The sequence below is a fragment of the Choloepus didactylus genome, chromosome 10, assembly GCF_015220235.1.
Source record: "Choloepus didactylus isolate mChoDid1 chromosome 10, mChoDid1.pri, whole genome shotgun sequence".
NCBI classification, from domain to species: Eukaryota; Metazoa; Chordata; class Mammalia; order Pilosa; family Megalonychidae; genus Choloepus; species Choloepus didactylus.
This window is the reverse complement of record NC_051316.1, coordinates 110,407,507-110,695,864: the sequence shown is the minus strand read 5'-3', so window position 1 is coordinate 110,695,864 and position 288,358 is coordinate 110,407,507. Positions and strand designations below refer to the sequence as shown.

The 288,358-nt window shown below is 37.2% G+C and overlaps 2 protein-coding genes and 2 pseudogenes across 5 annotated transcripts; 2 read left to right on the top strand and 2 right to left on the bottom strand.

The window, feature by feature from the left end:
• Positions 1-8,662: 8,662 nt before the first annotated feature.
• HSDL2 (hydroxysteroid dehydrogenase like 2) lies at positions 8,663-74,551 on the bottom strand. The gene is made up of 11 exons (XM_037798240.1): positions 74,428-74,551; positions 66,026-66,189; positions 64,942-65,040; positions 57,734-57,848; positions 53,112-53,215; positions 52,075-52,173; positions 20,990-21,184; positions 19,829-19,900; positions 17,861-18,010; positions 15,016-15,144; positions 8,663-8,788 (listed from the first exon to the last, which is right to left on the bottom strand). The coding sequence occupies exons 1-11, from the start codon at positions 74,442-74,444 to the stop codon at positions 8,676-8,678; spliced, it is 1,257 nt and encodes a 418-aa protein (XP_037654168.1). The 5' UTR covers positions 74,445-74,551; the 3' UTR covers positions 8,663-8,675.
• LOC119505449 lies at positions 60,761-61,431 on the top strand (annotated as a pseudogene).
• A 73,437-nt stretch (positions 74,552-147,988) lies between the features above and the next one.
• PTBP3 (polypyrimidine tract binding protein 3) lies at positions 147,989-279,956 on the top strand. 4 transcript variants are annotated; one of them, XM_037798444.1, is made up of 15 exons: positions 148,086-148,204; positions 151,081-151,114; positions 195,835-195,910; positions 222,947-223,116; positions 228,116-228,262; positions 236,077-236,241; positions 237,521-237,631; positions 238,965-239,139; positions 269,843-269,920; positions 271,772-271,911; positions 272,152-272,185; positions 274,642-274,734; positions 275,515-275,731; positions 278,250-278,327; positions 278,602-279,956. In XM_037798444.1, the coding sequence occupies exons 1-15, from the start codon at positions 148,197-148,199 to the stop codon at positions 278,732-278,734; spliced, it is 1,659 nt and encodes a 552-aa protein (XP_037654372.1). In that variant the 5' UTR covers positions 148,086-148,196; the 3' UTR covers positions 278,735-279,956. The 4 variants fall into 4 exon arrangements, with proteins under 4 accessions (XP_037654374.1, XP_037654373.1, XP_037654372.1 ...); XM_037798443.1 differs by having other exon boundaries at positions 195,835-195,919; XM_037798446.1 differs by lacking the exon at positions 151,081-151,114 and having other exon boundaries at positions 147,989-148,204; positions 195,835-195,919.
• LOC119505094 lies at positions 241,481-268,181 on the bottom strand (annotated as a pseudogene).
• Positions 279,957-288,358: the final 8,402 nt, after the last annotated feature.

Here is a 288,358-nt window from a genome sequence, read left to right as displayed (position 1 = left end):
TTCTTTCCTTGTAGTATCTTTAGCAGGCTTAGGTATTAGGGTCATGTAGGCTTCATAGAATGAGTTACATAATGTACCTTCTTCTTCAATTTTTTGAAAGAGTTTGAGCAACTTGGTGTTAATTCATCTTGGAATGTTTCATAGAATTCCCCTGTAAAGCCATGTGGTCCTGAGCTTTTCTATGTTGAGATTTTTTTGTTTGTTTGTTTGTTTGTTGTTTTTGTTTTTTTTAATTCAGTTTTATGGAGAAATACTTACATCCCATACCATCATCCATGGTGTACAATCAACTGTTCACAGTACCATCTTATAGTTGTGCATGCATCACCCCAATCTATTTTTGAACATTTTCCTTACACCAGAATCAGAATCAGAATAAAAAATAAAAATAAAAAAATAAAGACACCCAGATCACCACCACCTCCATTCCACCCTATTTTTCATTTAGGTTTTGTCCCCATTTTTCTACTTATCCATCCATACACTGGATAAAGGGAGTGCGATCCACAAGGGTTTTCACAATCACACTGTCACCCCTTGTAAGCTACATGGTTATATAATCGTCTTCAAGAGTCAAGGCTAGTTTCAGGTATTTACTTCTAGCTATTCCAATATATTAAAATCTAAAAAGTGTTATCTGTATAGTGCATAAGAATGTCCACCAGAGTGACCTCTCATCTCCATTTGAGATCTCTCAGCCACTGAAGCTTTATTTCATTTCATTTCTCATCCCCCTTTTGGTCAAGAAGATGTTCTCAATCCCATGATGCCGGGTCCAGATTCATCCCTGGGAGTCATATTCTGCATTGCCAGGGAGATTTACACCCCTGGGAGCCAGGTCCCACATAGGGAGGAGGGCAGCAAGATCACCTGCCAAGGTGGCTTAGTTAGAGACAGAGGGCCACATCTGAGCAACAAAGAGCCACTCAGGAGGAGGCTCTTAGGCACAATTATAAGCAGGGTTAGCCTCTCCTTGCAGCAACAAGCTTCATAGGGGCCAGCCCCAAGACAGAGGGCTCAGCATATCAAGCTGTCAGTCCCCAATGTTTGTGAGAACATCAGCAACAAGCCAGGTGAGGAGGTCCAACACCTCTGCATTCTCCCCCAGCTCTTCGGTGGGGCCCCAAATATATTTTTATTTTCCGCCCAAATTACTTTAGAATGTGTTGCTATTTCATTCTAATCTATACAGACCTACCATACCTCACTTTCTATTCAAAGTTCCATGTAATTGTAGTGTCTAATGGCATTTTAAAATTAAAATTTTTTATTGATTCTAATAATTTATCTGTAGATTCTTTAGGATTTCCTATGTAGATCATATCTACAAAAAAAAAAGACATTTATTTCTTCCAATTCTTATACCCTTGGTTTCTTTTTATGTTGTTTAACTGCATTCTCCCTCTCCCTCTCATCTTTCATTCTCCTTCCTAGCCCCCAACAGATTTCTGTTGATTTTTTGAGAGCCCAGCAATGCTTCAAAAAAATATTTATTTATAGTTTTAATAACACAGCCTTTTAGAATATCCAGTTCATCATTTCTGAAGCAGAAAAATAGTCCTATCTTTTTAATTAAATATATTACTAAGTATTTTATATTTTTAATTTTTATTTTCAACATATTTTCCATTGTATTTTCTAATTTGTTATAGTATACAGAAAATTATATATTACTATATTTTGGAAATATACCAACAAACTGAACTCTCCTATTAGTATTAAAAAGTTTTCAGTAGATTCTTTTATAATTTTCAGGTTGAAAGTAAAGCCACAAAAAATGTTAATTGTGCCTGTGCCCTTTTGGTATGTTAAATTCCTTTTTAATTTCTTATTAAATTAGCTAATACTCCCAGACAGTGTTGAATGGCAGCAGTGATAGCAGGCATCTTTGTTAGGCTGTTGCCAATAATGGCTATGCTTTTGTTTCATCTTTGAATATGTGCTATTTCTTCCGTTTTCAAAAAAAATTGTTGATAATACTGATTATTTTACTCAACATGAAAAATGTTTTCATTTCAACATGAAATCAATATAAAAATTGTTAATGAGATATTTTACTGTCTTCTTTTCATACCAAGTCTTAGAAATGTGACATCTTTGTCTACTCCCAATACCTGGTTCCCTGAGCTAAAACAGTATTTGAAAAGTATACCTCCCGGCATGCATTTCTGCTGGAGGGGTCTCCCCTTTGATCACCTTAATGCTGAATCCCCTTTACCATGGTGTGTTTGACCCCAGCACTTAAATCTTAAATATATTGTACCACTGCCTTCTTATCTCCATGGTGTATTATGAGAAATCAGCACTTAAATCTTATTTGGCTTCCCTTGTATGTGGTGAGTCGCTTTTCTCTTACTGCTTTCAGAATTTTCTCCTTCTCTTTAGCATTTGACAGTCTGATTAACATGTATCTTGGAGTGGGTCTATTCAGATATTTGGTTTGGAGTACATTATTTCTTCATATATTCTTTCTGTCCCTTTCTCTTTTTCTTCTCCTCTGGAGCTTGCACAATGCATATATGGGTATGCTTCATTTCTCTGTTTCCCACAGGTCTCTTAGGCTCTGTTCACTTTTCTTCATTTTTTTCTTTCTGTTCCTCAATCTGGATAATTTGTTGTTATATCTTCAGATTTGCTGATTCTTTCACTGCTAGCTCCAATCTGCTGTTGAAGCCCTCTTGGGAAATTTTTATTTTAGTCACTGTACCTTTAAGCTACAGTATTTGTTTCATTCTTATTATAATTTGCATCTCCTTATTGGAATTCTCATTTTGCTCATATGTTCTTTTCCTGATTCCCTTTAGTTCTTTGTCCGTGATTTCTTTTCATTTTCTAAGCATACTAAGTGTTTTAAAGTCTTTTTCTAAGTTAGATCATGCTTTTTAGACCAATTTCCCTTTATAAAATGCTTCTCAAAGGTTATTCTGTGCGAATGGCTTTGTTTTTCATGTCCAAAGAATGGTGCCATGGCTAAACTGCAGTGTGGTAACTTCATTTTTTCTGGCCTTGTTTAAAGCATTTGAGAGAGCAAATATGGCCTTTGTTTCCCCAGCCATTAAACAGTGCTGCTGTGCATGAATGAAAGGCCAACTGTTTTCTAATGACAAGGTGATTAGGTTCAAAGATGGATTGTTATTTCTAGCAGAAATTTTTTTAAAAATAGACTTTTATTTGCAAAATTAAAAAAAAAAAAAAAAAAAGTCTTTTTCCCTTACATCCAATGTGGGGTTTTTCTCATTGATGGTTTCTGTTGGTTTATTTTGTTCCTTTGAATCAGCCATCTTTTTCTGTTTCTTTGTATGCCTTATAATTTGTGTTGTTTTTGAAATTTTGGCATTTGAGTATTTTAGTGTGGTAACTCTGGAAATCAGATTATCACCCTTCCTCATGATTTGCTATTTTTTCTTTCTTATTACTGAAGACTACAGCAGTCTGTTTCTTTAGCTTGTGTACAGCTAGTTTTATGATAGAGATTTCCTTGAATGCCAGGAACTAACAAAAAATCAATAAAAAGAAAAATCACCTTTCCCTGTCTTTGTGGACTGGTTCTCTCCTTCAGAGCCTAGTCAGCCTTACAGTGAGCCTAAAGTACAGCCCAAGGCAAAATCACAGGGACCTGGGCATGCTCCTGTGACCTTATAATTTCTCCCTCTTTACATAGATACTCAGAATGCACCTAGGAAATTTGAAGTCTTTCCCTTTTGTCCTATTGCTATTTTATGTCTCAACCATTAATTGTTTTCCCAGGGAACTGTAGTTTGATTTTCTTATGGTGTTTTGGCAGCCCCACCAGTCGCTTCTATTTCCAGAACAAGTTCTGGAACCAGCAAGACAGAGACCAGGGTCATGAAGTAGTTCTTCAGGCTGTTATTCAGTGGATTCGTATAGACTTTGTTTACCTCAATATGCACATAAGGGTTAATCTACTCTCTTTGGAACCCAGGACCAGGGACCTACAGGGACAGTGCGGGGGTGGAGAAGGGTCTGTAAAGGTGCCAAAAAGGTTTTCCTACTGTTTAAGAATTGTCTTTTTCTTTATTCAGAGTCCACCCAATTACTGCAACCCTTTAACTGTTTTCCACTGCTCTGAAAAAGATGGTTCCTCCAGTTTCTAATGGCTTCTCAGTGTTGCTGTGCAGGGATGGACCAGGAGTCGTCTTACTCAGACACCTTGCTTATATCACCTCAGGCATAAGTACGTTTTGACACTCCTTAGGTGATTCCAATATGCTATGTATTGTTAGCCAATACGTAGCATTTAAAATCTGTGTTAATTTGTTAGTTCATTCATTTATTCAACTACTGCTTATTGAGCACCTATTATGTGTTAGGCACTGCCCTAGAGGATACTCTGGTAAACAAGAGACAAAGTCCTTGCTCTGAAGAGGCTTACATCCTAGGTGGAGGAAGGGTAGAGTCAGAACAAAAATAAACAGGTAAATAGAACTTTCGAGTGTAATTAATATTATTAACAAAAACAAAACAGGACAATAGTGAAGAGAGGGACTGGGTGAGTAGTTAATATGGTAACCAGCAGGTGAAAAAAAGTCCTCTCCAAGGAGGTAATCCTGAGCTGATACCTAAACAGTGAGAAGCCAAATAAAGATCTGGAGGAACAGCATTCCAGGCAAAGGCAAAGTCCCTGAGATGGGAACGAGCTTGGTTTGTCCGAGGGTCTGAAAGAACACCATTGTGCAAGGAGCACAGTGAGTGAAGTAAGAAGTGGTAAATAAGATGGAAAAGTAAGCAAGGATCAGATCAGAAAAAGTAGAGTTCAGATTTTATTCTATTACAGTTGGAAACTACTAGAAGATTTTAAGCAAATGTGTGATGTGATCTGATGTAGACTTTAAAAAGGTCATGCCACCAGCTGTGTGGAATGGATTACAGAGGGACACAAGAAGTAAAAGACTGCTCAGTCCCACCTCCTCCACTAACCAGGCCCTAACACGGATCTCACCCCTGCATTGAACGGTACAGTAGCCAGTACTCATGTGAGGATGTATAAATTTAAATTAATTAAAATTAAATATTAAAATTTTAGTTCCTCCATTGTACTAATAACATTTAAAGTGCTCAAGACCACATTTGGCTAGTGGCTACAGAATCAGAAAGTCCAGACTGTAGGATATTTCCTTCATCACAGAAGTTTTTTTGGACAGCACTGAACTAAAAAATTAAATCTGGCCTTTGGCATGAGCTCCATGATATTGTCATTCAACTTTTGATATTCATGTTCTATCTCTCTAGCTAGACTAGGACTGCAATTCTGTTTAAAGAAAAAAAAATTTTCCCAGTGGTTAACTTGAATTTGACTTTTTTATTATAAAATTATTTAAATAAGTACAATCATCAAACTAGCAATAAAATTCTGTGCTTTAAAAAAACACACCAAAATAGAATTTCAAAGTAAAGACAAATAAAACCTCAAAATCAAAATTCAAACTAATAACATTCATTACATTGAACTTCCAAAGGTGTTTAAGGAAACGGAGCACACATGGGAGCGGTGTTCAGCTGCTTGTAAGAGGCTGGTTTGTTAAGCGGGCCATGGTATGATCCTCCCGGGAGCAGGGTTGGCCATTTTCCTTCGGTTTTGACTCTCTCCTGACCTGAGAACCTAAGGGCAGCCTGAGAAAAAACTCTTATAACGTTATCTAGCCCTCTTTGTATCTTTTTTCTCTAGTGCTGGCTACATGGTTTTTCCATGAGAAGTTTCTTTATCCAGACTTGTTTTCAGGATTAGGAGGAAAAGGGAAAGTAGGCCTTTGGTGTGTTTTGATCCCAAGATAAGTAAATGATCCTCCACATGATCTCATCCAGCATCCTGAAGTTCCAGATGGGAGTTCTGACACCACTTTAAATGCCTTGGTCATATACAAATACAAATTTCTTTGGTAACTTCACAGGGAAGAGGAGTTAATGAGCCAAGGCAGGATTCAGGCATTTCTGGGTCTCTTGGCTATATATCATAGGAATCCAATACAGAACATTCCAGCAAATAATTCTGCCCCTTCTTACAGCTTATTTGCAATTGTAATACAAGAACTTTTACAAGACAAAGTGGTTTTTATTTTTCTCCACTTCCTTTGCTCCTCCAAACAAAACAAAACAACTGAATTAAAACTAGAGAATTCTTTCTCATACCAACCCCTAGCCCATTCCCACCCAAAACCCCATGGATAAAGGGTGGCATAAGTAGTGGATTTAGAAAGCTATTACTGTAGTGACAGTAACATTCCAAATAATAAACTATATGGCAAGATTTGCAATGAACCAAACAATAGGAAAGGAAAAAGTTGCAAAATAATATCATATTTTATTCACTGGAAATTCTATTACAAATGAAGCACGTATTTGTTGGAGCAATGATGTTAAGAGGTGGCCACAACCAAATCAAAGCATTATTTACAAAGATTTGCTGAAATACAGGATTGCTAGCAATGAATCATCTTTAAAAAGCAGGTCTAATTAACTTTACTCAGTCACTAAAAAGCCCAATGGCATGATTTCCCTTCATACCACTTCATTTCAGAAATAAGACTCATTCGGCTGCTGGACAACATTCCAAAATGGCCATTCACCGTTACAGAGAAGATGTACAACTTCAAATGCAGTTAATGGGCAAAATCCAGGAAAGGGAAGTCATATGAATTTATTAAGGCAGCTGGGAGTGTGGCAAGAGAGGTGGCTTCAGGAATGTAGCTTGTAGTTACATTCTTATTACCTTCTTATTTCCAACAAATATGCCCTTCATTTCTCATAGAAGAGCACAGATTGCTCAGTACCTTTTTGTGATGAGTGCAAAGGGGCTGCAGAAGACCTCATCCAACTCAGTCAGTTACAGATGTAAAAATGAGAGCCCTTTTGGAAAGGTGTTTTGTTTTTGTTTTTGTGTGTGTGTGTGTGTGTGTGTGTGTGTGTGTGTGTGTGTTTAACAGTACCCTAGAGCCTTTTAGTTAGCAAGTTAATGTTTTAGTGCCCAGAACCCAGAATTCTTCCTTCACAATATTTTCTGCTTTTTATTTTCCTAATGATCTGAGACCATTTGGAGAATGAAGAGAAAGGAGTGAAATCTTTAGAGAATTCAGTAGAAAAGGAGCCTGCTGGCAACATCTGATCAGGATCCTCATGTGGCCAGAAATAACTGGGAGCTGCCAAGGGAGTTGAGAGGCTGCCACCCTGAAGTCAATCCAGTGGGCTTCATGGAGGGAGCAGGTGGGGGTGAGTGGAGGTGGGGGTGAAGTCTTCAAGTGCCATTCAGTGTACTGGGAGGTTTTATTGGCCGGGGCTTGTTAATTTCAGTCCTGGGCTGGTCCTCTCCTATTTCCAACCCTCAGATTCCTCATCTGTAAAATACGGATTAAATGCTTCTAACACTATGATTCTAAGAAATGTCAGAATTAGCTAAATCATTGTCTTAGTCTGCTCGGCTGTTATGACAAATACCATACAGTGGGTTGGCCTAAACAATGGGAAATTATTGGCTCTCAATTTCAGAGGCCAGAAGTCGAAGTAAAGGCATTGGAAAGGCCATGCTTTCTCCCAGAATCTGTATGTTCTGCATCTGGCTGCTGAATCTTTGATGATCCTTAGCGTTTATCTCTGCTTCTGATCACATGGCTGTCCTCTCCTTCCTCTTCCAGCTTCTCCCTGATGTCCAGCTTCTGGCTCCTCCTGTGGCTTTCTCTTTATAAGGCCTCCAGTCATCCAGATTTAACGTGGGCGCACGCACACACACACACGCACGCACGCATGCGCGCGCGCGCGCGCACACACACACACACACACGCACACACACACACACACACACACCCCGTTTCAGCTGGCCACACCTTAACTAAAAATCACATCTTCAAAGGGTCCTATTTACAATGGGTTTACACCCACAGGGATGTTGATTACAATTAAGAACATGTGCTTTTTGGGGTACATAATTCAACCTACCACAATCACTTCATAGTACAATAATCTTAAGAGAGTGGAAGATGAGAAGTAAAAGAATTACACTGAGCAAATGTTTTAACTGATTAAAATTAAAGATATAAGGATGCTTTTTTTTAAAGTTTACCTTTCTTTTAACCATCTGTTCTAATGATCTCATTTCAAAACACTGGGACCAAATGTATACTTGAGAGAAAATTATTTTATTTTAGGATTCTTACATAATTTTGAATAGTATGCACAAGTAGTATTTATTAAGTAGTTTATTATGTGATTTCTGTGAAAATGCACTGTAAAAAATCTTCTTTAAAATCTATATCAAAATCCAAAAACCAGTAAGATTTTCATTGTTATATAATCCAAAACTAAAAATTTTAAGGCAAACTAAACTCATTTTACAGAAGAAGCTATGAAAAGAACTAATTTTACTGGTTGACCCTGACTGACTGCTTATAATATTTTTCTTGGAAGAAGATGGTAAATGCTCAGAGAGCAAATCCCATAAAATACTAAAAAACAGAGTCTTAGAATTCCACTTAATGAAGCTTATGTTTGATTAGCTAGCTGTTCTAATTACAATTTCAAATCTTATAGGTAAAGAAATTTCATTTTCTCTAGGATAAACATGCATATTCATACAAGAGGGAAGGACACAACATTAGATTTTAAACAGGTGAGGTTTTTACTTGTTGAGCTTAGGGCTGACAGTTTCATTTTGTTTTCCTTTTCTTTCACAGTTTGGCATTCATCTGATTCATTAGTTTTTCCAATTTGATTGCTAGAGACATGTTACCTTTAATCTTCAATTTTCCTGACATGAATGCCATTGTTGGTTTTAGTTTTCCTGAAATGAGAAAATGAGACAGGGAAAAGCATCCATTAGTGCCCCCAGGGATAAGGTGCTTCAAGAACATGCATTTTAAAAAGAACCTCCTTGAGTTTCATAAACCTCAGAAGCACAGAAATTTCTATTATAGCTTTTTATATCAGTATCTTGGGGATTCCAATTCATAGACTTAAATGTTAACAATACCCTATAATGTGAGAGATAATGTAAAAATAACGATTAACAAAAGGTGATAGCAAGAAGCCGAAGAGGCAACGTTTACAGATTAGTTACAGTACTCTAAAGAATATCCAGTCCTCAAATGAATTGTGGTAAAAAGAAACTGTCTATTTTAGTTAATTTTCCAATCTATTATAGTTCATTAAACTTAATATTTCAAGTCTAAATTCAAAACCTCAAACAATACAAATGTATGTAATAGTCTTAGGAAATAATCATTAAAAGTATGGTGAGTGTGTGGATATGAAGTATGTGTTAGCATTAATTTAACCACAGAAAGGCCTGGGTATAAAATGTGAGCACTAAAACAGAATCATAGCTAATAACAATATATAATAAAAGCTCCATGGAGGGAGGGAACTTTGTTTTAATTTGCTACTCTTATTCTCAGTGCTAGTAGTGTCTGGCACACAGTAGAATGAATAAGAAAACTGAGGCTTACAAGAATTTTTGTATTGCCCAAGGTCACACAGCTTGTGTATGGCAGCACTACAATTCAAAGCCAGGTTTGTTTAACTCTCATAATTTTCTGCCTTATATTATGCCAATTTATATACAGGTCATATCTCCTACAAGGTAGAATATGTTTGGTGCATTTGTAAACTTCCCCCCATTGTGCCACATGTAGGCTCTATAGACAGAATGTGTGGGTTAATGTAGTAAGTCTGTGTGTGTGTGTTTGAGACATTTAACACCTTTAATTATCTGATATACAGGTTGCAGGAAAGCAGCATAGATTGGGTTCAGATAAAGTCCAGCTCTTTCATCTTAATGAATAAATGAGCTATGCACTGTTTCAAGAAAATAGGATCTTAAAACAAATAATAGATTAAGAGATATCTTTGATTTGCATGGAAGATAGTGGGAGATCTTTATTTTTTTTTTAAGGATTAGAATGTCTACCCCAAAGATTTACAAACACTGACATGTGGGTGGTCCTTCAGCTAAAAGCCTGGCTCCTTCTTTGTCACTCTAGAGTGAAGCCTGCCAGCCCCACTCAGGCATACAGAGCTTCCAATCAGCTTTATGTTTATAGCACTTCTCCCACTCACCCATAAAGATGAATGGACATCAAATGGAAACAAAAACAAAAGAGATAAAAGAGACTTGAATGAAACAGAGAATGGAGGTGCAGAAGAAAGTAAAACCAAGTAAATGAAGAACAAACTAAAAATACCATAATTCATGTCCTTGGAAATAAGAGAGTGCAATCATGTATCAAGAAGAGGCTGCTGGATGAGGAAGGGGGGAAAGGAGGGGCACAAAGAAGAGGCAGAAAAAGAGAAGGAGATGAAGAGGGGATTGGGGAGAAAGAATAGAGCAATGGGAAGAGGGAGAATGGGGTAGAGTGAAGAAAAGGAAGTGGGGAATACAGAAGAGGAAAGAACCAGAAAACAAGAATGGGATCTTAGAAATTGAAAAGCTGATGGACAATATAGAAAAGTAGAAAGAGAAAGTAAAACAATCTCCCAGAAAGTAAAAAAGTTTTATAAAGGAGAAAAAGATTATTAAATCAGAGGATCTAATTTTTTCTCCAGAAAGTGAGAACAGAGAAAACAGAGGGAGACCTATCAAAGAAGTAATATAAGAATATTTCCAAGGGGGCCACAAAGTACCCACCTTTTATTATTGTGAAGCCCCACAACACCCAGAGAAAGAAATGACTCTGATTCTAAAAGCTTTCAGAAATGAGAAAGGTGAAGGCAAAAGACAGAGAATAAGAATAGTATCAAATTCTCAATGGTAATCTTAAAAGATGGAGCAATGTCTTCAAAATTCTTTAGGAAAATGAATTTCAACCCAGAAATTTCTCCTTAGCCAACCACATGTGTTGATAAAATAAAGGTGGTTTTAGATACACACAAAAAGTTGCCTCTTATGTATCCTTTCTCATGGAGCTTTTGTGTACTATCAAAATGATAATGTAAACCAAGAAAGAAGACATGTGATCCAGGAAATAGGGAATTCAACACAGGAAAAAAGTTATAGGAATTCCCAGGGCAACAGCTGGTGTAGCAGGCTTACTGAGCTACCCAAAATGACAAAGGGCTCCAGAAAAAAGTAAACTGACAGATTATCTGATACATTTGACAAAGTAGAAAATAATATCAAGAAGTTGTGGTACACAACTATATGATGGTACTGTGAACAACTGATTGTACACTTTGGATGACTGCATGGTATATGAATATATATCAATAAAATTGAATAAAAAATTAACTACCCAACTTGGAAAAATAAAGAGTGTATTATACATTTTAAAAACTTAATAAGTTGACAATCTGGGGAAAAAAATAATTGTAAGATAGAAAAAAGACAGTAAGAGGGAAAAAGCCTATAGAATAAAGGAGATTTAAAACATTGTCAGTGAATTGCAATAGATAAACCTTATTTGGATCCTGGATAAACTACCTATGAAAAGTCATTTATGGAATAATTAGGAAATCTGGACTCTTATTTTCTGGATGTGATAATACTATTTTGCTTATGTAAAAATGTTATTTTTAATGGTACATACTGAAATATTTATGAATGACAGGATATGATGACTGGAATTTCTTTAAAAATCCAGTGATGGTAGTCCAGAGTAAGTAGTAGTGTAAGTGAACTAAAATTGCCCTTGTGTTTACCACTATTAAGTTGAATATGGTGCATGTGATTCATTGTACGAGACTGTCTACCACTGTATAGGTTTGAAATGTTACATAAAGTAAATTTTAAAAATGTTCCATGGTGGTAATGAAACAACATTTTCAATTTATGAAAACTTTGAACTATGTAAGACCATCAAGAACAAAATGAGTTCATATACTAGGAAAAAAAAATGAAAATGCCTTTTCTAAAAGATACATTAACCTTATTTCCAAAGGAAATAATATTAATATATTGGTTTTTAATTTATATTAATTAAATTAATAAAATGTAATGTAAAGTAAAAACAAAAACAAAAAAAAACTAGTTCCAAATTTTGTCTAGGGCTGGAGGGTACCTTCATAAGTTGAAATCCTTGTATTTAATAAATTCTCATTAAATTCATTGGTGAGAGAAAAATACCTTCTTAAATGTGAAACTCATTTATCTTTTCATTGTTAATATGATGGAGACAGTTCAGTAGTTTTAGAAAATTCTCAGTCCAAAAAGGAGAGAAAAATTTGGGATTTTGATTTTTTGTTGTTTGGTTAATGTATGTATGTCATATATTAAATATAATCTCATGTTAGTAAAAAAAAAAAGAAATTGTGGGAAAAATATAGGAAACTTTGCTTGGTTTCTTTATACCTATCCTAGAGAAAAAAAAAAAATTAGGCAATTATTTAAGTCCATGAAAAAAAATAGCCACTTTAGCCAATAGATTAGTAGTTTCTTAAAAAGTTAAATATCAACTTACCATATGACTTAACAATTTCATGCCTAGGAATCTACCCAAGAGAAATGAAAGCATACATCCACACAGAGACATGTATAAGGATGTTCATAGCAGCATTATTAATAATAGCCAAAAACTTGAAATAATCCAAGTATCCATCAGCTGATGAGTGGATAAACTATGTGGTGTAGCCAGACAGTGGAATAATACGCAGCAATGAAAAGGAACTGAACTACTGATTCTTGCTGCAACATGGATGACTCTAAAAAGCCTGTGCCTTCACCTTATGAGGAAAGAAGCCAGCTGCAAAGGACTACAGACTAATTCCATCAGTATGAAATAACTGGAAAGGCACATCTCTAGAAAGCGAACAGTGGTTGCCTAGTTTTGGGGGTTGGGCAGAAATGGGGATTGAGTGAGTACAAAGAGACATGAGGGAATTTTGGAGGGTGATGAAATGCTCTAAAACTAGATTATAAAAAAAATTTATTAAAAACCATGTACACTTACAATGGGTAAATTTTATTGTATGTAAAGTATACCTCAACAATACTGTTCAAAAAAATAACTTTTTAAAAACAGCTCTTAAGCACAATTTACTACATATACCTCTCCTCCCAAAATGTCAATCAGATAAAGTAATCTTGTACAGTTTATTTCTGTCATGCAGCTCTACCATGCAGTGGCCTATAGTAAAGAAATTTTGATGACCTAATTAATTACTTACATGCTTTAAAATGTTTATATTTCTAACATATCCATTATATACATCAGGCCATAGAAATGACTATGGTTTCTTAAAAGAATGCTTAGGATATAAGGTCTAAACTACTGTGCCCATTCAAAGGAGAGCAGATAGATAAAGAGTAAGAACAGGACATAAGAATCAGCAGCAAACTCACTTGTTCCCCACCTAAACTGTTGCTATAAAATTAAATCTCATCAGAATTCTTTTGTTTTTTTAAAAATTACTTTTATAGCAGAATGACCTCCCCTAATCAATCCAGGGGCAAACTGATGGTTATCTTTCAGGGAAGGAATAAAAAATACTTTTATTTATTTTCTTTTTTCTTAAGTGTATTTTCTAATTTTTCTACCATGAACATTGTGCTCATTTGAATGTACTATGACCCCCAGAAAAAGCCATATTCTTTGATGCAATCTTGTGGGGCAGACATTTTAGTGCTGATTAGATTGGAATTCTTTGAGTGTTTCCATGGAGATGTGCCCCACCCAAATGTAGGTGATAACTCTGATGAGATAATTTCCATGAAGTGTGGACTGACCCATTCAGCGTGGGCCTTGATTACTGGAGCAGTATATCAGCTCAGACAGAAAGAGCCAGCTTGCTACAGCCAAGAGGGACACTTTGAAGAATGCACTGGAACTGAGAGAGGAGCTTCAGCTTACAGAGAGATTTTGGAGACGGCCTTTGAAAGCAGACTTTTGCTCCAGAGAAGCTGAGAGAGGACAAACCCCCAACAGCAACTGAGAGTAACATTTTTGAGGAGCTGAGGCCTAGAGAGGAACGTCCTGGGAGAAAGCCATTTTGAAACCAGAATTTGGAACAGACACTGGCCACGTGCCTTCCCAGCTAACAGAGGTTTTCCGGATGCCATGGGCCATCCTCCAGTGAAGGTACCTGATTCTTGATGCACTACCTTCGACACTTTATGGCCTTAAGACTGTAACTGTGTAACCAAATAAACCCCCCTTTATAAAAGCCAATTCATCTTTGGTGTTTTGCATTCCGGCAGCATTAGCAAACTAGAACAAACATTTAACACTGCTATAATACAAATGAACAATTGAAGAAACCTTGATCATTACTACATCATACACACAATCTCAGATGGTATGTAAACTATCAGCATCCTGGATTAGAATTAGAAAGCAAGATTTACAGGGCACAAAGTGAATATACTCTGATTCCACTTTATGAAGATTAAAACAGAACAAAGAATGAATAACTCATTACATCAAAGAATCTATGGAGTGTTACAATGCTTTAGTTTAAAGTGCTGCTTCTAATAAATACACGTTATTTAACTTACTATTTGGAGTTCTCTAAGAGAAGAAAATATAAAAAATTATCCTTACAAATTTTCAGGCATAGCCAGAGGTACATGGGCAGAACAGAAAGTCAGGCAAGGGGTTCTCTGGTTTAGGGACTCCACAGAAAGCAGAGTCACTGGGCCAGGGGAGAGACCTGGCAGCAACTGGCAAGACTGAAGCACGATCTCACTCTCAATAAATGAACCGCAGCCGAGTTCAGTGCCTCTAGCGACCAAGGTGTTACAGAAAAGATAGTATCTTAGTCCGGCTAATAGAAATGAAGTCCCCCTAGGAGTCCTTTTGAATCATCTCTCCGTTCCCAACATAATCTTACTGGTTTCTCAGTGGTGCAAAAAGGAAATTTTGATCTCTACTCCCTGTCTGTTGGCTGAGGTAGAAAGGGCAGTACAGGCCACAGTAAGAACAGCCTTCCAAAGACTAGGTGCTCTTTGACATTAATAGCTGCTAAAATTCCACCGCTACAGACATTCATGAGTCTTGAATATTTGGAAAGGGATAAAACAAAATGTCAGAACTAAATTTTCCTTGAACAGTGGGCAAACTAATAAAATTGAAAACTTACCTGAAAACATTTTTACAAAATCTTCAGTAGACATACTCATTACCACATCTGCCCGATCAGAGGGCTCTCCATATCCAACATTCCCACCCTTGCTTTTAAGATCAAGAAACCATGTTCCACCATCTTCACCTACACAGAAGATAAATATATAGAAATAAATGGCAGAGAAGTCCCTGTCTTCTTAAACTTAATTGCTACAATATTGTCTCCCAAATTAAAATCCTTAGTCCTCTAGCAATCAAATTCAGCAAATGCTTAAGTACTTATTAGGTGCCAAGCACTATGCTAGGTTCTGAAGGCTCTGTAATGAACAAGAAAAACATGGTTCTTCTTAATAAAGAGGAAGTGGAGGGTGATGAGGGAGCATACTAACAAATAGTCTAGAAAGCCCAGTTGCAGGTGAGATATGAAAGTTAAATAAGAATTAGCTAAATGAACAGGGAAGGGGGGAAATATTTCAGGTAATGGGAGTGAGATACACAACTGATAATGTCAAGGTAAGTCTGACTAGGCTATAAATATAGATACAAAAGTAATAAGTTTGTCCGGTCAATGAACCACATCAGTGACTGGAGTTCCATAGAGAAAGTCTACAGAGTACAACACGACCAGAGCCTAAGACAGAAACTTGAAGAACATCAGCATTTAAGGGAAGAACAGAGAAGCATCTAGCAAAGGAGTGTGAGAAGGCACAATCACAGAGTGGAAAGCAAGGAAAGCTACTGTCAGGGCAGCCAAAGAAAGCATTTCCAGAAGAAAATAGTGGTCAACGGTATCAGATACCACAGACTTGTCAAATGTCCACTGGTGACAAGGAAGTCACCAAGGATCTTAGAGTAAATTTAGTAAATTGGAGACAAATGATATCAGAGCAGTGCGTTGAAAAGAATGAGTTATAGATGAAAATAAGTTAGGAAAGGTGGCTTTGCTGTTGTTTTCTTTTTAAGAGATGAAAAAGACTTGAGAACATTAAAATACTGTTAGGAGGGAGACTGCAGGATGAACAGGTTGAACAGAGGTCCTAATTGACAGTACAAGGTCCCCGAGAAGGCAAGAGGACATGGGAACTAGAACTTTGCTATGCAAAGTGTGACCCAAAGAATGCAGTTTTGTCATTGCCTGTCAAATGCAGAATCTCAGGCCCCATCCCAGATCTACTGAATCAAAATCTGTATTTTAGCAACATCCCAGTTAATCAGTATCATGAATATTAAAGCTTGAGATGCACTGATTTGCTGAGCTCCATTCTATGGGAAGGGAGTGTCCTGGTTTGGATCTGCTATGTACCCCATAAAAGGCCATGTTCTTTTAATCCAGACTTGTGGGGGCAGACTTGTTATGGGTGGGACCTTCTGACTAGGTTGTTTCCATGAAGATGTGACCCCACCTATTCAAGGTGGGTTGGAATTCACTTACAGGAGTTCTCTATGAGAGGATAAAATACAGAGACATTTTACAGAGAACAGAGGGAAGCTAAGATATGTAATCCAGAGTTTGCCTCTGGGAGACGCTGAGAGAGAAGCTAAGATAGAAGCCCAGAGACCTTTTGGAGACAGCCATGGAAACCAGAAGCTACACCCAGGAGAGGACCAGCAGACTCCAGCCATGTGGCTTCCCATGTGACAGAGGAACCCCAGATGCCATCGGCTTTTCTTCAGAGAAGGTATCCTCTTGTTGATGACTTAATTGGGACATTCTCATGGTGTTACAACTGTAGATCTGTGAACTAATAAATCCCCATTGTAAAAGTCAATCCATTTCTGATGTATTGCATTTCTGGCACCTTTAGCAAACTGAAACAGGGAGGAAGAGAGGATGGTGCCTATAAAAGATGATTTAATATCTGATGTTAGGAAGCTGAAGCAATTTCTGTCTGAAGGTTTCTGTTATCTGCTGACACTAGCAAAGAAGTGGTGAAGGGAGAGATGGGAGATTTGAGGAATGCTGAAAAGGTTTAAAATAAGCATGTGGAAAACATGAAGTAAGCATACCACAAAAACACAAGAGTTCTGAAGTGCTGCTTAGCTCCCAGGTGAAGCAGACAATGGTGGATTTCTATTAGTACAGATCCACTGGGTATCGTGACAGCTTTTTTCCTGAAGCAGGACATAGCAGCCTGGATGCAACTGTGAACAGCCAGAAAATTTGATGCATCCAGGACCAGGGTTTTAACAGGTGAAGAGACAGCACAAAGTGCCCAGGGAGTTTAGGATATGGGCAAAAGAATGACTCTAAGCTGGACAAAAAAAAAAAAGTAAAATAGGAAGGTGCTAGTGAGTTAGGATAAAGCAGAGGAGCCGAAGGATGAAAAAACCTGAGCAAGTAAAATTGGCTTATAATGGGACTAAGGTAGCTAGTTTTTAAAACTATCATTTTTGCAAAATAAAACTTACTTTGAGAAGAAAAATATTGAGAGAGGTTTTAAAAAGCTGGCCACATTCAAGCCAAAATGAGTAATATCTTAAGGATAAAAGGATAAAAGCAGCAAGGTACCTATAGGTGAAGATACATTATTTCATTACACAACCTGGCATGATCCACATTCCATTCTAAATAGAATTTCGTCTCAATTATATATGCCAACAAGTTATACAACACTGGAAGTATATATGATGAAATTTTATTTTATATGTGTCCATGGCACTGATTGTAACTTAAAACAAAAAACAACAACAACAAAAAAGCAGATAAATAGTTCTTTGCTGTTCTTGAGTATCTATATCCTAGGTTAAACTTCCTCGTTAGGCCAACTATCCAGTCATTTCTACTGGAAGCTGATTTTCATTCAAAGGTAATACCCTACTTTGTTCAATAAAAGCACCAGATTACCAGACGTAACCCTCACCTGAGAGTTCAAACTGATAGATTGCTTGAGTGGTTTTGACAACATCATCACTGAGAGATTCCTTAACAATTCTAAACGTTTCTTCCACAGCTCCAGAACTTGATTTTCGTTGTGGCTGCTGCTTCTCCTCTTTAAATGCTGGAACATCACCTGTAAAATAGAATATTCACGCAAATGGCCTTAAGGCCTTAGCAGTAAGACCACATATAAAATTAGTTAGTGAGACAGACCTGCCACCAAGTAGAACTTCTGCTTGACCAAAATGACTTTAAATACATTGTGGCATCGGAAAACATAAACCAAGTTGACAGAATAAACCATCAGTGATGATTATAAATATTAATGGTTTATAATCTCTAATCTCTCCAAGTAAATGGTTGACTCTCAGACTGAGTTAAAAAAAAAAAAAACAAAAAAAAAAAACTATAGTAAACAGACTTCAACAAAACTATTGGAGTTTTAGTAATGGTTATCAATCCATCATCCCCTCTGAGTTCTAAAATTAAATGAGAAACAAGACAATGGAGTCAGAAAAATGGAGATCAAAATACTAACTATGAAGAGGGCGGCGCAAGATGGCGACATAAGGAGGTGTGGAATTTAGTCTGGGAGACATCCATGACCGGACACACATCATACACCAGTCTGGAATGGGGGGGAAGGGCTGAGATCGCAGCATGGAACTGTAAGTAAAGCCCCCAAACTGCAAAGCCTGGCACCATGCCCCCACTGGCATGGCAGGCTGAGTTGGAACACTCACCTATGGGAAAAAGAAGCAGTCTCTACTAGGAGCAAAAGAAGGTAGCTCGACCAAGCTCCAAGTGCAGTTTTAATTAATAAATATGGACTTCTGAATACAAGCAATGAGAAAAGATAAACCCGCAGCAAGCAGGAAAGGAACCCTGAGGTTTCTCCTGGCAGGGAGAAGGCAGGGCTGATAGGAAAAAAATTAAATAAATAAATAAAAACAGAGACTTTTGGAGTCGATTGAGCTCAGAATTCTGGAAAAGGGCTCTGCCCTAAGAAAAGGAGCACAGAGAGTCGGGTACTAACTCTGGCCCTTGACTGGCAAAACTTGGAGGCTAGGGACTGGCTCTAGAAAGGGGATTTTTTTTTTTTCCAACTATTCTAAGCTCATTAGAGAAAGCCTCAGGCATTGGCTGACCCAGGCAAGGGTAGAGTTAAGATGGGTCTGAGAGACAAAGAAAGGATCAAGTAAAGGAGATAATTCCCCAAAGGGCATATCTTCCCCAAGAAAAGGGGGTCGGGTTCCAGCTCAAGTGGCGACCCGCCTTCAGAGAATTCAGACTCGAGGGGCAGGGGAAAACAAGCAAACAGAAATAGCTTAAGCTTGCTTTCTACCTCCATGCCCTCTGTCCAACCAGACCCGTGACAGGGACAGGGTCTGCTGATAAGTAAAGGCACTGCACCTCTTTATGCTGGTGGGGAGCTATGGGCTGACAACTGCCACCTGCTGGGCAGGGTAGGAAAAGCACAGGGTCAGTGGTTTCACAGGGAAGTCTGACAACCTGCTGGCTCTCATCCTCAGGGAAACGTGATACTGATTACACCCTCCTCCTGAGGCCTGGGCCTATCTGGTCTGGGAAAATTTGATTGAGATCGATCATATCTGGGTAGACCCTCCTCAAAAAAAAAAAAAAGGTTCCATATAGGCACAGCAAGAACCAGAATAACAAGAGCTGAAAGATTCTGATCGAGAAACTATGCTAGAGTTCTAGAATAAGCTGAGATGAATGCCGAAGAACAGGTAAAGAACAAAGCGAACCAACAAGAAACCCTAGGTAAAAGAGGGAAAATGACCTCTAGAATAAACTGATCAAGGAAACCAGAAACCTACACACCTGAAATCCTTATGCACACACACAAAAAACAGAATAGAACCTATATAGAGAAGAAATATATATGTTAGTATCTCTTTTTCTATAGAAAATGTGGTATAGATCTTACTGTGTGATTCCATTTTCTTGGCAACTATCTCTGGAAGTTCATCTAAGAAGAAATCTGGTATCAAAGGTTGGCCTGAAAAATGAACCCCAAAATAATCAGGTTAATGTGATGCCTACAACACATTAAGATTAGAACACCTATTTTTAAAACAGTGCCAGGCACTGTGTCAAGAACATCATAATCATTTTGGCATTTTAGTTCTAACAAAAATTCTTTGTGGAAGGTTATCATTCTCTTAATTTTAACCATAAGGAAAGTGAGGCACAGAGAAAGTGGGTGACATAACCAATGCAACATAGCTAGTGAGCAGCGCAGCCAGAATCTGAACTTGAGTTGTCTTCTCCAAAACCCATGTTCTTAATCACTACACAATATCATTTTCCTCACAGGATTGCTGTGATTAAATAGAGAAATGAATCTAAAAGTGCTTTGTAAAGCTATAAAGAACTATTTAATTTAATTCATTTCTAACTGAAGAGACAGGCAGGGATGATACAAATATAAACATGTGGTTTGTCACCCAGAAGCTTAGCCTAATGAATAATATTTTTAAATACTTTAGCACAAATAAATATAACTCCCATTTATGGCAATATTGTCTATTATTTATTATAGATGTTATAATATTTTATACATAAAATTTAAAAAATCATAACATCATCAAATGCAGTTTCAGAAAGGAAGAGGTATTTCTAGAAAAGGGGGACACTGGGAACCTCTAAAATTACACATAATACAGGCCCTGCTCCTTCACCTACACCATTAGTCATTAAGCTCCTCTAAGAGACAAATGTTTGTAGTCTGTAATCTTAGAAAGTTTTTTTTTTTTTTTCAAAATCTGATAGTGTATCATCATTACCATATCCTTGAATAAAATTCCTGCTCTGTGATTTGAAGACCTACTTTAAAAACTAATTTTCATTTTTGGTTTTCAGATTTGGAAATGGCTAGTAGCTGATGTGTCACTTCAAAAGTCCTCAACTCAATCCTGTATTTCCTTTCCTTTTTAAGATGTGTTGGTATGAGTTTCTCTTCACTGGGGGGATAGCTTTTAAAAGAAGACAGTAATTTTATAATCACACAAACACACACACAAAACGCGTGTTCACTGCAGAAAATTTGGGAAAACACCTCACTACTTTTACAAAATATAAGAATTACCTGGTTTAACTGCATAGATGTCAAAATTTTTTATTCCTTCTTCTTTTAAGATATTTTCATCAATAATAAAGTTGCCACTAAAACTTTTTGGCTTTTTGAAAATGGAATATGCAGCATCTGCAATGATATCAACTTTTCTACATTGGCTTTCAATTCCAGATCCTCCCAGCATATCCATAGCAGCCGTGTGTATGGCTGTAAAGAAAACACATACAAACACACGCATAACTCCAAGTAAAATCACAGGGCTATGGAAGTAATGAGCAAGCATAGCCCTTCCAGGTTATCAAGGCTAATCTCTTCATTTCTCAGGTGAAGAAACAAGGTCCCGGGAGCGTATGGTATTTGCTGAATGAAACCGGGTTGAGAACACATACCCTTCTCTATACAACACAGCCTTATACAGAACTCATACATTAGAACCACAGCAAAATAGAATGAGACTTCTGATTCAGAATTTTTAAGAATTCACATGGCATTCTCAGGAGTCAAGAAAGTCAGTAAGATCTACCAGAAAGAGCACTGAGCTGAAGGTCAGGTGAGCAGAATTTTTATACCAACTGGGTCATCACTTTTTTCTTTTCTTTTTGTAATGCAATTTTATTGAGATACATTCACATACCATACAATCCATCCAAAGCATACAGTTTATTGTGCCATCACTTTTGGCAAGCCACTTTAACATCTTTGCACCTGTTTCCTTTCCTAAGTTTATTGTCTCTTTTCCCCTCTCTACTGGAACGTATAGTCCATGAAAATAGAAACTTTGTTTTTTTGTGTATCACTGTATCCCCAGTACCTAAAACAATGACAAATGCCCCATAGGCATTCAATAAATATTGGATGAAGTTTTAGGAGTCCTCCTTAAATTCAGATAATACTTTTTTTTGTAGGAAATTTTAGAATATAAAGAGACACAAAAGGAAGAATTCTAAAATCATTTAGAATCTCCTAATCCAGAGATAATTACTATTAACATTTGCATGTAATTTTTATTGCTTTGGGTGAATGAAAAGTATAAGTTCTATACTTTTCATATGGAGTAACTTGAAACTAATAATAACACTATCTTAAATATTGTCAAAATTGTGAACAGTAATTTATCTCAATTTATACACATACATCTTAGCTTATACCTAAAGCAGTGAAACTCAATTTGTTTAAATGTACTTTAGGTTTCAAAGTTTTAGTAACGTAACTAAGATTCTTCTCCATACCATTGTTAAACCATCATTTTAAACCATTACATACTGGAATACCTTACATACTTCTGTGTACAACATGAAAAGTTTAGAGCTTTTAAGAGTCATTGTCCGGAGAAACTAAGATGGCGGCTAGGTGAGACAGGGCAAAAAAACACCTCCGTGAAAAACACTAGATAAAAAACAGAAAGTGACCCAGAATACTGGTTACAGCAATGCGTCAGCTGGACAAGGTCTGCTAGTATCACAGAGGCCGTACACTTGGTGAAACCAGGAGCCTGCATTCTGAAACGAGTGAGTAAGCTGGCTGGAAGACCCGCAGCTGCGCGGCGCTCTGGGGAAGCCAGGGTTTGGTATTTGGAGACCGACGGGCTCTTTTACAAATTAAAAAAAAAGGGAAAAACCCAGGAGCGGCTGCAGCTGCGGTAGTGGGAACCACACAGTAAAACACAGCAAGAGGGGGCTGGGCCAGCCTCTCGGTGTCTGGCCTGGAAGATAGACCACTGCAGATACTCTTGGAGCCGGGGGAATGGAGGGGAGAGCCAGAAGCATAAAGAAATCCCGCGGCTAGCAGCTGGCTCCCCAGAGGGCTGGATAAACTGCCTGGGGCCGTGCCCACAGCCCAGAGCCCCGCCAGTTGTCCCGGAGCTGGGAAGGAGGAACTGTGCGAGAAGTTGGGTGTGGAGACACCCTGTTCAGCTATCTTTGCATCAGGCTGAAAGCGCCCTGGCACAGCTCAGCGACCCGGGGCTTCCCTTGAGGGACGGCGCGCACTGGTGATGTAGCACAGCATTCCCCTTGGCAGAGATCCTGGAGGATCGCGGCTGGGCAAGGGGACCCGCTCAGAGAACCGAGGGACACTACGCCAACTCTGGTGGTTTGTGGGACAGCAAGAGAGAGAGTCTGGGGCTGAAATGAAATGAAGGCTTAGACTCTTGCGGCGGCCTTGAATCTCCAGGAACCTGGGGGATTTGAATACTAAAGCTGTTCTTCCTCCCTGGCCACCCATACACACGCCCCACATTCAGGGCAGACAGCTCCAGCAACACACCCAAACTGAGTTCTCCAACTGAACCCCACAAGAATCATTTCCCCACACACCACGAGGAAAAGGTGGAGAACTGACTTGAGGGATATAGGTGACTCACAGACGCCATCTGCTGGGTAGAGAAAGTGTACGCCACAAAACTGTGTTTCTGAAAAATTAGATGGGTATTTTTTTTTACAACTTGAAAGAACCCTATCAAGCAAAGCAAATGCCAAGAGGCCAAAAACAACAGAAAATCTTAATGCATATGATAAAACCAGACGAATATGGAGAATCCAACTCCAAACACACAAATCAAGATATCGGAAGAGACAGAATACCTTGCACAATTAATCAAAGAACTACAATCGAGGAACGAAAACATGGCAAAGGATTTAAAGGACATCAGGAAGACCATGGCCCAGGATATAAGCGACATAAAGAAGACCCTAGAAGAGCATAAAGAAGACATTGCAAGAGTAAATAAAAAAATACAAGATCTTATGGAAATAAAAGAAACTGTTGGCCAAATTAAAGACTCTGGATATTCACAATACAAGACTAGAGGAAGCTGAACAACGTCTCAGTGTCCTAGAAGTCCACAGAACAGAAAATGAAAGAACAAAAGAAAGAATGGAGGAAAAAAATTGAAAAAATTGCAATGAATCTCAGGGATATGATAGATAAAATAAAACATCCAAACTTAAGACTCATTGGTGTCCCAGAAGGGGAAGAGAAGGGTAAAGGTCTAGAAAGGGGATTCAAAGAAATTATTGGGGAAAACTTCCCAAACCTTCTACACAATATAAATACACAAAGCAAAAATGCCCAGCAAACTCCAAATAGAATAAATCCAAATAAACCCACTCCGAGACATATTCTGATCAGACACTCAAATACTGAAGAGAAGGAGCAAGTTCTGAAAGCAGCAAGAGAAAAGCAATTCGCCACATACAAAGGAAACAACATAAGACTAAGTTGTGACTACTCAGCGGCCACCATGGAGGCCAGAAGGCAGTGGCATGACATATTTAAAACTCTGAGAGAGAAAAATTTCCAACCAAGAATACTTTATCCAGCAAAACTCTCCTTCATATTTGAGGGAGAGCTTAAATTTTTCACAAACAAACAAATGCTGAGAGACTTGGCCAATAAAAGACCTGCCCTACTTCAGATACTAAAGGGAACCCTACCAACAGAGAAACAAAGAAAGGAGAAAGAGATATAGAGAATTTTAACAGACATATATAATACCTTACATCCCAAATCACCAGGACACTCATTTTTCTCTAGTGATCACAGATCTTTCTCCAGAAGGGACCATAAACTGGGACATAAAACAAGACTCAAGAAATTAAAAACAAAAAAAATTTAATATACTCAAAGCACATTCTCCAACCACAATGGAATACAAATAGAAGTCAATAATTTTTGAACTGTAACGCCACTATTTACTTCCTACATGATATAAAATACACAAACTCTAATGACAAATCAGTGGTTTTGAGCCCAATGTAAAATATGTAATTTCAGACAACTATATAAAGGTGGGGGAATGGAGGAGTATAGGAACATAGTTTATGTGTCCTATTGAAGTGAAGGTGGTATCAAAGAAAAACAAGATTGATATGGATTTAAGAGGTTAATTTTAAGCCCCACAGTAAACACAAAGAGATTATCAGAGAATATAACCATAGAGATGAAAAGTAGAGTTTGGGTTAAGAGAAATGGGGGAAGGGGCAATGGGGAGTTAAGAAAGGAGTGTAGGGTTGCTGTTTGAGGTGAAGGGAAATTTCTAGTAATGGATGGTGGGAAAGAGCATTACAACATTCTAAAGGTGATTAATCTCACTAATGGAAGGCTAGGGAGGGGGTGGAATGGGAAGATTTAGGCTGTATATATGTTTCCACAATTGAAAAAAGAAAAAAAAAAAAGACAGTCTAAATAGATGACAATTGAATGCCAAGGATGAACTTGGATGGGATTGGAGGATAGAGGACAGGTGGCTCAAAGGGACACACTTGAGACATAAGGAAAAGGAAATATAGAATGTAAGCTTCGTATCATTGTTGAATCTCTTGTACTTCTTAGCTGCACTTAATTGGACTGCATAAAAGAATGTTCTTGTTCATGGGAAGTGTATATGTGAATTATAGTGTTTGTTCAAGGATGTGTGCAGCTAGCTCTCATATGTTCAGAAGACAGAGCAACAGATGATGGATGATAGGGAGGGAGGGAGGGAAAGAAATAGCAATGTGACAGCATGTTAAAGGTGGTGGATTGAGCTATCGGGGGAGGGGGGTCAGGGTATGATGGAATTCTGTGTATGGGGTTAGTATTGTTTTTGCAACTGTTCCTATAACTTTGAATTTATTTCAAAATAATAAAAAGAGTCATTGTCCCTTTTTCTTTCATTCAACAAATAGTTATTGATCACTTTGTGGAACTCAGGCACATTCTACGTGTGGAGGATAAAGCAGTGAATAAAACAGACAAAAAAGCCCTCCCTTCATGGACTTACATTCTAGTGTACATCCCTATTTCAAAGAACGCTCAATTAACTTGGAGAATTTCCTAAAAAGACTGAGTTACAAGATACTTTTCTACTTTATAATAGTAGTTACTTTGGTATTAATAATTTTTTTTTTTTGCTTAACCAATAGTTCGACAGCTCTGGTTTCAACCTTGATACCTTATGAATGAAAAGTAGCAGTTAGCATTTATTACATGCATTCAGTGCTGGGCATGCTGCTGTGCACTTTACATACATTATTGGGATTCTTACAGTGCTGTGAGGTACGTACTGTTATTATTATCATTTTACAGATGAGAGCACTCATGCCACTCACGTAGTCCACATGAATCCACACCTCTCCCCCACAAACGGCAGACTTTTTCAGTAAATATTTCAGTATGAGACTGAACAACAACTTTGGTAACTGCTACAATGCTGGACACCCAAAGGAGTGAGACCACCCACCCACCCCTTTAGCCAGCCCAGCAAACCCTGGGACACTCGGCCCAGGGCAATCTCTTTCCTCCTTCACCACCTCTCCCTGGTTGGCCACCCTCCTTGACCAGCACCTCTGTCTTCTGATTGGGTTCTTGGCAATTAAAGTCCCTCTTACAAAAAAGTGAGGCTATTATTACTTATAATTATGCCTACGAGTCACCTCCAGAAAACTCCTTTTGTTGATCAAATATGGACTTTCTCTAAGCCTGACGCTAGAAATAAATTGATCACCCTCTCCCCAATGTGGGACAGGACACCCCAGATGAATGTATTATGTCCCCCAGAAAAAGCCATATTCTTTGATGCAGTCTTGTGGGGCAGATGTTTTAGTGCTGATTAGACTGGAATCCTTTGAGTGTTTCTGTGGAGATGTGCCCCACCCAACTGTGGGTGATGACTCTGATTGGATAGTTTCCATGGAGGTATCACCCCACCTATTCAGGGTGGGTGTAAATTAAATCACTGGAGCCATATAAATGAGCTGACAAACAGAAGGAACTCATTGCAGCTGAGAGTGACATTTTGAAGAGAAGCTACAGCCAAAAGGGATATTTGAAGAACGCACTGGAACTGAGAGAGCAGCTTCAGCTTACAGAGACATTTTGGAGACGGCCTTTGAAAGCAGACTCTTGCTCTGGAGAAGCTAAGAGAGGACAAACACCTCAAGAGCAACTAAGAGTGACATTTTTGAGGAACTGCAGTCTAGAGAGGAACATCCTGGGAGAAAGCCATTTTGAAACCAGAACTTTGGAGGAGACACCAGCCACGTGCCTTCCCAGCTAACACACGTTTTCCGGACACCACTAACCATCCTCCAGTGAAGGTACCCTGTTGTTGATGCCTTACCTTGGAAACTTTGTGGTCTTAAGACTGTAACTGTAACCAAATTAACCCCCTTTTATGAAAGCCAATCGATTTCTGGTATTTTGCATTCCGGCAGCATTAGCAAACTAGAACAGTTAGCAATAGACAAGATGGAATTTAACAAAGGATTATGAATACTGAATCTTTATATGATTTTCTTTTTCTTCGTTGCTAGGGTATTAGAATAGCTAGAAGGAAAGAAATGAAATGGTGAAACTGTAACACATAGCATCCTTCGAAATTTGTTCCATAGCTACTTGTTAAATTGTAATTTGAAAGCTATTACCTTTATATATATATGTCATATTTCACAATAAGGAAATAACTGAAACTATGGTACTATAACTCAACAACTTTGGAAATTTTCTATATAATTACCTGTTAAATCGTAATTTGAAAGATACTACCTTTATATATATGTATGTTATATTTCATAATAAGGAAATAACTGAAACTGTGGAAATATAACCTATAACATTCTTTGCACTTTGCTCTCTAACTACGTGTTAAATTACACTTGGAAAGGTATCACTTCTATGTACATATTTTATACTCTACAATTAAAAAATATAAAAAGAAGTCTAATAACATATAATGTAAATACATGCATGTTGTGGGTGGGAGGGTAGAGAGTGGTTCTCCAAAACAACCTATTGTTACTTTAAAACTATTTCTAGGGAAGATGCAAAGAAAGCAACAACGGACACTCAAAATAAATTCAGGAACTAAGCCACAGAATTACCCTCAACAAAGATTTTGCAATGCAAACAGGATCACCCAACAGGTTATATATCTGACAACAAGAAAAACAGGTTAACAAAAGGATTGATCAAATGAAATTCACCGAAGATTTGCAGGCAAGAAAATAAGCAGGATTTGTAATGAAAGCAGACAAGCCTTGCATCACAAGACTCATTAAGGTGACCCTAAAACATGAGCCTTATTAAGGAATAATTGGGGAGGTATCTAATAGCTTGTGAATCGAGAGCTTCTCTCACCCCTTTAATACCTGCTGGCCCCAATCAAACACAGAGAAATAATAGTTTCAGTTTCTACCATCAGAAAAAGGGAAGGAGTCAGGTGCTTGTCTCCTTGCTCTCCCTGACTACATGAGTTCCCATGTCCATTTGTACAGGTAACAGAGGACTGCAGCAGCTCTGTGATATTTTTATCTTTCTCTCTGCCACCATCCCAGACTGCCCACCGCAGCCCACCTGAAATTCATCCAAAAGCAGATTTTTCTGCTTCCACCACATTTGCTCAGAGTCAAGGGGTAAGAGCCAGTAGGCTTTTGAATAGCAACCCTCATCCCTCTTATCCTCCCAACCTCCATTTCAGCAGAAACTATGAAATGGGTTTTGAAAAACAAATTAAAAAATAAAAAACTACAGAGGAAAAGGGAAAAAAAAAGGCATTCCTGGAGGGGACGTGGTTGGGCACCTGAGATGCCCATGCTGTGAAACTACTAGAAGCCTGCCCTCTGGTCGCATCTCGGACTGTGTTACTGGTGTGAACCCTCTAGACCAGGAAGGGCAATATAGCCAGTGTAGAGAAGGAGCATCCAGAGAGAAGAAGCAGCAGGAGGATACTGTTTTGATTATAGATAATATATGTTATGCTGTATCCATTCTACTCAGTGCAATAAATCTCCTTTTCCTTGGAAGGCAGTAACATTAAGAGATTGCTTCTGGTTCCAGCAAGCATAGATAGAGAGCCATTCCACACAGTCAAGTACAAGAAAATGCATGTTTTTTTAAATAGAGGCCCTCAAAGAGCCAAGAGCCTGGGCACCCTCTCAAATCCATTTTCATTTCTCCATTTTCATTGTCTCACTCATGAATAATGCAGTATTCTAGCTAGCTTTCCTGCCTCTCTCCACAATCTTACAAGCCATTCTATATTGAGCTGCCAGATTAAATGTCCTAAACCTCAGCTCCAACCATATCACTTCACTGCAATTTTCCCTCAGCTTATTACTCTCCTACCTTTAAAATTCTTCCATGGCTTTTGTGCCAGTTTGAATGTATTATGTCCCCCCAAAATGCCATTATCTTTGATGCAATCTTGTGTGGGCAGACATATTAGTGTTGATTAGATTGAAATTCTTTGATTGAGTGTTTCCATGGAGATGCGCCCCACCCAACTGTAGGTAATAACTCTGATTGGATAATTTCCATGGTGGTGTGGCCCCGCCCATTCAGCATGGGCCTTGATTCATTTACTAGAGCACTATATAAGCTATAGTGCTTATATAAGCTCAGACAGAAGGAACGAGCTTGCCAAGAGGGACACTTTGAAGAACGCACAGGAGCTGAGAGCAGAACTGCAGAGACATTTTGGAGACAGCCTTTGAAAGCAGACAAACACCCCAAGAGCAACTAAGAGTGACATTTTTGAGGAGCTGCAGCCTAGAGAGGAACATCCTAGGAGAAAGCCATTTTGAAACCAGAACTCTGGAGCAGACAACAGCCACGTGCCTCCCCAGCTAACAGAGGTTTCCGGACACCATTGGCCATCCTCCAGTGAAGGTACCCAATTGTTGATGACTTACCTTGGACACTTTATGGTCTTAAGACTGTAACTTTGTAACCAAATAAACCCCCTTTATAAAAACCAATCCATTTCTCGTGTTTAGTGAAAAGGCAGCATTAGCAAACCAGAACAGCTCTCCACCGAATTTAGACTAAAATTGAAGCTCCTATGCTTGGCAAAAAAGACCCAGTGCTCAACTCATTCATCTTATACCACACCCAACAATCCATTTTACCTGAACTTCATGTACTTGCTCAAATTCAGTGGGATATAGCAAGGCCACACCCTACAATACATTCATCAGGTCAAATTTCTCATAGTTCCACCAAACACACAGTATTTTCCCATACTGCAGGCTTTGCATGTCTTCTTCTCTCGGCCAGGAATGCCTTGCCCAGTTGTCCTCGATATCCAACATCCCCTTCAGTTCTTATTTCAATTGCTTACACTACTTAAAAAGCCTACTTCCCTGATCCTTTCATCTGAGCTATGTGGCCTTTTGAAATGTTTCAAAACTACCCTGAACAGGAGGACTGTGGGAAGATGGCAGAGTAGGGAACTCCAGGATTCAATCCTTCCACCAAAACAAAATATTAAACAGGCAGAAACTGTCTGAAACAACTACTGTGAAACCCCATATGCCAGTAGTACACTGTATAGCATCCAGATAAGAGTGGGAAGAGGCTGATAAATTATGGTAAAGAATAGAATACTGCTCCCTCCGCACATTGGTTACCAGTGCCCACCCCTGGTTACCTCGCTGGTGACAAAGGGACATAAAAATCCTATTCCCTAAGAACAGGAGAGGGCACAGCTATCACTGATCACACCATTTTGATTAGCGAATTTAGTTCCCTGGGGCCCCAGCTCTGACAGTGGCCACTGTTTCAACCCTGCCCTGGACAAAGTCTGAAGCAGCCATTGTTTCAACCCTCCCCAGACAGGGGTTATAGCGGTGGAGACTTAAAGATGGTGTGCTTCCTCAGGGCCATATGGGATAACTAGTTGAAGGGCTGTACTTGCTGGCAGGCCAGGAAAGCTCAGCTGTGGGGAGCCATCAGGGAAGTTTTGGGCACCTTCCTGATTCCCTCTTCCAGGCACTCTGGTAAGACTTTCTTCCAAAACTGAGGGAGAGACAGAAGAAGATGGCAGCATAGAAAGGAGTGGAAGCTAGACTGTCTCCTTGGAACAACTAATAAACAACTAGGAACAACTAGTAAATCTGGAATAACTGCAGGGGGACAAACGTGACTCTCCAGTCATCATACACCAACCTGAATTGGGAGGAATGCCCAAGACTGCAGCATAAAATCTGTTAAGTAAAAGCTGCAGATCCAAGCTGGAAGCCCCCTTCCCCCATGGACCAAACTGCAAAGCCTCGCGGTGCTAGAGAGCAGTTCTCTCCCAGCAAGTGAATATAGCTCGGCTGAGCTCCAACTGGGGATTTAATTAACAAACATGGACTGCTTAATAGAAGCTACCAAACCCCAACAAGCAGACACAGGCTTTTGGTGACAACTGATCTTGGAGAGCCAGAGGATGGCCGTGGAATGGCCCTGAAGGGGGCTTTTTGTCCCTTTTTTGGCTAGGTGGAGAAAGCCTCAGCCATTTTCAGTTCCCAGCACTCTGACCCAAGGGTGGAAATAGCACAGGCAGAGAGACTATTCAAATATAAATACCTCTCCCTAGGGGGTGTATCTTCCCTAAAAGGAAGAAGGTGGTGCCAAGCTCTACTACCCACCTTCCATTCAGAACTAGACCCCAGAGCCTGGGGGAGAACAGCCACAGGCCACACCTCCTTACACCAGTCGGGAGCTTTAGGCTGACAGGCACCACGTGCTGGGCAGAAAAGCACAGTAACCTGAGACCTCACAGGGTGTACCAATCTTTGAAGACACGCCCTCAGGGAAACTGGATACTATTGCCTCCTTCCAAAACCTGAGCCCGTTCTGGTCTGGGAAAACCTGACTGGGGTAAACAAGGAAACCAGATGCCTAGACAACAGAAAATTACAACCTACACTAAGAAAAACAAAGTTATGCCCCAGTCAAGGGAACAAACTTACACTTCAACTGAGATAGAGGAATTGAGACAACTAATGCTAAACCAGTTCAAAAAATTTAGAGACGATATGGCAAAAGAGATGAAGCGTATAATGAAAACACTGGGCATACATGAGGTAGAAATCAAAAATTTGAAAAAACAACTGGCAGAATCTATGGAAATGAAAGTCACAACACAAGAGATGAAAGACACAATGGAGACATACAACAGCAGATCTCAAGAGGCAAAAGAAAACACTTAGGAACTGGAAAACAAGATACCTGAAAGCCTACACACAAAAGAACAGACAAAAGAATGGAAAAATATGAGCAACATCTCTGGGAATTGAAGGACAACACAAAATGCAGGAATGTATGTGTCACTGGTGTCCCAGAAGGAGAAGAGAATGGAAAGGGGCAGAAGAAATAATATAGGAAATAATCAATGAAAATTTCCCATCTCTTATGAAAGACATAAAATTACAGATCCAAGAAGCGCAGTGTACCCCAAACAGAACAGATCTGAATAGGCCTACGCCAAGACACTTAATAATCACATTATCAAACATCAAAGATAAACAGAGAATCCTGAAAGCAGCAAGAGAAAAGCGATCCATCACATACAAAGGAAGCTTGATAAGACTATGTGCAGATTTCTCAATAGAAACCATGGAAGCAAGAAGGAAGTGGGGTGATCTATTTAAGATACTGAAAGAGAAATACCACCAACCAAGAATCCTGTTTCTGGCAAAACTTCCCTTCAAATATGAGGGAGAGCTTAAAATAGTCTCTGACAAACAATGACAGAGTTTGTGAACAAGATACATGCTCCACAGGAAACACTGAAGGAAGCACTGCAGACAGAAAGGAAAAGATAGGAGTGAGAGGTTTGGAAAACAATTTTGGGAGATAGTAGCACAGCAATGTAAATACACTGAACAAAAATGACTGTGAGTATGGTTGAAAGAGGAAGGTTAGGACCATGTGAGACACCAGAATGAAAGACAAAAGATAAAGACTGGGACTCTGTAACTCAGTGAAACCTAGGGTGCTCAATGATTGTAATAAAAGGTACAAATATGTTTTCACACAAGGTAGAACAAATGAGTATCAACATTGCAAGGTGTTAGAAATAGAGTGGGATTGGGGGAAAAATACAATCAATGCAAACTAGAGACTATAATTAACAGAAACACTGTATTATGCTTCCTTTAATATAACAAAGGCAATATACCAAAGCTAAATGCATATGTGGGGGGGGGCATAGGGGAAGGGTATGGGACTCCTGGCATTGGTGATGTTGTCTGACTCTTTATTCTACTTTAGTTTAATGCTATCTTTTCTTTTGTTGCTTTCTAGCTGTCATGTTTTTTTCTCTTTCCTTTTTTTTTCTTTTTTCTTTCTACCTTCTTTGACTCTTCCTCATTCTCTGTGGAAGAAATGGAGCTGTCCTTATATAGATAGTGGCGATGGTGCTGAATACATAAATACGTGACTATACAGGGACCAACAACTGTTTACTTAGGACGGAATGTATGGTGGGTGTGAACAAAACCCACCAAAAAAAAAATGGATTGATGAAGAAACCTTGAGGGCACTACATTGAGTGAAATGAAACAGACACGTAAGGACAAATATTGCAGGGTCTCACTGATATGAACTAATTATAATATGTAAATGCATAGACACGAAATATAAGTTACCAGGCTATAGAACAAGGCTAAAGAATGGAGAGCGGTTGCTATTATGAACAGGATGTTCAACTAGGGTGAACTTAAACATTTGGAAATGGACAGAGGTGATGGCAGCACGTTGTAAAAATAACTAACAGTGCTGAACGGTGTGTGAAGGTGGTGGAAAGGGGAAGCTGAGAGTCATGTACATCACCAGAAGGAAAGCTGGAGGTTAAAAGGTGGGAATGTATAAAACAGTGAATCTTGTGGTGGACAATGTCCGTGATTAACTGTACAAATATTAGAACTCTCTCTCGTGAATTAGAACAAATGTATGACACTATAACTAGAAGTTAGTAATAGAGGGGCATATAGGAAAAAATATATATACCTATTGCAAACTATATACTACAGGTTAGTAGTATTTTAACATTCTTTCATCAACAGTAACAAATGCACTATACCAAAATGAGGAAACAATAATGGAGGGGGTGGTTAGAGGTATGGGAGGATTTGAGTTTCTGTTTTTTGTCTTTATTTCTTTTCTGGAGTAATAAAACTTGAAAAAAAAATAATTGTGGTGATGGACGCACAGCTGTATGATGATACCATGGGCAACTGATTGTACAATTTGGATCTTTGGGTAATTGTATGTTATGTGAACAATCTCAATTTTAAAAAAAAAAGGTAAAAAAAAAAAAACTGGGGGAGAGATAAGAAATTCTCAGATATACAAAAGCTGAGGAATTGATCACCACTGGACCTGCTCTGTATTGTTTGGTATGCAACACCACTTCTTACTTCCTACAGGTGCTAAAATGCAAATGCAAGAAAATTAATGATAAATCTGATTTTGGACATACAATGTACAAAGATATAAGTGGTAATAAGTACAAACAAGAAAAAAAGGTGGGCAGAAGGAACAGAGAGAGATACAATAAGTATATGGGAATGCTATTGAAGTTAAGTTGTTATCAAACCAGATATAATTATTATATATTTAAGATGTTCAATTATAACTCCATTGTAACCACAAGGAAAATAGGTGAAAAATATATCCAGATAGAATGAGAAGGTACAAAATAAAAAATAAAGTAACTATAAAAGTAGGCATTAACAGAAGTGACTGAAAAGGTATATGACATACAAAGGCTAAATAGCAAAATGACAGAACAAAATCCTGTATTATTCTTAGTGACTTTAAATATAAATGGGTTAAACTCCCCAGTCAAAAGGCAGAGAGTGGCGAATGAAATTTTTTAAAAACGCAACAAAAAAAGTGACCTAGTAGACAGCAACTATATGTGTCTACAAGAGAAACACCTTAAAATTCAATTCAAACATAGAAGTTGAAAGTGAAAGGATGGGAAAAAATATACCATCAAGTAGTAACCAAAAATGAGCCTGGGTAGCTATACTAATATGTGATAAAACAAGCATTAAGTAAAAAACAGTTATAACGGACAAAGATGATCATTATGTACTGATAAAGGGGACAATTCAATAAGACGATGTGACAATTATAAATACATATGCACCTAACAGCAGAGTCCAAAAATATATACAACAAACACTGACAGATTTGAATGGAGAAACTGATGGAAATACATTAATAGTAGGAGACTTTAATATACCACCCTCAATAGTGGATAGAATATTTAGTCTGAAGATCAATAAGGAAATACAAGACTTGAGTGATACTCTAAACCACCTACACCTAACACACACATATAGAACACTTCACCCAACAAAAAGAGAATACACATTCTTCTTGAGTGCACATGGATCATTCTCTAGGACAGGCCATATGTTAAGTCACAAACAAGCCTCAATAAATTCAAAAATACTGAAATCATACAATGTATATTCTTCAACCACCATGGAATGAAGCTAGAAATCAATAATAGAGGGAGAAATGGGAAATTCACAAATATGTGGAAATTAAACAACAGATTTTAAACAACCAATAGACTAAAAAGGAAATCAGAAACAAAATTAGGAAATACCTTGAGGTGAATGAAAATGAAAATACAACATACAAAAAATTAGGGGATGCAGCAAGAGCAGTGCTGAGATGGAAATTTATAACTCTAAATACTTACACTAAAAAGGAAGACTTCAAATCAGAGGCCTAAAACCTCAAAACTGGAAGAACTAGAAAAAGAAGAGCAAACTAAACCAAAAGCAAGTGGAAGGAGGGAAATACTAAAGATTAGAGCAGAGATAAATGACATAGAAAATAAAGAAACAAAAAAAATATAATCAGCAAAGCCAAAAGTTAGTTATTTGAAATGATCAATAAAATTGACAAACCTTTAGCTATACTGACAAAGAAAAAAAGAGAAAAGATACAAATAAAAATCAGAAATGCAAAGAACGACATTACTACCAACACTGCTGAAATAAAAAGAGATAAGAATGGAAAAATATGAGCAGATCTCAGGGAATTGAATAATAACATGAAGCACATGAATACATATGTCAAGGTTGTCCCAGAAGGAGAAGAGAAGGGAAAGGGGGCAGAAAGAATAACTGAGGAAAAAAACACTGAAAATTTCCCAATTCTTATGAAAGACATAAAATGATAGATCCAAGAAGCGCAGCATACCCCAAACAGAACAGATCCGAATAGGCCTATTCCAAGACACCAACCAGATTGCCAAATGTCAAAGAAAAGGAAAGAATTCTGAAAGCAGCAAGAGAAAAGCAATCCATCACATACAAGGCAAAGCTTGGTAAGACTGTGTGGATTTCTCAGCAGAAACCATGGAGGACAGAAAGCAGTGGAATGATAACTGAAAGAGAAAAACCACCAACCAAGAATTCTATATATGGCAAAACTGTCCTTCAAAAATGAGGGAGAGTTTAAAATATTTTCAGACACACAGACACTAAGAGAGTTTGTGAGCAGGAGGCCTGCTCTACAAAAAATACTAAGTGAAGCACTACCGGCAGATAAGAAAAGACAGGAGAGAGAAGTTAGGAGAAGAGTGTAGAAATGAAGACTATCAGTAAGGGAAGAGAAGGGGGGGGAGGAGACAGAAAATAAGAAATGACATATAAAATCCAAAAGACAAAATGGTAGACAGTAGCACAATATTGTAAGTACACCGAACAAAGCTGAGTGTAAGTATGGTTGAAAGAAAGAGGAAAGCCAGGGGCCTGCATAACACCAGAAAGAAAGATAGACAATAAGGACTGGGACTGTATAACATAGCAAAACCTACAGTGGCAATGATGGTGATTAAATGTACAAATTTAAGAATGTTTTTACATGAAGGAGAACAAATGAATGTCAACATTGCACGGTGTTGAAAAATGGGATGGTACATGGAAAAATATAATCAATGCAACTTAAGAGTCTATAATTAACAGAAACATTGTAATATACATCCATGAATTGTAACAAAGGCAATATACAAAAGCTAAATGTCAATAAGACAGTGAAATAGGGGAGGGGTATGGGATTTTTGGTGTTACTGTTGTTTCTTTTTATTTAATTTTTAATTATTAAATTTTTTACTCTTCATTTCTCCCCTCTTTTTTCTTTGCAGAAGATATGGAAATGTCCTCATACAGATTGTGGTGGTGAATGCATAACTATGTGATTATACCAGGAAGCACTGATTCTTTACTTAGGATGGATTGTATGGTGTGTGAATAAAACCATTTAAAAAACAGACAGATACAAATGCTGGAGAAAATGTGGACAAGAGGGATGTACCTATTCACTGTTCATGGGGAAGCAGAATGGTGCAGGCCCTCTGGAAGGCAGAGTGTTGGTTCCACAGGAGATTAAATATAGGACTGCCTTATGATCCTGCAATCCTGTTTTTAGGTATATACTTGGAAGAACTGAAAGCAGACACATGAAAGAGCATTTGCACACTGGCACACTGGTGTTTATGGCAGCCGTATTCACAATTTGCAATGCATGGAGGTGTCCTAAGGATACAATGACTGATGAACAGAAGGGCGAACTGTGGTGTATACATAAAATGGAATACTGAGCAGCTGTAAACAGGAATAAAGTTTGAAGGCATGCATCTAGATGAATGAAACTTGAGGACAGTATGCTGAGTTAAATAAGGCAAAAATGAAAAGACAAATATTACAACATTTCAAATATGGACTAACCATAATTTGCAAACTCTGAGAATTGAATTCAAGAGCATAGGTTATTAGGGGGATGCTTATTTTAAAGGTTCCTAGACTGTAAGCTCTTAACAGCAGTCACATCTATTCCTGAGTTGTTACAGTTATTTCTAAATACTGAGATGCTGAGCTTTTTGTGTATAACCTGGTTGTCTTCTGAAACTTCGGGTATCCGTGTGACACCTGAGACTCAGAGCTAGAATTCTGCAGCTATGAAAGTCAGAATTACCCCATACAGCAACTATTAAAAAAAACTGAAAAAGAGATCAGACTTTAATTAGAGATATGAATGCCACTGATCTGATTAGGACTAAGGCAAATCAGTCTAACGGGTAAGGATGATATTGACTGTGTTTTCAAACTTCAACTTCTGTGTGAGACCAAAGGAAGAGATATTTATTTGGTGCAAAATTTATATTTTCTGTAGCACACAATCTAGGTCAGTTTATTCAAACACCATAACTACATGGAACCTTGAATAGGGAGTGACATCTTGTTGGTTTGTACAGGTTAGTGTGATGCCCTGATATATCCCAGAGTAATTTGGGCAGAGAATAAAAATGTATTTGCAAAGCCCCCTTGAGGGCCTGGGGGAAAATGTGGAAACATTAAACTTCCCCACCTGGGGAATTCTTCATAGTCTTGCAAGCATTGTGGACTACTATTTAGTTGGCTGAGCCCTCAATCTTGGGGCTTGCCCTTATGAAACTTACTCCTGCAAAAGAGAAGCTATGCCTACTTCCAGTTATGCCTAAGAATCACCCCCAGAGTACTCTTTGTTGCTCAGACGTGGCCTCTCTCTCTCTCAGCCCACACAGCAGGTAAACTCACTGCCCTCCCCTGCTATGTGGGACTCAACTCCCAGAGATTAAATCTGCCAGGCAGCATGGGACATGGCTCCTGGGGATGAGCCTGGCCCTAGCATCACAGGATTGAGAAAGCCTTTTTGGACCAAAAGGAGGAAGAGAAATGAAACAAAATAAAAATTCAGTGGCTGCAAAATTGCAAATAGAGTTGAGAGGTCATTCTGGAGGTTATTCTTATGCATTATGTAGATATCCCATTTCAGTTTTTAGTGTATTAGAATAGCTGGAAAGAAATACCTGGAACAGATGAACTGTAATCAATAGTCCTGATTCTTAAAGATTACTGTATAACTCTATAGCTTTTATGGTGCAACCGTGTAACTGTGAAAACCTTGCGACTGACACTCCCTTTATCCAGTGTATGGGCAGATAAGTAAGAAAGACAATAAATACATAAACAAATAATGGGGGGGAGGGTATGGAATGTTTTGGGTGCTCTCTTTTATTTTTATTTATTCATTTATTTATTTGAGTAATGAAAATGTTCAAAAAATTGATCATGATGATGAATGCACAACTATATGATGATACCGTGAACCACTGATTGTGTATTTTGGATGATTATCTGGTAAGTGAATATAGTGCAATAATTGCATTTTTTAAAAAAGTGCAAAGCTCTGCTCACATGGGCTAAACTCATATTACCTGAGTGATACACTGAAAACAAAAAACAAATTTAGAAACCCTCCACAATGAAAAAAAAAAAAAAACCAGACCTCTATCTCACAGCATATACAAAAATCAACTGAAAGTAGATCAAAACCTAAATATAACAGCTAGAACAAACTCCTATAAGAAAACATAGGGAAACTTCTTTAGGACCTTGTGTTAGGTAATGGTTTCTTAGACTCTACCACCACAACACAAGCAACAAAAGAAAAAACAGATAAATAGGACCTCAGAAAATTAAAAACTTTTGTGCTCAAAGGACTTCATCATGAAAGTAAAATGACAACCTACACAATGGGAAAAAAATATTTGGACACCACATATCCAATAAAGTGTATGTGTAATACTCTGATATTCTTTTATTCTATTCCATTAGAAACAAATCAAAACAAAACAAAAACAAAAACTCTGACTGCTTCCTGCTAAATCAATTTCAAAATCCACTAAATTGATTTCATGCCTCACTAAACTGATTTCATGACTCACCAATGAGTCTTGACATATGGTTTGAAAAATAATATAAGAAGCACCTCTTTTACTCTCATTTTTCCCCCACTGTAAAGAAAATCACTCCTCAGAAAATCTCAGAAGAATCGTGTCTGCTACAGAAAGATGTGATAAAACATGGTCCTAGTTCTACAATGGGCCAGAGAAGCAAAGTCTTGGTCAAACTACCAAAGAAAGGAATTTAAGAAAATTGAATCCCAGAGCCCTTAGAACAAAAGAAAGATGGTAACTGGAGAGCTGACTAAAACCACCAAGCTTTCTTAAGAGTTACTACAGGGTCCTTAGAGGATAAAGAAATTAAATGACATCACTCAGAATCAAGTGATGTGAGGAATTCTATGCGATAAATGATGTGATTTTTCAAGAAATAAGTGGCAAGGGAAAGAATCAAGGGTGAAACTAAACAGGTTAAAAACACGTAAGAGACATAACAAACAAATGCAATGTGTACAACTTACTTAGATCCTGATTTGAATAAACCAACTGTAAAAGAAATACTTATTTGAACACTGGATACTCGAAGTTAACAATGTCTTAGTGTTAATGTTTTTTAGCTATAATAATAATTTTATGATTTTTTTAAAGAGTCCTTAGCTTTTAAAGATACATACAGAAGTATAAACAGATGAAATATTATAACTTGGATTTGCCTTAAAATAATCCAGTGAGGTGGAGCTGGCGATGAGGCATGGGAGGTACAGGAGCTGGTGAAACAAGACTGGTCACATGTAGAAAGCTGCTGAAGCTGAACAGCACATGGTATAGTATTCTCTAGATTTCTGTACATGTTTATATAGTTTTGTAATTTTTCATAATTCAAAGTTTGAAAGATATGTAATAAAGGTTCTTAGAAATCATTTACTATAATTTTTAATTTTATAAGGTGAAATCAGGCAGAGAGAGCTATGTCAGCTCACACAACAAATAATAATATTGGCAATCAAGAAACTAGATAATGTCAAACACTAAAATGTTTGGATGTTTAAAAATCAGTTCTAGCAGTTCCTTAACTAGATTGTATGGTTACCTGAGAATCTGAATGACAGACTGTGTTAATAAATGAATGAAAACAAAATATGATTCTGAGTGTGAAAGGCCAAAGTCTGACAAAAGAAAAGTACACCATCATGGAAATCTAAACCTTACAATTAAGAGTTCACACATTTGAAGAGTACCTAGGTAGACTACTGCTCTGATTGAATATGTTTATATGATTTATTCACCCAAAGAAAATTTGTAAACTACTAAGGGCAGAAACAGTTTTCTAGCTCTTCTTTTTAACTCTCCAATAGCTCCAAGTATGAGATATGACTACAAAGTAATGTTTCAACTTTAATAACAGAGCTCACATACACATTTTATGGCAGTTCAATGTGAGTTACCAACTTGTCAAATCCTTTTAATGGATAGAAACATTACACACAAATTTCTAGCTAATCAAGAAAGACCTTTGTGCTTTAACACTCACACCTAATGCAGCATCATGTAGTGGAAAGGATGCAAGAACTAAGTAAAAACAAACAAACAAAAACAGGGAAGTCATGAGGTATGGAGCTGTGAGATGGGCCAATTACTGGCTTTACTCAACTCCAAAGCAGCCAGCAAGTGCTGAGGTCAAACACGCCACCATAAAGGGGATTCGGTGTTAAGGTGATCAAAGGCGAGACCCCTCCAGCAGAAATGCATGCTGGGAGGTATACTTTTCAAATACTATTTTAGCCCAGGGAACCAGGTATTGGGAGTAGACAAAGATGTCACCTCAGAGAAGCAGAGGAGAACAGAAAATTGGCTAGAAACTGGAAATTAGACCAGGCACAGTGCAAACAATTGTCTCTCCAGCTGTAAAGCAGATTCTAACATAAAATGGTGCAGAAGGTGGGACTAAGGGTGTTCTGTTAACCCGCATGGTACAATACAACAGCTACCAGCCAGCCCTACGTGGGTACTAGCTTTGAAATGTGGCTGAGCAAATGTGGAACTAAATACTTAATTTTGTTTAATTTTAACTAATGTTAATTTAAATTTTAAAAACAACCATGTAAAATACTTTTCTATTACACTCAACTTTATTGTTTTGGTAGAGCTACATTTCACATTAAGCAATGCATTGTATAGTGTGCCTATCAAGCACGATGCCACTTTTCTAATATTGCACACAAATACACCAACAAATTAGTTGGGTCAACAGCTGTATTCACCTTGAATGATTTTTTTACGTACCGATGTAACATTTTAATGTATTTATTTGGATAATTTTTATGAACAGCACAAGTTACAATATTATCTATATAAATTACAATTCATAATTAAACTGAAATAGTTATTTTAATTATTACATAACTAAATTTTTCTACTTCAAATAAATAGGTATGAACAAATTTTTTAATGTAAAACACTGGGATACTATGATGTAGAATCCAGTGGAAAGGCAGAAGCACTAAGACTGGAACAATAAAGAAAAAGAGGCTAAACCGACATAAGAATGATTTTACTTAACTTGGACAGAAGTAGTCTTAAAATGTAATATGCTTTTGTTTCAAAGTCACATCAACTCTCCTAAAAAGATTAATCAGTTTTTTCACTGTGGATGTGAATATCAAAAGTAAAAAAATTTTTTGGTACTCAATTGAATATTGGAAAAATGTTCAGGATAATTTGGATATGTGAATATACTTGTTCAACTATAAAGTTAATGAACTCTAAATCCAGATCAAGTATTTCTAATATAAATTCAGTGTTCAAATTCGGATATGCTGTCAGTGGAAAATACACACAGATTTCTAAGACTTGGTATGAAAAGAAGACAGTAAAATATCTCATTAACAATTTTTATATTGATTTCATGTTGAAATGAAAACATTTTTCATGTTGAGTAAAATAATCAGTATTATTAATATTTTTTTAAAAAACAAGGAAGAAATAGCATATATTCAAAGATGAAACAAAAGCATACCCATTATTGGCAACAGCCTAACAAAGATGCCTGCTATCACTGCTGCCATTCAACACTGTCTGGGAGTATTAGCTAATTTAATAAGAAGTTAAAAAGGAATTTAACATATACCAAAGGGGCACAGGCACAATTAACATTTTTTGTGACTTTACTTGCAACCTGAAAATTACAAAAGAATCTACTAAAAACTTTTTAATACTAATAATAGAGTTCAGTTTGTTGGTATATTTCCAAAATATAGTAATATGTAATTTTCTACACACTATGATAACAAATTAGAAAATACAATGAAAAATGTTGAAAATAAAAATTAAAAATATAAAATACTTAGTAATATATTTAATTTAAAAGATAAGACTTTATTTTTCTGCTTCAAAAATGATGAATTAGATATTCTAAAGGGCTGTGTTATTAAAACTATAAATAAACAAATATTTTTTTGAAGCATTGCTGGGCTCTCAAAAAATCAACAGAAATCTACTGTTGGGGGCTAGGAAGGAGAATGAAAGATGAGAGGGAGAGGGGGAGTGCAGTTAAACAACATAAAAAGAAACCAAGGGTGTAAGAAATGGAAGAAATAAATGTCATTTTTTTTGTAGATTATATGATCTACACAGAAAATCCTAAAACATCTACCGATAAATTATTAGAATCAATAAAAAATTTTAGAAAAGTAGCTGTCTACAATTTTAATATCCAAAAGCTTCTATGCCTCAGCACCAAACAGAAATTTAATTTTAAAATGCTGTTAGACACTATAATTACAAGGAACTTTGAATAGAAAGTGAGCTATGGTAGGTCTGTATAGATCAGAATGAAATAGCAACACATCCTAAAGTAATGTGGGTGGAGAATAAAAATACATATTCGGGGCCCCCCTGAAGAGCTGGAAGAGAATGCAGAGGTGTTGGACTTTCTCACCTGGCTTGTTGCTGATGTTCTCACAAACATTGGGGACTGACAGCTTGATATGCTGAGCCCTCTGTCTTGGGGCTGGCCCCTATGAAGCTTGTTGCTGCAAGGAGAGGCTAACCCTGCTTATAATTGTGCCTAAGAGCCTCCTCCTGAGTGGCTCTTTGTTGCTCAGATGTGGCCCTCTGTCTCTAACTAAGCCACCTTGGCAGGTGATCTTGCTGCCCTCCTCCCTATGTGGGACCTGGCTCCCAGGGGTGTAAATCTCCCTGGCAATGCAGAATATGACTCCCAGGGATGAATCTGGACCCGGCATCATGGGATTGAGAACATCTTCTTGACCAAAAGGGGAATGGGAAATGAAATGAAATAAAGCTTCAGTGGCTGAGAGATTTCAAATGGAGACGAGAGGTCACTCTGGTGGACATTCTTATGCACTATACAGATAACACTTTTTAGATTTTAATATATTGGAATAGCTAGAAGTAAATACCTGAAACTACCAAACTCCAACCCAGTAGCCTTGATTCTTGAAGACGATTGTATAACCATGTAGCTTACAAGGGGTGACAGAGTGATGGTGAAAACCCTGTGGATCGCACTCCCTTTATCCAGTGTATGGATAGATGAGTAGAAAAATGGGGACAAAACCTAAATGAAAAATAGGGTGGGATGGTGGGGGGGGGGGGGTTGGGTCTTCTTTTTTATTTTTATTTTTTATTCTTATTCTGATTCTTTCTGGTGTAAGGAAAATGTTCAAAAAAAGACTGGGGTGATGAATGCACAGCTATATGATGGTACTATAAACAGTTGACTGTACACCATGGATGATTGTATGGTATGTGAATGTATCTCAATAAAACTGAATTTTTAAAAAAATGCCATTAGAATCATGGCTGTCTATATCTGAATCTCTCCATATATTCTTCTTAAAAAATAAAAAGTTACCACTTCTGTGTATATATGTTATATTCTACAGTAAAAAATATGATTTAAAAAAATGTAATTTCACAAAAAAAAGACACTTAAAAGGCTCTAAATAGTCCATTGTATACAGTTTTCACCAAGCCCCTTAAGTTCTGGTATGAAGCCTTCTCTTTTTTACAGCGTTAGAAAAAATTTGTAATTCCCCGTTTGATATCTTATTTGATCCAACAGTTATTTAAAAGAGTGTTTCTAAATTTTAAAGCAGTTAAAATTTTTATACTTTGTATGGTCATGTTATTCTCTTTTCCCTTGTTTAATTTGGCAGTTTGACATACTTTTCCATCCAACCAGCGATTACTATCATTTTTCTGATCTTTATACTCAAACCGTATTTCTCTATTATTGAATGAAAACAAGATGCCTACTATTTTTTCCCAAGGGGCACAGTTCCTTCATTGCTTGCCCCACAATAAAACTGTTAAGAATGTCTCTCCTTCCCCAATCCTCTCATTTTCATAAAGACCTTTAGAATTCTTTTACTTCCAAATCTCCTTCCCTAACTTCTAGATTTTGAAAAGAGTTTTGTAGTTTGGTTAAAGACTAATATTAAAGTTTGCTCTTATAGTATCTCTCCTGTATCAAGAGTTCCTATTTGTTACCTATATTGCATATTCTCAGTCATTCTATCATCCATTTACATTTAACCACATATATTGCAGGATTATATGCTTGCCATTATTTCCTCTCTGCTCCATTTCCCCTTATCTTGAAAAGTCTCTGTTTTGATCGATTTGCTGTTTGACTGAGTCCTTTCTAGATGATTTTTCTCAGATGTAGTATCTTTTGCATGTCCATTTGTCTTTCTTTCATTTTGTCAATGTTATCTTGTCTGGGTCTTTTCCTACCAGTCATCTACAGATGTTATTCCACTGCCTTCTAGTTTCTGGTGTTGAAGAGAAAGAGTCTGCAATCTGGTTCTTTCTTTTCTTTTTTTTTTTTTTTTTTATTTTAAGTAACATATATTTTACCTGAAAGCTTGAAAAGCTTTTTTATCCTTGAAATTCTGAGATTCTCCCACATGTCTTTTTCACACTTGATTCAGCCTTAAACCTTTTGACCTACACACTCAAGACTTTCTTCAGCTCAGGGGAATTGCTTTCTATTAATAGTTTGATTATTGTTTCTCTTCTATTAGTTCTTTTTCTTTCTTCTGGAAGTCCTGATAGTTGCAAGTGAAGTCCCCTAAATGTGTCTTCAAAGACTTTCCTTTTCCTTCACAGTGTTACTCTGTTGCTCTGTGTTTTGAGATATTTCTTGCACTTGAACTTCTAAGCTCCTTACTCAGGTGTTAATGGTGACCATCCAATCCTTCAAAACAACTATTATATATTTTTAAAATTCAAAACATAATATATTTGCAGTATCAGAAAGTATTTTTCAGGTGATAACTCAATCTCTTAAGTAGTAGTGTTTTTTTTTAATCAAATTATTTCATTTTCTACCACAGTTTTCTTTCACTGAAAGCTGCTATTATGTGTGTTTAATTTCTCTGTGTCTGGTTATTGGGTCCCCTTGGCTGTACTGTAATTTTTTTTTGTATTCTTATGGCTTTGTTCACTCTTAGGTACTTTAAAAGACGGCAACCTTGCCAGCAGTAGGAAGGGCAGCAGTCTCTGCCCCATGGGAAAATGTACCAATCATCAAATCCATATTGGAGACTACACATATGTCCAAACCTCAAAAGCAGGAAATACTCATCTCACCTGTTGAGCCACCCTGCTGAGGTACTCAGATTTCCGAGGTCCAAGCTATCACCAGTAAATTCTGAGTTTTTACTCTCTCTCCAGTGCTCTCTACTGGCCCCATCCTGTCCTCTGGCCCAGAGCGGAACAAGGTCCTTCACTGGTTTCTCAGTTTCTTCCCTTATAGAATTAAAGCCTTGGTCATTCCTTCCGAGTCCTACCTGCCTGCCACCCCAACAGCTGCTTCACTCAGGAAAATTTCCTGGCAGTTAAAAAGGGAGGGCAACAAGGATAAGAGTTCAGACAGTCATCCTCCCAGAAACCCCCTCTGCCCTCAAATTTTTTTGTATGTTAATAAATAAAGTTGTATTGGCTTGCAGCCACACCCATTCTTTTACATACCATCTATGGCTACTCTGCGTTACAATGGCAGAGTTCAGTAGTTACTACAGAGACTGTATGGTCCGCAAAGCTAAAAATATTTACGTGTTTACTATCAGGTGCTTCACAAAAAATGTTTGCCAACATACAGTACTATTGAGAATCTCCTTTCTTACCCACTGTCTTTTTCTTTTTTTCCCTTAAACTTTTTATTTTGAAATAATTTCAAACTTAAAGGACAGTTGCAAAAATAATACAAACCCCATAAAGAAAACTCCAACATATTCCCCTGTTTTGGTTTGCTAATGCTGCTGAAATGCAATATACCAGAAATATACCAGGGGATTTATTAGATTACAAATTTATAGTTCTAAGGCCATAAAAGTTGTCCAAACCAAGGCATCAACAAGAAGATACCTTCAGTGATGAAAGGCCAGTGGTGTCCTGAACACCTCAGTCAGCTGGGAAGGCACGTGGCTGGCATCTGCTGGTTCTTTGCTTCCGGGTTGCACTGCTTTCAGCTTCTGATTCCAGTGGCTTTCTCTTTAAGCATCTGTGGGTTCCCACTTAGCTACTCTAGAACAAACTCTGGGCTTTATTTCTTAGTTTAGCATCTCCAAACGTCTTTCTGTCTGCATCTCCAAGTGTTTGAGTCTGTGTCAGCTCTGAGTTCTCTCTCCTTGAGCTCTCTTAAGGACTCTAGTAAACTAATTAAGACCCACCTTGAATGGGCAGGTTCACATCTCCATGGAAACAATCCAGTCAAAAGGTCCCAACCATACTAGGTCTGCCCCCACAAGAGTGGATTAAAAGAACATAGTCTTTTATGGGGTACATAACAGATCCAAACCAGCACACAACACCCCCCCACACCAGATATCCAGATCTATCAATTTGAACATTTTGCCACATTTACTATATCTTTCTATTCATCCATCCAATTATCCATCCATCCATCCGTCCACCCACCTTTATCTATTTTTTTTCAACATTTGAGAGCAGGTTGTACATATGCTTCTTGAACATGTACATTTCCTAAGAACAAGGATACTCACATACAACTACCTTAAGTGCAGGTAAATTTAACACTGAAATTTAACAAAGAAATTTAACACGGATAAAAAGCTGACAGCTTATTTCCAATTTTTTCATATGTTCCAATGATGTCCTTTTGAACTTTTCTCCTCCATTATAAGATCATGTCTACCCTGGTCATGTACTGCATTTAATTGTCATTTTATTTTTAAGTTGCTTTCTTTTTTTTTTTAATTATAGAAACATCCATACAACATAAACCTTTCCATCTCAACTACCACTGAGTAAGATTAATCACATTCCCAAGTTGTGGTACCCTCACCACTATCCCTTATTAGAACTATCCCTTCCCCAAATGGAAACCCTACACCCATTATGCATTAACTTCTCATTCTCCCTGTCCCCACCCCTGGTAACCTGTACTCTACTTTCTGTCTCTATGATTCTCTGATATTTTCTTTGTGGTTACCATGGGACTTAAATTTACATCCTAAACCTGTAACAATCTCATTTGCTTTGATACCAGCTTAGCTTCAACAGAATATGCAAACTATCTTTCTATAAATCCCCATACCTTCCCTTTTATGTTATTCTTGTTTCAAATTACATGTCTATACATTATGAATGCAAAACCAGTGATTAACCATTACATTTTATGCAATTGCCTTTTAGATACTATAGGAAGCCAAAAGTGGAGTTACAAAACAAAAAACAGTAATACTAGCATTTATATTTACCCACATCATTACTCTCACTGGAGATGTTTATTTCTTCTTATGGTTTGAATCTATTGTCTAGTGTCCTTTCCTTTCAACCTGCAGAACTCTCTTTAGCATCTCTATAGGGCCAGTCTACTGGGGATAACTTCCTTAGCTTTTGTTTATCTGGGAATGTCTTAACATGCCCTCATTAATGAAAGACAATTTTGCTGGATATGGAATTCTGGGTTGGTGATTTTTTGCTTTCAGCACTTCAAATGTCATCCACTGCCTTCTTGCCTCCATGCTTTCCAATGAGAAATCAGAATTTAATCTTAATGAGGTTCCCCTGTGCATGACACACTGCTTCTTTCATGAGCTTTTAACAATTCTCTATCATTGGCATTCAACAGTTTGAGTATAATACATTGTGGTGTAGGTCTAAGGGGGTTTACCATGATTGGAGTTCATTGAGCATTTTGGATGTGTATATTCATGTCTTTCATTAAATTTGGTAAGTTTCCAGCCATTATTTCTCTGAATACTGTCTTTACCCCATCTCTCTTTCTTCTGAGACTCACATAATGTATATATTTGTATGTTTGTGGGTGTCCCACAGTTCCTGAGGCTGTTTACTACTCATTCTTTTTTCTTTCTGATCCTCACACTGAATGATTTCAATTGTCTTATCTTCCAGTTCACTGATTCTTCCTGCTCAAATCTGCTTTTGAACCTCTCTAGGGAATTTTTAATTTCTGTTATTGTGGTCTTTGGTTCTGTTTGGTTCATTTTCATAATTTCCATCTTTTTCTTGATATCCCTTTGTATTCATCTATTGTTTTCCTTATATCCTTTAATTTTTTGTCCATGTTTTCCTTTAGCACTCTGAGCATATTTAGGACAGTTTTAAAAGTCTTTGTTTGGTATGTCCCAGGTCTGGTTCTCCTTTTTTGATGGCTTCTAATATTTTAAGCTAGTCTTTTTGCATGGCCATCACTTCCTGTTTCTTTGTATCATTTTTAATCTTTTATTGAAACCTGGACATTTTGATATTTTATTGTGTTACTGCTGGAATTTAGACTCTGAGGTATCTGTTCCCTAAGCTGGTATCCAGCTAGTGCTATGACAGAGATTCCCTAAATGTCAGAAGCTAACCAAAAGAAAATACCTTTCCCAGTCTTTGTATATTGACCCATGAGAGTGCTCTACTTCAGAATTTATCGATACAGTGGATTTTATATAACAGCTCGAAGACAAAGAGAAGGGGCTTCCCTGGCCCTTTCTGAGCATGTGCCTTGTCCTGAGCATGTGTCTAGTCCAGGGTCCATGCTCTTAGACCTAGGAATTCTCCTGTTTACACAGATACAAATGTTCTCTCTACCCTAGGACAATTTTTTTTAGTCCTAGGCACTGCACTGTATGGTCCTTCAGTCAACAATCACTTTTCCCAAGCAGGCACAATTTGACTACTCCACAATTTGACTACTCTTCCACAGCATTCTGTAGGAGAGCTCTGTGAATCGCCTTCTACATGCAGGGTGATTTCTAGGACAGTTAGTCACCCAGGCCACCACCAGAGAAACTGGGCCCAATACGTGCATTATGGTTACACTGGTCCCTCAGGAACCCAGACCAGGGACCCACACTAGGAGTGCAGGCTGACTCTGAGCCAAGCATATCAGGGTATGGGGGAGGGCTGAACCAGTGCACCTTGAGATCCTACCTCTTTTATAAGGCCTTTTCCTTGATTCGGTGCTCACCCTGTTACTGCAATCCTTTAACTGTTTTCTGGAGCTTTAAAAAAGATGTTTCTGCCAGTTCTTGCTGGTTATTTAAAGCTTCTGTGGGGGAGAGACTCCTGCAGTGCCTCATTCTACCACCTTGTTGGACCAGTGTCCTGCCCTCAAATTTTAAGTGAAAAATATTCCAATTTCGTATCACTACAAATGTGTTTTGAGGAATGTAATGAAGACTATGAAGACTATGAAGATACTTTCAAGAGGAATCCAAAAATATCATCCATTCAACAAATATCTGAGTGCCCATTCTGTGCAGGGCACTGTCCCAAGAGCAGGAAGAACAGTATTGATTCCTAAGGTGATTCCCTAAAAAGGAGCCCTCTTGATTTGCAGGTTTAAGTTTGGATGCTAGTGTAATAAAGGGGTCATTAAATTTTTAAAGACTGAAATGCACAAGTAGTTCCAACCATGTATTCTCTTTATTATTAACATACTTTTCTAGGATGGGATTGCCATTTAAGTTTAAGATGAAAGAAGTTATATTTCCATTGGCATTATCTACTAAACATATGGAAAATGAATAAAAAAGTTATCTTTATTTTTTTCTTAAGCTGTTGTTATACATAAGTGGAGAGTAAGAACTGACAAAAAAAGCATTCCCTCACTTTCATTTTTGCTGGGTCTCCCTCATTTTTACACATCTTGTTCTCTAGCCTACAGGCCATCAGCTTAAGTCACACCATAATCTAAATTTGCATACAAAGCACAGCCATTTGTAGGTTCTTCTATCACCTAAAGGGGCTCTAGGCACTATGTAAATTCAGAAGAGTACATCTGAAAGTACAGATAATCTAGCTTTTTTTATTATAGTAAAAATAAAGGAAGTATTATGGATTGAATCATGTCCCTCACAAAAAGAATTTTTCAAAAAGAATTTTCAAGTCCTAACCCCAGGCCATATGGATGTGAACCCAATTATAAATGGGATCTCTGAAGATGTTATTAAACAAAGGCGAAACTAAATCAGCGTGGGCAGTAATACAATATGACTGGAGTCTTTATAAGCTGAGTAAATTTGGACACAGGAGAAGACAGACAGGGAGAGAGACGGATAGTGACAAAGGCAGAGACTGACTGCCGACAAGCTACCACCAGAAAGCAACAGACTTCAGAGAAAGCATGGCCTGCCCACACCTTGATTTTGGAATTCTATCTTCCAAAACTGTGAGACAATAAATTCCTGTTGTTTAAGCCAACTAGTCTGTGGTACTTTGCTATAGCAGTTCTGGCAAACCAAGACAGGAAGCAACAAAACAAGAAAGTAAAGAAGCATTTGTTGGGAGGTGTGTAGGGAAAACAAAATTATAATAATCTGCAAAATTTTATAAGGTACCAAAGATGAAGATGGAGAAAAGGATGGGGAAGCATGACTACCTGTTGGCCTCAATGAGACTCCATGGCTCGATATTCCTAGTACAGCGATTAGCTGAAGAGTCAGTCTGTCATGTAATTCAAGTCAGAGCTAGATGATTCAAAAGGGTCTGCTGCTGTTACGTATTAGTTTCCTAGCTGCTAAAACAAATACCATACAATGGGTTGGTTAAACAATGCAAATTTATTGCCTCATGGTTTCAGAGACTAGGAGGCTCACTTCCTCCCAGTGTTCTTATTTTCTGGCTGGCCAGCAATCTTTGGGGTTCCTTGGCTTTCCCGTCACACGGCAATGCACATTGCAGTGTCTTCTCTTTTCTCTCCTGGGTTCCTTTGACTTCCAGCTTCTAGCTGCCCCCCATCCCCACCCACCACCTCCACCACCCCCATGGCTTTCTCTCTCCTTTGCTTATAAGGACTTCAGCCACATTGGATTAAGGCCCACCCCCTTTAACTAACAACATCTTCACAGGTCCTATTTACCAATGGGTTCACACTGACAGGAGCAGGGGTTGGGACCTGAACAGGCCTTTTGTGGGGGACGTGATTCTATCCCCAACACTGTACAGGAAAAAATTTAACTTGTTTCCCAACAGACAGATTTAGGTTACTGTTAACAGGCTACTTACCCCCACCCAACACCACCCAAGATGCAGCTCAAGACTGTCAAGGACAATAAACAAGAATCCAATAAATGAACTGTTTTAAAGTACATACCTGTTTTAGGCCATAAGGCATTGACTGCAATTTCACCTTTAAATTCTTCTGCCATTCCAAGCACACACATAGACATACCATACTTAGCAATGGTATAAGCTGAAAGAAACCACAAAGAATAATACTCATTAAAAAATTAATTTTTGATTATAAACAATCAATTTCTATCAATATTTCCTTCCTGGTATATTTTATCACAATTCTCTTCAATTATATAAAATATACAACATGTAATTAAAAATATGTACTGTTTCTAAAGGAATATCTTTATGAAAGTAGCTGAGCAGAAATGAACTATTTTTATATATTTTCATCCTAATATTTGATTGAATAAAAAAGTAATAAAATTTCATTTTTCTTAATATTATGAGGGTAAGTTACATAGATTCTTAAACTATTTTTTCTTTTTAAACAGTAAAAGTGATCATTTAAAGGTAAACTATGGCTAGCAAACAATAACAAAAAAAAAGTTGCAGTTTTGTTTAAACTAGTCAATTACAACAGAGTTCTACTCTGTGGGTTCCTATTCCAAGTGCCTTTCAAAATCTTAGTGAACTATGTTGAAATAAGAAGGCACCTATAAATGAATCTTTTTACTTAGCACACTAACTTTAAATTATTAAATTGCTGTGAAAGGCCAAGTATTTCATAGATAGTTCTTGAGCAAATTTATTGATGAATTTACATAAAATAAATTACATACAATAAAAGACAACAATTTTATTGACTAGAAAGGGACATGAGGGAACTTTCTGGGGCAATGGAAATCCATATCTTGATGTCAGGTTTGGTTATGCAAGTGTACACATTTGTCAAAACACATCAAAGTGACCCAAAAGATCTGTGTATTTTATTGAATATAAATCATACTTCAATTTTTAGAATTACCAATGAAAGATTAAGAATTTATTTTCCAATATTCTGCATAGAAAATTCAATGTTGAATGCTATGCAATGATTGTGATTACATCATAGATAGACTGATTTAATTCAGAACAAATTAACCAAACAAACCATCCCCTCACCCTACCACCTACCACAGTGTTGTTTGAACCACAATGGATTCAGGTTCAGAGGTGGGCTAAGATTGAGGATATGAGCAATTTTACTCTTTTTCAAGTAAGGGATACATGCTTTAGATCTAAAAGAAAAGAAAACACAAGTCAAGTTGATACATCCTCAACCACAACCTTCCCAAACCCCACCCCACCCCAACACACATACAATTTTCAGTAACAGTGTACTTGTCAGTCAACAGGCAACCTAGAACACAGGTATCAGACAGAACTGGGTTCAAATCCTGCTTCTGCCCTCTTTAACTGTGTGGCCTGGGCAGATAATACAGTATTTGAATTATCAGTTTCTCACCTATAAATGTTGGCAATACTTCCTATCATCTAGCAATGTTCAGAGAATTGAAATGAGATGACACATATGATGTACTTATGACAGTGCATATAGTAAACATGAAATAAACAACTGCTTTTATTAATATTACATGTGCTGATTTCTTTCATCTTAGTAGGAGCTGTAATTTAATAATCTAACTCCCAAGACATTCCCAAATTTAATTGCCACCCAGAGGTAGACAATTTATTTCACAAACCACTGAGGACCAATATTTTTAATGGCTAAGCTATAAAATAACATATTTTATAACACAGCTTTATTTTAGCTTTCATTCACTTTCAATGACTAATAGGACTTTGGACTAGTTCATTCTTCTTTCAATTCAGTTTTATTATTACCAAATGTACACCATTCTTGTTACCACCTGAAACTTCTTTTCAAGCTTACAGACCAAAAAACAGTATCAGTAAAAGGGTTTTTGTATACATTATTTTTCATTTCCAAAGATGCTTCACTTATATTGGGATGAGGTAAGGGGGGGGGGGGAACAATATAATAATTGATCTTCATTAAATCAGTGAAACCACACCTCAGAACATCAACAGGGAAAAAAAAGAACAATCTATTCCAAGCAATAAGACCATTATTTCACACTGAAATGAGACAGCTCATTTAATTCACATCATAAACATGATCTATCAGACACAACCTTTCCACCTGCATTTTGCCCACCTGGTCCTCAGCATTACAAATCCTAAGCCAGGTGCACTTTTCACAGCAACATGCCCTATATTAGATATGCTATTGAAAACACTCAGATACTAATACTTTCAACTAAAAAAAAATAGTGACGTTTATTGAACATTTACTATGTGCCAGGCATTGCACTTAGTACTTTTACATGAATTATCTGACTTTATCAGGGGTTGCAAACTCAAAGGCCTATAGGGTATTTGGGTAAATGAATAAAATGAGTTGAGTAGAAGAAAAATCAACTGTTCAGAAATATAATCAAACTTTATTATTGAACTCATAACTGTTTAACATGATACAAATACACATAATACTGAAGATTACATATTTAATTAAAAATTGAAAAGTACAAACTAAATATTTCATTATACATGTTTCTTTCTACTTTTCATAGCGGGCCAAAAACCTGATACCTTTTCTCTGGCACAAAAGGTCAGTCAGATCTTTCATTTGACACTGCAATTTGCCTTTATCTGGAAACATTATTTAGTGTTTTATATATATATATATATATATAAAAAACACTAAATATATATATATATATATATATATACACACACACATAAAATAGCTATGTCTAAATGAAGGAGCTTTCCAAAATGAAGAGCATCTTTGCACAAGGGTTTATTGGGGTATCAATTCCTGGGATATCTGTATATCTGTTATTCCAGTGTCCTCATATTTAATGCTTGGTACTTCAGTGCCCTACAATTTATAATTTTTGTTTACAGCTCTTCAACCACACTAATAGGACTCATTGAAATACTATTGAAAAGTAATTGAACAAGATTAATTCATTTTCCTGTAGTTGAAATCAGGGTTATTTATTTTGTTTTTAATGTTCTGAACCTTCAAATTTATAATTGTAGGAATACGGTTAGGCCATCCCTTTCATTCTGGAAAATGACAACAGTAAAGGAAAGCAAGCCAGAATGTTCTTGCTTTTCCAAAGACACAATTTCACAAGCATTGAGCAAAGGCAATCACACATTTGTGTTATCAACTTACGGTTAAAAAGCCACTTAAACGTTATGTTTACAATGTCAGCTACAAAGGCCAAGTCCTTGACTCAATCTCTGCTTGGAAACTGAGTAAGGAATATTCTCTTGGGTGTCAAAAAGAGTTGATTTCTCTCAAATTTTTTTTTTTAAAATCTATTCATCAACATGCTTTGGCTACTCAACCTTGTCACAGAGCAGATGATTATGTTTGTATCTGATACAAATAAAGCACTGAACTGTCTGTGTACAAGCTAGGGGAATGTTTTCAGTGTTAATAAATTCTAAGACTTAATTCAATATGCCAAGCAATAGTATTCCTGGTTAAGCTTATATTTTTAAACATTTGTTTAAACAGATTCAATTTAAATTCTTTCAATAAACTTGATACCTATAAAAAATTTTAATTTCCAGATAATTTTTTCATGTAACACGTAACTGTATCACACAGCAGCTGTGCTTATTTTATTAGAAAATAAATACGAACCCTTTTGAAATGTGAGTCCTTTATCTGTCTCATTGAGTTGTTCATCACAATCTTTTCTATATGCACTAAACTATGGTTAGATTTGCAATGGCATTTGTAAGCTCTTTGCATTCAATAGAAATATACCTTGCATAATGAATTTGTAGAAATATGCCTTACATCTACAAAGAAGAAAGCTTTCACCCATTTTACCTGAACATATGACCTTCCTGGCATGTTTCATTTTCCTACTTCAATTAGAGACATGGGTATGAAAAAAATTTTACTTGTGTCTTGTTATTAATATAAGGAAAACAATCGTGCAGGCACAATGATAAATGGCAACATTTTAGCCTGAGGACATAGTGGAAGACAGTAGAGCTCATGACCCGTGAAAGGAGGCAGATCTTGGCTATAGCAGCTGACCGTTGTCACGTGGAAATGCTGACTCTATGCAGACAGATTTTCCAATGTTTCAAGAAATGACAGAAGTCTGGATTTTTTAATGAAATTCCCTGATTATAAATATAATATGGGCAACAAATGAAATTTAGAATGTAGGTAACTAATTAAAACAAAATTTTTTAACACAGTCAGGGCCAAGTTCTGCAGACCAAACAAAACACATCTAAGGGCAAAATCCCAGCTTCTAAAACTTAACAAATTCTATATTAACCATCACCAACCTTGTGATATACTGCTTTATTATCCCCACTTTTGAAATGAAGAAACTGAATCTGCAAGAAGTTACATGCCAAGCTAGCAAGTCATAGTGAGTGAGGCTTGACAGAACTCACGGGTAAACAAACAAATAAGTAACTGGAAAAATAAATGAAAAAGTCCACTGTCTGAACAATCCAGAACAGACCAGGACTATATTCTCTTTCATTCCATATTCTAAATTTCCCCTGATATTGTCCAAGATAGCATTAGCCTTTTTGTTAGTTACATTAAAGTTTGATTCAAAATGAGCTACTGTTATTTATATAACTAAAACCTAGGTTGTTTTCAAAGGAAGGAGAGACTATTGCTGGCTCTAGTAATCAGAAGACAATGAAAGACATGGTATGCATGTATGTATTTACTCATGAAAATATTTGTAGGAGATGTGAATAAAATTATTTCCAATTATCTACTGACTTGGAGCATGTTTGGACTTTTATATGGATTTGGTTAGATTTTTTTTCATTTTTTTATTGTGGACTATAACGTATATACATAAAAGTGACAACTTTCAAAATGTGATTTAATGAGGAGCTGTAGAGCAAATTTCAAAGAATGTTATGGGTTACAGCTCCACAATCTCAGTTATTTTGTTATTGTGAAATATAACGTATACAGAAAGGTGATAACTTTCAAAGTACAATTTAACATATACCTATAGAGCAAATTTCAAAAAACGCTATGGGTTACAGTTCCACCATTTCAGTTCTTTCCTTCTAGCTATTCTAATATCCTAGCAACTAAGACAAAAAAAAAAAAAAAATTGTATAACGATTCAGTATTCATAATCCTTTGTTAAATTCTATCTTGTCTGTTGCTACCCCTTCCTCTAGTTTAATCACTTCCCCAATCTTTGGGGATGTCTAGGCAGTGACCACCCTAACTTGCTCATGTTGAAAAGGGGTGTCAACATTATGGGAAAGGGGACACATCACATCCGATTGATGTACTTGAACAGGCTATTGCCTCTGGGTTTTAGGACTTAGCTGGCACAGGAGTTCTCTGAAGAATTTAAGATTCTGAAGAATAAACTTAGTGAGTGAAACTTCTATAGAGTCTCAGATAGGGAACAGTGCATTCTTTAGGGTTTGGGGGACTACTGTTGATTTGGGCTTGTCATACTGTGGCCATTTGGCGTATCTAGCTGAAGTAAGAGTAACCTCCAGGACAGCCTCTCGACTCTATTTGAAATCTCTTAGCCACTGAAACCTTATTTTGTTGCCTTTCTTTTCCCTCTTTTGGTCAAAAAGGCATTCTCATGGATTGATTAGATTTTAAACTGTGTTGCTAATCTGGTCCAAATATGTTTACAATTAAGTTACATCTCTGAGAAAACAATGCAATATTCCCCCCAACAACTACAACTTACGTAAGGTAGGTGCCTCTGGTGTTGACATTCATCATCAAATCCACTCTTTTTGTAGGTGTTTCCAATGTGTTGGTCAAGCTAATAGCACTGGCATTATTCACCAAAATATCAATACCTGTTTTCAAATAAACAGCTTCATTTTAATGTAATTTAGACTTCATCACAAAAAGAAATAAAAACATTTACTATATACAGTTGAACCCTCAGTTTACCTGCTTCAGTTCCACTGATTCACAGGAACTTTTAGATAGTATGACTGACAAATACACCAATGCAAGTGGGGGTGCTTCACATTTTGATGCTCGGGCATCTGTTATCAGGACTATGCTGTCATGTAGTATATAATACATAGCTCTTTCTGGTGAACCAGGTTGAACAACACAGCTAGAATTCATGAAGGAAAATTAAATAGGGGGAGAATTCTAAGCCTGCATAGCATGGCCTTGGAGTACCTTTAACTAGTATCCCGTCTTAACCCATTTCAGTGGTTTCTTGGGTCAGTATCAGACAACAACTGAACTGTTGATATTCCCTGGTGGAATCATAGGGCAAAAATAGACTGAGGAAGGGCTCAGACAAAGGTAGCAGCAGCCCTCTTTGAGATTCTGATGATCTCATTCCCCAAGGAAGATAAACTCACCAGTTGAAAGACACAATGGATCAGCAGAAAGAACTAAAAATAGATGAATACAGGGCAAAGAAAAGCTCCTGCCCACTTCCACCCAGCATCTTCCCTTAGGACCTCCCCCAAAGGAAGGGATAAACTAAGTCATATTCTAAGACACTACTTGGGCTACTTTTACTAATAGGTGGAGTTATTTGGATTAAAGGCCATGCACATGAGTGTGGCTCCTTTTCCTTTCTCTCTTGCATTCAGGACCAGATCAGTAAGGAAAAATAATTTTACATTCTCTTGCCTCTTCTCACACGAGCATTCTGGAAAAGGCTGCCAGGTAGAGATAATATTTTGGATTTAAAGGAAGAGGCCCCATTTGAGCCAGCACCAAGCTCAAGTCCAGTACACCACAATGCTCTGCACTAGGAGTTATGTGCACAGGCCCAACTAACAGCAAAGCACTACCTTGTTTCCTATTTGCCAATGTCCCTCCCGTGTACACATGGCTCCTTGGGAGAGAATGGAAATGGTCTGGGCAAGATTTACACATATGCCGATATGGCCTGACATTAGAGCCTTACCCCAAACCCTAACACTTGTCTTCTAGGACCTTAGGAACTAATTGAGAAGACAAGAAATACTAAGGTCTAAAGTAGTACAAGAAAAGGATTCAAAGGAATGTTTTAAGAATTCAGAGGAAGAAAAATACACTTCTGATTAGTCGGCAAGGTGAGGAAATTGGCCTCATGAAGAAGAGATTTAAGCATTTAGAATTTCAAATAGAGAAGGGGGAGCATTTCAGGAAGGACTAGGGTAGAGGGGTGGGCATTTATGAGGAAGAGAAAAAGAGACAGAAAAGTTCAACATGAGGAAATGGAAATAAACTATTTTGGCTGGAGTAGGACGTTTATGTAGGGGTATAGAAAGAATGGAATCAAAATGTCTGTTGCAGACAAGATAGGATTTAACAAAGGATTACAAATACTGAATCTTTATTAATATTAGTCTCAAGGGTATTCAGAATAGCTAGAAGGAAATAACTGAAATTGCGGAATTGTAACCCATAACATTCTTTGAAATTTGCTCTATTACTACTTGTTAAATAATACTTTGGAAGTTATCGCTTTTCTGTATATACATTATATTTCACAATAAAAAATGTTAAAAAAAAAAGTCTGTTGCAATCAGAGTGTGAAATATCTTAAATGCCAATAAGATATCTGCATTTTATCTAACAGATTCCTGAAAGTCATCAGATGATGGTCACCTCAAAAGGGGAGAAGGAAGAAGATGGGATCTGTGGAACCACTTGGTTAGAAGTGTATTATTGTTAAAGTTTTAACATATGTGGGTGATAGATTTACAGGCATTAGTTACACTATTCAAAATAATTTTCAACAATGAAAAAGAAAAGTCACCAGGGGGAAGATGGTGGAATAGAGTCCAGGACTCAGACCTTCCACCAAAATAACTTACTAAACAGGCAGGAACTGTCTGAAACAATTGTTCTGGGGCTCCAGAGGCCAGAAAAATACTGTACAGCATCCAGGGAATAGTGGAAGAAAGAGGCTAATAAACTACAGTAAAGAAAAGTGGGTCGCTTTAAGGCATGTTACAAAGTTACAGGTGTCAAAAAAGCATGGTATTGGCATAAGGATAGATATACTGAATTGAACTGAAAGTCCAGAAATAGACCCTTCCTATGGTCTATTGATTTTTGACAAGGCTGCCAAGTTCACTCAACCGGATAAGAATAGCCCCTTTAACAAGTGCTTTTGAAAGAACTGAATATCCATATGCAAAAGAATGACTGAAGACCCCAATCTCACACCACATACAAAAATTAACTCAAAATGGATCTAAGACCTAAATATAAGAACCAGGACTATAAGACTCCTAGAAGAAAATGGAGGGAAGCATCTCAAGATCTTGTGGTAAACAATGGCTTCTTAGACTTTACACCGAAAGCACAAGCAACAAAAGAAAAAATAGATAAATGGGACCTCATAAAATTAAAAACTTTACTGCATCAAAGGTATTTATCATGAAAGTGAAAAGACAACCTACTCATTGGGGAAAATATCTGGAAATCACACATCCGATAAGGGTTTAATACCCAGAATACATAAAGAAATCCTGCAATTGAATAATAAAAAGACAAACAACCCAATTTAAAATGGGCAAAAGACCTGAATAGGCATTCTTCCAAAGAGAAAATGCAATTGGCTAAAAAACACATGAAAAGCACTTTCCTACTGTGGTGCCGATGTGTTGGCTACCTACCACAGCGGCAGACCTGCTAGGGCACGGGTACAGTTCACCCTTCTCTTTCCACTGCCTCCCTACCCAGTCCAGAGCCTCTGCTGCCCTGGCCACCGCCAGCTCTCTAGCATCAGGCCGAGACATGGTGTATGCTGAGTCGCTGCCACCACCAGCTGCTGCACATCCTAAGCCTTAGCTTCCCGCTGCTGACCCAACAGCTGCTTCTCCTCTGACCTAGCTACCTCATGAAACTGCTGGTCGTGTTTGTCCTTTGTTGCCCAGTGCTGGCAAGGGAACCCAGTATAGCCACAATGTCAAGAAATACGGCCACACACACCTTTCTGCAGGAGAATTTCTTCCTAATGAAAGGAAAAACCCAAATTCATAGTATGGTGAACTCACTGAAAAGTATGTTAAAGAAGGAAAGATTGTGCCAGTTGAGATAACCATCAGTTTATTAAAGAGGGAGATGGACCAGACAGTGGCTGCCAATGCACAGAAGAATAAATTCTTGATTGATGGGTTTCCAAGAATTCAAGACAATCAAGGTTGGAATAAGACCATAGATGAGAAGGCAGATGTAGCTTTCTGTTTTCTAAGTGTAATAATGAGATCTGTATTGAACAATGTCTTGAGAGGGGAAAGAGTAATGGTAAACTGATGACTAAGAGCTCAGAAAAAGAGAATTCAGACCTATCTTCAGTCAACAAAGCCAATGATTGACTTAAACAAGGAAATGGAGAAAGTCAAGAAAATAGATGCCTCTAAATCTGTTGATGAAATTTTTCATGAAGTTGTGAAGATTTCTGATAAAGGCTGACTCTAAACCTGAAGGCATCCTTGAAATCATGCTTGAATATTGCTTTGATTGCTGCTATCACAACCCCTTTTAAAGGCAATTCTAATCCTTTCATAATTTCATCTCAATTAATGTCTGAAAAGTATGTATAAGATAAATTAAATTTTTTATCTTTTTTTTTGTCACAGTGACAGTGCGTTCAGATTCAATTTCATCTTAGTTATGGTGCTCACAAAACAAAGAAGAGTATCAGCTAGTTCTTTGCTTTTATTCAAAAAGAATATCCCTTTTATAATCTATGACTTCTGTGAGGAAAACTTTTTAGTATGGGTGTGTATATCCCTTTAGTAGTTACAAAATATTAGAATTAGGGATCCCCAATTTCTCTTCTTCTTGCAGGTTTTAAATTTCCAACCTGTTAAGTGAATTTATGGACCAAATTTCAAAGGAACTTTTTGTGTAGTCAGTTTTTGCAAAATGTATTTGGTAAAAAAAAGTCATAAAATGGATTCCAAAAAGTGTTTCAGCATTTATCAAATAATTGACCAGTTCCTATAGAAAGGTAAAAAAAACCCAGGCTTTGTTTTACTACAACTTGTACAAAGTTGTGTAACAGGGCATATTCTTTGCTTCCAGGGTTTGGGTTGGGAACACTGGGGTTCAGAGCCTAGCAGAATGTCAGCTATATTCACACATAAATCTGAGTGTAGGGGACAAGGTTCACATGTAATTACATGTTCCTTATGCTCAATTATATAGTATTATTAATGATTCAACTGTTCTTAACAAAATTCCTAGCAGTGGAACCTTGAAATGCATGTGCTGTATTTCTGATAAAATTATTCAGTCAGCATTTTAGTGACACACTGAAGCTGTTGTTGTTTTTCCTTCCTAGATTAAATATACGTTTAATATAAAGTAAACACGAAGATGCTAATGGCTAAATGCCTCATTTATTTTCCTGAATACTTTTTTCACAGTTATTTAAGAAGATTCAAAATTCATTGCACTTTGGTCAGAAAAATAATAAATATATCATTAAAAAAAGCACATGAAAAGATGTTAAACATCACTAGCGATTAGGGAAATGCAAATCAAAACCACAATGAGATATCATTTCACACCCACTAGTATGGCCACTATTAAAAACTCAGAAAACTTTAAGTGTTGGAGAGGGTGTGGAGAAATAGGAACACTCATTCATTGTTGACGGGAATACAAAATGGTGCAGCTGCTGTGGAAGACAGTTTGCCAGTTCCTCAGGAAGTTAAGTATAGAATTACCATACAATGCAAAAATCCCACTACTAGGTATATACCCACAAGAACTGAAATCAGGGACTTGAACAGATCTTTGTTCACCATTGTTCATAGCAGAATTACTCACAATTTCCAAAAGATGGAAGCAACCCAAGTGTCCATCCACTAATGAACAGATAAACAAAAATGTGTATACATATAATGGAATATTATTCAGCCATAAAAACAAGTGAAGTTCCGATGCATGCAACATGTATCAACCTTGGGGATATTATGTTGCCTGAAATAAGCCAAACTCAAAAGGGCAAATATTGTATGATCTCACTGTTATGAACTAATTATAATAAGCAAACTCAAAGAGGTAGAATATCGAATATAGCTTACCAGGAGATAGAATGGGGTTAGAGAATGGGGAACTGAAGCTTAACTTGCATAGAGTTTCTATTTAGGCTGATGGTAAAAGTTTGGAAATGGATGGTGGTGATGGTAGCACATTAGCGTGAGTGTAATCCACAGGACTGAACTATAGAGGTAAATGCGGTTAAAAAGGGAAACTTTAGGATGTATATATTACTAGAATTAAAATTAGAAAATAAAACATAGGGCTGCTCAACATGGTGAACCCTATTGTAGAAGATGGATGATAGTTAATAAGTACAAATATAAGAATGTCCTTTCATGTTTTATAACAAATGTATGATAGTAATACAAGTATATGGGAAAAAATAAACCTAATGTAAATTACAGATGATAGGCGATAGTATGATATTAATAATCTATCTCAATTGCAACAAAGGTAACTACTGCTAAAAAAAGTACAATTATTTTTAAAATGCTATCATCAATGTAACTAATGATCCATACCAATGCAATGTGTTTGGGGTGGGGTGGTATATGGGCATCCTGTTATTTTATGCATGATTGTTTTGTGAGCCCACAACTTCTCTAATTAAAAAATAAATAAAAGAAAAATAGAAAAGTCACCAGATTGTTTTTGCCTTGTTTCTGGATGAGAAAATCCTCAATTCCAGTTATATTCCAAAGATTCAGAAAACCAAAATATAAAAAAAAAACTTTTTAAAATTAAAACCCAGTTGTTCACTCTACAGTCGATTTGTTCAGACACCACAATTGCATGGAACTTTGAATAGGAAGTGAGATACGGTAGGTTACTATAGGCTGGAGTGAAATAGTGACACATCCTAGAGTAATTTGGGCAGACAGTAAAAAATATATTTACACCCTCCCCCTCCCCAGCCCCGAGGATCTGGGGAAAGGTGCGGATGTGTTGGACATCCTCACCTGGACTGGTGTTGATGTTGTCACAAACATTGGGACTGGCGGTTTGATGTGCTGAGCCCTCGAGCATGGGACTTGCCCTTATGAGGCTCATTACCACAAAGGAGAGTCTAAAGTTGTATGTAATGGTGACTAAGAGCCTCCCCCTGAGTACCTCTTTGTTGCTCAGATGTGGCCCTCTCTCTCTCTAACTGAGCCATCTCGACAGGTGAACTCGCTGCCCTCCCCCCTACGTGGGACCCGACCCCCAGGGGTGTAAATCTCCCTGACAACGCAGAGTATGACTCCCGGGGATGAATGTGGACCCAGCATCGTGGGACTGAGAGTATCTTCTTGACCAAAAGGGGGATGCAAAATGAGACGAAATAGTTTCGGTGGCTGAGAGATTCCAAATGGAGTCGAGAGGTCACTCTGGTGGACATTCTTATGCACTATATAGATAACACCTCTTAGGTTTTAATGTATTGGAATAGCTAGAAGTAAATACCTGAAGCTACCAAACTCCAACCCAGCAGTCTGGACTCCTGAAGACAATTATATAATAATGTAGATTACAAGGGGTGACAGTGTGATTGTGAAGACCTTGTGGATCACACCCCCTTTAGCTAGTGTATGGATGAGTGGAGGAATGGGGATAGAAACTAAAGGACAAATGGGGTGGGATGGGGGGATGATTTGGGTGTTCTTTTTTCACTTTTCTTTTTTATTCTTGTTCTGGTTCTTTCTGATGTAAGGAAAATGTTCAGAGATAGATTGTGGTGATGAACGCATAACTATGTTATCATACTGTGGACAGTGGATTGTATATCATGGATGATTGTATGGTGTGTGAATGTATTTCAATAAAACTGAATTTAATAAAAAAAAAAAGTTAAAAACAAAACAAAACAACAACAACAAAAAAAAACCCAGTTGTTCTTACACCTATATTTTACCAATATAAAATAATTATTTCAGAATTAAGTCACTATACCTCCAAATTTCTCAACTGCTTTCTCCACTGCATCATTGATTTGCTGTTCATCTCTCACATCAACAACACATGGCAAGGCCTTTCCTCCAGCTGCTTCAACTATAAAAGATAAATAGAAACACATTAAAGCATTCAAATATTATACCTGTCATTCTGATAAAAGGTTGAAGGGGGAAAAGTACCCTATTTTTACAAAATCAACTTAAATAACTATGTCTTATAACTACTAATGACTGGACCCTAGAGCAGGACAGACTAAAGAACTCATTCAGCTTCAGACTAGCCAGGTCAGCTCTATTGATAAATTAAAAATGAAGGTAATGTTTTTGTAAAAAAAAACTTTTCACTATGGAAAATTTCAAAAAACAAAGTATAAAGATACAGTATAATAAACTAACATGAATCTATCCCCTATCTTTAATGATTAATGCTTTGCCAGTAGTTTATCTTTCTTCCTTTTTTTCTTTTTTGTATTTTGTTGTTTTGGTTGGTGTATTTTAAAACAAATCTTGGGAACCATTTCACTCATAAATACTCCATACACATTTCTTTAACATAACCACAATGCTATTATCATAACTAACAAAACTAGTGATACCAGCTGAAACTAAGTTTTTAAAGCCATAAAATCATAATCTCTGGTGCCTTCCCTCCTGGCACAATACCTTAAATGTAAGCACTCAAATATTTGTGAACTGAAAGTATTATCATGATGACTTACAAACAGCATGTAATAAATAATACGACAAACTTTTTCAAAGTGCTCACACCATCCACCCCCTCAGATTCCCTCCTCTCCACTTCTACCCCCCATTCCCCCTGCTCCCAGCCAAGAAAACACCCTAGTGAGGTGTGATTTTTAACAGGAGTCTCTTATATCACTCTGAAGTGCTGGAAGAGAAAAGAGGTTCGTAACTACTGCCCTAAAGTAACAAAGACAATAGATGCTTATTCTTTAACCAGAGAAAATTATTTTCAGTGAAGCTTTCACATAGATAGCTATAACTAAACTCTCCAGCACATTTCTACACATTGAAACCACTGTGAGGACAGTCCATGAAACGGCATCATCACACTGACTCACTTTCTTCAGCAGCAGTATAGATTGTGCCTGGAAGTTTGGGGTGTGTCTGGGTGGTCTTCGCAGCAACAATGATATTTGCTCCATCTTTTGCTGCTTTTAATGCAATGGCCTTGCCAATGCCACGGCTTGCACCTGTGATAAAAACCGTACATCCTGCTAGCTTCCTACAACAGAACAAATGTGACTTTATTAGAAATTTTAATGTTTTATTTACTAATCAGTATGAGGAACTCATGCACATTTTCATAATTTACATGTATCCATCTCTGAAACTTTCTCCAAATCCCTCACCTACCCACCTGACAGTAACTCCACTGCACTCTCATTGTACAATGATTTATAAATTATTGTGATCTGGCAAACAAAATCTGCTTAAATGCGAAGGAAATTATAAAGAGAAATGAGTTAATAAAATAAACTACATAAACATTTATTTTTATAAAATTTTCTCCACAGAAAAAGTGCTGACAAGGCTTACTTTTGAGTGGTGAAATTATGAATAAGTTTTTCTCCATGTACCATTCACAGTTACCAAATTTTCAAAAGCAATTATGAGAATCAAATTCCAGAGGTCATATAATTTCACTTATAAATACTTCAATATGCTTCTCTAGTAGGTAAAAAACTTTTATATAACAATGTCATTATTACACCTAAAAAAACTAACAATAATTCCTCAGTATCATCTAATACCTCCATTTATATTCAAACTTCCATGACTGTCTCAAAAATGTCTTTTTACGGTTGATTTGATTAAATCAGGATCTAATAAAGACTGAAACTGTGAGCAAGAAAAGCCAGTTTATGGAGATATCCTCTGTTCCTATAATCTTTTCTTCTGAGCTTGTTTTACTGCAGGTCATGTAACTTGAGCATATGCAGATAACACTGGCTCTTGAACTTAGTATCTCTTTGAGACACCAGGAACAGAGGTCACCTTCCTTGGAACCAACATTATGAGAATACGGAGACAATGGAAGCAAATCAAATGTGAGAAGTCCTTCGTTAAGTAAGACCCAGCCTAAAATTCACTGTATCACACATGGACAGCTCTATAATTAACCAGTTGGACTATGTCAAGTCAAACCTCCCCACTCTGTCCCCACCTCTCACCTCCCATTCCCAAAAAAATTCCCTTAACTCTCAGATCTCAGAGACAGATTTGAGCCTTGACTCCTGTCTCCATGCTGGGCGACCCTGCACTAAAGCCCTTTCTTTTCTCAAAATCCTGATGTCATAGTATTGGCCTCTGTGAGAGTCAAGCAGTGAACCCTTGCTTGGTTACAGGACCACACTTTGCATTTAGTTGTTATATCTTATAAATCTTTTTTAAGCTGTAACAGCTCCCTTCCATTTTTCTTTATGCCATTTATTTGCTGAAGAATAGAAGTCATTTGTCCTATATTATGGCCCATATTCTGGATTTTTGAACTTCTCAGTTTTATTCTATTATACTGTATTTCCTGCAGATTTTTGCTGGTGTATAGAAATCTACATTGTTCTTCTCATTTACTTTTGAACTCAGCAATTTTGTTAAACTTTTATTAATTCTAATAATGCAACTATACATTATTTTGGTTTTCTACATAGACAATCGTATCATCTGCAAATAATGACAGCTTTGTTTCTTTTATTCCAATCCATATATTTTTTCTTCCTTTCTCATGTCTTATTTACTAAAGGATGTACTTCAATAAAAAGAAAAATGTTCCCAGCTGGAAGGAAGGTCTGAGATACAAGAAGAAATGAAAACCAAAAATATCAGTAAATAAGTATGGGAATCTAACAAATATTTATAAAAGTAATAATAATAATGTTTGTCGGGTTAAAAAGATCGAATTAAAATATATTATTATAATAAATTATTAAAGTTTGATTGGAGTTGAACTTTTCTAGGTCATTGTATTGTTTGGGAGGATAGTAAAATTTTATTGACTTTAGACATAGGTACGTTACATACACATTAAAATTACTAGGTTAAACCCTTGATGAATAGAAACTACAGACCTGAGAGTTTTGGTGATGAGGACGGGATGCTGACAGACACGTGACTTTCTGGAAGCAAAAGTACAAGGGCCCTGTGGCCCAGGTAAGGGGATATAAAAAAGACACCCCAGAATCTGGTAGCAAATGCTCTCACCCCTGGAGAGGGAAAGAGTAAAGATCCCCAACTGTCCTTGTTAAAGAGACAAAGGAGGTAGGACTGAAACAAACCACCCAAGTGTGCTTTTTTGGTTGACCCTGACACCTGGAGGGCAGCAGGAGGAGGATGTCAGCATAACAGTGGGGGCAGGAAGCCCATGGCCCCAGACAGGCTACTGCGAGTTAAGGGGTCCCCAAGGCTGAAATAAAATGTGTCAGCAATGAGGATACAGAGCTCTGCCTAGATCAAAAACAGAAATTTGGATGAGCTACACAGGCAGCAATTCAAAGCTTTCTTTATTGGCATGGAGCTTCTCTTCAACTCACTCTTCACGCTTCACCTACTCTCCCAAAGTCCTGGTCCCAAAGCGGGATGCAGATGATAAGGACCTATCCAAGAACTTCACGGAGGGAAAGGACTCAAATTTTTATGGCTCTGTTGGATAAAGGAGTCCAAGCCACCATCCTACCTGGTCCTATGGGGATAGTAAAGCTGGGTAAAGGAACCAAAGGGGCCAAAGATACCAAAGACCACAAGGTAGAGCCACAGGAGCAAAAAGGAAAGGGCCCCTGAGTCCAGGAACTCACTGGACACTCACTGGGAGGAAGTGCTGTCAAGCCTAGAGCAAGAAGCCACAGGAAAGATTCCCCACTGCCCCTGCTGTCCTCCTTAGGTAGCCTCCTCCACACACTCCTAACCCACCACACCCCCATACTTCCTTTATTTTTATGGCATCTACATCTGAATGTATCATTAGTATTGATGTTTAACATGCACGTACTGTAAATATCTATGAATGCCAGAGAAATTCTTCCCTTTAGGAACTACCACATGTAAAGAGATAACTCCTTCTGGCTTGTCCAACAGACATAATATAGAATCCCAGCAGCTAAAAGAAAATCACAGGTTGAGTCAAATACTTCATGGCTGCCAGAATTCTCAGAGATACACCAAATACACCCTCTATTTAAAAGGTCTACGGTTATTGGCCTACTGCTGAGCTCTTGTTGAAGCTGAACATCTGACCCATGGAGGCTGTTTTAGTTTCCTTGAATGCCCAAGCAAATATCATGCAATGGGCAAGCTCAAACAATGAAAATTTATTAGCTCACAGTTTTGAGACCAGGAGAAAGTCCAAATCCAGTTATCATCAAGGCAATGCTTTCTTCCCGCAGGCTGCTGTTCTGGGGCTGGCTGCCAGTGATCCTTGGTCCTGGGTGCCTTTGTCACATGGCAATGCACATGGTGGCGCCTCTTGGTCTCTCCCCTTATCCTTCAGGTTCCACTGAACTTTGGCTTCCTGCTTCCTATGGCTTTCTCTCTATCTGTCTGAATTTCATACTGTTTATAAAGGATCCTTGTAAATGAATTAAGACACATCCTGACTGGGTTGGACCATATCTTAACTGAAGTAACCTCATAAAAGGTCCTACTTAAAATGGGCTCACACTGAAAGGAATGGATTAAGTTTGAGAACATGTTTTTCTGTGGTGCATAGCTCCAAACCACCACATAGGCCTTATAGCTCTGACATGACATCCCTATTTCGGGGTGGGTCACCTTGGGCTCAAAGACTAACAAGGAGAGAAAAGCCCAACAAGCCTCAATGGTCAAATGTAAATGGAACATTCAAGCTGGCCTGGTCCTAATGGCAGTTTGGCCTTATATCAATAGGGGCATGTGGACCAGTGGGGAGAACCTCATCACCCATAAGCCCACCTGATTCAAAGCTATTGGCTCAACAGGGCTCTCCATTCACAGAGAGGCCCTAAATGCCTGGGCCTCATTCATGATGGTTTGGCTAAGCTGAAAGCTGGTGGTATCCACCGGACATCAGCAGCCATCTAGACAAAGACAACTCTGGAAGATCAACTGCGGTGAGGGCCAGGAAGCACAGTGGGCTGAATTGAAACAAGTCACCCTTGGCTTAGACAATAATCCAAATACTGCCCGTTCTTGCTTGGTATGCTGCAGCTGCCACCACCGCCTCTGCTAGTTTCTGTTCATGTATTTCAGCTCTCTCCGATTCTGATCCAATGCTACAGGACTCTGCCTTTCCCTCCCTCATTACATATTTTACCTAACTTCTCTCACACTGAGAATCTTGGTTTCTAATCTTGGTTTCTAATAACATCAGTATATTTATTATATATATGCTCTATATTAGACACTCAAAATAGTATTGGAATTACTGTATCTATACCACCAGCAATGAAAAATCTACTAAGTCAAGTTCAAGATTTCTTCCCAGTTCTTTCTGTCTTAGAACAAATCCCTCTGAAAATGTAGTCAGATTACAATGTTAAAAAATTAATTGAATCAGATCTTTTTCTATATATGCTTGTGTGATAAACCTGACACACAGTTAAGTTCATTTGTTTATGTTGGCATTCATTTTAGTTTTTCTCTTTCATCTTTGGTGTAGGATGTTATAAAACATGAAAATGGTTCAAAGGTCAAAACCTTACAAAAATGTACTCAAATTAGTCTCACCTTTCACCTGTAGGTAATCAGTTTCATTAATTTCTGGTTTATCTGTCTGTATTTCTTTTTTCAAAAATATGCAAATATACACATATATAATACATATTTTTTATATTTGTGTGTAATTTTCCATTTTTTAATACATAGGGTATTAAACTGATTTTTTAACTTAAAAATTAGACAGGAATTTACAAACTACAGTTTAAGAACCTTTAGCCCTTTGCCTTTGGTACAGCTGGATTGATTCCCAGTAGGATAAACGAGTCTCCTCCTCACTCTCAGCTCCAGGCATCAACAGAAAGAAAGGCAAAAACAACTTCTCTTAATCTTAAATCGAACCTTTACTACAGAACAATTCCAGCTCAAAAGCATTGGAACCAGAGCTCCTCAAAGAAAGGTCCCGAACTGCAGTACAATTGGTAGAAGGCTAAAATTTGCAAATGCCGAATTAACTTACATTTCTGTTTACTAAATTCCACTACCTCAAATTAAGATAAATGTGATGAATTTTTGCTATTTTGAAAAAGAAAAACAACTATTTTTTTTTAAATGATATAAGCTATTCTAAAGTTCATTTGGGAAAATAAACACTCAAGAATAGCCAGAGAAAGTTTGAAAAAGAATCAAAATGAGGAGGGAACTAGCCTTCCCAGATAGTTAAGCAGTTTACAAAACTAGAACAATTAAAATAGTCTGGTACTGGTATATGAACAGACAGACCAAAGTTAACAAAATAAGAAGTTCAAAAACAGTTTCCGAAACTTACAAAAATTTAGTAAATGATAAAGGCGGAATTTTTTTTAAATGCAATTTTATGGAGATATATTCACATAACATACAACCCTCCATAAAAGTGGAATTTTAAACAAAAAGGAAAAGATAACTATTTAGTCAATGTTACTGGTACTTTCTGTACCAAAATATATCTCAGTGAGATGAAAAAACCTAAGTGTAAAAGAATAAAACCATAAAAATACTAAAGAATACTTACCAATTAAGAAAATTTTAAGACAGCCTTACATGCTTGCAAAAACACCCAAAAATCTTTAAATATTGATAAACTCTGACTTCATAAAAACAAACGTTCTGATAAACACATAGCAAAATCAAAATTGAGGCAATGAAAAAACTGAGAAAACTATTTGTAAAACATATATACAGAGCTCTCAGAAATATATTTTAAAAATGTAATTGCTGAAGCCAGGCAAAGAAGATGCACAGATGGCTTTAAACCAGGGTTTCTCAATATTAGCAATATTGACATTGTTATGGTGGGCTGTCCTGTGCATTGTAGGATGTTTACCAGCATCCCAGGAATCTCTCCCCAAATGCCAGTAGCAAACCACTCCCCCCCCCCACACACACACATTGTGACAATTAAAACTGTCTCCAGATATTGCTGAACATCCTCGGCGGGGGAGAGGGGGGCAAAAATTGTACCTGGTTTAGAATCACCATTTTAAAAATACAAAAAGGTCCTCATCCTCATTTCATGATGACGTGAATGCAACTTTTAACTATAATGAGGTGCCATTTTATTCTCTAATTAGATTTTTTTAATCAAACATTTTGCTGTTTGTCAACATGTTAAGATTAGGACATCTCATTCATCCTTCTGGGTGTGCAACCTCGTTGGAGGGCCACCTGGCAATACCTACTCCAATTTAAAGTGCATATATTCTTTGATCTAGCAATTTCATTTCCAGGAATTTATCCTACAGTCAAACTCCCATATGTGCAAACAGATGAATACAAGAATAGTCATCGTAGCAAACAAGGAGTAACAAAAAATTGGAAATGATATATATGGTAGTTTGAAGCTGTTATGTATCCCAGAAAAGGCCATGCTCTTTTAATCCACTCCTGTGGGTGCAGACCTATTATAGGTGGGAATAACTAATAAGGTTATTTCAACTGAGATGTGACCCGTCTCATTCAGGGTGGGTCTTGATCCTCTTGCTGGAGTTCTTTATAAGAGGATAAAACACATACAGAAGCTAAAAGATGGAATCCATAGAAACACCCAGAGAAGTTTAGAGAAAAAACCATAAATGGAGAAGCCAGAAACTGAAGCAACAAAACCCAAGAGAGAAAGACCAGCAGATGTGGCCATGTGCCTTGTTAACTGGCAGAGAGGAGCACAAACTCGGGGTAAGCAGTCTTCAGAGAAGGTATTATCCTGTTGATGCCTTAACTGGGACATTTTCAAGGCCTTGGAGCTGTAAGTTTATAAGCTAATAAATCCCCACTGTAAAAGCCAACCCATTTCTGGTATATGGCTTTTTATCAGCTTGAGCAAACCAAAACAATCTGGTACCCAACAACAGGCTACTGGCTTAATAAATTATGGTACATCCATAAAGAAAATACTAAGCAACCATTAGAAATGAGGAGAAAGGAAAACAGTTTGGCTGTTCCTCAAAAAATTAAACATAAAACTATCATACGACCAAGCAGTTCCACTCCTAGGTATACACCCCAAAGAACTGAAAGCAGGGACTTAGATACTTGTACACCAATGTTCATAGCCATATTATTCACAATAGACAAAAAGTGGAAGCAACCAACAGATGAATAAACAAAATGTAGTATATCCATACAACAGAATATTATTCAGCCATTAAAAGGAATTAAGTGCCTATACATGCTACAACATAGATAAAACTTGAAGATATCATGTTGAACAAAATAATACAAATATTCTATGATTCCACTTACATGAAATATTTAGAATGAGAAAATTCATAGAGACAGAAAGTAGATTAGAGATTACCAAGGCCTGGGAGAAGTGGGAGTTATTGCTTAATGGGTACAGTTTCTGTTTCTGGTAATGAAAAAATTTTGGCAATGGCTAGTGATGATGGCACAACACTGTGGATGTGACTGGTGCCACTGAATTGTGTGCTTGGGAAAGGCTAAAATGGCAAATTTTATGTTGTATTCATGTTACCACAATAAAAAAACAACAGACATAAAACAGGAAAAAATAAAGAGGAGGAGGAAGCTCTCCATATACGAAAAAGCTATGTTCCAAGACATATTATGTAAAAATACCAAGCTCCAGAGTGGTGTTTGCTACTCTTTTTTTAAGGTGGTGTGTATTGAAAGAGGGAGGGGGAAATGTACAAAATATGTTTATAAATGCAGAGAATATCTTTGGAAACATACCATAAAGTAATCAAGGATCTGGAAGTTAGGAATAGTGAGACTTCTTTCTATACACCCTTTTGACCTATTTAAGTCTTCTGGCATGTGACTGTAAGTTTCACGCAAACTATGAAATGGACGTGTAATTCAGCTCAAGATACCCATACTGTGAGATCAGTTTAATTTGTAACTAATTCGAAAATCACTTTTTAAACAACCCATTATTTTAGTACTCCAGAATTGAGCGCTCAAAACAAGTGGAAATACATTACGGTGCAGGTCTTCCCGTGACCTTTCACCTAGAACTTGCACGCATTCAACTGGACACGCAACTATTGCTAATTTCAAGGTGGGGACCCAGAGTGGTGCCGGTGAGATAAGCCACTCTCAGTCCTCTCCATGGTTTTTACATGGATGTTATCCTGCAATACGCAACTCTGGGTACTTTTCACGCATCCTTGCATACTCTAGGTATATGCTGCGTCCGCTGCGAACCAAAGTTGCAAGGTGGGCCGCGGCGCCGCAGTGGCTTCCTTTTCCCTCCCACCGCCGGTGCCTGGGCCACCAGGGCGCTCCATAACTGCACCCAGTTCGCCACGCACTCCCCGCGGTGACCCCATCCCCTTACCCGGTGTTGGGTAGCATGGCTCTCGAAGACCTCAGGCAGTGGAAACGACTGCAGCGACGAGCGGAGTGAAAAGTAGAACTTCTCTCCACACTTAGCCCCACCCCTGGACCGGGGCCCCCGAGGCCCCGCCCCGAGGCCCCGCCCCGAGGTTGGCGGGGGATGGATGCGCGCTCTGAAAAAGGGAGAAATAGCTGAGTGCGCCTGCGCACGCGGTAAGCCTCCCGGGCTCTAGCTGCTAAGCCCGTGAAAAACGCGCTTTCTGCGCAAGCGCCTTGGGAAGTAATTCCGTCCCGCCCCCCTTGCAGCCTCTGCCGTGACAATCGGTGTCCGGTCATCGCCTAGTGCGCCGTGCGCGTCAGTCGCTACGCACGCCCTTCCCCGGCCTGTGAGGGGTTCCTCGTCGCCGCGCGGCGTTCCCCAACAGCCTCGGGCCGGCACAATGACCATCTGAATGGTGCGCTAAGGACCTGAGCAGTGCTGTCCTTGTTCTCAGCAGGCCCTGACCTCTGGTGCTTTGGCTCTCGGTGTTCCTTTCCTCAACGGGCGATCCTGGGAGCCTGCGCCGCCGCACGCGCTCGCTCGCCCTCCTTAGAAAGACTTTGCCTTGGCAGAAATTTACTTTCTGCCAGAAGCCGGCCAGCGTCGCATTTCGGGATTCACCCCCAATCTGTGCTAAAGCCGGCCTGTCCCTGGGCGCGTTTATAGATGGCCCTGGCGTGAGAGGGCCTCTTTTGGAACAGAGCTCCTGTGTGCAAAAGTTGCGCTGAGGCATTTAATCTCAAAACAAACTGTTTTTTTCTCTTCTTCACTGCATGTATCAATACTAAAAGCGGTGAAGAAAATTTTTGGAATGAAGGTATATTCTGGGACCCATTAACGCTTCTGCAAGTGTATTTTGGACATCTCAATGACCCAGATGCACTGAAGTCGGGCACATTTGAAGGGAGACATGAAAAAATTGCTTTGTATTTTGAAGGGATAGAACGGGATGCTTGAAGAGGTTGCTTTGGGAGGATTTGTTAAAGAAATTAGCCCGGAAATGGGATATGTGCTCCTCAATTTAGTAAATGGCTCTGTAGGCATTTGATTTGTGATCTACGATATAGTCGTTAGAGATTCCGGTGGAATTTACTTATTCAACAAATACGAGGACCTACTACATGCTGGTCACTTGAGGTACAGCAGGACAAAAAAGGACAAGGTCTCTGGGAGGGTAGCCAGTATATACTTTAGACTGTTAAATTATAAGTTGTTTTAGAAAGAGTGTTTATAGGAGTTGTTAGATGAAAACACTTGTTTGCAGTGTTTGCTGAAGGGTGTGTATGCTCTGTCAGATAGAGTGAACTCTCCATAATGGGGTGACATCTCATCTACATCAATTAAAATGTTCTTTCCTTTTTGAAAGCCCTGATAACCTCAGACTGTTACGTTCCCCTCTCTTGAATTTTGTGCCTCTCTCTATGTCCATTTATTATAGAAAAAGAGAGGTCAGGTAAGAAGCAAAAAAGATAATTTTAAGAAATAATAACCATTTTTTCAGCATGAAATTGTTATTTTGTGACCATACCTGTACTGTTACTATCTTTTATATTTTGGGGTGACTTACATAGAATGTAAATATATTCTTAAATATTAGAGGTAGTTTTACTAAGCAAGTTCAAATTAAATCCATTTTATTTAATATTTAGTGTTCATTTTTTTACTATTATTAGAGCAGTTGTAGGTTTACAGAAAAATGCAGAAAACAGAATTCCCATATAAAATAGGATTTGGAGTTTCCCATGACTTCTCTATCCCATTACCTTGATTAACCTAGCATTAGATTAATAGTAGAGGAGGTGGGGAGGAGAGCAATTGTGAACATAATTAGATCTGCATTTTAGAGAGCATACTTATGGCTGCAGTGGGAAAAATAGCTTAGGAGGAGAAAGGGAGGCAGAAAAGCCATTTATAAGTCTGTATTAATGTAATACATAAGAAAAAGTAATTTAAACTAAGGCAGTAATAGTGGGAATGAAAAGGAGGGTATGAACTTGAAGGATATTAAAGAGATAGAATACAGATTTACAACTAATGATTTAGTGTGACAGACAGAGATGGAGTTGGTGATGATTTCTCATGTAAATTCCTAGGAGAATGGTAGTACACAACCAAGTTTGAAAATATAGGCTCAGGAGTTTTATAACAGACCACTATGGACCACCTTTGTCCATAGTAATAAATTTCAGTGTTTCTTAGCTTCTCTTGCAATGAGGTGTGGTTATGGGATTAAGTTCTTTCCAATAGAATGTCAGCAGTAGCAAGTTAGGCAACTTCTGCATCACTTAACGTAGAAGAATATTACTTGCATCCAGACTCTCCTCCTTCCTGGGGGCTGGAACATAGATATGGATCTGAGTTGATCTTGACCATGCATATGAAGACAGTACCTCAGGACAGTGGCTCTCAAACTTTACATGCATCAGAATTATCTAGAGGGCTTGTTAAAAGGCATTTTGCTGAGTTCCACACCTAAAGTTTATGATTCAGTAGATCTGAGGTGACAGGGAGAATTTGCTGACGCTGCCAGTCCACTTAGGGTATGATGGAGAAACAAGATAGAAAGCACAAGATAAGGGACAGAGTTGTTTTTCATCCTGGGTCACATACTCACCTCCAGACTGTTAATGTGAGAAAGAAATAAGCTACTACTTTGTTGAAGTACTGATTTTTTTTTCCTTCTTTTTACAGCATCTTAGCCTATAACTTAATTCATACAAGCCCATTGTTGGGGAAGATAGGCATCTCAAACTCACCATACTCAAAATTGCTATGGGATATCCAAATGAAGATGTTGATAAGGGAGTTGTGGCATGAGCACATCAGATGTCAGAGCTAGAGATAAGAGATTTAGAAGGCTTTAACTTATAGCTTTTGAAGATATGTAGATGCATTGCCCTGTGTATTAGTTACCTATGACTGTGTAACAAATTCCACTAACTTGGTAATTAAAATTTCTTAAAACAAAAGTTTATTCTCTTACCGTTCTGGAGGCCAGAGTCTGAAATCAGGGTCACTGGACTGAAATCAAGATGTCAGCAGGGCTGCACTACCTCTAGAGGCTGTAGAAGAGTATCATCTCTTGCCTTTTCCAGTTTCTGGTGGCAATCAACATTCCTTGGCTTGTGCCTGCATCCCTCCAGCTTCAAGGCCAGCATATTCAAATCCCTCTCTGCTCTGTCTTTACATGGCCTTCTCCTGTGTGTGTGTTTCAAATATCTCTCTGCCTACCTCTTATCTCATATAACAATACATGTGGAGGCGGGGCAAGATGGCAGACTGGTGAGCTGTATGTTTTAGTTACTCCTCCAGGAAAGTAGGTACAAAGCCAGGAACTGCGTGGACTGCACACCACAGAGCAATCTGTCTTTGGGCATACTTCATACAACACTCATGAAAATGTCAAACTGCTGAGATCAGCGAAATCTGTAAGTTTTTGCGGCCAGGGGACCCGCACCCCTCCCTGCCAGGCTCAGTCCCATGGGAGGAGGGGCTGCCAGCTCCGGGAAGGAGAAGGGAGAACTGCAGTGGCAGCCCTTATCGGAAACTCATTCTACTGATCCAAACTCCAACCATAGATAGACGGAGACCAGACACCAGAGAATCTGAGAGCAGCCAGCCCAGCAGAGAGGAGACAGGCATAGAAAAAAAAAAAAAAACAACACAAAAAACTCGAAAATAAAAACAGAGGATTTTTGGAGTTCTGGTGAACACAAAAAGGGGAAGGGCGGAGCTCAGGCCTTGAGGCGCATATGCAAATTCCGAAGAAAAGCTGATTTCTCTGCCCTGTGGACCTTTCCTTAATGGCCCTGGTTGCTTTGTCTATTAGCATTTCAATAACCCATTAGATCTCTGAGGAGGGCCCTTTTTTTTTTTTTTTTAATCCTTTTTTCTTTTTCTGAAACAATTACTCTAAGAAGCCCAATACAGAAAGCTTCAAAGACATTCAATTTGGGCACGTCAAGTCAAGAGCAGAACTAAGAGATCTCTGAGACAAAAGGCAATAATCCAGTGGCTGAGAAAATTCACTAAACACCACAACTTCCCAAGAAAAGGGGGGTGTCCGCTCACAGCCACCATCCTGGTGGACAGGAAACACTCCTGCCCATCGCCAGCCCCATAGACCAGAGCTGCCCCAGACAACCCAGTGTGATGGAAGTGCTTCAAATAACAGGCACACACCACAAAACTGGGCGTGGACATTAGCCTTCCCTGCACCCTCAGCTGATTGTCCCAGAGTTGGGAAGGTGGAGCAGTGTGAATTAACAAAGCCCCATTCAGCCATCATTTGAGCAGACTGGGAGCCTCCCTACACAGCCCAGCAGCCCAGAACTGCCCTGGGGGGACGGCACTCACCTGTGACATAGCACAGTCATCCCTCAACAGAGGACCCAGGGTGCACAGCCTGGAAGAGGGGCCCACTTGCAAGTCTCAGGAGCCATACGCCAATACCAAGGACTTGTGGGTCAGTGGCAGAGACAAACTGTGGCAGGACTGAACTGAAGGATTAGACTATTGCAGCAGCTTTAAAACTCTAGGATCACCAGGGAGATTTGATTGTTAGGGCCACCCCCACTCCCCGACTGCCCAGAAACACGCCCCCACATACAGGGCAGGCAACACCAACTACACACGCAAGCTTGGCACACCAATTGGGCCCCACAAGACTCACTCACCCACTCACCAAAAAGGCTAAGCAGGGGAGAACTGGCTTGTGGAGAACAGGTGGCTCGTGGACGCCACCTGCTGGTTAGTTAGAGAAAGTGTACTCCACGAAGCTGTAGATCTGATAAATTAGAGATAAGGACTTCAATAGGTCTACAAATCCTAAAAGAACCCTATCAAGTTCAGCAAATGCCACAAGGCCAAAAACAACAGAAAATTATAAAGCATATGAAAAAACCTGATGATATGGATAACCCAAGCCCAAGCACCCAAATCAAAAGACCAGAAGAGACACAGCACCTAGAGCAGCTACTCAAAGAACTAAAGATGAACAATGAGACCATAGTACGGGATATAAAGGAAATCAAGAAGACTCTAGAAGAGCATAAAGAAGACATTGCAAGACTAAGTAAAAAAATGGATGATCTTATGGAAATTAAAGAAACTGTTGACCAAATTAAAAACACTCTGGACACTCATAGTACAAGACTAGAGGAAGTTGAACAACGAATCAGTGACCTGGAAGATGACAGAATGGAAAATGAAAGCATAAAAGAAAGAATGGGGAAAAAAATTGAAAAAATCGAAATGGACCTCAGGGATTTGATAGATAATATGAAACATCCAAATATAAGACTCATTGGTGTCCCAGAAGGGGAAGGAAAGGGTAAAGGTCTAGGAAGAGTATTCAAAGAAATTGTTGGGGAAAACTTCCCAAATCTTCTAAACAACATAAATACACAAATCATAAATGCTCAGCGAACTCCAAATAGAATAAATCCAAATAAACCCACTCCGAGACATATACTGATCACACTGTCAAACACAGAAGAGAAGGAGCAAGTTCTGAAAGCAGCAAGAGAAAAGCGATTCACCACATACAAAGGAAACAGCATAAGACTAAGTAGTGACTACTCAGCAGCCACCATGGAGGCAAGAAGGCAGTGGCACGATATATTTAAAATTCTGAGTGAGAAAAATTTCCAGCCAAGAATACTTTATCCAGCAAAGCTCTCCTTCAAATTTGAGGGAGAGCTTAAATTTTTCACAGACAAACAAATGCTGAGAGAATTTGCTAACAAGAGACCTGCCCTACTGGAGATACTCAAGGGAGCCCTACAGACAGAGAAACAAACACAGGACAGAGAGACTTGGAGAAAGGTTCAGTACTAAAGAGATTCGGTATGGGTACAATAAAGGATATTAATACAGAGAGGGAAAAATATGGCAAACATAAACCAAAGGATAAGACGGCCGATTCAAGAAATGCCTTCACGGTTATAACGTTGAATGTAAATGGATTAAACTCCCCAATTAAAAGATATAGATTTGCAGAATGGATCAAAAAAAATGAACCATCAATATGTTGCATACAAGAGACTCATCTTAGACACAGGGACACAAAGAAACTGAAAGTGAAAGGATGGAAAAAAATATTTCATGCAAGCTACAGCCAAAAGAAAGCAGGTGTAGCACTATTAATCTCAGATAAAATAGACTTCAAATGCAGGGATGTTTTGAGAGACGAAGGCCACTACGTACTAATAAAAGGGGCAATTCAGCAAGAAGAAATAACAATCGTAAATGTCTATGCACCCAACCAAGGTGCCACAAAATACATGAGAGAAACACTGGCAAAACTAAAGGAAGCAATTGATGTTTCCACAATAATTGTGGGAGACTTCAACACATCACTCTCTCCTATAGATAGATCAACCAGACAGAAGAACAATAAGGAAATTGAAAACCTAAACAATCTGATAAATGAATTAGATTTAACAGACATATACAGGACATTACATCCCAAATCACCAGGATACACATACTTTTCTAGTGCTCACGGAACTTTCTCCAGAATAGATCATATGCTGGGACATAAAACAAGCCTCAATAAATTTAAAAAGATTGAAATTATTCAAAGCACATTCTCTGACCACAATGGAATACAATTAGAAGTCAATAACCATCAGAGACTTAGAAAATTCACAAATACCTGGAGGTTAAACAACACACTCCTAAACAATCAGTGGGTTAAAGAAGAAATAGCAAGAGAAATTGCTAAATATATAGAGACGAATGAAAATGAGAACACAACATACCAAAACCTATGGGATGCAGCAAAAGCAGTGCTAAGGGGGAAATTTATAGCACTAAACGCATATATTAAAAAGGAAGAAAGAGCCAAATTCAAAGAACTAATGGATCAACTGAAGAAGCTAGAAAATGAACAGCAAACCAATCCTAAACCAAGTACAAGAAAAGAAATAACAAGGATTAAAGCAGAAATAAATGACATAGAGAACAAAAAAACAATAGAGAGGATAAATATCACCAAAAGTTGGTTCTTTGAGAAGATCAACAAGATTGACAAGCCCCTAGCTAGACTGACAAAATCAAAAAGAGAGAAGACCCATATAAACAAAATAATGAATGAAAAAGGTGACATAACTGCAGATCCTGAAGAAATTAAAAAAATTATAAGAGGATATTATGAACAACTGTATGGCAACAAACTGGACAATGCAGAAGAAATGGACAATTTCCTGGAAACATATGAACAACCTAGACTGACCAGAGAAGAAATAGAAGACCTCAACCAACCCATCACAAGCAAAGAGATCCAATCAGTCATCAAAAATCTTCCCACAAATAAATGCCCAGGGCCAGATGGCTTCACAGGGGAATTCTACCAAACTTTCCAGAAAGAACTGACACCAATCTTACTCAAACTCTTTCAAAACATTGAAGAAAAGGAAACACTACCTAACTCATTTTATGAAGCTAACATCAATCTAATACCAAAACCGGGCAAAGATGCTACAAAAAAGGAAAACTACCGGCCAATCTCCCTAATGAATATAGATGCAAAAATCCTCAACAAAATACTTGCAAATCGAATCCAAAGACACATTAAAAAAATCATACACCATGACCAAGTGGGGTTCATTCCAGGCATGCAAGGATGGTTCAACATAAGAAAAACAATCAATGTATTACAACACATTAAAAACTCGAAAGGGAAAAATCAATTGATCATCTCAATAGATGCTGAAAAAGCATTTGACAAAATCCAACCTCCGTTTTTGATAAAAACACTTCAAAAGGTAGGAATTGAAGGAAACTTCCTCAACATGATAAAGAGCATATATGAAAAACCCACAGCCAGCATAGTACTCAATGGTGAGAGACTGAAAGCCTTCCCTCTAAGATCAGGAACAAGACAAGGATGCCCACTGTCACCACTGTTATTCAACATTGTGCTGGAAGTGCTAGCCAGGGCAATCCGGCAAGACAAAGAAATAAAAGGCATCCAAATTGGAAAAGAAGAAGTAAAACTGTCATTGTTTGCAGATGATATGATCTTATATCTAGAAAACCCTGAGAAATCGACGATACAGCTACTAGAGCTAATAAACAAATTTAGCAAAGTAGCGGGATACAAGTTAATGCACATAAGTCAGTAATGTTTCTATATGCTAGAAATGAACAAACTGAAGAGACACTCAAGAAAAAGATACCATTTTCAATAGCAAGTAAAAAAATCAAGTACCTAGGAATAAACTTAACCAAAGATGTAAAAGACCTATACAAAGAAAACTACATAACTCTACTAAAAGAAATAGAAGGGGACCTTAAAAGATGGAAAAATATTCCATGTTCATGGATAGGAAGGCTAAATGTCATTAAGATGTCAATTCTACCCAAACTCATCTACAGATTCAATGCAATCCCAATCAAAATTCCAACAACCTACTTTGCAGACTTGGAAAAGCTAGTTATCAAATTTATTTGGAAAGGGAAGATGCCTCGAATTGCTAAAGACACTCTAAAAAAGAAAAACGAAGTGGGAGGACTTAAACTCCCTGACTTTGAAGCTTATTATAAAGCCACAGTTGCCAAAACAGCATGGTACTGGCACAAAGATAGACATATAGATCAATGGAATCGAATTGAGAATTCAGAGATAGACCCTCAGATCTATGGCCGACTGATCTTTGATAAGGCCCCCAAAGTCACTGAACTGAGCCATAATGGTCTTTTCAACAAATGGGGCTGGGAGAGTTGGATATCCATATCCAAAAGAATGAAAGAGGACCCCTACCTCACCCCCTACACAAAAATTAACTCAAAATGGACCAAAGATCTCAATATAAAAGAAAGTACCATAAAACTCCTAGAAGATAATGTAGGAAAACATCTTCAAGACCTTGTATTAGGAGGCCACTTCCTAGACTTTACACCCAAAGCACAAGCAACAAAAGAGAAAATAGATAAATGGGAACTCCTCAAGCTTAGAAGTTTCTGCACCTCAAAGGAATTTCTCAAAAAGGTAAAGAGGCAGCCAACTCAATGGGAAAAAATTTTTGGAAACCATGAATCTGACAAAAGACTGATATCTTGCATATACAAAGAAATCCTACAACTCAATGACAATAGTACAGACAGCCCAATTATAAAATGGGCAAAAGATATGAAAAGACAGTTCTCTGAAGAGGAAATACAAATGGCCAAGAAACACATGAAAAAATGTTCAGCTTCACTAGCTATTAGAGAGATGCAAATTAAAACCACAATGAGATACCATCTAACACCGGTTAGAATGGCTGCCATTAAACAAACAGGAAACTACAAATGCTGGAGGGGATGTGGAGAAATTGGAACTCTTATTCATTGTTGGTGGGACTGTATAATGGTTCAGCCACTCTGGAAGTCAGTCTGGCAGTTCCTTAGAAAACTAGATATAGAGCTACCATTCGATCCAGTGATTACACTTCTCGGTATATACCCGGAAGATTGGAAAGCAGTGACACGAACAGATATCTGTACGCCAATGTTCATAGCAGCATTATTCACAATTGCCAAGAGATGGAAACAACCCAAATGTCCTTCAACAGATGAGTGGATAAATAAAATGTGGTATATACACACGATGGAATACTACGCGGCAGTAAGAAGGAACGATCTCGTGAAACATATGACAACATGGATGAACCTTGAAGACATAATGCTGAGCGAAATAAGCCAGGCACAAAAAGAGAAATATTATATGCTACCAGTAATGTGAACTTTGAAAAATGTAAAACAAATGGTTTATAATGTAGAATGTAGGGGAACTAGCAGTAGAGAGCAATTAAGGAAGGGGGAACAATAATCCAAGAAGAACAGATAAGCTATTTAACGTTCTGGGGATGCCCAGAAATGACTATGGTCTGTTAAATTCTGATGGATATAGTAGGAACAAATTCACAGAAATGTTGCTATATTATGTAACTTTCTTGGGGTAAAGTAGGAACATGTTGGAAGTTAAGCAGTTATCTTAGGTTAGTTGTCTTTTTCTTACTCCCTTGTTATGGTCTCTTTGAAATGTTCTTTTATTGTATGTTTGTTTTCTTTTTAACTTTTTTTTTTCATACAGTTGATTTTAAAAAGAAGGGAAAGTTAAAAAAAAAAAAAAGAAAGAAAAACAAGGGAAAAAAAAAAGATGTAGTGCCCCCTTGAGGAGCCTGTGTAGAGTGCAGGGGTATTCGCCTAACCCACCTCCATGGTTGCTAACATGACCACAGACATAGGGGACTGGTTGTTTGATGGGTTGAGCCCTCTACCATAAGTTTTACCCTTGGGAAGACGGTTGCTGCAAAGGAGAGGCTAGGCCTCCCTGTATTTGTGCCTAAGAGTCTCCTCCTGAATGCCTCTTTGTTGCTCAGATGTGGCCCTCTCTCTCTGGCTAAGCCAACTTGAAAGGTGAAATCACTGCCCTCCCCCCTACGTGGGATCAGACACCCAGGGAAGTGAATCTCCCTGGCAACGTGGAATATGACTCCCGGGGAGGAATGTAGACCCGGCATCGTGGGATGGAGAACATCTTCTTGACCAAAAGGGGGATGTGAAAGGAAATGAAATAAGCTTCAGTGGCAGAGAGATTCCAAAACGAGCCGAGAGATCACTCTGGTGGGCACTCTTACGCACACTTTAGACAACCCTTTTTAGGTTCTAAAGAATTGGGGTAGCTGGTGGTGGATACCTGAAACTATTAAACTACAACCCAGAACCCATGAATCTCGAAGACAGTTGTATAAAAATGTAGCTTATGAGGGGTGACAGTGGGATTGGGAATGCCATAAGGACCAAACTCCACTTTGTCTAGTTTATGGATTGATGCGTAGAAAAGTAGGGGAAGCAAACAAACAGACAAAGGTACCTAGTGTTCTTTTTTACTTCAATTGCTCTTTTTCACTCTAATTATTATTCTTGTTATTTTTGTGTGTGTGCTAATGAAGGTGTCAGGGATTGATTTAGGTGATGAATGTACAACTATGTAATGGTACTGTAAACAATCGAAAGTACAATTTGTTTTGTATGACTGCGTGGTATGTGAATATATCTCAATAAAATGATGATTAAAAAAAAAAAAAAAAAAGAAGGGAAAGTTAAAAAAAAAAAAAAGAAAGAAAAACAAGGGAAAAAAAAAGATGTAGTGCCCCCTTGAGGAGCCTGTGTAGAGTGCAGGGGTATTCGCCTAACCCACCTCCATGGTTGCTAACATGACCACAGACATAGGGGACTGGTTGTTTGATGGGTTGAGCCCTCTACCATAAGTTTCACCCTTGGGAAGACGGTTGCTGCAAAGGAGAGGCTAGGCCTCCCTGTATTTGTGCCTAAGAGTCTCCTCCTGAATGCCTCTTTGTTGCTCAGATGTGGCCCTCTCTCTCTGGCTAAGCCAACTTGAAAGGTGAAATCACTGCCCTCCCCCCTACGTGGGATCAGACACCCAGGGGAGTGAATCTCCCTGGCAACGTGGAATATGACTCCCGGGGAGGAATGTAGACCCGGCATTGTGGGACGGAGAACATCTTCTTGACCAAAAGGGGGATGTGAAAGGAAATGAAATAAGCTTCAGTGGCAGAGAGATTCCAAAACGAGCCAAGAGGTCACTCTGGAGGGCACTCTTACGCACACTTTAGACAACCCTTTTTAGGTTCTAAAGAATTGGGGTAGCTGGTGGTGGATACCTGAAACTATCAAACTACAACCCAGAACCCATGAATCTCGAAGACAGTTGTATAAAAATGTAGCTTATGAGGGGTGACAATGGGATTGGGAAAGCCATAAGGACCACACTCCACTTTGTCTAGTTTATGGATGGATGAGTAGAAAAATAGGGGAAGGAAACAGACAGACAAAGGTACCCAGTGTTCTTTTTTACTTCAATTGCTCTTTTTCACTCTAATTATTATTCTTGTTATTTTTGTGTGTGTGCTAATGAAGGTGTCAGGGATTGATTTAGGTGATGAATGTACAACTATGTAATGGTACTGTAAACAATCGAAAGTACGATTTGTTTTGTATGACTGCGTGGTATGTGAATATATCTCAATAAAATGATGATTAAAAAAAAAAAAAACAATACATGTGATGATATTTAAGGGCCACATGGATACTCTAGTATTACCTGCCCATCTCAAAATCAAATCTACAAAGACCTTTTTGCCAAATAAGTTAACAATTACAGGTTCCAAGAATTAGAATATGATATCTTTAGGGGCTATTATCCATCCTACTATGCCCAGTGATGTTGCAGAGGGTCAATGAAAAGACGACCAAAGGCAAAAATCTAGCAACAGATTTAAAAACTGTTTGTAAATAAAGAAAGAGATACAAAAGAATGGTTTGAGAGGTAGGTGTCAGGGAAGCCAGATAAGTCTCACTGGTTTTACCTCATCTCAGCTTTAATAAAATCAACTCAGAGTACCAAATATTTCCCTTGTTAGACTGTTGTTTACGATGCATTCCCCCATACCAGTTTCTCTACCTTAAATTTTGGTTATTGCAATGTAACCTAATTTGACTAATTTGTGGGGGAGGGATAGTAAGGGACTGAATTATTGGAAGAATTTTGTAGAAGCTTATACAAGTTGAGAGATAAACAACTGAACCTGAGAATGGGTGCTAGGATAGTTCAAGGACCTCAGTAGCAAAATTCTTCTTTCTAGAGTGTTATCATATTGTGGCCTCATCTATCTTCTTTCTCTGTATTTGTTCAGATTTCAGATCCTAAGAGAGATTCCAGTAAAGTGTTTCAACTTTCAAATCAGTTAGCCATGGCCAGCAACACAGGTAGACATGAACAATGGGAAAGTAGTGAAACACTGCCACTCCAGTTTCCCACAGGTCATTTAAGAGGTCATCTGAATTGTGTAAGTGTAGAACAAGTAAATTGGCACCGATAATTCTGGAAAGAAAGGGTGATAGGACTTCTTACTTGATAAGGCTTGCCTAGGGTATCTCCTGTTAGGATGTAGAGTTCCAGGCAAGGTAAGTACCTATATGCAAAAGGAAACCAGAGTATTAAAAGAAAAGGGACTGATATGCAACCTCTTCTTCCTAAGATTTGAAATTAGTCCAGTGGCAAGAAAGAATAACTAGCTCCTGCAGTAGCTCTATACAAAGGCCAAAGAATCTGTGAAAAAAAAGGCTGATTGTGAACAGAATATAAGTGATGCAGGAAACACTTTTAAGACCCACTCTCTTTATGTAGTTGTGCTTTGAAGAGCAATGAAAGTAACTTTGGTGTGGTCAGGGAAAATCGTTAACTAGAAAAAGCTTCTAGACGGCATTAGACAAACATCCTCATTCAAACTCTGAAAATCCAGTCAATAATGACACTTTAGAATCAAGAAGCAACAATGGTAGTAAACCCATCAAATTTTTGTTCTCATTCTCCTTGGCTTTGGAAGCAGGACTAATCTATGAATTGAGAAATCCATCCAAATTCTTGAATAATTTGTGGGGAGATAATTTGTTTTGCATTCTCCCAGATGATCATTTTATGTCTTTTCTGAGCTCAAACATCCACTACCCTTTTCTGCTCTTTTGTTAGATGTTTGGTTAGCACATCCTTAAGTAGAAACAATAAGATGCATTGGGAGTTGAGGTGAAAATTCCAAGTGCAGTTAGTAAGAGTAGCCCAGTATTTGGAAAATATGGCAGCAAGTAGTAGGCCTAGAACATAGAATGAGGTACCTAGGATTCTAGCAATAAGCAACATGTTGAAATCTGGACAATAACTACTTGGCTGTGAACACAGAGTTTGAAGAGGACTCCATTCTACAGGAGAAGACTAGTAAGATTATGTGCTAGTCTAAAAGTAAATGGGCAAGGCAAGAATTCCACCTTCAGCACTTATATTCCATATTGTCTTGGAGGTTCTACCCAGGGCAGTTAGGCAAGGACATAGCAGGGGTGAATAGCATACATACTGGAAAGGAAGAAGTAAAACTGTCTCTATTTATAGATACCATGATTTTGTACATGCAAAATCCTGAGAAATCCACACACAAAAAAAGCTATTAGAGCTAATAAATGAGTTCAGTAATGTTGCAGGAAACAATATCAATGCCTAAAAAATCCATTTGATTTCTGTACACTTGCAATAAACAATCTGAAAATGATATTGAGAAAATAATCCATTTACAGTATACTCAGAAGGGAGGGATAAATTTAAGAAGTTGCAAGACTTGTGCACTACAAAACATTGCTTTCCTAAATATGTGGAAAGACATCCGGTGTTTATGGTTTGGAAGACTTAATATTGTTAATATGGAATTGCTTCCCAAAGCAACCTAAAATTCGATGCATTGCCTATCAAAACCTCAATGATCTTTTTTTTCTGAAATAAAAAAGCCAGTCCTAAAATTCACATAGGATTGAAAGGGATCCTGAATAGCCACAACAATCTTGAAAAAGAAAAATAGTGTGGGAGGATTCACACTTCCCAATTTCAAAACATACTACAAAGTTACAGTAATCAAAGCAGTGTGGACGTATAAATAGACATATAGACCAACAGAGATAAACCCATGTATCTACAGTCAAATGATTTTCAACAAGGATGCCAAGACCATGCCCACTAAATTGGCAGGCCTCAATGTTTGCAGGAAAATCAGCAATCACCCAGGTGGGAAGAAGAAGAAGAAGTCAAGTTGGTATCAAATCAAGTCATATTGTTACATATTTAAGATCTCAAATTTTTTAAATGCAATTTTATTGAAATATAATCACATAACATACAAGCACAAGGAGAGAATTCTGAAAACAGAAGAAGAAGAAGAAAGAAGAAAGAAGAAGAAGAAAGAAGAAAGAAGAAGGAAGAAGGAAGAAGGAAGAAGAAGACAATGACCAGACTGTGGATATACTGCGCAATTACTTTTAAAAAACTATCTTCAGAATGCTCAAGGAGAAAAAGGAAAATGCAGAGAAAGAACTGAGGGATATTAGGAAAATAATGAACAATATGAGAATCTAAATAAAAAGATATAAATGTTAAAAAGGAATAAAACAGAATCACTGGAGTTGAAGACCACATTAATGGCAATAAAACATTCCCTGGAGGGTTTCAACAGAAGATTTGAACTAGCAGAAGAAAGACTCAGAGAACTCAAAGACAGCACAATTGAAATGTATAAGGCTGAGGAGCAGAGGGTAAAAAAGAATTATAAAAAAGCAAAAACAGCCTAAGAGACCTCCAGGACACCATCAAGCATACCAGTATATGCATTATGGGGGTCCCAGATAGAGAAAAAAGAAAGGGCAGAAGGAATATGCAGGAAGATAAGCTTCCCAAACTTAGCAAAAGAGAGGAATATGTACATCCATTAAGCCCAGAGAACACCAAACAGGATAAATTTGAATAAAAATACACCCCATAAAATACTGCCCCAACTGTCTGATGCAAAGGACAAAGAGTTCTGAAAACTGCACAAGAAAAGCAACATGTTATGTACAAGAGAGTCCCAATTAGATTAAGTTCTGATTTCTCATCAGAAAGTATGGAGGAAAGAAGGCATTGGGTTGAAATACTTAAAGTGCTGAAAGAAAAAAATTGCCAACCAAGAATTTTACACATGGCAAGATTTTCTTTCAAAATGTGGGAAAGATCAAAACATTGCCAGATAAACAAAACCTGGGGGAATTCATCACCACTAAACATGCCCTACAAGCAATGCTAAAAGTTCTTCAGACTGAAATGTTAGGACACTAGACAGTGAGTCAAAGTAGCATAAACAAGATCTCCAGTAGAAGTAATTACTTGGGTAAATATAAATGTCATTACTATTGTATTGTATTGTTTGGTATGTAACTCTGCTTCTTACTTCCTACAAGTGCTAAAATGCAAATGCATAAAAATTAATGGTAGATCAATGGTTTGGAAATACAATGTACAAAGATATAATTTATAACTAGTACAAAAAGGTGGGAGAATGGAAGGATCTAGGAATAGTTTTCATGTATTGTATTGAAGTCAAGTTGGTATCAAATCAAGTCATATTGTTACATATTTAAGATCTCAAATTTTTTAAATGCAATTTTATTGAACTATAATCACATAATATACAATCACTCAAAGTGTACAATCATTTGTTCACAGTATTGTCATATAGTTGTGTATTCATCACCACAATCAACCTTTGAACATTTTCATTACTCCAAAAAATAAAATAACAATTAAAATAAGAAAGAACATCCAAAACATCCCATTCCCCTCCACACCCATTGTTCATTCACTTTTTAAAAAATATATAGTTTTATTGATATATATTCACACACCCTACACTCATCCACAGTGTACAATCAGTTGTTCACAGCACCATCATACATTTGTGTTCATCACCAGAATCAGTCCTTGAGACTCTTCCTTACTCCAAAATAAAAATAAAAGCAGAAAAGAACACCCAAATTTTTCCATCCCTTCCATCCCACCCTATTCTTCATCTAATTTTTTGTCCTCATTTTTCCACTCATCTGTGCAGGATAAAGGGAGGATAAAGGGAGGAGTGTGAGCCACAAGGTTTTCATAGTCACAGTCACACTGTGCAACCTACAGTTATACAATCGTATTCAAGAATCAAGGTCACTGGGTTGGTTTGACAGCTTCAGGTATTTCCCTCTAGCATTCCAACACCTAAAAACTAAAAAGTGATAATCTATATAGCTCATAAGAATACCCTCCAGAGTGACCTCTCGACTCCATTTGAAATCTCTCAGCCACTGGAACCTTATATTGTTTCATTTCTATTCCCCCTTTTGGTCAAGAAAATCCTCTCAAACCCACAGTGCTGGGTCCAGGCTCATCTCCAGGAGTCATTTCCCACGTTGCCAGGGGGATTTACACGCCTGGGTGTCATGTCCCATGTAAGGGGTAGGGTAGTGAGTTCACCTGCCAAGTGGGCTTAGAGAGAGAGAGGGCAACATCTGAGCAACAAAGAGGCTCTCGGTGGGGGGGGGGGGGGAGGCGGTGACTCCTAGGCACAATTACAAGTAGACTTAGCCTTTCCTTTGCAGCAACAAGCCTCACAAGGGAAAGCCCTCAGATCGAGTGCTCAGCCCACTAAATTGGCAGTCCTCAATGTTTGCAGGAAAATCAGCAATCACCCAGGTGGGAAGTACAACATTTCTGCATTTCTCCCCCGTTCCTGGGGGAGGGGTGCACAAATACACCTTTACTTTGCACTTACACCACTCTGGGATGCATCAGGAATTCACCCCAGCATGTACAAACTCACCAAATCCCACTTCCCACTCACAGCTCCATGTACCCATGGTGTTCAAACAAACTGACCATACAAGTCAAACTATCCAGTGCACTACAGAAAACACAGATCCTGCACCAAAAAAACATCTCCTCCCTTGATCCCACACAAAAACTGTAGCCCTAAAACCCAGTCAGTATTGTCCTTTACCCCTGGGCCTGAACTGCCCCAGTCCAAACAAAATCTGCTTCATTCATATCCCTAATTGAAGTCTGAACTCTTTTTCAGCTCTTTCAACAGTTGCCATATGGGGTAATAACTGACATTCATAGCTGCCAAGCTCTAGCTCCAAGTCTCAGGTGTCACACAGACTCCCATAGTTCCAGAAACCGACCAGGACATATTCAAAGAGCTCAGCATCTCAGGACCCGGAGACAACCACCATAACTCAGGAATAGATGCTACCACTGCAAGATCCCACGATCCAGGGACCACCACAATGAGCGTTCCCCTGACAAGCTATGCCCTAAGATTCACTTCTCAGCATTTACACATTACAGTCAGTCCATGTCAGTGAGGCATCACAATGTCTGTTCTCTCATTTCTGGTGTGCTTCACTCAAAATGCTGTACTCAAGATCCACTCACCTAGTTGCATGTCTCACAACTTCATTTCTTCTTGTAGCTGCTCAATATTCTATTGTATGCACACAGCACAGTTCACCATTCTGTTCATCAGTCAGTGTACTCTTAGGCCACTTCCATCCATTGCAAATTTTTATACTGTTGCCATATGCACTGATGTGTAAATGTCCATTTGTGTCCCTGCTCTCCGATCTTCCAAGAATATACCCTATAACGAGGTTGCAGGACCTTGTGACACCCACATACCAAGCTTCCTGTAGAACCATGACACCATCCTCCAGATGGGCTACATCATTCTACTTCCCCACTGACACTGAATACATACATCTCTCCAAGCTCTCTCCAGTACTTGTGTCCCTCTGTTTATTTTTTCCTGCAATTTTATAGGGATATATTCAAATACCCTACAGTCATCCACAGTGTACCATCAATTGTTTACAGTATTCATCACCAAAATTAGCACTTCCACATATTCATTACTCAAAAAAAAAAAAAAAGAATTGAAACAAAAGAATAATACAAAGGATAAAAGGACAACAAAACGATGCCAAGGATTCATACCCCTCTCTTATATCCCCCTCTTACAGGCATTTAGCTTTGGTATATTGCCTTAGTTACAATTAAAGAAAGTATACCGTAACGTTATTGTTAACTATAGACTCTAGTTTGCATTGGTTGTATTTTTCCCCCAATATCACCCCCTTTTTAACATCTTGCAAAGTTGACATTCATGTGTTCTCCCTCCCAAATATGCAAAACATATTTGTACATTTTATCACAGTCATTGACCACTCTAGGTTTCACTAAGCTATACAGTCCCAATCTTTATCTTCTATATTTCCTTCTGGTGTCCTACATGCTCCTAATCTTTCTCTTTCAACCATACTCACAGTCATCTTTGTTCAGTGTACTTACATTATTGTGCTACCATCACCCAAAATTGTGCTCCAAACCTCTTTCTCCTGTCTTCCTATCTATCTGTAGTGCTCCCTTTAGTATTTCCTGTAGAATAGGTATCTTGTTCACAAACTCTCTCATTGTCTGTTTGTCTGACAATATTTTAAACTGTCTCTCATATTTAAAGGAGAGTTTTGCCAGATATAAAATTCTTGGTTGGTGGTTTTTCCTTTTCAGTGTCTTAAATATATCATGCCACTGTCTTCTCACCTCCATGGTTTCTACTGAGAAATCTGCACATAGTTTAATCGATCTCTCTTGTATGCAATGGATCACTTTTCTCTTGCTGCTTCCAGAATTCTCTCTTTGTCTTTGACATTTAATAATCTGCTTATTAAATGTCTTGGTGTAGGTCTATTTGGATCTATTCTGTTTGGGGCATGCTATGCTTCTTGGAGCTGTAATTTTACATCTTTCATAAGAGATGGGAAATTTTCAGTGACTATTTTCTCCATTATTGCCTCTGCACCTTTTCCATTCTCTTCCCCTTCTGGGACACCCATGACATGTATATTCATGAACTTCATGTTGTCACTCAGTTCCCTGAGATGTTGCTCATATTTCTCCATTCTTTTCCCCATCTGTTCTTCTGTGCATATGATTTCAGATGTCATGTTCTCCATTTCATGAATCTTTTCTGCTGCTGTATGTCTCCATTTTGTCCTTCGTCTCTTGTGTTGTGCCTTTCATTCCCATAATGTCTGCCAATTGTTTTTTCAAACTTTTGATTTCTCCCTTATGTTCACCCAATGTCTTCTTTATATCCTTCATCTCTTTTACCATATCTTTCCTCAACACATTGATTTGATTTTTGAATTGATTTAGGAGATTTTTTGGTTAATAATTAATTGTTTCAATTTCTGTACTTCAGTTGATGTGTAAGTTTGTTCCTTTGACTTGGTCGTATCTTCATTTTTCCTAGTGTGATTTGTCATTTTCTGTTGTCTAGGCATCTGGTTTCCTTTATTACCCCAATCAGATTTTCCCAGACCAGAGGGGCTCAGCGCTCAGGGCTCAGGAGGAGGCTGTATTCTGTATCAGCTTTCCCTGAGGGTGAGACCAGCAAGTTGTCAGACTTTCCTGTGAGGCCTCTGGACTCTGTGCTTTTCCTATCCTGCCCAGCAGGTGGCACTTGTCAGCCCACAGCTCCCCACTGGTACAAAGAGGTGTGGTCCCTTTAATTCACAGAGGACCCTGTCCTGGTCAGAAGGCAAGCTTAAGCTGTTTCTGGTTTGTTTGTTTGTTTTCCCCCAGGCCCTGGGGTCTGAGTTCTCTGAGGGAGGGCAGCCCCTTGAGCTGCTCCCACCCCCCCTTTGCTTAAGGAAGATACACCCCCTAGGGAGTTATCTTCTCCACTTGAATTCCTCCTTTGCCTTTCCAACTCTGTTAACTCCACTCTTGCCTGGGTAAACACTGACAATTGAAAATGCCTGAGAAATTTCTCTTATGAGCTGCTTAGAGTGAGAGAAAAAAAAAAAGGAAAAGGAGCAAAAGCCCCTTTTCAGACTGGTCCCCAGCCCCTCAGTTTTGCCAGTCTACCAGAGTTGATACCCCTTTTATTGGGACACAGCCATCTTCCAGTATTCTGAGCTCAGCTGTCACCAAAAGCCTCTGTTTATATTTATTTATGTATTTTTTTTCCATCAGCCCTGCCTCCTCTTTGCTGGAACCAATTGGAGGTTGGTTCAATTACTTTCCCTATAACCTGTTTCTTTTTTCCATACGGAAGTGTTTTAGCTCAATCTGCTGTGCCCTGAGGGGGGAGGGGTGCCAACTCTGGATTTGCGACGCATTACTTATCATTCTCATGGCTGCAATCTCAGCCATTCCACCCATCCCAGGCTGGTGTACAATGTGTGTTCCATTCACGGATGTCTCCCAATAGTTTTCCCTATTATTTACTAGTTGTTCCTGGTTATTTACTTGTTGCTCTACAGGACTAACTAAATTCCAGACCTCTCTATGCCACCATCTTCCTCCACCCCCCTAAGATCTCAAATTTTAACCCTATGGTAACCACAAGGAAAATATATGAAGAACATACACAGAAAGAAATGAGAAGGGACTCAATTGGTATAATAAAAAAAATCAAATAAATATGAATGTATGTGTTAATGGAATAATTGAGAGACTAAAAAGGTATAAGACTTACAAAGGTTAACTAGCAAAATGGCAGAATAAAGTCCTGCATTTTCAGTGGTGACTTTAAATGTCAATGAGGAGGTGGGGCAAGATGGCAGACTGGTGAGCTGTATGTTTTAGTTACTCCTCCAGGAAAGTAGGTAGAAAGCCAGGAACTGCGTGGACTGGACACCACAGAGCAATCTGACTTTGGACATACTTCATACAACACTCAGGAAAACGTCGAACTGCTGAGATCAGCGAAATCTGTAAGTTTTTGTGGCCAGGGTACCCGCACCCCTCCCTGCCAGGCTCAGTCCCGTGGGAGGAGGGGCTGTCAGCTCCAGGAAGGAGAAGGGAGAACTGCAGTGGCAGCCCTTATCAGAAACTCATACTACTGATCCAAACTCCAACCATAGATAGACTGAGACCAGACACCAGAGAATCTGAGAGCAGCCAGCCCAGCAGAGAGGAAACAGGCATAGAAAAAAAACACAAAAAACTCCAAAATAAAAGCAGAGGATTTTTGGAGTTCTGGTGAACATAGAAAGGGGAAGGGCAGAGCTCAGGCCCTGAGGCGCATATGCAAATCCCGAAGAAAAGCTGATCTCTCTGCCCTGTGGACCTTTCCTTAATGGCCCTAATTGCTTTGTCTCTTAGCATTTCAATAACCCATTAGATCTCTGTGGAGGGCCCCTTTTTTTTTTTTTTAATCCTTTTTTCTTTTTCTAAAGCAATTACTCTAAGAAGCCCAATACAGAAAGCTTCAAAGACTTGCAATTTGGGCAGGTCAAGACAAGAGCAGAACTAAGAGAGCTCTGAGACAAAAGGCAATAATCCAGTGGCTGAGAAAATTCACTAAACACCACAACTTCCCAAGAAAAGGGGGGTGTCCGCTCACAGCCATCATCCTGGTGGACAGGAAACACTCCTGCCCATCGCCAGCCCCATAGACCAGAGCTGCCCCAGACAACCCAGTGTGATGGAAGTGCTTCAAATAACAGGCACACACCACAAAACTGGGCGTGGACATTAGCCTTCCCTGCACCCTCAGCTGATTGTCCCAGAGTTGGGAAGGTGGAGCAGTGTGAATTAACAAAGCCCCATTCAGCCATCATTTCAGCAGACTGGGAGCCTCCCTACAAAGCCTAGCAGCCCAGAACTGCCCTGGGGGGACGGTACTCACCTGTGACATAGCACAGTCATCTCTCAACAGAGGTCCATGGGGTGCACAGCCTGGAAGAGGGGCCCACTTGCAAGTCTCAGGAGCCATACGCCAATACCAAGGACTTGTGGGTCAGTGGCAGAGACAAACTGTGGCAGGACTGAACTGAAGGATTAGACTATTGCAGCAGCTTTAAAACTCCAGGATCACCAGGGATATTTGATTGTTAGAGCCACCCCCCCCCGACTGCCCAGAAACACGCCCCATATATAGGGCAGGCAACACCAAGTACACATGCAAGCTTGGTACACCAATTGGACCCCACAAGACTCACTCCCCCACTCACCAAAAAGGCTAAGCAGGGGAGAACTGGCTTGTGGAGAACAGGTGGCTCGTGGACGCCACCTGCTGGTTAGTTAGAGAAAGTGTACTCCACGAAGCTGTAGATCTGATAAGTTAGAGATAAGGACTTCAATTGGTCTACAAATCCTAAAAGAACCCTATCAAGTTCAGCAAATGCCAAGAGGCCAAAAACAACAGAAAATTATAAAGCATATGAAAAAACCAGATGATATGGATAACCCAAGCCCAACCACCCAAATCAAAAGACCAGAAGAGACACAGCACCTAGAGCAGCTACTCAAAGAACTAAAGATGAACAATGAGACCATAGTACGGGATACAAAGGATATCAAGAAGACCCTAGAAGAGTATAAAGAAGACATTGCAAGACTAAATAAAAAAATAGATGATCTTATGGAAATTAAAGAAACTGTTGATCAAATTAAAAAGATTCTGGACACTCATAGTACAAGACTAGAGGAAGTTGAACAACGAATCAGTGACCTGGAAGATGACAGAATGGAAAATGAAAGCATAAAAGAAACAATGGGGAAAAAAATTGAAAAAATCAAAACGGACCTCAGGGATATGATAGATAATATGAAACGTCCGAATATAAGACTCATTGGTGTTCCAGAAGGGGAAGAAAAGGGTAAAGGTCTAGGAAGAGTATTCAAAGAAATTGTTGGGGAAAACTTCCCAAATCTTCTAAACAACATAAATACACAAATCATAAATGCTCAGCGAACTCCAAATAGAATAAATCCAAATAAACCCACTCCGAGACATATTGTGATCACCCTGTCAAACACGGAAGAGAAGGAGCAAGTTCTGAAAGCAGCAAGAGAAAAGCAATTCACCACATACAAAGGAAACAGCATAAGAATGAGTAGTGACTACTCAGCAGCCACCATGGAGGCGAGAAGGCAGTGGCACGATATATTTAAAATTCTGAGTGAGAAAAATTTCCAGCCAAGAATACTTTATCCAGCAAAGCTCTCCTTCAAATTTGAGGGAGAGCTTAAATTTTTCACAGACAAACAAATGCTGAGAGAATTTGCTAACAAGAGACCTGCCCTACTGGAGATACTCAAGGGAGCCCTACAGACAGAGAAACAAAGAAAGGACAGAGAGACTTGGAGAAAGGTTCAGTACTAAAGAGATTCGGTATGGGTACAATAAAGGATATTAATAGACAGAGGGGAAAAATATGACAAACATAAACCAAAGGATAAGATGGCTGATTCAAGAAATGCCTTCACGGTTATAACGTTGAATGTAAATGGATTAAACTCCCCAATTAAAAGATATAGATTCACAGAATGGATCAAAAAAAATGAACCATTAATACGTTGCATACAAGAGACTCATCTTAGACACAGGGAAACAAAGAAATTGAAAGTGAAAGGATGGAAAAAAAATATTTCATGCAAGCTACAGCCAAAAGAAAGCAGGTGTAGCAATATTAATCTCAGATAAAATAGACTTTAAATGCAGGGATGTTTTGAGAGACAAAGAAGGCCACTACATACTAATAAAAGGGGAAATTCAGCAAGAAGAAATAACAATCGTAAATGTCTATGCACCCAATCAAGGTGCCACAAAATACATGAGAGAAACACTGCCAAAACTAAAGGAAGCAATTGATGTTTCCACAATAATTGTGCTCCCACACATCACTCTCTCCTATAGATAGATCAACCAGACAGAAGACCAATAAAGAAATTGAAAACCTAAACAATCTGATAAATGAATTAGATTTAACAGACATATACAGGACATTACATCCCAAATCACCAGGATACACATACTTTTCTAGTGCTCACAGAACTTTCTCCAGAATAGATCACATGCTGGGACATAAAACAAGCCTCAATAAATTTAAAAAGATTGAAATTATTCAAAGCACATTCTCTGACCACAATGGAATACAATTAGAAGTCAATAACCCTAAGAGACTTAGAAAATTCACAAATACCTGGAGGTTAAACAACACACTCCTAAACAACCAGTGGGTTAAAGAAGAAATAGCAAGAGAAATTGCTAAATATATAGAGATGAATGAAAATGAGAACACAACATACCAAAACCTATGGGATGCGGCAAAAGCAGTACTGAGGGGGAAATTTATAGCACTAAACGCATATATTAAAAAGGAAGAAAGAGCCAAAATCAAAGAACTAATGGATCAACTGAAGAAGCTAGAAAATGAACAGCAAACCAATCCTAAACCAAGTAGAAGAAAAGAAATAACAAGGATTAAAGCAGAAATAAATGACATAGAGAACAAAAAAACAATGGAGAGGATAAATATCACCAAAAGTTGATTCTTCGAGAAGATCAACAAGATTGACAAGCCCCTAGCTAGACTGACAAAATCAAAAAGAGAGAAGACCCATATAAACAAAATAATGAATGAAAAAGGTGACATAACTGCAGATCCTGAAGAAATTAAAAAATTATAAGAGGATACTATGAACAACTGTATGGCAACAAACTGGATAATGTAGAGGAAATGGACAATTTCCTGGAAACATATGAACAACCTAGACTGACCAGAGAAGAAATAGAAGACCTCAACCAACCCATCACAAGCAAAGAGATCCAATCAGTCATCAAAAATCTTCCCACAAATAAATGCCCAGGGCCAGATGGCTTCACAGGGGAATTCTACCAAACTTTCCAGAAAGAACTGACACCAATCTTACTTAAACTCTTTCAAAACATTGAAGAAAATGGAATACTACCTAACTCATTTTATGAAGCTAACATCAATCTAATACCAAAACCAGGCAAAGATGCTACAAAAAAGGAAAACTACCGGCCAATCTCCCTAATGAATATAGATGCAAAAATCCTCAACAAAATACTTGCAAATCGAATCCAAAGACACATTAAAACATACACCATGACCAAGTGGGGTTCATTCCAGGCATGCAAGGATGGTTCAACATAAGAAAATCAATCAAAGTATTACAACTTATTAAAAATTCAAAAGGGAAAAATCAAATGATCACCTCAATAGATGCTGAAAAATCATTTGACAAAATCCAACATCCATTTTTGATAAAAACACTTCAAAAGGTAGGAATTGAAGGAAACTTCCTCAATATGATAAAGAGCATATATGAAAAACCCACAGCCAGCATAGTACTCAATGGTGAGAGACTGAAAGCCTTTCCTCTAAGATCAGGAACAAGAAAAGGATGCCCGCTGTCACCACTGTTATTCAGCATTGTGCTGGAAGTGCTAGCCAGGGCAATCCGGCAAGACAAAGAAACAAAAGGCATCCAAATTGGAAAAGAAGAAGTAAAACTGTCATTGTTTGCAGATGGTATGATCTTATATCTGGAAAACCCTGAGAAATCGACGATACAGCTACTAGAGCTAATAAACAAATTTAGCAAAGTAGCGGGATACAAGGTTAATGCACATAAGTCAGTAATGTTTCTATATGCTAGAAATGAACAAACTGAAGAGACACTCAAGAAAAAGATACCATTTTCAATAGCAACCAAAAAAATCAAGTACCTAGGAATAAACTTAACCAAAGATGTAAAAGACCTATACAAAGAAAACTACGTAACTCTACTAAAAGAAATAGAAGGCGACCTTAAAAGATGGAAAAATATTCCATGTTCATGGATAAGAAGGCTAAATGTCATTAAGATGTCAATTCTACCCAAACTCATCTACAGATTCAATGAAATCCCAATCAAAATTCCAACAACCTACTTTGCAGACTTGGAAAAGCTAGTTATCAAATTTATTTGGAAAGGGAAGATGCCTCGAATTGCTAAAGACACTCTAAAAAAGAAAAACGAAGTGGGAGGACTTACACTCCCTGACTTTGAAGCTTATTATAAAGCCACAGTTGCCAAAACAGCATGGTATTGGCACAAAGATAGACATATAGATCAATGGAATAGAATTGAGAATTCAGAGATAGACCCTCAGATCTATGGCCGACTGATCTTTGATAAGGCCCCCAAAGTCACTGAACTGAGCCATAATGGTCTTTTCAACAAATGGGGCTGGGAGAGTTGGATATCCATATCCAAAAGAATGAAAGAGGACCCCTACCTCACCCCGTACACAAAAATTAACTCAAAATGGACAAAAGTTCTCAATATAAAAGAAAGTATCATAAAACTCCCAGAAGATAATGTAGGAAAACATCTTCAAGACCTTGTATTAGGCGGCCACTTCCTAGACTTTACACCCAAAGCACAAGCAACAAAAGAGAAAATAGATAAATGGGAACTCCTCAAGCTTAGAAGTTTCTGCATCTCAAAGGAATTTCTCAAAAAGGTAAAGAGGCAGCCAACTCAATGGGAAAAAATTTTTGGAAACCATGTATCTGACAAAGGACTGATATCTTACATATATAAAGAAATCCTACAACTCAATGACAATAGTACAGACAGCCCAATTATAAAATGGGCAAAAGATATGAAAAGACAGTTCTCTGAAGAGGAAATACAAATGGCCAAGAAACACATGAAAAAATGTTCAGCTTCACTGGCTATTAGAGAGATGCAAATTAAGACCACAATGAGATACCATCTCACACCGATTAGAATGGCTGCCATTAAACAAACAGGAAACTACAAATGCTGGAGGTGATGTGGAGAAATTGGAACTCTTATTCATTGTTGGTGGGACTGTATAATGGTTCAGCCACTCTGGAAGTCAGTCTGGCAGTTCTTTACAAAACTAGATATAGAGTTACCGTTCGATCCAGCGATTGCACTTCTCGGTATATACCCGGAAGATCGGAAAGCAGTGACACGAACAGATATCTGCACGCCAATGTTCGTAGCAGCATTATTCACAATTGCCAAGAGATGGAAACAACCCAAATGTCCTTCAACAGATGAGTGGATAAAGAAAATGTGGTATATACACATGATGGAATACTACACGGCAGTAAGAAGGAACGATCTCATGAAACATATGACAACATGGATGAACCTTGAAGACATAATGCTGAGCGAAATAAGCCAGGCACAAAAAGAGAAATATTATATGCTACCACTAATGTGAACTTTGAAAAATGTAAAACAAATGGTTTATAATGTAGAATGTAGGGGAACTAGCAATAGAGAGCAATTAAGGAAGGGGGAACAATAAGCCAATAACAGATAAGCTATTTAACGTTCTGGGGATGCCCAGGAATGACTATGGTCTGTTAATTTCTGATGGATATAGCAGGAACAAGTTCACAGAAATGTTGCTATATTAGGTAACTTTCTTGGGGTAAAGTAGGAACATGTTGGAAGTAAAGCAGTTATCTTAGGTTAGTTGTCTTTTTCTTACTCCCTTGTTATGGTCTCTTTGAAATGTTCTTTTATTGTATGTTTTTTTTTTTAATTTTTTTTCATACAGTTAATTTAAAAAAGAAAGGAAAGTTAAAAAAAAAAAAAAGAAAAAACAAGGGAAAAATATGTAGTGCCCCCTTGAGTAGCCTGTGGAGAATGCAGGGGTATTGGCCTACCCCACCTCGATGGTTGCTAACATGATCACAGACATAGGGGACTGGTGGTTTGATGGGTTGAGCCCTCTACCATAGGTTTTACCCTTGGGAAGACGGTTGCTGCAAAGGAGAGGCTAGGCCTCCCTATAATTGTGCCTAAGAGCCTCCTCCCGAATGCCTCTTTGTTGCTCAGATGTGGCCCTCTCTCTCTAGCTAAGCCAGCTTGGCAGGTGAAATCACTGCCCTCCCCCCTACGTGGGAATGAATCTCCCTGGCAACGTGGAATTTGACTCCCGGGGAGGAATGTAGACCTGGCATTGTGGGACGGACAACATCTTCTTGACCAAAAGGGGGATGTGAGAGGAAATGAAATAAGCTTCAGTGGCAGAGAGATTCCAAAACAAGCCGAGAGGTTACTCTGGTGGGCACTCTTACACACACTTTAGACAACCCTTTTTAGGTTGTAAAGAATTGGGGTAGCTGGTGGTGGATACCTGAAACTATCAAACTACAACCCAGAACCCATGAATCTCAAAGACAATTGTATAAAAATGTAGCTTATGAGGGGTGACAATGGGATTGGGAAAGCCATAAGGACCACACTCCACTTTGTCTAGTTTATGGATGGATGAGTAGAAAAATAGGGGAAGGAAACAAACAAACAAACAGACAAAGGTACCCAGTGTTCTTTTTTACTTCAATTGCTCTTTTTCACTCTAATTATTATTCTTGTTATTTTTGTGTGTGTGCTAATGAAGGTGTCTGGGATTGATTTAGGTGATGAATGTACAACTATGTAATGGTACTGTGAACAATCGAATGTACGATTTGTTTTGTATGACTACGTGGTATGTGAATATATCTCAATAAAATGAAGATTAAAAAAATACATATCCATTGTAGAAAATTTACAAAAAAAAAGACTAAAAAATAAAATTAAATTCATAAAAAAAAATGTCAATGAATTAACTCTCCAGTCAAAAGGCACACATTGTAAGAATGGACAAAAAAGCATGACCCAAATATATGCTATCTACAAGAGACTCACCTTAAATTGAAAGACAAAAGTAGGTAGAAAGTGAAAGGATGGAAGAATATATACCATTCAACTAGTAACCAAAAGAGAGCTAGGATAGTGTGATGGTTGGGCTTATGTGTCAACTTGGCCACATGATGGTGCCCAGGTGTCTTGTCAAGCAAGCACTAGCCTTACGGTTACTGCATGAACACTTGTGGCTGGTTAATAAACCAGAAGGCTGATTTACTAAATCGTCATCTAGGTGGTTGCATCTGTGGCTGATTACATCAACAAAGGGCATGGCTTCTGCAATGAGAGATTTCAGTCAGCTGGATTTAATCCAATCAGTTGAAGACTTTTAAGAGAGAACTCTGATTTCTTCTTCAGTCAGCCAGCCTTTCCTGGGGAGTTCATCAAAGACCTTCATTGGAGTTTCCAGCTTATTGCCTGCCCTACAGAATTTGGACTCATGCATCCCCATAGTTGTGTGAGATACTTTTAAAAAATCTCATATTTATAGATATCTCCTGTTGGTCCTGTTTCCCTAGAGAACCCTAACTAATACAGGTAGCTATACTAATATAAAATAGACTTTAATTCAATAATAATTACAAGGGACAAAGATGGTAATTGTATATTGATAAAGGGGCCAATGCAATGAGAAGATGCAACAATTAAAATTATATATGCACCTAACAGCAGAGATCCAAAATATATGAAGAAAATATTGACAGCTTTGAAGAAAGAAATTGACAGTTCCACATTAATAGTAGGAGAATTTAATACACCACCTTCAATAATGGATAGAACACCTAGACAGAAGATTAATAAGGAAATTCAAGACTTGAATGATATTCTAAACTAACTAGACCTAGCAGACATACATAGAACACTAGATTGATGATGAAAAAGAGAGGACACAAATTACTAACAACAGAAATTAAAGGGGGGACATTACTACTGACCCCCTGAAATAAAAAGGACATTAAAAGGATACTATGAACAATTATACACCAATCATTTATATAACCTAGATGAAATTGACAAATTCCTAGAAACATGCAAACTACTTACATTGACTCAAGAAGAAATATAAAACCTCGACAAACTAATAACTAGTAAAAAGATTTAATCAGTAATTAAAAACCTCCCAACAAAGAAAAACCCCAGGACCAGATGGCTTCATAGGGGAATTTTGCCAAATATCCCAAGAAGAACTAACACCAATCCTGCTCAAATTCTTCCAAAAAATTAAAGATTAGGGAACATTCCCTAACTCATACTCCTTGCCAACATAATCCTCATACCAAAGCCAGATAATGATACTTCAAGAAAAGGATACCTCTTATGAATATAGATGCAAAAATTCCTCAGCAAAATGTTAACAAACACAATCCAATAGCACATTAAAAGAATTATACACCGTGATCAAGTGGAATTTACCCCAGGTAAGCAAGGGTGGTTCAACATAAGAAAATCAATTAATGTAATACACCACGTGTTCCAGTTTGCTAATGCTGCCTTTTCACAAAACTCCGGAAATGGATCAGCTTTTATAAAGGGGGTTTATTTGGTTACAAAGTTACAGTCTTAAGGTCATAAAGTGTCCAAGACAAGACATCAAAAATCAGGTACCTTCACTGGAGGATGACCAATGGCATCTGGAAAACCTCTGTTAGCTGGGAAGGCACATGGCTGGTGTCTGTTCCAGAGTTCTGATTTCAAAATGGCTTTCTCCCAGGACATTCCTCTCTAGGCTGCTGCTTGCTCCTAGGTTGCATTCTCCAAAATGTCTCTGCAGCTCTCAATGACCATCTTCAAAATGTCTCTCTAAGTTGCAGCAAGCTCGCTACTTCTGTCTGAGCTTATATAGTGCTCTGAGAAACTAATCAAGGCTCACACTGAATGGGCAGGGCCACATCTCCATGGAAATTATCCAATCAGAGTTATTACCTACAGTTGGGTGGGTCGCATCTCCATGGAAACACTCAATCAAAGAATTACAATGTAATCAAAACAAATATGTCTGCCTACACAAGATTGATCAAAGATAATGGCATTTTGGGGGGCATAATACATTCAAACTGGCACACCACATTAACAGAATGAAAAAAAAAGTTCATCTCAATTGATGCAGAAAAGGCATTTGAAAACATACACTACACCCTCCTGATAAAAACACTTTAAAAAGTGGCAAAAGACGGAAACTTCCTCAACATGATAAAGGGAATATATGAAAAACCCACAGCTGCGTCATAATTAATGGTGAAAGACTGAAATATTTCTTGCTAAGATCAGGAACAAAACAGGGATGCCCACTGTCACTACTGTTATTCCACATCATACTGGAAGCTCTAACCACAACAGTTAGCCAAGAAAAAGAAATTAAAAAGTATCCACATAGGAAAGGAAGAATTAAAACTTTCCCTATTTGCAGATGACATGATCCTATGTATAGATCCTAAAAAAATCTACAACAATGCTCCTAGAGTAAAAAATTAATTCAGCAAAGTTCTGCGCACAAGATCAACACTCAAAAACTAATAGTGTTTCTAAACACTAGCAATTAACTATCTGAAGAAGAAATCAAGAAAAAAATTCCATTTACAATAGCAACTAAAAGAATTCAATATCTAGGAATAAATATAACCAGTGATGTAAAGGAGTTGTACACAGACAACTACAAAACATTGTTAAAAATGTTATGAAAGCAAAGAAAAGCTAAATAAATGGAAAGACATTCTGTGGTCATGGATTAGAAGACTAAATATCATTAAGATGTCAATTCTATCCAAAGTGATTGAGAGATTCAATGCAATCCCAACAATATTCCAATAACCTTCTTTACAGAAATAGAAAGCCATTCATCAAATTTATATGAAAGGGTAAAGGGCCCTGAATAGCCAAAGAGATCTTGAAAATGAGGACAAAGTTGGATTACTCACACTTCCCCATCTTAACACTTATTACAAAGCCATAGTAATCAAAACATTATGGTACCAGCACAAGGATAGTCATATAGACTAATGGAATCAAATTGAAAGTTCAGAAATGAACTTTCATATTTATAGCCAACTGATTTTTGACAAGGGGGCAAAACCCACTCAATTGGGAAAGTATAGTCTTGTCAACAAATGGTGCTGGGAAAACTGGATCTCCATTTGCAAATGAAAGAAGGCAGACCCCTACCTCACACCATGGATACAGATCATCTCAAGATAGATCAAAGACCTAAATGTAAGATCAAGAACCATAAAACTCTTAGAAGAAAACATAGAGTAGCATTTTCAGGACCTTCTGCTAGGCAGTGGTTTCTTAAGAGTATCCAATGGTGATATTTTGTGTATCTCTATTGCCAAATTACACCATGGATTATTGGTGCCCCTGTTACCACTGGAAATAGAATCATTACTACCTTTAAATCTAGTCAGATTAGAGAACCAAAACTCCAGAACCAATTCAGGAAACTCATCCTTAAGATTCTGTTCCTTTAAAACCATTCTCAGTTCCAAAATCTGTATTAATTAGAGTTCTCCAGAGAAACAGAATCAATCAGAGATCTATTTTAAGAAATTGGCTCACATGATTTGGGGGAGAGGGGCAAATCCAAAATCTGTAGGGCAGGCTAGCAGGTTGGAAACTCTGGCAGGAGATGATGTTGCAGTCTTGAAGCACAATTTCTTCTTCAGGTAACCTTTTTTTTTTTTTTTTTTGCTCTTGGAGTCTTGAACTGATTAGATGAGCCTCCTCCTCCCTCCACCACTGAATTATTCTGTGTTATGTCCTTTACTTAAATTTAACTGATTGTAGACATCAACCACATGTACAAAATACCTACACAACAATACCTATAATAGTGTTTGATTAAATAACTAGGTACTACAGCCCAGCTAAGTTTACACATAAAACAACCATCTGTGGTAGATTGAATCATGTTACCCAACAAAAGACATGTTCTTAATCTTAATCTGCATTCCTGTAGGTGAAAACCCATTTGTACGTAGAATCCTTTGATGATGTGGTGGTTGGGAGCTCTATGTACCCAAGAAAATCATGTTCTTAAACTTAATCGGTTCCTGTGGGTGTGAACCCATTGTAAGTGGGGCCTATTGATGAGGTTATCTCAGTTAAAGTGTGGCCCAGGGTGGATCTTAATCCTATTACTGGAGTCCTTTATAAAAAGAATGAAATTCAGAAAGAAAGAAAAGGAAAGCCACAGGAAGTTAGAAGCTGAAGTTCAATGGAACCCAGAAGAGAAAAGAAAGCCACAGAAGGAATAGCTAAAAGCTGAAACCAATGGAACCTAGAAGAGAAGGGAGAGTCCAGGAGATGCTGCCAAGTGCCTTGCCATGTGACAAGCTCAGGGCCAGCCTTCCCCAGAATGCCCCAGTCATCAATGCATCAACTTGATGACACCTTGATTTAGACCTTCATTTAGCCTTAAAACCATGAGCTAATAAATTCTTATTGTTTAACACAATCCATTCCATGGTATTTGCTTGAGCAGCCAAGGAAACTAAAACAGATGTATTATCAGTTGAAGTGTGGGCTCTCATGTATAGGATCTTCTAGGTGTGGCCAAATTGAATCAGGAAGGCCAAATTGAATCATCTGTATTACTGGAAGCCTTATAATGAAGAAATTCATGGCACAGTCAGCTGGTAGAAGTTATAGAAACTGGAAGTCAGAAACAGTATTACGTAGGCAGAGATGTAAACCAAGGAATCCCAAGGATTGTGGCAAGCCAGCACAAGAACACTACAGACATTCCTGTCAAGACCTTGATGTTCTACCTTTTAAAACTGTGAGCCAATAAATTCTTGTTGTTTAATCCAACTCATTGTATGGTATTTGTCACAGAAGCTCTGGCAAATTAAGACACCATTCCATCAAGGAAGAAGATAACATTGTTTATCAGTTTTCTTTGCTGCCTAACAGACTCCATTCCCTTAGAATAGTAGGGTGGTGGCCAGGTTTTCCCCAATTCTCTCCCACATTCCCAGGGTGCCACCCCTATGCTTGTAGAGGGTAGAGTCAAGAACATGGTAGTCTCCCCAATTCTTGGAGATGTAATATCTATCACCCCAGTATTTGGAGAGAACAGGTTCACTGCATAAGCCCTTGTATGTGGTACGACTGCTGCTCTCTCAAGCCATGAGGATAAAACATCATTCTATAAATGACTCTCAGACCTTGAAATCTAACGAAGTATGCCCTGCAGGTTTTTGGAACTGTTTGGGCCCCGTGCCCCTTTTTTTCCTTCCAATTTCTCCCTATGACAATGGGAATCTTTATCCTATGATTGTCCCTCCTTTATCCTATGATTGTTTCAATGTATACTGAAAGCAGATAACTTGTTCTAATTTTCACAGGTCCACAACTGGAGGGAATTTTGCCTTAAGATACACCATGCCTATAACTGGCTTTGATAAGACTTTGTACTTATTTATTGTTACTGAAATGATTTAAGCTTTTGTGATGACTGTGATGGAATGAAATTATTTGCCTATGGAAATAATATGTCTTTTGGGGTCCAGTTGGTGGAGTGTGCTGATTTGGAATGTCATGTACCCCAGAAAATGTTATGTTTTTTTAATCCTTTTTGTGGGTGCAGACCTATTGTGGGTGAGACCTTTTGCTTAGTTTGCTTCCATGGAGATGTGACCCAGCCCATTCAAGATGGGTCTTAATCCCCTTGCTGGAGTCCTTTATGAAGGGATAATAGACAGATGAAACTCAGAGAGCTGAGAGAAGCTAAGACATGAAATCCAGAGAGAAATGCCCCAGAGATGCTAAGAGACAACCTACAGATGCTCAGAGAGAAAGGCACTGGAACCAGAAACCGACAGAGGAACCTGGGAGTGAAAGACCAGCAGATGCTGGCTATGTGCCTTGCTATCAGAACCCCAGAGGCTAGCAGCCTCTCTTTAGAGAAGGTATCCTCTTGTTGATGCCTAAATCTGGACATTTTCATGGCCTTAGAATTGTAACTTGTAATTTAATAAATCCCCATTGTTAAAAGCCAACCCATTTCTGGTATATTGCATTCTGGCAGCTTTAACAAACTGAAACATGGCCCATTCCCAGAAATTCTGCCTATCACACATGACACCCAGGAGATCTAAAAAGGGAGAAGGACAAAGGGAACCCCACAAGGAATGCTGTGTAGCAGATTTAGGGAAAGCCTTCAGATAGATTTGAGCAAGTGGTTGGGGAAGGGGGATGGAACTGGCAGATTATCTGGAAATTTTTACCTAGTGGAAAATTGAATTGGAAGTCACTTTACTGAGAGTTCTTAAATGGTGTGGGAGCTTCTTTGCTGCCAGGGAGTTGTTTGCGCTGTCCTGCGGTGCTGAGGAACCGGTAACTAGAGAATGGTGAAGAGATTCCTGCCCCGAAAGTCAGGAAACCTGAATTCTGGCTTAAGCTCCTCCATTACTATTTATCGAATCTTAGGAGAGGCGGGGCAAGATGGCAGACTGGTGAGCTGTATGTTTTAGTTACTCCTCCAGGAAAGTAGGTAGAAAGCCAGGAACTGCGTGGACTGGACACCACATAGCAATCTGTCTTTGGGCATACTTCATACAACACTCATGAAAATGTCGAACTGCTGAGATCAGCAAAATCTGTAAGTTTTTGCGGCCAGGGGACCCGTGACCCTCCCTGCCAGGCTCAGTCCCGTGGGAGGAGGGGCTGTCAGCTCCGGGAAGGAGAAGGGAGAACTGCAGTGGCAGCCCTTATCGGAAACTCATTCTACTGATCCAAACTCCAACCATAGATAGACTGAGACCAGACACCAGAGAATCTGAGAGCAGCCAGCCCAGCAGAGAGGAGACAGGCACAGAAAAAAAAAAAAACAACACGAAAAACTCCAAAATAAAAGCAGAGGATTTTTGGAGCTCTGATGAACACAGAAAGGGGAAGGGCGGAGCTCAGGCCTTGAGGCGCATATGCAAATCCCGAAGAAAAGCTGATCTCTCTGCCCTGTGGACCTTTCCTTAATGGCCCTGGTTGCTTTGTCTATTAGCATTTCAATAACCCATTAGATCTCTGAGGAGGGCCCTTTTTTTTTTTTTTTTTTTAATCCTTTTTTCTTTTTCTAAAACAATTACTCTAAGAAGCCCAATACAGAAAGCTTCAAAGACTTGCAATTTGGGCACGTCAAGTCAAGAGCAGAACTAAGAGAGCTCTGAGACAAAAGGCAATAATCCAGTGGCTGAGAAAATTCACTAAACACCACAACTTCCCAAGAAAAGGGGGGTATCCGCTCACAGCCACCATCCTGGTGGACAGGAAACACTCCTGCCCAGCGCCAGCCCCATAGCCCAGAGCTGCCCCAGACAACCCAGTGTGATGGAAGTGCTTCAAATAACAGGCACACACCACAAAACTGGGCGTGGACATTAGCCTTCCCTGCAACCTCAGCTGACTGTCCCAGAGTTGGGAAGGTAGAGCAGTGTGAATTAACAAAGCCCCACTCAGCCATCATTTGAGCAGACTGGGAGCCTCCCTACACAGCCCAGCAGCCCAGAACTGCCCTGGGGGGATGGCACTCACCTGTGACATAGCACAGTAATCCCTCAACAGAGGACCCGGGGTGCACAGCCTGGAAGAGGGGCCCACTTGCAAGTCTCAGGAGCCATACGCCAATACCAAGGACTTGTGGGTCAGTGGCAGAGACAAACTGTGGCAGGACTGAACTGAAGGATTAAACTATTGCAGCAGCTTTAAAACTCTAGGATCACCAGGGAGATTTGATTGTTAGGGCCAACCCCCTCCCCGACTGCCCAGAAACACGCCCCACATACAGGGCAGGCAACACCAACTACACACGCAAGCTTGGTACACCAATTGGGCCCCACAAGACTCACTCCTCCACTCACCAAAAAGGCTAAGCAGGGGAGAACTGGCTTGTGGAGAACAGGTGGCTTGTGGACACCACCTGCTGGTTAGTTAGAGAAAGTGTACTCCACGAAGTTGTAGATCTGATAAATTAGAGATAAGGACTTCAATAGGTCTACAAACCCTAAAAGAACCCTATCAAGTTCAGCAAATGCCACGAGGCCAAAAACAACAGAAAATTATAAAGCATATGAAAAAACTAGACGATATGGATAACCCAAGCCCAAGCACCCAAATCAAAAGACCAGAAGAGACACACCTAGAGCAGCTACTCAAAGAACTAAAGATGAACAATGAGACCATAGTACGGGATATAAAGGAAATCAAGAAGACTCTAGAAGAGCATAAAGAAGACATTGCAAGACTAAATAAAAAAATGGATGATCTTATGGAAATTAAAGAAATTGTTGACCAAATTAAAAAGATTCTGGACACTCATAGTACAAGACCAGAGGAAGTTGAACAACGAATCAGTGACCTGGAAGATGACAGAATGGAAAATGAAAGCATAAAAGAAAGAATGGGGAAAAAAATTGAAAAAATCGAAATGGACCTCAGGGATATGATAGATAATATGAAACGTCCAAATATAAGACTCATTGGTGTCCCAGAAGGGGAAGAAAAGGGTAAAGGTCTAGGAAGAGTATTAAAAGAAATTGTTGGGGAAAACTTCCCAAATCTTCTAAACAACATAAATACACAAATCATAAATGCTCAGCGAACTCCAAATAGAATAAATCCAAATAAACCCACTCCGAGACATATACTGATCACACTGTCAAACACAGAAGAGAAGGAGCAAGTTCTGAAAGCAGCAAGAGAAAAGCAATTCACCACATACAAAGGAAACAGCATAAGACTAAGTAGTGACTACTCAGCAGCCACCATGGAGGCAAGAAGGCAGTGGCACGATATGTTTAAAATTCTGAGTGAGAAAAATTTCCAGCCAAGAATACTTTATCCAGCAAAGCTCTCCTTCAAATTTGAGGGAGAGCTTAAATTTTTCACAGACAAACAAATGCTGAGAGAATTTGCTAACAAGAGACCTGCCCTACTGGAGATACTCAAGGGAGCCCTACAGACAGAGAAACAAAGACAGGACAGAGAGACTTGGAGAAAGGTTCAGTACTAAAGAGATTTGGTATGGGTACAATAAAGGATATTAATAGAGAGAGGGAAAAATATGGCAAAGATAAACCAAAGGATAAGATGGCCGATTCAAGAAATGCCTTCACACTTATAACATTGAATGTAAATGGATTAAACTCCCCAATTAAAAGATATAGATTTGCAGAATGGATCAAAAAAAATGAACCATCAATATGTTGCATACAAGAGACTCATCTTAGACACAGGGACACAAAGAAACTGAAAGTGAAAGGATGGAAAAAAATATTTCATGCAAGCTACAGCCAAAAGAAAGCAGGTGTAGCAATATTAATCTCAGATAAAATAGACTTCAAATGCAGGGATGTTTTGAGAGACAAAGAAGGCCACTACATACTAATAAAAGGGGCAATTCAGCAAGAAGAAATAACAATCGTAAATGTCTATGCACCCAATCAAGGTGCCATGAAATACATGAGAGAAACACTGGCAAAACTAAAGGAAGCAATTGATGTTTCCACAATAATTGTGGGAGACTTCAACACATCACTCTCTCCTATAGATAGATCAACCAGACAGAAGACCAATAAGGAAATTGAAAACCTAAACAATCTGATAAATGAATTAGATTTAACAGACATCTACAGGACATTACATCCCAAATCACCGGGATACACATACTTTTCTAGTGCTCACGGAACTTTCTCCAGAATAGATCATATGCTGGGACATAAAACAAGCCTCAATAAATTTAAAAAGATTGAAATTATTCAAAGCACATTCTCTGACCACAATGGAATACAATTAGAAGTCAATAACCATCAGAGACTTAGAAAATTCACAAATACCTGGAGGTTAAACAACACACTCCTAAACAATCAGTGGGTTAAAGAAGAAATAGCAAGAGAAATTGCTAAATACATAGAGACGAATCAAAATGAGAACACAACATACCAAAACCTATGGGATGCAGCAAAAGCAGTGCTAAGGGGGAAATTTATAGCACTAAACGCATATATTAAAAAGGAAGAAAGAGCCAAAATCAAAGAACTAATGGATCAACTGAAGAAGCTAGAAAATGAACAGCAAACCAATCCTAAACCAAGTACAAGAAAAGAAATAACAAGGATTAAAGCAGAAATAAATGACATAGCGAACAAAAAAACAATAGAGAGGATAAATATCACCAAAAGTTGGTTCTTTGAGAAGATCAACAAGATTGACAAGCCCCTAGCTAGACTGACAAAATCAAAAAGAGAGAAGACCCATATAAACAAAATAATGAATGAAAAAGGTGACATAACTGCAGATCCTGAAGAAATTAAAAAAATTATAAGAGGATATTATGAACAACTGTATGGCAACAAACTGGACAATGTAGAAGAAATGGACAATTTCCTGGAAACATATGAACAACCTAGACTGACCAGAGAAGAAATAGAAGACCTCAACCAACCCATCACAAGCAAAGAGATCCAATCAGTCATCAAAAATCTTCCCACAAATAAATGCCCAGGGCCAGATGGCTTCACAGGGGAATTCTACCAAACTTTCCAGAAAGAACTGACACCAATCTTACTCAAACTCTTTCAAAACATTGAAGAAAATGGAACACTACCTAACTCATTTTATGAAGCTAACATCAATCTAATACCAAAACCAGGCAAAGATGCTACAAAAAAGGAAAACTACCGGCCAATCTCCCTAATGAATATAGATGCAAAAATCCTCAACAAAATACTTGCAAATCGAATCCAAAGACACATTAAAAAAATCATACACCATGACCAAGTGGGGTTCATTCCAGGCGTGCAAGGATGGTTCAACATAAGAAAAACAATCAATGTACTACAACACATTAAAAACTCGAAAGGGAAAAATCAATTGATCATCTCAATAGATGCTGAAAAAGCATTTGACAAAATCCAACATCCCTTTTTGATAAAAACACTTCAAAAGGTAGGAATTGAAGGAAACTTCCTCAACATGATAAAGAGCCTATATGAAAAACCCACAGCCAGCATAGTACTCAATGGTGAGAGACTGAAAGCCTTCCCTCTAAGATCAGGAACAAGACAAGGATGCCCGCTGTCACCACTGTTATTCAACATTGTGCTGGAAGTGCTAGCCAGGGCACCCGGGAAGACAAAGAAATAAAAGGCATCCAAATTGGAAAAGAAGAAGTAAAACTGTCATTGTTTGCACATGATATGATCTTATATCTAGAAAACCCTGAGAAATCGACAATACAGCTACTAGAGCTAATAAACAAATTTAGCAAAGTAGCGGGATACAAGATTAATGCACATAAGTCAGTAATGTTTCTATATGCTAGAAATGAACAAACTGAAGAGACACTCAAGAAAAAGATACCATTTTCAATAGCAAGTAAAAAAATCAAGTACCTAGGAATAAACTTAACCAAAGATGTAAAAGACCTATACAAAGAAAACTACATAACTCTACTAAAAGAAATAGAAGGGGACCTTAAAAGATGGAAAAATATTCCATGTTCATGGATAGGAAGACTAAATGTCATTAAGATGTCAATTCTACCCAAACTCATCTACATTCCAACAACCTACTTTGCAGACTTGGAAAAGCTAGTTATCAAATTTATTTGGAAAGGGAAGGTGCCTCGAATTGCTAAAGACACTCTAAAAAAGAAAAACGAAGTGGGAGGACTTACATTCCCTGACTTTGAAGCTTATTATAAAGCCACAGTTGCCAAAACAGCATGGTACTGGCACAAAAATAGACATATAGATCAATGGAATCGAATTGAGAATTCAGAGATAGACCCTCAGATCTATGGCCGACTGATCTTTGATAAGGCCCCCAAAGTCACTGAACTGAGCCATAATGGTCTTTTCAACAAATGGGGCTGGGAGAGTTGGATATCCATATCCAAAAGAATGAAAGAGGACCCCTACCTCACCCCGTACACAAAAATTAACTCAAAATGGACCAAAGATCTCAATATAAAAGAAAGTACCATAAAACTCCTAGAAGATAATGTAGGAAAACATCTTCAAGACCTTGTATTAGGAGGCCACTTCCTAGACTTTACACCCAAAGCACAAGCAACAAAAGAGAAAATAGATAAATGGGAACTCCTCAAGCTTAGAAGTTTCTGCACCTCAAAGGAATTTCTCAAAAAGGTAAAGAGGCAGCCAACTCAATGGGAAAAAATTTTTGGAAACCATGTATCTGACAAAAGACTGATATCTTGCATATACAAAGAAATCCTACAACTCAATGACAATAGTACAGACAGCCCAATTATAAAATGGGCAAAAGATATGAAAAGACAGTTCTCTGAAGAGGAAATACAAATGGCCAAGAAACACATGAAAAAATGTTCAGCTTCACTAGCTATTAGAGAGATGCAAATTAAGACCACAATGTGATACCATCTAACACCGGTTAGAATGGCTGCCATTAAACAAACAGGAAACTGCAAATGCTGGAGGGGATGTGGAGAAATTGGAACTCTTATTCATTGTTGGTGGGACTGTATAATGGTTCAGCCACTCTGGAAGTCAGTCTGGCAGTTCCTTAGAAAACTAGATATAGAGCTACCATTCGATCCAGCGATTGCACTTCTCGCTATGTACCCGGAAGATCGGAAAGCAGTGACACTAACAGATATCTGCATGCCAATGTTCATAGCAGCATTATTCACAATTGCCAAGAGATAGAAACAACCCAAATGTCCTTCAACAGATGAGTGGATAAATAAAATGTGGTATATACACATGATGGAATACTACGCGGCAGTAAGAAGGAACGATCTGGTGAAACATATGACAACATGGATGAACCTTGAAGACATAATGCTGAGCGAAATAAGCCAGGCACAAAAAGAGAAATATTATATGCTACCACTAATGTGAACTTTGAAAAATGTAAAACAAATGGTTTATAATGTAGAATGTAGGGGAACTAGCAGTAGAGAGCAATTAAGGAAGGGGGAACAATAATCCAAGAAGAACAGATAAGCTATTTAACGTTCTGGGGATGCCCAGAAATGACTATGGTCTGTTAATTTCTGATGGATATAGTAGGAACAAGTTCACAGAAATGTTGCTATATTATGTAACTTTTTTGGGGTAAAGTAGGAACATGTTGGAAGTAAAGCAGTTATCTTAGGTTAGTTGTCTTTTTCTTACTCCCTTGTTGTGGTCTCTTTGAAATGTTCTTTTATTGTATGTTTGTTTTCTTTTTAACTTTTTTCTTCATACAGTGATTTAAAGAAGAAGGGAAAGTTAAAAAAAAAAAAAAAGAAAGAAAAACAAGGAAAAAAAAAAAGGATGTAGTGCCCCCTTGAGGAGCCTGTGTAGAGTGCAGGGGTATTCGCCTACCCCACCTCCATGGTTGCTAACATGACCACAGACATAGGGGACTGGTGGTTTGATGGGTTGAGCCCTCTACCATAAGTTTTACCCTTGGGAAGACGGTTGCTGCAAAGGAGAGCCTAGGCGTCCCTATATTTGTGCCTAAGAGTCTCCTCCTGAATGCCTCTTTGTTGCTCAGATGTGGCCCTGTCTCTCTAGCTAAGCCAACTTGAAAGGGGAAATCACTGCCCTCCCCCCTACGTGGGATCAGACACCCAGGGAAGTGAATCTCCCTGGCAACGTGGAATATGACTCCCGGGGAGGAATGTAGACCCGGCATCGTGGGACGAAGAACATCTTCTTGACCAAAAGGGGGATGTGAAAGGAAATGAAATAAGCTTCAGTGGCAGAGAGATTCCAAAACGAGCCGAGAGGTCACTCTGGTGGGCACTCTTACGTACACTTTAGACAACCCTTTTTAGGTTCTAAAGAATTGGGGTAGCTGGTGGTGGATACCTGAAACTATCAAACTACAACCCAGAACCCATGAATCTCGAAGACAGTTGTATAAAAATGTAGCTTATGAGGGGTGACAATGGGATTGGGAAAGCCATAAGGACCATACTCCACTTTGTCTAGTTTATGGATGGATGAGTAGAAAAATAGGGGAAGGAAACAGACAGACAAAGGTACCCAGTGTTCTTTTTTACTTCAATTGCTCTTTTTCACTCTAATTATTATTCTTGTTATTTTTGTGTGTGTGCTAATGAAGGTGTCAGGGATTGATTTAGGTGATGAATGTACAACTATGTAATGGTATTGTAAACAATCGAAAGTATGATTTGTTTTGTATGACTGCGTGGTATGTGAATATATCTCAATAAAATGATGATTAAAAAAAATGGTGTGGGAAAATTTGGCAGAAGATTCTAAAAAAACTAAGGCATGAAAAGACAATTTACTCCAAGGAAAAAAGTTGCTCAGAAATAAAAAGTAAAGGAATTTGTAAGAGATTAACACACATCTTCTATAGATGATAATGTAGATAATGTCTAGAGCTGAAAAATCAGGAAATAGTACTATGCAAATTTTATTCAGAAATATGAAAGTAAATATCAGAAAAAAAAGTGGAAAAGTTAAAAATTTTTACTTTTGGGGATGAAATTAGGGATGGAAGGAACAGAAAACAGCATTTTTGTTTGTATTGTTATAAATCTTGCAGTACTATGTACCATAGTTTAATGATACATGTTATTTCAATAAAAATAAAATTAATCCATAAAGAGAGTTCAGGAAAGAAAACTCATACCATCCATCACCTAAGTACCTGTGTTCTTAAATTTAAAATGTAAGAGTGAGAGATTAAAAGAAAGGAAATACTAGAAGGTTTAGGGAAAAACTGGAGAGCAATTGTAAAATAACTTCAAATACATGTAACTCAGAAATTGGAATGATTATCTTAGCATTTCCACTTTTTTCCCTCTTGAATTGCCACTAGTTTCAGAATAACCACCAGATGGCACTGTTATTTTGAAATTTAAAATATTGTAAACTGTTACTTTATTAACAATGTTTGAATAGAAATCTGACTTGGATTAAGGGAAAACAGCATGAAGTTTTCCTTAGGACTCACATAAAAAACAAATAAGTGGGGATATACATTTTAAATTCGTGAAGAAAATAATACTTTGTATCATTTAAACAGGATGTGATATTCTAATTCATTTTATATTATTAATGTTTTCATAGTTATTGTAAAATTGTCAAATTTGTCTTCACTAGTTTTGCAACCTCTAAAATCTATCAAGTTTAATTTTCCTATAGCAAAAATTAATTTTCAAATACATAGGAGATTAAAAATACCTACTTACTTAAAAATACCTACTTAAATTGAACTAACAAATGATTCGACATTGGAACAACTTTAAGCTTAAATTATCAAATAAGGACTTGTCTAACCCTGAATTTGCATAAGAATCTGTTTTTTAAATGTTTACTGCAGTAACATTCAAATCTGTTGACTTCCACCCACAGAAAGAAATTTTTCATCCAGATCCAGTAAATACACATATAAATATGTTTGTATATGTTTATGGCTGAAATAAAACTACACATTTTTCCAACCCTCCATATATGTTGACATTTTTTATTCTATTTTATTCTAATCTAACACACCCTATCATGTTTTCCACCAAAATTTGAAAAGGCAATCACAATCTACTAAATTAGTTTGATGACTCATTGATGGGTCATAATCTACAATTTGAAACCATTGCTTCAATGTGTTTCCTTTTGCCATTGTTAGTTTTCAACTTGCTTTTTAAGATATTTTAGGCTTCTTCAGTCAAATATAAAATTATCAGTGAATGGTCACAGGTTACCAATACAATGTGACCAAAAGCAGATGCTTTCATGGCTTTGGAAGAGTCAGGGATCTCTTGACACTATACATTTCCTTCACATACAAGACAGTCTACCCTGGCTCAGAAGATGAAATGGGAGAAATCTTTGGGGTTTTGAGGGTGTGACAGTTGCCTTTCATAATGTACCAAACCTTCTCCTGTAGGACCCAAATTGTGCCTTTTCTTGCTCAATGAATTATTGTCGGTCATTATATATTAGCAAAAATTTACCTCATTGTTATATTTTAACATGTATATTTTTCTGATAGCACATTGTTGGGGATTGAACTATGTCCCCCACAAAGAAATGTTTGAGTCTTAACCCCAGGTCCAATGGGTGTGAAATCATTTGTAAATAAGATCTTTGAAGATCCTATTAAATTGAGGCTGTTCCAGTTTGCTAATGCTGCCATTATGCAAAATACCAGAAATGGATCGACTTTTATAAAAGGGAGTTTATTTGGTTACAAATTTAGAGTTCTAAGGCCATGAAAGTGTCCAAACTAAGGTACCAACAAGAGGATACCTTTACTGAAGAACAGCTGATGGCATCTAGAACACCTCTGTCAGCTGGGAAGGCATGTGGCTAGTGTCTGCTGTTCCTTTGCTCTCAGGTTATGTTTCAAAATGGGGTTCTCCAAAATGTCTTTAGGTTTCTCCTAGCTTCTCCAGGGCTTCATCTATTAGCTTAGTATCTCCAAATGTCCTTTTGTCCACATCTCCAACCATTTCAAAGTGTCAGCAAGCATCTGGGTCTGTGTCGGCTCTTAGCTTCTCTCTTAAATACTCCAGTGACCTAATCAAGACCCACCTGAATGGGTGGGGCCACACCTCCATGGAAATAATCTGAAGGTATCCCCCACAGCTGGGTGAGTCACATCTCCATGGAAACACTCAATCAAAAGTTTCCAACCTAATCAAAAGACTAATAAATCTGCCCCCAAAAGATTGCATTAAAGAACATGACTTTTGGGGGGACATAATATATCCAAACCAGCACAGAGGCCAAATTGAATCATGGCGGGCTTCAACCTAATATGACTGGAGTTCTTATAAGAAGAGGACATTTAGGCAGAGACATAGACAACTGAGCAAGAAGAATAGAAACCACGGGAGAAGACCTAAGGAGACAGGTCCATATAACAGAGGCAGAGATTTATTGCCAGCATGCCACCATGAGAACTTTACAGACTTTGGAGAAAGCATGGCCTGCCAATACCTTGATTTTGGACTTCTAGCCTCCAAAACTGAGAGACAATAAATTTCTGTTGTTTAAGTCAACAAGTTTGTGGCTTTTGTATAGCAGCCCTGGCAGACTAAGATATACATGATTCCAATAATCTAGAGAAAGTGAGTTTTCCTCTAATACCATCTGTGATAGTTTGGAGGCCTTGTGGATCCCAGAAAAGTATGTTCCTAAGGCAACCCATTCCTGTGGGTATGGATCTATTGTAGGTGGGGCATTTTTATTAGGTTATTTCAATTGAGATGTGACCCACCTCATTCAAGGTGGATCTTAATCCTCCTACCAGTATCCTTTACAAGAGGATAAAACACAAACAGAAGCTAAGAGATGAAATTAAGAGAAGCTTATAGAGAAACACCCCAGAGAAGCTAAGTGAGGACCCACTGAAGCTCAGAGATGAAGCCACTGAAGCCAGAAGTGAAAGCAATGAAACCCAGGAGAGAAGGACCAGCAGAAATCACCATGTGCCTTGCTGTCTGACAGAGGAGTCCAAGCTCGCTGATAACTGGTCTTCAGAGAAGGTATCATCCTATTGATGCCTTAATTGGGACATTTTCATGACATTAGAATTGTAAATTTGTAAGCTAATAAATCCCCATTGTTAAGAGCCAGTCCATTTCTGGTATATTGCATTCTGGCAGCTTTAGCAAACTGAAGCACCATCTTAACAGTTTTGTATATGCATTCTTTAAGATTGTAAATTTTACATAGACTAATAGTTTTTAAAGCAATTAGGAAGTTAGTTTTTAAAGCAGTTATGAAGTTATGTATACTATACTGTTTTGAAATCTGTTTTGGTTTTACTTACTATATCATAAACATTTTCACAAGTTAACACCTAGACATCTACCTTTTTTTAAATTTTTTTATTTTTAATTCAGTTTTATTGAGATATATTCACATACCATGCAGTCATACAAAGCATACATTCAGTTGTTCACAGTACAGTTATATAGTTGTGTGTTCATCATCAAAATTAATTTTTGAACATTTTCATTACCACACACACACAAATAATAAGAATAAAAATTAAAGTGAAAAAGAACAATTAAAGTAAAAAGGAACACTGGGTGCCCTTTTTTGTTGTTTGTTTGTTTGTTTGTTTTGACCCCATTTTTCTACTCATCCATCCATACACTGGACAAAGGAGAGTGTGGTCCTTATGGCTTTCCCAATCACATTGTCACCCCTCATAAGTACATTTTTATACAATTGACTTCAAGATTCAAGGGTTCTGTGTTGTAGTTTGATAGTTTTAGGTATTTACTGCTAGCTATTCCAATTCATTAGAACCTAAAAAGGGGTTGTCTATATTGAGCATCAGAGTGCCCACCAGAGTGACCTCTTGGCTCCTTTTGGAATCTCTCTGCCACTGAAGCTTATTTCATTTCCTTTCACATCCCCCTTTTGGTCAAGAAGATGTTCTCCATCCCACGATGCCAGGTCCAGATTCCTCCCCAGGAGTTATATTCCATGTTGCCAGGGAGATTTACTCCCCTGGGTGTCAGATCCCATGTAGGGGGGAGGGCAGTGATTTCACCTGCCAAGTTGGCTTAGCTAGAGAGAGAGGGCCACATCTGAGCAACAAAGAGGCATTCAGGAGGAGGCTCTTAAGCACAATTATAGGCAAGCCTAGCCTCTCCTTTGAGCTATAGTCATCCTAAGGGCAAGTCCTGTGGTAGAGAGCACAGCCCATCAAACCACCAGTCCCCTATGTCTGTGAACACATCAGCAACCATCGAGGTGGGGGAGCCCAACACCCCTGCATTCTCTACCAGCTCCTCAGGGGGCTCTGCATATTATTTTCATTTTTTTTATTAATTCTTTTTTTTAAATTAACTATTAACCATATCAAAATTTTTTTTAAAAAATGCAATAAAAAACATTTCAAACAAACCATAACAAGGGATTAAGAAAAAGACAGCTAAACTAAAATAACTACTTTACTTCCAACATGTTCCTACTCTACCCTAAGAAAATAACCTAATATAGCAACAGTTCCGTGAACTTGTTCCTACTTTACCCACCAGAAATTAACAAACCATAGTCATTTCTGGGAATTCCCAGAACATTAAATTTACCCACTATAGCTTGTCTGTTCTTATCGGGTTATCGTTCCCCCTTCATTAATTGCTCTCTATCGCTAGTTCCCTTACATTCTACATTGTAAACCATTTATTTTACATTTTTCAATGTTCACAGTAGTGGTAGCATGTAATAGTTCTCTTTTTGTGCCTGGCTTATTTTGCTCAGCATTATATTTTCAAGGTTCATCCATGTTGTCATACATTTCACGACATTGTTCTATTTTACTGCCGCGTAGTATTCCGTTGTGCGTATATGTCACATTTTATTTATCCACTCATCTGTTGAAGGACATTTGGGTTGTTTCCATCTCTTGGCAATTGTGAATAATGCTGCTATAAACATTGGCATGCAGACATCTGTTCGTGTCACTGCTTTCAGATCTTCCGGTATATACCGGGAAGCGCAATTCCTGGTTCGAAGGGTAACTCTATATCTGGTTTTCTAAGGAGCTGCCAGCCTGACTTCCAGAGTCACTGAACCATTATACAGTCCCACCAACAATGAATAAGAGTCCCAATTTCTCCACATCCTCTCCAGCATTTGTAGTTTCCTGTTTGTTTAATGGCAGCCATTCTAATTGGTGTGAGATGGTATCTCATTGTGGTCTTAATTTGCATCTCCCTAATAGCTAGTGAAGCTGAACATTCTTTCATGTGTTTCTTGGCCATTTGTATTTCCTCTTCAGAGAACTGTCTTTTCATAACTTTTGCCCATTTTATAATTGGGCTGTCTGTACTATCGTCATTGAGTTGTAGGATTTCTTTATATATGCAAGATATCAGTCTTTTGTCAGATACATGGTTTCCAAAAATTAACTTCTTAAAAATAGCTGTAAACTTTTCTTTTATATGAATGTACCCCAAATTAATTTTACCATCCTTGTTTGTGATGGATTTTAGAGTGTTTCAAAATTGTCTCCATTATAAAGAGTATTGCAATATAAGCCTTTGTACACACATCACTGCTCACTAGTCATATTATATTTCCATAGAATACATTCCCAGAAATGAGACTGTTTGATCAATGGATATTGCCATTTAAAACCCTCCAGCAAGGTTGTGCTAATAATTTGTACCAGGATTTCTCAACCTCAGCACAATGGACATTTTAGGTTAGACAATTCTTTGTTGTGAAGGATTGTCTTGTGCATTGTTTATCAGTGTTCCTGGCCTATACCCACTAGATACTAGTAGCACACCACCACCACCCCTCAGTTTTGACAAAAAAAAAAGTCTCTAATAACTGTCCACTGTCCCCTAAAGGGAAAAATTTACACCATCTCAATGAGAAATCAAAAATATCAATGTCATCAAAGACAAAAAAAAAAAAAAAAGCTGAGGAATTGTAACAGATTAAAGAAGACTAAAAAGACGTGACAACTGAATGCAACATAACAGCATAACAGACTGGATCACGTATAGAAAAAAATTTCTATAAAGAACACTATTGGAATGACTGACAAATTGGAATATGGACTAATGGATTAGATAAAAGCATAGTATATATGATACATTTTCCTAAATCTAATAAATGTACTGTGGTTATATAAAAAGATGTTGGTGTTCTTAGTATGACATATCATGGGGTAAAGGTAAACAAATATGCACTGATCTCAAATGGCTAAGGACAAAATGTATATGTGTGCATATTTATAGTTGAGGCTGTTGATTGTCTACTCATCCCTTTCAACTCCTGATTCCTTGATAATTTTGTTCATCCATGCTTCAGAAAAAGTTACCATATAAACTCAGAGTAAAATCCTGATTAGTATAGGTCAAGCAAACTTTAGTGTAGCTCAGAATGACCTGAAGTGCTTTATAAAACACAAATTAATGGGCCCAACCTCCAGAGTTGCTGATTCAATAAGTCTGGGGTGGTGGGCTTCAAGAATTTTTATTTTTTAACAAATTTCCAGGTGATGCTAAGATTGGTAGTCTGGGAATCACAAGGTCTGGTCCAATAGTTCTTGCATTTGTTTGCAGATTGGAATCTTTTGGAGAACTTTAAAATATACTGATGTCTGGGTCTTACTCCCAGGATTTCTAATTTAATTGGTATGGGCACACACAAAGATCAGTATTTTTAAAACCCCTCAAAGAGTTCTAATATGCAGCCAAAGTTGAGAATCAATGATCCTGGCCAGCTGTGGTCACCCATTCCTCTAGCTAATGCCTTGTTTAGGAGTAGGCATGTGATCCAGTTCTGGCAAATGTGGGGAGGAATGCCAGGAAATGTTTTATCACTTTAAGAAAGAGACCACTCAATGCATTGCCTCTTTTTTTCTAGATGTTTGGATGTGATGCTTGGAACAGCTACACCTATCTCACTACCATTAGGGTTACTAGCCTTTAACTCAGCCCCTTCAAATGCGAACTTTCTCCTATAATATGTATTATGGAAAGGTTGACACTGGGAGGAGTTGTCTTAGAATCCTCCTGAATCCTCCACCTTGCTTTTTGATACTCCTGCTGCTCACAGGCATATTGTAGGTTTTCCTCACATTGCAGTTGCCCATCTCCTGGAATTCTGTGAAACAGTTCTTTTAGTAGACAACAGCTCTCCTGAATGCGTGCAAGTAGTGGAGTGGGTCTGTGGCTCATGCCACATTTCGCATTTTTGCTCTGTTACTTTACTGCCCTATCACCACATGAGTTGTATAGGTATGTCAAACTGCCGAAGAGATGAGGCTAGCTTAAAGGAATTACTATATAAGAAAAAAATGTAACTTTATACTTTATATGACAATTAGCAGAGACTGCTAATTGCCTACTCATTATGCATTCTCCCCTTATTCACCAACAGTAACCCTCCATAATGAGAGGTGGCAATATGCCCAGCAAAAATACTGCATCTCTCAGCCTCTCTTGCAACTAGAGGCAGCCATGTGACAAAATTATGTTAATGAGACAACACTGGAAGATGCTGGAAAGGACTTCTGGAAAAGCTTCTTCTAAGAGCTTCCGGCCATTTTGTGACCTTAAGAACTAAAGCCATAAACTAACAAGTAGAATAAAAAGGAGAAGGGGTCCTTGAGGGACATGGAATACCATACCAGCCCTGAAACCACTACCTCTTGTGCTTCTTTTACATGAGAAATAAATTTTTTTCTGTTTTTTTGAAGTTTTCTGTTACGTGCAACTGAACCTAACTCTTAAATGATATCCTGTCCCAAGGCAAAAATATCAAAAGAATATAAACCACTGTAGGAGGTTCCCTCTTGGGCACACCCAAATCCCTAGCTTTGCTTCTTGCCTTCATATCTGCTTTTCTAAGAGCATCTTCTTTGTTCAAATTTCCTTCTTTACAATAACTTTTAATAGATCTCACACTCTTCTTACAGGGGTCATCTCATACCAAGATCCATCCTTCTTTCCCAAACCAAACATTTACTCAAGTTTGAATTATGCAGCCTATTTAGAATATGAGTTTAGCAAGAGAGTTCAGAATGGGTGTGGTGTTCCAAGTCCAGTTCCCTGGAAGATATTTCCACCTAATTCTTCCTGTTGTCCAATAAGTAGCTATTATATCAAATACACCCACATCTCCCAAAGATAGGCATTAATTCACACCCCAGTACTGTACTGTAAGTACATGTACTCTTTCTATCCTGAGAAAGAGAAACATCTGACTTTTATAATCAACATAACTTCTTCCTGCTCACAATAAGATAATGTTTTATTTTGCAGAGGAATTTCAGTTATTTTTAATTCTTCAGCTTAGACTGTGCCTACTAGGCATAAAAAATGGACTTTAGAAATTGACTTAAGAGTAAGGTTCATAATTGAGCCATCTATTTATTAGTTGGCACTACTTTGCTACACAAAGATCAAGCTTTGGAAATACCACTTATCTTTACTCTATGCCAAATTAAATTCTTGTAGGTGTCATCCTCCCACTACCCTCTACTAAATTAAATTCTTGATTAAGGTCCCATACTCCCACTCTTCTAGTAGAAGAGAGGCGACGTGAAGATTTATTATCTTCTGATAGAAGCAATCCTCCAGCCCCAAGGATGGGTGTGGGGTAGGAAGGAGGTGGCCTTTCCAGTTACATAAAGAACATATTCTCATAAAGAAGTTTTCCAGATTTGGGGTAGTCAGTATTATGTCTTGACTTTGCCTTTCTTTTCATTTCTTTCTTTCTTTCATTCATTTCTTTTTTTCCTTCTTCCTCCCTCCCTCCCTCCCTTTCTTTCTTTCTTTCTTTCTTTCTTTCTTTCTTTCTTTCTTTCTTTCTTTCTTTCTACTGTAGTTTAAAAAATTGTATAGCCTATTGCAGAAGGAGAATAATAGTTCTATCCAGTTTTCTAGCTTCCCACGAACATTTTTTTCACTGATCTTATAAATGGTGATCTGCTTTGCACAAGACTGTTGCTTCAAAAAAGGGCAAAAAAGAAAAAGAATATAGACATACTCTATTCAATCTGTTTGGCTCCTTACTAAACAATTACATGAATAAATTCAGGGGGATGTTTGAATTGGTGGCCATAGTGAAGGCTTTTTTTAGTTGCAAAATAAAATTTGTATTTCCTATTAGTAGTGTGGTCTCAAATAACTAAGGGACTATTTTGTCTCACATAGGAACAATTACAATATTAGAGACAATTATAGTATTTATCATCCACATATATCTGTAGAGGAATGAAATGCCAAAGTAGGAAAAGCAGATCAACTCTTACTCTTATCACAATAGGCCAACTTCAGTTCAGAGAGGAGAAATTATATGTAATAGGTTAAATGGAAAAGAAAAAAGAAAGAGAAAAGGAAGTTGTCCTTTTTTTTCTGCTACACTATTTATAACTCTTCCTTCCACCTCCCCTTCTTTGAAGAGATTAGGGTAATTCACAAATTAACTGGTGAGCAAGTAAAGGACACAATCTGTGACTGCTTGAGAAGAACTGAAACATTTTAATAAAAGTAAATAATTGAAACATAACTTCTGTGAAAGTTGGCAGTCTAGGAAAATGAACAGAAATGAACCAAAACCAGAGGGAAAAATGCTTCTATAATGAAACTAGGGAACTGATATAACCCACACCACAGACTGAAGAATATCTTGCAATTTGTACCAAAGTCAAGGAAAGCAGTAAGATTTGACAAGCATTTCTTCCAAATAGGAAATCAGTGTCATTTTTAGAAAGTAAATGGCACAGTCCTGAAGACCCAGTAGCAACCTTAAACTTGGAGAGATAAGGATTAGGGATCTGGATGGGTCATAGAAAAATTATGGAATATATCCCCGGGGCCAATTCCAAGATGGTAAGGAAGGTAGAACTGAAGAAGAGATGATGTGCCACACATTTTCATTTTCCAGTACTCAGTTTCGTATGCATAACCGAAGCAAGGAAGTGAGGAGAGACTCAAATGATACGGGTTAAAAATGACCTACAAGGCAGATCTGCAACTGTTGACCAAAGTAAAGTGAGCATGGTAAAGAAGCATTGACTATAGGATAAAAACCCTATGACAGGCCAAATCTGAAACTCTCTAACTAAAAGAAAAAATCGTAGTATCAGTACCAATGAACACATCACACCCAGATATTGGTTTCTAATACTATACTCCAATAAAAGGAACCAAGGCTCCTTGGAGAAATGGCTAAGTCTAGGAGTGGGGCAGAAAATATACAAGATAAGCCTAGAGAATCTTATAGTGACAGAAAGTAGGGAAGTGCATACACATACACACACACACACACACACACACCCAAAAAACAACCTCCGCCCCCACCTCTAGGGGTATATCAAATGAGCACAGGAGGCAGTTGAAAAAGTCCCCATTGGCCAAAACCGGAGTAATTTAGGGCACAAAACAAAGTGATATTGGATTATAACCCAAAATATAAAATAAATATCCATGAGGTCATACTGTTATAATTAAATAATTGAATAAATAAATGGGGAGAAAAGACAAATCTCCCATGCAGAAGAATTCCATATAATTTATGTAGTTACTCCACACTCAAGGAGTGGAGCATAACTCCTGACTCCTTAAGTGTGGGCTGTGCATAGTGACTTCCTTCCAAAGAATATGGGATCAAAACAAGAGAAAGAGAGTAACTTTACAGTAAAGAAACTTGACAAACTACCTCAATCAGGTGATCAAGGTTAACATCAATGGGTGTGCCAGTTTGAATATATTATGTCCCCCAGAAAAAGCCATATTCTTTGATACAATCTTGTGGGGCAGATGTATCAGTGCTAATTAGATTGGAATCCTTTGAGTGTTTCCATGGAGATGTGACCCACCCAACTATAGGTGATAACTCTGATGAGATAATTTCCATGGAGGCATGGCCCCACCCATTCAGCATGGGCCTTGATTACTGGAGCAGTATATAAGCTCAGACAGAAGGAGCAAGCTTGCTACAGCCAAGAGGGACACTTGAAAGAAAGCACAGGAGCTGCAGATTAAAGACATTTTGAAGATGGTCACTGGAAGCAGACTCTTGCTCCAGAGAAGCTAAGAGAGGACAAATACCCCAAGTGCAACTAAGAGTGACATTTTTGAGAAACTGTAGCCTAGAGAGGAATGTCCTGGGAGAAAGCCATTTTGAAACCAGAACTTTGGAGCAGACGCCAGCCATGTGCCTTCCCAGCTAACAGAGATTTTCTGGATACCATCGGCCATCCTCCAGTGAAGGTACCCAATTGCTGATGTGTTACCTTGGACACTTTATGGCCTTAAGACTGTAACTGTGTAACCAAATAAACCCCCTTTTATAAAAACCAATCCATCTCTGGTGTTTTGCATTCCGGCAGCATTAGCAAACTAGAACAATGGGGGTACGTCATATTGATAGTAAGGACCTGTGCTGGTTTGAAGCTGTCAGGTACCCCAGAAAAGGCCATGTTCTTTTAACCACTCCTGTGGGTACAGACCGGTTGTAGGTGGAACCTTTTGGTTAGGTTATTTCAATTGAGATGTTACCCACTCCATTGAAGGTGGGTCTTAATCCTTCTTACTGGAGTCCTTTATGAGAGGACAAAGGACAGAAAAAGCTGAGAGAGCAGAGAGGTAGACAAACCCCAGAGATGCCAAAGAGGAACCACAGAAGCTCAGAGAGGAGACCACTGAAACCAGGACCTGAAATCAATGAAACCTGGGAAAGAAAGACCAGCAGATGCCAAATATGTATCTTCTCATGTGTCAGAGGTGTCCCAGATGCCAGCAGCCTTTCTTCAGAGAAGGTGTCCTTCTGTTGATGCCTTAGTTTGGACAATTTCATGGCCTTGTAACTTGTAAGCCAGTAAAGCCCCATTGTTAAAAGCCAGTCCATTTCTAGTATATTACATTTCAGCAACAATAGCAAACCAACACAGATTTTGGTACCAGGAAGTGGTACCAGGAAGTGGAGTGCTGTGATTTGGAAATACCAAAAATGCTGGAATGGCTTTATAAATGGTTAGGGGGAAGATTCCAGAAGAGTTGTGAGGAGCTTGATAGAAAAGACCTGGATTACTTTGAAGAGTCTATTGGTAAAAATATGGATGCTAATGGAACTTCTAATGAGGCTTTAGACAGAAATGATATGTCATTGCAAACTGGAGGAAAGGTGGTCCTTGTTTTAAAGCGGCAGAGAATTTGGCAAAATTGAGTCCTGATGTAGGATGAAGGCAGAATTTGAAAGTGATGAGCTTTAATATCTAGCTGAGGAGATTTCCAAATTAAATGTGGAAAGTGCAGCCTGGCTTCTCCTTACAGCCTATAGTAAAATGCGAGAGGAAAGAGATAAGCTGAGAACTGAACTCTTGGGTACAAAGAAACCAGAAATTGATACTTTGGAAATTTTTGAGCTTTTGGAAAATGAGTCCCCAGAGAATTGTGCCCCATGTGAGGATTTAACCAAACATGGACACTGTCAGCCATTTCAGTACAAGTCAGAACTGGAAATGCATTCATCCAGAAAGAATTTGTGGAAAGTCCTATTGTCTGATGGTTGGGACTCCTGCATGCTGCATGAGAAACTGAAGAGTTTTTTGTGAGAGCTGTATGAAGAGAACCACTGGACTGAAAGGGATAGAAAAGTGACAGATTGAAGGAAAAATAACTTCAAAGGCAGAACAATGGAAACTGAGGTCAGGAGCAAAGAAATCATGGGCCAGGAGAGTGGACCCATGCATACATGTGGAAAGGGTGAATTTGCCCTAGAGTTTGAAGAGGGCAGGCCTTCTACCTCATTGTTCAAGAAGAGTGTTACTACCCCAGGGCATTCAGATGCCTGGGGGATTGACTCAAGCTTGGCTACCCTGCCTCATTGTTCAGGAAGAATGCTGTTGTGCCAGGCTTCAGAGAGGGGGAGCACATTCCTCAGGGATTTGGGCGAGTCTCTCTGCCACCCCACTGTTCTCAGGGGTGGAGCCTGTGCCCTAGAGATGGCAGCTTTCACCAAGATGCTTGAGAAGGGTGGGGCTGAGAGTATGGCTGTCTCCCCAAGGCTTGGAGATGTTGGAGCCCTCACCCCAGTGTTCAGAGAGAGCAGAGCCACTGCGTAAGCCCTTGGATATGGTGGGGCTGCCACTTTCTCAAGCCCTGAGGATAAAATGTCATTCTATAGATGACTTTCAGACCTGGAAATCTAATGAAGTATGCCCTGCAGGTTTTTGGAACTCTTTGGGTCCAATGACCCCTGTTTTCCTTCCAATTTCTCCCTATGGCAATGAGAATATTTATCCTATGACTGTCCCTCCTTTGTATATTGGGAAGCAGATAACTTGTTCTAAGTTTCACAGGTTTACAGCCTGAAGAGAATTTTGCCTTAGGATAGAACACATCTGTAACTGATTTTGATGAGACTTTGTACTTAATATTGGTCCTGAGATGATTTAAGGCTTTTGTGATATTGCGATGGAATGAATGCTTTCTGTATATGGAAAGAACATGTCTTTTTGGGTTCCAGAGGGTGGAGTGTGTTTGTTTGAAGCTGTTATGTACCCCCAAAAAGGCCATGTTCTTTTATTCCTGTGGATGCAGACCTGTTGTGGGTGGGACATTTTGGCTAGGCTATTTCAATTGAGATGTCACCCATCCCATTCAAGGTGGGGAGTCCTTTATGAGAGGATGAAGAACAATAAAAGCTGAGAAAGCAGAGATATTAAAAAAAAAAACAAAAAAAAAAAACCCTAGAGATGCTAAGAGAGGATCCACAGAAGCTCAGAGAGAAAGCCACTAGAGCCAGGACCTGAAAGCAATGAAACTGAGGATAGAGGACCAGCGGAAGCTCCCATGTGCCTTCCCATGTGACAGGTGTCCCAGATGCCAGCAGTCTTTCTTTAGAGAAGGTATCCTCCTGTTGATGCCTTAATTTGGACATTTTTATGGCCTTAGAATTGTAACTTGTAAACTTATAAAGCTCCAATATTAAAAGCCAGTCCATTTCTGGTATATTGCATTTTGGCAGCTTTAGCAAACCGAAACAGTACCTATGTGATGTGATGAAAATGGCACTTTACTCCTGTAAAGTGGTCTGCCTTCCAAAAACCTATATTCCCAGTCTAATAATGTAAAATACATCAGACAAATCCCAGTGAAGGGACATTCTACAAAATACCTAATTAATACTCCTCAAAACTGTCAAGGTCATGGTACCGGTTCGTTTATATTATGTCCCCCAGAAAAAGCCATGTTCTTTGATGCAGTCTTGTGGGGTAGACATATTAGTGGGGATTAAGTTGGAACGTTTGGATTAGGTTGTTTCCATGGAAATGCGCCCCACCCAACTGTGGGTGATGACTCGGATTGGACAGTTTCCATGGAGGCGTGGCCCCACCCATTCAGCATGGGCCTTGTTTGGTTTACTGGAGCACTATATAAGCTCAGACAGAAGGAGCTCATAGCTAGCCGGAGCTGAGACAGACATTTTGAAAATGGCTGTTGGAAGCTGATGCAGACATTTTGGAGAATGCCATTTTGACCTGGGAACAAGCAGACCCAGCCGCATGCCTTCCCAGCTAACAGAGGTTTTCTGGATGCCAGTGGCCTTTCTCCAGTGAAGGTACCCTTTGTTGATGGACACTTTATGGCCTTAAGGCTGTAACTGTGTAACCAAATAAACCCCCTTTTATAAAAGCCAATCCATTTCTGGTGTTTGCATTCCAGCAATATTAGCAAACTAGAACAGTCATCAAAAACAATGAAAGTCTGAGAAAATCAGAAAAATCAGCCAAGAGGAGCCTAAGGAGACAAGATGACTAAATGTAATTTGGTAGACTGGATGGGATCCTGGACCAGAAAAATAGCACTTGGTAACAATTAAGGAATTCTTAATAATGTATGAACTTTGGTTAATAACAATATTTTGATATTGGTTCATTAATTGTAACAAATGTACCCTACTAATCCAAAATGTTAATAACAGTGGAAACCTGGTGCCAGGTAAATGTGAACTTTGTACCATCTTCATAATTTTTCTGTAAATCTGAAACTCTTCTAAAAAATAAAGTTTACTAAAAATGGTTTTCTTTTTATCTTCAAATGTTATGCAAACTAAAAGAAAACAACAGTTTTAAAAATGATTGGATGAATTTGGAAGAAAGTAAGGGAAATCAAAGGCAATGGTTCCCCTCCACCCAGGGGATATCTGTCAATGTCTGGAGACATTTTTGTTTGTCACAATATGGGAGCGAAGTGCTACTTATATCTAGCAGATAGAGTCCAAGGAAAATAACCTTCAGTGCACAAGACAACCCTTCTCCTCCCAAACAAAAATTATCTGGTCCAAAATGTCATTAGTGCTGAGACTGAAAAACCCTGCCCTAAGGCTTGAGGCCCAGGGATCTATGTCAGTTTTGACAGAGGGCCTAGATTTTGTTTATGTGTGTTCAAAAATGATAAACAATACAAATAATACGTTCAAAAATATGTGTAATATATGGAAATTATGAGATACAAAAATAAACATCTGTGAAATCACCACCAAGCTAAAGAAGTAGAAATTACCAAATCATAGGTTTCTCTTGATCCCATCTCCCTGTCTCTTCCCCCGAAGTAACACTATCCTGAGTTTTGTATTTATCTTTTCTCTTTGTCATTTATAAAATTGTATATGTTTGTGCATTTGTGTGTGTACATAATATATTGGTTAGTTTTGCTTGGTTATGCCTGACTTTTAACTTTATAAAAGTGGTACATATGGTTTCTGTGACTTGCTATTTTCATTCAATATTTTGTTTTGATTTATCTATGTTATTGCCTGTTGTATTTTATTCATTTATATTGCTGTATTGTATTCCATGTGATTATGCCACTATTTATTTCTCCATTACTCTTCTTGATGGACATTTAGGTTAATTATGCATTTTATTACAAACAGTGGTACTATGAATATTCTTTCACATGTCTTCTGGTGCACATGTGTAAGTTTTTCTAACTTTTAAACATCTAGAAGTAGAATTTCTATCACGTGCATGTCTTTTTTTTATATACAATTTTATTGAGATACACCCACACACCCTACAACCATCCACAGTGCACAATCAACTCTCCACAGCACCAACACACTGCTGCACATTCACCACCAGAATCAACCCTTGAACACCCTCCTCATTCCCCAAAAAATAAAAACAAAATTAAAAAAAACAACACCCCAAGCACTCTATCCCCCTCCCCCCAACACCCTTCATCTAATTTTTGTCACCATTTTTCCACCCATCCAGGTTTTTTTGCATGTCTTTTTAAAATTGAAATTATGTTTAATAATTTCTTTTCTATCTTGAAATCACAAATATAGTCTCCTAAATGTTCTCCTAAAAGCTTAAAAGTTTTGCCTTTCATATTTAAGTCAGTCAGAACTATCATTGTATACAGTTATCAGGTTGATATTTGTATTTGGAGTGAGGTAGGGATTGACTTTCACTTTTTTCCCCAATTGATCTAAATTCCCCCACTCTCCTATATTCAAGTTTCCCTCTAAGTCCAGATCTGTTCCATTAGATAATTTGCCTATCCCCATGTCAATACTACCTTCCGTTGATTATCTGACTTATCATATAATAAGTTTTAATATTTGGTGAGGCAAGTCCCCCATGTTATTATTCAAGACTGTCTTGGCTATTCTAGGAATCATTTCAACAAATTTCTGGGAAAACCTATTGTAATTGATTTGAAAATACAGATCACTTTGGGAAATGACACCTTTACATGGTATATCACTTCATTTATATGGATCTTCCCCAGTATCTTTCAATAAATTTTCATTTTTCTTTCCTTAAGGTCTTACCCATATTTGGTTAGATATAAGCCTGTGCATCTTAATTTTTTGTGGTTATTTTAACAAAATTTAATGGCATCCATTCTTTTTTTTTTTCCTGAAAATAATATTTATGTTTCCTAAAAATGTCCATTCAGCTAGTTTGAAATGAACATATTTTGAGAAAGTTGAAGCATATACAAACATTGTTTAATCTCACAAAATATATTAATTTTGTAGGGAATATTTGCACTATAAAAGGGTCTTCAATTTACCAAAAGATTCAATGCTAAACTATTTTTAAGTTTTAATTACTTGTTTGAAGTCTAAAGACTCTTGCTGAACCTACACATGGCTGCTTCTGTTACAACCAAGGGGTGAGAGATTTCTACAGAAAAGTTGCTGGGCAGACAACCAAGAGGTGTAAAATGTGAGAATCATTTCTCATCTGCTTGTTAATAACTTTTTTCTTAAACATACTCATTCACACTGGAAAATATATTATAATGATGAATATTTGGTTACAATTTTTCAAATGACTCACAAGAATTCCTATAATTATATTTGGAACATAGGAATTCTCTTTTGGAGAAATCTTGCAGTAAGAGAAAAGAGTTAAAAAAACCCTTTAAGTCTTTAACTTAGAGAAATACACTTGCCAATGCAAAAGCAAGTCACTGTTCTCCATATTTTGAGGCTATTGCTGCACTTTTTAGCCAGAGAATACACAGCTATACCCAGAAAAATGAAAGGAAGTACAGGTGGACTCTAGCCTTATAGTTAAGCTTGCTCTCCAATCCCACCTCTTTCCCTCTTCCCAGACTTCCAACTGGCTGGCTATATATTTAAGTTATTTGCACAGCTAAGTCAAATATTTCAACTTATATTCCCAAGGTTCTCTAAGAGTTGTTGCTTAAGACCAATAAATAATGCAAGTAATTAGAACTTAAAATACAGTTCTAATTTTATTTCTACTTTTGGTTGTTAAAAATAAAACAAAACCTACAAACACATAGACCCAGGGTTTTCCCAAACCAATCAACAGTTCTTTGGCAATGTTAGAGTGATTATTATGACTGCCATGCTAATTAACATGCTTTATAAGAAGTCTAAGTAAAACATAAGGTAGAAATAGGAAAATAACTAGAAAGGTGTTAGAGAGCCTGGTTAAGTCTTTTTAAAAACTCTATTTAAATAGTAAACAAAAATGAGCAATTTTTCCCATAAATGAAGTTAGCAGTTTTTCCAGTTTTGCAAAGGCAATTATTACATGAAAAACTTATAGAAGGTAAACAATAAGAGCATTATGCAAAACAAGTTAGGAGAACAAATAGTTAATTGTAATCTCGCCTTAATGGCAAAAAAGAAGTTAAAAACAAAACAAAACAGTGGAATACATAGAAATAGCACTGTCCATTAAATATGTTGAAGGAGGTGTTTATAGACATGTAATCAAACTAAGTAATTATTCTCCCCTCTTTAATTTTTGTGCATCATCTGCCAATTACAGGTATTATCAGTTACACTAAATATAAAAACGAAATGAAACAAAAAATCCTTCGATTTGATTAATTCTCCGCAGAAAATTGCGTACACGGTAACTAGAGTTTTAAGGAAATTTTTGAGAAAGATTCATACACACCAAATTAACTAGTTCTGTCAAAGGTAGCTATAAAAATACACATCATCACAAGCTATACAGAACTATAAAATTCATAGTGGAGAAAGCCTGGCATTTTTTAATGTATCTGGTGAGCACTGTAAACCCAAAGATAGAAGCATCTTAAACAGAGAGCATTTCAGCATTCAGGTATGATCAATCTCTAGTGTATCATATCTCCATAATATACAGAGGGCAAAGGTGGCTCTCTGTATACCTGAAAGTGGCTGCGGCCAGGAAGCCTCAGGGTGGGTTCCGTGATCACACTTGATTTGGCTGCTCTGTCTCTCAACTGCTCTGGGTATGTCTCTGAATTTTATCTCTTAGCTTCTCTGGGGCATTTATCCTCCTACAAAGGATTCCAGTAAGAAGATTAAGACCCACCCTAGAGCACTCTTCAACTGAAATAACCTAATGAAAGGGTCCTACCCACAGTAAGTCTACAGCCACAGGAATGAATTAGCTGGTATTTTCTGAACATGATCTTTTCTGGGGTACATATAATTTAAAACTACCACAAGGCATATCCTAGAGAATCATCTAAATTTCAAAGACGAAGAAAGATTTCATCAAGTTTTAGATGCTGAAGGAATGTAGAGAAATAGCTGCAGAGTGTTTTTTTTGAGGGGTGGGGAAAGAACAGTGACCTTTTTATCCACAAAAGTTTTCGTTTAGAAAAGTACAGAATATGCAGATTTAGGAAAACATAACCTCTGATCCTTTCTTAAAAAAAAACAACACTTGAAGACATAATTCTGCTAACTGAAAAATGAATTTTAAAAAGAAAGTCAATTAGCATTAATCCACTTAAACAACTTAAACAGAGAATTATGTCTAAATAAATGTGAATATTTATAAAATTTAATGTTATGGTTATAATTCTTGATAGAAAAGTTACATAATGTAAAAATAATGAATTATGACAAAATTTACAAAAAAGTAAGGAGAGAATAATGAAACAGTTAGTATGATGGCTAATTTTTCATTTTTCATAGTAGTCAATAAATATATTTTTGCTTCTGAAGTTGATGATTTAGGCATATTTTCAAAATTTAATGACAACCACTAGCGGAACTAAAAATAGACCTTCTAATTTACCGGAGGAAGTTGCTATATTCTTGATACCAAAGCCATACAAAAAGAGCACAAAAAATGCTAGAGCAATCCCATTTACTAACAGAGATATTGAAACTGTAATAAAAATATTAGCAGATCAAATGTAGCAATATATTAGAAAATACATCTTGACTATGTGGGATTTATGCTGTAAATAAAAGGATGGCTTGACATGAGTAAATCTATAACCGTAATTCACTACATTCAAAGAAATAAGGAGGAAAAAATAATAAATAAAACATAATCTTATGATCATATGCCCAAACTGAACATCTAGCTGATACATTCTTAGAAAGCTAGAAATAGAGGAAAATTTTTTGGTGCTAGTAGGCCTTTTACAACAACATTTGGTAATTTCTCTTTCTATCAAAGGGAGAGATAGGCCTCTGGCCCAGAACCTTCAGCAGATAGTATCTACCTAGAATTTAATGTTTTGTTTTCATTGTAGTTATTTTTATTTATGACAACTCTTTATGGCAAATGATAATGGTTTTCTATTTGTGGCAGTGATATAAGGTTTCCTTTAAAAATAAAATATTGAGATAAAAAAGGGAGGTGATATAAACAAAAATGTTAAGTAGGCAAAGTAAACATAGCACATGGATAGAGCAAGAGTCATGGAGCTGGTATTGGAATGACTCAAGTTTGAGACACTCTGTTTCAGACAACAGTTTCTTTTTTTAAATTCAATTTTATTGAGATATATTCACATACATATAGTCATACATGTTGTACAATCAAGTTGTTCACAGTACCATTATATAGTTGTGCATTCATCAATGCAATTTTTGAACATTTTCGTTGCCACACACAAAAAAGAATAAGAATAAAAGTTAAAGTAAGAAAGAACACCCAAAACATCCCATCTCCTCCATCCTTCACTATTATTCATTTAATTTTTGTTCTCATTTTTCTACTTATTTGTCCATACATTGTATAAAGGGAGTGGGAGCCACAAAGTTTTCACAATCACACAATCACACAGTGTAAGCTATATAGTTATACACTCGTCTTCAAGAATAAAGGCTACTGGGTTGCAGTTGAACAGTTTCAGGTATTTCCTTCTAGCTATTCTGATACACTAAAACCTAAAAAGGGATATGTATATAATGCATAAGAATAACCCCCAGAATGATCTCTTGACTCTATTTAAGATCTCTCATCCACTGAAACTTTGTTTCATTTCTCTTCCCCCTTTTGGTCAGGAAGGCTTTCTCAATCCCATGATGCCAGGGACAAGCCTATCCCCATGAGTCATGTCTCATGTTGCCAGGGAGATTTACACCCCTGGGAGTCATGTCCCACATAGTGGGGAGAGTAGTGAGTTTACCTGCAGAGTTGGCTTAGAGAGAGAGGCCACATCTGAGCAACAAAAGAGGTTCTCTGGGGGTGACTCTTAGGCACAATTTTAAGTAGGCTTATTCTTTCTTTTGCAGTAACAAACTTCATAAGGGCAAGACCCAAGATTGAGGGCTTGGCCTTCTAAATTGGTAGTCCCCAATGCCTGTGAGAATATCATTAATTTCCCAGGTGGGGAAATTTAATATTTCCACATTTTCCACCAGTCCCTCAAGGGGGCTTTGCAAATACATTTTTATTCTCTGCCCAAATTACTCTGGGATGTATTGGGGCTTCACACTTACCTGTACAAACCAACTGGCTTTCACTTCCTATTCAACGTTCCATGTAATTATATATACAAAGTGACTATACAAATTAAATTATATGGTGTTACAAAAAATATAGATTTTGTACCTAATAAACATCTCTTCCTTTGGTCTTACACAGAAGTTGAAGTTTTAAAAACACTGTCAGTATCATCCTTTACCCTTTTGTCTGATTTACCGTAGTCCTAACCAAGTCCATTTCATTCATATCTCTAATTGAACTCTGATCTCTTTTTTCAGACTCCTTATCATTTGCTGTATGGAGTAATGCTGACATTCATAGCTGCCAGACTCTGGCTCTAAGTCTCAGGTATCACACAGATATCCAAATTTCCAGGCACTGAACAGGTTATACACAAAGAGCTCAGCATCTTAGAATTTAGAAATAACCATTACAACTCAGGAATAGATGTAACTGCTGTAAGAGCTTACAATCTAGGAACCTTTGTAATAAGTCTTCTCCCGATAATCTGTTCTCTCAGACTCAGTTCTCAGAGTTTGTAAATTATAGTTAGTCCACATTAGTGAGGCATTATAATGTTTTTCTTTTCATTTCTGGTTTATTTCACTCAACATACTCTCCTCAACGTCCCTTCGCCTCACAACTTCACTCCTTTTTGTAGCAGCTTAATGTTCCATTGTATGTACACCACACAGGCAACTGTTTCTTAAATGGATCTGTGCATGCATTCATGGAGGCCTGAGGGTTTTGGCAAGAATGTTTCAATTTTGTACTTTTCTATTTATAATTTCTGAAACTTTATATTATATTTTGGATCATGTGAATAACTATCTTGCAAGGAAGTGCTTCCGTGTGAATTTATTGCCTACATTTGTATTTATACTTGTTTTGGCACTCATTAATGTCACTTTAATTGTCTTGGGCTAATGAGAAAATAACAGAAAGACTTGATATGTAAATGATGTACGTGACTCAGACAGAAGAAAAATGATGTCATGACATGCTAAGAAATGAAAGTAAGTAAAAAGTTATTAAGAGAACTGAGTCACTCATCACTTGGCCCACAGAACTGGTTATCAGTTCTGGTCATATTATTAGACTCAACAAAATAATATTTCTCTGTCAAATTGCTATAAAAATTTCTAGACACTTTCAAATTTTATTCTTATCTTTCTAGGGTCTGGTAACAAACTTTGTGCACAGCACCATTCCATCGTCTGCACTAAATAAATGGTTCTCAATTTATGCTCTTATTTTAGTCAGTGTTCTTCAAAGAAACAGAACCAGCAGGATACATATACATATATATATATATATATATATATATATATATATATATATATATATATATATACTAAGGCAAATCAGGCCCAAGTGTAAAGGACAATACTGACTGGGTTTTAAAACTACAACTTTTGTGTGAGACCAAGGGAGGAGATGTTTATTTGGTGCAGGATCTATATTTTCTGTACCATAGTAGAGAATTTAACTTGTACAATCAGTTTGAATTGGCTCATGTGATTGTGGGGGTTGGCAAGTCTGAGATTCATAGGGTAGTTCAGCAAACAGGAAATTCTGATAAGAATTGATGTTGTGATATAGAGTCCTGAAATCCACAGGGGAAGCCAGTAAGCTGGAAACTCAGAGAGGAGTAGATGGTGCAGTCTTTTTTTTTTTTTTAATAGAGTTTTATTGAGGTATATTCACACATCCTACAGTCATCCACAATGTACAATCAATTATTCACAGCACCATCATACAGTTGTGCATTCATCACCAGAATCAATTTTTGAACTTTTTCCTTACTCCAAAATAAAAATAAAAGCAAAAAAGAACACCCAAATCTTTCCATTCCCTCCGTCCCACCCTATTCTTCATCTAATTTTTGTCCCCATTTTTCCACTCATCTGTCTGTACAATGGATAAAGGGAATGCGAGCCACAAGGTTTTTGCAGTCACACACTCACACTGTGCAAGCTACAAAGTTATACAATCATCTTCAAGAATCAAGGTCACTTGGGTTGCAGTTTGACAGCTTCAGGTATTTCCCTGTAGCCATTTGACACACTAAAGACTGAAAAGGGATATCTATATAGCGCATAAGAATACCCTCCAGAGTGACCTCTCAACTCCATTAAATCTCTCAGCCACTGGAACCTTATTTTGTTTCATCTCTCTTCCCTCTTTTGGTCAAGAACATTTTCTCAATCCCACAGTACTTGGTTGAGGCTCATCCCCAGGAGTCATTTCCCACATTGCCAGGGGGGATATACACCCCCAGATGTCATGTTCCACATAGGGGGAAGAGTAGTGAGTTCACCTGCTGAATGGGCTTAGAGAGAGAGGGGGGCCACTTCTGAGCAACAAAGAGGCTCTCTTGGGGAGACTCTTAGACACAATTATAAGAAGGCTTACCCTCTCCTTTGCAGCAACAAGCCTCACAAGGGAAAGCCCCCAGATTGAGGGCTTAGCCCACTAAATTGGCAGTCCTCAATGTGGGAAAATCAGCAATAACCCAGGTGGGGAAGTCCAACATTTCTGCATTTCTCCCCAGTTCCTAGGGGGCTCTGCAAATACACTTTTGCTCTCTGCCCATATCAGTCTGGGATGTATCAGGATTTCACCCCAGCCTGTACAAGCTCACCAATCCCACTTCCCATTCACAACTCCATGCACCTATGGTGTTCAAACAAACTGATTGTACAAGCTAAATTCTCTACTGTGGTACAGAAAATATAGATCCTGCACCAAATAAATATCTCCTCCCTTGGTCTCACACAAAACTTGTAGTTTTAAAACCCTGTCAGTATTGTCCTTTACACTTGGGCCTGATTTGCCTTAGTCCTAACCAGATCCGCTTCATTCATATCTCTAATTAAGTCTGAACTCTTTTTCAGCTCTTTCAACAGTTGCTGTATAGGTTAATACCGACATTCATAACTGCCAAGCTCTAGCTCCGTGTCTCAGGTGTCACACACGTACCCAAAGTTCTGGAGACTGACCAGGTTATATGTGAGGAGCTCAGCATCTCAAGATTTAGAGATTACCATTACAGCTCAGGAATAGATGTGGCTGCTATAAAAGCTTGCAATCTAGGGATCATTACAATAAGCATTTCCCTGATAAGCTGTGCTCTAAGATTCAGTTCTCAGAGTTTATACATTATAATTAGTCCATATTAGAGAGGTGTTATGTTTGTCCTTTCATTTCTGGCATACTTCACTCAAAATTCTGTACTCACCTAGTTGCATGTCTCACAGCTTCATTCCTTCTTGTAGCTGCTCAATATTCTATTGTATGCATACACCACAGTTCACCATTCTGTTCATGAGTCGATGTACCCTTACGCCACCTAGATGGTGTAGTCTTGAGGTAGAATTTCTTCTTTTTCCTGGAACCCTCAGTTCTTTGTTCTTAAATTCTCCAACTGATTGGATGAGGCCCATCCACATTATGGAGGATCATCTCCTTTACTTAAAGTCAACTGCTTGTCCATGCTAATAACATCTACAAAATACCTCACAGCAACATCTAGGCCAATGTCTGACCAAACAACTGGATATCATAACCTAGGCAAGCTGATACATAAAATTAACCATCACAGTTCTCAAGGAATTTTGCTGCTTTGAAGCTAATAATAGTAATATGAAATGATTATTTTAATAAGTGTAAATATATTGAGCATTTACCACATGTGGTAGATTGAATTATGTACCCAGGAAAGGATATGTTCTTAATCTTAATCTGCATTCCTATGGGTGTGAATTTATTTGTAAACAGGACCTTTTGAAGATGTTATTTTTAGTTAAGGTTTGGTCCAACTTAATCAGGATGAGTCTTAATCCAGTATTACTGGAGTCTTTCATAAGCAGAAGAAATTTGGAAGCAGTTAGTCAGAAAAGGTCATGGGAGAAGTTGGGAGCCGGTGGAAACCATTGGCTCGTTGTTTAAGCCAACCCATTGTGTGGTATTTTTTGTAGCAGCATGGCAAACTAAAACATCATGTGTTAAACACTGTTTTAAGTACTTTTATATGTACTAATTCATTTAAATTTCTCATAGAAGCTATTAGCCAGTTTTATCCTTACTTTACAGTCGAGGAAGCTGGAGCACAGAGAGGTTACATAATTTGTCTAAGGTTGTATTTTTTAGCAAGTGTAGCTAGCTAGCTAACCTTGCTAGTGTGCCACCGCACAGTACTATTCATTTTGTTATTTAGGCAGGGATGTTCCTTACCAAACTCAAATAGTGCCCCTTTTTCTAATTCTCTGAAAACTAAACAAGTTTAGTGGATAGAATTCTCTCTCTCTCTCTCTCTTTTTTTTTAATCATTTTATTGAGATATATTCACATACCACGCAGTCATACAAAACAAATCGCACTTTCGATTGTTCACAGTACCATTACATAGTTGTACATTCATCACCTAAATCAATCCCTGACACCTTCATTAGCACACACACAAAAATAGCAAGAATAATAATTAGAGTGAAAAAGAGCAACTGAAGTAAAAAAGAACACTGGGTACCTTTGTCTGTTTGTTTCCTTCCCCTATTTTTCTACTCATCCATCCATAAACTAGACAAAGTGGAGTGTGGTCCTTATGGCTTTCCCAATCCCATTGTCACCCCTCATAAGCTACATTTTTATACAATTGTCTTCGAGATTCATGGGTTCTGGGTTGCAGTTTGATAGTTTCAGGTATCCACCACCAGCTACCCCAATTCTTTAGAACCTAAAAAGGGTTGTCTAAATTGTGCATAAGAGTGCCCACCAGAGTGACCTCTCGGCTCCTTTTGGAATCTCTCTGCCACTGAAGCTTATTTCATTTCCTTTCACATCCCCCTTTTAGTCAAGAAGATGTTCTCCATCCCACGATGCCAGGTCTACATTCCTCCCCGGGAGTCGTATTCCATGTTGCCAGGGAGATTCACTACCCTGGGTTGTCTCTCTCTTTTATGGGAGTAAGGGTCTCAGCTTGAAATTAAGTAGGATTTGCCCTAGGAATAAAACATATTTAAACATATCTGAAGGGTCGAAGAGGTGAGGTTATTTTGACCGATATTGGCATCTTCGTATTACTTTATATTTAAAAAGTCTTAGTTGTATGTATGAATAGGGTAATATCGTTTAAATGTTAACTAACTACTGCATTACTGTAATGCCTTAAGGCAAGTGTTCAAAGGTTACATTTTGTCCAAACATTGTAATAGTGGGTGGGTGTGGGGGTATCTCTTATCAGATAGAAGTATATCAGATGAAATTTCTTAGAAAAATTAGAACAAAAATGCAGGAAGATAAAATGTTAGAAGATCTAGAAACTGAATTGTGTAATTGCCCTCCTCAAACTATAGAGCTACTAGCAAATAGAGAAATTATTCCCCTCTTCACCATCAAGAAACTGGTAATACAGAACATAAAGCTCTCATGCCAAACCAGGTTACTTGGGAGATATCTGATTATTCCAAAAACTCAGAAACTTCTGCTGAGATCATAGATGGTCATGGTTCTTCCAAGCCATGTGGGCTTTTGGTCTAAGAAGAGCTAAATTCTATTCTATCTACTCCTTAGTTAGATGAGCTCACAATCCAATGGAACCCAATCCATGAGAAGTACTTTGAATTTAGGACCAAGGGACATGGGAAAGGAAAGATTTCACCTTGTTTTCTATTGTGAACTGTTTTCTTACATGTAGGCTTCTATTGTAAAGCTGGTTAATTTTAAAGTTCTGTTAATTTTAGTCAGGCAAGCTGTCTTTATATTGCAGAGTTTTCAGCGTTTTTGTTAGTAATATGGACAGTGTAAGAAAGGGTTAAGTTTAGCTTTCACATAAAGGCAACAGAGTAGGGAAAATGGAAACTAAACAAGACTGGCTCAAACGGGCCCGCGGTTAAAGGGAAGGAGAGCCCCCCAGAGTGGCGCTAGCTAGAATCAAAGGCGGGAACTCTCGGGGGGGGGGGGGGAGGAATTTAAACTAGATCAGCTCTCTCGGATAGGCTGTACAATTTAAAATCCCAAAGGCCAACTAATTAGCTCTCTTGGATACGCTGTACCCTCTGGAGTATCCAGCCAATGGAGAAACAGGGCAGGGACTTGCGTGTTAGACTTAGGATATAAAATGTTGCTGTGTTCTATTGTTTGGCGTGCCTGCCATGTTTCTTTGGTGGTGTGTCCACTTTTGCAAGATCATGAATAAATTCTTTTCTACTCTGCAATCGGGTGAGCGTTTTTAGGTATAGTGCTTGCTTCTAACAACAGTGAGTTTTGGTACTCATAAAATTTTTTTTTTTTGTGGTAACATATATACAAAATAAACATTTCCATCTTAACCACTTTCCAGTATATAATTCAGTGGTGTTAATTATATTCAAAATGTTGTGCTATCATCACCACCATTCATTACCAAAACTTGTTCATTGCCACAAACAGAAACTCTGTACCCATTAAGCATTAACTCCCTATCCTTCCCCACCCCTTTAGCCCTTGGTAACCCGTAATCTATTTTCTATCTCTATGCATTTTCTTATCATAGGTATTTCATAGAAAGGAAATAATACAATATTTGTCCTTTTCTGTCTTATTTCACTCACCACAATGTCTTTAAGGTTCATTCACAGTGTAGTATGTATCAGAACTTCATTCCTTTTTTTTTTTTTACAGCTGAGTAATGGTCCATGGTATTTATATAACCACACTTTGTATATCCATTCACCTGTGGTTGGACCCTTGGGTTGCTTCCATCTTTTGGCTAATGTGAAAAAGGTTGCTATGAATATTGGTGTACGAATAACTGTTGGAGTCCCTGCTTTCAATTCTTTTGGTTATATAACCCAGAATTTATTTTTTAATATTGAAATCTGTTGGCTGTCTTAAGGCATTGGGGTTAGAGAGACAGAGCCTTTTTTTGTTGTTGTTAATAAAGAAACAGTGTGAATTGCTTGTTTTGGCAATATTTATCACATTTGAAATGCTTATACCCTTTGTTTCACAATTCCACTTCTAGGAATCTGATCCTCAGACACAGTCATGTGTGTAAAGATGTTCATATATGATGTTCTTTGCAACACTGTTAGTTATAATGGATAGTTAGAAAGATGTGAATTTTTACCATTTTAGAAATGGTTAAATAAATTATCATATAAGAAATTATAAAATACTAAATAGTATTAAAAATAATTAAGTAGATGAAAAGTACTGATGTGAAAACATCTTCAGGATTTTTAAGTGAAAAAACAGCAAATTAAAAAAAGTTAAAGGTCTAGAAGGATACACGCAAAATTGCTACAGTGACTATTATGGGTAGAAGGTGGTTTGGGAAGAAAAAAATTATAACATTTAGTATTTAGTAAATTGTTTGAATATTCCAAATGAGTATGTATATTTGTATTACTTGCGTAGTTAAAAAAAAACGAAGGAAATTTCATCAGAATATATTCCAATACAACAACAGTAAGATTTAATATCCATCTGGCAATGCAAGATGGCAGTGTTTAAAACTGCAAGTTAACATTTGGAGTCAACATACAAAATTAAATATATTTAATCTTTTGGAAACAGGGAGTAAGGTTAGATACTTTTAAAATGATCTCCTTGAATGAGCTAACCGAGCTATTTGAAAATTGTTTTCTGCCAAAAACAAAAGAAAGAAACTGACCAAAGTATCCATTCAACAGTGAAGGCTGGAACCTGATTTTCGTATCTGTCCCGGCAGTAACTGGCACATAGTAGATATTCAGTAAATACTGACTGATGGACGAATCCAGTTTAAATCTTTGTAGCAGTACCTACTTATTTACAAGAAGGAAAATAACGATGATAGACTGAAGTTACTGTTACATGCTTTTCAGATGAAAAGGCTGAGGGGGAAACCTCTTTCTACTCAGGAGGTTAAGAATTTGGCTGAGGATAGCGTTTAGCGACTCACGATGATCTGTGATCTGTTTTAGTGATATGTAAATTGAAAAATCACTAAATTTCAGAAATAGGATATTAAAGGGGAAAAAGCCAGCGAATTGTCACTAGTTACAGTATTTTGCTCCTACCAGAGAGAAGTGCTTTGGTGGCAAATGTTTCCTGGCTGTGAAATTATGGACAAATCGCTATCCGTGCTTACCCTTTCAGCTGAAAAATGGGGATAACAATCCCTCCCTCGTGGTTTTTTTTTTTAACAGGGAAGAAGGAATGAGAAAACTCATAAAATGCTGGCAATATAGTGGCCATTCCATATTTCTGCAATGAATAGTTCATATAAATTTAATTGCACACCGCGTCGCATCAAAAAAGCACCCAGAGACTACAATTATCTTAAAATTCAAATATTCTGAAGTCCGGACAGTCCCCTTCCTCTCGTTCACCTTCTGTCCGACTACTCCTAAGGGCTTGGGGCGGGAATCCTGCGCTGGGCGGACGACCCGGCCGGCCCAGCAAACGCCGGGGTTCGCCTCTGCTCGGGTCTGAGGCCCCGCCTTTCTCAGCCTGCAGGGCCCGGGGCTCCGAAGACACCATCCAGCGCCTGGCCACAGCCAGTCTCGCCCACCGAGGCAATCCCGCCGCGGTTGTGTGGTCCTCGCGGAGCGCTCCTACACACTTGCTGGAATCGCGTCCCCAAGGGTTTTCCCGCCGGCCAAAGGACATGCCCAAGCCAGGCCGCCCAGAGAAGCAAAGCCGGAAGGCCCGCGGGAGGCGGGGCGGGCAGCACAAGGCGCGCGCTCCCGAGAATGCAGGCGGGAGGCTGGGGTCCACCCTGGGAGGGCAGGCGCGCAGGCGCGACGGGACGAGGGGCGGGGAGGCGGAGTCTCGGGGTGACGGCAGGAAGAGGGCGCCCTGGAGCCGAGCAGAAGGGCGGCCGAGGGCGGGACCGAGGGTGGGCGCGAGCGTAGGGGCGGGCCCCGAGGGAGGGCGTCGACGCTAAGGGAGAGGGCTAGGTGAGGCGGGGACGCGCTTCGGGGAGGGGAAGGCGGGGGCGCGACGGTGGCGGGAGCGTGCCCGATCCCCGCCCCTGTTTCCCACTCTTCTTCCACCTCGGACCGGCCGGGGCTTCGGAGAGTCTCGGCTCGCCAGTCCCTGGGGCTGCCCTGTTGCCGCCACCTCCGTTCGCGGCGAGCCCGTCAGTCCCCGCATAGTGCGCTTCTTCATCTGGGCCATGGATGGGTAAGTGCTAGGCGGCGCGGCGGCCTTGCCGAGCTGCGCTTGCCCCGCTTCCTCTCGGCGATTCGCGCCGAGGCCGGGGAGCCGGGCGGGGCGCCGGCGGCGCAAGGAGCGGCCTCGGCCGAGCCCGACGGCTTGGCTTCCGGGCGCCTCCATGGGGAGCCCCGAATCGCGGAAGGGGGACCATCGCAGTCTCTCTTTACCCTCACGCGGCTTCACCTCTTATCCACCCTTCACACCCCCACTGGGAAGCGAAGGAAAGTCCGGCCGAGAGCCGGGGGAGCCCGGCCACCCCACACTTCCTCTCAGAAAATGGTGCGCGGCGCTCGGGGAGGCGGAGGCGGTGCCGTCGCTCGGGGCGGGCGGGCGTCCTCCCGCTTGGGGAGTTGCTGTTTACCGGTGAGGTGGAGCGACCGGTGGAGCCTTCCCCGGCGGGAAGGCGAGCGGCCGCGTCCTTACACGTCTGGGCGGCGACTGGGTCCCGAAGCCAGGCCCCACACCGGGCTCGGGGCCGCCGGGAGGCGGGCCGAGGTTTCCTGACTTGTGCTGTGAGATGTGTTAACAATTTCTGTATACCGGGCTTCTGGACTTGGTGACCAGGGACGCTTCCTCTCTTCCTTCCTCTCCCTTCCCCCAAAAGAAACTTCCTGAATTCTCTGCCATGTATGCAAAATATTAAGTGCAATTTTCGGGAAGATTTCAGACATCAAAATTTAAAGGGATCGGCGACCAGAAAAAAAAAAGATTTAGAATCACTGTTATAAATGTTCTTCGTCAGTATCGGGTTGGAGCTGACATTTTAATATTTAAAATATGTACACCATTAAAAAAAAATCCCCAGTTTCTATTATAGACTGCAAATCTATTCCCATTATGCATTGAGGTTTTGTTGGCCCGTTGTCTACTTTTGATGACAAGGTTTCCGTGAACTTCTCGGTTGTAGAATATATGGGACTTGTTTGAACCGTAAAAGCCGTTTACATGCTGCCATATATCATTGTTGTCATGCTATATAAAGAAGTTGTAGTTTTCCGATAATTTTTGCTCTCATTAGATTTCATTTATCTACATTTTACGATATTAAGTTTATTTGATATGTCGGATTAGATCATTTGAATACAGATTGCACGCTGCTACAGAAATCAGACAAAATGCAATTTTAGATTTTATTTATTGTTGTGATCTGCTCTTAAAGTGATTCCACTGTTTTCATTGTTTAATTGAAGCTTATCTGAGAGCATTGTTGCAAACTCATTTCAGATTACCTTATTCAGTTACATATTTTATCTGTGCAAAATTTTACTATTGTGTAATTATGACAATATTTCAGTTCAGGAAGGCTGTGAAGTTAGTATTTCAGTATGTGTAGTTGAATTGTCCTTAGATGGTCTGACTTGAGATGTGGAAGCAAACTAGCTTTATGTGTCTGAAAATTTACAGTAAAGAAGATTGTAGAGTTAATGCGTCTTTGTTGTTAAACTCAAGAGGGACAACCGAAGTACAAACTTACTCTTTTTGATAGTGTTTAAGAAAGTAAACTTCCTTTCCCCATTTGTGGTTTTAAAGCTAAGAATGAGTTTATTGGTTAAGTATGTGGGGAAACGATACAGATTCTGGAAGGTAAGTTCATTTGGAAGTTCAAGTAGGAGCACGATTTACGCTTTGCATCAGGACCGCTAACCATAGTATTACACAGTCTTATTTTTTATGCAAAAAGAACATCAGAGTTATTTATCACATTTAAATTTTAGACAGATGAAGTTTAAGTTTCAAAAGTCTACAAGGAAGAACAAAATCTTTGATTACTGCTTAAAACAATTAAATTTCCATTTTTAAACAATCCAGTCATATTTGTTTACTTTTATGAGGTAGTTATGATTTGTCATTTATTAACAATATGTAGAATTTAGTTAAAACTTTCATTAGGAGGTATGGAGACAAAATCTTAACTGAAGATAGTTTATTTGGGGTTAGAAAAGATGGATTTTTGTATGGCCCAACTTTATATAGGGGTTTTTATACCCTAGTGTTAAGAAATGTAGTTTTGAACACAGTGAACTTTTGACTTCATGGTGCTAATTAAATTTCTACATTTTCCCATAGCCTGAGCCTAGGAAAGATCCTTTTTCCTTATTTTGAAGAGTTAAAAAGCAAACAACAAACCACCAGTTATCATATCTTTGTAGTTCCTCCTCAAATCCCAAGTTTAGTAACTGTCTTTGTGTGTGTTCTTTTTCTCCTAAGGAAAATGTGTATACTTTTTTTTACCTAAGGAAAATGTTTACACTTAAACAGTTTTGACTTTGTTTCTTAAAAAAACAAGTCTTTTCTTTGAAATTTTTGATGTCTGAAACTTGATGTTTGTGTTTATTTTAGTTCTGAGAGAGTTAGCTGTATTTTGATGAGCAGTTTTGGATGGTAAATGCACAAATTTGCAAGATGCTTTCTATTTCTGTGAAATCCCTGCACTGGTTTCTTTTCATTTAAAACTTTAAATATGACAATTCGTAGCAGTGATATCAAAGAAAGAACTTTGGTGATTTTAAGTTTTGGTTTAGATTTCTAAAATAGAAGTAAATAGGTAACTATATACTCATTTTATTGAAGCACAACTATGTCTGAAATTTTCTAAATATTAAAATAATTTGATTTATTAATTATTTCTTACATTGCTATTAAGGTTTTGCTTTTGTACTCTGCTGTTGCTAGACTGTCCTATCACTTTTCTTTGTATTAACATTTCACAATTCATGTACATTCTTTTTATTATTTATGTTATAATGCTTTTTCTTTTTTTCTTTAGTCTAATTATCTCTGTCTTTTAAAAACTCGTTCTCTAACTTTGTTTTCCATTTTCTCTTTTTACTTTTTCCATACAGTGTTGTTACAGATCTTATAACAGTCGGTTTAAAGGTAGGAATCTTTTACTATCATTTCATAAGCATTTTTATATCTTTGTTTTGGCATTTTTTTCCAATGGTGAAACATCTCACCTGTTCATAAAATTATCTGTTTTGCTGTGTGATAATAGTCTTTCATTTTTTAGTCTGAAATACATAGACCTGTAGCTAAGTCTGGATTTTATATACTTAAAAAGAGGAGCTACAGTATCATCTTGCATACATAAAATGTGAGCAAAAGTTTAGCCCAACGTTTCACTTGAATTATCAGGGTGGTTTTTTTTGTTTCTTTGTTTTTGTTTTGTTTTGTTTTAGCAGTGAAATTCCACCTAGGCTCTGATTTATTTTCTCATGTCCTTTCATGGATGTGCTTATGAGTAATAAAAACAATGATAGCAACTAATGTTTCTTCAGTTTTTCCTATGTGCCAGCTGTTTCACATGTATTTTCACTAATCATTAAAACAAAACTGCAAGGTAGGTATTAATGTTCCCATTTTAGAGATGAAAAAAAGTAGGTTCAGAATGTTTGTGTCCAAGGTGTGGTGGACTAGAGTTCAAACCTGTGTCTTCCTTGTTCCAAGACCTCAGTGAACTTTTTTTTTTTTCATCATACCTAGCTGCCAGCAGTGAGGGTTTTCTCTAAAAGGAGCAGCAGGAGAGCAAGACAATTCATATTTTACAAAACTGGATCTTCTAAGTTATAAGTCATTTCAGTTTTATCAAAGTCTTATTAAATTTTTAAATATGTGTCAACTAAAAGAAATGTAATTCGGTATTTTAAGGTTTCCTTTAGTAATTTGGTATTTGAAATAGCTAAATTTAGAATCAAGTTCTAGTGGTCACTTAACAGTTCTCATTACTGTAGAAAGTGTAAAGATAAGTAATTCATCTTTATTATGTGTATTTTAAATATTGTAGACTGACTTATATAAAGTTGTTCCACCACTTCTTATTAACTACATCTCTGTTCCTTGTATTTTCTTGCTGGTAATTTCAATATTGTCATTTCATTTACGCTTTTTGTACTTGATAGTGGGGCTCATATTCTTAAAAACACTAAAAAAAATAAGCGTAAATACAGCAAACAGCATTTGAGACTAACAGTAGGATGTTCAGGACTAATATAATTGGGAACTGCTATTACTGCTTTTTGGATTTGGGTGGAGTTGACTTGGTTTTGCAAACTTTGATCATATTTAGCAGTTAAAAATAAATGGAGGAATCTCTTTTGGGGGGTTATGAATTTTTTTCTTAGTAGATATTTAGATCGGTTTCTCACTTGGGAATAATCCTCAGAGATTAGAAACTGCAGGCTCTACCATGTCTAGGATCTCTTGGGTGTTGAGGTGGGTCCCAGTGGGGGACAGGGGTATTTAAAACGGATGTTTGGTCTTATCAGAAATGTGTAATTGATTCTAGAATTTTATCTGGTAAAAATGAATACATGGGAGACATTTAAAAAATTATCATTTTGGAGTTGAGGAATATTATGTTAAAGGACTGTCATGCCTGTTTTATTGTGGGGAAACTACATGAGGCACAGGAACTATATTTGAATGCATGATTTGGATTTCTGACTACATGTATATTAAGGCAAGCACATTAAGGATCAGATCCTGTTCTGAAGAGAACATAAACTGATTCTGATAAAGAGAGATAATTGATTAAGTAGGAAATATATTTTTTATAGACTTAAATATTGGTAATGTGTTATAAAATTATTCATTGTATGGAGAAATTTCTCATGAGTTTGTTCTGCTTCTTTCTTGGATCCCATTCAAGGAAACTTAGTTACCAAGTAATAGAAAGGCCAGTAAGGCTCATATTTAGTTTAAATTGTGTGAAGGGTGATAAACCAAAATTGGTGAATTTAAATGAGTCCTTCAAGAATGTCAGTTCTTTATCTTCCTGTTTTCCTGCCTGAATATGGTAACACAACAAATGGTTTTAGCCGGTGGCAGGAGTGGATTTCTGGTTATGCTCCATTAAGTTGCTCTCTTAGATTCAGAAAAGTGATATCATAGGTTTTGTTTTTAAGAATTGAAAATATCCTTAAATATCAAATTCCATTATTTTAGAGAAAGGAAACTGAGCTTTTCAGAGATTAAGTGATTTGTGTCATGAGGGCAGAGACTTTTGATGTTTACACTACTGTTTCCAGTGTCTAGCACATAGTAGGCTCTCATAAATACTTGATGAATGAATGAATGCCAAATTGCCACATGCTAGTGACATGGGAGATCTGTGCTGGAACCCAAATCATATGATTTTGCTAATGTTTCTTTTAGGTATACAGTGAGAGAAAATTACTTTCATTTTTAGATTAGAATTTTCTTGAAAACAGATAAACCTTTTCAGACGCTTAGGGTCATACCATGTTTAAGATTTACTTCTACCTAAAGATTGTATACTCTGAGTTTTCTGGGCAGGTTATCAATTTTTTACCAATGCCTAAATGAAGAAAATTAGCTTTTGGTACTTCTCATGAAATATTTGTTTCATTTTTTTCATTTTGAAATGCTTGTTGAGAAACGATGAAAACTAATTACTATCTTTAATATTGAGTTCATTTAAAAGAAAACCAACTGAGTAATTATGAATAATATTGGACATGTTTCAAGAATTTTATTATACCAGATAAATCTAGATGCCAGCATTATGGGTACGTTTGTGTGTGTGTACCTAAGTGCATTTTAAATTTCCAGCTTATACTTAATTATTACTACCTAGCTTATCTTGAATTCAAATATTTCCCGTATTCTTGGTTATTTTTTCAAAATACTGTAGTAGCTATTAAAACAAACTTTTTTTTAAAATAAATTTTTATTGTGGTCACATATGCAACACAAAATTTCCCATTTTAACCACTTTGATATGTTCAAAAGCAAATGGATTTTTAAGTAATGATCTTCTAAATTAATTATGTTTTAGCCATTTTCCAGTTATTTTCCTATTTTAAGTGATGAAAATAGAGTATAGAAAAACACACATGTTGAGGAAGGACCATAATTGACTTTCTGTACTTACACCTGTCACTATGTAGGAAAGAACAATACAGTATATTTAAATTAATTTTGAAGACCCATTTTTTTATATTCTTGACCAGGGACTATTAAACTACAGCCCCATGGGCCAAACCCAGCTTGCCACCTGTTGTTTTTTTTTTTTTTAATTAAATTCAGTTTTATTGAAATACATTCACACACCATACAATCATCCATGGTATACTATCCACTGTCCACAGTATGATAACATAGTTATGCATTCGTCACCACAATCTATCTCTGAACATTTTCTTTACATCAGAAAGAACCAGAACAAGAATAAAAAATAAAAGTGAAAAAAGAACACCCAAATCATCCCCCCATCCCACCCCATTTGTCCTTTAGTTTTTATCCCCATTTTTCTACTCATCCATACACTAGATAAAGGGGGTGTGATCCACAAGGTCTTCACAATCACACTGTCACCCCTTGTAATCTACATTATTATATAATTGTCTTCAGGAGTCCAGACTGCTGGGTTGGAGTTTGGTAGTTTCAGGTATTTACTTCTAGCTATTCCAATACATTAAAACCTAAGAGGTGTTATCTATATAGTGCATAAGAATGTCCACCAGAGTGACCTCTCGACTCCATTTGAAATCTCTCAGCCACTGAAACTATTTCATCTTATTTTGCATCCCCCTTTTGGTCAAGAATATACTCTCAGTCCCACGATGCCGGGTCCACATTCATCCCCGGGAGTCATATTCTGCGTTGCCAGGGAGATTTACACCCCTGGGAGTCGGGTCCCACGTAGTGGGGAGGGCAGCGAGCTCACCTGTCGAGATGGCTCAGTTAGAGAGAGAGGGGGCCACATCTGAGCAACAAAGAGGTACTCAGGAGGAGACTCTTAGGCACCATTACATGCAAGTTTAGACTCTCCTTTGTGGTAATGAGCTTCATAAGTTGCCACGTGTTTTTGTAAGTAGTTTTATTGGAACACAGTCATGGATTTGTTTACATTTACGTATTATCTATGGTTGCTATCACTGAGATGGCAGAGTTGAATGGTTGTAACTGAAAAGAGTTGACTAATTGCAGCAGAAATCATATGACCTGCAAGACCATGAAATGTTTACTCTGTAGTCACTAAAATATTTACTCCTTTATGGAAAAGTTTGCCTTAGACTGTGCTTGACTGTAGAAAATGTAGGCCTTTGTCTTAAATCCTTTTTCTTTTAAACTGAGATGTAATTTACAGAGTGAAAGGCACAGATCTTAGGATACAATTCAGTAAATTTTGGCAAATATAAATACTCGTGTTTCTTATATCCCAGTTGAGATAATAGAACATCATTCCAGAAAGTTCCCTATTGTCACTTTCTGGACCCAGACTAGATGACTGGGTCCCATTGTGGATTAGTTTTGCCTGTTTTTTGAACTGTGTATAAATGAAATCATGTAGTATAAACTCTTTGGTATCTGGCGTATTTTGCTCAGCATGATGATTTTGAGATTCATCCATGTTGTTTTACATATCAGTCGTTCATTCTTTTTTATTTCTGAGATTAAGGCCATTGTGTGAATATACCGCAAGTTTTTTTGTTTTTGTTTTTGTTTTTTTTTTTTTTGCACCACAAGTATTTTAAAATCCATTCTCATCTTGTTGGACATTTGGATTCTTTCCAGTTTGGGGCTATTATGAATTAAGCTACTATGAACATTTGTTTCTAAGTCTTTGGGTAGATAATATGTTTTCGTTTATCTTAGATAAATGCTTAGGAGAATTGCTGGGTGATAGAATACATTTGTGTTTAACGTTATAAGAAACTGTCACACTGTTTTCCAAAATGTTGTACCTCTTTACACTCTCACCAGCTTTGTATGAGAATCGGGGATGCATCACATCCTTGTATCACAACCCTGGGTTGCCAGTCTTGACTTTTAGCCATTCTAGTTATACTGGACATACTTACTGTGCTAATGCTTCTGCTCCTTTTTCTTTTTCTCTTGTTCTGATATTACAGTTACATCCGTGTTATATCTTTTGCATTTGTCCCACAGTTCTAAGGTGGTTTTTTTGCTTTTTTCATTTTTTTTCTCTTTTCATTTCAGTTTGTGAAATTTATATTGAAATATCTTCAAGTGCATTTTTTCCTCATCCATGTCTGGTCTACTGATGAGCCTATTAATCATTCTTTATTTCTGTTATAGTGTTTTGTTTTTGATTCTTAGCATTTCCTTTTCATTCTTTATCTTAGAGTTTCCACCTTTCTGTTTAAATTACCCATCTTTCTTGTATGTTGTCTACTTTTTTCCTTAACATATTAACCATGGTTGTTTTAAATTCCCAATCTGATAATCCTAAAATCTGTCTTAACTCAGTTTGGTTTTGATGCTTGCTTTGTTTCTTCAGACTGTTTTTTTTTTCCTTGCCTTTAATTTGCCTTGCGATTTTTTGTTGAAAGCTGGTTATGATATATCAGATTATAGGAACTGAAGCAAAGGCCTTTACTGTGACGTTTTAAGTTAATGTGGCTAGCAGTTGAGCTATGTTTAATGTTTGCCATAGCTGTAGGTGCCAGAGGCTTCAAATCCTTTAGTGTTCTTGTTTTTTTTCTCCTCAAATAGAGTGTGAGCCTTACAGCTCTTTCACCTGTAATCCACATTTGTTATATCCTTTTGATGTGGTGGTGAAATGTTGGGGAGAGGAAGCATTCTATATCCTATAATTAAAATTCTCAGTCTTTTAGTGGTTCTGGATCTCTGGGTTATGATCTTCACAGGTCTTTCTTAGTCCCGCCCCCGATTCCCACCCCCTCTTGGGTGTGATAGGGAGTTGGAGTTGGGGAAATGTATGGCTAAATTTTACCCTGCAGATTAGGCCTTTTATTATAGAGAACACTCCAGCATATTTCACAATGGTTACCTTTCCCCTCTCCCTGCCAGTGACTGGAAGGGATCTTCCTTGGCTCTTTACCATGAGAGGGTGGTGGAATTCCTGGAGGTAAAACCCAGGAAAATGTGGGGGGCTCTCTATAAAACTTTGGGTTCCAGGAGTTTCTCAGCCTCCAGCAGTTCCTCAAATTTACCATTTAAGTGTTCCCACCAGTTTATGACTCTAATGGTGTCTGCTCTGGATAAGATGTAAGCTGACATCTTACCTCTAGGTTTTAGGGTGGCAGTTTGCTCTGTGACCTCAGTTCTTTGATGGGTCCAAGAATAGACATCGATTTTCAGTTTGTTCACCTGTTTTCATTTTAGAAAAATGGAAGCGTCAATTTCCAATCTCTTGTTGGAGCTAATCCAGAAATTCTGCCCATTCTTTTAAATAGGGTTTATGTGCATTTCCTATTCTGGAAATAAATTCATTGTCAAATATATGTACTCTGAGTATTTTCACTCAGTCTGTGGCTTATCTATTTATTAATGATGGTGTCTTGGTAAACAGAAGCATTTAATTTTTTTAATTCAGTTTTATTAAGATATATTCATACATCCTACAGTCATCCATGGTGTAAATCAGCTGTTCACAGTACCATCATATAGCTGTACCTTCATCACCCCAATCTATTTTTGAACATTTTCTTTATACCATAAAGAATAAAAATAAGAATAAAAAACAAAACTAAAAAAGAACACCTGAATCATCTCCCCCATCCCACTTCAATCTTCATTTAGTTCCTGTCCCCATTTTTCTACTCATATTTCCATACACTGGGTAAAGGGAGTGTGATCCACAAGGTTTTCTCCATCATGCTGTCACTCCTTGTAAGCTACATAGTTATACAATTGTCTTCAAGAGTCAAGGCCACTGGGTTGGAGTTTCAGGTATTTACTTCTTGCTATTCCAGTTCACTAAAACCTAGAAAGAAACATCTACATAGTGCATAAGAATGCCCACGAGAGTGACCTCTCGACTTCATTTGAAATCTCTTAGCCATTGAAACTTTATTTTGTTTCATTCCACTTCCTCCTTTTGGTCAAGAAGATGTTCTCAATCCCATGATGCCGGGTCCAGGTTCATCCCCAGGAGTCATCTCCTGCATTGCCAGGGAGATTTACACCCCTGGAAGTCAGGTCCCACTTAGAGGGGAGGGCAGTGAGTTCACCTGCCGAGTTGGCCTAGATAGAGAGAGAGGGCCACATCTGAGCAACAAAGAGACACTCGGGGAGACGCTTAGGCACAGTTTTAAGCAAGTTTAGCCTCTCCTTTGCAGCAAGGAGCCTCATGAGGGCAAACCCCAAGATAGAGGGCTCGGCATACCAAACCGTCAGTCCTCAAAGAAACTTTTAATTTTGATAAAATCTCTTTTTTTTTCTTCTAGTGGTTATGGTTTTCTTTGTTTTGTCTGAGAAATCTTTGCTTTTCCGAAAGGTGTGAAATATTCTTCTATATTTACTTTAAGAAACTTTGTAGTTTTAGCTTTTATGGTTACATCTAAGATGAATCTCATGTTTTTGTTGTTGTTGTTAATTATAGTCTCTAGTTTGCATTTATTGTATTTTCCCCCAATATGTCCCTATTTTTGACACCTTGCAAGGCTGACATTCATTTGTTCTCCCTTATGTAAAAACATATTTGTACATTTTATCACAATTATTTGAACACTCTAGGTGTCACCGAGTTATATAGTCCCAGTCTTTATCTTTCCTCTTTCCTTCTGGTGTCCCATATGCTCCTAACCTTCCTCTTTTCAACCATATTCATAGTCATCGTTGTTCAGTGTACTTACATTGCTGTGCTACCATCACCCAAAATTGTGTTCCAAACCTCTTCACTCCTGTCTTTTCCTATCTGTCTGTAGTGCTCCCTGTAGTATTTCCTGTAGAGCAGGTGTCTTGTTCCCAAATTCTGTCATTGTCTGTTTATCAGAGAATATTTTAAACTCTCCCTCTTATTTGAAGGACATTTTTGCCAGATTTAGAGTCTTGGTTGGTGGTTTTTCTCTTCCAGTATCTTAAATATATCACACCACTTCCTTCTTGCCTCCATGGTTTCTGCTGAGAAATCCGCACATAGTCTTATCAAGCTTCCTTTGTATGTGATGGATCGCTTTTCTCTTGCTGCTTTCAGGATTCTCTCTTTGTCTTTGATGTTTGATAATCTGATTATTAAGTGCTTCAGTGTAGGCCTATTCAGATCTCTTCTGTTTGGGGTACGCTGTACTTCTTGGATCTGTAATTTTATGTCTTTCATAAGAGATGGGAAATTTTCGTTGATTATTTCCTCTATTATTGCTCATATTTTTCCATTCTTTTCCCTATCTGTTCTTTTGTGTGTAGGCTTTCAGGTGTCTTTTTCTCCAGTTCCTGAGTGTTTTCTTATGCCTCTTGAGATCTGCTGTTGTATGTCTCCATTGTGTCTTTCCTCTCTTGTGTTGTGACTTTCATTTCCATAGATTCTGCCAGTAGTTTTTTCAAGCTTCCGATTTCTACCTTATGTATGTCCAGTTTTCTTTATAGCCTTCATCTCTTTTGCCATATCTTCTCTAAACTTTTTGAATTGATTTAGCATTAGTTGTTTCAATTCCTATATCTAGTTGAAGTGTAAGTTTGTTCCTTTGACTGGGCCATAACTTCGTTTTTCTTAGTGTAGATTGTAGTTTTCTGTTGTCTAGGCATCTGGTTTCCTTGATTACCCCAGTCAGGTGTTCCCAGACCAGAACAGGCTCAGGTCCTAGAAGGAGGAAATATTCAGTATCTGGTTTCCCTGAGGGTGTGTCTTAGAAGATTGACACATCCTTTGAGGCCTCAAGCCACTGTGCTTTTCCTAACCTGCCCAGCAGGTGGCTCTTGTCAGCCTGTAGCTCCTGACTGGTGTAAGGAGGTATGGCCTGTGGCTGTTTTCCCCCAGGCTCTGGGGTCTGGTTCTGAATGGAAGGCGGGTAGTAGAGCTGGGCATCACCTCTTTCCTCTTAGGGGAGATACCCCCCCAGGGAGATTTCATTTGCATTTAAATAGGTTCTTTGTTTCTCTGACTTTGCCATCTCCACCTTGTCTGGGTTAGAGTGCTTCCAGCTGAAAATGGCTGAGGCTTTTTTCACTGAGCTGCTCAGGTTGAGAGAGAAAAAGGGACAGAAAGTCCCCTTTCAGGGTCAGTCCATGGCCCCCAGTTTTTCACCCGTTGGCAAGTGATAGCACCGGGTCCTCTGGGCTCCCCGTCCCGAGAGAGAGAAGTCCCCTGGCTCTTTAAGGTGAGTCATCACTAAAAGCCTCTGTCTCCTTGTTGAGGATTTGCAGCTTGCATTGAGCAGTCCACATTTGCCGGTTAAAACCCCAGTTGGAGCTGGACTGAGGTGTATTCGCTTGTTCAGAGAGTTCTGCTCTGTATCACAGTGAGGCTTTGCTGTTTGGGCTGCCATGGGGGAAGGGGGCTCCCAACTTGGATCCTCAGTTTCTACTCACAGATTCCATTCTGCAGTTGGAGCATTTCTCCCAGTTCAGATTGATGCACAATGTGTAGACAGTCACAGTCATCCCCCAACAGTTATTCCAGATCATTTACTAGTTGTTCTTGGTTGTTTATTAGTTGCTCCAGGGGGGACTAACTAACTTCCACTCCTCTCTATGCCTCCATCTTTTCTGATCTTATGTTTATTTTTGTGTATGGTGTGAGATAGAGGTGGAGATTCATTTGTTCCTATATGGTTTTCCAGTTAGTCCTGCACCATTTGTTGAAATTATTTTCCTTTCTATATTGAATCATGGTGGCATCTTAATTTGAAAATCAGTTGACCATATGTGAGTGGGTCTGTGTCTGCACATTCTATTCTTATCCATTAATCTGTTAAAATTGTACTGTCATGATAACAGTAGGCTTATAGTATGCCTTAAATCAAATAAGTGTTGGACCCCTGACTTTGTTCTTTTTCAAAAAGGTTTTAGTGATTCTAGGTCATTTGACTTTCGTTTAAAATTTTAGAATCAGCTTGCCAGTTTCTACCAAAAAAAGAAAACATGCTGGTGTTTTAACTAGGATTGCATAGAATCCATAGATCAATTAGGGAGAAATTGACATTTTAACCATATTGAGGCTTCTAATTTCTGAAATGGAGTATCTCTCAATTTTTTTGTTCTTTAATTTCTTTCAGCCCAGTGTTGTAATTTTCAGTTATGTTTTGTGCATATTTTTAAAGTGTATCCCATTTTTCTTTGCTAATGTAAACAGTATTTTGTCAATGTATAGAAATATAATAGACTTCTGCTTATTGAGTTTGCATCTTGTGACTTTGCTCTATTAACATATTCTATTAGTAGTTTTTTTTGGGGGGGGTAAATTACTTAGGAATTTTTATGTACATGTGCATATAATCATGTCATCTATGATTATAGTTTTCTTTCCAATATGGATGATGTTTCTTTTTCTTGCCTTATTGCAAAGTGTAGGATCTCCAGTACAATGTTAAATAGAATTGGTGAGAGGGAGGGAAAATCCTTTGCCTTTTTCCTGCTCAGGGATAAAGTAGTCAGTCTTTCACCGTTAAAGATGTCATTAACTGTAGATTTTTCTTAGATACCCTTTACAGAGTTGAGGAAGTTTCTTTCTTTTTCTGGTTTGCTGAATATAACTGTTTTAAAAACATAAATGGGTATCAAATTTGTGCCTTTAAAGGAATTTGTACATTTCACCTAGATTATTGAATTTATGTGCATAAAGTTGTTCTTTTTATATATATATATATATATGCATTTCTGTATTTAATTTGTGTTTTCTTTTTCTCCTGACCATCCTAGCTAGCAGCTTTCAATAATATTAGTCTTTATGAGGAGCCATTTTGTGGTTTCATGTATTTCCTGTATTATATATTCTTTGCTATCTCATCAGTGTCACATTTTATCATTTCCTTCCTTTTATTTACTTTGCATTTAATTTTTTTTCTTGATTTGAGATCTTTTTAAATTTAATAATTTAGTGGTATAAATTTCCTTATATCCACTGTTTTAGCTATAAACCACAAAGTTTGATTTGTTGCTTTCATTTTTATTCAGAGAAAATTAAACTAAGAAAGTAGAAGGAAGGAAGTAATGAGTAACTTAGATGAAATGTACATACTCTTTGAAAGACAGATCACCAAAAGTGATATGCATTGGAAAGGGTTCCCTCGTATAATTTCTAAAAGCACTTGTAAAGGATTGGTATTATTTATGCCTTAAATTCTTGATAGAGTTCATCAGTGTTGCTATTTGTGGATGGCATTTTCTTATGGGAGGGTTTTTAATCACGAATTCAATTTATTTAATAGATGTGCTCGTCAGAATTTTTGTTACTTTAGCCGCATTTTACAAACTTTAATAGTATGTGTTTTCATTTTCACTCAGTTCAAAAAGCTTTCTACTTGTCCTTGTGGTTTCTCTTTTGACCCATGGGATGTTTAGAAGTGTGCTTTTCTGTCTTTTTGTGCTATATATATATATAATTCTATTTTTATCATAGAACATATTTTGTATCATTTCAGTCCTTTTTCATTTCTTGAAATTTGTTTTCAGGTCAAGCTTATGGTCTATCTTGGTGAATATTCTGTGTATACTTGAAAAGAATGTGTAGTCTCTTGTTTAGTGTAGTATTTTATAAATGTCAGTAGGACAAGCTGGTTGAAAACTCAAGTCTTTTATATCCTCCCTGATTTTCTTACTGCTTGTTCTGTCAATTAATGAAGAGTCAGGAATGTTGAGATTTCCATCTGTAGTTGTGGATTTGTGTACTTCATTTTAGTTCTGTCACTTTTTTTTTCCTTGTAAGAACATTGTTATATTTGTACCATTAACAACAGTCATTTGTCGACAACAGGGTTCACTATGTTATACAGTCCCATGTTTTATCCTCTAGCTTTCCTTACAGTGACATACATGACCCTAAACTTCCCCTTTTGACCATAATCACACCCAGAATTCAGTGCTGTTGGTTACCTTTACTGTAATGTGATACCCTCATCTCTACTCATGTCCAAACAGTCACTCTTATTAAAAATTCTGTACAAATTAAGCATCAGCTTCCCATTCTCTACCCTCTTTCTATCTCTTGGTAACCTATACTCTAGATTTTAGCTCCAAAAGTTTGCTCGTTTTAATTACTTCATGTTAGCAAGACCATACAATATTTGTCCTTTTGTGTCCTCAAGGTTCACTCATGTTGTCACATGTATCAGGTCTTCATTTCTTCTTACAGCTGAATAATATTCCGTTGTATGTATATACCACGTTTTGTTTATCTGTTCATCAGTTGATGGATACTTGGGTTGTTTTCATCTTTTTGCAATTTTAAATACCGCTGCTGTGAATCTCAGGCTGTAAATGTCTGTTCATGTCCCTTCTTTCAGTTCTGAGTAGTATACTTAGTAGCGGGATGGCCAGATATGGCAGTTCTATACTTAGCTTCCCAAGGAGACACCAAGTATCTTCCACAGCGGCTGTACTATTCTACATTCTCACCAACAGTAAGTTTTCCTATTTCTCCACATCCTCTCCAACACCTATAGTTTTCTGTTTTCTTGATACTGGCCATTCTGTTAGGTGTGAAACATTACCTCATTGTGGTTTTTGGTTTTGTTATTTTTTGCTTCATGTATTTTGAAGCTCAGATATTAGTTGGATTCATGTTTGGGAGTGATAGGTTCTTCATGAATTGACCTTTTTTGTCATTATGAAATGTATGTCTTAATTTTGAGTAATACTTTCTATGCTTAAGTTCCTTTTGTCTGATATTAAAGTGGCCACTCTAGCTTTCTTATGATTTAGTATTTGCATGATACTTCTTTTTCCTCTTCTTTTTTTGGTATAATCTATCTATGTTTAAGATAGGTTAAAGAACATATGAGACAAAGAGACAACAAATAGCAAGGTGGGAGCCTGAATCTATTTAAAGGATAGGTTACAGAAAGACTGGCTTCTGGCTTCTTCCTCTCTTACTTTGTCACTTCCTCACTTTGTTAAAAGTGAACTGCCGTGTTGGAAGCTGACCTATGGAGAGGTTCATGTACTGACTGAATCCTGCCACCAGTCACTTGCGTGAGCTTGGAAGTTCCTTCTTTCCCCTCACCTACCAGTGAGATGATTGCAGCTTTGTGAGAGAAGCTTAGCCAGAACTCAAAGCTAAGCCAATTCCTAACTCACATAAATTGAGATAATAAATATTTGTGGATTTAAGTGTATAAATTTTGGGTTAATTTTTTAGCTTAGTGTAACTACCTACTTCAAAGGGAATAAATATTAATTGTAATGAGTATACATTAATGTATGTAATCTGTAGCAGTAGTAGTATTAATAGTTTTACTATGAATAAATTACTCAGATGAATAGTAAGTAGCTTATTAATATTCAAATAAGATTAAGTAAACACAAGTACTTTTTGGTTGTAATTCAATATGTGTATGACTACCTTCTATAATCACATCTCTTTCTCTTTGTATATGTGTACATACACACACACACACACACATCTGATGAATCTGTGGAGTGAGTTGCTACAATGATGCGTCATGGAAAATAGGTTCGGGGCACAACAGAAACGTTCAGTAAACAATCCTTTTATTACTTGCATAGATTAAACAGTCCAGAAACAGCATGTAATTTCCTTGTCACACAGCACAGAGTCCACGAGAGGAGGAAAGAAGTCCCATCATGGCCAGTCTCCTGAGGTGGCTGAAAACTGCTTTTGGTTGGGGTTGATAGATGTCCTACGTCATGCTGGAGAAGAAAGACAGATCTATACTTTTTGAGTGTGGTTTTTATCCACCTTTGGTGGTGGGAGCCCTGCCACTGAATTCCTGTTCTGATAAGCATCTGGACCTGCTTGTTCTGAGTTTCTGGATTTAAGGTCTGGCCAAGCCTTTTCACTAACACTTAACATCTCCCCAGGTTGTGGAATGGTACACAGTAGAAAAGGAGGTGGGGGTAGTGGAAGGCCAGAGAATGGCTCCTTAGTGTGTGCGTTCCTGACTTCCCCAGAGAAGGAAGTAGGAATAGGTGAGGACTGGCCTATGGCCTTCATCAATGTTGGCAATAATGGTTTGGGAATGTCATTAGCTGCAGCACATTAGGAAGGTTTCATTTATGTATGCTGTTCTAGTTTGCTAATGCAAGTTACAGTCTTAAGGCCATAAAGTGCCCAAGGTAAGTCATCAGCAATGGGGTACCTTCCCTGGAGGATGGCCAGTGGTGTCCGGAAAACCTCTGTTAGCTGGGAAGGCATGTGGCTGGCGTCTGCTCCAAAATTCTGGTTTCAAAATGGCTTTCTCCCAGGACATTCCTCTCTAGGCTGCAGTTCCTCAAAAATGTCACTCTTAGTTGCTGTTGTGGTGATTTTCCTCTCTTAGCTTCTCTGGAGCAAGAGTCTGCTTTCAACGGCTGTCTTCAAACTGTGCCTCATCTGCAGCTACTCTCTCAGCTTCTGTGAATTCTTCAAAGTGTCCCAAAGTGTAGCTCCTCTTCAAAATGTCACTGTCAGCTGCACTGAGTTCCTTCTGTTTGTCAGCTCATTTATATGGCTCCAGTGATTTAATTTAGACCCACCCTGAATAGGTGGGGTAACACCTCCATGGAAATTATCCAATCAGAGTCATCACCCACATTTGGGTGGGGCGCATCTCCACAGAAACACTCAAAGAATTGCAATCTAATCAACACTGATAACATCTGCCCACACAAGGTTACATCAAAGATAATGGCATTTTGGGGGACATAATACATTCAAACCAGCACATATGCCATTACTCCAAGCAGGGTGATCAGGCCTGTCTGAGTTGTAGCCATACTCCCTTGCCGCCTGGGAGACAGGTGAAGGGGACCCACATAGAACCTGTTTATAAACTTTGCAGCTAGTGGGCTTGCCTTGGATTTTAGTTACTGCCTGTTCCACCACCTCTGTTATATTAACTCATGTGTGGCAGGAAGTTTTAGCAATAGCACATATCCCTCCTTGTTGGGCTAGGAGGATGTTTAAGGCAATGTGATTATTAAACATTGCTTTGCCTAGAGAGAAATTATTTTGCTGAGCCTGAAGGACTTGTGCTGTGAACTCAGCAATGCCAGTTAAGGTGGCTGACAGATTGCATGTCATACGTTCACTGCTGAACAAACTGGAAAGATGACTGAGCCTTTCGTTAGTTTCATTGCATCAAGAGTTGTTGCATATTGATGGGTTGCAGAAGAGGAATACAGAGCCAACGGCTGTGCCATTATCCTTGCCCCAGGGACTCCCTGATGTCAGTCTAAATGTGAGGCACGAAGATCAACTTCTTGAGTGTAAATCTGGACTTGGCAAAGAGGAGAGAGAGAGTGAGGGATCAGATGGCAGATCCAGGCATCTCATGATTCCTGCTACCATGATGGCCCAGATCAGCTGGATGAAGGTATCTTCCTTCAGTTAATTTGGTAGCAAACAGGAGAAGGGGACAGTGACTAGTCCTAACAAGGTGGTTGTGCAACCACTTCCCACGGGAGACACTTTTCTCAGCATATTTTCAGTAACTTATTTTATCCTTCTTAGGCTACCAGTCTGTCTGTCCCTTCCCCTTTCCCATTGATCTGAGTGCCTTATCCATATCTTCCAGCCCACTTCTACCCCTTCCTGATAGATGGAAGTTGTTAGGCCCTCTCAAAGATGTCTTATGATCATTTCTAAGGGGACTGATGGACCAACCAGAGGTAGGTATCGCCCACTAACCTCCAGCATGTGTCAGGTCCTGTGGGTTCCACCCACTAAATTGTCACCCCATGTGTGTTAAGTACTTCTAAAATCCCTTCTGATACCCCATCCCTCTACCTGGTGACCCTAACCTCCCATCATTCTAGGAATTGTGTGGCGGGCGTAATGGGGTAAAGTGTAGTGATCTCCTGACCGCAAATGAAAAGGAGTCCCAAGTGGCGTGTCCTTTTGTTCCCCCTTTTGGGGCCAGTCCTCATCCTGATGGGTGTAAGGCTGAGCATGCCGCAAAGCCTGTGTTCCTCCTCCACTGTCATTCCCTGCTTGTGCTAGGAAGAGGGATAAGGTCATTGTTCCAGTTTGCTAATGCCGCTGTTAATCAAAATACCAGAAATGGATTGCCTTTTTTGAGGGAGGTTTATTTGGTTACAAAATTACAGTCTGAAGGTCATAAAGTGTCCAAGGTAAGGCATCAACAATTGGGTACCTTTACTGAAGGATGGCCATTAGTGTCCGGAAAACCTCTGTTAGCTCAGAAGGCACGTGGCTGGAGTCTGCTCTGGAGTTTGGTTTCAAAGTGGCTTTCTCCTATGATGTTCCTCTCTAGGTGCCTGCTTGCTCCTGGGTTGTGTTCTCCAAAATGTCTCTGTAAGCTGCAGCTCATCAAAAATGTCACTCTCAGTTGCTCTGCGTCTGGGCCTGTGTGGCTCTTTTTAAAGTACTCCGGTGATCCAATAAAGACCTACCCTGAATGGGTGGGGCAACACCTCCATGGAAATTATCCAATGAAACATTTCACTCACAGTTGATTGAGTCACATCTCCATGGAAACTCTCAAAGGATTCTAATCTAATCAACACTAATACATGTACCCCCACAAGATTGCATCAAAGAACATGGCATTTGGGGGGACATAATACAATCAAACCACATTCCACCCCCTGGACACCAAAATGACATGATATTTCCATATACAAAATACATTCATCCCATCACTTAAATCATTTCATTAACAATAGTTAAGTACAAGATACTATCAAAATCAGTTACAGGTGTGGTCTGTACTAAAGCAAAATTCCCTATGGACCTCTGAAACGTAGAACAAGTTATACAAAGGAGGAACAGTCATAGGCTAAAAATTCCTATTGCCATAGGGAGAAACATAAGAAAAACAGGGTTTAAAGGACCAAAACAGTTCCTAAAACCCGCAGGGCAAACTCCATTAAATTTCAAAGTCTGAGAGACATTTATTGAACGACGTTGCATCCTTTGGGCTTGAGAGAGCGAAAGTCCAACCCTTTCCAAGGGCATTCTCAGTAGTCTTTTTCTCTCCAAACGCTGGGGCAAGTGGACATATCCACACATTGGGGAGACCATCTTGGCCCCACCCTCTTCAAACATTGGGGTGCCACCTGGACTCTGCCTCTCTGGGGCAAAGGCTTTCCCCTTTCCAAACAGTGGGGTGGTGGCCAGTCTCTCCCCAATCCTCTGGGAATGTGCTCCACCCTCTCTGGGGCCTGGGGGTCCGCACTCTTTCTGAGCATCTCAGGGGTCTGCACTCTTTCTGAGCATCTCGATGGAAGGTCCACCTTCTGCCTCCGGGGCAAACTCACCGTTTCCACATGTATGGACTGTTCTACTCCCAGCCTGAGACCTCTTGACTCCAGACCTCGATTTCCATGATTCTGTCCTTGAAGAAATTTTTCCTTTAATTTGTGTCTTGTCTGTCCCTTCCAGTCCAGACTGGCAGTGGCTCCGTATATACAGATCTCACAAATATCTGGTTGGCTTGGCATCTAGCACACAGGGGTCAAAACCTTCGGACAATAGGACTTTCCACAGATCCTTTCTGGATAACTCCATCTCCAATCTTGGCTTGTACTGAAATGGCGGTTGGGTTCCATGTTTGGTTAAATCCTCACGTGGGCTGTAGTTTCTGTGGTTTCACTTTTTGGAGGCCCGGAATTTTCCAAACCATCAGTTTCTGGTTTCTTTGAACGCAAGAGCTTATTTTTCAGCTTATCCCTCTCCTCTCACATTTTACTATAAGCTGCAAGGAGAAGCCAGACCATACTTTTGATATTTAGTGTCGAAATTCCTTCACCTGAGTGTCGCAGCTCATTGTTTTCAAATTCTGCCTTCCGTCTGACACCAGGACACAATTTTGCCAAATTCTCGGCAACTTTAAAACAAGGATCGCCTTTCTTCCAGTTTGCAGTGACACATTCAACATTTCTGCTCAAGGCCTCATCAGAAGTATCTTTAGAGTCCATATTTCAATAAACAGTCTCTCCAAAGCAATTTAGGCCTTTTCTATCAAGCTCCTCACAATTCTTCCAGAATCTTCCCCTTATACATTTGAAAAGCTGTTCCAACATGTTTGGTATTTGCAAGCTCAGCAGCACCCCACTTCTCTGGTACCAAAATCTGTTCCAGTTTGCTAATGCCACCATTATGCAAAATAACAGAAATGGATTGGCTTTTATGAAGGGGGTTTATATGGTTACAAAGTTACAGTCCGAAGGCCATAAAGTGTCCAAGGTAAGGCATCACCAGTTGGGTACCTTCACTGAAGGATGGCCATCGGTGTCTGGAAAACCTCTGTTAGCTCAGAAGGCACATGGCTGGCATCTGCTCTGGAGTTCGGGTTTTAAAATGGCTTTCTCCCATGATGTTCCTCTCTAGGCGCCTGCTTGCTCCTGGGTTGTGTTCTCCAAAATGTCTCTGTAAGCTGCAGCTCCTCCAAAATGTCACTCTTAGTTGCTCTGCATCTGGGCCTGTGTGGCTCTTTTTTTTTTTTAATTCATTTTATTGAGATATTCACATACCATGCAGTCATACAAAACAAATTGTACATTCGATTGTTAACAGTATCATTACATAGTTGTGCATTCATTACCAAAATCAATCCCTGACACCTTCATTACCACACACACAAAAATAACAATAATTAAAGTGAAAAAGAGCAATGAAAGTAAAAAGGAATACTGGGTACCTTTGTTTGTTTGTTTGTCTGTTTGTTTTTTTCCTTCCCCCATTTTTCTCCTCGTCCATCCATAAACTAGACAAAGGGGAGTGTGGTCCATATGGCTTTCCCAATCAAATTGTCACCCCTCATAAGCTACATTTTTATACAATTGTCTTCAAGATTCATGGGTTCTGGGTTGTAATTTGATAGTTTCAGGTATCTACTGTGTGTGGCTCTTTTTAAAGTACCCCAGTGATCCAATAAAGACCCACCTTGAATGGGTGGGGCAATACCTCCATGGAAATTATCCAGTGAAACATTTCACTCACAGTTGATTGAGTCACATCTCCATGGAAACACTCAAAGGATTCCAATCTAATCAACACTAATACATCTACCCCCACAAGATTGCTTCAAAGAACATGGTGTTTTGGGGGACATAATACAATCACACCAGCACAATCATGTTTCCCTTCTGGAGAACTGCTGAGCCCAGCTTCCAAAGGGCCTGCGTAGTGCTGTCCATCCAGTAAGAAAGTTGTCAGGATATAGACGTCAAAGCTCCTTTTTCAGGCAGTCATTAAAGTTCTCCACAGTGTTGGCTCCCTGTGGATGGTAGGTGACATGGAAGGTCCATCTAGTTCTGTGGGTCTGGGCCTATAACTACATTGTGTCAGAATTTCCATGTCCCATTCAGTGGTGAATCCCATCCAACAGTGGAAGCCTCCATGGAAGATTCAGCTCTCTCAGTGATGTTACTGTGGGTAAGTTCACTGTCCTCATCCTCCATCTTTCAGGCAGAGTTCATTCTCTCCTTTCACAGGTGTAGCTCTGGCCTCATCAGGTGCAAAAAACAACTCAATGCATCCCTTATTAGCTAGGTCATTCCTGTGATGATATGGTCCCTTGCCATGTGCACCAACATGGATAGCATAGATGGTGCCTTTCCACACTGCCAATTGTTTCCAAAGGTTACTTCCCCACACTGGGGAACCTTTAGTTCTGCAATTGTGTTCCCTCCATGATCCTGACCAGACTGCTAAGCCATTGGTGACGGCCCATGAGTCAGTAAATAGATACACAGGGGTGCTTGGGTCCAAGTATTCCAGGGTTAAGAGGGCTGCTTGCAGTTCAGCCCATTGGGCGCTTTTTCCAGTGCCAGAGGTAGTATATAGTTTGCCTGAGGAGGGAAATAGCATCTGCTGCCCGGTAGATGCCAGATGGCTTCAGCTTGGCTGATCCGTCAGTGAACCAGCACTGAGCATGTGGTGGGGCATCCTTGAGTCAGGGTCCTCTGGATGCCAGTGTAGTAAGGGAAGAGCCCTTGTCTGGTGTTGCAACAGGATCATCCTTGAAGTTTCTGCGACTCGCTCATGCAGGCTTGTCACTCCCTGGGGGCACAGATGAGCATGATCCTGAACATACCACTTCCATTTGATGATATTCTGTTGCTGGGCCCTGGCTGGGTTCTGTTCTGATTACCCAGGACCCAGGGCATGTTGGGAATTTCTAGCTTCAGTTGGACCTGAGAGTTCTGGGTAATCTTTGCTGTTTCCACCAAGGCCCAGTAGTGCACCAGAAGTTGCTTCTTGAAGGAAGAGTGGCGCTGGGCTGCGTCTGGGGACTTCTGGTCCAGAAGCCCAGGAGTCTGCAAATTCCTGTTGCTGCCTCCTTCTGTCAGAGGGAACAGTTGGCATGGGCCCAGGTGGCAGAAAACCAGCTTGAATGGAGATTCAGGCTCTAAAGGTCCTAGAGACAGGGTGTCTAAAATGGCCTTCTTTATCTCTTGCAGGGCCTGCTCCTCCTCCGTTGCCCAGTGGAAAACAGCTTTCCACATCACCTGACAGGGATGCCAGGAGGATACTGAGATGAGGCCAATATGCCAATAGCATTATGTCTGAGATTGCAGGTGCCAAAGGGCCACTTCTGCATTCAAACCCCAGTAATTTATAGTCACCTACCGTGGCCCACTCACCTTTTTCATTGGCCATATATCAGGCTGTTATAGGCAGAGAGTGGAGGGGATACCTGCAGATAGAAGGGCTTCTATGAGCTGGTTAGTATCTTTTTCCCCACCAGAGAGGCGATACTGTTGCTGCTGGACAATGGTTGCAAGGAGACGGGAACACAGAGGGCACAGTCACTTGCCCAAGTACAATAGATAGAATTTTCAGGAATGGGGGCATGCATCCCTGCAGTTGCCTCTGGAAGGTGCAGCAGTGCAGGATGTCAGCTCCTACAATGCATTCCCTGGGGGGAAACACAGCCATGAGACAGCTAAAAAGCCAAAGGGACCCTACACCCATGTAGAATGCCCCAAACCTCCCAATGCTGTTTGCTCTCCACCTCTCTGCAGCATCTCCCAGAATAATAATGGCTTGGGAGCCTGAATCCAAAAGTGCCATAATGGTTTATTTACAAATTAAACATGTACTGGGGTAGGGCATAAGGCCTTGTACCTAGGCCATTTTTAATTTAGTGAAGTCTGGGTAGAGAGGGGCTGCACTCCTCAGATGGGGAAGGAGGGAGAGGTAGGAGATGTGCAAACTCTGCTTCTCCTCTACCACCCAGACCTGAGGGTTAAGAGGTCTGGCAGAGACTGATTATCCCCTCCAAGCCCATTACCCTCCTTTTAGTTTATGTTTTTCCCAAAGTTCTCCAAGGGAGGTCCTCGCTATGATGTCCTTGAGGGCCCTGAGAGGAAGGGACAACTGCTTATCTGTCCTGTGGGTCTGAGAAACTGCCTACTGCCTGCCTGCTAGATTCCCTGCCAGTCAACGTGGCATGGGAGCCCCTCCCCCAATCAGGGAGGTTATGAGACACTTGCTCAATTGCATATCACAAGGGAAGCCCTGGGGCAAGGAGGAAAATTGGGTCCAAATTGTAATAAAATCCATGTCCCATATCCGTTGAAATTTTTTCATATCTCTCAATAATGTCTTTTTGAGTCTTCTCCCCTCCATTATAAGATCTAGTGTGGGATCATGTATCAAATTTCATTGCTCTTTCTTTTCTTTCTTTTTTATTGTGGAAACCTGTATTCAACGTAAACTTTTTCATCGCAGCCACTCCCAAGCATACCATTCAATGGGAATTAATCACATTCATAATGTTGAGATACCCTTACCACCTTCCATTACTAAAACTTTCCCAACTCGCTATTCCTCCTGTACCACCTACCCCCTCCCTTGGCAACCTGTACTCTAATTTCTGTTTCTATGAGCTTTCATATTCTCTGATGCTCTCTCCATAGTTACCCTGGGGCTTAAATTTAATATCCTAAATATGTAACAGTTTCATTTGCTTTGATACCAACTTAAACAGTATACAAAAATTATGTTCCTATACCCCTCTGACATCCCAGCTTTGTGTAGTTCTTGTCACAACTACATGTTTATACATTATGAGTCTGAAACCATTGATTTCTTGTTACATTTTATGCATTTACCTTTTAGATCCTATAGGGAGGAAAAATTGGAGTTACAAGCAAAAAATACAATAGTATTGGCACTTATATTTACCCCTGTCCTTACCCTGACTAGAGATATGTATTTCTTATGTGACTTTGATCTCGTGTCCATTATCCTTTCTTTTCAACCTGCAGAACTCTCTTTAAGGCCAGTTTATGTGGGAATGTGTTAATCTCTGTCTCATTTTTGAAAGACAGTTTTGCCAAATATAGAATTCTTGGTTGGCAATTTTTTGCATTCAGTATTTTAAATATGTCATCCCACTGCCTTTTAGCCTTTGTGGGTTCTGATAAAAAATTGGTACTTAATCTCATTGAGACTCCCTTGTACGTGACATGTCGCTCTCTCTTGCGGTTTTCAGATTTGTCTCTTTATCTTTGACATTTGACAGTTGAATTATAAAATGCTGAGGTCTGGATGTATTGGGGTTTATCTGGTTTAGAGTTTGTCTTGGATGTGTGTATTCATATATTTAGTTAACTTTGAGGTTTTCTGCCATTATTTCTTTGCATATTCTCTGTGCTCCTCTCTCTATCTTCTCGTTCAGAGATTCCTACAGTGTGTATATTGGTACACTTGATGGTGTCCCACAGGTTATTCAGGCTTTGTTCACTTTTCTTCATTCTTTCTTCCTTCTGGTCTTCAGACTCAATAATTTCAGTTGTCTTATCTTCAAGTTCACAGATTTTCTTCTGCCAGTTTCAGTCTGCTATTGAAATCCTCTAGGGAATTTTTAATTTCTGTACTATGGTCTTCAGCTCTGTTTGGTTCCTTTTCATAATTTTCATCTCTCTATTAATATTATGTCTGTGTTCATCTATCATTTTCCTGATTTCCTTTAGTACTTTGATCATGTTTAGGACCATTTTAAAAAGTCTTTGTATGCTCCAGTCTGGTCCTTCTCATTGATGGTTTCTAATGCTTTAATCTTTTCCTTTGTCTAGGCCATCGCTTCCTGTTTTCTTTGTATGTTTTATAACCTTTTGTTGCAGCTTGGACATTTTGATAGTTTAATGTGTTGTCACTGGAATTTAGATTTGGAGGCTTCTGTTTCTTAAGTTTCTATACAGCTAGTGTTATGACAGAGCTTTCCTTGAATGCCAGGAGCTAACAAAAAAGGAGGAGGAAGAGGGGAGAAAAAACCACTTTCCCCAGTCTTTGCAGACTGAATTGTTCTCCCTCAGGGCTTAAGCATACAATGAGTCTAGAGACTAGCTCTACGCCCGAGCATAGGGGTCACCCAGATCCTTTCTGCTTATGCAACTTGTGTTTGGTGTGAACATTTGGCCCTGGGAATTTCCCCAGGAAACAGTCTTCTCACAGTCCTGGGCACTGCACTGTATATCTATACTCAGCCCTCCCTTGCCCCATGCAGCCACATGAATGCTCTCTCAATGTTGTATAGGAGCACTCTGAGCTGCCTTCTCCTTGCAGGACAAGTCCCTCAGGCCACCACCAGACAGATTGAACCAGGCATACATTGCTCCTAGTATGTGCAGGAAGGTTATCTGTTCCCTCCCTCCAGACTGGAACCAGGGATCCACACTGGGAGAGTGGGCTGGCTCCACAGTGAGGGGCAGAGGAGTGGCCAGCTGACCATGATTCTACTGCTTTTAAGTAGCCTTTTGCTGAAAAGAATATCACAAGGCAGTTAGGTGTTAAGGACAAATAAGCAGTATGGATACCACAATATGCTATAGTTAACATTCTCTGTCTGTCTGCTTGGCAAAACATGAGGTCAGGGACATTGCTTTTTTGTTCCTAGCACAAAAGACATATCATATGTCTGACATGTAGTTGATCAGTAATTAGATGATTTGACATCAGAAAAGGGAGAGATCATCAGATCATCATGAACAAGAGGAAGTCACAGCATTAAATCCAAGGACTTCTGCAATCTAGTTTCATCTTAAATAGCACCGTTGTCTTCCACTGTCTGTTATATAAAGCCAAATTTTTGTAATACTGGTAAGCAAAGTTATGCCAAAAGAGGAGTAGATAGGGTTATATTTGAGGTTCTGATTACTATCTATCTCTTCTATCCTCTTCCTATTTCATCTCTTTTCATGCTGCTGCTTTGCTGAACTACTTGCAATTTTCCATGCAGCCCCTGTTATGTCATGCTACTGTGCTCTTGCTGCTCCCTTTGTCTGGAATTCTTTCCTATCTCCCCATCAGTCTGTGAGCAGAGATAAATTTCAAAGTTCAAGTATTCTTTCTCTAGTTTTTCCTGACATCCTCCCAAATCCATTTACAGTAAATGGCCCACTCCCTCTTTCGGCTCTCCATCAGCCTCACCATAGCACTATTTCTCACTATTTCATTTACTTATGTACAAGTCTGTATTTCACTCGTGGACAGCTATAAGCTCCTTCAGGAAATAATCTTATTCATCTTTGTATGTTTGTATGTTTAATATGTGCTAGTGAAGGAATACATGAATGAAAAAGGAAGTAATGGCAATTGACAAAATAAACAAAGATGTGAGTGTAGTATTTTAAGTTCTGAGGTAATTTATGGAAGAATTAAAATTAATAGTATATGGTGGCATTGTAAAATGGTGCAGGCACTGTCAACACAGTTTTGTAGTTTGTGAAAAAGTTAACCATAGAATTACTATATGACCCAGTAATTTCTCTCATAAATATATACCCAAAAGAATTATAAACAGGTATTGAAACAAAAACTTATACACAAATGTTCATAGCAGTGCTTTTTACAGTAGCCAAAAGGTAGAAACACCCCAAGTGTTCATTATGGTTGGTTAAACAAAATATGGCATATGCATATATACTATTCAGCCATGGAAAGGAATGAAATACTGATGCATGCTACAACATGGATGAATCTTGAAGATATCATGTTGAGTGAAATAAGCCAGACACCAAAGGTCACATATTGTTTTGTTTCATTTATTTGAAATATACAGAATAGGTAAATTCCGTAGAGACACAAAGCAGACTGGTGTTTGCTGGGGGTTGGGAGAGAAGGGGGAATGGGAAGTGATTGCTTAATGGGTACAGGGTTTCCTTTTCTGGTGATGAAAATGTTTTGAAACTAGGTAGAGGTGACAGTTGCACAGCATTGAAATTACTAAATGCCCCTGAATCATACAACTTAAAATAGTTAATTTTATGTTATGTAAATTTTACCTAAATTTTTTTTAGAAAGCCTTTGCTTCAAACATGCTATTTGAAAGTTTGAAATTCACTCAAACAAAAGGAAGTAGGGAAGTGTAAGAGATAAATCCTTGTGTTTATATTAGAGGTCAATAGGGTTATTTTTAAAGTTGATAATTTAAAAATAGTGTTATAAAATATTATCTAGGGTTAAGGGGATAGCCATTAGAATAAGATCTGTTTAAAAATTGGGATTGTGGTGTAGAGATTTGCCTTTGTCATAAATTCTTCCATAGTATTTGATAGTTACATGTATTTAATAAAAATAAAATCTTAAACTCATCAGTAAAGGTGAAAAGAACAGAAGTTACTTAACAACAGAAAAATTCAACTATATTTATGAGAGAACTCTCATTCTTGGCCTTGTCCCTTCTCCCGTGTTTTCCTCCAAAGACACCATTTTATTAGGTATTTGTTTACCCTTCTAGTAGCTTCTTATGCAGATAAAGGCAAAGATACATATTTTTCTTCCCTTTTAGTATAAAAGCTATCATATTTGTATTTGCTGTTCTACACTTTGCTTTTCTCATCAGTTCCCCTCATATTCTTATTTATCTTAGTAAGCTGCATAGTATTTTATTTTGTGTAAATAGCAGTTTATCTAGTCTTCTGTTATAGACACGTTATTTCCAATATTTTGCTCTAACCAACAGTTCCTCATGAATGATCCTATACATGTCATTTCATTTGTATGTAGATATATCTGTGGTGTAGAGTCCAGAAATAGGATTGCAGAATCAAATGTTAAATGTGTCTGTAGTTTTGGTAAATAGTATCAGAATTAACCTCTGTTGGGTTTGTAGTATTTTGCATTGCCAGTTCTTGCCAACAGATTGTGCTGGCAAACTTTTAGCTTTTTGCCAATCTTATAGGTGAGCCTATTATCTTGATGTAGTTGCATTTCTTTTATGTGTGAATGAAAGAAAGGTAGAGTATATTTTTATGTCTTTAAGGGCTATTTATGTTTCCTTTTTTCTTTTGTGCTGTCAGTTTTTGTGCTCTATATCTATTGGATCAATCTTTTTTTCCCCCCTTCTAGAAGCTCTTTATAAATTCGGGAAGTTAGTCCTTTGTCTATAATGTATTGCAAATATTTTCCTCAATTTGATATTTTTGTTTTCTGACTTACTAAGCTCTCTGCCATCATTTTTTATTTTTGGATAATTGAGTTTATTATATATTTTTAGTATGTCTCTTGATTTTGAGTCATAGTCTGTCCCCATTGGAAGGTTATAAAGGAATTCACTTGTGTTTTCCTCCAATACGTGTGTAATTTTATTTTTTACACCCAGATCTTTGATCCATGTGGGTTTTATCCTAATATACGATGTAGGATATCTCATCAACTTTATCTTTTTCCAAATGGCTACCTCACTGTCCAAATATCATTTATTATAAAGTTCATTTTCCTCACTGTAAATTGATAATATACTTTGGTACTTTACTGTTGCTTATATAATTTGGTGACCATGGTTATTCTAATCACTAGTTAACCTGATAAAGAATTAGATGTGCATTTAGACTGAAGAGGGAGGGAAGACATCCTTTTAAATAATAGCTACTAAGTCCTTTATGTGTATTTTTACATGTAATTCTCACAGCAACACTGAGGACGATGTTTTACTTTCCCCATTTCAGATGAGAAAACTGAGGTGAAAAGAGATCAAATAACTTATCACACATAAATGGTGGAGCCAGGATTTGAATCTGGAGGATTGAACTCCATAGCCTGTTCCATTTGACCCCACAACACTCTCATCTTGTCTCTGATCTCATGGAGGCAGCATAGAGCCTCCAGGTTTTCCCCTTTTCAAATCTATTGCTGCAGCACAGCAGTGACCCTGGAAATAACATCCTTAGGTTTAAAGAAGTGTTTGATTTCCAGCCTTATCTTATAGCTGCAAGAGAAATCAAGTCTTGGGTAGCCATTTGGGCTTGGCAACTGTGCAGAAAAGTGTTAACATGGCAGGTCTGAGGATGCTCTCCTTAGAAAAGCTGCTTGAAAAGTTGGTCTTTAGCTGTCATTTGGTAACTTGGCTGATAAACAGTTCCCTACACTGACATAAAACTTACTGTAAATGGTCAGTGGCTCACATTGCCTAGATTGTGCAAACAAATGGTTTATATTGAACACCTTCTTTCCTCATGAGTTTGGAATTTTGGTACGTGCTAGGCAGAGGGTGCCTACGTGACCAGCCCCCATTAAAAACTCTGAGCACTGAGTCTCCTGAGCAGCATTTCACATGAGTTGTCACAATTCGTTGCTAGAGGAATGTGTGTCCTGGGTATCTCCATTGAGAAAGGACTCTTAGAAGCTTACACCTGGTTGCCTATGGACTTTGCCCCCAAGTGCATTTTCCCTTTGCTGATTTTACTTTGTATCCCTTCACTGTGATAAATCTTAGCTGCAAATAAAATTATTTGCCAAATCCTGTGAGTTTGTCTAGTGAGTTATTGAAACTGGGGTGGTCTTGGGGCTAATTCTGGACACTGATGATATTTCCTGTGATTTGGGCAAAAGTGTGTGTTTGTGTGTCTGTTGTCAGTTTGTGTCTGTGTGTGATAGAGAATGAATGAATGAATATAGAATTTGAGAGTGCTAAAGCTTTCGTTGGTTAGCCTTATAGTGGTATGGAACAGTGCCGTAGCTGAGACTAACACCAGAGGAGGTCTTTTTGTTTTCTTCTTTACATGCAGAGAGAATACTGACAAATTAAAAGTGGTTTGTGCCCAGTCACTGTTGTAGACAGGAACTTCATTCAGCAGCTCTACAGCCAGTGATGGTATATTGGAGCACTAGCAACAACCATCAAGGAGCAGCTGTACCCAAAGTGACTGAGCTAGGACTTCTGTGATTTTAAAATTCACCATGCAAGGGAGGAACTCTTACCCAAGAAAATAAGATATTTTCTTGAGAGGTTGGATAGCAGTTTTGATTGAAAGGAAAAATAGCCAAATCTATTATTAGTTGTAGATTTCAACACATTTCTTGATATTTGATAGAACAAGTAGACAAAGCTTCAGTACACTGTTCACCGGTGCTGCTCCCTCTACTCCCTCAGGAGTTTTTTTTTTTTTTTTTTTTTAAGTATATTATTCCTATTCTTCTAGGTAATATACAGGAATTCCTGCCTCCTTTTAAAAGTGAGCTTCATCTATCTGTTATATTTGCTCAGTTTTACATAAGGATGGCAAACCCTATTCCTAATACTTGAGCTCAAACAGGTGGTAGGTGACAGAGGCAGGATTGAAACATAAGTTTTGTTTCCAAAGCCCATGCTCTATTTTTACACTACAGTGTCTCTATTGGTTTTGGAATAATTAATATTCCAGATAGCATTTGGTTAATGAACTTCATATTTTTGGAAATCAGTTTGTTCTAGGACAAATAGTATAGTGTTTTATTAAAGATGGAAGCATAGCTTCCTGTCTGTTAAAGCAGTAAAGTATATTTCTAATTTCACTAAGTTAAAAAGGAGGTTGGAATACATCTCCTATTTTTGTGATGTTTGTGGTATTGGAATTCTACACCAGTTGGGGCTCATTACCATTTATTCTGATTTCCTAATGCTTTCTCAACTAAAGAAAGTTGAAAACTATCCGAAGGTTATACAGTGTGGCTTTTATAAAGTTCAGAGGAGCTTGCAGATCACCAAAGGTGATGCAAAAATTAATTTAAAATTTTTCATTACCATGTATGAGATGATAATGAGTACAGTAGTAGTTATTAGAATTATCCAGATTCCTCAGGAAATGTATTAGGTTGGACAGTAGACTCAGCTGTGGAATTTGAGGCAAATACTGGCAAAAATTTCTAAAGTTTATTTTTCTCCAAAATGAAAAGAGCCTTTTCCCCCTGACTGATATTTAAATGCAACAAGTATAAAAGAGAAAGTAAAAGTCAGGTATAATAATCCCTGCTGACATTTTGGTGAATATGCACTGAAACCTTTACATGGTGTACATATATCTTTATTATGTTATTTTTACCAGAATTGATAATACTATACAGATTATTGTAGTTGGCTTTCAAAATGAGCAGAGTTTTTATTTCCAAGTTGAGAAGTAAGGTGCTTCATTTTAATAATCACCTAGTATTTCATTTCATGGAGATGCTGTAACTCATTTATCTAATCACTTATGAACATGGTGGTAGTTCAGTATTTTGGCAGTTTAATGTAGTGATTTAAAGCATGGACTCTGAAATTGGCATGCCTGTGTTTGAATCCTGGGTCTGGTTCCAACTCTTAATTTGTTGTGTGATCTTGGGCAAGTTACTTAATTTATCCACGCTTTAGTTTCCTCATCCTCAAAACGATATTAGGCTTTCCAATTCTTTATTATTAGAAATCTAAAAGAGTCTTGGGTTTTGTTTATGAAACTGTGAAAAGAAAGACATTTCAATGATTCTCTTAAAGAAAACTCATAGCATGTACTCTTTTAGAAAATAGTTAATAATATATTACCACTAGGGCAATAAATTATTAAATGTGAACTGCAGGCGTTTTAGAAGTTAAAGGTAATTTATATAGGACATAGCTGTGATTTCCAAAATTAGGTGGTCATATCTGGATTATTGTCATAGCTTCCTAACTTCAGTTTCTACTTCCCTCCTTGCCTTAAGAGAACAGCCAGAGTGATCCTTTAAAAAAGTAATTCAGTTCATGTCACTCCTTGTTCAAAACCCTTCATCCCTCATTTCAATAAGATTCTTTAGAATTGCCTTCAAGGTCCCATATGCTCTGACACACTCTCCCCCAATCTCATTACCTTTCTGTTTTGCCCCTTGCTTGCTCTCTTTCAGCCAAACTCAACTGCTCACTGTTTCTAGAACATGCTGGGCATTCTAGTAAGTGTTTCCTTTGCCTACAGCATTGTACATACCTTATTTTCTGACTTCATTTATGATTTTGCTTAAATGTTACTTTCTCTTGGCTCTTTCTGAAATTGCAGTTCCCCTCTCACCCTTTGCACTCCTTATGCTCCTTATTTTTAAAAAAAGCCCTTATTACTTTAAAAAATAGTATATAATTTACTTATTTTGATTATTTTCTGACTCTCGATGCAAGATTATAAACACCATAAGGGCAGAGATTTTTTGTTTGTTTGTTCTCTGATTTTCTCCAGTGGCTAGAAGGCTTTTGGCATGTAGTTGGTGTTCCGTAGTTACTTGAATTTGTTGAATTAATGAACTTACTGCTAAAAAAAATTGTACGTATTGAATTCAGTATGTATGGGCTATACCTAGCCCAGTGCATGACCTGTAGTAGGAATGAATAAATATTCAAATGAATAACATTTTGATTGGATGCCATATGAATTAGAAGGCTTTTAGAGGAATAGTTTGATGGTCATTTTAAAAAAAAGCCTTAGTATTCTGTTGCTAAGATGCCCATATAAAATGAAGGCAGTTAAAGTTATTTTATTGAAACTGTGTCATAAATAGGATTATTCTTCTAAACATTGTGACAGATACATTTGAAGAATTTGTACCTTCTTCAGTACCACCTTTTTAATTCTCTGTGTCCTAAAATCATAACAGTGGTAGCCTTAGAAAGGTAGACATCCTAGATGAACAATTTGGTAACTATTCTTTAGGAAATATCTTTAGGAATAATCGCAATCATTTAATAGATGAAGGGTGTTGATGGGGCCTCAGAGTATGTGAGGTTGTCATCTCCAAATCTTCTGTTTAAGTGTTAATTGGTAGAGTTACCAGTAGCTAGAGCCTTTGGGGTTTGGATACATTTAGAGAGTAAGAGGAGACTGTGAAAGGCAAACATTAGTAACGGGCAAAATGTTAAGAAAATTTTATTGTGTAGTGCCTCACAATTAATCCAAAACCCTCTCTGAATACTCTGTTTATTCCCTTATTAGTATAGTTATTATTTTTTAAGGAAAAAAAGTTTTTAACATAGACTACATGCAAAACATTGTAGTAGGTTCTGTGGGTGATATAAAGAAAAGTAATCAGGAGAGTAATCAACAAGTATATAGGATGATGAGACTCCATATAATATCACTTTTATTTCTGTTTAAGGAAAACGTAATACCAGAGCAATGCCAAAATGAGTTTTCTCTTCCAAGAAGTATTCACTTAGGCTCACTACACCATCTGGTAGAAATTTTATAGAGGGGACTGCCTTGAGTTAAGGTAGAATTTTGATATTAATTTTAGTATTTGTGTTATTAAAAAAAAAGATAGCTCTAGAATCATGGGAAATTATGAAGATTTTTTTTAATGGTCATTATATCCTGATAGAGTGGAAAACACCTTATTCTTGAATTTCACAAGCATTTTAGGAATGTCTGAAATTGTAACTTTGAGTTAAAACTCGTTTATTTTCAGACTTTTCCTTACCTGTGTAAGTAAGTGGCTGTTTCTCAGTTGTGTGGATTGCCTTTTTATCATGTTAATCTTTCTTTAATGCTAAATAAACCACTTCCCATAACATTTGATGGTGAAACATTTTATTTGTGTTGCTTAATTACAGTATTTCTTTGCTTTGTTGGCCCTGTCTAATTACTCTTCAGCAGGAGAAAGTTTTAATAATTGATACTTGAGGTAGTGAAGCTGATTGGTGAGTTGACTTAGCCAGAGAACAGCTGCTACACTTACGTAAATTTACTGTGTGTCCAAGGAGACTGTAGATCCGGTGTCCGCTTTCTTCTCCTATAATGTTTCATTATTTGGCATCTTAAGATGACTGCCTTCTTTGTATAATGTTAATTTGTTTACCTGTGTTACAAGGCCCTTTTCTCCCCCTTTTAATTCTGTTTACCAGCTACACTCGCTCATGCAACCAAACTTTATTTTTCTTAATGTCTTCATCCTGCTACATTATCTCCCATCTTTCTTAAGTTACAATTTCTTATACAGCAGTCTTCCTTTACTATAATAGAAAATTGCTTTTCAGACACTTAGAATATCGATATTAAATATAGCTTTCAGAAATACTTATTTGTTGTAAATAATTGCCTATATTTGCAATTTATGTATTATTTACATATAGGAAAGAAAAGGAATGTTTTCGGGAAGGGAAAGACAAGTTTAAAGTAATACAAAACTAATTCTTTGTATTTTTCTCATCTTTTACAAAGGTTTACAAAGTAATGTAATTCTTGAGACTAGTGCTTTAAAATATCAAACAAGCCTTTGTTTTCTGTAATTTGAAAATGAATTCTTCTTGGAAAAAAAGGTTGACTGGTAAATTGTTAGGATTCTCCCACTGTGCAATTGGAAGAGTCCACAAGCTGCTGTTTTGGGTGATTGAAATGTAAAATAAATTTTCTCTGTAACTTAGGTCCATAAACTTTGTATTTTTAACACAAATTTTGGAGAATTCCTTATTTCTATATTAAGTATACTGTGACCCCTAGAAATGTCTCACTTGTTGCTTAAATAAAGTATTGATGGTTTGGAAAAAAAGAATATTTTTTTATGACCACATTATGAAAAGTTCCTTTTGTTGATCATATCTTGATATAAGTGGAGGGAAATGTTACCAAATGTTATTTTATAGGTGAACTGTTTATTCTGTTTGATGAATGGTAACCCCATCGCTGATGGAAAACAGAATTTCCAGACATGAAATTTTACATTTTAGTTGTTCTTGTTTGTAATAAGGCAATAAAAATAAAAACAGCTATTCCAGCATTTCACCTGATACTATAGGGTTTGCTTTACTGGTGCATTATTTTGGGCATGTTTTATTCTTTTTTTTTAAGTTCTTCTCGTTTTTGTAAGACCTGGTAGAATTATCAAACTTTTTGTTTACTTTGGGGAATCTTTGCAGTGTTCATTGTTTCCTTCTTAGGATAGTTTGTTTTGTTGTGGATGTATTGAATTTGACAGTGTAAGATGTTATGTTTATTTAAGATATAGTATAAATTATTTTTTTTCCAATTTTTCTATACTTGCTTAAATTTAAATATTTGATCAAATTTTCAGTCTAAATTATTTTTCTACAGATAAAGGTTAAGAATAAAGTTTTGAAAACTGTTATACAGATGAACAGTTTTGTTATTTTTGCTCTACAGATTCATCATTAGCAGTAAGCCAAACTCTGAGTCATATTAAAATTATGAATTAGCTATCATGTGCTAATTCTAACAATATTTGAAAGGCCTCTATAGAAATAAAAATACTTCTTAGTAGTCACTTCATATTTAGGAAATCAACTTGAAATTACTCCACATTGTTAATGTAGGAATTTGAGATTTCTTGCAGCTTTACCTTCCAGTCAAAAAAAGAGGAGTTGTCTGTTTCACTTCTGAGTATTCTGTGGCTAGAATACAAAATACGGAATGTGCTATATTCTAAAAGACAATAATTGCAGCATAATTTGTGATGTCAGTAAATTGAAAATAACACCAATTTTTGATAAGGGAGTTTAGTAAAGTATGTCACTATAGAATTTTAAAAATCCACGAAAAATGATTATAATGAAGATTGTGTAACAACAAGGGAAAGGCTTATGGGTAAAAGGATTACAGAGCGGAACATAGATTCATTATATCTTCATAAAATGCATATTAAGAAAAGTTAATATATTATAAAGAGTGAGTAGTCTAAACTAATATCTAAAAAATTATTCTAAGATTACTGGACAAGTATACAAAGATGCTTGAATAAGGGTGCTTGTAGTGAAAAATTAGACTTCTTTTTTCCCTAAACATTTAGAAATCTTATCAGTCTGTAGGAAATATCCTAATGCCCAGGCAGTATGCTTTATTTTTTCTCATTCTCAAAGGAACGTTAATAAATCTCCTATATAATCCTCTACCAAGAGGGACTCAACTCTAGTTAACAGAAATAGGTATATATTTTAAGAGTTTGTTACATAAAATGTGAAATTACTGCTTTCAGTTTTTAAGCACATTTTATCAAGATCGAGTCTTTTGTCAGTTTATCTGAAAGATTGTTTCTTAAGATAAGGTTGGTGGGCTTTCCTTTTAAAACTTTAGAAAGTCTCCTTTATTGAAAGTGTATCTTTCACCTTTAGAAGATTGCTGTTCAGTATTATTTACATTGCTCACATGTATCTATTGCCATATACAGCTTTTGTAAAGAGCTGAGTGATCAACCATTGGTACTGTTTGTTAGTGTTTAATGAAACCTGTGTATTAGAAATATTAATCCTCAGAGCAACCCATAAGGGTGGGTACCATTAGGATTCTCATTCTCATTCTCTAGTCTCTGAGGCATAGAGAGGTTAAGTAATTTGCAGGTAAGCTAAGTTTATAGAGCCTGAATTCGAATTTAGATCTGGTCTACTCTAGAGCCTACACTTTTAACTACTCTATTCTTCTGCCCCTATCTGTGTTTATTACTGCATCTATTTGCTGTGGTTCTTAATTAACTACACATTATAGTCACCTGTGAAGTTTTTGAAATGTACAGGTGACCAGGCCCCTCCTAGACTTAGTAATAATCTCTGGGGTGGGACCTGGCATACAGTATTTATTTTTTAAACTGGCCATGTGATTATATTAGTAGCCAGGGCAGAGAGCCATTGTATTGTACCTGATATTATACTAAAGGACGTGGGGGAATATAATCAAGTATAAGGCACAATAATAGATCTCAAAGTAGCTTTCAGTTGAAAAAAATAATTCTTAAATATGTTTGACAAAATATGTGATATTGACAGTTATACAGGTAGGAAGAATATATTATGTGAACTGTACTGTATTCCTAAAACCATAGACATTTTAGTGTTGAAATACAATCAAGATCACGTTCAGCCTCATTTCGGTTTGCTAAAACTGCCAGAAGGCAATATACTAGAAATGGGTTGGCTTTTTCAATGAGTTTTTATTAGGTTACAAATTTAACAGTTCTAAGGCTGTGAAAATGTACAAATGAAGGCGTCAAGTGGAAGAAATCTTCTCTGAGGAAAGGCTGCTGGCATCCAGGGTTCCTCTGTCACATGGGAAGACACATAATGATGGCTGCTGGTCCTTCTCTCCTGGGTTCTGGTTTCAGTGGCTCTCTCTTTCTCAGCTCCTGAGGTCCCTCTTGCTTCTCTCAAAATGTCTCTTATCCTCATAAAGGATCCCAGCTAAAGGGATTAAGACACACTCTGAATTGGGTAGGTCACATCTTGATGGAAACAAACTAACCAGAAGGTCCCACCCACAATAGGTCTGCACCCACAACATTGGATTATAAGAACATGGCCTTTTGTTGGGAGTATATAACAGCTCCAAACAAGCACAAATCTCTTCACTTTTGTGATAGGAAAAATCTTCAAGGATTTAGTACCATTTAACTGTGACTAATAAGGACTGGATATGTAGACAAGGGTTGATATTTGAGGCATCAATAGCATAATAAGCTATTATGCTTATAATAATAATTGCTATTATTATAATAAGAGGCATAATAGGAGGCAGGAATGACCATGACTTTTTTGGGGAAGTTACATGACAGTGGAGTGTTATTGTGGAGTAGGATGTACAGATTATACAAGATAGCCTTTCATTGCCATCACAGTGCATTTAGACTTGATTCAATAAGCACCAGGGAATAATTTCATGTTGATGGTTAATTCAACTTATTTGGTAAGTATCTAGGTAACAGAGTTTATTGAATGAGTTAGAAAAAGAGAAACTCACTTTTCTCCTAAACTGACACTGAAATAGTATGATTGCATTAAGAAGACTACTGTCAACTCTTGATCCTTAGCTGGCAAGTCTGGCCTTCCCCCACCCCCCAAACATACTTTTTTAAAAGTCCTTTGATAGCCTTTTTTCTTTAATTGAGATTGTTCACATTCCATACAATTATCCAAAGATCCAAAGTGTACAATCAGTTGCCCACACCACAATTGTTTTTTTTAATTTTTTAGAACATTTTCATTACTCCAGAAAAGAAATAAAGACAAACAAACAAAAAAAGGAAACTTAAATCCTCCCATACCCCTAGCCACCCTCCCCTCTATTATTGACTCATAGTATTGGTATAGTACATTTGTTACTGTTGATGAAAGAATGTTAAAATACTGCTAATTGCAGTATGTAGTTTGCAATAGGTACACTTTTCTCCCTATATGCCCCTCTCTTATTAACTTCTAGTTGTATCATAAATTCGTTCTAGTTCATGAGAGAGATTTCTAATATTTGTACAGTTAATCACAGACATTGCCCACTACAGGATTCACTGTTTTATACATTCCCATCTTTTAACCTCTAACTTTCCTTCTGGTGATATACGTGACTCTGAGCTTCCCCTTTCCACCACCTTCACACTCCATTCAGCACTGCTAGTTATTCTCACAAAGTACTACCGTCACCTCTGTCCGTTTTCAAACACTTAAGTTCAACCTAGTTGAACATTCTGCTCATACTAAGCAACGACTCCACATTCTTTAGCCTCATTCTATATCCTGATAACTTACATTTCATGTCTATGAGTTTACATATTATAATTAGTTCATGTCAGTGAGACCCTGCAATATTTGTCCTTGTGTGTCTGACTTATTTCACTCAGTATAGTGTCCTCAAGGTTTCTTCATCACTCCATTTTTTAAAGACAGTTTTGTTCACATCCCATACATTCCATCCTAAGTAAATAATCGATGGTTCCCTGTATAGTCATGTATTTATATATTCACCACTCTCACCACTGCCTATATAGGGACATCTCAGTTTCTTCCACAAAAGGAGGAAGGGTCAAAGAAGGTATGAAAAAGAAAAGAAAACAAAACAAAACAAAACATGACAGCTAGGAAGCAACAGAAGGAAAGATAGCATTAAACTAAAGTAGAAGAGTCAGACAACATCACCAATGCCAAGAGTCCCAAATCCCTTCCTTATATTCCCCTCTTACATGCATTTAGTTTTGGTATATTGCCTTTGTTATATTAAAGGAAGCGTAATACAATGTTTCTGTTAATTATAGTCTCTAGTTTGCATTGATTGTATTTTTCCTCCAATACCACCCCATTTTTAACAACCTTGCAAGGTTGACATTCATTTGTTCTCCCTCATGTAAAAACATATTTGTACATTTTATCACAGTTGTTGAACACTCGAGGTTTCACTGAGTTATACAGTCCCAGTCTTTATCTTTCCTCTTTCCTTTTGGTGTCCCACATGCTCCTAACCTTCCTCTTTCAACCATACTCACAGTCATCTTTGTTCAGTGTACTTACATTGCTGTGCTACCGTCACCCAAGATTGTGTTCCACACCTCTCTCTTCTGTCTTTTCCTTTCTGTCTGTAGTGCTCCCTTTAGTATTTCCCATAGCGCAGGTATCTTGTTCACAAACTCTGTCATTGTCTGTTTGTCAGAAAATATTTTAAATTCTCCCTCATATTTGAAGGACAGTTTCTCCAGATATAGGATTCTTGGTTGGCAGTTTTTCTCTTTTGGTATCTTAAATGTATCACACCACTTCCTTCTTCCCGCCATGGTTTCTACTGAGAAATCTGCACATGATCTTATTAAGCTTCCTTTGTATGTGATGGATCACTTTTCTCTTGTTGCTTTCAGGGTTCTCTCTTTGTTTTTCACATTTGATGATCTGATTATTAAGTGTCTTGGTGTAGACCTATTCAGATCTGTTCTGTTTGGGGTATGCTGCTCTTCTTGGATCTGTAGTTTTATGTCTTTCATAAGAGATGGTAAATTTTCATTGATTATTTCCTCTATTATTGCTTCTGCCCCTTTTCCCTTCTCCTCTCCTTCTGGGACACCTGTGACACATACATTCATGCATTTCATGTTGTCTTTCAATTCCCTGAGGCATTGCTCATATTTTTCCATTCTTTATCCTATCTGTTCTTTTTGTGTAGGCTCTCAGGTGTCTTGTTCTCCATTTCCTGAGTGTTTTCTTCTGCCTCTTGAGATTTGCTGTTGTATGTCTCCATTGTGTCTTTCATCTCATGTGTTGTGGCTTTCATTTCCATAGATTGTCAGTTGTTTTTTCTAACTTTCAACTTCTACCTTGTATTCGCCCAGTGTTTTCATTATACACTTCATCTTTTTTGCCAGTCTTCCCTAAAGTTTTTGAATTGATGTAGCATTAGTTGTTTCAGTTCCTGTATCTAGTTGAAGTATAAGTTTGTTCCTTTGAATGGGCTATAACTTCATTTTTCTTAGTGTAGTTTGTTCTTTCCTGTTATCTAGGCATCTGGTTTCCTTGGTTACCCCAATCAGGTATTCCCAGACCAGAACGGGCTCAGATCTCAGAAGGGGGCAGTATTCAGTATCAAGTCACCCTGAGGATGTGTCTTAGATTGACACACCCTGTGAGTCCTCAAGCTGGTCTGCTTTTCCTAACCTGCCTGGCATGTGGTGCCTGTCAGCCTGTTGCTCCTGACTGGTGTAAGGAGGTGTGGCCTGTTTAGTTTCTGTTTTGGCTGTTTTCCCCCAGACTCTGGGATCTGGTTCTGAGTGGGAGGCCGGTAGTAGGGCTGGACTCCACCTCCTTCCTCTTAAGGGAGATACACCTTCTAGGGAGTGATCATCAGCATTCACATAGATTCTTTGTCTCTCTGACTCTGCTGTTTTCACCCTTGTCTGGGTCAGAGCCCTGTGAACTGAAAATGGCTGTGGCTTTATCTACCGAACTGCCCAGGTTGAGAGAGAGAAAAAGGGACAGAAAGCCCGCCCCTTCAGGGCCAGTCCACAGTCCCCCCAGCTTTATCCGCCTGGCAGAGATAGCAGCCAGTCCTCTGGGCTCCCCCTTCAGGTGCACAAAGAAGTCTGCTAGCTCTTTAAGGTCAGTTGTCACTAAAAGCCTCTGTATGCTTGTTGGGGATTTGTAGCTTGTATTCAGCAGTCCATGTTTGTTAATCAGAATCCCAGTTGGAGCTGGACTGAGGTATATTCGCTTGTCCAGAGAGTGCTGCTCTCTATCACAGCAAGGTTTTGCAGTTCTGGCTGCCATGGGGGAGGGGCGTTTGGCACAAGTCCTCAGTCTTTACTTACAGATATTATGCTGCGATCTCAGGCATTCCTCCCAGTCCAGATTGGTGTATGATGTGTGGACAGTCACGTTTGTCCCCCAGCAGTTATTCCAGATCATTTACTAGTTGTTCCTGGTTGTTTATTAACAGTTGTTCCAGGGGGACTAACTAACTTTCACTCCTCTCTATGTCACCATCTTTTCTGACAGACTTTTTATTTGCCTCTTCCTTGAGCCGTTGTAGCTCTTTAAATTTTATTTAGGAGATGCCGTTATATCTTCTTAAAATTTTTTTTTTCACTTTACAAAGAACAGTTTGCTCACATTTTCAGTTGCATAATTTTTCTGCTGTATGTTATCTGTCTTTTGTAATGTTTCTTTTTTTACTGTGGAATCATATACAGAACATAATATTTACCATTTTAAACCTTTTTAAGTGTACATTAATATGACATTAATTACAATTACAATGTTGTGTTACCGTCAATGCCATCTATAACCAAAACTTTTTCATCACTCCAAACAGAAGCTCTGTACCCATTAAGCAATAACTCCCCTCCACACCCCTTGGTAAATTCTAATCTACTTCCTGTCTTCTATGAATTTGCTTCTTCTAGATAATTTCATGTAAGTAGAATTATGCAATATTTGTCCTTTGTGTCCAGCTCATTTCACTTAGCATAATTTTCAAGATTCATCCATACTGTAACATGTATCAGAATTTCATTCCTTTTTATGGCTAAATAATATTCCATTGTAGGTATATACAACATTTTGTGTATCCATATGGATGGACAGTTGGGTTGCTTCTACCTTTTAACTACCATAAATAATGCTGCTGTGAAATCAGTGCACAAGTATCTTTCCTTCCTTTTTTTTTTTTTACATGTAGGTTCCCGTAAGGAGCTCGTCTAGGTTATTTTGCATTTAAAAAACTTATTGTGGTAATATATGCACAACGTACAGTTTCCCATTTTAACTACTTTTATATGTGCAACTCACTGACATTGATTACATTTGCAGCACTGTGCTACAATCACTACCATCCATTGCCAAAACTTTTTCATCTAAAGAGAAACTATCAATGAAGCAATAACCCCACCTACCCATAACCTGTAATCTACTTTCTGTGTTTATGAATTTGTTTATTCTAGGTATTTCATGTAACTGAAATCACACAATATTTGTCAGATGTTATATAAATGGAATCGTAGAGCATGGGACCTTTTAAAATTGGTAAGTGTATGTCTAGTTTTTAAAGAAACTGCCAAACTATTTCCAGAATGAATGTTACATTTTACCATGCTACCTCCAGTATATGATGGATCGAGTTTCTTCCACATCCTTGCCTGAATTTGATATTTTAAATATTGCTTTATTTCACTTTACATGTTCTGATAGGTATGTGGTGATATTCTAATCATGGTCTTTCAGGTGCATTTGAAGAGATCTCATGATTTTCATTTGCATTTTCCTAATGTTGGCTATCATTCATCTGCGTATTGGCCACTGTATATCTCCTTTGGAGAAATATCTATTCAGATCCTTCACCAATTTTTAAATTGGATTATTTGTCTTTTTATTGTTTAGTTGTGAGACTTCTTGATAGATTCTGGATACCAGTCCCTTGTCAGATAAATTATTTGCAGATATTTTCCCAGGGCCACAGAGGTTTACTCCTGTGTTTCCTTGTAAGGTTTTTATAATTTTACGATTAGGTCTATCATCCATTTTGAGTTAAGTTTTGCATCTGGCATGAGGAAGGGGTTCAACTTCCTTCTTTTCCATGTAGATACATAGTTTAGTTTTGTTTTTTGTTGTTTTTTTTTTTTTTAACTTGAAAGCAATCATTGTTTGTTAACTGACCAGATTATAAAAGTAATCATAGTAGACACCTTAGTTCATCCTTCTAGTAAGCCTGTTGATCTGGTCTTCCCCGTGCCAGCATCTCCCCCTTCTACAAAATGGGTGGTCTTTTTCTTCATCCCCACTCTGGGAGAAGATAATTTGAAGGGCCACAGGAAGTTGTTTGCTTCTTTGAAGCGTTTCCCAACAGTATAGATCTCATGAATCAGGTCCTCCATGCAGATGATGCCGTATTTATCAAGAGATCATGCAGAGAATTATCTGTCAAGGCAGTGTGCTTTTTACTGATTTTGCCATAACCACGCTTATAGATCAGCTTGTTCATTGACTTCAGGTTCGGGTACCCCCATGCAATATATGGTTCCACAATTCTCAGCATGTTAATTGAGACCTTGTTGAGCTTAACGAAGGTGCCATTGAAGATTTGGCAAAGGTGAAGAAGTTGCAACACTTTTTGGACCTTTGGGCTCACACCATTGATAACTCTGATCCTGATGACAAATGCCAATTTGGGTTCCGCAGGTACATAGAAGTTGCCATTCTAGCCATACTAATCTCAGTTCTGTACATCTGCCTATATTCCTTGTGATAGTGCTTGGCTTTTTCATCGATAAGCTTCCTCCTTGCCTTTCGAAGCACTTGAACTTCTTTCTCAAGCGCTTGATCTTCAGTTCGGCAAAATTTCTTTGCTTTTTCTTAACGGTTTCCGGCACAGCCGGAAAAGAGCTATAGTTTAGTTTTTTTTTTGTTTTTTTTTTACCTTTTTTTTTTTTTTTTAATTTTCATTTTATTGAGATATATTCACATACCACGCAGTCATACAAAACAAATCGTACTTTCGATTGTTTACAGTACCATTACATAGTGGTACATTCATCACCCAAATCAATCCCTGACACCTTCATTAGCACACACACAAAAATAACAAGAATAATAATTAGAGTGAAAAAGAGCAATTGAAGTAAAAAAGAACACTGGGTACCTTTGTCTGTTTGTTTCCTTCCCCTATTTTTCTACTCATCCATCCATAAACTAGACAAAGTGGAGTGTGGTCCTTATGGCTTTCCCAATCCCACTGTCACCCTTCACAAGCTACATTTTTATACAACTGTCTTCGAGATTCATGGTATAGTTTAGTTTTTACTATTTTTTTGAACTCTGTATAAATGGAATACTAGAGGATGTATTCTTTTGTCACTGGCTTCTTTTGTTTGTGAGATTGACCTATGTTATTGTGTGGAGCAGTAATCCATTTTGTTGCTGTATAATCGTTATATGCACCTACAAAAATTTATTCCTCCATTGTATAGTTGATGACATTTGTTTCCAGATTGGCTAGTACAAATAATGCTGCTGAGGACATTCTCACAGGGTTAGGTGCACATGGGCAGGGATTCTCTTGGATATATACATAGGAGCAGAATACACAGGGATCCTAGGATGTTCATACTTTGAACTTTAGTTGATTGTGTCAGTTTTCTGAAGTTGTACCAAATTACACTCCCACCAGCAGCATATTGTTATCAACACTTAACCTTTTTAAAAGAAGGTCTTATTGTTTAAGTCTATATGTATAGTGAGTCTTCCTTTTTTGTGTTTTTGGCACAAAACACAAAACAATAAGACCTTTTTTATTGCACATACCAAAGGAATTTGAGGCAGACAGTTCCTGAGTCAGTGACTTGGGGACAGAAAAATCCATCAGGAGTGTCATCTGAGACCAACAATGCCATGAAGACAATTAATCCTCTTTACAAGCCACTAGCAGTACCCAGAATAGTTTTTCTTGGCCAAAATTGGGTCAGGACCATGCCCTAACTAGCCAGAGAGAAGGGAATGTAGTATCCTCTAATGGTCTAGACTATTTATGATCTCCTCCAGGGAATGGGAGAGAGCGCAGGCATCTCTCTTCCCTGAGCATGTTGGGATGACTAATGCACGCTGTGGGGACCTGCTAAGTGGTAGAGGCAAGATGGCTTCTGCCACAGAACCTAGCAATGACATAACTCTGGAAAGGACTCTGGGCAGGTTAGAATGTGCAGTGCAGCTGCTGAAAGATTCTCAAATATCTGGAACTGAACCATTGTGGATGTTAGGGTCTATGAGGTTCAGCTTCCGGCAAATGGCTGTCTCACAAGACTGTATTGCCATTATATTGAAAAAGTTGATAGCACATTGTCTACAGATCTAAGACCTTTCTCCCATTTGAAATTTCTGGTTTTGAATGAGGTTAGATCATTGGCTAAAGGTTCCCACATTTGCTGCCTATCTGGGTGGTTACATTTTTGGTGCTCAATCAGAGCAAACTGGTAACTGAAAGCTACGTTGGCTGCGCTCATGAAGCCTCTATCTGATGTGAAGTTTTTGGTGTTCAGTAAACCAGTGATGGATTTCCCACATTCACCACACTTATAGGGCCTTGCTCCAGTGTGAATTGTCTCTTGCTGAGCAAGTTTGGATTTGTGCCGAAAGGCTTTCCTGCATTTACTCACAAGGCCTTTTATTATGGACTGTCTTATGCTGAACAAATGTGTGTTTGTAGCTCAGAGGTTTCCCTTATTTTCTGAACTCATAAAACCCTTCTCTAGTGTGGACTCGGCTGTTGAACACGTGTGCTGTTTGGGCAGAAGTCTTTTCCTGCATTTACCACACTTGTAATGACACTGTCTACTTTGAAAGGCCTTCCCATGCTGTGTACCGCTGTGTGGCTTTACCCCGTTGGGAAGCTGGCTTCACCTGGTGCTGGAGAAGCCGTTGGCTGGAATTACAAAGGGAGTAATTTCTAGATGTTTAATATAGGAATTGTCAAAATAATTGTGTTTCTATTGTGCAAACACATTGGTGGTTTGTCTTTCTTCATCAAAGGCTGAAGTTGTTCCCTGTAGAAGTGGAACTTAAATATCTACTGTAGCCCTATTGCTATTCTAATATTTGTGGCATAGTTTGGGGACTAAGTTTAATCATCCAATGAACCAAAATATTTTTCTTAAAAATTGTCCAAGCTAAGCAAATAGTACCATTTAAAATAGGTTTGTTGTAATTTTATAAAAGGTATTTATTGTCCCTCCTAAATGTACACTTTTCAGTCTTGGTAAGAGATCTTATGGTTACAGTGAAAAGGCTTATTTTGTCTTTTTATGCACTGACAGTTCTGATTTGGAATTAGGTTTAAAACTCTTACTTGGAAAAAAAAAATACATTACTTAAATTGTATACATTAAAGACCATTTTGAGAATTAATAGATAAAATCAGTGATTATGAAGGATTTGATGAATATAGAAATAAATTATATTTTTGTGTCCTACTTAAAAAACAAATTTAGGTATTGAAAAGCCAGGATTTTTAGGGTGTGTTCCACAAATTATTTGCATGTAAATATGTACTACAAAAACAATGTCAGGATACAATCCCCCAAATAAGGGGCTCTGATACTTCAAACAAAATCTTGGAGCACTGGGTTTGATAACAAAAGGGTGGCACAATTGTATCACTATTTCTCTTTTTTGATAAGTAACAGTCGTGTGGATGAGTGGTATGTAAAGTTTACTTCCCATCTTTAGGTTTTATGATTCTTGAGAATGGGACTTAATAGCTGTCTCGATACGCAAATGAAGTAGAAGCACTGGCTTTAAAATTTTTTATAGTAAATATGGACCATTATCCAAAACTTCTTTTATTAACTGTACATTGTCTTTGCTTTTCAGCGGAGATCTGATGAGCTTCTTTCTTCTGGCATCATTAACGGACCTTTTACCATGAACAATTCCACTCCTACCACAGGTGTGTATGGTGAGTTGTTTTTTTTTCTTTTTTTTTTTTGCAAATTTTATTGAGATATATTCACTTATCATATATTCCATCCAAAGTATGCAATCAGTATCTCACAGTATCATCCCTTAGTTGTACAGTCATCAGCACACTCAATTTTAGACCATTTTCATTGCTCCAAAAAGAAAATTATCAGTTGGACACAAAAAAGGAGAACCCCAGACACCCCATGTCCCTCATCTCCCTCTATTATTGACCCGTAGTTTTGGTATGATATACCAGTTACTGTTGATGAAAGATTTTTTTTTAAAATTCAGTTTTATTGAGATATATTCACATACCATACAATAATCCATGGTGTACAATCAGCTGTTTATAGTACCTGTATGGTGAGTTTTAATTTTTTCAGTTTCTGAAATGTTTTCTTTCATTGGGATCCTTTTTTTTAAAAAAAAAAACAACTTATTTTGCTCATCTTACAAACATTTAAGTGCCACTATTTGTAACAAAAACTAAAATTTGTCATAGTAGAGCATTGCACTGTGCACATAGTTCACTCATTATGGCTTTCTGAGTTTTAAGGATTAATTTGGGTCTAATTTGAGGATTCCTTTGTTGATTGATTTTTATTGGTGTGTAATTGTGATATAACTAATATCAGTAAGTTGGCGACCCAGAATTATTCAGTAAAAGGGCTAGAGTTAAAACTTCTGTTAAATGATGAAGGATGTAGAATAGAAGTATTAAAACTTTGAAATCATGTGGTTTTTAAAAAATTGTGATTTAATTCATATACTATAAGGGATCACATTAAAAAATAAATGTTCTTGAAATTTGGGGGCTGGAAGAAATCCTAAAATCCTAGAATCCTAGAAATCCTAGAAACCATCTAGTCTTTCAAATACTTAACATCTTAGGGAGTGAGAGAGTATAAGGAGCCCTAAGACTTGGCAACGTTGAATCATTTGAATTCTCTGGGTCCCACTTCTCTCATCTTTTCTGTTTATCCCATGAGATTATTGGAAGAAATCAGGGTAAAGTTTTAAATGCTAAAACAAATACAAGGTATAGCTATTATTGTCATTCCTGTTTAACTGATTTTATACTGAGACCTGAGTATCAAAACTAACAATTACTGAATGCCTTTTAGGTGCTACTCAGTGGGAACAGAATGGTGACAAAGGCAGATAAGGGTCTTTGACCACATTAAGCTTAAACCTAGTGGGTAATGTGGCACTTACGAAAACATGCCGGCAGATCTGCTGCAGAGATCTTAGTTGACTGCTAAACTGCTACTCCTGGTCCACATAGCATTTGCACTGAGTTCAGGCTTCTCCCAAACAGCTCCTAGTCAGTGATTGAGGCCAGCAGGAGTCCTAGTGCAGGCCCATTCCTGTAAGACAAGGGACTCTTCAAATGGGTGACTTTGGATTGAGGATATCCTTTTGGCCTTACTGAAACTTTCTTAGAACTGTGCTGTAATCTGAAATTCTTCCTCCCTTATTCCTCTTCTTTCACAGATGTTAGATCTGTATTAAAATTTGAAGGTTCTCCGTGCCTACTCCTCCTCTCCCGTTTCCTTCATAGGCATTTCCCTTAATAAATCCTATCTTGCTGTCTGCTTCTCAGGGAACTTGAACTTTCACAGCGATACAGAGCAGCAAACAGTCAATTAACCATATAGTGTGATAAGTGCTATAAAAGTAAAGTACAGGATGGTATGACCATCTGGGTCAGTAAAGGCTTTTCACAGATAATAACATCTTAGTTGAAACCTGAAGGGTAAGTAGGAATTAGCCAGGGAGAGAAGAGTTCCAAGGAGAGGAAAAGGTTTCAGAAAAGCTGGGAGGTGAAAGAGAACAACACATATACTGAATAAACTTAAAATAATTCAACATAGCTAGAATTATAATGTGAGGATGGAGTGATAGTGATAACTTAAAGCACTAAAGTGTAGTGTTTGTGACCTGGCTATTGAGGAATTGGAGCCAGATCTTTGTATTTCACTAATACCCTCACTTCCAGATCCTGTATGTTGCCAAAAACAAAAAGTAGCTACCCTGACCAGCTGTCACTAAAATAGGAGTAGATTTATCACTTATCATAAGATATTTATTTCATTGCAAATACCGTAGTGTCCTTGAGAAGACTCCAGCTTGAGTGGTTATTTCAGTAGACTGTGAGAGTTCCACTTTACCACTTTTTTTCTCTTACCCCTTGCCCCTGGAGTGCATCCAAGAAAGAGCGTTTAGAAAACTGGTTCTCTTGGTCTCTGATCCAGTCCATCTGAACAGTTTCTTTAGAGCAGATTTATACTTTCTGCAGAACATTTTACTCAAAATGTAAGGTTTACTAACTTACTGGTAGGTAGAAGTGGTTGCTCCTCTAGCCTCTGTAAAGAATTTAGAAGAGTCTTGTTAAGTCCCCACTGGCTGAATTAAAAATGGCAAATCTATACTGACATGGGCTGCTGCCATTTGCCTTGTTGGTTGCTGTCATTAGTAGGCTCAGGGAAAAAGAGAGAGTTTAAGTATTATTTCTGTTTTCATCAAGATATCACCCCAAATGCTCTTTAAACTGGGAACCAGGACCATATTAAAGGTTAAAAAGGGTTGATATCCTACCTTATGCATTTAAAATGGCAGATGTTAAATAGATATGACTACTGAGCATTGGAAACAAGCTGTATGGAGTACTAATGTAAGCAGGGATCAAATTATCAGCTTTATTATCCTAAGGGCAGCGGGGAGCCATTGAAGAGCATTTTGTGAGGTTATGAACCTCATGACATTTTTGAAGGAAAAAATGGTTGGATATCAGCAATTTCACACGGTTAACATAAATATTTTTAAAGGTATGGTCTGGCTTTGTGTAAAATGAATTGAAAGAGTATAGTGCTGGAAGGAGAGAGAGCATTTGAGAGGCTATTACTGTAGTCCAACTAAGGGATAGTACCTTATACTATGGTGGTGGCAGTTGTGATGGAGAGAATTGGAGAATTTAAAGAATGTAATTGATAATAATTGGTGATTAATCAAATGTGAAGAATAAGGGATCCCCATCAATGATTCCCAGATTTTGGACCTAGATAATTGGTTAAAAGGATAGTGGTACCATTCATTCAGATTAGAGAATATAGGAAAAGCAGAGTTGGCCCACATAGCAGGTTCAGGTTTGTATATATTGTTGGAGGTACCTGTGTAACATCCAAAAGGAAATATCAGATAGGCACTGGTTCTTCTGGTCTCCACATTATGAGAGAGATTTGGAAATCCATATCATACACAGTTGACAGCTGAAGCCATGGGAGTTGATAATCACAGAGTGGGATTTTTATCCAGCTGAATTTGGAGTTACAGGGAGCTAGGCCTGAGGTTTCAGGCCCTGAGGTTCATGATGTTTAAGAGAGAATAGCTTCCATGTGACAACTGTGTCAGAGAAGTGGGCCACTTCAGTTCAGTTAAGGCAAAAAGATGAAGGGAAAATCCAGTGAAGAGATTAAGAATATAGAGGAATTACCATGGTACATTGGTTCAAAAGGACTAATTGGAAAGATATTGTAGGCAGGGCAGCAGCAGGAGGTTGGCTCAGGGGAAAGGGTGAACAGAGTAAAATGGACATTAGACTAAAGCAGAGGTTCTTAAACTTGAGTGTCATCAGAATCATCTGCAGGGCTTGTTTAAAGCACAGCGTACTGCTGCACTCGCCCACTAGAATTTTTAGTTCAGGAGATGTGGGGTAAGCCTTGAGAATTTGCATTTCTACAAGTTCCCAGGTGATCAATGCTGATGTTGCCATTTGAGGAACCACATTTTGAGAACTACTAGAAGAAAAAAAGGGTAGACTCTGAAGTTTCTATATACCTGATTATCTGCTTGATCTAGTGGGCTTTAAAAATATTTCTGCCCTTACTCCCCAGAATTACAGTGCTCCTAGAATGGGGTCCATATGTTTGCTTTTATTTTAAAACCTCCTTGGGTTATTTTGTTTGTTCAGGCATATTTCATATTTACCAACCACCAGGATAGGTGTCCAGAAAGACTTGTATTTTGGGCAATCCCTTAGGAAAAGAAAGAACTGTGAGTGAGTTGTAAGTTTAATTGACAGGAGTAGTTTTGTTTTTATGTTTTGAATTTCTTCTTTAATCCCACTCCATTCTAGGTTCAGTGTTTCTCTTCCTGAAGCATATCTTTAGTTGCTATTTTAACAAGGTTTTGTAAATGGTAACTTCTCTCAAGACTTCAACTAAAAATTTCTATTTTCATTCTCAACTTTTTATTTAAAATTCTAAGTTGACAGGTATTTTCCCTCAGCACTTTGAAACTACTTTTTCATTTCTCTTTTGGTATCTGTTGTTGGGGAGTCAGTCTAAGTTTTTACTTTGTAGGTAGTAATACTTCTTTTATTTTTAATTTTTTTCTCTTTATTTTTGTTCTGCAGTATTGCTAGCTCTGACTAGGTGTGGATAACTGATTCTGGATGCTCATTAAAATAACTTGGGAAGCTTTGAAAAAATACAGATCGCTGGATGTACCCCATACCAAAGCCAGAATGTCTGGGGATGGGCATCTAGGCACTGTTTTTGTTTTTTTGTTTTTAAACTTCTTGGGTTATAGATCTAGGTGCAGTCTGGACTGAGGACCCCTGTTGGAGGCTTATTTTCATTTATCCTGCTCGGAAGTGACCTGGCTCTCCTTAGAATTGCCTTCTTCTGTAACTCCAATTAGTTGTGTATTGGGCCACCTCATTCTCTCCTGCATTTCTTTGAACTTCTCTTACATATTTTGTCATCTTATTCTTCTAAATGTGTTGCATTTTTGATAATTTCCTTAAAATGATTTTCTTATTTACTCATCTGTTCAGAGTTGTCTACTATGCCAGTCCTTCCTTTTGAGTATTTGACTAGAGTGTTGATTTTTCATTTCTCCTTGTGATTCTTTTTTTGAAAAAACTTTTATTGTGGTAATAGATACAACACCAAATTTTCCGTTTTAACCACTTTCATATATACAATTCAGTGACATTAATTACATTCACAATATATATTGTGCTATCAACATCCCAAACAGAAACTCTGTACCCATTAACCAATAACCCTTCCCCCCCCATTCCTTTGTAATCTATAATCTGCTTTCTGTCTCTATAAATTTGCTTATTCTAGATGTTTCATAGAAGTGAAATCATACAATATTTGTCATTTTGTCCCAGGCTTATTTCACGCAACATCATGTCTTCCAGGTGTACCTGTGGTGTAGTGTGTCTCAGTATTTCTCTTCTTTTTTATGGATGAATATTCCATTGTTAAGTTTACACCACATCTATTTGTTTTTTTTTTTTTTTTTCACTTTCCTTTATTCTTTTTATTTTGAAATAATTTCAAACTTACAGGACAGTTGCAAAATTGATGCAAAACACATACAGAGAACTCCAGCATATCCTTCCCCACAAGATATCCAGATCCATCAATTTTAACATTTTGCTACATTTGCCATATCATTGCTATATCCGTTTTCTGAACATTTGAAGTAGGTTGTATACATCATGCTTCTTGAACACATAATACTTCCATGTATATTTCACTTACTCACTTATGTAACCATCTTAAGTGCAGGTATCAAGTTCAAGAAATTTCCGGTAATGTCCTTTTGAGCCTTTTCTCTTCCATTAGATCCTGGATAGGATCATGTCTTATTTTTAATAATTATCTCTTTAGGTTGTTCTTTTTGTTGTTCTTAAATTTTGAAAACATAGATACAGCATATACTTTCCCATCTCAGCCATTCCCAAACATACGATTTAGTGGGGATTATCGCATTCACAGTGTTGCAGTACCCTCACTGCAATCTATAACCAGAACTTTCCCATCACCCCAAAAAGAAATCCTGTATCCATTATGTATTAACTCCATACTCCCCCTACCACCCACCTGTACTCCATTTTCTGTCTCTATGAGTTTTGTGTTTTCTAGTTATTTCATGTAAGTGGAGTCATACAATTATCTGCCTCTTTGTGTCTTTTTTTTCACTCAACATTATGTCTTTGAAGTTCATCTGTGTTGTCGCATGTACGAGAATTTCATTCCTTTTCAATGCTGAGTATATTCCATTGTATATATATCATGTTTTGTTTATTTATTCATCTGCTTACAGATATTTGGGTTGTTTCCATCTTTGGCTATTGTGAATAATGCTCCTGTGAACACTGGTATGCAAGTATCTGTTGGAGTCTCTGTTTTCAGTTCTTTTGGGTATGGAAGTGGAATTGCTGGGTCATGTGGTAGTTCCACGTTTAACTTTTTGAGGAACCACCAAACTGTTTTCCACATATATCACACCGTTATACATTCCTGCCAACAATTAAGGATGGTTCCTATTTCTTTGCACGCTCACTGGCACTTGTTATTTTCCATTTAATAATAGTCATTCTAGTGGGTGTGAGGTGGCATTTCTTTGTTGTTTTGATTTGCTTTTCCCTAATGGCTAATGATGTTGAGCATCTTTTCCATTTGCTTATTGGCCTTTTGTATATCTTCTTTGAAGGAATATGTATTCAAGCCCTTTGTCCATTTTTTAATTGGGTTGTCTTTCTGTTTTTGTGTTGTAAGAATTCTTTATATATTCTGGATATCAAACCCTTATCAGATGTATGATTTCCAAATATGTTTTTCTGTTCTGTAGGTTGTCTTTTCACTTTCTTGATAATGTCCTTTGATGCTCAAAAGTTTTTAATTTTGATGAAGTCCCATTTATCTATTTTTTCTTTTGTTGCTTGTGCTTTTGGTATAATTGTGTGCCTGTGGTAAGATTCTTTTTTTTATTCTTAGCAAAGTTACGGGTTGGTATAAATTTGATTCATTTTAGAGTCTCCTTGTTTTGTTTTGTTTTTAACTAGTATCCTGTTCTTGTGGTTTCTATTCTTTTTTATCCTTAATTCTTTAATCATTAAAAACAAAAATTTTGTAGCCTCAGTTTATAATTGTATGGAGTTCTTGGGGGTGGTAATATTCCTGTTTGTTCTATCTGTTAATATTTGGGGTATGTAGAGTGTTTTTTCCTTGTGCAGTTAATAATTTTTGGTTGTGAGATAATCTTCAGATGAATTTGTTTTCTTTCATGAGAATTCCCAGGGCAGTTTTGTATTTGTTCTTCTAGGCTTTTTAGTGTATCATCAGCCACTAACAGATGTTCCAATGTATATGCTAATTTATTGACTTGGGAATTCCAAACATTCATATTATACCATCAAAATCCCTTAACAGAGATAGGCTTCCTTGTTGAATTCTTAAATATTCTGATTTTAACTTAGCTTTCACTGTGTGTACTGTCTACTGGGGATCCAGTTTTATGCAGGTACGTCTTTAAGAAAGTCTTATTTTTAGGACTTTGACTGCCAGGGGCCCAAAGTGTTAGAACCTAAAGTTCCTGTTTTCCCTAACCATTGGTTGTTGCATTGTTGCTCTTATACTAAACATTTTAGCTTTGAGTTACCTAGTAGCTGTTGACACCTGAGAATTTCACTTTTTAATTTTTTTTGAGGTTACATATACATTAAAAATATATTTTGTAATATTTTATCCAATACTTGCAGTTCTTTAAAAGCTTCAAAAGCTGAAAACTTGTGCTATATTCACTGACTACTTTGAATAAAGATTTCTAATTGATCAAATTGCAGCAGAAAGGTTATAGGACTCATTTACCAAAGAGTAAGATAGATACTTAAATAATTCCTCAAAGGAAGACACAAATGAAAAAAATCTCATTGATGATGGGTAGTTAAAAGAGAGCCACATGTACTGAAAGGTTTTTTTTTTTTTCTTCAGTATAATTTTGACAAAAATTCTATGTTCAGTAAATCTAAATGTGGATTTTTAAATATTTGGTAAACTTGACAACCGCAGTTTCTGTCTGTATTGGTAAAATATTGCTTATTTGGACACAGTTGGAAATTATGTATGCACCCAGCTAAGTGCAACTATATTCCTCCACATAGGATTACCAGTAAGAACAGTGTTTTTACCATGACATTGTGGTACACCAAAATTAATATTATCTTCAATGCTGAACTTTTTAAACTAAATTTTCATTAATGTCAGATACTTCACTTTAACAAATGACCTCCCACAAGCTGTAGTTAAGTTCATTGAAAGAATTCAAAATTAAACCAGTATTGGGCAATAACTGATTTTCTAATGTTTAGCAGATGATGATAAAACTGATATAACGTAACTGTTTGCAAAGTTCTACTAATGAAGCCAACACATTAACAGCTGTCACTTTATATATGCAGAAGAAAAATTGAAAGTAAAATTAATTCAGGAGAATTAATAGATTTTTGGATCTATTACAACATATAAAATGGAATCGTGATAAAGTTATATTTCACATGGACTGGCCTATAATTTCTACATTTTCCCCTGACTGGCAGCCTGGCAGTTGACTCGCTCACATGGGCAGTGAAATTGAATGCTCCTTGAAGGAGCTAGCTCTCCGTAACTGCTTTTGTCCCATAGAACTTCATTTATATATTCAAAGGGCCTGCATGTTATCTGTGAGTCTGAAAAGATTCAAATCACTAAATATGTAGCTTATAAAGTGCTAGAGAGACCAAGGCAGAAAATGGAAGTACAAAAAAAAAAAAAAAAAATTTGCATCTACTGCATACATTCTGGCTTATTTTAATGTAGCTATTAATAGTATAATAATAATAACAGTAGATTTTACTAGGTTTTTTTTTTTTTTAAATGGGATTTAAACTGGACAAGATGATAGAACAGTGATGGTACACTGGGACATATGATTATCCTACTGTGATGTTAGCTATTAATATTTCTTTTAAAAATTCTCAGCGTTTTGTGAACATCATTTTCCATTTGAACTTGAAACTATTTCACCTAGTTCTAAAGGAAAGAACCCCTTATTTTTTCCCCACAAGATCTTAGGGATTCTGACTAAAAGTATATTAAATTTAAATATTGAGTGTGAAATACTGATATTTTTGTGGTCTTGTCTTCCCACCTCAGAAACATAACATTGATTTCATGTTTTTCAGGTCTTGTTTTATGTGCTTTAACAAGTATGAAAAGGTTTTTGTAGATCATATGCTTTTCCTTTTAATTATTCTTGAAATTATGGAAGACTGTCACCATGGGTACTTTTTAGTTTTTGTTGCTTTGTGAATAGGAAATTTTTTTTTCTATTTTCATTTGCAACTGGATACTGCTAGAATGGAGAAAAGTTAGTTTTTTTTTAAATATTTGTCTTCTCTACATCTACTTTAATAAAATATCTTAGTAATTTTTTATGAGTCTCTTGAATTTTGTAGTTATTTGATAATGTGTCCTTCAAAAAGTAAAGATAATTTCAAGTATATAAATATACTCATTATTTTATTGACTTGTTTGGTATGCACTGGCACCTCCAAAAATAAGTTGAATACGAATGTTAATTGTGACTGTTCCTGTCTTGTGCTTAACTTGAATAGAGGTGGCTTTATTATTTAATCTTTTGATACGAAGTTTGCTGTTAGATTTTGGTAAGTAATTCTTATACTTTAGTAGTTTCTTTTCCTGTTTTACTTAGTTTTTATTGCTAATGGCTATAGATGTTACAAAATATCTCTTGTACTTCTGTTAATTTAATCAAGAGGTTTGGTCTCCATTACTTTGTTGATTTAGTGAAATATTTTAATTTCCTCATCTTGAACCAAGCTTGCATATATAGAATAAACCATCTTAGTCATGGTATATTATTCTTATATGCTATATTAATTCAGATATTGAGTAGATTTAATAGAGACCCAAAAACATAGGCTTAAGAAGTTTTGTTTTTTTGTTTTGTTGTGTGTGTGTGTGTGTGTGTGTGTGTGTGTCTGTCTGTCTGTCTGTCTGTCCCCAGATAAAATGCTTTTTTCTAAGTTCTTCTGAAGTCTGGGTACATGGTTAGGGGTTTATTTGAGTTCTTGATTGTTTTGGGACCAGGCTTTTTCTGTTCGGTTGTTCTTCCATCCTTAACATGTGGTTACCCTTTCAGGATATAAAATAGTACTCTAACTCTCTCCATCATGCCCTCCCTCCAGAAGGGGAAGAAGGGAAGTGGAGGCTGGAGTTCATCAGCCATCTTAGACCATAAAGATGAGAACTGCATACTAAGGATGATAAGAGATGAGAGCTGGAGATTGTGTCCCTAAATGTTGCAATTTCCTCTCTCCCGTCCTATTAGCCACAACTTTATTGCTGTTCCGGTTTGGTTTGCTAAAGCTGTGAAAATCCAGTATTCCAGAAATGGATTGGCTTTTACAATGGGGGTTTATTAATTCACAAATTTAACAGTTCTAAGGCCATGAAAATGTCCCAATTAAGGCATCAAGAGTAAGATACCTTCTCTGAGGAAAGACCAATGGCATCTGGGGTTCTTCTGTCATGTGGGAAGGCACATGGTCCTCTCCCATGTTCAGCTTATGGTTTCCGTGGCTTTGGCATCTGGTGTTCCTCTGTCATTTGGGAAGGCACATGGCTGGCTCTGCTGATCCTTCTCTCCTGGATTTAGCTTCTGGTTTCATTGGCCTTCTCCAAAATGTCTCTGGGCTTCCGTCTCTTCTCTCAGCTCCTGTGGGTCCTCCTTGCTTCTTCCCGGGGTAGACACTGGATTACGTATCTTAACTTCACTAAGCTCTCTCCAAAATATCTCTTCCTTTTAGCCTCTCATAAAGGACTCCAGGAAGGGAACTGAGAGCCACCTTGAATGGGTGGGGTCATATCTCCATGAAAATATCCTAATCAAAAGGTCCCACCCACAATAGGTCTGCCACCACAAGATTGGATTAAAAGAACATGGCTTTTCTGGGGTTTATAACAGATTGAAACCAGCACAGTTGCCTTGACACACCAACTTCAAGGCGGGGCAGGGCAGAGTCTGGGGAATTGGTACTTATTCTGGTATGCCCTACTCAGTCGTAATTCAGAGAGTTTTATTACTTTAAAGGAGAAGGGGAATATAGATGTTGGGGAAAACTAAAAAACACATATATAACATATTCAGTTTTCTTATGTTCATATAGAATTTTTGCAACTGTATTAATAAGAAATCTGTCCCGTAGCTTTCTTTTCTGCTCTTATTAGTAGATTTTAGTATTAATATTATCCTAGTTTCCTAAATAAAGTAAATATATACAGTAATTAGCACCAAAATGGAGAAAAGAACATTACCAATTGTTCTAGTTTGCTAATGCTACTGGAATGCAAAACACCAGAAATGGATTGGCTTTTATAAAAGGGGGTTTATTTGGTTACAAAGTTACAGTCTTAAGGCCATAAAATGTCCATCAGCAAAGGGTACCTTCACTGGAGGATGGCCAATGGTGTCTGGAAAACCTCTGTTAGCTGGGACTGTTGCTGCAAAGGAGAGGCTAGGCCTCCCTATAATTGTGCCTAAGAGCCTCCTCCCGAATGCCTCTTTGTTGCTCAGATGTGGACCTCTCTCTCTACCTAAGCCAACTTGAAAGGTGAAGTCACTGCCCTCTCCCCTACGTGGGATCAGACACCCAAGGGAGTGAATCTCCCTGGCAATGTGGAATATGACTCCTGGGAAGGAATATAGACCTGGCATCGTGGGATGGAGAACATATCTTCTTGACCAAAAGGGGGATGTGAAAGGAAATGAAATAAGCTTCAGTGGCAGAGAGATTCCAAAAGGAGCCGAGAGGTCACTCTCGTGGGCACTCTTACGCACAATTTAGACAAATCTTTTTAGGTTCTAAAGAATAGGGGTAGCTAGTGGTAGATACCTGAAATATCAAAGTACAACCCAGAACCCATGAATCTTGAAGACAATTGTATAAAAATGTAGCTTATGAGGGGTGACAATGGGATTAGGAAAGCCATAAGGACCACACTCCCCTTTGTCTAGTTTATGGATGGATGAGTAGAAAAATAGGGGAAGGAAACAAACAAACAAACAAACAGACAAAGGTACCCAGTGTTCTTTTTTACTTTAATTGCTCTTTTTCACTTTAATTATTATTTGTTATTTTTGTGTGTGTGCTAATGAAGGTGTCAGGGATTGATTTAGGTGATGAATGTACAGCTATGTAATGGTACTGTGAACAGTCGAATGTACAGTTTGTTTTGTATGACTGCGTGGTATATGAAGATATCTCAATAAAATAAAGATTAAAAAAAGGGAACTGTAAAAACAAAATAAAAAAATAAATAATAAGATTAAAAAAACAAAAAACAAAAAAAAAACAAAGCAACCAGAAACAGGAAAAAAAAAAAAAGATGTATATTATTAACCCCAGAGCAGTCACTTAAATACACACACACACATACACACACAGAGGTGTAACTTAAAATGGAAATAAAATGGAATACAAATAATCCAAAGTAAGCAATGGTATAAGGGGAGAAAAGGATCAAAGAATAAATGGAACAAATAGAAAACAAGTAGCAAGATGGTAGTATTAAATCCAACCATATCAATAAATACATTAAATAGAAATGGTCTAAAGATTCCAATTAAAAGGCAGAGATGTTAGTCTGGATTAAAGCAAGACCCAATTATATGATGTCTATATGAAACACACTTTAAATATGAAAACTTAAATTAACAGTAAAAAAGGTTGGGGGAAAAGGTATGTATGCAAACAAAATTTATAAACTAAAAACTAGTAGAATTAAAAAGAGACAAATCCACAAATAGAGTTGGACATTTCAGCACTCTCAGTAATTTGTAGACGAGTAGATGGAAAAATCAGTAAGGATATAGAATGGGTTGGCAAACTGTGGGCTGTAGGCAAACTTGACTCACTGCCTATTTTTGTATTGTCCACAAACTAAGGATGATGTTTAAGTTTTTGAAAATCAAATAAATATTTGTGACATGAAACTTACATGAACTTCAAACTTCAGTGTCCATTCATAAAATTTTATTTGGACATTCTCATTCATTGCATATGACTGCTTTCATGCTACAACTGCAAAATTGAGTATTTATGACACAGATTATATGACCTGTAAAGTTTAAAATATTTACCATGTGGACCTTTAAAAGCTTTATAGCCCTTTATAGAAGTCTTCAAAACTATCAAACAGATTAATCTAAATTAAAATAGTCTACCCACCAGCAGCAGAGTACACATTTCTTTTTCCAAGTGCACACAAAATAGTTAGCTGGATTGTAAAACAAGTGTCAGAAGTATGAAAGGATGTATTATGCAGAGTAAGTTCTGAGTTTGTTGGAATTGTATTAAAAATTGAAAAAGCAAGATATCTGGAAAATTCTCAGTATTTGGGGGAAAAAACCCAAATATTTGGAAATTAAGCAACACATTTAAATAACCCATGGATCAAAGGGAAAATATTAAATGAAAACACGTCTTATCAAAATGTTGTTGTCTGCAGTTAGAGCTGTCTTTAGAAGGAAATTTGTAGCTTTAAATGTCTATGTTAGCAAAGAAGAAAAGTTCGAAATAAATGACCTAGGGTTCTGTTCCAGTTTGATAATGCTGGTGTTATGCAAAACACCAGAAATGGGTTGGCATTTATAAAGGGGGTTTATTTGGTTACACAGTTACAGTCTTAAGGCCATGAAGTGTCCAAGATAAGTCATCAACAATTGGGTACCTTTGCTGGAGGGTGGCCAGTGGTGTCTGGAAAACCTCTGTTAGCTAGGAAGGAATATGGCTGGCATCTGCTCCAGGGTTCTGGTTTCAAAATGGCTTTCGCCTACAATGTTCCTGTCTAGGCGTCTGCTTTCTCCTGGGTTGCATTCTCCAGAATGTCTTTGTTAGATGCAGCTCCTCCAAAATGTCACTCTCAGTTGCTCTGAGGTCCTTCTGTCTGTGAATTCCTTTATATGATTCCAGTGATCCAATTAACACCCACCTTGAATGGTGGGGTAACACCTCCATAAAAAGTATCCAGTCAAACATTTCACTCACATTGAGTCACATCTCCATGGAAACACTCAATCAAAGGATTCTGATCTAATCAACACTAAATACATCTGCCCCCACAAGATTGCATCAATGAACATGGCGTTTTGGGGGATGTGATATATCCAAACCAGCACAGCTTCCAACCACAACAGGCATGGGAAGAGCTAGTAAGACCCAGGTAAATAGAAGAGATATTTAAAGAAATATTAAAGAGTAAAAATCAATGACATAGGAAACAGAGTAGAGAAAAATTGATGAAACCAATAACTGTTTCTTTGACTAGATCAATAAAATTAGTAAACCTCTGGTGTGAGAGTTTGCCTAATATGAAGTTACATACCAGTTGTAGTTCAGGGGTGTGCTGGTTTGGATGTAATATGTTCTCCAAAACACCATTATCTTTGATGCAGTCTTGTGTGGGAAGGAAACATATTGGTGTTAATTGGGTTGCAGATTTTTGATTGGATGTTCCTATGGAGATGGATCACTGAACTGCAGGCGAGATCTTTCATTGGATAATTTCCATGGAGGTGTGGCCCTGCCCATTTAGCATGGGCCTTGATTAGTTCACTGGAGCACTGTATAAGCTCAGACCGAAGGAGCAAGCTTTGCTACAAGCCAAGAGGGACACTTTGAAGAATGCACAGAAGCTGGAAAGAGAGGAGCTGCAGATGAGAGACAGTTTGAAGACAGCCATTGAAAGCAGACTTTTGCTCCAGAGAAGCTAAGAGAAAAAATGCCCCAAGAGCAACTAAGAGTGACATTTTTGAGGAACTGCAGCCTAGAGAGGAACATCCTGGGAGAAAGCCAGTTTGAAACCGGACTCCGGAGCAGACGCCAGTCACATGCCTTCCCAGCTAACAAAGGTTTTCCAGATGCCATTGGCCATCCTCCAGTGAAGGTTCCTGATCGCTGATGTATTACCTTGGATACTTTATGGCCTTAAGACAGGAGCTGAGTAACCAAATAAACCCTCTTTATAAAAGCCAATCCATTTCTGGTGTTTGGCGAAAAGACAGCGTTGGCAAACTGGAACAAGGGGGTTCCCCAAACCGCCCAGAGGTTTGGTGATTCACTAGTAGGGTTCACAGAACTCACTGAAAACTTTTATACGCAGGTTTATAGTTTATTACAGGGTAAGGATGTAGATTAAAATCCTCCACTGAAAACTGCATGGGCAGAGTCCAAGGAAAGTAGCAAATGTGGAGCTGCTTCTGTTTATCTCTCCCCATGCAGACATGGACAGCAATTCTTTTCTGGTATCTGTGTTTGACAGTACACACAGAGTATTGGCAACAGGGAATCTCACTTGAGTGTTGGTGTTCAGAGTTTTTATTGGGACTCCAGTAGGTAAGCAAGATTGATTCCCCATGTGTATGATTTCATTCTCCAGTCTTCAGATCCTTTGGGTATGGCCAGCCCCACCCTAAAATAAAAGTTAGACACTTCTATCAGGCATGACATTCCAAGGGTTTAGAGATTACCTCCCGTATGCCAATTGACTACAAACTAGGTAGAAGAGAAAATGAAGAACACAAATGACCAATATTGGGAATTAACCTACAAATACTTTTCTAGTTTGCTAATGCTGCCGGAATGCAAAACCCCAGAAATGGATTGGCTTTTATAAAAGTGGGTTTCTTGGTTACACAGTTACAGTCTTAAGGCCATAAAGTGTCCAAGGTAATGCATCAACAATTGGGTACCTTCACTGGAGGATGGCTGATGGTGTCCGGAAAACCTCTGTTAGCTGGGAAGGCATGTGGCTGGCTTCTGCTCCAAAGTTCTGGTTTCAAAATGGCTTTCTCCCAGGATGTTTCTCTCTAGGCTGCAGTTTCTCAAAAATGTCACCCTTAGTTGCTCTTGGAGTGTTTTTCTTTTCTTCACTCCTTTGGAGCAAGAGTCTGCTTTCAGTGGCCGTCTTTAAAATGTCTCTCTTCTGCAGCTCCTGTGCTTTCTTCAAAGTGTCCTTCTTGGCTGTAGCTCTTCTTCAAAATGTTGCTCACAGCTGCACTGAGTTCCTTCTGTTTGTCAGCTCATTTATATGGCTCCACTGATCAAGGCCCCCCCTGAATGGGTGGGGCCATGCCTCCATGGAAATTATCTCATCAGAGTTATCACCTACAGTTGGGTGGGGCGCATTTCCATGCAAACAACCTAATCCAAATGTTCCAACTTAATCCCCACTAATATGTCTTCCCCACAAGATTGCATCAAAGAATATGGCTTTTTTGGGAGGATATAATACATTCAAACCAGCACAAATACTAAGAAGATAATAAAGGAATGTTATGAACAATTTTAAGCCAATAAATTTGGCAACTTGGATGAAATGGGCAAATTCCTTGAAAGATACAAATTACCAAAACTGATGCAGAAAGGAATAGAAAATCCAAGTAGCCCTATATCTGTTTAAAAAAAAAATCAAATTGATAATTACAGATTTGAGGCCCAGATGTATTCATTAGTGAATTCTATTAAACATTTAAGGAAGAAATATATAAATGCTAATTCTACAACAGACAGTTTTGGGATATAGAGAAGCAGAGAATGCTTTACAATTCGTTTCATAAAGCCAATAGTACCCTGATACAGGGAAAGATTCATGTCCCTCATGAATATGTCCCTCATGAATATGGACACAAAATTCTTTAGTAAGACACTAATAAAACATTCAGCATTATATCCATGTCTGTATCTATCTAGCTCCATATACATGTATTTATACACATACACACATACATATGTATATAAAAGACACTATCCTTACCAAGTGGGTTTTATTTGAAGAATGTAAAGTGGTATAATATTTGAAAATTAGTCATGTGATATGAGATATTAGCAATTAGAAAATCTTATGATCTTAATAGTTACAGAGATGGCATTTGAAAAAACTCAACTTCCATTCACGACGAACAAGTCTAGCCGGCTAGGAATAGAATATATGATAAGGCTATGATACCACAACTTCTATTAGACTTACTGGTGTAAGACAGTAATTTCCCCCTTAAATTGAGAATGAAGCAATGGGATTTGTACAAGAAGTCCTAACCACTTCAGCAAAGCTCCCAAAAGATGTAAAAGGCATGCAGATTGGAAAGTAGCAACAAAACTAAGTCTGTATAACATTTGAAAGAATTTATTAAGGTTGCAGGATGCAAGGTCAATATACCAAAGACAATTGTATTTCTCTATGCTACAAATGGTTAATTGGAGCATAAAATTTAAAAGTATTTACAAATCCATTAAAATTATGACATTCTTAGGGATAAGATGTGCAAGACTATTATATGAAACAATAGAATGCGAAAGAGAACATTGCTGAGAGAAATTAAAGAAGTCCTAAATAAATGCAGAGATTATCATGATGTTTGAGGTTTTGATGCATTAAAATTAAGATGTGAAGTCTCCCCAAATAGGTTCCTGATTTCAAGAATTGCTATAAAGCTTTAATAATCAAGACAGTGTGTCAGTGACAAGTAATAGACATATAGATTAATCAAACAGAATAGAGTATAGGTTGCCTTTGGGTAGGTGTTTTGGAGAGAGGACTGAGTGCAAAGGGGGCACTAGGAATCTTTTTGGAAGATGGAAATGTGCTATTTCTTGATTTTTGTAGTAGTTAAATAGGTGTGTACATTTGTCAAAACTCAAAAAAATTTTTAAATTCAAAATGTTGGTGCATTTTACTGTATTAAAAGATATCTTAATAAAGTTGATTTAAAAAAAATGCATATTTCTATTTTGAGGTGGGACTGTGAATATTTTTTAACCCATATCCATATACATCTCTTTTGGAACATGACTAATAATGTGGTAGGTATTCAATAGCTTTAAATATATTGTTTAATAAAATACAAGATTTATACAAACCAAGTATTTTGAATGCTTATTGTTGTTTTAAAATTTTGGAAACTGTAATCCCATCCTTTTGTAAAGAGAATAATTCTTCGATTTATGTCTTCAGTGCGTTAGTGTTTTCTTGTTACCTGTTGGTTTTCCTTAAATTATGGCCATAAAATTGCTTATATATATATTCTCCATTTTCAGATTATTATTTATCAAGTCTTACAAAGAACCTCTTGGATAGGTGGCTGTTTTTAGATTTCATGGGAGAATAAAATTTCCAATTCATTTTGAGCAATGTCAAGTAAGGACATCAAGAGGAAAAAAAGTCACCTGCAACCATTATTTTAGCAACAAAAAACTAGGAAGGACATAACTTCCAAGTTAAACGACCCTTAAGAAAGGCTAGATGATCCAAGATGGCAGATTAGGAGAAACAGAGCAAATTACTTCTCTGTGAAAAACAATAGATAAAAGACAGAAAGTGCTCCAGAATGCCAGTTCCAGTGTTCTAGCAGCTGGACTAGGTCCGTTAAATCCACAGGGACTGTGCACTTGATGAAACTGAGAGTCCACGTTCGGAAACGAGTGAGTGAGGCTGCTAGGGAAACAGCAGCCACATTGCAGTTTGGAGAAACCGGGGGTCGACATCTGGAAACAGGTTGTGGACAAAAACCCCAAAAGGGGCTGCGGATCCGGCAGCGAGAGCTGCATAGCTGAGTGTGGTGGGGAGTGCAGCTAATTATCCTGGAGCTGGGAAGACAGAGGTCCATGGAAGGGGGCAGTTACCGTGCCCCTTACAGCCATCTTCTCAGCGGGCTGGGAACACGCCTGCATGGTGCCGTGGCTGAGAGTTTCCCTAGGTGATTTTGCTGGCCTGTGACGTTGTACAGCTTGGAGGTGGGGTCCTGCACAGAGTCCCAAGGGCTCTACACCAATCCCAGGAACATGTGGGCCCACAGCAGAGAGAGACTGTGGGTAGTCTGAGTTGAAGGGTTGGATTCATGCAACAGCTTTCAGACTCCAGGAACAGCTGGGAGATCTGAGTCTTAAAGCTGTCTACCCTCCCTAACTGCGCAGGACACATCTCCCAACTTAGGGGTGACTGCACCAACTGCATACAGAAATTTGGTGCACTGATTGGACCCCCACAAGAGTCGGACCCCCAGTCGCTGCATAGAGGAAGTTGGGGAGAACTGGCTTGAGGTTAATAGGTGGCTTGCGGACGCCATCTGCTGGTAAATCAGAGAAAGTACACTCCACCAAGTTGTAGCTCTGAAAAATTATAGATAAGTGTTCAAATAACTCTGCATATCCTAAAAGAATCCTATCAAGATAGGCAAATGCCAAGAGGCCAAAAACAACAGAAAATTTAAAGCATATGAAGAAACCAGAAGATATGGATAACCCAAATCCAAACACCCAAATCAAAAAATCAGTGGAGACGCAGTACTTGGAGCAATTAATCAAAGAAGTAATAATAAACAACAATGTCATGGCACAGGCTATAAAGGATATGAAGAAGACCTAAGAAGAATTTGCAAGAGTAAATTAAAAAATAGACGATTTTATGGAAATAAAAGAAACTTGATCAAATTAAAAAGATTCTGTATACACACAGTACTAGATTAGAGGAAGCTGAGGAAAGAATAAGTGAACTGGAAGAGTACAGAATGGAAAGTGAAAGTACAAAAGAAAGAATGGAGGAAAAAACTCAAAAAATTCAAAATGGATCTCAGGGATATGATGGACAACATAAAGCACACAAATATAAGAATCGTTGGTGTTCCAGAAGGGGAAGAGAAGGGTAAAAGTCCAGGAGGAGTATTCAAAGAAATTGTTGGGGAAAACTTCTCATCTCTTCTAAGTAACATTAATGTGCAAATCATAGACGCCCAGTGAACTCCAAACAGAATAAATGCAAATAAACCCACTCCGGGAGATATTCTGATCAGATTGTCAAATGCTGAAGAGAAAGAGCAAGTTCTGAAAGCACCATAAGAGTACGTGGTGACTACTCAGTGTCCACCATGGAGGTGAGAAGGCAGTGGTATGACATATTTAAAATTCTGAAAGAGAAAAATTGCCAACCAAGAATTTTTACCCAGCAAAGCTCTCCTTCAGAATTGAAGGAGAACTTAAAATCTTCACAGGCCAACAAATGCTGAGAGAATTTTCTAACAAGAGACCTGCCCTACTTGAGATACTAAAGGGAGCCCTACTGGCAGAGAAAAAAAGAAAGGAGAGAGAGGTATGGAGAAGGCTTCAGAACTAAAGAGATTTAATAAAAGTTTGTTAAAGGAAATAAAGAGAGAGTGGGAAAAATTATATCTGACAAACATAAACCAAAGGATAGGATGACTGATTCAAGAAATGCCTTCAAAATAATAACACTGTGAATGGATTAAGCTCCCCAGTTAAAAGATATAGATTGGCAGAATGGATTACAAAATAATGAGCCATCAATATATTGCTTATAAGAGACTCATCTTAGACACAGAGACACAAAGAAATTGAAAGTGAAAGGATGGAAAAAAATATTTCATGCAAGCTACAGCCGAAAGAAAGCAGGAGTCTATTAATCTCAGATAAAATAGACTTTAAATGCAAGGATTTTATAAGAGAGAAAGAAGGTCACTATATACTAATAAAAAGGACAATCCGACAAGAAGAAATAACATTCATAAATGTCTATGCACCTAATTAGGGTGCCCCAAAATACGTGAGACAAACATTGGCAAAACTGAAGGAAGCAATAAATGTTTCCACAATAATTGTGGGAGACTTCAACCCATCACTCTCCTATAGATAGATCAACCAGACAGAGGACCTATAAGGAAATTGAAAACCTAAACAATCTGATGAATGAATTTGAATTAACAGACATATTTAGAACATTACATACCAAATCACCAGGATACACATTCTTCTCTAATGCTCACGGAACTTTCTCCAGAATGGATCATATGCTGGGACATAAAACAAGCCTCAGTAAATTTAAAAAGATTGAAATTATTCAAAACACATTCTCTGATCACAATGGAATACAATTAGAAGTCAATAACCATCAGAGACTTAGAAAAGTCACAAGTATCTGGAGGGTAAACAACACACTCCTAAATAATCAGTGGGTTAAAGAAGAAATAGCAAGAGGAATTGTTAAATATATAGAAACAAATGAAAATGAGAGCACAACATATCACAACTTACTGGGATGCAGTGAAGGAGGCAGTATTGAGTGGGAAATTTATAGCTCTAAATGCATACATTAAAAAGGAAGAAAGAGCTGAAATCAAAGAACTATTGGAACAACTGAAGACGCCAGAAAATGAACAGCAAACTAGTCCTAAACCAAGTAGAAAAGAAATAACAAGGATTAAAGCAGAAATAAATGATGTAGAGAATAAAAAAACAACAGAGAGAAAAAATAACACCAAAAGTTGATTTTTTGAGAAGATCAACAGATTGACAAGCCCCTAGATAGACTGACAAAATCAAAAGGAGAGAAGACCCAAATAAACAAAATAATAAATGAGAGAGGCGACATTACTGTGGACCCCAAAGAAATTTAAAAAATTATAAGAGGATACTATGAACAACTGTATGCCAGTAAACTAGATAATGTAGAAAAAATGGACAATTTCCTGGAAACACATGAACAACCTAGACTGACCGGAGAAGAAATAGAAGACCTCAACCAACCGCTCACAAGCAAAGAGAGCCAATCAGTCATCAAAAAGCTTCCCACAAATAAGTGCCCAGGGCCAGATGGCTTCACAGGGGAATTCTACCAAACTTTCAAAAAGAACTGACGCCAGTCTTACTTAACTCTTTCAGAACATTGAATAAAATAGAATACTACCTAACTCATTTTATGAAGCTAACATCACTCTAATACCAAAACCAGGTAAAGATGCTACAAGAAAGGAAGAGGACAGGCCAATCTTCCTAATGAATATAGATACAAAAATTCTCAACAAAATACTTGCAAATCGAATCCGAAGGCATATTAAAAAAATCATACACTATGACCAAGTGGGGTTCATTCCAGGCATGCAAGGATGGTTCAGCATAAGAAAATCAGTCAATGTAATACAACACATTAACAAATCAAAAGGGAAAATCACATGATCATGTCAATAGAAGCTGAAAAAGCATTCAACAAAATCCAGCTTCCTTTTTTTGATAAAAACACTTCAAAAGGTAGGAATTGAAGAAACGTCCTCAATATGATAAAGGACATATATGAAACACCCACAGCCAGCATAGTACTCAATGGCGAGAGACTGAAAGCCTTCCCTTTAAAATCAGGAACGAGACAAGGATGCCTGCTGTCACCACTGTTATTCAACTTCAGGCTAGAAGTGCTAGCCAGAGCAATCCAGCAAAACAAAGAAATAAAAGTCACCTATACTGGAAAGAAAGAAAGAAAGAAAACTGTCATTATTCGCAGATGATATGATATGATCTGGAAACCCCTGAGAAATTGATGACACAGTTACTTGAGCTAATAAACAAATTTAGCAAAGTAGTGGGATACAGGATTAATGCACATAAGTCAGTAATGTTTGTATACACTAGAAATGACCTAACTGAAGTGACACTCAAGAAAAAGATACCATTCTCAATAGGAACTAAAAAAATCAAGCACCTAGGAATAAACTTAACCAAGGATGTAAAAGACCTATACATAGAAAATTATATAACTTTACTAAAAGAAATAGAAGGGGACCTAATAAGATGGAAATATATTCCTTGTTCATGGATAGGAAGGCTAAATTTTATTAAGATGTCAATTCTACCCAAAGTCATCTACAGATTCAATGCAATTTCAATCAAAATTTCAACAGCCTACTTTGCAGACTTGGAAAAGCTAGTTATCAAATTTATTTGGAAGGGGAAGATGCCCCAAATTCCAAAAAATGTTCTAAAAAAGAAAAATGAAGCAGGAGGACTTGCACTCCCTGACTTTGAAGCTTATTATAAAGCCACAGTAGTCAAAACAGCATGGTAGTGGTACAAGGATAGAAATATTGATCAGTGGAAGCGAATTGAGAATTCGGAGATCAACTCCCAGATTTACAGTCTACGGATCTTTGATAAGGCCCCCAAAACCACTGAACTGGGCATAACAGTCTATTCAACAAATGGCGCCGGGAGAGCTGGGTATCCATATCCAAAAGAATAAAAGAGGACCCCTACCTCACAACCTACACAAAAATTAACTCAAAATGGGTTAAAGACGTCAATATAAGAGACAGTACCATAAAACTCCTAGAAGATAATGTAGGGCAACATCTTCAAGACCTTCTTTGTGAAGTCATTTCCTAGACCTTACAACCCAAAGCACAAGCAACAAAGGAAAAAATAGATAAATGGGAACTCCTCAAACTTAAGTATTCTGTCCCTCAAAGGAATTTGTCAAAAAGGTGAAGAGGCAGCCAACTCAGTGGGAAAAAATATTTGGAAACCATGTATCTGACAAAAGACTGATGTCCTGCATTTATAAAGAAATCCTATAGCTCAATGACAGTAGTACACTCAGCCCAGTTATAAAACGGGCAAAGGATATGAAAAGACAGTTCTCTGAAGAGGAAATACGAATGGCTAAAAGCACATGAAAAAATGTTCAACTTCACTAGCTATTAGGGATATGCAAATTAGGGCCACAATGAGAAGTCATCTCACACCAATTAGATTGGCTGCCATTAAACAAACAGGAAACTATAAATGCTGGAGAGGATGTGGAGAAATTGGAACTCTTATTCATTGTTGGTGGGACTGTGTAATGGTATCGCCACCCTAGAAGACAGTCTGGCAGTTCCTTAGAACTAGATATAGAGTTCCTTTTCGATCCAGCAATTGCACTTCTCGGTATATACCCGGAAGATCTGAAAGCAGTGGCGCATACAGATATCTGCACGCCAGTGTTCATAGCAGCATTATTCACAATTGCCAAGAGATGGAAACAACCTAAATGTCCTTCAACAGATGAGTGGATAAGCAAAATGTGGTATATATACACAATGGAACCATGTGGCAGTAGGAAGGAATGATGTTGTGAAACATATGACAACGTGGATGGACCTTGAAGACATAATGCTGAGCGAAATAAGCCAGGCACAAAAGGAGAAATATTGTATGTTGCCACTAATATGAACATGGTGAAAAATGTGAAATAAATGGTTTGTATTGTAGAATGTAGGGAACCTAGTGATAAACAGCTACTAGTGAAGGGGGAACTACAATCTAATAAGAACAGATAAGTTATGGAGGGTAAACTTAATGTTCTGGGAATACTTGGGAACGACTATGGTTTGTTAATTTTTGGGGTATATGGTAGGAATATATTTGCACTAATGTAGTCATTTTAGGTTGTTTTCCTTTTTTGGGGTTATAGTCTATTTTCTTGGGGTAGGGTAGGAACATGTTGGAAGCATTGTGGTTATTTTAGGTTATTTGTTTTTTCTTATTCCTTTGTTTTGGTTTTGTTTGATGTGTTGTTTTATTGTTTGTTTTTTAAATTTTTTGATAAAGTTAAAAAAACTGTGAAAAAGTAAATGAACAATAGGGGGAGGAGGGGAATGGAATGTTTTGGATGTTCTTTTTTACTCTAATTTTTATTTTATATTTTGGAGTAATGAAAATGTTCAGATTGTGGTGATCAATGCATAATTTAACTGCTTGTACACTTTGAAGGATTTTATGTTATGTGACTATATCTCAAGAAATAAAATAGCATTTTAGAAAAAAATAAAGGCTAGACCTAGTATACTGTTGATCGCTGTGTAGGCATTGTATCTGTCAGGCATTTAAAATGTATTATCTAATTTAATTTTTAAGATCTGTTATATCCATACTACAGATTAAAGAATCTGAGGTTCAGTGATGTCAAGTAACCTGCCCCAATAACATAGCTAGTAGCTGGTGCAACAGAATGTCTGATTTCATGGCCCAACCTCTTTACATAGCCCAGGCATTTTTATAATGCAGACCTATTAAATGTCTAAAATGGTGTTTTATAATTGCACATTTCTTGATGAAAGTTTGTCTTGCTAGGTTTTTGTATTTGATGATGCATCACACCTGGGAGCTCAGATAGTTTGTTTGGATATTCATTTTTTTTTTCAAACATAGTTTTATATAGATTATAACTATCTCTGTTAAAAAAAAAAAATCTGCTTTCATTCATTTTTCAATGTTCTTGGTAAACTTAGAGGAGTCATTGCAGCGTTTAAGATGTTTTTCCAGTCTTTGATTCCTTGTGCTGGTAAGAAAGTCCATAGTGGTGGTACTGTTGTCTAGCCATTTAGTCCTACATGTAGACACTCCCTGCTCAGTTATCACTCCTATCCCGGACACCAATATTCGGTGTTTTGGTCTACGGTCACTGTCTCATTTATTATCATTGCAATCTGTATAAGCCTCCACGTACTTTGAAAATTTACAAAGTCTGTGTCAAGTTGCTTTCTTTCTTCTAGGGAAGATGAGACACTACGATTTTTATGGCAAAAAAATAACTGGCTTTTAGAGTTTACCATGAATAATTTTTTTTTTCAGTTGCTAGCTCTTAACCTCTATCTTAATCTGTTAAAATTAATTTGAAAACACAACATATTTGTATGACACTCTAATGAGACAGTATAACTGAAAACAATTTGAAAACTGGAAACTGTGGCACATTTTCTCTTTTTGGAAGCTTATCAGACATTTTAGGACAGCATAGAGACATGATACAGTATTTAGTTAGGTTGGTATGAAGTTGGATCAGAGGGGGTATATTGAGACCCCAAGGAAGAACAGAAAGGGAGAAGGTAATACTGAGAGTAGAGATAAGAAGAATGCAGTCAGTCCATTTGGAGGGAAAATAATCAGTATTTCTTGGTGATTGGTGAGATAGAGAAAGAGAAGAAATATGTTAATTAATTCATCCAGTAAATATTTGAGAGCCCATTATTTTCCATAATCTGGGGTAAGCATTTGTTGTATAAAGGCACAGACTTCTATGGACCTCTAGGAATGGATAGTCTTTTGGGCCTGGGTAGAGGTTCGTAGAGAATTTGGGAGCAGGTGATAGTTTGGGAATTATTTCAACCTATTCGAGTATAAGCAAGTTGAGTTCTGTGTCACAGATACACCGCAAAATGTTGCCATATTTTATTTGGCCCTCATGAAACTTACTTAAGATCACAGGCATCTGATTGTAACGTTCCATGAGTGTTCAGAGAAACAGTAATTTTAAAAGTTTGGAAAGATTCTATTTTTCTTTTAATACTTGTAAAGATGGTGTTTAGTATTAACAAAACCATTGTAATGAAACTTTTGGCTTTCAGATAATTTGCATTCAACCTTACATAGTGCTATATTGAGAAGAATAACATTTATGAATCTTATATATTTACAAACTTGAATATTCATCCCAGTCTTGTCAACTCTAGTTATTATCAGTGTTAAAAACAATAGGATTTAAATTAAATTCATTAGTTCTGGGCTTATGAATTTCTTTATTTTATAGCAGTGGTTCTAATCCACTTTGGGGTGGATTAGAATCACCTGGATGGCTTGTTAAAAGACAAGATTATTGGGTCTCAACCCCAGAGATTCTGATTCACTAGACCTGGTTTGGAACCAAAATTTTGCTTTTCCAACAAGGTAATACTTATATTGAAAACTACTGTTACATAGTAAGGAATAAGAATATCCTAGGGACCCCTAGTTTGGCTTCTGAAAAATACTTAAAAAAATAGATTGATAGAACATACAATTCCTAAGAAATAAAGTTCATTTTCATAAACATATAACTCAAATACAAGTCTCTTGGGGTGTGACAAATATAAAATTTCTGTCATAGTCTTTCCTAAAATCTTTTGTTCTAATTACACACATTTATTTATTTAACAATAAAGTAAATTAGAAAGATATCCTCAAAAATACATTTAAGACGTTATAAATAACGTTCTCTCTTCACAACAAAAAAAGTATTTAGGGATATTTGAAATAATGTAATTCATTTACACCAGTACTTTTGAAGTTAGAAATCAGAATTTAATTTTTAAAAAATTTAATACTGGCAATGAAAAACCAAAACCTGTTCATTGAAAGATTGATGGTTGTTTCCCACTACCTCTCTTCCTTCCATCCTCCCAGCCCCATAATTCCTGAATTTCAAAACTTTAAACTGTTATTGAGGATCAGATGTGACAATACGGTTAATGTGTTATATCAACCTTAATTAGTTTCAGTAACTTTAAGAAATCTTATGTTTTCTAGCTAATGGGAATGACAACAAGAAATTTAAAGGAGATAGAACTCCCTGTTCACCTTCCCGTGTTCTCCATCTTCGCCAAATTCCAAGTGATGTCACCGAAGCAGAGGTCATATCATTAGGTCTACCATTTGGCAAAGTAACTAATCTTTTGATGTTGAAAGGAAAAAGCCAGGTATGTAATATTTGATTATCAGCAGGTGTTAATATTACAGATGATTTTTATTTCCTTGAACTGTTCTGTATTTTCCATATTTGATTTTATAAAGACAAATTAGTTTTTGTTTTTTTTTAATTTTTATTCTGATAGCATATATACAACACATTTTTCCATTTTAACCATTTCATGTATATAATCATAAATTAGGTTTTTTATTTATTTTGTTTTTTTAGTAAAATACTTTCCATTTTATTAAATTTTAGTAGTTTTCATTTTTTAAAATGCAATTTTATTGAGATATATTCACACACCATGTAATCCATCCAGAGTATACAGTCCGTGGCTCACAGTGTCAATTGTCTTCCATTGCAACAATTTTAGAACATTTTCACTACTCCAAAATAGAGAAAAAATTAAAAAAGAACACCCGAAACATCCTATACCCCTTGTCCCCTCCTATTATTTATGTATGTTTTTTACTTTATTTTATTACTCATCTGCCCATATGCTGGATAAAGGGAGTGTTGGTCGCAAGGTTTTCACAATCACACAGTCACACAGTCACACAATAAAAGCTGTAGAGTTATACAGTCATCAGCAAGAATCAAGTCTACTGGATTGTAGTTCAACAGATTCAGGTATTTCCTTCTAGCTATTCTAATACACTAGACACTAAAAAAGAATATCTATGTAATGCATAAGAATAACCTCCAGAATTGCCTTTCAACTGTATTTGAAATCTCTTAGCTACTGAAACATTATTTTGTTTCATTTCTTTTCCCCCTTTTGATCAAGAAGGCATTCTCAATCCCACATTGCCAGGGAGACTTACATTCCTGGGAGACATGTCCCACATAGTGGGGAGGGTAGTGAGTTTATTTGTAGGTTGGCTGCGAGAGAGAGGCCACATCTGAGCAACAAAAGAGGTTTTCTGGGGGTGACTCTTAGGCATAATTATAAGTAGGCTTAGCTTCTCCTTTGCTGGAATAAGTTTCATGGGGGCTGGCCCCGACATTGAGGGCTTGACTTAAATTGGGAGTCCCTAATGCTTGTGAGAATATCAGAAATTCCCCAGGTGGGGAAGTTTAATGTTTCCAAATTTTTTCCAGTCCCTCAAGGGGACTTTGCGTGTATTTTTTATTATTTTCTGCCTAAAATACTCCGGGATGTATCAGCGTTATTACATTAACCTGTACAGAATAACAAAATCTCATTCCTATTCTAGGTTACATGTAATTATGTTGTTTAAATAAACTGACCATTCAGGTTAAATTAGATAGTGTGCTACAGAGAATATAAATTTTGTGCCAAATAAATAAAAGTTAAAACTCAGGAGTAGATGTGACTGTTATAAGAATTTACAATCTAGGAACCTTTACAATAAGCCTTATTGAACATTTCTGTACTGCTGCATCGTGGATTGCCCAATCTCTGCCCACATTCTGTCCCCTGAAAATCTGTGCCCTTGAATTCAGTTCTCAGCATTTGCTCTTTATAGTTAGTTTATATTAATGAGGCCTTACAATATTTGTCCTTTTGTTTCTGGCTTATTTCACTCAACATAATTTCCTCAAGGCTCATTCACCTGTTTGCATGCTTCACAACTTCATTCCTTCTTGCACCCACTCAAATATCCATTGTATGAATGAATACACCACAGTTCACCCTTCCATTCAACCATTGATGTACCTTAGGCCTCCTCCATCCATTGCAGATCATGAATACTGCTGCCATAAATACCAGTGTGCAAATGCCTGTTCACGTCCCTGCTTTCAGTTCTTCCGAGTATATACAGGATCATATGGCAACCCTATACTTAGCCTCCTGGGGAACTACCATGCTGTACTCCAGAGGGGCTGCACCATTTTACTTCCCTACCAACAGTGAATAGGTACCTCCCTCTCTCCACATCTTTTCCAGCACTTGTACCTTTCTGTTTATTTTTTAAACACTTTCATTTACACACCATACAGTCCCTCCTAAACTAACAATCAGTACCTCCTAGTATCATCACATAGTTATGCATTCACCACCACAATCTACACGAGAACACTTCTGTTTCTTCCACAAATAAAGAAGAGGAAAAAATTAAAGATTAAAGAATGAAAAAATTTAAAAAGGGAAAATAACAACAACCAGAATCCCATACCCCTCCCTTATATCCCTCTCTTTGACATTTAGCTTTGGTATATTGCCTTTGTTACAATTAATGGAAGAATATTACAGTGTTACTGTTAACTATAAACCCTAGTTTGCATTGATTGTATTTTTTCCCACATACTATCCCAAAGTAAATTAGGTTTTCAAGTAGGGTTGTTTGGGTTTTTTTTTCTTTGGTTTGATGGGAAGCAACAACAAAAATAGGAAATAGGATTATCTCTTAACCTATTGACTTGTGTGTTTTTTACTCCCTAACAATAAACATAATTTATAATCTTAATTATAGGATGGTTTATGAAAATGGCTCGATGATTATGAGTATACCTTGCTAGAGAAAGAGAAAGGAGGTAAATTATACCTCATTTGCATAATTAAAAACAATTACATTTTCCAAAATCTAGATATAAATATACAGTACATTTTTTGTTGTAGAATTAATATGTAGCTTCTTTAATAATTTGAAAGAGACTTACGTTAGGGGTTCTTACAAGTTAATGGATTTTCTTAAGATGAGTAACATAAGAAACTTTCCTGCTTTTTTGGTAACCATGACAAAATGTAATTCTTGTCAAGTTGATGTTGAATACTCATTTGCATTCTTCTTGCACCTCAGACCCCACTGGGATGAATTTTTTGCTTCTTTCCTAGGGATTTGGTTTTCCTGAAAGTGTTTTGCACTGAGGGCAATAGATCTTGCCCCTGGGTTATTTGTAGAACGTTGTAATGGATTACTGTGATTCTTCTATTTAAATAAGATTTTTTATTGAGTGATAAATGTTGGGCATGAAAGAGATTGAGTGATATCTGATTCAGTCTCTATTTGATTATTCCCATTTAACTCAGATGAGGTTACTGCTTACTGAGACTCTGAGAAGTTAAATAACATGTTTAAGTATTGGCCCTTATTATGTTTACGTATTTCTTTTAATCTGTTGCATGCCTGCCACTTAGTCTTTTATGTTAACGTGGTTGCTACTATTGAGAATGGTATGGTTTGCATGACTTGAAAGAGCCAGCATGGCCATGTCTAATGGCCAGTTGCCAGTGCAGCAGGTGGCAATATCACTGTTTCTTTTGTCTGCCTTCCAATTTTTTAGGTTTTTATGTTTACCTGTAGTGCCGAGTGTAATTGTTATGCTTATTGCTTATCTTTTGTTCATAAATCTTGTTTAGAAGACATCTCTTACTAATATACTTCAGCAAGAGATTCTGATGTGAAGAAACTAAAAGACTTCACTGGAAATATTTGTCATCATTAGCCTTTCCCAGAGCACTTGGAAGTGGAGTGTTGGAGGCAGACTAGGGGGTTATTTCATCTGGATAGTGACTTCTTGTTGGCTCTTTCATGATTTCCACATTATGAAAATTGAACCCTTTGACTGGAAAAGCTGGAAGAAGCCTCAGTCAGTGCTTCATTTTTAGAACTTATTCAGCATTTTAAAAAAACATAATTCCTTTACTGGACATCATCTGGAAAAATTTCTTTTGACATATGAACTTTTAGATTTTATGTAGATGACATGATAATGTGTATCAAAGATATTGTTTAGCTTTTCCTTTGTGTGATCTGTTGGAAATTTAGTCAATTCTTAACATTTAGCAAGGAGTTAGCAGAAACTGAGGCTCTCGCCCCATATAGTGAATATTACAGTAATGTTTAAAACTACTGTTTTGAAAAAAAAAATGTTTAAGAACCAGATATTAGAAAATATTGTCATAGCTTTTTTTTAACCTTGATCATTTTTATCCTCTTCGAAAAATTAGAAAATGTGTATTATTGCTGCAGTTGGATAGTGGGTTGGAGTGAATCATTTGGACATGTTTGTACCTTTTAGATAGTATAAATGACTGTTTTGTCCCTTTAAGATCGTAGAACTTTGTTTACTTATTTATTTGTTTACATATTCTATTTGTTTACCATGGATGGTTGGAGTTGTTTGTTTATTGGTAATAGTTAATCTACTGTTGAGTGACTAATATCAGTACTTCATAAAATTTGTTGGTTCAGTTAATACGTTTAATTAATTCAGTTGTGACATTTGATTGATGCATTTAAGCATCATATTTAACATTTGACAAGTTAGTATTCCCTTACTGTAGAAACATTTGTGGAATGTTTTTTGTGGAAACATTTGGCAAGTAAGGTAACTAAACAATAGAATAATTTGATTTATAGGTATTTGTCATTTTCTGTGTTCAATAAATTTTGTTAATAAATGCATATCTATAAAGAAATTGTAAATGTTTTATACATAATTTGAAGTGGTTGCTGTTTGCTTGCTAATTAAATGCTCTAACCGTGGTAAAAATAATCGCATTATCTAAAGAATTGGTGTTGGTTTGGGTGAAGAGTTGTTTTTCTGTTGATAAATTTCTGCATTTTAAAATTGAGATGTTCTTCTAGGTAGTTCTGAGGGCTCAGAATAGTTAGTAAATTTCTCTTTTATTTGTCTAACCAGCCACTAAGTTCTTCTTCACATACCCTACGATCATCCACAGTGTACAATCAGTTGTTCACAGTACCATTGTATAGTTGTGCATCCATCACCAAAATCAATTTTTGAACATTTTCATTACTCCAAAAGTAAAAAATAAAAATACAAGTAAAGAAGAACACTCAAAACATCCCATCTCCCCCATTATTCATTTAACTTTTGTTCCTATTTTTCTACCCATCTGTCCATACACTGGAAAAAGGGAGTGTGAGCCACAGGGTTTTCACAAAAGTTTTTTCACCCCTTTGGGGACTATATCTTTTCTGTTGAGAATGCATGAGTTAGAACAAAGTAGAATGGCAAAATAGTTCTTAACTATCAAAAATATGAGCTTTCACTTCATCTTTTGCTTATTGCAGGCTTTCTTAGAAATGGCTTCTGAGGAAGCTGCTGTAACTATGGTGAATTATTACACTCCTGTTACTCCTCACCTACGAAGCCAGCCTGTTTATATCCAGTATTCCAATCATAGAGAACTCAAGACTGACAATCTGCCTAATCAAGCTGTAAGTATTAAAGGCAGTTTTAAAATGATTAAAGAGTACCTGGTATAGTAACTTAAAATTAATTTTCTGTACTTTTCATAGGAAAAAAATCTTTTTTTTTTTTTTTTGTCTGAAGACACTTTATTAGTAAGGATTGTGTATGCAAATTCTTTCCCCAAAACTTAAGAATAAGAAAACAGTGCTGTTTAGAAACATTTGAAGTTATGGTGCTAGAAATGGTTGATAGTATTATTTTCCTTGAAACTTTGTTTTCACAATAAAAAAAGGAAAAAAAATTTTATGATGTTACCTCTTAACTTCATAAAATCTCAATTCTAAATGGAACTTTAGAAGTCATGTATTTCAATCCTTTCTTTTTACAGAAGATATAGCAAAGGCATTGAGAAGTTGAGTGACATATTGTGACATTAAGTAGCTGAATTTAAGATGTTAATAAGAACTTGTGTAGAATTATTCATTAAATGATTGTTTTGACTCTTCAAGATGTATATGGAATGTAGGATATCAACATTTCTTACTCATTTTCCTGTTTTTATTTTTATATAGTTCATGTTGAGTCTTTTGTATTTCTGGAGGTTCATTTTTAAGTATTAAAACAGTAATTTGAAGTACTTAAGGTTAGAAAAAATTTATTCACAAACAAGTGCATTTTAAGAAAGGGCTTTCTATTATGTAAAGAGCAAGTTTGGCCTCTGTGCTATTGCTCTAGGCAAAGAATTCCTCCAGTTCTTTGATACTGTGTTGAAAGGCATTATAATACAAGCTGCTGAGTTTAAATTATAGTTTTCCACATTGTTAAAACAGAGATATTTCTGCACATAACCCTTAACTTGTTTAAAGATAAATTAAAGGCATATGATACACTATATAGTATGATACACTATATAAACTTAGTGTAAATGAAGTATTAAGTATTTTAAATATAATTTTTTAGATGAAAAATTGCCTTATAAATTATAAATAGAATACCTGCTCATGGTAAAACAGTCAAACAATCCAGAAAAGTAAAAGGAAAAAAGCACACAAAAACAAATCCAGTTACCCAGAAATAACTAACAACTAGTACTAACAGTTTAGTGTGTATCCTTCTATGTTCAGGTATGTTATTATGTCTGTATACATGTCTATACAAATGGAATACTGACATTATGAAGCCTTTTCTTTTTTTCTCTATGACATGTGATGGGTTGTTTCATGACAACAAACATAGAGTTACTTCATAATTTTTTAATGATTGTATTGTACCCCCTTGTGTAGGAGAGATACATAATTTATCCAGTTTCCTACTGATAGACGTTGAAGTTGTTTCCAATTTTATGCTTTTATAAATAGTACAGCAGCAACATTCTCACAATGTATATCTTAGCACACTTATTAGGTACATTTCTGGCAGTGAAATTGCTGGGACAAAGCATATGCATATTTTATATTTTGATATATGTTGCACAGTTGCTTTCTGGATAAAATACGTGTCAACGTTAGGCTGCCACTGATAAAGTATATGCAAGCAGTTTTCCTGTCTATATTTGTTAATATGATAGTGAGATATCTTATTTTTACTTTAATGTGATAATTTGTAAAGTCAAACAACCTCTGACATATGTTTGATTGTATTTGTTTATTATATCAACTATCTGGTCTATTACGTATTTCAGGTATTTCTTACTGTTTCTTCTCTTTTAAAGTTGTTTATGATGATTTCTGCTATTAGAGGTTTTAAAAAACATTTTTATACATATAGTCAAATCTGTTAAAATTATATTATTGTTCCTGTCTTTGGAGCATGCTCAGAAAGGCCTACTACACCAAGATTAAGGGAAAAAAAAAATCTGTTTTCTTCTTATATTTTTATGTTTTCATTCTTTTTATTTTGATGATTAAGTCTTTGCTCTATCTGGAATTTCGGGGGTGTAGGTATTGATGGTAGGGCATCGATCTTTATTTTCCCCTTCATTATTTACTGAATGACCCACTTTTTATCCACAGATGTGAAACTAGTCCTTTATGATATTCTAATTTTCCATATACATGCTATTCCTACTTACAACATGCATATGCTGCTTGCATGTCATATGATGTGCACTCATGTGTTGTGCTGCTTTTACACTTTGTGCAATCTGGATTAGTTTCTGGATTCCATTCTGTTCTGGTCCTGTTTCAGTGTGCCTTATAGCTCATTATGTAGTAAGGCGAAGCTCTACTCATTGCTGTCTCTTCAGAAGTTTATTGGCTAATTTTTCTTGTATATTTCTCCAGGTGTACTTTAGAATTATTTTGATAACTCCTGCCCCACAAAAAAACACAAGTAGGGGTTGGGTTTATTTTATAGGTTAATTTAGGAATGATTAGTGTATTTACTTTGCTCTCTGATCCCTTTAAGGAAGAAGTTATAGTTTGCTTTCCTTTATGTCTTTCAGTAGAGTTTTAAATTTTCCTTCATATAAGTCCACTAGTTTGCTTATTATTGTGATTCCTAAGTATGTTAGTATATTGGAGAAGGAAAAAAACAATAAAATTCTTAAAGATTGGATTATTCCAAAAGGAAACAGTGCGAAATCTCAGTTTTGCTTGGCAACCAAAATCAGTCCAAATGACCTAGTTTATTCTTAGGTAGCCTTGATTTCTTCTCTTTCCATTTTGTTACTTTTATGTAATTTTTATGCATGATGTTTAATAAAATATAATAATTTTTCTTTTATTTAAGGTCACATACCAAACAAATAAAAATTGAAAGCATTTATTTGTATATATAAAAGGTACCAGGTGTTTTTTTATTCTGATAGTCCCGGAGAGCTGATGAATTAATGTTTCATTCTCTTTTGTTCTCTGAATAGCAAAATATCCCAAAACATGCCCATCACTTCTTTTCCAGTTTATGGAAATACTTGCCAGAAGGTCAGGTGACTATCAAGTATTTTTATCTCCTTGATTTAAATTAAAAGTATAGCTCTGAAATTTAGATCATATTCTGACAGCATTTGCGAAATTGTTGTATTAATAGCAGTTATTATTGTGTAGAAAGTTTCCCTTGATCTTGTGGGTGGAAGTTCATAAATCTGCAAAGAGATGATCATGGAAGAATTTTCTCTAAAAACTTTTCCCTAAAACTCATCGCACTGAACATTAAAGATCTGTGTATTTTATTATGTTAATTTTCATCTTAGGCATAGAAATGCCTTCTACATATTATCTAGGCATGTTTAAATTTTAATAAAATCTTTGTTGGTTTTCCAACCCATGATGTATTTCCTATGTTAATAGTTAATGTTGCCCATACATTCCAAAATGATCTCTATAATAGGAATTCTGCTGCCTCACAATTTTAAGCATCAGATACACTTTCATGTCAAGAAGGCATTTCTTGTTTGTTTGTTTTTTTTACCTAAATGTTTTTGCCTAATTAAAAATTGGAACCACAGAGTTATAAAATAAATCTGCTTTTCAGGTGTTATTTTCTCAGATTTTTATTAACTTCTAAGCCTTTCTTGATTGCCTGCTACTTGGAGAGCTTTGTACTCAATTCTCTGTGAAGTACCAATACAGAGTATATTGTAAACTATGATTAGGATAATAAATACTATGGCTTCTCTCATTTCTCTACTGTGATATCTCTTGTGCCAAAGAGAAGAGGGTATTTATTGTGAAATAATTACAATAATAACAAACTAGCAACTTCCAGCACTTCTATGGAATTATTTGATAAGGGTTGTTACAATGATTTGCAGAGGATATGAAATAAAGAGTCAAAGTGGTTAAGTTTCCTTATTATGCAGCCTGTTTTGATAAGATGTAGTCATTTTAATCTAAGAGGAATAGGAACAGTTATTACACTTAGAATCTCCCATGATAATGTCTTTTCCTAGACATTCTAGAGCTGTGGTGTCCAATATGGTAGTCACCAGCTATTAAATTTAAATAATTAAAATAAGTATAATTAAAAATTCAGTTCCTTACTATCCACATTTCAGCAGCAACATGTGGCTAATAGCTATCATCTTGAATGGTGCAGAAAGAGAACATTTCCATCATCACAGAAAATTCTATTGGACAGCATTGTTTTATATCTTCCATGTTTCTACTTGTTGAATGTATGGAATACAGTTAAAATAACCTCTTCAATGTCCTTGTCTATGAATTCTAAACCATGTCAGTTCTGAGTCTTTTTTTCTTAACTGATTTTTCCCCCCAAATTATGGGCTGGAAATGGAAGTCTGAGCCAGTTTTCAAACATTTGAAAGCAGATACCCCTCCCCTACCCCCTTTTCCCAAATAAAATCTTACTGGGGAAACCAGTATAAAACAGATGAAACTGCTATGTTTGAAGTGGGATTGAGGAGCTCAGAATCCCACACTTGACTTTATGAGAGCACAGTTTTGAAAATCATTGATATAACACATTCAAATAAGTATTCATATTCTTCTCAAAGATGGTGAAACTTTGGAAATTGAACTTTTGGTAGTTTGTGCATTACCTGATGTAATAAAATCTCCGTGTGGCATAAAAAATGCTTTTAAAAGGGTTGTCTGTGTATAAGTACAAAAGAGGAAGTTATTCCCACGATAAGCATATGGAAAATAGACTGTCAGTTTTCCAGGAGATACTTATTTTAATGTTATCTATTAAAGCAAAATGTTTAAAACTATTCAAATATCTTAAATTAGAAAGATAGTATAATAAATGCAATAGTAAAGACTCACTAAAGATTGCAATCATTTAGATGAGAATAGATGTTTATAATCCAAAATAAGATATAAAATACTGTGATCTTTAAAATTGCAACTGAAGATTATATGTAAAAGTGAAAGTAACTACATTAAAGTGACGGGATTTTTCATTTTGTTTCATGGATTTTTACTAATTATCACTAGTCTTAAATAATAAATATGGAAAAAAAGATTGAGGAAGACATGCACTTAATTTCAGTACTCATTAACTATGCTTTTATCCTTCAATTTTTCCTCCTTTCACCTCTTTCATTTTTAAATAGTTTTTTGAAATTTTGAGAAAATCACAAATTCATAGAAGAATTGCAGGTACAGTACAAAGAACTTTTGATTTCTGGAACTATTTGGGAATAAGTTGCCAGCTTGGTGCCCCTTCATCCTTGACTACATTTAGTGTGCATTTCCTCCAAACAAGGACATTCTCTCACACAACCAGAATACAGCTGTCAAAACCAGGAAGTTAACATTGGTACATTACTTACCTCTTGTTCTCAGACCTTATTCAAGTTTTGCCAACTGTCCCAATATGTTTCTTAAAATAAAAGGCTCCAGTTTGATATCACATGTTCCAATTTATTGTCACTATCTTTTTAGTCTGGAGCAGTTCCTCATATTTTCCTTGACTTTCATGACTTTGATACTTTTGAACATTATAGACAACTTATTTTTTCAGGTGTCCCCCAATTTGGGTTTTTGCAGTATTTCCTTGTATGTATCAGGGTATGTATCTTTGACAGGAACATCACAGAAGTAATACTGTGTTCTCATTACATCCTATCAGATGGCACATAATTTCAATTTGTTGCATTACTGATGGTGTGAGCTTTGATCACCTGATTAAGGTGTGTTTGCCAGGCTTTTCCCCTACAAAATTATTAATTATAAAGGGGGAAAGAATACTATTTTGTGGGAAGATATTTTTGAGACAATCAATGTAAATATACAGCTCTCAACTCTTAGTTTATATTAGTATGATCTCAAGGTTCCCTATTTTTATTTTTATTTTTTTGTTACACTCTATTTATTTTGATTCTCATATTGTCCTGGATTTGATCAATAGGAGACCCTTCAAACTAGCTCCTATGTCATCCCCCCCCCCTTTTTTAATTGTGTACTTTAATGTATATACATAACAGTGATAACTTTCAATGTAAGATTTCACAAGTAGTAGAGAGCAAATCTCAAAGAATGTCATGGGTCACAGTTCTACAACTTCAGCCATTTCTATTATTGTAAAATATAACATACATACAGAAAGGTGTCATCTCTCAATATGATGCTCAGCAAGCAGTCATATAGGTAATTTTAAAAATTGTTATGGGTTACAGTTCCACAATATCAGTTCTTTCCTTATTATCAATACAAGGTGTATACAGAAAGGTGAAGACCTTCAAGGTACAATTCAGTGAGCAGCTAGAGAGCAAATCCCAAGGGATGGCTATAGGCTAGAGTGATACCATGTCATTTACCTCCTTCCAGCCATTCCAACACCCCAGCAGCCAAAAAATATATATAATTGTATAAAGTCTCAGTGTTCATAGACTTTTGTTCAATCTTGTCTTGTTTGTTGCTACTCCGTTCTCTCATTTAATCTCTTTCTCCATCTTCAGGGATGTCTAGGCGGTGAGCACCCTAACTTGTTCATATTAAAAGGGGGTGTCTACAGTATGGGGAAGGGGGCCGCGTCTGATAGTTGATCTTAAAGAGGCTGTTACCTCTGGGTTTTAGGACTTGTCTGGTATAGGAATACTCTAGTGGATTTAAGTTTCTGAAAGATAAAACATAGTGAGTGCATCTTTTATAGAATATCAGGTTGGGACTTAGGTTATTTGGTGACTACTTTTGGTAAGGGCATGGCAGGCTATGGCCAATTGGGATGTCTAGCTGGAGCTTGCGAAAGAGGAACCTCCAGGATAGCCTTTCAACTCAATTTGGGATCTCTCAGCCACTGTGACCTCAGCTTGTTACCTTTCTTTTTTTCCCCTTTTGGTCGAGTAGGCCCTGTGTCATTTTGACATTTCCCCATCATTTTGTGAACACTTTCTTGTATAAAGAATGTTCCACACTCATCTTGTATTTTTCCTGCTATTTTCCCCTGCCATTCCAGCTCTGGAACCAGACATTTTTTCAATGCATTTTGGTTACTTTTAGTGGACAATGATACAGAGAAGCTTGCTCTCTCACACCTGCTTGGGCTGTAAATATCCCATGCCAAGCTGCCTCTCCTTTGAATGACCTCTTGACTCCCTCTATCCACTCCATCCCCCTCCCACCCAACCCCCATGAGCCACCTCTTTATCTGGGAGAGCTGTCTTCCCCATACCAGGCCACCTGGAACACGTGGGCACCCTCCTGACCTCTCTTGGGCTCTGATCCTCCTAGCCAAGCATCTCCTTCCTCTAGCTGCTCTTCTCACCCTTCTCAGGCTCTGATATCCAGCTCTGAGCCACCCCAGCATATACTCCTTACCTCTTTTGGGCTCAGATTCCAGTTGCTGGGTAGCTCTTCCACATGATTGCTCTCCTCCCCTGTTTAGTCTCTGGTGCTCCATTCAAGGATGCCTTCCTATGCTGATGCCTCTATACCCCTCTCTAAAATATCACAACTCCTCTCCTCCCCCATGTTTACATTTCTGTCAGTGCCACCTAAAGGCTTTAGAACTGAATTGTTGAGGAAGGGAAGAGGAGAAAAGGGGAACTTGAATGATTTTTAAATGGTCTTTAATGTTGCTTTCACATTGTCTTTTTATTTTTTATTTTTGGATTATCTTTAAAAATTAGGAAATATCCTTTTTTTGGGCAAAATTATGTCAAAATCCCCAGCCCCCCACCCCAGCACCCACACACTGGGGCATGGATTTTTTCATCTGTCCAAGTAAATTTAAGCAACTTTCTTAAATATTATGTTATTGTAATCAGTAAGTAGATGTTTTGACTCTTGACTGATTACATTTTTATATGTGTGTGCAGAGTAGTTATCTATATTTTGATTTAACTATATTACTTCATGTTATTTTGCATCGATTAATTTTTAGGATTCATATAATGTCTCTCTGTAATCAAAAGTTCTCATTTTGCATTGTTGTATAGAGAACCCAAGCTGCATTGCAGGCCATCAGTGCTGTCCAGTCAGGAAACCTGGCCCTTACTGGAACTGCTACCAATGAAGGCACAGTCCTGCCTGGGCAAAGCCCTGTGCTCCGAATAATTATTGAAAACCTGTTTTACCCTGTTACTCTGGAAGTTCTTCATCAGGTAAGGAGGAGCACTCTTATGAAAGCAGAGTCAAATGTGACTTGTAGACTTCTGATATTTTGCATCTGAGTTTTTGAGGTGGTTGCTTTCGGTTGCTGTATTTGTTTAAATAACAAAGTTGTTTTTTTTTTTTTTTTTTAACCACCCTATTTCATACAAGAAATGGTATCAAGTAGAGATAATTCTTTGACATCTTCCTTTTTCTAAATTAAATACTGGATTAAAAAATTAGCTTTTCTGTAGCTAAGCACGAAGATGACCAAAGTATGGAATCCTAAGAAAAGCCATGGTGGTGATTGTTCCTGAGGAAAAAAATATCACTATAGAAGACATCTAATTTATCTCTATTGGGATAGGTTTGTCTTTTTGTTGTTGAGTTGAAGGAGTTCTTTATATGCTTTGGATATTAAATCTATATCAGATATATCAGATATATGATTTACAAATATTTTCTCCCATTGTGTAGGTTGTCTTTTCACTCTCTTCATAATGTCCTCTGATGCACGAAAGTTTTTAATTTTCAAAAACTTCATTTTATCTGTTTTTTCTTCTTCTACTCATGCTTTTGATGTCATATGTAAGAATCCATTGCCTGAAGATTTTCTCCTTTGTTTTCTTTTAAGCATTTTATGATTTTAGCAATTATGTCCTTGAACCATTTCTAGTTAATTTTTATAAAGGGTGTAAGGTTATTCATTACACTTTTTACCACCAGATGTTATATTATTTCATTGTTTATCTTCTTTAAAGCAGAGACTTCTGTCTCTATTTTGTTCACTGCAGAACTCCCAGTGCTTATAACACTTCCTGACATATAGTAGATGTTCTGTGAATATTTGATGAATTAACAGAGTATTTGCTTGCATCTAGTTGAACATCATTTAGTTGCTGTATCTAAAAAATCGCAAGAAGTAGATGCTGATTCACAGGGTGAAATAGTTGATTTATATCACTCCCCACTTGCTGCATTCCTATGATTTGTAACATCATTATCTCATACTGCTAATTCATTCCTATTTTAATATTGTACCATTTATAACATTCTATAAAGTTAAGTTAAACCTTTTAATGCCTGGTGTGTTCCAGGCACTATTATAAGCCACTTAGAGGTTTTGAAGGTTTTACATCTTAAGGTTAATTTAAGTCAGTTTGGTGCCAACAGTAATAGTATAGAAAATTCATTTTCATTAAATATGGGGTTATGAAGTCAAGTTATATTTATAAAGGTACTTGAGTTTTATTTTTTTCATAGCTTAAACTAATCTGAACTTTTTTCCAGATATTTTCTAAATTTGGCGCAGTCTTGAAGATTATCACCTTTACAAAGAATAATCAGTTTCAAGCCTTGCTTCAGTATGCTGACCCAATGAATGCACATTATGCTAAAATGGTAATTTTCCAGTTGTTAATGACTCATTGCAGTGATATCTGAAGGACTCTGTAGTTGTGTTTTCTTTCCTGCCCCAGTTTACTGTGTGTTCTTTTTTGTAACTAAAAATTACTACTTCTTTCTTCACGTGACATGGTTTTAGAACTCTTCATCATCCTTCAGATTCCTGGGACTCATTCCTGTTTGTCATATTTAAAGAGTTGAGCACAATACTCTTTTTGTAAACTGATTAAAGAAAGTAGAGCTATCTTTTCCCTTGTGCTTTCATTTACTTCACTTTTTTTGCCGCCATTATTTATTCCTGTTGAGTTCTAAATTGGTGAAGACGTAAGTGTTAGGAAATATGTTGCCAATTTCATGTTGTCCGTTTTTTGTACATGACTGCTTGACTATTTTGACAAAATACAAAACTTTACATGCAGTTTATGTATGTTTGACTCATTGTTCCAACCTATTGAGATCTTTTGTCTTGAATTATTCTCATTTCTTCTCAAAGATCGCACTTTGAGAAGTGTCTGGCACTTTATCAGGAACCATAACCTTTGCATTTGCTGTACCCTCTTCTCGAATACATTATTTTATACCTTTATGATGGCATACTTGTCATTAATGACGATATTATAAGTAAGTCTTTTTTGTATATTTGTTTTCTTTTTATGTGCTTTGGAATCGGGTATCTATTTTTAAAATTTTAGTATTTGTGGAAGTCATAAGTGGCCACAAATATCCCTTTGGTTAATTTTTATTACTGTGGAGGCAGGGATTGCTAGTCATTGGTCTTATATCAGAACTGACTCTAAATTTCCTTCAACTTATTATTCAAAGTATTACAAAATAAGCTTATAAGGCAAAAAAAAATAAGCGGTAGATGGGATTTTATATATGGTGGCTCTGACAAGTACCGTTTACTAAGGCTTTGTTTCATCCTAACTTAAACTAAACTGAAAAGAATTAGGATGAAATATAAAATCAGAGTAATTTTAAACCTTTGCTGTGAGCAATCATAATAATAGCTACTATTTATATAATACACAGTAGTTTTCCAATCTTTTCCATTTCTTCTTTCGTTGATCTTGCTTTTCTGGCATGTATAGGCAAGACAGGTATTATTATCCTTATGTTACAGATGAAAGAACTATGACTTAGAGGTTTTCCTTTTCTTCCTTAGGCTCACACAGTTAGTGACAGAGGTAGAAGTTAACCCAGGTGTTTGACTTTTAGTTCATTGCTCTCTGCTTTACAACTGGTTTGCACTTTGTGTCAAAGTAGAGGCTGTTGATTTATAGTTATTATTGTGTTGCCAAAACATCAGTCCCTTTCTCACATGCTTTAGGCTCTGGATGGCCAGAATATCTATAATGCATGCTGCACTCTACGCATTGACTTCTCCAAGCTCACCAGCCTTAATGTGAAATATAATAATGACAAAAGCAGAGACTTCACTCGCTTAGACCTTCCTACTGGTGATGGCCAGCCATCCCTTGAACCCCCTATGGCTGCTGCTTTTGGTGAGTAGTTCCTTTTTGGGTCACAAAACAAGTTTTGTGAAGTTAAATGTTTCATTTATTAATCTGTGTATGTCAGTTAGTCTTTTACTTCTTGGAGTCTCAGGATTTCTAAAAGAAAGCAAGAGTCATGGAACAAAATATGTTCATTAATTTATTCTTAACATTAGGAGGTTCTATTGGTTGGCAAAAAAACCCCACAATAATCATTTCTGTCCAATTAAAAGTCTTACATATATTGATTTAAATATGTTGGCTTAGAGCCAAGAGAATTTTGCAATAAATACTCTTGAAAAAAATTACTTTTCCCATTTTAAGAAATGATATTTTAAAATGAAGGCCTAAATTAATGCTATGTTCTTCCTTTATTCCAAAAAGAGGGGTTATTTGATTTGTTTTGTTCCTTATACTTCAGAGCTTCCATCTTTATCTTTACAACTTGTGTGATGTTGCATTTTTGCTTTAATGAAAATATACCCTTCTAAATTGTCTCTGCATATGTATCTTTGAAGAGCTTCCCTCCTCTTATTTAAAATTAGTTTGCAATATATTTAAACTTTTTAAATTAAAAATACCTTTATATAAAGGGAAAAGCAATGGATGACACCGTTGGATATATCTTTAGGTTAATGTATGCCTCTTTGTTTTTGCAGTTCTCAAAAGTGGTTTATTTCATAATATTTAATTTTATTATCCTTTGTGATTGATTTTCCTGTCCCAAATAACATTATAAAATATTACTGCCAAATGAGACTTTAAATAATTATTAGTTCATCTCCATTTTAGGTAGTATTGAAAAAATTCATAGCCAAATGGTTGTCCAAACTTCTCTTAAAAATAGTTTATTGCTATTTTAAAATAAAACTTCTGTTATTTTTAGCTAAAAATGTCAAGTGAACTGTTCAGTACCCATCCCTGAAACTCTGTTTTGATCTCTTTGACCAAATGTTTGTGTTTTATATCTGTTACCAGTACCTAACTTTTATGTACAATCTGGCAATACCTAAAGTCTGTCATTACCATTTCAATAGCAAATGTTAGCAACTGGGGCTAACATTCAAGTTTGCCAAACATGGATATCCAATGCAGAACTGCACTTATTGCAGTAATTGAATATAAACTATTGGTCTAATTAATATTCTGCATTGTGGAAAGAGAACATTTTAAAAATATGGTTAAGAATTTTGGTTTCTGAATATAAAATATCAGAATGTTCATGTCCTTTTTCTCATTGTGGTTATTAATAAATCCTTAGTCATTGCCAAATAATATCTACATCCTAAGATAAATTAATTGAACAGAGAGCAATGCTGTTTATGTATTGGGTGAAATATATAAATTCTGCCTCTCACTAATATTTGATACGGCTCACTGTTCTGTCCTGTATCTCTTGGCTTCTGAAACACCACATACTCTCCTGACTTTGTTCATACCTCATTGGCTGCTCTCTCTGTATCATTTGAAAGTCTCTTTAAAGGTCACCCTTTCAGATTCCTAGGGCTGAATTGTAAGCCCTGTGCCTGTTTTAGTGATATACGTTATACCCATAGAAAAGCTTTTAAAACTTGTAAATATATTTTCAAACACCCATGTAATTACTGTACAGGTTAAGGAAGAGACTATTTATGCATACTGAAGAAACACCCTCTTTGCCCCTCCCCAGTAGTTGTGTTTCACTGTCTTTGCCCCAGGGTAACCATAGTTCCAAATTTGATGATAATCATTCTCTTATGATTTTTCTTTGTTTGGTTTTGTCTATTTATCTGTTTTCTAAACATTTGAGAGTAGGTTATAAACCTTGTGCTTTTCACTTTCTTGATAATTTCCTATGATGAGTTTAATTTTAATGAAGTCTCATTTATCTACTCTTTTGTTGTTTGTGTTTCAGTATAAAATCTTAGCATCCATTGCCTAATGCAAAATCTTGAAGATACTTCCTTATGTTTTCTTCTAAGAGTTTTATAGTTTTAGCTCTTATTTTTAGGTCATTGATCCATTTTGATGTAATTTTTCTATGTGGTGTAAAGTAGGTATTCATTTGCATATTGTTATCAAATTTTCCCTGCATCATTTCTTTCCCTCAATGACTGGATTTGGCACCCTTGTCGAAAATCACTTGGCCATGGGTGTATTTCTGTGCTCTGAATTCTGTTCCATTGGTATATATCTGCTGTTGTCTGGTACTGTTTTGATTACTGAAGATTTGTAATATATTTTGAAACCCAGAAGGGTGAGCTTTCCAACTTTGTTCTTCTTTTTCAAGATCATTTGGCTATTTAGGGTCCATTGAATTTAAATATTTTCAGGCTTAATTATTTGAGTTTATTTTTCTTGTATAAAGTAACTACGTGGTGCCCACAGTGGGGTCCTGGATCCTCTGCTCAGAGAGTCTGGTGTGGGTCTTCACAAGGTGGTCAGTAAATTCTTGAGAGGGAGATTTGGTGAACATGTCTTCTTTCCATAGGTTGGGTGTGAGATAGCTATAGGTCTTGGAGATGGTATGGCATCGAAGTCATTCAGGGTGACTGCAGCTCATCAGTACAATCCATCAGCTGCAGCTTCTTGGACTCGTGGGCCGGGATAATACCAGTGCCTCTGGGAGCAGGGATGAGGCATAGCAGTATGGAGCCACAGTGTCCTGTCACCTTGCAAGGGGCGATATAGGGCCAACCTTGCTTCCCCAGCAGCCCTGCCACACAGAGACATTGGAGAGCTTAACTGCAATAATGGCCCCACAGATGGCCCTGGCTACCTCATTGGAGTACTTAATACCTAGACTGACATGGCCATTGTAGTCCCTGATGGAGGCAAAAGCCTTGAACTTAGTCCACTGGGCAGCACCGTATTGCTTTTGCACAGGCAAAATTTTCAAAATCTTGCCCTTGAGGAATGTCCTCAGGAAAAAGGCAATGATCATAGACTCCTTGATGGGCAGAGAAAAGAGATCTCCTAAAGGGACTTAATCTTCATGTCCTTGACCAAGAGGCCCAGCTTGATGACAGGAAGCCATTCCTTGTCTTCACCCTTCCCTCTGCAAGATTCACGACCTCGTCCCTAGGCCTTGCTGCTGAAGTTTCTGTAGAAGCCAATACAGCATTTCCACATGAATTTTTTTTTTTGGGGGGGGGGGGTGGTGTGGGGTAGTGAAATGCCATTATTTATTTACCTTTCTCCCAGTTATGGACATTTGGGATATTTCTAGTCTTTTATAAGCAATGTAGCAGTGACTATCTATGTACATTCCAGGTTGTATGCGTGTGAGAATAACTAAGAATAACTTTCTAGAAGTGAGATTTCTAGGTCAGAGGCTATGTGCATCTGGAATTTTGATTCAAGGTTGTCAGATTGCCTTCAATTTTTCATCCAAATTCACAATATAATGCTTTTCCCTGTAAATAGGCAGTCACACTGTTTATCCAACCTTTTTATCTTTGCCAAAGTGAGAGAAAGTAGCGGTGCATTTTGATTTGTATTTCTCAGATTGAGTTGAGTGGAGTATCTTTAAATATTTTCAAAAGCCATTTATACTTTTGTCTTTCAAACGTTTGTTCTAGTTGTTTCCCCATTTTTCTCTTGGGTGTGAGATTACTTTGATTGCTGGACACCATCTCTTTGTGTTAACTTAATTAGATCTCTGTCATATATGGTGTGCCGGTTTGAGTGTATTGTGTCCCCCAAATGCCATTATCTTTGTGGTCTTGTGTGGGGCAGGCGTTTTGGTGATGGTTGGATTTGCTTGGAATGTGCTCCACCACAGCTGTGGGCAATGATTCTGATGAGATGTTCCCATGGAGGCGTGGCCCCGCCCATTCAGGGTGGGCCTTTATCGGTGGAGCTATATAAATGAGCTGACTCGGTGGGAGGAAAGGGAGTGCAGCTGGGAGTGATGTTTTGAAGAGGAGCAAGCTTGCTAGAGAGGAACGTCCTGGGAGAAAGCCGTTTTGAGGCCAGAGCTTTGGAGCAGACGCCAGCTGCCTTCCCAGCTAACAGAGGTTTTCCGGGCGCCATTGGCCATCCTCCAGTGAAGGTACCTGATTGCTAAGGTGTTACCTTGGACACTTTGTGGCCTTAAGACTGTAACTGTGTAGTGAAATAAACCCCCGTTTTATAAAAGCCTATCCATCTCTGGTGTTTTGCATTCTGCAGCATTAGCAAACTAAGACATATGGTATAAATATTTTTTCACAGTTTGTTATTTGTTTAGAGTTGGCTTATCATATAACTTGGAAAGTAGATACTTAAATTGTTTTTTTTAATTAAATTAAGTTTTATTGAAATATATTCACATACCATACAATCATTCATGGTGTACAACCAGCTGTTCACAGTACCAACATATAGTTATGCATTCATCACCCCAGTCTATTTTTGAACATTTTCCTTACATCAGAAAGAATCAGAATAAGCATGAAAAAGTAAAAAAGAACTCCTAAATCATCTCCCCCATCCCAGCCTATTTTTCGTTTAGTTTTTGTCCCCATTTTTCTACTCATCCATCCATACACTAGATAAAGGGAATGCAATCCACAAGGTTTTTATAATCACACTGTCACCCCTTGTAAGCTACATTGTTATACAATCGTCTTCAAGAGTCCAGGCTACTGGGTTGGAGTTTGATAGTTTCAGGTATTTATTTCTAGCTATTCCGATGCATTAAAACCTAAAAAGGGTTATCTATATAGTGCGTAAGAATGTCCACCAGAGTGACCTCTCGACTCAATCTGAAATCTCTCAGCCACTGAAACTTTATTTTATTTCATTTTGCATCCCCCTTTTGCTCAAGAAGATGTTCTCAATCCCACGATGCTGGGTCCAGATTCATCCCAGGGAGTCATATCCTGCGTCGCCAGGGTGATTTACAACCCTGGGAGTCAGGTCCCATGTAGTGGGGAAGGCAGTGAGTTCACCTGCTGAGGTGGCTTAGCTAGAGATAGAGGGCCACATCTGAGCAACAAAGAGGTACTCGGGGAGACTCTTAGGCATAGCTATAAGCAGATTTAGCCTCTCCTTTGAAGTAACGAGCTTCATAAGGGCAAGTCCCATGATAGAGGGCTCGGCACATCAAACCACCAGTCCTCAATGTTTGTGAGAACATCAGTAACAGTCCAGGTGAGGAAGTCCAACACTTCTGCATTTTCCTCCAGCTCCTCAGGGGGGCCTGCTTATGTATTTTTATTCTCTGCCCAAATTACTTTGGGATGTGTCACTATTTCACTCTAACCTATACACACCTACCATAGCTCACTTCTTATTCAAAGTTCCATGTAATTGTAGTGTTTGAACAAACTGACTAGAAATTATAGTGTTTAGAAAATATAGATCCTGCACCAAATAAACATCTCTTCCCTTGGTCTCACATGGAAGTTGAAGTTTTGGCACACTCAGTTTCACCCTTCACCCTTTGGCCCAATTTGCCCTAGTCTTAGCCAGGTCTGCGTCATTCATATCTCTAATTGAAGTCTGGGATCTTTATCAGCTTTTTTTTTTTTTTTTTTTTTTTTTTTTTTACAATTGCTGTATGTGCTAATACTGACATTCATATCTGCCAAGCTCTAGCTCTTGAGTTTTTGGTGTCACACAGATACTCAATGTTCCAGAGACCAGTCAGGTTATACACAAAGGGATCAGCATCTCAGAGTTTGGACATAGTCATTACTCCATATGAATTTGACAATTGGCTTTTCCATTTCTGCAGAGTTTGTTGTGATTTTGATTAGGATTGCATTGAATCTGAATCACTTTGGGTAGTATCGATATGTTAATGATATTAAGTCTTCCAATTCATAAGCACAGATTATTTTACCATTTTAGGTCATCTTTAATTTCTTCAGTAATGATTTGTAGTTTTCCATATGTATGTCCTTTACATTCTTGGTTAAATTTATTCCCAAGTCTTTTATTCCTTTAGTTCCTATTGCAAATAGAATTATTTTCTTAGTTTCTTTTTTGGATTGTTCATTGTGCATGTATGGAAATATCTTAGTTTTCCTGATCTGCCATGACAAATACCACAAAAAGGGTTGGCTTCAACAACAGGAATTTGGCACACAGATTTAGAGACCAGACGTCCAAATCAAGGTGTGGCTAGGTTTGCATCCTCCAGGGGTTGGTAGCATTCTGGCTGGTCAGTCTTCCTTGGGTTACTTGGCTTTGTCATCACATGACAATATCCTCTCCTTTTTTCTCTTCTGGTTACTGATCTCCAGTTACATAGCCTACACTAATCCAGATAAAGACCCAACCTCATTCAATTGGGCTATCCCTTACCATAAAGAGATCCTATTTACAGTGGATTCACACCATGTGAATTAAGATTAAGAATATATCTAAATTGGAGCATGTAATTCAGTCTAACAGAAGAGACACCATTGATTTTTGGGTATTGATTTTTGTACCTTGCCACATTGCTGAATTCATTTATTAGCTCTACCAGCTTTCTTGTAGATTCTTTGGGAGTTTCTGTATATAAGATCATATTGTCTGCAAATATGGATGGCCTTACTTCTTCCTTCCCAATTTGGATGCTTTTTATTTCTGATTGCTCTGGCTAACGCTTCCAGCGCACAATGTTAAGTAGAAATGGTGATAGTGGGCATCCTTGTCTATTTTTGGACTCTATTGTTAAGTGATAACAATTGTTATGTCATCTTGTTGAATTGACCTCTTTATTGGTATATAGTGACCTTCTTTGTCACTCATAATCATTTTTTAGTTAGAGGCTGTCTTATCTGATATTAATGTATCCACCCCAGCTCTCTTTTGGTTATTATTGGCATGGTATCTATTTTTCCGTCCTTTTGCTTTCAACCTCCTTGTGTCTCTGAATTTCAGGTAAGTCTGTTGTAAAAAGCATATAGTTGGATCATGGCTTTTATCCATCCTGCCTACCTTTTCCTTTTTACTAGAGACTTTAACCCATTTACCTTAGAAGTAACTTACTGCTAATGCAGAGCTTTCTTCTGTCATTTTGCCCTTTGCTTTTTTGTAAGCCTTAGACCTTTTTTGTAGATTCTTCCCTTACTGCCTTCATCTTTTATAGTGAACCCTTTAGAATCCTATTCCATTTCCATCAGTGCATAATTTTTCTGTTTTTTTTTTTTTGTGGTTACCATGGGGCTTAGCAATATCCTAAGTCAATAAACATGTTTGCTTTCATACCAGTGTTATCTCAGTAGCATGCACAGTTTTAAATTCCCATCTTTATCCACTACCCCTCACTTTTATGTAGCTCTTGTCACAAATTATATATTTATACATTATGAGTCCAAAACCACTGATTTATCATTACATTTTATGCATTCAACTTTTGGATCCTGTAAGAAGTAAAAAATAGAGTTAGAAACCAAAAATACAATGGTGGTATCATTTATATTTACCCTTGTGATTACCCTCACCAGAGATGTTTATTTTTTTCATGCAGCTTCTATCTATTGTCCTTCCCTTTCAACCAGCAAAACTCCTTTTAGCACTTCTTGTAGGGTCAGTCTAGTGATGATGAACTCCCTCAGCTTTTGTTTATTTAAAAATGTCTTAATCTCTTCCTCATTTTTTTTTTCAGAGAATTTTGCCTGATAAAGAATTCAGGGATGGTGATTTTTTTTCCTTTCAGTGCTTTAAATATGTCATCCCATTGCCTTGTTGCCTCCATGGTTTGTGATAAGGAGTCAGCATTTAATCTTATTGAGGCTCTCATGTACATGTCACATCGCTTTGCTCTTACACCTTTCAGAATTCTCTTTTATCTTTGGTATTTGACAGTTTTAATGTCTTGGCATGGTTCTTTTTTGAGTTTATACTGTTTGGAGTTTATTTAGTTTCTTGGATTTATATATTCAAATCTTTTGTTAAATTTGCGAAGTTTTCCACCATTATTTCTTTGAATATTCTCTCTGACCCTTTCTCTCTTTCTTCTTCTTCTGGGACTCCCATAATGCATATATTGACATAACTGAGTGTCCCACAGTTCTCTCAAGCTCTGCTCACGTTTCTTCATTCTTTTTTCTTTCTGCTCCTCAACGCTGAGTAATTTGAATCATCTTATCTTCAACTTCACTGATTCTCCCTTTTGCCAGCTCCAATCTGCTGCTCAACCCTTCTAGGGAAATTTTAAATTTCTGTTACTATGGTCTTCTGCTGTTTGATTCCTTTTCATGATTTTTATCTGTTTATTGTATTTTCTTTGTGTTCATCTGTCATTTTCCTGATTTCTTTAGCTCTTTGTGCATATTTAGGACCATTCTTTTTAAAGTCTGTCGTGTACAAAGTCTGGTCTTCCTCATTGATGGTGTCTAATGCTTTTTCCTGCTTCTTTGCTTGGGCCATCATTTATTCCTTCTTTGTAAGTTTTGTAATCTTTTGTTGTAACCTGACATCTTGATATTTTTAAAGTGTTATCTCTGAAATTTTAACTGAAGCATCTGTTCCTTAAGCTCATTTCCAGCTGTTATTATGCTATAGATTATCTTGAATTCCAGTATCTAACCAGAGACAGAGAGAGAGAGAGAGAGAGAGAGAGAGAGAGAGCACATTTCCCAGTCTTGGCCTTTATATGTGCTGTCCTTCATAGCTTAGCTTTTATAACAGTTATTTAGAGCACAGCCTGGGTGAAAAGCACAGGGTGCTATCCAGTCTTTTTTGCTCATGCATCTTGTCATGAACATGCACACAGGGCCCTAGGAATTCCCCCATTTATCCCCCCATAGTCTGAATGTCCCCCTTTCCCTAGGAAACAGTGTTTCCTCGCTTTCCAGAGGACTACACCATATGTCCCACAGCCAGTGGTCCTTTGTCCCAGGCAACTGCGATTTGACACTTCTCCTATAGTGTTCTATGAGAGAGCTCTGTGAAACACCTCTGGGCTCAGGACAAGTTTTTTTTTTTTTTTTTTCCAATTGTATTGTTCCCATATACCTTCCCATTTTTAAAAAAATATTCATTTTATTGAGATATATTCACATACCATGCAGTCACACAAAACAAATCGCACACTCGATCGTTCACAGCACCACCACACAGCATTCATCACCAAAATCAATCCCTGACACCCGCATTACCACACACGCAAAAACAACAAGAACAACAATCAAAGTGAAAAAGAGCAACTAAAGTAAAAAAGAACACTGGGTGCCTTTGTCTGTTTTTTTTCCTTCCCCCATTTTTCTACTCATCTATCCACAAGCTAGACAAAGGGGAGTGTGGTCCCCATGGCCCTCCCAATCCCATTGTCACCCCTCATAAGCCACATTTCCATACAGTCATCCTCAAGATTCATGGGTTCTGGGTTGTAGTTTGACAGCTTCAGGTATCTACTGCCAGCTACCCCAATTCATTAGAATCTTAAAAGGGTTGTCTATATTGTGCGTAAGAGTCCCACTGAAGTGACCTCTTGGCTCCTTTTGGAATCTTTCTGCCACTGAAGCTTATTTCACCTCCCTTCATTTCCCCCTTTTGGTCAAGAAGATGCTCTCCCTCCCACGATGCCAGGTCTACGTTCCTCCCCGGGAGTCATATTCCACGTTGCCAGGGAGATTCTCTCCCCTGGGTGTCTTATTCCACGCAGAGGGGAGGCCAGCTTTCTCACCTGCTAAGTTGAGCCAGCTAGAGAGAGAGGGCCACATCTGAGCAACAAGGAGGCATTCAGGAGGAGGCTCCCAGGCACAACCACAGGGAGGCCTAGCCTTTCCCCTGCAGCAACAGTCTTCCCAAGGGCAAGTCAGGACAAGTTTTGGGATGATGAGCCTGTGACAAGTTTCCTGGTTCAGTTCTTCAGACTGCCACCAGTGAAAATGTCACACATAAATGCAAGCTAGTATGTGCACAAGGGTTATTCTTCCCTCTGGAATTGGAACCAGGGACCTGTAGTAGGCTGGCTACACACCTAGCTGGTGAGGGGATAGGGGAAGGGGGAGTAAGGATGCCATGCAATGCTACTCCTTTTAAGTTGTCTTTTTCTTGATTTAGCGTTTGCTATGTTACTGCAACCCTGTAACTATTTTCCAGAGCTTTGAGAGAGATCGTTCTTCCAGGTCTTATCCGTTGCTTCTCTGGGTGGGTGGAGCCCTGAAATATCTCACTCTGCCATCTTGATAACATCACCCTGCCATCTTTTTTTTTTTTTTTTTTTTTTAGTTAAGATTTTTTCACATACCATACAGTCATACAAAGTATGCAATCCATTGAGTACCTGATCTTTTTTTTTAGCGTTTTCTTTGTACCAGAAAAAAGTGAAAGTAAGAATAATAAGTTAAGAGCACAAACAGAACACCGAAATTGTAATCCCCCCTCCTATTTTTCCTTTAGTTTTTTTTTTTTTTTTTTTTTGCCCCTGTTTTTGTACTCATCCATCCATACACTGGACAAAGGGGAGTGTGACCCACATGGCTTTATGGTTTTAAAAGTGGTCATAACAATTTATACTCCATTGTCTAGCTTTTTTATTTTTGCCGTTTTGATGTCTTATAATGGTATCTTAATCTTTTAAATTTTCTCTCTTTTTTTTTTTTGGTATTTTTCTGATCCCTAGTGAGATTGAACATTTTATTTTGTTTATTCGCCGTCCTCTCAGTTATTAGCCTGTTTTCATGCTTGTTTTCTCAGTTTTTCTTGTTGATTTGCATGAATTTTGCATGTATTCCAGATACTAATTCTTTCTTAATTGTATGTGTTACAAATAGTTTATCCCAGTTTATGACTTACTGCTTCATTCTCTTCATGGCATTTTTATGTAGTAAAATTTATTTACCTTTGTATTTGTGCTTTTTTATGTCTTTTTACTCTGGTATCCTGAGGTCATGAAGATTTCTATCTATATTCTAAAGTTTTATGATATTTTAGTAATTTTGTTTTGAAATAATTTGTTGTAAGAATATTACAGAGCACTCCTTTATATACTCTTTATTCAGATTCCCCTATTGTTTTATCATCTCTGAATATTTATGCATGTGTGTGTGTATATATATAAAATATATGCACACATTTTTGTATATACATTTTCCTGAACCATTTGAGAATAAGTAGCAGGCATGATGCCCCTTCTAAATACTGAGTGTGTATTTTCTTCTAAAAGCAAGGCTATTATTACCTAAATATAGTTCAGTTACCAGAATCAGGAAATTTAACATTCATATAAATTCTATTATATATTTCATAGACCTTGATTAAAGTTTGCCAGTTATGAAACTAATGTCCTTTATAACAGAAATTTTTCTGGTACAGATTCAAGCTCATGTCGGGCTAACTTATTTCTCATGACTCTTTAGAGTCCTTTAATTTGCAGCATTTCTTCATGCTTTGTCTTTCATTGCCTGAACAGTTTTGAAGAGAGTGGGTTGATTATTTTGTCCATTTTATACAGATGTCTGATTTTTCCCTCCTCAGTGTAAGCATTTTTTTGTAGAAAAATACCCCAGAAGTAGTTTGGGCCTTTCTCAGTTCATCATATCCAAAGACACATGATGTCCATTTTCTTCTTCCTGGTGATGTTAGCTTTGATGACTTGATTAAGGTGGTGTCTGCCGTATTTTTTCCCTGTAAAATTATTTTTCCCTTTGTAATTAATTTGTAGAGATACTTTGAAACTATGAAAAATATCCTGTTGTTAATCACTTTTCACCCAATAGTTTTAGCAACCACTGCTGCTAATCGTTTCTGTGATAGTTGCTGTATGCTGATTTACTAATTCTGTCATTCCTTCTACATTTAGGAGCTAGCATTCTGTTATATAGAACTTGTTTCTCATCCTCCTCTACCTCACAGTCATATATTCATTTATTCATGTCATTATAAACTCATAATTTGTTACTTTAATGTAGGGGCTATAATTTTTTAGTATGATTATTCACTTTATGTTCAAATTGTTCCATGCACGTCCATTGGGAGCCCTTTTACTCTGGCTTCTGTGTCTTTTTTATATGCTCGCATCATTGTTTAAGCACCTTACTTTCTTGTACAAAATATTCCATATCTTCATTACCTTCCCTACCCCAAACTTAGAATGAGCCATTTCTGCAAGGAACCTGGTTCCTTTAAGTGGGGAATGGTACTAGGAATCAATATCTAGCTGTTAGGTATGCTCATTTCTAACTGGGGCCTCATTGTTTCTCACTCTAATGGACATGGTTAGGATATGTACAGGTGTGTTTTCATAGATACATATTTCTTTATGTGTTTAAAAAACCACGTATGTGTTTAAACTGACACCTTCAGTTCCAATCCAGCACCCTTTCATATTGGTAACTCCTCTCCAAGAAAGAGAAATCTGGTTCCCGTTGTCCTGAAAAACTTGCTTTGCTCAATCCTAGAATACACAAAAAGTAGTTTCATAATTGTTAACCTATACACTAACTTGAGATTGATATTTGTTTATGGTTATTTTAAATCTGTCTGAGGACTTAAAGACTCATTAGTCTGAGTGTTTATGGTTTTATATAAATATAATGTGTAGTTAATTACAATGTATAGATTAATCATCAGTTCTTTTTCCCTTCGGATCAGTTATATAATTTAATATGATCAGGGTCATGTTTTTCTGTTTGTATAATGTGATAGATTATTTTATTCTTCTATCACATTTTAAAAATATGTTTCCCAAAGTCAACATTTTACAAAAAAGTAATACTCAGAAATGTCACCCTCCCACCCCCAACTTGTTTTACTCCCTATTAAAAGCATAATGATTTTGCTTTTGCATTTATAGAGACATAATCCACCAGGAATTTTTGTGAATTATTTGAGGGTATGGCTCTGATTGTTTATTTGTTTTTTTTCCCCCCAGGTGAAAACCAATTGTCCTATTATTGTTTATTGAAAAATCTGTCTTTTCCTCACTGATCAACACTGCTACCCCTGTCATATCGAATTTCCATAAGTACTTTATGGGCTTTTGTTCCGTTGGTCTAGTTGTCTTTCCTTTGTCATTACCATAGGTCTTGATATCTGATAGACTAAATCTTTTTACCTTTTTCTTCTTCAGGAGTATCTTGGCAATTCTTGACTGTTTACACTTAAACTATGAATTTTAGGTTCAACTTGTCATGTTCCTCAAAAACTCTTGGAATTTTCATTGGGCTTATATTGAATTTATAAATCTGTGATAAAATAATTGACATCTTTACAATGGACTCTTCCAGTCTTTGAACATTGTACATTTCTTCATTCGTTTGGGTGTTCTTTAATATCTTTTAGTAAAGTTTGGTGCCTTTTCTCCATAAAAGTTTGCATATTTTTTGCTATATTTATTCCTAACAACTTTGTAGTTTTGATTTTATTTTACATGACATATTGTAGTGGTTAAGAATTATATTTCTAATTCTGGGCCTATTATTAGCTATATAATCTTGGGAAAATTGCTTAATATCTCTACTTCTATAACGTCATCTATAAAAGGAGGATAATAGTAGTACCTCGCTAGTAGGGATGTGATGAAGATTAAACGTGCCAATGTGCATAAAGGGTTACAAATGGTGCCTGTCATAAGTCCTATTTAAGTTTGAACTATCATTGTTATTTTATTTTCTAACTGTTGCTGATATATAGATATATCGAAATACAGTGTTGTTGCCACTCAATTTCATATCCAGCATCCTTGATAAATTCTTATTAATTCCTATAATTTGGCTGTAGATGCTTTTGAAATTTCTGTGTACACAGTCATGCCATCTACGAATAATGCCAGTATGTATCTTTTTTCTAATCCCCGTGACTTTTTTTTCTTTTTCTTGCTTTAGAAAAATGGCTTGAACTTTTAAAATTTATGTAGAAACGGAAAAGAAAGCCACTGGAATAGACAGAGAAATTAAACCCTTTTTTAAAATTGTAAGACTTAGTATAAAGCTGCATAGATTAGTGGAACAGAATAGAGAGTCTAGAAATAGACCTACACATGTGGTTAATTGATTATCAACAGAACTGCCAATATCATTCACAGGAAAGGAGCATCTTTTCAACAAATATTTCTAGTGGATATCTGTATTGGGAGAAAAGAAGAGAAACATTGACTCTTGTCTCAACAATACTGACAGATTAACGGAAATGGATCTTATACCTAAATGTGAAACTTTAACCAATAAAATTTCTAGAAGAAAGCACAGAAGAAAATCTTTGCAACCCAGGCATATGTAAAAATTTCTTAGATAGAACACAAAAAGCACAAACCGTAAAAGGAAATAATTTATATATTGTACATCAAACTTTGAAGAAACCAAAAGGCAGGACACAGACTTTTAGAAGAATATTTGCAACCCATATATCAGAGAAATGAGCTAAATCAAGAATGTATAAAGGACTCTTACAGCCCAATAATAAGAAAACAAAGAAACCAATACAAAATGGGCAAAAGATTTGAAGACATATGTTCTGGTTTGCTAATGCTGCTGGAATGCAAAACACCAGAAATGGATTGGCTTTTATAAAGGGGGTTTACTTGGTTACACAGTTACAGTCTTAAGGCCTTAAAGTGTCCAAGGTAATGCATCGATAATTGGGTACCTTCACAGAAAGATGGTCAGTGGTGTCCAGAAAACCACTGTTGGCTGGGAAGGCACGTGACTGGCGTCTGCTCCAGAGTTCTGGTTCCAAAATGGCTTTCTCCCAGGACGTTCCTCCCTAGGCTTCAGCTTCTCAAAAATGTCACTCTTAGTTGCTCTTGGGGCATTTGTCATCTCTTAGCTTCTCCGAGCAAAAGTCTGCTTTCAAAGGCCATCTCCAAAATGTCTCTGTAAGCTGAAGCCCCTCTCTCAGCTCTTGTGCATTTTTCAAAATGTCCCTCTTGGCTGTAGCTCCTCTTCAAAATGTCACTCTCAGCTGCACTGAGTTCTTTCTGTTTGTCAGCTCATTTATATGCTCCAGTGATTTAATTTAGACCCACCATGGAAATTATCCAATCAGAGTCATCACCCACAGTTGGGTGGGGCACATCTCCACAGAAACACTCAAAGAATTACAATCTAATCAACACTGATACATCTGCCCACACAAGATTACATAAAAAAAATAATGGTGTTTTGGGGGACATAATACGTCCAAACCAGCACACCCTCCAAAGGCACTCCCCATTTTTTTCACAGTGAACATCCACATCCTTACATTGAATTACAAGGTACTATACCATCCATCCACTTTCATCTTTTTGATTCTCCCCTCTTCCTCCATCTGACCACCATACTGCCATCGTTGTCATTTTTTAAACATGGTAGGTATGTTCCCACCTCAGATTGTTCACTGGGGGGCTTTTCCCCTAGATACCCTCAGAGAGTTTGTCTATACTACCTACTTTGACCTTCCCTGACCAGCTCTCCCTCAATACTCCTGATTCTCCCTGATTTATTTTTATTATAGTATTTACCACCTTCTTATTTAGCATACAATTAAGGTGTTGCCTATGTCTATTTAGTCTGGTTTTGTAACCAGAATTTAGTTTCACTAGGGCAGATATTTTTTGTCTGTTTACTTTACCAGTGTTTCAGAGAGCCTGACACAAAATAGACTAAAAAAAATTTGATAAGTGAACAGTTATTTTTTATTCGCGCCATTCTTTTGAAGTTTAACAATGTTTCTCTTCTCATCTAGGATTTTTTTTTATCATTCGACTAATTTTGCCAAAATCTAAAGCTAATTAGTAGCTATATCCTTTTCTTACATAATAGAAGGACTTTAGGACACTTTAACCACTTTTACCTCCTCCTGACTCTCATAATATTATTGTTGTTTCTTAATTCTTGTCTTTTAACCTTGCAATTTGTTGTTAGTATTGTTTCAGATGCTTAATGTTCACTTAGATTTAACTTTTTAGGCTTTGATTTCCATCTTGCAACTCCGACATACCATCTGGGATTACTTTCCTTCTACCAGATGGGGTATCTGTTTTGGTTTGCTAGAGCTACTAGAATGCAGTATACAAGAAATGGATTGGCTATTTCAATGGAGATTTATTAGTTTGCAAATTTATAGTTCTAAGGCCATGAGAATGTCCAAATTAAGGCATCAAGAGGTAGATACCTTATCTGAGGAAAGGCAGTTTCCCATCCCTCTGTCACATGGGAAAGCACATGGCAGTGTTTGTTGATATCCCAGCTTCTGGTTTTAAAATTGCTCTCTCATCTGTGTGGGTCCTGCTTGCTTTGTGGGACAAATTCTACATTACATTAGCTTCTCTGAGCTCTTTCCAAAAGTGTCTCTGCTTTTTATCTTCTCATGGAGGACTCCAGCAAGGGGATTATGACCCACTTTGAATGGGTGGGGTCACATCTCCATGGAAACAACCTAATCAAAAGGTCCTGCCCACAATAGGTCTGCTCCCACAATATTGGTTTAAAAGAATATAGTCTTTTCTGGTGTACATACCAGATCGAAAACCAGCACAGCGTCCTTTAGAATTTCACTTAGAAAGGGTCTGTGGTAACAATTTTGAAGTTTTTTTTTTTGTCTAAAATTTGTGTTTTCTTGTCAATTATGAAAGGTATTTTTGCTGTGTATTGATTTCTAGGTTGATAGTTTCCCTTCAGTATATACCATTCCACTGTATTCTGGTTTTCATTATTGCTCTTAGAAGCATGCAGCCTAACTATCAATCTTTTATTCTCTGGCTATTCCTTAGATAATTTCTTTGGCTTTGGTGTTCTGTAGTTTCAGTATGATGTGTCTATTTAAGGGTTTCTTATAAGTTCTGATAAGAGCTTCTTGGATACTTGATTTACTGGATTGTTGTTTTTTATTGGTTCTAGATATTTCCTGTTCCTGCTATTTCTCTTTCAGGAACTTTGATCAGATATGTAATACCCTCTCCCTCTTCATATTTTCCATCTTTTTTTGTCTTTTTGAGCTGCATTCTGAATAATTTCTTAGATACACTTATTTCTAATTCCAAAATGGTCTCTTCAACTTCATCTAATCTACTTTTTTAAAATTCAGTTTTATTGAGATATACTTGCATACCCTACAATCCAAATTGTACAGTCATTTGTTCATAGTACCATTATATAGCTGTGCATTCATCACACAGTCAATTTTTGGACATTTCCATTACTGCAAAAAAAGGGAAAAAAAAAAAAAAGGAATACCCAGAACATCACACACGCACACACACACACACACACACACCTCAGTCCCTCCCTATTATTCATTAACTTTTTGTCCCCGTTTTTCTACTCGTCTGCCTTTACACTGGATAAAGTGAGTGTGAGCCACAAGGTTTTCACTATTACACAGTTACAGTGTGTAAGGTATATAGTTACATATAGTTAGTTATTCAGGAATCAAGGCTATTGGGTTACAGTTCAACAGTTTCAGGTATTTCCTTCTAGCTATTCCAGTACACTAAAACTAAAGAGGGATATCTATATAACTCATAAGAATGACCTCCTCTTGATTCCACTTGTAATCTGTCAGCCACTGAAATTCTATCTTGTTTCATTTCTCTTCCCCCTTTTGGTCAAGAAGGCTTTCTCAATCCCTTGATGCCAGGTCCAGGTTCATCCCTGGGAGTCACACATTGCCAGAGAGATTTATATCCCTGGAAGTCAAATTCCTTGTAGGGGGGAAGGCAATGAGTTTTCTAGAGTTGGCGTAGAGAGAGAGTCCATGTCTGAGCAACAAAAGAGATTCTCTGGGGTTGACTCAGGCACAGTTATAAGTAGGCCTAACTTCTCCTTTGCAGTAACAAGCTTCATAAGGGCAAGCCCCAAGATTGAGGGCTCAGCATTTTAAATTGGTAGTCCTCAATGCTTGTGAGAATATCAGTAATTCCCCAGGTGGGGAAGTTAAATATTTCCACATTTTTCCTCAGTACCTCAACAGGGCTTTGTGAATACATTTTTATTCTCTGCCCATATTACTCTGGGATGTATCAGGGCTTTACACTAACCTACACTAACTGGTACAAACCAACCAGATCTCACTCCATATTCAAAGTTATGTCTAATTATGGTGTTTGAATAAACAGACCATACAAGTTAAATTGTGTAGTGTGCTACAGAAAATACAGGTTTTGCTCTGCCAACAGTGATTAGGTACATCTTTCTCTCCACATTTCTCCAGCATTTGTATCCCCTTGTTTATTTTTTTTAAATAGTTTTATTCACACACCATACATTCCATCCTAAGTAAACAATCAGAGATTTCCAGTATAATCACATAGTTATGCATTCATTACCACAATCTGTATGAGGACATTTCTATTTCTTCTGCAAAGAAAGAGGAAAAGGAGAGAAAAGGAAAAAGAAAAAAAAAATGACTAAAAAAAAAATAAAAAGGTCAGACAACAACATCAACGCCAAGAATCCCATACCCCCTCCCTTATATTCCCCTCTTATAGACATTTAGCTTTGGTATATTGCCTTTGTTACAATTAATGGAGGCATATTACAGTGTTATGTTAACTATAGACTCTAGTTTGCTTGATTGTATTGTCCTACCATCACACAGTATTATGCTATCCATTTCTGGATCTATACAATCAATCCTCTTGAACATTCTGTACTTCTTCAGCATTAAATGCCTGATCTCTACCTTCTTTCAATTTCTCCTGATATCTTCATTTATATACTCTTCTCCACACCTTTCTCTCCTGTCTTTTCATATCTGTCTGTAGCACACCCTTTACTATTTCTTGTAGAGGAGTTCTCCTCTTCACGAATTCTCTCTGTGTCTGTTTTTTCTGTGAATATTTTAAACTCCCTCATTTTTGAAGGACAGTTTTGCTGGATATAGGATTCTTGGTTGGGAGTTTTTCTCTTTCATTATCTTGAATATATCATACCACTGCCCACTCACCTCCATGGTTTCTCCTGAAAGATCTGCCCTTAGTCTTATTGAGCTTCCCTTTTATGTGATAGATTGCTTTTCTCTTGCTGCTTTCAGAATTTTCTCTTTGTCTTTGATGCTTGAAAATCTAATTAGTAATTTTCGTGTAGTTCAGTTTGGTTCAGTTCTGTTTGAGGTATGCTTTGCTTCTTGGATCTGTAATTTTATATCTTTCATAAGAGTTGGGAAATTTTCATTGATTATTTCCTCTATTTTTCTTTCTGCCCCTTTTTTCTTCTCCTTAGGGAACATCCATTACACTTGTATTCGTGCACTTCATTTTGTCATTCAGTTCTCTGATATCCTGCTCATTTTTTCCATTCTTTTCCCAATCTGTTCTTTTGTGTATAAGATTTCAGATGTACTGTTCTCTAGTTCACCAATCCTTTCTTCTACCTCTCCAAGTCCGCTGTTGTATGTCTCCACTGTGTTTTTCATGTCTTCTGTTGTGCCTTTCATTCCCATATGTTCTGCCGTTTGTTTTTTTTCAAGCATACTAATTCTTCCTTATGGTCACCCAGTATCTTCTTTATATACTTTATCTCATTTTTCACATTTTCTTTCAACTCATTGATTTGATTTGAAGATTTGTTTGAACATTTGTAATTAGTTATTTCGACTCCTGAATCTCAGTTGAGGTGTTAGTTTATTCCTTTGACTGGGCCATATCTTCATGTTTCCTCATGTGGCTCATGATTTTTTGCTGTCTAGGTATCTGATTTTCTTGATTAGTATATTCTGGAGGTTTTCTCTCTTTTGCCTAGAGTTTTCTTGTTGGTTGTCTTTGATCTCTATCTTTTTTTCATTTCTCTCACTGGCCAGTTGTCAGATTGGCTCTGCCCCCCAGTCTTTCCCCCAAAAATCAGGCACCCACTGTGACCTCCCATGGGGATGGGAGATAGGCACTGGGCACCCCAGCAAGTTCACTGTGTGGGTTAATACAGATCTGCTGGCTTCCAGTGGGGCTCTTGCTCGCTGGCCAGCAAGACCTGGGTTTGTTTCATAGTTCTGCTTTAATGGTTGGGTCTTCCGTATTTCTCAACCAAAACAGCAACGGGTTTCCATCTTACAGGGTGTGTAGACCAGCTCCTTTGGTCCTAAGAAAGGGTCTGAAGCATCTTTTTAAAGAAGTGTTTCAATTCCCTTGCACCTTCTGGACTGTCTAACTGATGGTGCTGTTTGGTAATTTAATTGTCCTCAGAGGCTGCTTTGCCTCCGAGTACAGGCTGTGTCTGCACAGGTGAGCTGAAACTGTGATCCTATGTCCTTACCTTGCCGGGCAAAATGTGGCTCGATGTGGGACTCCACCTGTGGCAAAGTGCTCCCTCAGCTGACCCAGTACTTCAACTGTCCCCAAGGCAAGGAAATAGCCGTGAGCTGCTGCTTCCTTCAAGGGTGGGGGAAGGGCATTCAGACCCAGGGCTGTAAACACTGTCTCTGTCCATGTTTTCTCAGTCTCTTTGTCCCTCACTGACCTGGGCCTTGAAATGTCCTCCCCTGTCCCCCGGGTCTTCAAACAGTATGGATATGTCTCATTGCTGTGAGAGATTTTATAATCTGTGTCCCTGGAGGGAAGGATCCTGTCTGCTGATTCTGCACCTTTCCTACCTGGAGACTGAGTGAGGAGGAGGGGAGAGGAACGGGTGGTCTGGGATGGAATATTCCTACTTGATATTCTCTGTATTCAGTTCGGCATTTGCAGGGTTATTCTCCAATCTGTATCCTCCTCCAGAGTTTAAAACAATTCAGAATTGTCTTGAATTGTTTTTTTCTTGAATCTCTGGACAGAAGTTTTCCATAGCTGTTTACGTCACCATCTTGATGACATCATCCTAATCTGCTTTTAAATCTGTATACTAATTTTAGATTTATAGTTTCTCTTGCCCTATACATAGTTTCCAACTTTTCTGGTTTTACTTCTAACATGCTATTTATTTATTTATTTATTATTATTTTTAAATGATGGATATATGAAGACATTCCCAGATAGTCAAAAGCTGAGGGAGTTTGTCACCATTAGACTGGCCCTACAAGAGATGCTAAAGGACACTAGACAATAAACATGAAGAAATAAGGATCTCTAGTGATTATAATGACATAGATAAATATAAATGCCAGTACTATTGTATTTTTGCTTTGTAACTTCACTTTTTACTACCAAAGGATCTAAAAGGCAAATGCATAAAATGTAATGATAAATCAGTGGGTCTGGACTCATAGTGTATAAATACTCAGTTTGTGACAAGGACTACATAAAGGTGGGGGAACAAAGGGGTATAGGAACATGGTTTGTATATATTATTGAATTTCAGTTGGTATTTATTTTTTTTTTAGTTTATCAGAAAATTAAAACAAACAAAAAAACACATTTCAAACAAAACAAAGCAAAGGATTAAGAAAAACAAATAACCTAAAATAACTACATTACTTCCAACATGATCCTACCATACCCAAGAAAGTTTGCAAACCATTATCATTCTGGAGCATTCCCATAACATTGAAATTACCCTCAGTAGCTTATCTCTTCTTACTAGATTATCATTTCCCCTTCACTACTTGCTATCTATCTCTGTGTCCCCTACCTTCTACAATATAAACCATTTATTTTACATTTTTCACAGAGTTCATATTAGTGGTAACATACAGTATCTCTCTTTTTTTGTCTGGCTTATTTCACTCAGCATCATGTCTCCAAGGTTCATCCATGTTATATGTTTCACAACATCGTTCCTTCTTACTGCCGCATAGTATTCCATCATGTGTATATATTACATTTTGTTTATCAACTCATCTGTTGAAGGGCATTTGGATTGCTTCCATTTTGTGGCAGTTGTGACTAATGCTGCTGTGAACATCGGTGTGCAAATATCTGTTTGTGTCACTGCTTTCAGATCTTCTGGGTATATACCGAGAAGTGCAATTGCTGGATCAACGGTAACTCGATATCTGGTTTTCTAAGGAACCACCAGACTGTCTTCCAGAGTGGCTGTACCATTATACAGTCCCACCAACAATGAAGAAGAGTTCCAATTTCTCCACAGCCTCTCCAGCATTTGTAGTTTCCTGTTGTTTAATGGCAGCCATTCTAATTGGTGTAAGATGATATCTCATTGTGGTCTTAAATTTGCATCTCCCTAATTACTAGTGAAGATGAACATTTTTTCATGTGTTTTTTAGCCATTTGTATTTACTCTTCAGTGAATTGTCTTTTCATATCTTCTGTCCATTTTATAATTGGGCTGTCGGTACTTTTGTAGGATTTCTTTATATATGCAAGATATGAGTCTTTTGTCAGATACATGGTTTCCAAATATATGTTTTTCCCATTGAGGTGGCTGCCTCTTCACTGTTTTGACAGATTCCTTTGAGGTACAGAGAAGTTTTTAATTTTATGGCGTTCCCATTTATCTATTTTTTTCTTTCATTGCTTGTGCTTTGTATGTAAGGTCTAAGAAGTGACCTCCTAAATCAAGTCTTCAAGATTGGTCCCTACATTATCTTAAGGAGTTTATGTGCTGTCTCTTATATTGACATCTGTAATCTACTCTGAGTTAGTTTTTGTATAGAGTGTGAGGTAGGGGTCCTCTTTCATTCTTTTTGATATGGATATCCAGTTCTCCCAGCCCCATTTGTTGGAAGAGACTGTTATGTCCCAGATCATCGGTTTTGGGGGCCTATCTCTGAACTCTCAGTTCTATTCCATTGATCAATATGTCCATCTTTGTGCCAGTACCATGCTTGTTTTGGACCACTGTTGGCTTTATAGTAAGCTTCAAAGTCAGGAAGTATAAGTCCTTCTGCTTTGTTTTTCTTTTTTAGACTTTTTTAGCAATTTGAGGCATCTTTCCCTTCCAAATAAATTTGGTAACTAGCTTTTCCAAGTTTGCAAAGTAGGTTGTTGAAATTTTTATTGGAATTGCATTGAATCTGTAGATGCATTTGGATAGTAGAATTGACATCTTAATGACATTTAGCCTTTCTATCCTTGAACATAGACTTTTTTCCATCTTTTTAGATCCCCTTCTATTTCTTTTAGTAAAGTTATGCAATTTTCTATGTATAGGTCTTTTACATCCTTGGTTTAGTTTATTCCTAGGTACTTGATTTTTTTAGTTGCTGTTGAGAATGGAATCTTTTTCTTGAGTCTCTCTTTGGTTAGGTCATTTCTAGGGTATAGGAACGTTACTGACTTCTGTGCATTAATTTTGTATCTTGCTACTTTCCTGAATTTATTAGCTCAGGTAGCTGTGTTGTCGATTTCTCAGGGTTTTCCAAATATATGATCATATCAACATGATCCTACCATATCCAGGAAAGTTTGCAAACTATAATCATTCCTGAGCATTCCCATAACATTGAGATTCCCCTCATTTTGGAAGCAATGCAATTATTTTATGATATTTGTTTTCCTTATTCCTTTGTTATGTTAGGGTTTAATTTCTTGGGGGTATGGTAGGGACATATTGGAAGCAATACAGTTATTTTAGATTATTTGTTTTTCTTAATCCTTTTACTTTGATTTGTTTGAATTTTTTTTTTTTTTAATTTTTTGACAAAGTGAAAAAAATGCTATTGCATTTAAAAAAAAAAGATCATATCATCTGCAAATCACAACAGTTTTACTTCTTCCTTTCCAATTTGGATGCCTTTTATTTCTTTGTTTTGCCAGATTACTCTGGCTAGCACTTCCAGCCCAATGTTGAATTATAGTGGGGACAGTGGGCATCCTTGTCTTGTTCCTGATCTTAGAGGGAAGGCTTTGATGGTTCATAGAGGGAAGGTGGTTGGTTCTGTCGTGTAGTGGTTATCACATCTACTTTATGCGCAGGAGATCCTGGGTTTGATTCCCAGTGGAACCATGGGGATTCTTTACGCTTAGACTGTTTATTCTTTATCTGATAATTCCAACATCTGAAATCTTTGCTGATCTTTCTGCAGTTAGATTTTTCTGCCTTTTAATTTTTTAATGAATAATATATTACATATATTGTATTTAATTATATTATAATATATTCATGCCTTACATATACTATTCATGCCTTTTAAATTTTGGATGAATGATATGTTATTATTGTATATATTATTAGATATATATATTTAATAAATTTGTTTTGCGCATTCTTTGAGACTTAGGATGAAGGTGGTATGTTCCTCCAGAGAGGATTTGTTTATCCTCAACATTTAGGGTACTACTCTTAGGACCATTTCACTGAATCCACAGCTTGATCCCCCAGCCCCCAGCCCCTTATCTGTGAATTTGGACTGCAAATTTACATGAGGGTTTCTTTTTTGTTTGTTTGTTTGTTTGCTTGCTTTTCTTTGGCTGCTTTAACAGCAGCTCATATTTTTTTCCTTGCAATTTTATTGAGTTACAGTCACATACCATACAATTCATCCAAACTGTACAATCATTTGTTCACAGCATCATCATATAGTTGTGCATTCATCACCACAATTTTTGAACATTTTCATTACTCCAAAAAAGTAATAAAAGTAAGAATAAAAGTAAAAGTAAATAAAGAACAACCAAAATATTCCACCCTCCCCATTATTCAATTACTTTTTTGTCCCCATTTTTCTACTTATCTGTCCATATACTGGATAAATGGTGTGTGAGCCACAAAATTTTCATAATCACATAGTCATACTGTATAAGCTATGTAGTTACATACTCATCTTCAAGAGTCAAGGCAACTGGGTTACAGTTCAGCAGTTTCAGATATTTCCTTTTAGCTTTTCTAGTACACTAAAATCTAAAAAGGTATATCTGTATAATGTATAATAACTTCCAGAATGACCTCTTGACTCCATTTTTAATCTCTCAGCCCTTAAAGTTTGCTTTGTTTCATTTGTCTTCCCCCTTTTCGTCAAGAAGTATTTCTCCTTCCCATGGTGCCGAGTCCAAACTCATACCCAGGAGTCACGTCTCATATAGGGAGGAGAGCAGCGAGTTCAGCTGTCAAGTTAGCTTAGAGAGAGAGATAATATCTCAACAACAAAAGAGGTTCTCTGGGGGTGACTGTTAGGCATAATTATAAGTAGGCTTAGCCTCTCCTTTGTAGTAACAAGGTGCATACAGTCAAGCCTCAAGATCGAGGGCTGCGCCTACTAAATTGGTAGTTCCCAATGTTTGCGAGAATATAAGGAATTCTCCAGGTGGGTAAATTTAATATTTCCACATTTTCCCCCAGTTGAAAAGGGGCTTTTCAAATACTTTTTTATCCTCTACCCAAATTATTCTGGGATATATTGGGACTTCATACTAACCTGTACAAACAAACCAGAATTCACTCCCTATTCAGGGTTCCGTATAATTATGGTGTTTTTATAAAGTGACCATACAAGTTAAATTATATAGCATGCTACAGAAAATAAAGATTTTCCACCAAATAAACATCTCTACCTTTGGTCTCACACAGAAGTTGAAGTTTAAAACACAGTCAATATTATCCTATACCCTTTAGTCTGATTTACCTTAGTCCTAACCAAGGCCATTTCATTCATATCTCTAATTAAAGTCTAATCTGTTTTTCAGCTTCTTTAACATTTGCTGTATGGTGTAATGTTGACATTCATAGCTGCTGAACTCGAGCTCTGAGTCTCAGGTGTCACACCAATAGAGGGTTTACTTTTGATTAGAACTTCAGGGTTTAATAATGAGGGTCTTCTATTGACTTCCCACCTTCAGCAAGCCCCCTAGCATTTGCCTTTTGCCTACCACCCCATGAGGCCTACAAAACCAAAACTCAGTCTCGTAGGGTTAGGTTTTTGACATGGTGATTTCTATTTTTGTCAACTCAGATTTTTTTATTTTTTAACTTTGTTTTTATATATTTTCAAACTTACAGGACAATTAAAAAAATTGATACAAAACCCCATCCAGAAACTCCCACTGTACTCCTACTCCCCCAGATCTACCAGTTTTAACATTTGTACCACATTTATTTTGTCAGTCTATCTATCTACCGCCTGTCTGTGTTCCTATTTATCAATCAATTTTCTGAACACTTGACTGTATTTGTATACATCAGCTCCTTGAGAAACAGTATTCACTTATGTCACCAACTTAAGTGCAGTCATCCTGTTTAAGAATTCAACTTTGATATAGAACTTTGTCTAGATTTTAATTTTTAATTTTTTCCATAAATGTCACATTCATGTCCCTTTGAGCTTTTTCCTCCCTTGCTAGATCTCATCTTGTACTGTGTATTGCATTGAATTGTCATTGTTCTCTTTAGTTGCTGTTCTTTTTTTTTTTTTTTAATTTTTTTTTTATTTTGGGAACACATATTCAGCATAAACTTTCCCATCTCAACCATATCCAAGCATGCCATTCAGTAGGATTAATTACATTCAAAATGTTGCCGTACCTTCACCACATTTCATTACTAAAATTTACCCATCTTTCCAAACAGACTCTACACCTATTATCTATTAATTCCCCATGACCCCTGCCATCTGCTCCTGGCAACCTGCACTCTGATTTCTGTTTCTGTGAACTTGTGTATTTTCCAGTATTTTCTTTTAAGTTACTATGGAGGTGAAATTTAACATTCTGAATCTATAACAATCTAATTGCTTTGATACCAACTTCACTTCAGTAACAGCCAAAAACTCTGTTATTGACTAGGGCAACTGTCTGTTGCCCTAGCTTTGTGTAGTTCTTGTCACATATTATATGTTTATATGTTATGAGTCCAAAAATCACTGACTTTTTACGTTTTGTGCATTTACCTTTTAGATCTTGTAGGTAATAAAAAGGGGAGTTTGAAACCAAGAATACATTTCCCCATATCATTACCCTCACCGGAAATCTTTATTTTTCCATGCAGCTTCAATCTGCTGTCTGCTGTTCTTTCCTTTTAGCCTGCAGAGCTCTCTTTAGCATTTCCTGTAGGGCCAGTCTAGTGATGACGAATTCCTTCAGCTTTGGTTTATCTGGAAATGTGTTGCTCTCCCCCTCATTTTTGAAAGACACTTTGCCAGATATAGAATTCTTGGTTGACATTTAAATATGTCCGCCGACTCCTGCTTCCTTCTGTGATTTCCAGTGCGAGATTGGCACTTAATCTTATTTGGGCTCCTTTGTACACGTTGTTTCTTGCAGCTTTCAGAACTCTCTATCTCTGGCATTTAACAGTCTGATTATAATATGCTGTGTCATGGGTCTCCTTGGTTTTATTCTGTTTGGAGTTCGTTGAGCATCTTGGATGTGTATATCTATATCTTTTGTTACATTTAGGAAGTTTTCGGCCATTTGTTCTTTGAATATTCTCTCTGCCCCTTTCTCTCTTCTCCTTCAGGGTTTCCCACAGTGCGTATATTGATACGTTTATTGGTGTCCCACAGGTTCTTTAGGATCTGTTCACTTTTCTTCATTCTTCTTTCTCTCTTCAGATGTTATGATTTCGTTTGTCTTATATTTAAGTCCACTAATTCTTCTGCCAGCTCCAATCTGCTGTTGAACCCCTCTAAGGAATTCTTAATTTCTGTTACTTTGGTCTTCAGTTGTTTGGTTCCTTTTCATAATATTCATCTATCTGTTGATATCGTTTGTGTTCATCTATCATTTTCCTGATTTTCTTTAGGTTTTTTGTCCATGTTTTCCTTTAGCTTGTTGAGCATATTTAGCACCATTTTTTAAAGTCTTCATCTGGAATGTAACAAGTCTGATCCTCTTAATTGATGGTTTCTAACACTTTAGTCTTTTTTGCCTGGTCCGTCATTTCTTGTTTCTTGTATATTTTGTAACCTTTTGTTGAAATGTGGACATTTTGGTATTTTAATGTGTTATTGCTGAAATTTAGACTCTGAAGTCTGTTTTCCTTAAACTTATATCCTGCTAGTTTTATCACAGAGCTTTCTTTCTTTGATTGGCAGGAACTAACAAAAAAAAAGAAGAAGGAAAAAGAAGTACTTTTTCCGTCTTTGCAGAGTGACCTGCCCAAGTTCTCTCAGTTGGTGTTTATCCATATAATCAGTTGAGAGAATAACTCCAGGCCAGAGCCTAGGGACTTCCTCAATCCTTTCTGTGTATGCATTTGGGTCTTGTTTTGGGCATGTACCTTGTGGCCCGATATGGTTCTCAATGTTCCCTCTTCCTAGAAAACAGTTCCCTCAGGGTGCTGGCCATGACAGGATATGTCCTACAGCCAGCAGTCCCTTCCCGCAGGCAGCATGACTTAACTTGACTCTCTCCCACTGCATGGTGTAGGAGAATTCTATAAACTGGGCAAATTCTCGGACAGCAAATCTCTCAGGCCACCACCAGACAGATTGGGCCAGGTATACGTACTCTCAGTATGTGCATAGGGGTTACTCAGTTCCTTCCAGGATCCCAGACCAAGCGCCATGCTTTTAAGTAACTTTTTTTTTAACTCAGCACTTGTCCTGCTGCTGAGGTCCTTTAACTGTTTCCTGGATCTTTGAGAAAGATGTTTCTGCCAGTTCTTGCTGATGATTCAAAGCTGCTGTTGGGGGACAGGGCCCTGAAATGTCTAGCTCCACCATCTTGAACAAGATGGGGACAGCTCTTAGATTTTTAAAGATCTTTTTACTCTTTGATCTGCTATTTTCTACAGGAAGATTGGTCTTTGTTACCTTGTCTACTACTATACCCCCAACATTTTTTTTTACATAGCTGTAATTGTGATGTATATATATACATTTTTATAGTCAACTTTTTAGTTGTGTATTTTTCATAGTGAATGCTCTTTGTAATATTTTAAATTGCTCTGTGTTTTGTCTAATGACTTACCGTAATTTGTTTAATCATTTTCCAATATGGACATGAATCTTGTTTCTATAGTGTTTTTGCTATTATAAGTAATATTATGGTAAGTCAATTTCATAGGTAAAAATGTAATCTCATTTATTAATTTGTATCACCTCAATTGCTCATCATGGTTGTGTATTTGCCAAATTTAACTATCTATTCTTAGCCACTCACCATAAACTTTTTCTTAAGGGTACTAACCCTTTGTTTAGCAGATTACTGTGCCTAAAATGTTTCTGTTTCTGCTCACTAGGGGAAAGTATGTTCATAGAAACTTGCAAATTGTCAAATTTTAACATATGCTCTTTTTCTTAATGTATCTTGAAAACAATTATTTAAAATTTTTGTCGGTTCTTTTTTTTAATCCCCACTGACTGCAGAAAAATATGGAAAGATTTTAGTAAAATGACAAAAAGTTGGAGGCAACTTTCATACTTTTCAGCCTTACCTTCCACTCATAACCTTCAGTATTCATCTTTTCTGAATTAAAAAACTCCTGTCCTCTTCCCCCAATTCTGTGGTTTATACCAATTAACATTTATTTCCCCCTCACATGTCTTTTGTGGCCATGAGTCAGCTATTCCAGCTCTCCTTCTTACATCTTTTTTGATCTCTGGCCCAGGCTGGAAGTGTCACCCCTATTTGGGACATGGCATATCTTGCTGGTATAAACTCAGAATGCCTCTTAAAGCTTCTATGTAGAGGTTGCTTATATCATGTATGTCTGTGTTCCTTGGCTAAAACATATCACACGATCAAGCCCCAGCATGAATTGCTTAGAAATATATGCTCCTCTCATAGGGTACAGGAAGTGACATGACTAGCCAGTGTTGTTTGGAAGGGGCAACTGAATTTTTGGAACAATAATAGAAAAATCTACCATACCTCCCCTCATGTTTAACCATTTAGGCTGTCTAGCATAAATTTCCCTAATTGCTCATATTCATCTTTAAGCCTTTTTAAACCTCATAATGTTTTTCATCTTTTTCTTGTTCATTAACTTCCTCCTTAGATCTTAATAGTTCTTCTTTCTGGTAAAAAATTAATTCTTTTGATCTTAAACCTACTTGAATATAAATTTAGCAAAGACAGAGATTCTTTGTTCACTGCTACCTCAGTACTAGAAGATTGGCTTATAATATGCTTTTAACAAATATTTGCTCAATGGATTCTGCTTTCTCTTATTTCATTAATTATTCCCATTTTGGTATCATCACTTACCAATTTTCTCTTCTAGCTCTATTTCTGTAATCTCTTATTTCTACATTATCTTGAACTATTATAAAATGCAGTTAATATATTTAACACATTGTTAAATAATTCTCTTTAATGAATGGAATAAAATTATATCAGCATTTCTCATTTTCTTTGACCACTTACCTCCTCCACTTCATTCAAATTCTGTTCCTCTAGATTTTGAGGGATGTAATTCACTGGTTTTTCTATTTCTGTGGCTTTCCCCCTTTTCTCTTTTTCTTTGGAGGTTATCTTTTCCTTTTCTTACTACTTAGGTGTTGTAATATCCCCAGACTTGATCTTTAGCGCCCTTCATTTCTTGTCTTACGCTTTTGTATTGGAATTCTCATTTCACATTTATTTCTACACAGATGATTTACAAATCTATGTTTCTATTTAGAATGTTTATTCTGAGTTTGCCCCCTCATTTCCATTGTGGGCATTTCCATTTGAATGTCTTAGTATCACCTCAAACTTAACATGTCCAAAACCAAATTAATCATTTTTCTACTAGAACTCACTCCTTTGTTGGAGTTTCCTATTTTTGTTGATGGTACCCAATCACCAGGCTTCCTAAAGGCAAGTGAAGAAAATCCCTGTGATCCTTTCTTCTTAGACCACTTGCAGTATTTGGTGATTTTCATTTAGAAACAGTGTTCTAAATACAGTCAAGAATCTCAATCTAGTCCTAATCTTTAAAAACCTACTGTAGCTTGACTATACTCTTGAACCTTGAACCCAGCTGTATACTTACAGAATAGGGATCACCTATTGAACAAGTCTTTAACCTGTAGCAAAGTCTTTTTATCAATAATATACTCTGATATAGCAATTTACATTGTTTTGGTAACCATATCAGTAGAAGGTAGTATCTTTATTTTAGCTTCTCTTCTCCATTAGGTGCACCAGGTATAATTTCCTCACCGTATGCAGGGGCTGCTGGATTTGCCCCAGCCATTGGATTTCCTCAAGCTACAGGTGACTATTTTAAAATTCAGTTTGCAATGATTTTCTAATGAAGGTTCTACATTTTATAGGAACTTATGAAAAATTGTCATATGTGAAAGAGTCACAATAAAATCATTATGTACATCAACTGTAGAAGTGGCTCATTGTATGATGCCCACCTTTCTTGTATTTTATAAACAATTCTCTCTGGTTCTGTTCCCAGTTCCATTGTAAGTTCTACATCATTTATACATGCCATTGGCAGAGATAACTATAGCTTTACTACCTTAAATAACCTTAGATTTTCCTTTCTGTTAAAATGTGTGAGCTGCTTCTATCTTTGCCAGTAATCTCTGTGGCATAGTGTTAAGTCCATTTTATATGTTACATTTCCTGCTCATTCATTAATGTAACTGTAGTTTTAAATTGTAACATAGCTGCTTTTTGGCAATAATCTTTATATGCTACCCTTCTAATGCTAGGAATTTTAACTACTCTACAAGGGAGCAGGTAGAATAGAGTTAAGTAGAAAGGAAACAATGACATGAAAATTGAAGTTTAAGTTTTAGGTTTTTGGCAGTTTTAAGACATCTTAATGTATGCTTACTTAAGTGAATAGTCTACATATCCCATTGCAATGAAGGCATTATTCATAGTTTTTATGTAGTAGAAGCTCCCAAAAGCTTAATTGGTAGACATTTGGAAGTAATGATACACAGTTTCCCTCATTTTAGGTATTTCTTTTAGACATACTATTTATTAATACTGCACTGGATGCTAAAAAGATACCGTAAAAGAGGGCTCCTTACTTGATAAGACTTTAAGGTCTAATAAGGGATGTATACATATGTATACACACACACACACAAACACACACACACACACAAACACGCATATATGGGTAAATAGTATAATAGGCCTACAGACAATAACAACAGTTATCCAAAGTTAGGGGTTGGATTGGAGGGGAAGACATCCCTGAAGGACTGTTGAGTGTGGATTTCATGTAGAAGTGTCCAGCCTGAGAATGTGGTCTGCACAGTTTTGAAATCTTTTTCCAGCAGTATGGAATATGGTAGTGATTACTTTCTTAGACTGTCAAACAGAAAAGGCTGGATATAAAATATATTGCAGCTTAATTACATGATTTGTGGTAAAGTGGCCTGACTCTGTTAACAACAAATTAGGGGACTGGTTTGTTTTTTTAATAAACTAGAAGTTTTACTTTAGATAAGTTTAAAGCAACAGAACACAAATAAATAGCTGGATCTTCTGGGAAGGTGTGCTATTTTAAGTATACTATATAGTGTCAGTATTAAGGTATCGTAGAACTTTCAGTAATACCAGAATACTTTGAGAAGTTGAGATCTTTAAACAACCCTGTGATGAAATAGTGTTGAATTCAATAAATTTATTGTTGGAGGTAAAAATGTTTAGGTAACACTTTATAGGTTACAAAATGTTTTTCCCATATAGAATATCATACAGCACTACATGTTTGTGAGTTCTGCTGAAGGACTTTTTTTTATGTATCTTTTTTTTTATGGTGGAAGTCAGTATAAAAATTATGTCTACTTTGTACAAGTGTGCTGTAAAGAAACAAATAGAATACTAATGGTTTTTTTATGATCAGTAAATTGAGTTACTCCATAAAGTACTGTATAAATAAATAGAATACGAGAATGAACATGTCAGCAAATAAGGAACTCCGTGTCCCTGCAGACTCTGTAAGGCAGAACACTGGTCATTAATACCCTGTGGTAGCCTTGACACATTTTCTTCTATATTTTTGCTTTTATCTTCATTTACTTACTAAAATTATATGAAGAATTAAAATTCTTCAGATACTAGAATAAGAAATGCTTTTGGTGTTTTTAAAAGGTCTTTCAGTCCCAGCTGTTCCTGGAGCTCTTGGTCCTCTCACAATCACCCCCTCTGCTGTCACTGGAAGGATGGCCATTCCTGGGGCCAGTGGGATGCCAGGAAATTCTGTTCTCCTTGTCACCAATCTCAATCCTGATGTGAGTTTAAAAGTATTCTATATAAATAGTCTTTTACAAGGTGTAGAAGCTTATGATCTAGGGTTGTATTCAAATTAAAATGTTTATGTATGGTTTAAGGATTTTATTAAAACTCATCGCAAGTATATGTAGAAGAAGCATATAAAAATCAGTGCTCTAAACATTATTACAAGTAAACGTACTGTAAATTTTAACTTATTTAGTCAGACACTTATATTTTTTGTTATCCTTTTCAAACAGCTTATCACACCACATGGGCTTTTTATCCTATTTGGTAAGTTTATTTTTGCTATTTTTAATATTATCTATAGATGTGAATTGAGTACATTCATTCACTCATTAGTATTTATTATTACTCTGTGTGCCAAGTAGTATGTTTGCCATTGAGAATAGAGTAGTAGGTACTTAGTTAGTAATTACAGAGTTTTATAGTAGGGAAAATATAGGTTTTAATAGGTGTATATATCTAGCCAAGGGAATCAAGGAAAACCTACCAGTGGAAGTGATAGTTAAGCTGGATTATGAAAAATGAGTAAGATTTCACCAGGCAGAAAGGGAGTGCAAATGTGTTTTCATAAATATAAGCAGTGAGAAAGAGAGATCCTGGTACATGGAAATGAAGGAAGTCAGTGCAGAGTGTAAGGGAGAGACATATTGAAACTGCACCGATGAACGGGGCAAGGTCATGAAGGACTCTGTAAGGTGTATTAAGGAGTTTGGTTTTACCCTAAGAACAAAATAGTCTGTAAACTTTGTGACAGTATTCTTGTCGTGGTTTAAAAAAGAAAATTAACACGTTCTCCTAATTTATATATGGTTAATTATCTATAAAATATATCTATCTTTTACTGTACTCATTATATATAGTCTAATATGTATGCAAGCATAGAAATAAAATATAAGAATAAGATAGCAATGAAATAAGCAATGTATAACATTTTTAAGATATTAATGATAGAAAACCTTTTTTCTCGAAAAATTATTAAAATATATTAAGAAATATAATTTAATGTGCTTTGTTATTTTTTTCAATCTTCATTTTCATTGAGTATTCAAAGATATAATGCTAAATTCACTTTATTTCAATAATTCAATTTAATAGTTGTTATAAGTGAAAAAGATACGTCATAAAGGTATGCAGTCTTAGTGGCAGTGTTTCATTGTTGTCATACTTAATTATGATACTACTTTTTCAGTCTAATCCACTAATTGTTCTATTTTGTTTAGAAAAGTTCCATTTTTCCTGTTTAAATCAGTTACTTAAAAATTTGCTGATACTTATAATGTGGAAAATTTTTAAATAGGATAGAAAACTGTGTCCAAGTTTTTTGTGAGGGTGATAGTATGGTTTCTTTTTTAATAGCTTTTTTGAAGTATAAGTTATAACCAAACAACCTGTTTTTGGTGTGCGACTCAGTGGTTTTTAGTAAATTTAATTGTTCAGCCAACACCACAGACCAATTTTAGAACTATAGCACCTCCACCTTGAAGAACAGATTGTTTGTTTTTAGTTTTAAAATACACCTACTTCAGCCACTTGTCATTTCTGAGAAGTGCAGCAAATTTGGAACACTTGCATTTTTGTTTAAAAAGAAAAAAAGTTCGTCTCTAAGTTCTGTCACTCTTAGGTGTTTGCCCATAAGATAACCAACACTCCTGTCTATGCTTTGAGAATTTTCATAATCATTCTCCCATCACATTACAAAGTATTGTAATGATTGTATTATTGAAAGATCTTATTTTTACAATATCAGTGATATCATATAGTACATGAAATGTAATATATTACAATACTCTAAATGCAAAAAATGAGAGAGAATGCCCTTCACATTGTAGGTCCTCCTGCCTATGATTTATCCATATATTAAAAATTAGTACAGCATATTTTTTATATAGTTCTATATAAACAGTTCAGTATAAATATGAGCTGATTACTTTCTTCCCATATCCCAGTGAATCATTTTGCATATCCTCTAGGATTTGGGACCAACTTTGGAGAAAACAAGTATAGATGAATTTAATCAGAAGAGGGAAAAAGTTGAATGTAATGAGAATCGATTAGGAGACTTTTGATTTAGATTTAAGGGTTTAAGGAAAAGTAGCATCAAAAGATGACTTTCATGTCCCTAGAATTAAAAATTAACAAAACAGCTATAGGACTGCACAACACAAATGGCATACCCTAATGTAAACCATGGACTGTAATTAATAGTTCAATTATAATAGTATTCTCTCATCAGTTGTAATAAAGGTACCACACTAATGCAAAATGCTAAAAATGGAAGCAGGATATGGGAGCTCCGTATTTTCTGCATGATCTTTCTTTAAGCCTACAACTTCTTAAATAATAATAATATGTGTAAATGTTAATAATTTTTTTAAAATGATGACTTTCAGGTGTCTGACCCATGCATCTGTGTTGATGGTAGTATCATTTTCCCATAGAGTTAGTGAGTGCTAGAAGTTGGGAGAGAAATAGAGTTGAATCAGTTTGAGACATGTCAAGTTTGTAGTGTTTATGGGACTGAGTATAAAGGGTGAGTTGATGAATAGATCTGGAACGTAGGAACCCTAAAGATTTGAAAACTTATGTATGAAATTCCCAGGGAAAATAAGTAGCATCTAAAAAGAAGCCTTTAAATGTATTTAGTAAAATTAATTAAATGTTATATAACCAGTCACTAAAAATAATTTGTTTTTTTTTTTTTCTTTTTTTTTTTTAAAAATTAGGAGTGTATGGTGATGTACATCGAGTGAAAATTATGTTTAATAAGAAAGAAAATGCCTTGGTTCAGATGGCAGATGCAAATCAAGCTCAACTAGGTACTAATGATTAATAATTAATGATATAGTTTATATTGTTATCTGTGAGTTTTCCTTTAAAATATGCAAACAACTAGCTAATAGGAAAATAATTTTTCAAATCAGTGCTTTCTTCTGCTAATGTCTTCATTGTTATTTGGACCTGTATATATTTTTAAGATGAAAAAATAATTTTTACTCTTTGAAGTCTGAACAGAGTTCATTTACCTACCTCAATATATTGTTGATGTTTAGATCTTTGACTCCAGTGTTTTTCCATTAAGCTTTGATTAGTAAATGTGACTTGTTCTGTTTGTTTGTTCATTTGTTTTCCTTCATACCAAGTTTTCTAAACTATTGAGTGGCTTAAAATCTTGGGCAAACTTTGTAACGATGGTGCAAGAAAGTGTCATTCCCAGGCCTCACTGTTATAGGGGCTATTAAAATATTACTGCTAAGATTTTTAAAAAATATTTTGTTTGAGATTAAACTAATAAATTCAGTAATCATTTCCTGAGAATTTTTCATGTTCCAGGCACTCTACTAAGTAGGTAGTTATTTTTTGTTTGTTTCTTTTTTTTTATTTTGTTTAATGGTATTATTATGCTTTTGGTATAGTAAAATCAAATTATTTAATAAATTTCCCTATAAAGTAATTTTTGGATTTAAAACTGTTTTAACCCTCAAATGAATAGTATTATTTAAATGACTAAATAAAAAGAATTTATGGTAATTTAGACAGATATTACTGAAAATTTGTCTTAATGACCAGACTTTATTTGTTTTCCTCCTGTGTGGTAGCAATGAATCATCTGAGTGGTCAGAGACTTTATGGAAAAGTGCTTCGTGCTACACTGTCCAAGCATCAAACAGTTCAGCTTCCTCGAGAGGGACAAGAAGACCAAGGTCTGACTAAGGATTTCAGCAATAGTCCTTTGCATCGCTTCAAAAAGCCTGGCTCTAAAAACTTCCAGAATATTTTCCCACCATCAGCCACTCTGCATCTTTCCAACATCCCGTATGTACCTAACTAGTTATTTGTTTAGATGATTAATATTCTACAATATGTAGTTTTGTAGAAGTAGCAAACTCTGAAATTATTCTGAGTTAGACATTGTCCTGGTCACCAATTTCTTGTGAGATAACAGAATGTCATACTGTCTTAAGAAAGGTATATCTCCAATCATATACTCCAAAAGCAAATTATATCCATGTTTTAAAATTTCCTTTCCAAACAGAGTATTAGCAGCTACTTAACTTTCAGTTATAAAATGGCACAAAAATAAGTTTATGTAGAGATATTCCATTGGTACCTCCTTGTCTATTCCTTTGTAAAATAAAGATTACTAAGTAACCAGTATAGCAAAATCAAATTAATGGGTGTATCTAAGAATTTGTTAAAAATGAATTCCCTACTTTTTATCTACATGCTTAGAAGCCATATATATCAATTACTTAAAAGCTAAAAATTATTTTCATTTGACCACTCTATGGGTCTCTGTTGACCAGTGCCATAGATGACTTGCTGTTTGGTTATCTTCTAACCCAGGAGTCAACCAACTACAGCCAGTTAATCGTTCTGTTTTAGAATGTCCCGTGAGATAAAAATGATTTTTACATTTTTTAATGGTTGTGGAAAAAATCGAGAAGATTATTTTGTGATATGAGAAAATTATATGAAATTTAAATTTCAGCCTTCATGAATAAACTTTCGTGCAACACGTAACAATCATTTGTTTATGTGTCTGCTTTTGTGCTACAACAGCAAAGTTGAATAGTTGCAACAGAAAATACATGGCTCACAAAGCCTAAAATATTTACTATCTGGTCCTTTACAAAAAAATCTGTTGACCCCTATTCTAAACCTTCATATTTTTGACCTACAAAAATGGCAATTGTGTATGCTTTAAACTGATATATAAATTGGGTTAAGCTTTTGAAAGAAGTGGTAAAAGTTATGGTGTGTAGGTGTGTGTGTGTGCACGCATGTAAAAATTTGAAGGCTGAGGGAAAGAGAAAAGGGTAAAATGCTGAGAATGAGAATGGGAGCTGAATAGGAATAGGAAATAATTGTTCAAAATAATGTTGAATGCTCAGCTTCCCAGCTGGTCTCCAGTTTAGGCTACATAGAGAAATCTTGAATTTGAGTTTTGCAGTGGATCAAGTCTCATGCCAGCTAGGAAACTTGGAAGAATCTAGATTATTCTTAGATATTGAAGCAGACACCTGTTTTAGTTAGCTTCTTCAATACAATACATTATGAAGCAGCTGGTCCCCAGTTGTACCCTACATAAGACATGTAGGTACAAGAGGAAAGGACTTTTATTTTTTTGAGCCCAGGTTCTGGGCACTATCCTGGTGCTTTTATGTGTTACCTCATTTAATCCCAGTAATAGCCTTTTGAAGTAAGATCCCTAGTTTCATTTCATCAATGAAAGAGTTAAGTAACCTACCCAAAGTGACATACTAAGTAGATGAGGACTAGAATGTGAGTTCAGACCTGCCTTCCGGCAAAGCCAATTATCATTCCTCTACACCCTCCAAGCTAGCAGTCATGAGAAGAGGAGTCCGCTTTTTGTCAGTTGACTCTGATGTGAAGGACCACTGTATTAGTTATGGACTGCTACATAACAGGTCACTTTGCAGCTTAACACAATAATAAATACTCATTATCTCATACTGGTTCTGTGGGTCAGGTGGGAGTGGCTTAGCCTGGTGGTTTTGGCTGAGAATCTCTCGTAAGGTTGCAGTCAGGATGTTAAACAGGGCTGCATTCATCTGAAGCCTTGTCTAGGACTAGAAAATTCACTTAGGGTGGCTCACTAATGTGCCTGGTTGGTGACAGAAGGCCTCAGTTCCTTATCATGAAGCCGTTTCTATTAGGCTGCTTGAGTATCCTCATGAAATGCAGCTGGTTTTTTCCAAGAATGATTCAAGAGAGGACAAGGTGAAAACCACAATGTCTCCATGGCCTACCCTCAGAAGTTATGTGTACCCATTTCCATGATATCCTAATGATTACAGAGGGCACCCTTATTCAGGATGGGAGGAGACAACCCAAGGGCATGAATACCAGGAGGCAAGAATATTTGGTTGCCATTTTAGAGCCTGACTATCACATCTACCTTTTCAGAATGACCCTGGAAGCAATTGAAAATGTAGAACTCTGGACCATAGCAGACAAGTCAGAGCTAGGGAAGTAGCTTTGGAAGTACTAGAGTTAATCTGAGAAGCCAGTGGTGTGGATAATAATCACTTTAAAAGAATGAAAATAGAAAGGTTTTCTTTTCTTTTATATACCTGCCCATGTCTTCTCCAAATATTTGAAGACAAAAATTCCATTGTATGAGGACTCGTATATATCAACAATGAACACCTTTTAGGGCACTGCCAAATCGTGTTTTCTTTGCATGGTTTAATTATTCTCCCTTTAGAATGTGAAATACTATGGGAATTTGATGGTTGCCTGAGTTGATCTTTGCTTCATTTAAAAATTGGGGCCAAGGTAGTTGACTCTAGTCCTGATGTTTTCACAGCCCTTCTGTTACAGTGGATGATCTGAAGAACCTTTTCACAGACGCTGGATGTTCAGTGAAGGCTTTTAAATTCTTTCAGTAAGTCCTTGCTTTTAAGGAATGTATTATTATTATTTAATATGAATGCAGATTTTTTAAAACTGCATTTAACTTTTTAAATGCAATTTTATTGAGTTATATTCACATACCAGATAATCATCCAAATCAGTGGTTCACAGTATCATCATGTAATTAGTTGTGCATTCATCACCATAATCAGTTTTTGAACATGTATGCAGATCTGGGGAGTTGAAAATACTTCGGGAGCAAACTAATTCTGAATATTTGTTTATATTTCTCATGCCATTTTCAGGAAAGATCGCAAAATGGCGCTCATTCAGTTGGGATCCGTGGAAGAAGCAATCCAGGCCCTTATTGAGCTTCATAACCATGACCTTGGAGAAAATCACCACCTCAGAGTTTCCTTCTCAAAATCCACAATCTGACTTTTCTGTGAAATTTTCTTCTAAGACTGAACCATAATTTAAGTAAAACTTTCAGACATGGACTGAAGCAGCTCAAGACCAATTCTGCCTCTTTCACAAAAATAACTATTAAACTCTTGCTGAGTTTGATATTCAAGTATATTAAAAAACAAGGGGTCTTCTCTTTTTCCATTTTTTTCCCCTGCCAGTAAGTGATCAAAGATTTGTTTTTCTCTACACCATAGTTCCTAGGAAAATAATCTTCAAGAAAAAATTAATTCCCCATGTTAAATTGAATTTCAAGAGGACAGACTTTCTTTTAGTTTGGGTCCAAATCAGCCTTTTGCAACATTTCTAAACTCTGTACTTTAAAAAATTTAAATATATAGACTTTTAAAATTACTTTATGTAATTTAAATTACTTTTGACCAAGTTTTTAACTTTATGATTCAGAAGTTTGACCTCTGTAGGAAATGAAGTTGACTTATGATTTGTCAATTATTTACATATATTGGTAGTTATTATACATTGAGTTATAATGGAAGCAAATTTATGTAAACTTGTAGGTTTCCTTTTATTGATTTCTTCCCCCCACTGGAAGACACTCCTTTGAATGATGCATATCTTTAACTTTTTAAGACTATTTGGAGAAATGAAGTATCTTAACTGCCCCTAGGGAAATTAAGTGGAAGCCAACCAGAATCTATTAAGATTAGAATAATTAATACTTTTATTAGGAAAAATCATGTTTTAAATTTCAGAATACTTGTTTGTTGAGTAATGTCATATGGTCTTTGAAAATTTAAAAGGAAAAATAATCCAACTTATAAACTACTTTTTTACAGTTGTTTTCAGAAAAAAGTTTACAGTCTTAAAGAAACTATTCAGGTCTCTCATATGGTTTGACAGATTTTTTAGAAGTTATTTTTGGTAAGGTCTTCTTTTAGAAAAAAACAAAATTAATCTCAAGGGGTTTTGTACCACTATAATCTCTAATACTTATTCAGAATTACTGTGTATTTACTTAATTTCTTATTATGTGCCTTATTATGTGCTTACGATAAATAGGTTAGAATTTTATCTAAGTATCTTAAAAGCTGTATTGTGGGCTTGGTGAGCATTTTGGTTTTTTCTTTCCCTCTTTTGGTAAGGATTTTAAAGATTTTTTTCATTGCAGTTTTAATGGTTTTCAATAAGTAATAGTTTTTATTCAAATTTTTGGTGCTTTTGTGCAGAGATGGGGTGGGGGGTGGGGGTAAATGGTTTGGGGAATAACTCAGTGCACACCTGTAGGCCTCTTCACGTTGTGACTGATAGTGGTCATTGCTGGTTATAGCATACCAATTTGGGGCTGTAAAATGCAATGTTAGTTTCTGGATTTTGTCTAATCTTTATCACCCATCAGAATTTGTCTCAGGATTACTTGATTTTGTTTTTGTTTTTGTTTCAGTACTCAAGTGAGAAGTTGCTTTTCTTCATTACTCAGTGCCCACATATTTGGAGAATGAGAAAGTGGCTTCTTTCTCATACTCTCTTTTTGGGGGGGTATTGAATGTAAAAGAGTACATTTTAATGTTGCTTCAGTAATTGTATAATGTAAATTTGTTTCTTTTAAAAAAAAAAAACTTCGCTTTTTTTTTTAAATTATTTCTTCAGTGCTTGATTAGATTTTTAACAGCAGAATTTGTCAGAAGTATCATTTTTGTCCACCCCCTTTCAGATTTTCAGTGACTCATCTCAACTTTTAAAACAGTATTTCAGTCTGTTTGCTATATTCCAGCCATTAATTTGAACACATGGAGGTTCTTGCAAAAGAATGCTATAAAAATGTGGAGACTGAAAAAGATAAAAGTTCTTGAAAGCAGAATTCACCCAATACTGAGCAACAGTTGTAGTTGGAGAAATAGGAAGGGGGGCACTAAATTGAGACCTTCAATTGGATGAGTTTAGTATTGGCCAAATAGATTATGGTATAATCATTTATCTAGGTTCTTTTCCTTTTCACTTGTAAAATATATTTTTACCAAAACACTGAGTAAGGAGAAGGGGGTAAACATTTTCTTTGAGAAATCCTCCAGAATTTGCTTTTTTTTTCTTCCACACAGCACTATTATAATTATCAGAGACATATTAAATTGGACTATTTAACTTGCTTTGGGTTAAGAATTACTGTGTAACTTATTAATTTATGATTCTCATAACATTCAGTGTAAGTGTAGCAAAAGTCCCTGATAACAAGAAGGGAGATCATAATTGTGTTGAATGTATCTTTGAAGCAGGGAATGGCCTTTAAATCTGAGAGAGAACATTTGAATCCTTTCCAGGGATTTATGTATATATGTGTGTGTATGTGTGTGTGTAGATAAGTGTATATACATACATACACTCTTCTAATATTGTACATACATATGCACATTACATACATTTTAATTTATTGACAAAATCAAATTAAGATTTGGAAAGTGGGATGTTCTTGTTTAAAAATAGGGTGTTTGAGACCATCAAATTGTGTCTAAAATTAGTTATAGCACATGGATATTGTCCATATTGGTCTATTTGCTGTTTGAATTACAGAGGTCTACAGATTTTGTATTGGCAGAGTTTCTGTAAAAGGATTAAAAAATATCAGGGTGGTGGAAAACTAAATCTGCTTATTTTTGTTTTGGTATGCATTTATTAGATAGCGTGTAAGCGGTGGTTTTTTTTCACTATTGATCTGTCGTAGTATCCTATTTTCAAGTTTATTCACTTTATTTTGAGGAGTATTGTCTTATCATTTTTGAAGGTGTCTGGACTTTTACACAGAATATATATGTGCAGGGCTTTAAAAAATAGCAGTACATGTTTAACTGTAGCAATTTATGCCAAAAAAAAAAAAAAGTTTAACTTTGAGATAACTTGTATAGCAGCAGAATGTGTTTTGTGTAAAGTACAAATAGAAAAATGACCCTATTTCTTGATTGATAGTGGAGAGTTGACACTTACTGGAGAGTGTCAGAATTACCCAGTAGTTCCTACAGAATGCCATAAATTATTTGTTTAAGACTAAAAATTGTAATCTGTTATTTGGAGTGATGTTTCTGATTTTGCTGTTGAAAGTTGCAGCTCTTGCAATTTGAAAAACAGTTTCTGCCTGCATAATTCCTTATAGGAGCAAGGCCTTCTTTGGCCCACCAAGGATGGTGATCCTATTGGGTGCAGGTTCTGCTTCAGCTGATAAGATGTAGCTCTCATGGATGTCTCTGTATTCAGTTTCATATAAACTTTTCAAACCTGCAATTCATGAGGCAGCAATGTTTATATATTGTGTGTATCATCACACACAGCTTCTCTTCTGTTCCCTCTAAATAAATTTGGGCAAAAGATGACAAGTTCAAACCTAAGTTATGTTTTTGTTTTTTGTTTTTTGTTTTTTTTTCCAGTAAGTCACTTAAAAACTTTCAGTTTGCTTAACTGTCAGTTTATCTGTTAGAAAATTTAATGTGTACTGCTATTTTTAAGACCAAGAAGAGACAGCATGATTACGTGTAAAAGCATTTTTCTTAGCCTTTCCTTTGTCTTGATCTGTTGTTAACTAGAATAAAACTGCCGGACTTAAAATATTCTACTATTGTGCTAAAAGAAGTAACAATTTAGATTGCACAAAGTTTTTCCTTTTAAGAAAATACAACTCAGCTGTCTTTTAAAAGAGCTGTGTTGTTATATACAAGACTATTTGCAGTCTTTTTTCAGAGCAAATTCTAACAACTAGTTGTGAATGGTTTAAAAAATAGAAAATTACTGAAGTATTAGTTTTGGGGGTTTTTATAGAGGGAGAAAAACAAAACAGGACCAAAGTTTATGTGCCTTCTTCAGTAGTCTTAATTGACCTTTTGTTCCTATTTCAGACTAAGGTAGTAACAGTATTCTGGTTTTCAGGAAATATGAACTATATAGTTTTTAAAGAATGTTGTCCCACAGATTATTCATACAAGCAAAGAATTTATAACTAATTGAGGTCTCAGTTACACTTTTGCCTTTATCTCATAATATTCACAATATAGCATTGTGCAGGTAACTAGGAACAGAGCTGCTCTAAGTATTTGTGGTAATCATCTTAATTTTTATAACCTGAGGCATGTGTTCCAGAGCAGGGATATTTGTCTGGTCCAGTGACCGTAGTGATAATAGCTATGATTGAAAGCTGCTTATGTAAGGCAAGCTTAAATCAGGACTGTAAACAGATTTTTTTTTTGTTATTATTTTCAGTTCTTGGGTCTGTATGGTAGTTGTAGTAACAAATATTTAAATAGCTATTTTTGTGTGTCATTTAAAAATATCATATACTGGCCTTTTTTCCCCCCCCTTACCATTGTTAAATTCATCCCACATCCTAAAAGTACTAATTATAAAGATTGCTGACCAAGCAAAGTTTTGCATCAAAATGTCACCTCATTGCTCTGACCAAAGACTGTCTGTTCTGGTTTTAACTCTTCTCTGTTAAGTGTTTGTTTGTTGTTTTTTTTTTCCCAAGCTCCTTTCTGAAAGAAGACCCAGTGCAAAGCGGCCTTTACTTTCTGTTTCCTATTGGTGAATAGACTACTTAGAGAAAATGGGAGTTTAAATGTGAGCAGAATGGATAAGGATGACAAGGTTTGATGGGCATTTCAGTACAGTACTGTATTTAATGAAAAAAAAAAAATAGCACAGCTTGGAGCCTCTGACATTGTCTCATGTTTTACGTGGTCTGTTCATAAAATTCCCTTTTTCCGTTTGTAAGAATGTTCATCTAACAGAAGAAAATGCTGTAAATATTTATAACAACATTTTTTTTAACCAGGCCAAAAAAGAAAAAAAAAGGTTTTTGGGAACAAGTTAACATATAAAGTGGTTTTATATAAAACATCGATTGTCTTGTATATTTTGATAAGCAGCAGTACCAGCTTTCATTTGTAACACAGTTTGTGGCATTGGAAGAAAAGGATTCTGTGATTGTTGAAATGAATTATGTTATAAATGCAGAGAAGATGAAATATTAAAAAACATATTTTCTAAATGTGTAGTGCATGGTTAATTCAAGTTTCTGTACACTACAATATATTCCATTTTCTTTGTATATTTGCTATTACTTGATATCTTTAATCTCTTTTCCTAACCAGTATAGCAATGTAGCATGCCTTTTAATAAATGTCACGACATCTGTACTCTCTTAAAATTTTTCTGTGTTCTTGTCTGTGCTTTGGGTTTCCCTTGTCTTAACTTGTAATTCAAATGATGTCATATTTTCTTTTTTTTCCATAGCCATCCATTTAAACTTGTTCTAGTTAGAGAATAGCAAGCACATATTCAAACTATTTTAAAACTGGAAAAGACCCTAAAACTACTAACTACTTTTTTAACAGGGAACATTTTTCATTTTTAGGAGTAAAGTGCTTTTTTGATCTTCTTATAATGCAACCTCTGTGGCACTCCTCCTTTAGCACAAGCACATGGCACGCCACTTTCTCTTCCTCTCCCTCTCCTTCCGTATCTCCCTCTCATTCTCATTCTCACATAAATATACACTCCTTATATGTGCAATGCGAAACTATCTAGAGTTGAAACGCTTTCCAGTTTAGTTCAGATTTTAGCTCTTCCCATGGGTTTAGTGTACATACACTTTTACACATTGAGGTGTGGTCTTGGCATCCAAACCAAGTTTGTGTCCTTATTTAGCAAAAGAGTAACACAGTTTCAGCTGATCCTATATTGCTTTTTCTTAAGTGATTTATTTCTAGCTTCTTTAAGGAGTTGTGGGATTGCAGGAGTCTAAGCAATTGTATTAATCCTTTTACTCTAGGTTATCTTGGGAAGTGGGAATTTATTTTTAATGGAATAGAAGTTAGATAACCATTGCTGATCTTTGCTGGCTCATCTGTAAATCTGCTGTCACCATAAAAGTAACTAAATCAATTTTTTTTAGCCTAAGAGATTTTAATCAGGAGAGGATAAAATAACCAAATGACTGAATAAGGCTTTTATAAACGTGATTGACCATGAAATACTTATTTATGCAGCAGAAGACTTATAGCCATCATTAAAAGGTATAGAGTCACGGAATTTTGAACATAAATGGAACTTAGAGATCACCTAGTTCAGTATCCACTTTTCAAAGATAAGCGGCACAGAAAAGGAAGTGGCATGGCTAGTTCATTGCAGAGCATGGACTATGACCCAGGTCTCCTTGACTCTGCAGTCCTCTCTGTTACACCTAGATGTTACAATTCTGTACTGTCAAGTGCTGCTAGGGTTATGGTCTTGAGTCTGTACATATGATTCTGGGTGGTTGTGTATTCGTCTGGAAACTACCAAAGTCAAGACCTTAAAGACATTGAATAAGGGGTGGGTATGTTTCTGCTGAAACATAAAAATGCTTACATACTTCTGAAGAATTTAAAATAAAAATTAATTTCAAGTTGTGAATTAGAGAAAACTAACTCTTAAAAATTGTAGTTGCTATTTAATAGAAATTATTCAACTCACTAAGTACTGATTATACCAGCAATTGAGCTAGGTGCTGGGAAAGATGAAAAGAGATCAGACATGGTTATTTACCTTTTAGAAATATGTAATCTAATGGAAATATTGTCAGCCTAAATCCACAGGTCAAAACCGTTTTGAACTCTTTTCTTCAGTAGGAAACCCCAGGATTAGATCTCTAGGTGAGTCTAGTCAGCATAAGTACAGCCAAAGGTATCTTGTAACTAATTAGGAATATATAGGACCACTACACCCAAAGTAATTGCATATTTTCTACCATTAGAAATAAGCCATTTCAGATCGATGATCATTTGAGACAAATGCCATTACTTCAAGAACAGTTGCAGTAATAATCAAATAAGAGGACGATATCAAACAAGTTGTGCCCAGTTTTTAATGCCCATCTGTTGATAATTGAACTGAGATACTGAGTTGGGTTCAGTTAAAGTGCTATACCCATTTTGTTTACAATTTGCATGTTTGTTCATACATCTATGCTTTTTTTCTGTTGTCCTATATCAGTTTCTAGTAGAAATTCATCACCATTTCCTTTATGTGTTTCTATCAAAACAATTTATGCTGAAGTCATAAAAGTCTAGTGACAATTTTTCTGGAATTACTGCATTCATGAGCCTTTGGGTTTGGATATAGAATCCCCACTTCTGTTGGTATAAAGCATAATTAACCAGAAAAAAATTAATGTTTTATGTCCCATGAAGATGTATATCTATTTTTTTCCTTCCTATGTTTATTCTTAGGATATAGGCATTGTAACAGGAAAAGCTTACTTAATACTTCTCTTGTCTTTTGTTAGATTAAGGAAGCACCTGTATCCTTGTTCTGTGCCTAAGGTTATGGAATTATCTGCTACCTCTTTGATCCTGCAAAAATGTCAAAATTCTAACCTGTTAAATGATTATCTTTAACCAAAAGAAAGCTGGTATTAGCTATGTTGATATTAGACAAAGTATACTTACAGTAGACATAATATTACTCACAATATCAAAGTCATGCCAGAGAATTAAAGATAGAGAGTTTTTATAATTATGTAATGACATACTTTATAGTAATGAAAATCAACAAAGCTACATGAAACTACGTGGAAGGAATCCCACAGATAAGATGTTAAACAAAAGAAGCTATACACAAAATAATATATACCATGTAATTCTGCTTACATCAAGTTCAAAATCAAGACAGTGTTTACCTTGGGAAGGAGCTCATTGGGAGAGGGCATGAAGAGGAGTTTCTGGTGTGTTAATGTTGTTCTTTTGCTTAACCTGGATATCAGTTACTCAGTGTTTACTTTCTGATAATTCATTGAGCTTGTACACTAGGATTTATACATTTTTGTGCTGTACTTCAATTAAAAGGATTGTTTTAAAATGATTGCAATTGAGCACTTGAGGTATAAACCAATCCCCTTGCTTCTAAAATCAGTAAGACCCTGTTATAATGTACCCAGGAAACCATGGACTGAGTGTAACGATGGGTGAAACTCCCACATACTTATTCATTGGATTTTTCTGACCATGCCATAGCTACAGGGAAAATGTTTCACAGGTAATAAAATTGAAACCTTGTTTTCAAGTGAATTTCACATTTCTGAACAGTTTAGACCCAACTAGAATCAGGAAGGTTTCATTAATGTGTTTTACTTTTGTTTTTGCAACTATAAGCCTGATGTGCTGAGCTATTTGAAGACCTACCCAGTGCTCTAGCATCCTTAGAGTCTCTATACTACAAAGGCTTGACAAAACTTTTGTCATTAAGATTTATAAATGTATACACACTAAGATAGTCTGATGAACCCCCGTGCACTCAATACCCAAGTGCAACTAATGAACAATCTTGTTTCATCTTTTCTCCACCTCCTTCCCCAAATTATTTTGAAATATATCCCAGCCATCACATTATTTCATCTATAAACATTTCAGATACATATAAAAAAAGAACTAAAAATAATTTCTTAATACAACATCACCGTTTTTGGTTCAAGTTTCCCTGTCTCAATATTTTTATGCTTTATTCCAAACAAGTAAAAATAAGTCCATACATTACAATTGTAGATATGTCTTTAAAGTCTTTTAAAACTTTGTCATCTTCTCTTTCCATCTTTTTTTTCCTCTTTCGTTGCCATTTGTTGAAGAAACTGAGTTGTTTGCCCAGTAAAGATTCTCACAGTCTGGATTTCGCTGACTACGTCTCCATGATGTTATTTATTTAATAGGTTCCTTCTCCCTGCCCCCTCCAGTTTTCTGTAGGGAGCTCATTCAGATTTTGGATCCTTCCACCCTCTCTTCCTGTTTTTTTGTTTTTTGTTTTTTTGGGGGGGGAAGTACCCCATGGATGGCATATATCTGTTTATGTCTTGTGATGCTAGTAGCTGCTGCTGATCATTGCCTAGATCCATTAATTGTTAGGGGCTACAAAATGGCAAAGCTCTGTCATTCCTTTTGCATGTATTAGATGGATTGCTTCTACAAAGAGAAACTTCTCCATATTAACTATTTGGTTACTCTGAAGTACAGTTTCTTTCTATAGGAAAAATGAGATAAATACTTTACTTCTTCCCTCTATTTGCTTTTTTTCCCCCAAAATTACTTTGTTTTCAGACACCCTCCAAGAATTCATTTACATTTTTTTTAGGCCTCTGTTTTTATGAAAAAGTTAAAACATTTATAAAAGTAGACTGGAATAATGAAACCTAATGTTTCCATCACCCAACTTAGACAATAATCAAGTCAAATTAGTGCTTTATCTTTTTTATCTCTATCTCCTTTTCTGGGAAGGTTACTATTCACTTTACATAATGGTTTTCAAGTTTATTGACAAAGTTGTTTATAATATTTTGTCATTACTGCCTCACTGGCAATTATAGCTGTTTTGTTTTTTTGTTTTTTGTTTTTTTTTCTGATCAAGCTGCAAAACTTTATTGAAGAGGCAGAGCATATATACTCTAGGAGAAGGGGAAGTGGCTAGCAAGGGCTCGTGGCGGTCTAGGATTGGTGGCTGCTGTTGCTAGGGCAGATGGCAGATGTAGGATTAGCATTTTTGGCGCGAACTAGCACTTTTGGCGCGAACTACTTCCGTAAAGAAGGCTGAGGGTAACTTAAGCTATTGTTGTATCAGCCCTGGCGGCCATGT

Bases quoted from the DNA above. Each gene is read 5' to 3' on its own strand.
- PTBP3 (XM_037798443.1), top strand. The intron at 223,117-228,115 runs GTATGTAATATT...TGCTTATTGCAG, and splicing joins TGTTGAAAGGAAAAAGCCAG to GCTTTCTTAGAAATGGCTTC. The intron at 272,186-274,641 runs GTAAGTTTATTT...TTTAAAAATTAG, and splicing joins TGGGCTTTTTATCCTATTTG to GAGTGTATGGTGATGTACAT.
- HSDL2 (XM_037798240.1), bottom strand. The intron at 52,174-53,111 runs GTAGGTGGTAGG...GGTTTCTTTCAG, and splicing joins GTGGTTCAAACAACACTGTG to CTTATACCATTGCTAAGTAT. The intron at 21,185-52,074 runs GTATGTACTTTA...TTTTCTTTACAG, and splicing joins TGCCTTATGGCCTAAAACAG to CCATACACACGGCTGCTATG.